Raw genomic sequence first — 288,358 nt, 5'->3', positions numbered from 1 at the left:
CACTGACGATAACCTGTTTAATGTGACCTGTCCAAACTTTAGGATGAACTTTTTCTGACATGTCAAAAAAGAGCCGAGGGGCACCTCAAACCTGCCCCAGCCTGGTCTAGTGCGAGCAGCTCTGACTTTCCATTGAGTATCAAAAGCCGTTGCAGCGTATTTCCATGCAAGGCCAAAATATGAACCCTCACCACTCACCAGTTTACAAACTGTCAAAATAAACACAGAGTTTCATCCAGCTGCACTTTATTTCTTTTGCTCGAGTTACAGGACTGCATTCCCGCTCTCGTGAGGTATTCTCAGGTGCTGGTGTTCAAATCCCAGCTGCGGCTTACATAAGTTGCTCCCGCTGGTTTAGAGAAGCTAAATAAAACCCAGTGCCTCCATCACTACAGGAAACAAGTGTGGTGGCATTCTTGGACAAGACAGCTGAGGACTGGCTGAAAGATAAAAACCAAACACCGGTAATGAATTCAGGGTCTCGTTAAGGGTCTCAAACTCAGTTTGCTGAAGTCTGGGGTCTTATCGCTCTGATTACTCCAAACTTGACTGTGACTGAGAGACGCCTGTAATAACTGCCACATTGTTTGGCTATGCTGACTGAGAGTAATATACAGAGGAAAAGTGGTGAAAAACTGAGGGAAACAAACTCGAGCACAAGCAGATCTGGAGATCTTGTCTGTTGCACAAAGCCGTATTGTAAACTGAGCCAGGAACTGTACTGTACAGCATGAACAGACTGACTGCTGGGTGTTAAAGTATAAAGGTCCTTTTATAGAAAACATGTGATGAATAATAAAGCTTTGATGGCTAAACCGACATGAATTAGGCCTTACTTTCGTAATACACATTCACCGGTCTTTTTGGGAATTGTTGCATGTTATTCCAAAGAAAAAAATTGTTCGTTCATCATAATGAAAATGATTTGCACTTCCTCTGAAACAGCTGCACAGGCTGTTAGATAATGCTATAAGAGATCTTTGCCATCATTCTGGTATGCAACATACACTTTTATTAGGGCTGGGTATAAAATATCGATTTTAATCAAATCTCATTTTTACGGAATGATATCGATTCCTAAATCCCAAGAATTGAGTCTAGCCTGTTTTCAGTTAATGGATGGAACATCCAATATGTAACAAAGTCTCAAATTTCAAATTCTTGTCCATTGTATTGCAGTATTCTAACAATAAATGCCGTTTTGGCGCTGTTTAATATGGAATGGCAGATTGCTGATTTGAAAACATCTGGGGCTGGTGCCAAAACATCAGGGGCTAGTGGTGGTGGATGGGACCTCATATACGTAAGACTTTGTTAGACACAGGTGGGTGAACCTGGATCCTTCTAAGAAGAAAAATTGATGTATTTTAAAGTAAAATTCATTAATCTGGTGCACTTTGAGAGTTCAAAAATAAGAGCTCCAAATTAACCCATGTTCAGTGTGCAAATTGAACAAAGAAAAAAGATTAATGACCTGACTCACCCCTCTTCTGATACTTTGAAAACATCAGATCATGAACTGATCATGTGAGCAAAGATATATTGTGCTTTCAATTTTTGTTCATTTGACAGATACTTTGCCAAAGCAGTGGCACAAAACAATGTTGTTACATTATGAAAAACAGTAAATAGTAATCACTGCAATCATAACACAGTTGTAACTTTACAAAAATACATTACACAAATAAAATAATACGTTTAAAAATGCATTTACCACTGTAACAAATATATATTTGCATGCAAAAATAGGGCCAAATTCCATTTTTTTTTCTGTTGTATTTTTTCTGGATTCCTTTTTAATGGTTAAATTTAATTTTATTAATCAAAAAAGCATGTCTAATCAATTACAACAATGAAACTTACGTAATTTAACATTAATTTATCAAAAGTTAAGTAATGTTTAAGGCCCTATGAAATGTTTTATTTTTTCTCACCTTATGTTTTATTGTTACCAAATTTTAGCATGTCTATTTATTTGAATGCATACAACAATTTTTATTTATTTCTACAACAGCCTTATGAAATTGTGTGTTGTGTATTTAATTTTATTTTATTAATTTAATTTTTCTTTACCAAATAAAGGCATAAAATATTAATTTATGTTTTAATTAATAAAAATTAAATTTTACTTTGTGCAAATAAAGGGGATGTACTACACTGTAAAAAACAATTTGTTGAGTCAACTTAGAATAATTTGTTACCTGGCTGCCTTACAATTTTTGATTCAGTCAACTCAAAAAAAAAGTTCATTCAACTTGAAATGTTAAATTATACTAAGTGACAACTTAGATATTTGAGTTGATTCAACTTAAAATTTTAAGGCAGCTGGGTTACTTACCCATCTGTTAAGTTTAATTAATGAAACAATGAAATGCTCACAAAGTAATCTTAGAGCAGTTCTGGAGCATTTTTTATGGCAGGCGCTGAAATCACCGCAGGCGTCTGACTCGGCTCCTTTCATTCATGAAGAGACGCAGAACATGCCGGATTCATATTTAAATGGTATTTAGCGGCTTAATATTCAAAGATACTAGTCCACATCGCGATTTGATTAAAGTGAACTTTGACAAATTCCGTGAATAGGGCAATACAAAAACATTCGGGGCTAGAGAAAAAGCAGGAGCCCCGAATGATTAGCTCTAGCGACGCCCCTACAGACGCGTCAGCGCGTAGCGCACGTGAACTGATTTTTATCAGCTCGGACCGCAATGCAAACGAACTTGTCCGGGCTCAGAACAACTTTAAGAGACAACATTACTACACAGTGCTGCGAGATCTGGTGAGAAGCGTTTGAATTCACCGCAGAAGGAATAAAAAGGCTGCTGCGAAATCTAGTGTGATGCATTCACATTTAAAATACTTTTCAAAAAAAAGTACAACCTTTTTGTACATATTGTGGGACAATAAAAATTGAGGCTTTTTTCTTAACTGCCTTCATTACTATCTATTTGATCAAGTAGTTTCATAACTGTAAAAAGTAAGTAAAAGGTCATCCACATGTTTGTATATGTTCTTTATCTTATATGGCTCATTCAAACAGTGTTATTACAAATATGTACATATATGTTCACATATATTAACTATCGTTTTATGTTAATATATGGCCATATATGACATTTCTATATAATTTAATGTAACACTGACTGCACTATGGTATTGCGGCAGAATTGTGGGATATATCAAACTGTGTTATATTATTATGTAGACATGTATTAAATCTATTAAAGGAGTAATGGAATATAATTACAGTATTTTGTGATTAATAGCGTTTGTGCATTTATACTAAAACCACTGTTCTTCATACAAATACCTAGAAGCCATGTAATTCATTTATATACCATGGTATTGAGTTTAATAATTAATAATAATTTTTATCATATAAAAATAAGGTTGTTACAATTTTTACAGATGTTACTGTTTTTGATATTGAACATTATCTGAGCTGTAAATCAGGATATCAGTTTAATATATTACTAGACATCTTGCTTATTCCATATTAATTCTATTTCTGCAGGTCTTTAAAAAAGTAACAAAAAGCCTTAAATTTGATTAAAAAAAAACCCTGCATAAAATTCCTTCCTTGATATTTGTATTTTGAAAAGGAGGAAAGACTGCATAGGGCTCAGAGGTTTAAAGGGGCCCAGAAAACTCAGTGGAAGGGTTTAGCATGGGTCAAGGAAGAACACAGTACATCTGACCAGGGGCGGTTCTAGAACCTTTTTTTCAGACTGTCATCAACTTTTTTGTTTGTTCAATTTGCACAATGAACATGGGTTGGATCTCTTACTTTTGAGTTCTTAAAGTACACCAAATTAATGAATTCCACTTTAAAATTTTCTCCTGCATGCCCCCAGACCCCCCCTACAGGGATACACGTCCACCCACAACATGTATATGTGTCAGTATAAAGAATCTGTGAATTTATTAAAAATGTCAACATTGCAGTAAATATTTTGGTGAATCAAAAAATCATGCTTATTAAGATACCAGCACACATGATAATACAGCACAAATTGGTGCATGAGTAGTCACCAAAATGAAGTATGTGAACCTCATAGTTAAATGCAAAATGGGTGGGAACTGAAAAAGGTCCACTTTTTGGACCCCCCTTTCCGCTTGGCCTGTCTACGGGCCTGTTGTAAACAATTCATCACATTTGCTTAAAAAAGCATATGATCATAAACTCGTTAAGTCCGCAAGAAAACTAAATTGTAGAGAGGAGCATTTTGCTAAATATATCCACTATATAACATATTCATTATAATTTTTTGCTGTTCTTTAATGTTTTGTTTGAATAAATCCATCCAAGTTTTTATGATGTTTATATGTAAACATCTGTGTAAATGTTTATATGTAAAAAAAAAAAAAAAAAACTAACTGAAGTAATTGTAACTTTATTATAAAACTTAGATTTAAGCAGTTGTATAGCAAAATCAGTCAATTTTAACCTTCAATATTATAATCTAGTACCAACTGACTCTCTTATATATTTTACAGCATTAGTTAAGAGATTTTTTTTTTCCTTGAGAAAATTTGGCTTCTACTGTACCTGATATATATCCAAAATAATCGATATTGAATCGAATCGAATTGGTAATCGAATCGCAAGCTTGTGAATGAGAATAGAATCGAATTGTAAAATTTGTGTCAAAACCCAGCCCTGCTTTTTATTGTCCAATCAATGGATGAATGTCCTGCCACATTTGTTCTTGTTCAATATTCGGTTTCATTCAGAAATATGTGACGTAAAAGTTACATTGGTTGTACATTGACAATATGTATAAATAATGGTCATATATGAATAGTATAATAAGTATAGAAGGAAACTAAAATATTAAGCATTACAAATCATAATGTCTCATGGAGTTGTAAGAACAGGCTCTCATTATCGACATATTTTCGGTGTTCATTATGACAGCACACCCTGGCAGTTGAACAATATAGCATTGTAGCTCTTATTCACTTCTCCCTGCCCTCAGGACATGGTATTTGAGGTTCACTAACAAGTTTCGTATTTATTTATATCGTCTCTTAATGTGTTTTTGTGTACAGGGTGTTTTTTTTTTGTGGTTGGAACATCTCATTCTGTCCCTGGAAAGCTGTAGCTATTGTGATGCAAATTTTTGCTCTAAACCCTGAGGCTTGTCAAAAAGCCATTGCCATTGTCTCTGCCTGCCTAACTATAAAGAGAGATTATATGAATTATATTAACCTATTATCAAACAAAACATGTTAAAAGTTGGAACGAGAACTCAGAAATACCGGGAATTCATAAATCAAGCAAGTATTGTTGTATGCTTTGAATACGTGGACAGTTAGCCAGTATATTTTGGCTGGCAGGACCAGCAAATGATCCCTTCATGTCTTATCTGTCTCTCTAATAGCTCTTGTTCATTGTAAGGCTGGAAGGATTTGGCACAAGAGACCTTTTCAACACCTTCACACTCTCGGTCGTGTCCCAAATGCACCTCTGGCTTTATGAGATGTTCTGTAGTGCTCATGTGTTCCTTCAAAGGAGGTAAAAAAAAAGTTTTTGATTCTTCTTTATTATCTTGAGCAGGAGCCTTCAACCACTGGGGGTTCCTCAGTTGTGGGAGGTCTGCCATTTATTGTTTGATCCCAAATCTCAAGGTGACCATACTTCCCCTTTTCTTTTTTAATTTCCTAAAATAGACAGATTTTGGCTTTATCTTCCTACTGTCTTTATTCTTCCTGATGGTAACGCCTAAAACGTAGTTTGACCAATAGCATCCTGTCATTGTTTTAAAGGTTACATGAAAATTTGACCTTTTCCATGTGCTATAATAAAGTCCCCAGTGCATCTACCAACCCAGAAAACATGAAAAAGGACAACCCAGTAACGTTGTGGTAAGCGTTTTTCTGCAAGCATGCAAAAAACGAGTGCGTCAGATTTCGCTCCCCATGTGACGTAGTAAGGGGATCTTATCATAGTATTACCCACCCCTTAATCTGCACATTTGCACCCACAGCACTGTCAGAACACTTTTTAGAGTCCCAGCCTCAGAGAAGACAAGAGCTCAGTGGATTTATTGATTTATTTAATGTATATTACGCTGCTGCGACACAGATCTAATACAAACATGGTTTTTCATTCCCAGCTGTTTACCTTCACAGACATAACAGACTGTTTTTGTAATTTATGTGTGTTTTTAATACAAACTTGTGTGTATTTGACAGTTTAAGCGCAATAAGACATTAAAGTCTCATGACAGAACTTGGTTCAGTACTCACATGCCATGTGACAGCCGCTTTCTGTGTGTGCGCTTCGGATGTGTGCGCTCAGAAAACCCTCACAGGTTTAAAGTAATATGCTTTAAAACGCATGATTTAAGCATGAAAGACATGACGATCAAAACCAAACAAATGTTTTTTAGCAGAGGTATTCAAGGTATGAGCAGTAAAGGCACAGTCTTATTCTGAGCAGCAGCTCATTGCATTAAAGGGGTCATCGGATGCCCATTTTCCACAAGTTGATATGATTCTTTAGGGTCTTAATGAAAAGTCTGTAATATACTTTGGTTAAAAATTCTCAATGGTTGTGTAAAACAACACTCTTTTTACCTCGTCAAAATGAGCTCTGCAAAAATCATCCCATTCTGGGTGAGGGTGCTTTAAATGCAAATGAGGTCTGCTTGCCCCGCCCCTCTCTTCTCCCTGTGGATTGACGAGCCTGTTTACTTTAGCTGCATTTAGCTGCTAAACTTGCTAACTACCACATTATTAGGAAAGGCGATTGCAAAGATTCATAAAAAAAAAAACCTTATACTTCTGCTGTAGGTGAAGCTGGATCACGAATGATTTGCGCGAACATAGACGGATATATGTAGATCGGGAGGCGCATTCCCTTCACAAACAAACGTAATCCACTGCATCTTCAGCAGCTCAGATGTCAGGAGTAAATGACGACCACTATGTTCATTATTACATCCAGGAACACAACACCTCAATCACTCAATTTTTGTCTAACATTCCTGCTACGGCACCAAAACACGGTGGTTTGACTGTTACAACTGATCTGAGGTAAAACGCTCATGTCAATCAATTATCGTGGGAGCGGCCTCTGTCGGTGTGACGCAACAATGACAGGCATCTGAGAATGGCTCGATTTGAAAAAGGGGATATTATTTTTACAGATTAATTAAAAAAAAAAACACACTGCATGGATTTTTACCATTACAGGGTAGATTTGTACATACACTGCCAACACACATTAATGTTCAAACAGCATGTAAAAGTGAACTTAGCATCCGATGACCCCTTTAAAGAGACATGCATGAAAACGTGTTTCTGCTTCCATTCAAAATGGGCATTTTTAAAACGATATAATAAATCATCTGTGGGGAATTTTGAGCTGAAACTTCACAGATGCATTCTGGGGACACCTGCGACTTATATTACATATTGTGAAAAGGGACATAATAAGTCACCTTTAATCAACTAGTTGTGGTATGCGAGAAGGTGGGAACATCAGAACAGTCCAAGCAATGCAAACACATATCTAATGTATGAGGACTGTAGAGAGAACTACAGAAATTTTATGCAATTTAGACGTGTCCAGGTCACCATACCAAACTTAAAATTAAAATGCTTAAAACAAAAGACAATATATAATGTGAGTTCAACCAAAGTGAAATTTTAAGAAAATTAAATTGTAATACACAAATTAAATTTAGGACTAAGTATATCAGGGTCAATGTCACTGTAGGGTGCCTTTTGGTGTCCTGTACATAAGTAATTCATTTGCCATGTTAACATAAAAATGAAAGGGTGTGTTATATTATAAGTTTTTATATTTATAACAAAAGCATTACTTGGCTCTTTAGATACATTTTCTAGATTTTTCTAAGTTGTCCATCCTGTCATATTGGGGAATCCGCCCCTTTAAGAAAAAGCCATCCCCTTCAGTGACATCTGGAACAGATTTTTATGTCTCTTCAGTGGCGGGAATTTCAGTGGCTGAGGTGAGTACGTTGGTGACTTTTAAACTGACAAATTTTCTTTGTATGAGTTTGTTTACTTGCTTTTCCTAAGCTTAACGTGTCCACCTTGTTGGCATAAACTATGCTGGAAGTGATTAGAATACAGTATTTTCAAAATATGTAAGTTTAAATATACCAAATTCTCTTTAACAGCCAGACTAACTATTTAGCTAGTCACAGTTTATTGTAAGCTAATATGCTAATTAAAGCTCAAAATGTCCACCCTGTTGGCCACTTATGCTGCGTCCCAATGTGCCTACTTATACTACGCCCTTAAAGTATGTACTCTTTTGGTGAAGAAAAAGTACACATTTTTAAGTGTGTAGTAGAAGAGTAGGCAAGCTTTGGGACATACTATCACATCACACAGCTGCGTATTTAACGGATGCTCTGTTGCTATACGCACCATGTCACTGTAAACTGGTCTGTCAATCATCTTGTCACAGTTAACACCCTCCACATAATTTCATTGAACTTCCTACCATATCAGAGAGAAAAGAGACAGCACATTGATCTGCCCGTCACGGGTCTTTCATGCCGAAAACTCATATTTTTCTGCATAACGATGCACTTAAAAGTTAACGACCAAATGGGTGTTTATAAAAGTTCACATTGCTGTTGAAGATGAAATATAACATTACATAAATATTTTTTACCAGGTTAAATGCTGATTATTAGTAACTCAAGTAACTCAACTTTTTTTTTTTTTTTTTTAAAACATCTCTGCCTAAAAGCTGGTCGCACATATCTGCTATGTTTGTAGTTTTTTAACGCATTCTTGTTTGTAGTTCTGGACCGAATCCTTGCCAAAGCGCAATTAATTGTTGGCAGTATTAACTATTATAGTGTGCACAGATCCACACTTAAAAAATCGACCTGAAATAGTAGACCATCCATGGAATTTTGGCATACACTTTTCAGCATACTATGCTTTGGGACACACTTATTTTAATTTAGGATGGATAGTATGAACATTGGGACACACGGCTTGACTTGATAGGGTGGACATGACAGGGTGGACATAGCATTCACTTGTAGTTAATATTACTGAATCATTGTGGTGGGGGTTCATTGTCATATTTTTTAATGTGTGATTGTCAATGTTTCATTGTCATATTTTGTCATGCTTTGTGTGTTCTGCTTTATGTGTCCACCTCATGTGCTGGTCCTCCCTGTCATCTTGATATTTTTAAAATAATATTTAAATAATAATTCAATCATATCTATATAATCCAGTGTGTTCAGTAGCTAGTTGTGGGGGCAATAACATGCAAACAAAAAACTGCATCCAAATATCACAGTTTTCTCCAAATAAGAAAAAAATACGTGTGCGAGTTCTTTAAAAAAAAACAAAAAACAAAAAAATAAACAGTTTACATAAAATCTTTTGTGTATTTATAATTTGAAAGAAAACAAATAACTCTGTTTAGGAAAGGGACATTATAACTTTCAGAAAATATAATTTGCATCTTAATATTGCAATAAAAACGTATTTAACAGTAATATATACAGTGCTGCCTAAAAATTTGTGAACCCTTTAGAATTTTCTATATTTCTGCATAAATATGACCAAAAAGTTAGTTAGATTTTCACACAAGTCCTGAGAGTTGACAAAGAGAACCCAATCAAACAAATGAGATGAAAATATATAGTTTGTCATTAATTTATTGAGAAAAATGGTCCAGTGTTAAATATTTGTGAGTTGCAAAAGTATGTGAATCTCTAAGATTAGCAGTTAATTTTAAGGTGAAATTAGAGTCCATTTGTTCAGATGTGTTATCAGTCAGTAGGATGACTGTCAGGTCCCAGTGTATGCCCTGTTTTAATTAAAGAACAGGAATTTATCAAAGTCTGATCATGTTTGTGGAAGTGAATCATGGCATGAACAAAGTAGATCTCATTAGAACCTCAGAAAAACAGTTGTTGTTGCGCATCCGGCTAGAAAAGGTTACAAAACCATCTCCAAAGAGTTTGGACTCCACAAATCCACAGTCAGACAGATTGTTTACAAATGGAGGAAATTCAAGAACACTATTACCCTTTCTAGGTGTGGTCGACCAACAAAGATCACTCATTGGTTAATATTAATATTTATGAGTCCATCATCAGGAGAACACAGAACAACCATAGTATGAATGGCAGAGTTGCAAGGAGAAAGCCACCAGCATACCAGCAAAAGAACCTTATTCCATCTGTGAAACATGGTGGTGGTAGTATCATGGTTTGGGCCTGCTTTGCTGCATCTTGACCAGAATTAATAATAGAATTATACCAGCAAATTCTAAAGGAAAATGTCAGAACATCTGTCTGAGAACTGAATCTAAGAAGAAAGTGGGTCATGCAGCAAGACAATGACCACAAGCACACAAGTCATTATACCAAAAATGGTTAAAGAAAAACAAGGTTAATGATTTGGAATACCTGAGTGAAAGTCTGGACCTTAATCCAATTAATATAAGTGTTTCTGTGCTGAAGAATGGGCTAAAATTCCTACAAGCTTTTGTGCAGGACTGATCAGCGGTTACAAAATACGTTACCTGCAATACTTGCTTCAAAAAGGGGTCACACCAGATACTGAAAGCAAATATTTAACATTGGACCATCTTTCTCAGTAAATAAATGACAAAGTATATTTTTTGGTCTCATTTGTTTGATTGGATTCTCTTTGTCAACTTTCAGGACTTGTTTGAAAATCTAATGATGTTTTGTACTATATTTATGCAAAAATGTAGGAAATTCTAAAGGGTTCACAAACTTTCAAGCAGCACTTGTAATGCTTTGAACCAGATAACTCGTTAAGTTAAAGGAATGAAACAGATGGAAGACGAAGAGCTGTGTCCCATACATTTAACGGGTGATACACGGCAACATTGCATGCTGCTCTCATTCCTCTAAAACAGTGGTTTTCAATCCGGTCTTGCGAGTACCCCCACCACTGCACATTTTGTAGGGCTCTCATATCTGACACACCCATTTCAGGTCTTGCTGTCTCTACTTATGAGCTGATGAGTTGAATCAGGTGTGATAGATGACGGAGAAAATCACTGCTCTGAAACATGCAACATATTATTGGCAGCATATTCAGGAAGCGTTCTTCTTTTTCAAAAAGAGTTTTTTAAAGAACATGAAAAAGTTACAAATGTCACGGCAGGTTAGTCAGTCATAAATTCTGAAAACAAAAATAGGTCCCCAGTGAACAAAAAAGCCAAAGGTGGCCAAGAAATGTCATGATCAGTGGTGGGTGGGAACCTCTTGCCGGGTTCATAAGTCATTCTAGATTTGCTTTGCATGGTCATGAGTTGTTCTGCTATAATATGCCACTGGTGTGAATGGACAAGAGTCCAAACATATGGCATGTTTTGGAGTGGAAATGAGTATGTTGCCAGCTGGCTGAATGTACTGGAGGGTGTGGGTGTCTCGGTGTGAATACTGTATGTGCTTGCTATCTGACTACAGAAGCAAAGCTGTCAAAAAATTTGATATGTAATCAAAACTGTAATCATCTTTCCTTGGGGTGAAAAAATTTAGGGCAGGGCTTCATTGTTGAAGTCTTGTTTTTGTTGTTTACAACTAACTGCTGCATTCTCATGTGAGTGACAGGTTGCCCTAAGGGAAAGATGTGGTTGCAGAGGAGAAGGGAAGTTAAAGTGATAGTTCACCTAAAAATGAAAATTCTGTCATGAATTACTCACCCTCATGTCGTTCCAAGCCTTTTAAGACCTTCGTTCATCTTTAGAACATAAATTAAGATATTTTTGATTAAATTTGAGAGCTTTCTGACTCCGCATAGACAGTAATGCAACTAACATGTTCAAGGGCCAAAAAGGTAGTAAGGACATCATTGAAATAGCCCATATGACATCAGTCGTTCAATATTAATTTTATGAACCTACGAGAATATACTTTTTGTGTGCAAAGATCAATCAACAATTCTTCTCTTCTCTGTCAGTCACTTGGATAGATTGTTATCCAGTGCTTTGAAATGAATAAATTTAAAGCATGGATAAAAAGTCCTAGTACTTTTAGTGCGATACTTTGCTGTAATCTTCATGTGTGGTCTGAGTGTGTATAGGTTGTGTGTGTGAGTGTCAGGTTTACTGCTGCTGTTTCCTGCATGGTCAGCAATCCTCATATGAAATGAACACTCAGTGACTAGGTAGGAGGGAATAACCTTAATGCTATTTTTCAGCAACCTAATTATGAGATCATTTACTGTACTTCATGCAGGTGTGTTGATATAAAGCTGAAGAGTGCACTTTTTTGATTGAGTTAATGCTGTTGTCAGGCAGTGTTTTGATAGCACATAACTGTGAGACAGTTTTTTTTGTATTTTCGTGGGGAATCAGCCTCAGCTTATAATTGTATCTGCATAGTAAACTGGTATAGAAGAAAGTATTTTGCCATCCAAAAAGGTCACACTTCATCTTTTAGGTCTGCTCTGATAGCCACAGGTGTAGATTTCACAGCATGTGTGTCACATTTCAATTCATCTGCACTGAAAGAAAACATCTGGTGTAGAAACAATTTTTACTTTAAAATCGATAGTAAATCATGTCTTTCTTTCTTCAGTTGTAGACGTTTCAGCATTTTTCTCCATATAATGGACTGATATGGTGCCCCGATTTTGAGTTTCCGAAATGCAGTTTAAATGCGGCTTCAAACGATCCTGAATGCGGTTGTAAACAATCCCAGCTGAGAAAGAAGGGTCTTATCTAGTGAAACGATCGGTTATTTTAATAAAAATGATACAATTTATATACTTTTTAATGCCAAATGCTCGTCTTGTCTTGCTCTGCCTGGACTGTTTTGTTCTGGTTCATGACAGTTAGGGTATGTCGAAAAACTCCCATCTCATGTTCTCCTTCAACTTCAAAATCGTCTTATATCGCTGTTTTACCTTTTTTGTTAAGGGTGTTTGATCTTCTTTGCATGTTCACTTTGCAAAGACTGCTTCTCCAGCGATGTAGGATAATTTTGAAGTTAAGGGAGAAAATACGATTGGAGTTTTTTGACATACCCTAACTGTCTTGAGTCAGAATACACAGAGTTCAGGGAGAGAAAGGCAAGATGAGTGTTTGAGATTAACAAGTATTTAAATTGTACTTTTTAAATGAAAATAATCGATTGCTTCACTAGATAAGACCCTTCCTTCCTGGGCTGGGATCGTATACAATCACATTTGGGATCATTTGAAGCCGCATTTAAACTGCCTTTTGGAAGTTCAAAATCGGGACACCATATCAGTCCATCATATGGAGAAAAATGCTGAAATGCTTTCCACAAAAAACACAATTCTTTACGATTGAAGAAAAAAGACATGAACACATTGATACAGTATACCTTTTACCTAGATGTTCCATAGTACTCGCTCTGCATGTCCTTGATTTTTACCTCCCTACACAAACTTGTTTGCTTTCTTCTTTTCTTCTTCTTTCACATTTCCTCTTTCTCTTTTTTCCCTTCTGTCTCCACCTCATGGATCTCCGGGAATGGAAACCTCAGAACTGCTGAGTGCTGACAGGAGCAACCAGGTTTGGACTCTGTGTGTGTGTGTGTGTGTGTGTGTGTGTAACAGTAACATGCTAAAGGCACACTTGGAATATGCGGCATAGCAAAGCATGGATCAAACTCCACCAGTGGCCACCCCATACCGCTGGCTTTGACCTGCGGTGGGATTTTGCAGTAGAAGGGGGGTGTATGTAATCAACCTGACATATTCAGCAAGTATGCTTGAAAGCACACACAGAAGTGAAGTCTTGTCAGTGAGGCTTTGACAGAGACTGACAGGACTGTGATTGTGTGTTGTGTTGAATTTCAGCTCATGAGATCCACATGCATGTCCATGTATTTACTGCCAGCTGCCACCATAACACACATTCCAGCTGCCTGTTCTGAAGGCTGAGAAAGACTAGATGTGGACTGATAACCTTTTTAACTTAAAACTGTTTGCTGTTTTAGCAGAATACTTTGTTTTATAGTGTCTTCGTTACATTTTACATGTGCTTACTATAGTAGTAACAATAAATTATGCGTAATTACATGCAGCTAATCCTAAACCAAACCCTACATGAGGTCAAAAGTTTACATACACCTTGTAGAATCTGCAAAATGTTAATTATTTTACCAAAATAAAAGGAATCGTACATAATGCATGTTTTTTTTTTTTTTTAATTTAGAAACCTTTCCAACAATGACTGTATGATTTTGAGATTCATCTTTTCACACTGAGGACAACTGAGGGACTCATATCCAACTGTTACAGAAGGTTCAAACACTCACTGATGCTCCAGAAGGAAACACAATGCATTAAGAGCCAGGAGGTGAAAACATTTTGAATTTGAAGATCAGGGTAAATTTATCTGATTTTGTCTTCTGTAGCTTCTGAAGGGCAGTACTAAATGAAAAAAAAAAGACATTTAGGCAAAATGTACACATCTGTTTAAAAGTTTTAAAGGGGTCATTGGATGCTCATTTTCCACAAGTTGAAATGATTCTTTAGGGTCTTAATGAAAAAAGTCAATAATATACTTTGATTAAAAATTCTGAATGGTACTGTAAAACAATACCCTTTTTACCTTGTCAGAATGAGCTCTGCAAAAATCAACCCATTCTGAGGGATTGTTCCTTTAAATGCAAATGAGCTCTGCTCGCCCCGCCCCTCTCTACTCTCTGTGGAGTGACGAGCTGTGCACTGAGAGATTGTTTACTTTAGACGCATTTAGCCACGTTTAGCCATGAAACTTGCTAACTAGCACGTTATTAGGAAAGGTGATTGCAGAGATTCATAAAAAAAAAAAAACCTTATACTTCTGCTGTAGGTGAAGCTGGATCACGAATGATTTGCGCGAACATAGACGCATTTATGTTGATAAGAAGGCGCATTCCCTTCATTATAGGGTAGATGTACATACACTGCCAACACAACACACATTAATGTTCAAACAATGTGAACAATGTGAACTTTGCATCCGATGACCCCTTTAAGGGACTTGTGAACAACTATCACTAAATAAAAAAAAAAACACAGCTGTGAAACATTCAGGTAACAACACAGTATTAAGAATCAGATGTATATGTAAACTTTTGAACAGGGTAAATTCAACTATTATTTTCTCTTTTGGACTATACGTGAATGTCTTTTATGTAAAATATCTTATTCAGGTCAGTACTAAATATAAAATAACATGCATTTTGTATGATCTTATTTTGTATGGTCATATTTTGGTACAATAATTAACATTTGTAGATACTGCAAACTTTTGACCTCGACTGTATATGCAGTTAATTAATATCATTCAATGTATGATTACACCGTAACAAGGACACTTTAAAATAGTGTGTAACCTTTTTAATGAATGAATAAAAATAATATTTTGTTAATTTTGTTCATATGTTTACATAATCCTTGCAGAATCTGTGAGAAATCATAAATGTATAAAGAGAGAGCACTTCAAAGAATGCATGTCAGTAATCCACAAATCATTACTTTAGAGAGTTGAAAGAATGAAGAATGTCAGTTACTTAAATTTTCCAAATGATACATAGTTCCACAAAATTTTAACAAGTTTTAATTTTGGCCCTTGGTTAACCTCAATCACCCAATCTACCGTTATGAGAAAATAGGAGTACAGCTCTTACACTACATTATTGCAAATTGTTCGTGTGGAATGTGTGACAGAAAATTAGCAGTGTAGTGCTGTTTTATCGCTTTTTCAATATTAAAATACTTTCTTGTGTTCCATCTTAGAAAGCCGAGTGGCAATTCACTGACACTGAAATTACAAACTCATTTTTGCATTGTGAAAAAGAGTGATTTAGACTACAGTATATTTGTGCATTTGGTTTATATATCCTGATGGGGTCTTAAACCTGAATACACACACACTCACGGCGACTCGTTTCACGGTGGGGGCCTAAATTGAGGTCCCCATGGGTAGAAAAGCTTACAAAGCTTGAGAAAGTAAAAATGCAGAAAGATTCCTGTGACAGGTAGGTTTAGGTGTAGGGCGATAGAAAATATGGTTTCTACAGTCTAAAAACAGAAACTACATCTCACCTTAACCTTGAATGTTCATTAGATGGAATACCATACACATAATCTCTAGGAAGAAGAAAAAGGTCCTGCTTTTCTCCGAATTAACTTTTGACTGTTTGGTGTTCTTGCTATTTTAGTGGATGTTTAAAGCATATATACTACAGGTATTAAACTGACCGAAAGTGCAAGGGTGTAGGTTTGATGTCAACATTGGTGGAGACATGACAGCAATAATTACACAATTTTGATTATGTAAACCAACATATTGGTTACATTACATTACAACAGACTTACATTCATAACTGAAAAAAATTAAGGGATTAACATTAATGTGTGTTTCTACAATATATTAATATTAAAAATGAACTGAACCAATGATGATTCTGAAAAAATAAAATAACAACATTAAAGGGATAGTTCACTCAAAAATAAAAATTCTGTCATTAATTACTCATCCTCATGTTGTTCCAGACCTGTAAGGCCTATTTGTTCATCTTAAGAACTCAAATAAAGATATTTTTAATGAAAAACTAGAAGTTTCTGATCCTGCATAAACAGGCAGCAACACAACTGATACATATAAGGCCCAAAAAGGTAGTAAGGACATTGTTAAAATAGTCCATGTGACATCAGTGGTTCAACCGTAATGTTACAAAGCTAAGAGAATACTTTTTGTGCGCAAAGAAGAAAAAAATAAGACTTCATACAACAAGACTTTATACAACGCATGCGTGTGGTGTTGCTATATATAGGAGCCATGATATTAGCATTTTCATAAATCATTGTATTTGTCTGGTGAGGTGAGTTTCATGAGGTGATACTGTCTGCTTTTGCATCTCAGCGGTATTTGCAGTGCGGTCTGTATCTGTGTTGTGTTGTCGGCGGCTGCTGAATGGTGAGACTGGCGCTGTAGAGAGCAGCTGTCCCGTGGAGAGATAGAGCCAGTGTGGACATGTATAGTCTCTGGGTGTGCTTTGTGCTGAGGAAAAAAAACAGACAAAACCTATTCACAGGTCAGCTGGGTCAAGAACATTAGCATGTATACACATGGCTTTGGAAACCTGCCCACATGTGAGAGAAGTTCGTGTGAGGGCAAGAAGGTATGAATGAGCTCTCAAACTGATTTATGCTTTGCATAAATGTCGCTGTTTGAATGCTAATTGAGGTTGAGCGAGGGTCAGTACTTCAGAGAAACACACAGGTGATTAGTTAGAGGGCGAGTTTGCATATGCATGCTTGTTAGCGGGGACGTGGAGTTGAATGAGTGTCAGGTTTGTTTTTATGTTAAGAATTATCTCGTAATGAAGCCAGTGCTTCTCTTTCAGTCAGTCACGGCCAAATGAATATGGGTGTTTCTTCAACTGTGCCCTTGTGAGAAAAAGTGTGCATGATTGTATTGAATGTTGAGTGTTTCTTAACACTCTTAAGTACACTTGTAACTAGTGCAATTTGTAATAATGTCAAATAAAAAAAGTTTTAAAGTACAGTAGATAAATTAATCTTTTGTTGTGCTTAAGCCTGAGCTGTTTCAGCTGAAAGAAACTGGCACTGGCTAATCTTAAAATATATCAATGCCTTTGTTTGGTCTCAAGATGCACACCAGTAATGTTTGTTTTCAAAAGCACATTTATAAAATTATTTAAATATCCTAATTAAACTGTGGCCTAATCCTGGCTTAGTCTAAGCCCTGTCTTTAAATGTTTAATTGAAAATACATTTTAATACACAACATACACAGAAATGATAAAGTATATTTTTGTTTACCATAACTGCTTGTTAATACATTCTGCACTACACTTTAACCCAGTTTCAAAGACAATAGATGTAATTATGAAATTGCATATAAATATGTACTTAAGTCCTACTTAATTGGGCCAAAATAGCACTAATTTCAACTAGTTACATGTATTATAAATTTAAACTAATACATTTTCATTTAATTGTAAATAACAAGCAATTAAGTGTCTGAAAACATCACTTTCGGTTCACACTTAAATACTGTATATTCTTTTAAAAATGTAATTACCATAATAAGTACTCTTTTTGAAATTATGCCAAAGTGTACTTCTTTTTCACAACAGTAGGGCACGTTTGACACTCTTACTAGTTTGTTAAATCTCTAAATAAAAATGCACAACAGTGGACATACTGTGAAATAGTACATGCATCAAAAATCATACAGCGGATATGCAAAATGTGAGAATACCATTTTTGTCATTTTTTCTGAACCATAACTTTTTTTTTTTTTTTGCAACATTTGGTAACGCTTTACAGTAAGGTTTCATTTGACCTACAGCATTTATTAATAATGATAATCTTAGATATAAAAAATGCATCTGTCAGCATTAGTTAATGCACTGTGAACTAACAATAAAAGTAAAAAAAAATGCTTTCAAAATATATAGCTTATTGTTAGTTTGTGTTAGTTAATGCATTAACTAATGTTAATAAATAAGACTTTGGTGTAAAATATTACTTTTATAGGCAGCATTTTATGTATCCTATATATACGTTATTTAATGGTTATTATGTAATAGTTTAATTGCATTTATATATGATGTATAAAAACATTTCAAAAATCATGTTTTTTCATGGTGCATTCCAATTAATATCAAACAAACTGCAGTTGGGTTATTTTGATTAAGTTAAAATAACTAAAAATACAACTACCCAACACAATAAAACAAAAAAAAAGACATGATTTTTGAAAATCTGTTTTTATCTGTTTTTGCAAATAAACTATTTATATGTTTTAGCCTTTTTGCACAAAATCTATGTCAAATATGTAGAAATCATATATGTATAATTATTAAAAGATTATTTACTACACACACACACACATATATATATATATATATATATATATATATATATAAACAATGTAGGAAATAATATTTTATAATGATTGTAATGTTTTTTTTATATTTATTATTTAAATTCTAGGTCTAGGATGAGGGTGAAACAATGAAAACCTTAAAAGACAAACGTAAAATTATCAAAAATTAATAATGAAGACATGATTTAAGGGCTTCCAAGACATGTTTATAATGTCCCTCCTGTAACAAAAAGAAAAAACAATCCAACATGTTAAATAAATATAAATAAATCCTGGAACAAAAAATGTACATGTATTTAACAGAACAGAATACCCATGATGAATGATGATTCAAGTGAAGGAGCAGTCATAAGTCAAACTGGAATATCTATAGACAGACCAGTGGCCTCTGTAACTGCATTGGATTGTACAAAAAACATTAATGTGTTTGTACTTGCCTATTTGGGTGTAAACACTAAAAGGAGTAATTAAAATATAAGTCAGAGGAAAAGACATCATTAAAGAATGGAAAACATTAATTTACTACCGCCTGAACAAGACAGTAGGCAGTGATTGTATGCTGCTTCGAAAGACATTTCTAATGTGTGTGTCTGTTTGGAAATGAACATTCCCTTGTAATCACTTCCACATATGAGAGATTTTTCCTGAGCAGCTCAGTGTGCATTGAAACACCTTTCCCTCTGTACCATGTAAACACAACACTGTTGTAACCAGCCCATATGCTCTTTAACCCAGCAATAAAGGTTCAGTTCTTGACACAAGAGCTCAAACTTTGCTCAAACAACACTAATGTGACAGTTTGTCCATATGGCCTGTGGTGGAGGAGCATTTTGAGTCTCTGTAAGAGACCAGAATCTAGAGACTGAGGTTGCTGTAAATGCTGTTACATTTAAATACTTAACTTTCATTATCTGCTGAATGAAACATCATTCATCGTGACACAAATGTTATATAAATAGACAAGAAGAGTGTTTGAGTCAGGAGCTGTACATTGAGCGCTGTGGCTCTAGACGAAGATGGGATGGAGAGAGCTGGTGGGAGTCTTTCTCTCTAATTAGGCTTGTGTGATAAGAAACAGATGTCTATTAATAAATTGATGGTGTGCTTTGTGTTCCCTCAAATGCCTGTGTTCCAGGAGCAGAGCAAGGACATAAAAGCATTCCTGCCAATTCCTCTGTGGGACGCCGAGCTCATGCAGCACACATATGCATGCACATACTCCACGATCCTGAGGTCAACTAGACCTGCGAACAGCTGTATTTAGCTTACGGTTCTTATGTGTAAACAAGCCCAAACAAAAGGCAGGAATATATTGAATTTCCACACAATCGATATGCTTCTCATATAATGAATAATGGAATACAGTAAAGCTGTATAAATAAAGAAAACTCCTCCTGTGTCAAAAAGCTTAAAGCTTATAAATAATGTATTATCAAGATATTCTTAGTAAGGCTGAAGCTAATTAAAATGCTTTATGCTACTGCTCTGTTGTTTGCTTGAATCTGATTGGCTGACGAACATTCTAAGGTGTGCAATTATTTTCAGGGAAACGCACAGCTAAAGTAGTTCCAGGCAGGTCTTTAATCGATTCATCTGAATGGACGCGCAGTGTACCTGTATTTGACGAACCGTAAACTCTAGTGTGAAGCCGTCGCTTTGTCTCGCAAAGAAAGATTCTTATCCACAAGTTTCTTACGCCCCATGAGGCCTTGTGTCAAAAGTGGGAGCGTCTTCCGGTTCAAAGTAAACAAGCGGGACATGACACTCATTCATTCAACAGTTGACAGGAGTGACGGGCAAATGAATCCTCGTGAAGCACCGAGACTTTCTCTCTGACTGTTTCGGGAAAAGATTCAAAGCTTCGAGAGTGTCAAAAACAGCACGATCTGGTGGTTAGTAAAAAATAAAGCAGCCAAAAGACTAAAACTCCGTTGGAATAAGCATTCGCCACAATTTCCATAGATCGGTCCATGTTATATGCACAAATAAAAGCCTAACCGTGTGTGTGTTTGTTTGCTGCATTTCTGACTCTGATAAATTAATTTACCCATTGAATATAGTGCCATTAAATGTCGGTACGAATATCAATATGATGTAATAGAAGAATAATGTACTAATAATGTATTAATTGCATATATATGGCATATATTTAATTTTCCTGAAATAATTTGTATTATTTATATTACTCGTATGACTGGGTATTTAATAATGTAATTATTAAATAACGATTTAATGATTTAATAATGTAATTATTAAATAGGTCCCAATGAAAATGTACTCGCAAAGTAAGATCTGGGGGTCGAACATTAGGACACGCAAAGTGAATGGCGCACATGACTGGACAGAAACTGAGGCTTTTACGAAAGGGATTTCTACGTTAACAAGCCTCTAATCGAGGCTTCATCTGGCATGCCCTTTGACACAAGCTCTGATGTCTCAGATCAAATGTCATTTCACTAGTTGACAGTCATTGTTGTGCATATAAGAAGGTAATGACATCTCTCATAAAGATGTGCATCTTAGCACACAAATACCACTGGTATACTACGTCCGCCGCCTCACCGGAAGTTGTACCCACGTTATTTTTTACAGTAGCGCCCCCCCGGAAACTTGTGGATATACCATGAAGAATTGACGCGCTACATGTAAACGATGGGAAGAGATGGGAAATAACGAAGTACAAATACTTTGTTACTGTACTTAAGTAGATTTTTCTGGTATCAGTATTTTACTTAACTATTTATTTTTCTGACTACTCCTTACATTTTTACAGAAATACCTGTACTTTCTACTTCTTACATTTTAAAACCAGGCTCGTTACTTAGTTTTAATCAGCATTTGGTGTCACCGTTTAATAACACCAGTGTTGGGAAGGTTACTTTGGAAATGTAATAGGTTACAGATTACAAGTTACTTGATTTAAAATGTAATAAGTAGTGTAACTTTTCAATTACTTTATTAAAGTAATGTAACTTATCACTTTCAATTATTTTTTGATTACTTTTCTAAATTTCTAATATTTTCCACTCTTAATCATTTTGAAACATTTAAACCAGGCAGAGTTAACCTTACAGTAGCACTCAACACTGATTACTGTCAGACTTTCAAAATCCTTTATCACTTGAATTAAGATTATAATAAGTAAGCGATAATATACATCTTTATTTTGCAATAACAACTGGCTGAATGTACATTATCTCACTTATTACACAGCTGCTTGATAGATTATTTAGATGTTTTGTGTCAAAATTGTTAGACACAAAACACTGATCTGAGTTGAAATATTTGAACACAAAGCTTCCATGAAGAAATCAGTTGCTAGCAAATGGCAAGTTCAAACTAGACATTTTAGGCACACAGTGCAGTCATACCAGTTTTCTTACACAACATTTCACCACATAAATAATTAAGTAGTAGTACTAGTTTGTTAATTATTTTATAATCCATTACAGTGTACAAAAAAAAAAAAAAATGGCAGCAGCTGCGTTTGTGTGAAACAATAGAGCAAGTTCACAATACCAGGATGACATAATATTAAATTAAGCTTTAATATTTTATTAGCTAACCAAACGCAAAGCTTCCGCAAAGAAAAATTATGACTTAAATTGCCCCCAATGAGCCTGAGCGTTGTAATAATAATTAAATTTAAAGCACAGCTACCACAAATTCAGACTTTTTTCTTTTTTTTGTTACTTTTTTTTTTTGGCTTTTTGTGCCTTTTATTGTGATAGGACAGTAGAGAGATGACAGGAAAGAGCTGGGAGGAGAGAGGGGAGCGGGATTGGCAAAGGACGTCGAGACGGGAAACAAACTCGGGTCACCGTGAGCGCAGTTGCGCTATATGTCATAACAAGATCATAACATAAATAACATCATAAGAAATAGTTTAATAGCTATGATACTGGGTTTGAAATCAAATGTTTGCATAGCTATGACAGAAAACACTAGCATCTAACAATGCCTTGGAAAAAGTTTATGCATAAACCCAAATAGGAAATAAAACATCAAGCATGTGTCCTATTCTGTGTCCTAAAGCCCTGAACCATTGGTATCTCATTTTAGAGCAGTCAATACAATTTATGAAAGAAGTCAATTAAATTTGTAAGTGGGGGTGGGTGTGTGAAAAAATTCAGGTGTAATTCCCTATTGTAATCACTGGCATTTTTCAAAAGTAACTATAATTTAATTACACATTTTTTTCTCAGTAACTGTAACTAATTACAATTACATTTATTTTGTAATTAAATTATGTAATTCCATTACATGTAACTAGTTACTCCCCAACACTGAATAACACATATCTAATAAATCATTGATCGGTTAGTCTTGATTGGCAACGCGATTCAGCTCGCGCGCGCTCCACGTCTCCGCCAAGTGGTTTCTGTCAGGTTTCTATCATATACATGAATGTGTTTGTATTTAATAATTACACACAGTACACACACATATATTAGGCAAACTCAAACTTTTTTTGTATGCAATTAATCACGATTAATTGTTTGACAGCCCTAATATACACACTTCATTCATTTAATTTAAATTTTAATCATTTAACATATATAACATATTTAATATTGGGGGCATCCTTTCTTTAAACAAAGTAACATAATAGTTACTTTTCCTGGAAATTAGTTACTTTTATAATGATGTAACTCAGTTACTATTTGTGAGAAGTAACTAGGAACTATAACTGATTACTTTTTAAAAGTAAGATGCCCAGCACTGAGTGTACCTAAAGTACACTTGCAATAGTTTTACTTTAGCACAATCAAATATTCTTAAGTGTATCTTTAGTTGGACTTTAGCACCACTTCCGCAAAATTAAAGTGCATTAAGTACAAAATTAGTTGTTCCAATTTAGCAGACTTTAAATATACCAGTTTAGGATACTAAAAGTACAATTGCAGGGTATTTTTATTAAGTACATAATATGTAAATATATTTGTAGTATACTTAGCATGAAATAAATGTATTTAAATACATTTTAGTATATTTATTTTTCACTAGGGCATATCACTTTACTGAATGGTTTCAGTTATTTCAAAGATCCTTACAACCTACAACAACACTGATTAAGCAAATAAATATAGTAAAAAATAGGCTAAAAATTGCATTTAAAAATACAGTATTATTGTGGTTTTAATTATTAATGAGGAAATACACTACTGTTCATTAATCAGTAATGTTTTTTAATCTCTTATGTTCACCAATTATGTTTACAAAAACAGTAATTTTGAAATATTATTACCATTTAAAACAACTGTTTTTGTTTTTGTTTTTTTGTTGTTTTTTTTTTAAATATATTTTAAAATGTAATTTATTCCTGTGATGGCAAGGCTGAATTTTCAGCAGTCTTCAGTGTAACATGGCCTTCATATATATTTCTAAAATGATGATTTGTTGCTCAGGAAAAAATGTGATATGTGGAAAACAGTTATGCTACTATTTAATATTTTTCCGGAAAATACGTTTTTCTTTTCAGGATTCTTTGATAAATAGAAAGCTTTAATGTCACTTTTGATCAGTGTAATGATTAATTTCTGAATAAAAGTATTAATTTCTTTGAAAAAATCTTATGAACACCAATGTTTTGAATAATAGTGTAGACCTAATTATAAGGTGTGTTATAAGGCCTCATGAGTACATAAGAAGTGTTGTGCAATGCGGGCTATACAAAAAAGTGCTGCGAGTTATTTAAGCTACTTTTAAACTTGTTGAATCACTGTGAGTCATAACCATTTGCTTATTGGTAGTTACCATTCTTTCACATTTCCGTCTGCATTTACAAGTTCAAAAGGTAACAGCAACATTTGAAGGTTAAAATATTTAGTGGACCAGTGTGGAATGCATCATTCCAGACCTTGATGCTTCCAGATGTCTTCTGTCTTTTATTTGGCCTTGTTTACATGTCAAAAGTATTTAGTTTCTCTCCAATCACAACTAATTAAATTGCACTTCCTGTTTCTTCGATTTGGTCAGTTGTGTAGAACATAACAGTCTCTGCCTGAGGCGCACTGGCTGCTTATTGTTATGGTGCCTTTTCTTTCTTCCCTTGGAGAAAAAGTTTATTGACTCCTTCAGCCGTTTTTGTGTTTTCCTCCACATGCCTGGAAAAGTTAAATTCATCTTTTATTTGTCTTTCTTTGTTTCTGAATGTCACACACACTTTATATCATCGGGACTCAGTGTGTTTAACTCAAATTTACCTATCTAAACATATATGGAATAGAAAAACAAAGATAAACCAGTATATTCCATCACTCTTTTCTCTAGATTAAAGAGAGAAAGATTAAGCTCCTCAGGCCTTTCTGGGGTTAAAAGGGTATTTGACACCCTGTACACAATAGGAGGAAGTGAAGTTTGTTTTTGCACCTTCCCTCAAGCCAGAATCAAACTACACAAATATACAAGGAACCCAGACCCTCAGAGCTCTCTCTCTCACTTTCTTTCTGTGTGTGTGTGTGCATTAGCGGCCTCCTGGGCCCCTGCGGTTCCCCCCTGATGCCTGCTGGCACATTGACAGAGGTCAGAATAATAAACAGCACGCTGATGGACCTTGACCTGAGAAAGACCACACTTCCCCAGAGAGGGCTGAACCCTGGAAAATGTTTTGTCAGGTAACCTAACATGTGCTTGATGTGGTCATATCTGAATTAACTGATTAAAAGCCAGATGTATTATTTATCTTGACTAAATCAACTTGAGTAAAAATATACTTTTTTCCATTATGATTATTTTATCTTCATTTTGAACCTCTTAAAAACTCTTGAAAGTCTTAAAACTCTCAAGATCAATCTTTTACTATATTACCAACGCAATCTCATGGTAATTTTTATTTACAGTTTTATGCGAAAGTTTTGGAACCCCTTGCAGAATCTGTGAAAATGTGAATCATTATAATAAAATAAGAGAGATCATACAAAATGCATGTTATTTTTTATTTAGTACTGTACCTAATAAGATATTTTACATAAAAAAAAAAAAAAAAAAATGAAAGTATTACAATAACCCCCTGCAAAAGTTTGGAAACCCTTGGTTCTTAATGATCTAAGACTGTTTTTTTGTTTAATGATAGTTGTTCACGAGTCCCTTGTTTGTTCTGAACAGTTAAACTGAGCACTGTTCTTCAGAAAAATCCTCCAGGTCCTGCAGATTCTTCAGTTTTCCAGCATCTTTTGCATATTTGAACCCTTTACAGCAGTGACTGTATGATTTTGAGATCCATTTTTTCACACTGAGGAAAAGCCTCAAACTGAACTATTAAAAAAGGTTCAAACATTCACTGATGCTACAAAAGGAAACACGATGCATTAAGAGCTGGAGGGGTGAAAACTTAATGAATTTGAAGATCAAGGTAAATTGTACTTAATTTGTCTTCCAGAAAACATGCAAGTATCTTCTGTTGCTTCCGAAGAGCAGTGCTAAATGGGAAAAAAAGATACTTCAACAAAATAAAAAAAAATTTGGATATCTTAATCCTGTTCAAAAGTTTTCACCCTCCGGCTCTTAATGCATCGTGTTTCCTTCTGGAGCATCAGTAAATGTTTTGATCTCAAAATCATGGAAAGGTTTCAAATATGCAAAAGAACAGTACTCAGTTTAACAACAAACAAAGGACTTGTTAACAACCATCACAAAACAAAACAAAACAAAAAAAAAAAACTGTTGTAGGTCCTCCAGGTAACTACACTTGTGGACTATATGTAAACATCTTTTATGTAAAATATCCTACTTAGGACAGTACTAAATTAAAAATAACATGCATTTTGTATGATCTCTCTTATTTTATTAAAATTATTAACATTTTCACAGATTGCGCAAGGGGTTCCCAAACTTTCGCATAAAACTGTTTTTTATGTTTTGGGTGAATTGGTTGCAAATTCGTATTAACTTCATATGAAATACGTATGAATCTGTTTATGCCTCAGTGACATTTATGCTTCAGGGCTAACATTCGTGCTTTTATTTTCTAAAACTTTTTTTTTTATAAAATTTGCATTGTACAGATTCATACAAAATCACCATCCTTTGAGATCAGGTTAATATTGCATAATATTGCTGTGTTTTCTGCTCTGTATTTCAACAGGGCTATGCTTAACTAAAGCCCCATGGTAAAAGAAGTCATATATTAACCTAGCTTTTAGTGCAAATTACATGCACTGTGAAATAATAAAGACAGCGATATTTAAACTAAGTGCAAATAGAAATGGATTCTATTTACACTAAGTGAAAATAGCAATATATTCTATTTACACTATGTACAAATAGCAGTATTTTTTTTTGGCAATAATATAGTTAGATGCTATTTATACTACTTAGTGTAAGAGGCTAATCTTTGCACCTCAGGATGAAGGTAAAACAGTATGCAATAATAACATACTGAGTGTAAATGATAATTTCTATTAAAATTATTAAATGGATGCCACCTTATTGGGACAATGAAGTCCTCCCTACACCTACCCCTAACCCATAAACACCTGTGAGTCATTTTATTTTACACTTTTTTTTTTTTATTTCCTTCATTTTATTGAAAATAATCGCCTTTCCGATGTGATATGTGATGTGAAAAGAGAGAATAATGAGTTCGGCAAAAGGCGGATTCTAATCGGGGCAATCACGTCAAAAAAATCACTGTCACATGCTTTACCGCCTCCGTCACTGGAGCTGTTCTTTAGCAAGCGTCTTTTGTAATGTTGACTACGTCAAACACACGTTGATGGGTGGAGTTACGCTCACGATAGACGGAGCAACTTTTTGAGCAATGTTGCCGGGCAGTGTTGCATCAAGGGGCAACCAGGTGAGAGACATGGCCTACGACCAATCTAAAGTATCCAGAAAGAAATTTGTTACCTATTTTCAATGGGAAAGTGCCCAAGCAAGGTTGCTTAAAAAAAGTTGTATAATAAAATAATAAAACATGACACAAACATACAGCGCTGTCAGTCCGATTCATGCGCAATCAAACCTTTAAAATCAGTTCTTTTAGTAAAAATATAGTTCCCATTCCCGACCAAATGAACCATTCCATGTAATTCCATCATTTTTAAATTCATATTTTATAATATACTAAGTTAGGCTCTCTTATACTCTAAAAAATTCTGGGTTATTTTTTTTAACCCAAATGCTGGGTTTAGCCTGCTGGGTCATTTTATTGGGTTATTTGTAATATATATATATATATATATATATTTATTATTATTTTTTTTTACCTTTTTAATTTTTTTTTTTCTGTAACTAAGCTGCTGGGTCAGTTTTAATGGGTTATTAAATAGTGGGTTATTTTCTTCTACCCAACCGCTGGGTTGAGCCTGTCTCTGACGAAACGCTGTCTCTGTTCTCAGCACTGCCAATTTGGTGCTCTTCTTCAGCGAAATAAAGGTTTGTATACATTTTATTTTCATTTATAATAAGTTTTAACTGTGCTGTAAATTCTATTATTTTACATGATGAAACATATAGGGACGAGTTGTCAGTCAGCTAAATGTGTTAGCAGCGGTTACTTCGCATGATGGAAGTTTTGGAGTTAGTCACAGCATCTTTCAGCTACGAGTAAAACGCGAGGCTGCGGTCTAAAGTTCACAGTTACCCCAGCGAACAGCAGCCCATCACCAGCTCAGATTTTGGCGTCACACCGGCACAAGAATTAGTGCTATTTCGGTAAAAAGCCTCTGTAATTCTGTGTGTGATTTTTAATTTCTAGCCCACTTTAAGCCAGCAATATAATATTTTTCAAATGATAGTTGACTTATGAATAGACCAACCAACAAGTTGGGTAAAAACATTTAACCCAGCTATCTCGGTCAAAATAACCCAGCATTTGTTCTGTCCAGTATTTACCCAGCGTTTGGTTGCCAAATAACCCAAGTTGGGTTGATTTTAACCCAGTATTTTTTTAGAGTGTAACTTTGTATTCTACAGCAGCTGAAAGAAAATGAGTATCTTTCATATTTAAGCAAAATGAATGAATGTACTGTATGCCCGAACAATTTAGAATCGAGTCAATTTAGAAACTGAATCACAATTTGGAATCAAACCGAATCAATGCCCATTTCTACTTAGTTCATTAGATTATGCCAGTAAAAGCAATTTGTAAGGGTTAGAAACACCAAACAAAACAGAGAAGAGATGAAAAAGTTAGCCTCATGAGAAAAAGATCAAAGAAAAGGTGAAAAATAGAGATGAAATGCAAGACAGAGGAGGGAAAGTACTGAGGTGGCACAAATCCATCTAGCATCCCACCAGAAAAGCTTGAAAAATGGAGCAAGTGAAAGAAAGAGAATGAAAGGGAGACTCCATTCCAAGCCCACACATAACTAGCCAGCGGAGGGAGCGGTGGAAAGAAAAGAGTGAGTGTGTGAGTGAAGGAGAGAGGCAGGGCATGTCATGCATGAGCTACCTGCCAAGCTTTAAGGGAATGAGCAGTTTAAGTGGCATATGAGTCCAGCCTGACTGACTTATGTATTGTTGTACGCTTTCATTCTCTAGCACTACAAGAAGGATTCAAGACAGTCCTGTCAGCGTTCCACTGTTTTCATTTGCAGTAAGTCTTTTATCCCCATTGTTGTTTCCTGTCGCCTCAGTGTTGTCCTGTCTAATACAGGCAAACCCCCATAAAATAAACAGTCTTTTTGTATGTAGTATTAAAATATGAATAATAATAATAATAATAATAATAACAAATGACACATGCTAATAGCTTCTTAGTTTGTGCTGTCATCATGTCTTGCTGTGCAACATTCAGACTTCTCTATCCTTCTTTGTTCTGCCTCCAAACTCTAATTTTTGGCAAGAGACCCTTGTCCATTTCATCATTGATGACTGTTTTTGGCAAGGGCCTCAGTTAAAGATTTGTGGCATATATTTAGGATGAAAATAGGTTTATAGAGCCATTCAGAAAACTACTGATTAATATGGCTTAAGTGTTATGGTTGACACTTTTGGCTGGAGTGTGTGGCTTTATGGGAGTCCCTATTAACGGCCGGCTCAACACCCTTCAATCATGCTCGGCTAAGACACGGGCCTGAGGAAAACCCTGGAGCCATAGTGAACCGCTGAGAGAGTGCTGATAGCTGAACTGAACAGCGGCTACCAGTCAGTCTAGCAGAGCGAGCGAGAGTTGTGGCTCCAGCTGGTGTGTTTTATCTGAGTAATTAGCTGTAATCAGTCCTCTCGGCTCTCTGGGTGTTCCATTTTCACACACTGACACACACACATACACACATAAGAACTGTAAACAGGCAGCTAGGACTACTGCGACATGCAATAGCTTCACAAACTTTCACAATTTTCTACTTTGCACAAGACTTATTTTCATTAAAAGATATTTCAATGAAATATATGACAAATGGTAACAACACACTTGTTACATTAAACATTTTTGTAATGGCTATCTCTGTGCTCATACAGTACTTGTTAGTACTGTATAAGTACATATCAAAGATAAAATTAAATCTGAAAGTAAAAAAAATATAGTTTTTTTTTTTTAAGTATTGCCTGTTACTTTGTGTATTCTGTCAGAATAAAGCAGAATAAACACAGCAGCAGCACATTAGTGGCGTTTCATTCCTAAATTAATCACTTGACCAAATGATTCCATGCAACACACAGCAGTTTTAGTTTAGTTCCTGAATGAATCAGTATTTCTAAATGAATCACTTGAGTGAACAATTCTGAGAAACACACAGTAGTGGTGTTTCATTCCTGAGTGAACTAGTGTTTCTAAATGAATCAGCTGAACGAATGATTCAAAGCAACACACAGTAGTAGTGTTTCGTACCTGAATTAGTATTTCTAAATGAACTGCTCAATCAAATGATTCTGAACGACTCAGTGTATTGGTGTTTCTTTGATGAATGAATCTCCTTCAGTAGGCTTCACTTTAAACACATCTGATTTTTTTTCCCAACTCTTTACGGTTATTTAAGACTTTTTAATTCACTTCAGACTGTTTAAAAGGTCTTTTTAAAGAACTTTTTTATTGGCATTTTGTCAGGACAGTATAAATTTCACTTCCATCAAACAACAAAATGTCCTTACCATGTCCGACCCCAAGCCTTAACCATCCCTACAAAGGGAGTAAAAAACAAAACAAACAAAAAACAAAACAAAAAGAAAAAGAAAAAGAAAAACAAACAAGAAATAAAAACAAACAACGAAAAAATACACAACGTATGAATGGATCTCTGTTTCTGAACAAACTGGTTGACTGAATAATTTGAAGATTCACTCATAGTCACTTGTTTCATTCCTGAATGAATCAGTGTTTTTGAACTAACTGAATGATTCTGAGCACATAGTAGCAGTGTTTATTCTTGAATGAATCACTATTTCTGAACAAATGGGTTGACTGAATAATTGTAATGATTCACTCATAAAGAGTCACTTGTTTAATTCCTGAATGAATCAGTGTTTTTGAACTACAGCCATTGGTTGACTGAATGATTCTGAGCACACAGTAGTGGTGTTTCGTTTCTGAATGAATCACTATTTCTGAGCAAATCGGTTGACTGAATAATTTGATGATTCACTCATAAAGAGTAAGTTGTTTCATTCCTTAATGAATCAGTGTTTTTGAACTAATTGTTGACCGAATGATTCTGAGCACAAAATAGTGGTATTTCATTTTTGAATCAGTCACTATTTTTGAACAAATTGGTTGACTGAATAATGTAATGATTTCGTTTCTGAATTAATCACTATTTCTGAATAAATGGAATGATTGAATAATTTAAATGAATTACTCCTAGTCACTTGTTTCATTCCTGAATAAATCAGCATTTTTGAACAACAGTAATTGGTTGACAGAATGATTCTGAGCACACAGTAGCGGCATTTCATTCCTAAATGAATCACTATTTCTGAAAAAACTCGGGTCGACTGAATAATTTGATGATTCACTCATAAAGAGTCACTTGTTATTTCCTGAATGAATGAGTGTTTTCGGAGTAATTGGTTGACCGAATGATTCTGAGCACACAGTAGTGGTGTTTCATTCCTGAATGAATCACTATTTCTGAACAAATCAGTTGACTGAATAATTCAATGATTCACTCATAAAGAGTCACTTGTTTCATTCCTGAATGAATCAGTGTTTTTGAACTACAGTAATTGGTTAACCAAATGATTCTGAGCACACAGTAGCAGTGTTTTGTTCTAGAATTAATCATTATTTCTGAACAAATGGGTTGACTGAAGAATTTTAATGATTCACTCATAAAGAGTCACTTGGTTCATTCCTGAATGAATCAGTGCTTTTGAACTAATTGGTTGACCAAATGATTCCGAGCACACAGTAGCAGAGTTTCTTTCTTGACTGAGTCACTATTTCTGAACAAATCAGTTGATTGAATAATTTGATGATTCACTTGTAAAGAGTCACTTGTTTCATTCCCCACTTGATTCATTGCCATCTACTGGTGTAATGATTGCACCTGCAGTCACTAAAATTTTCTTTTAGTTACTGTCAGTTTAAAAAAAAAAAAAAGAACTTTTCTCATTACCCATGTTACAAAAAAATTACAGAAAACTGAATCTGAAGGTAATAAACTATAGTTATTAGCTCATTTAAAGCAATTTTGAAAGTTCCTGAAATGCCTCGATTTAAAGCTGCCCCATTTTGCTTTCATCAGTAACTGATAAATTCCATCCTGCTTGTTTAGAGTCCTTTAAGAAGCTGCTTGTTTGTATGTTCCGGTCTTAATAAAAGTTAGTCCTCTCTCTCATAAAGTAGTTTGAGCGTGTTTGTGTGTGTGTGAATCTTTTCCCTCATATGTCTGGCACATGTTGGCTCAGTGTTCCTTCTGTCTCTCTAATGGCTGGTATCCCTCACAGCAGTTTCTGGGCCTCCCTACCTACACACACACACCTTAAACCTGATTAGAGGGGTTAAACTGCATTAGAGCATAATGAAGCGGTCCAACTACCATATTCTCAAATCTAACAGCTGTAGATGATTCACAGAACCCTGCAGAAACATTTACCCAATTCAACATTAAATTAATGTGGTATTCAAACTATTTCAAGACTTTAGCAACTCCATATTTGATCTAAACAAACACTCGCTATTAAGTATTTCCCAACAACTGACTCCACTTTAAATAAGCCTGTTGTGCTGTTGCTCATTTGAGCGTCTGTCTTCTGTTTCTCAGAAGCTTGGGTGATGTCAGGTAATGTACAGTATGTGTGTGTATGTCCACCAGCTTTAGTCTAGTGCACATGATAAGCTATAAATCTAAACTGACTTTCCAAAGAGAGCTGCATTTTTACCTGCCACATGTTATTGAGATTATATTTAGGTTATATTTCTAAGAATGTTACATAATATTCCCAACATTTCTGCCACTCACTGTACTGTTTCCAGGACAGTTCTGTGGAAACTGAGCAAGGGAACCATTCAGAAAACAAGAATATTTGGAATATCAACAATAACACATTGTCTAATGAGTAAGTGTATAATGCATTGCACAAATGATTTGTTTAGTATCATGCATGTTTATTTCATACAATCATCAGTAATCATCAGTGAGTGACTACTTTTTTTTCTTCTTTCTTTTTATTCAAAAGCAGAATCAAGTAAGTGATACCATTCAAAAGTTTGGGGTCAGTAGGAAAAAAACTGACCCCAAACTTTTGAACAGTAGTGTACATTCAGTGTGAAAAACTTTTGTATTTTGTACAAGGACTATGATATAAATTTGTGAATAAAAGTTTTATTATTTGCTGTGTGCCACTGAACAGGGAGTGTGCCTACTGTCTGTATCTTGTGTTTAATATGAGAATGCATGTGTCCCCTCTCTCCCAAACCTCTGTGTGCGTGCATGTTTGTGAATGGGCCATGACTCACATGTCAGGGGCCCAGTGTCTGTCTGCTGCCAGCTCTGCATATTTTCAGAGTCAAAATGTGAAAATGTCTGAGACTCAGCCCACCCCTGTGCATATATGTGTGTGTGTGAGTGATGGGCCTTGCCCAGTATGGTTTAAATAGACACAGGAGACTAGCCAAAGAAGACAACTGAACAACTGTGAAAAGGCAAGGCCCTGTGGCAAGTGACTGGGAGCAGTTTCAAATGTACATAGGTCATTTAAAAGCATACATTTTGTGTGATTAATCATTTGGTATGATTAATCACAACGGTATGAAAATTTCTTATCACGATAATAGTGACCAAAATTACAGTTATTAGTATTATTATTATTATTGCTGGAAATTATTATTGCTTATTGTGCTGGAAATGTTCAAAAAGTACACATAAATCGTTTCTCCAAGTTTTATATTGAAAATCGGCAATCAACAAATAAAATGACTTTTGTTTGCACGAACACTAAAACAATAACATTACCAATGATGTCTGGATTTTAAATGACAACACGACTGACAACTGTAATAAAGACAACCGTAACTTTATTACGTTTATCTTTATTAGCATGTTCAAAATGTTAAATAAAGCTTTGAGAAGCTTTAATAAAATAGCAAACCTCACATTTCAGCCTTTAAATAAAGAAATGGGTTAGGTCAAATTTACTAAATGATTATATTTTATTTTATCTGCTCAGTAAATAATTTTAGATACCTTAATCAAATTGTTTTTCATCAACCGGTCAAAATTTTCAGCAGGCCATGCAAAATCGGTCCATTTTAGCCAGACAAAAACTGCACTGAGGCTGAATGTAAATGTAAGTATCTGTAAATCCACTCTCTGACACTAGGTGGCGTTTATGGAACAGCAAACTTACAGCTCTTTCCCGTAACCTTCGTGTGCAAAGCAGCACTGCGAGTAAGAACGCTTTATTAGGTATGACATGGAGCAAAGATGAAAACAAAATGGCATCAAATCTTTTCTGAAGACAGTCAGAACCTTCATAGGTACATTCATTTAATTAGTTCATTAATATGTTCATTTGTATATTCCCTCAGCACCCTTTTAAAACCTCCCAGCTTTCCGCCATGCTTTCACACAAAACGAAACTAGTTTGTGTGCTGTGTGCATGTGAGACTGTTTTTTAAACTTTGCTTTATGCTGAACAGTATTTATTTATCGTGAGTTGTTCAAATCGCGGTAATACTAACCGTGAGGAATTTTAGCATGATTTATCGTCAAACCGGTTATCGGTCCATCCCTAGCAGGTACTTGCGGTCCATCAACTGTTAGGTTACCAACATAAATCGTCTTTTGTGTTCAACAATAAACTGACAAACCACATGTTAGCCTAACAGCACATACCGTATTACACCTTACAACATATGCCTTTGTTGTGTGTGAGTGGGACATTTTTTTGTAACAGGGATTTGACTCTTCTTTTTACTGTATATACATTTAGAACATTACCTGTCATGTGGATGAATTTCTAAAGACATCGTTGTCTGAACTACTACAAGTATAAACTATTTGAAAATATTTCTCACTTAGTACCAGTACCAGTGTGTAGTGCCGAGGAATAATTTCCCGCAGGATCTCCAGTTTACAGTGAGGATCCTTCAGTCCAGCACAAAGCAGTTTCACTTCTGTGTCACATAGTTTATTTCCAGACAGATCTAGGTGTCTCAGGTGTGAGGGGTTTGATGTCAGAACTGAAAGCAAAACAGGAAAACCTTCAGCTGTGATGCCACAATCATACAAACTGTAGAGAACAATAACACACTTCACTCTCTCAGTTGAATATATATACAGCTCCGATAAGCAGAGGAAAACTATAATATATCTGAATGATATGAATGCAGTTGTCACATCTTTTCACTATCCAGTCATATTGTAAAAACTGTAAATTACGTGAGGAAAGTTTGGAAAGAATGTAATGAATATTCAAGTAACAATGCACACATTACAGACACAGGCAGATAATTTCCATAATGACCAGTGCGATCTACCAAGAGCAGGGCAAATTACCGCTTTAAGACATGCTTTTTTGAGGTGTTAATGGTGCAAATACCAGTAATTTGACGTGCGCAAACATTAAATAAATCACGTTGTGTGATTCATTTTAATACTCTACTCCCATAAATCTAGCATCTGAAAGGGAAACTCCAACAAATGCATACTCAATAAGATGAGGCACAAAAATAACTGTCAACGCCTTTTCAGTGTTACTTCTTCACTTTGCATATTTAGAAAATCCTGACAGTACTATTTTAACGTCAAAAGATGGTTTGCACTGGTGCAAGCTGCTAGTAAATCTTAATCAGTGGATTATTCTCTTATTGTTCATTAATATCAGTAGGAGGAGAATGGGGATGTTGAGCCTTATATAAATCTTACTCCGATGTTTCCAGTCTACAGTGAGGATCCTTCAGTCCATCAGAGAGCAGAATTATTCCATTATCTCCTTTATTTCCAGACATATTCAGATCTCTCATGTGTGTGGGGTTTGATCTCAGAGCAGATGTCAGAGCGGCACAACCTTCATCTGTGACACCAGAATCACTCAAACTGTAGTGATGAAATAACAAGCATTATGAATTGACAACAGCTGTAAAAAAAAAGAAGAAGAAGAAGAAAATGTGTAAATGTAAATTATCCAGTCCTCAGCTGTTCAAGTATGTCTTACATGGATCTTATAGCCACTGCTAGTTTGTTGCTTTTGTAAAAAGTTAATCTGGATTCTTTACCTATAAGCAACAGCTTCCAAAGAACTTCATTTGGTGTATTTGTGTGCCAATAAACATTTTTAGATCAAAAACATTAATTACATGTTCTGATGTCAGCAACACAAAAACCAGAGCTGATCACTGTGAAGTCATATTGGAGGAGAATTTAGTTTTACTTATTTTTTCCAGATTTTTTTTTCAGACAATTCTGGATCTCTAGCATTAGTGAATCATCACCCAGTTCATTCAGACAGTGGAACATATTGTTCTATCTAAAGAGTGATCCTCCCTGACCTTCTGTCTGATGTACTGAATTGATTTCTTTTTCTTGTCGGCACAACTTCCTATCTGTGTCAGTAGATTCTGTGAGTAGACTTCAGTGAGAGACATAGAAGAAAATGCAGGAAAAGGCTCAGATGTCCGTTTTTACTCTGCGGAGCCTCATTCACAGCTCTCTGATGCAGTTTAGATAATGAAACCTGGTCTCCATGAGTTGGTTTCTTCCTTTTAGCACATTTATGGTGTTTGTGAAGGAGAGGCGCACATATAGAGTTGCAAGATATTCCTGAATGTTCAGATGAACAAAGCAGAACATGATGTAGAGGCTCCTTGATGACTTCAGGTGGGAGATGATCCTGTTGGCCAGACTCTGATCACTGATTTTCTTCCTGAAGTATTCCACCTTCTTGTGGCTCACTGAAGCCTCATACCTCTGTCACTCAATGGACACATTCAGAGGGAATGATATCTCCTGCTGCTGCTCGTGAAGTGATCCAGATGAGAGCAGAAGAAAGAAGATTCCCCTTAATGAGGTTCATCAGCAGCACGTCCACTGAGACTGACTGATTCACATTACACAACCTCACATCACGTTGAAAATCCAGAGATAGACGACACTCGTCCAGACCATCAAAAATGAACAATATTTTATGTTCCTCACGAAAACTGTCCATTTTCTTTATTTTAAGGAAAAAGAGATGAAGAAGATCTGAAGAGTTTTTTGTCCTTCATCAAATTGAGCTTTCTGAAAGGAAGTGGAAATATGAGGTGGACGCCCTGATTAGCTTTCCCTTCAGCCCAGTCCAGGATGAACTTCTGCACAAAGACTGTTTTTCCAATGCCAGCGACTCCCTTTGTCAGCACAGTTATGAGGGGTTTGTCCTGTCCAGGTAAAAGTCTAAAGATGTCATTGCATTTAATCACAGTGTCCTCTGTAGCTGTTCTCCTAGATTGTCTCTCAATCTGTCTCATGTACTTTACTGATCTATCCACTTTCACTCTCTGTGATGCAGAGCTCTGTGTAGATCTCATTCTGCAGTGTTGGGTTTCCCTGCTTTGCTGTTCGCTCACACAGACACTGAAACTTCTTCATCAGATTTGATTTGAAAGTCCTTTGAACCAGTTGAGTCATGACTGAAAGATTCAAATAATAGATTACCTCATCAATTCATAAAATCTTTTACTGAATATTTTACCGATTTGAAGAATCTTCTGTGGAGGTGTTCAATGGTGCATGTAAGCTCTGACTTTTATTTTAATCCTGAATCCAAAATTGTTGTTATTGTCCTGTTTGGTGAGGAATAAACAGTATGTATCATCGAGTTCATGTGACTGGCATGGATTGATTGAGGGCAGAACTTCCATAGAGCTACAGCCTGTCAATTTTCCATCTGTTTCAAGCCAGATGGAAAATTTTAGATCATCTCTCAAAAAGAAAAACAAAGATATGTGAACAAACTGCAAGTTCTAAAACATTTAATGTAGGACACTTTAAGAAGTTAAAATTCAGTATACACCATATGATGATGCATAGACCTACTATATACAGGCAATAACATGTAACCCAGAATATGAACGTAATGTGTGAAATTGCACGTTAACACTTAACATGAACCTTTGCGCGATGTGTTCATATTCTGGGCCAGCCAGCTGCTTGCCTGCACTAGTATGTTTTATTAATAAGGTGTGTACTGAATTTGATTAATGTATTAAGCCAAAAATGTGTTCTTAAGGTTTTCTAGGGCTTAATGTACAATTTAGTGTGTTGCATTCATATTCTTGTACATTCACTACCAAGAAGATGTATGATTGTAGATTTGTTACATTTTTTAGTAGCCTACACTAGTACTTAATACAAAATAACTGGTGAGCAGCAGAGGAAAGCCTTGTTTTGGGCTCCAGGTGGGCTTTCCAGTCAGGATGTGACGCCACTTGAAACTATGAATTTAGCGAAAGATTTGGCAAGCGTTTTTACACACTTGAAGAGAACTTTGGCAAGGGGACGCCATTTGTAGGGATGTTCTAAACGAAAGTGGACAACTGAATCCGGTCCATTTTATCATACATATGGCGTAGATGGTGGGAGATGATAAGAGAGTTAATGTAGAAACACAATAAGTTGTTTGTCTGTGAAATATATCACAAATAAGTTTTGCATTTCGCCCCAATGGAAAACATATGTACATTGCCTGAAACGTTCCCTATCCCCTATATAGAGGAATTCTGTAAACATGTAAGCAATTTCAGCCACAGCTTCAGCAGCTATTTATCATGTAGGAGACGGGATGCTTTAGATTATAGAGATTTGATTGGACAGGAAGTCTGATGAGAAGTGCAGGGTGTGTCATCAAAATCATTGATTCAATATTGGCGGAGATGAGAAACTGTACATTTTTAATTCTTATAGCTTCTAAATGTTTGAAGCACACTAGCTTATAGATAACCTTGAAGAGTTAGTTACTTTACTGTGTTTGTGTAGTCTTGTTTTGTTCCTGAATTAATTAGTGTGTTTTAATAAATGGTTCAGTGACCCACTGATAAATATGGTCACTTGTAGTACGGTCAACTTGCAGAAAGATTCATTGAAAAATCCCCACAGTCTGAATGTTTTCTCAATGTTTTTCACAGTTGAATAACTTGGCATGCATGGTACCTTGATTTGTGTGATTTGTTATAGAGTATTAAAAGTTGCACTGTGGAGCTTTTCGTAATCATCTCTGTTACATTTGTCTAAATGCTGTTGACTGCCAGCACACAAAAACATTTCATAACCAATGTAAATTAAGTGCAGGTGCAGAATTTGCTCCAGAAAATGCTTCCTGTAAAGCAGTGGTTCTGTTTTGACGTTCTGAGGTAAATTTTCATTTCAGCTCACATCTCTGTGTGCATATGTGCCGTCTGTCTGTTTCCATCGGCAAGTACAATTACCGCTCACATTCTGTTTTGATGGAAAACCGGTGTTCTTTCCTTCTCTTTACCATCAGTTACCACTGATTCAACCTCTTCCTTCTCTTCTTGCCCTCTGCCCCTCCTCCCCACTTCCTCTGGTTTGATGTTCGGCGCCCAACATTCCAGCATTCAGACAGGATACCCCACATCCTGAATAAAGAAAGAGTACAGCAACTCAGGATCTGCTTCTAGAATGAGGAAGGTTGTTGGAAAGTTGAAAAAGAACACACAGGTCTGGATTTTTTTTTTTTTTTTTTGGTGCGTTATATAGTGTATTGATCATGTATGCCACTGGTGGAAAAAGATAAATAAATAAATACATAAAACAATAGCAGTTGCAATTAATACATTTTCTGTTAAAGTCAGAACTGTAAGAAATAAAGAGAATTCTGAAATAAAAAAATCACAATTATCATTTTAATTTTTATGCCATTTGGGGTAAACAACAACAACAACAACAAACTGAATTGTGAGAATTCTGATTTAAAAAAAAAAAAAGTTGTGAGATTTAAATTCACTTTTTTTTTTATTCCGCAGCAGAAACAAAAAACAGAATTGTAAGATGTAAAGTTAGAATTCTGAGGGAAAAATGTAAGAATTATGAGATAAAAAGTTGGTATTATATTACTTTTTTTCTGTGACAGAAATGGGCATTCATAATCTTGACCAAAACACAATTACCTACCAGTCAAAAGTTTTTGAACAGTAAGATATTGAATGTTTTTTTTTTTTTTTAAGAATTCTCTTCTGTTCACCAAGCCTGCATTTTTTTTTATTCAAAGTACAGCAAAACAGTGCAATTTTTAAATACTTGCACTATTTCAAAATATCTGTTTTCTATTTAAATATATTTAAAAATGTTATTTATTCCTGTGATTTCAAAGATGAATTTTTAGCTTCATTACTCCAGTCTTTAGTGTTACATGATCTTGACATAGTTTTAGTGTTAAATTATAAAAATCCATCATAAAAATAATATTTATTACATGTTTAAAATGACAATTAAATAAAGAGTGAGATAAACACCCTCTCATTATTTATTGTGTTAACCTTTATGTCAGTTTTACATAATGTCATTGTTTTATTAAACTTTAGAGTTAGTGTACTTGGTTACCAAAAGAAAACATTGTCATGATAAATAATCACTGAATATTTTTTATTTTAGCCTTAGTAAAACAAAGGAATCCGTCTAAATATACTTAAAGGGAAATAAAGCTGATCTTATTGCACGGGTGTGTGTATGTGTTCAAAGATGTGTTTCTTTTGTAAAGTTTGTTGCAGTGAAGTCTTATGTGTGGCGTCCTGTCCAGCTGAATCTAATTCCCTGGTTTCTCTTAAAATGTAGCTGTGCTAAGCCAAGTGTGTGTGAGTGTGTAAGAGAGAGAGAGATTCTGGTCTCAGTCCAGTCTACAGTATCTCCGCACTGATAAACAGATGCACAGCAGGAATTCAGCCCTTCTCTCAATTTGTATGTGTCTGTACACTTCAGGCTTTCTCACTTTACACTTTGATCTGCATTTTCTTGGTGTGATGCATGATGAAAATCTGTCTCGTTCCTTTCATCTTGTGCCTTCATCTTTCAATTCCTTGATCTGAGTCAGAGACAGGTTGGGTGGGGTTTTGTTTTGTGCATTTGGCAGAAGTGGTTGTTGAAGGAGTGGAAGAGGAAGATCCACTTTTCTGCCCTTTTATATTGTCAGAATGAAACAAAATACTTAAAAAAAGGAAAAAAGGTAAATATTTTTTATGGATCCTTTACCATTCAAAAGTTTGGCGTCGATACAGTTTTAAAAAGATATCATTTTATTTGACAAGCATACAAAAAATGATCAAAAGTGACAGTAAAGATATTTATAATGTTTCAAAAGATTTCCATTTCATATGAATGCTTATTTTTAAACTTTCTATTCATCAGAGAATCCTGAAAAACAAAATGTATCATGGTTTTCACAAAAATATTAAGCAGCACTGCTGTTTTCCGTAAGGAATGTTTCTTGAGCACCAAATCAGCAGAATGATATCTGAAGGATCTTGTGACAATAAAGATTGGAGTAGCCTAATAGCTGCTGAAAACTCAGCTGTGCTATCACAGGAATGAATTACAATTTAAAATATATTTAAATAGAAAGATATGTTTAGACAGATACGTGTTGATAAAATGTTGCCAGTATGATTAAGCACATTGTTAACATGTTGTAAACATGTTTTTAGCATTATTAGCAGGTTGTTAGCATGTTGCAAACAAGTTTTAATGTGATTAGCATATTTTTAGTATGATTATCTTGTTAGCATGTTTTAGCATTATTAGCACATGTTTTTCCATGATTAACATGTTTGATAGAATCGTTAGCATGTTGTTATCATATTATTATCGTGTTTTTAACATATTGCTAGCATGGTTCTAACATGTTTAACATGATGCTTCCACGTTTTTAGCATGATTAGCATGATTGTAGAATGATTAATATGTTTTTAGCAAAATTCTAATGTTTACTATTATGTTAATACAGTTAATGTGTCATTAGCGTAATGTTAGCTTGCAATTAGCATGCCCTAGCACTATAGTTTTCTATCCTGTTTTAGCATGCTGTAAGCATGTTTTAGCAGTTAGCCAGGCCATGCTAACATGATATAGGATGTTTAGCATGTTAACATCGTAAGCATGTTTTAATGTGATTAGCAAGTTGTTAGCATGTTGTTAACATTGTAAGCATGTTTTAATGTGATTAGCAAGTTGTTAGCATGCTGTTAACATGTTTTAGCATGATTGGCATGTTATTAGCATGTTGTAAACTGATGTAGCATGATGTAAGCATGTTTTAGCAGTTAGCCAGGCCATGCTAACATGATATAACATGTTTAGGATGTTGTTAACATTGTAAGCATGTTTTAATGTGATTAGCAAGTTGTTAGCATGTTGTTAACATGTTTTAGCATGATTGGCATATTATTAGCATGTTTTTAAACTGATTTAGCATGTTGCTAGCATAAATAAATTAAAAAAAAAAACAGCTTAAAACCAGCTGATTCAGTAAAGAACCAGCTAAAACCCAGTTAACAACAGCTAAAACCAGCTTATCTAGGAAACAAAACAGTTAACAGCCTGCTAAAACCAGCTAAGAACCAGGTAAACCAGCTTAGGCTGGTTGTCTAGTCTTAGGTGGTTTAAGCTTAAAGTAAGCTGGTTTAAACTTGACCAGCTAAAACATGTCCAAAACCACTTTAAAACCAGCCTGGAGGAGAATTTTAAAATGTAAATTTTCTAAAGTTTTAAATTAAATCACATTTTAAAACATTTTAAAATTTAGTCTCAGAAGAAGAAGATTAGATAGTAGATCAGTAATCAGTATCTATTATAGTCAAATAGCGATTTTGGCATTGTTTTAGCACACTCATGTTGAGGTCTGGGTCCATACTGGTATGAAAAACTTTTCTGATCGCATTCATTCAGTAATAGTCTGTGGCGATATTACTGTACTGTGTTTTTAGTATGCTTCAAATGGTAAATATATTCCTGCTAAAACTGTTCCTATCTTAAATTAAACAGTTGCTTTATGTAGTTTAACCCCTATTATGAATGGATGAAAATGCAATTTTGCTGCAGTAGTTCTCTGGGGGTTAATTTTTCTCACTCTCTCTTTCTCTCCGCTCTTTCTGGTCTCCTGACAGTCTCCATCATTCATATGCTCCGCTCAGTAGATTTTACCCTCTGAAAGTAATTCTCAGCTATAAAACTCTCTATGATGTGCTGGACTGAAAGCTGCCTCACTGTACTGCCAACTGTGCCTGAAACCCAGATTAAAATCACTGTTTGACAAATATTTCCATCATAATGTGGCAAAGGAAGCAATAATGTCTTTTCTTTGAAGTCTCGCCATACAAGACTTGGAAAAGGGTTGTTTGGTTGGGTACAGAACTGGCCGAATTCACACATCACTCTCTTAAAGTGCCGAACGCATACTCGCACACAGCGCTAATGCCAGCCGCTGGGTTCATAAATGTCTCTCAGTGCTGTACAAACAGTGAAACAGACAGGCAGGGACTGTAAATTTTCTTGATTTTGTGCTTGAGCCATTCAGACAAAAAGAATCAGCATCGTTTCCTTGTAGTCCAGAGGGTGGGGGGAAAAAGTCATAACTTACTTTCCTTTTCACAAGAACATAATACAGTGAGATTCAAAATTCATTCAATTTGGGATTCACAATCCAGATTAAACCTGAAAAATGAAAAATGTAAAACAAAGAAATCAACATTATAGGTGCCTCTACATTTCTGCAAAATTGAAAAAAACATAGCTATATGTATGAATCACTGCAGTTTACAGTTAAAATGAACACTAGAGGCAGTAAAACTCTAACAACTTTTATTCCTTTTCACACAAAGTAGGATTTACACACAGAGTTATGATTAATAAAGCCTAATTTTATGTATTATAACAAATAAAAAAAAAATAATAATAATCAGGAATTATCTCCATATATTGGACTTCAGTGGTGCCCCCAAGTTTGATCTTTCAAAATGCAGTTTAAATGCAGCTTCAAATGGCTCTAAATAATCCCAGCTGATCTAGCAAAACGAACGGTCAAGATCGGTCATACTGACAATTTATATACTTTTTTTTTACCATTGAAGTCCACTATGGAGAACATTCCTGAAATGTTTTCCTCAAGAAACATAATTCCTTATCGAGTAAAGAAAGAAAAACATGAACATCTTGGATGACAAGGGGGTGAGTAAATTATCTGTAATTTTTTGTTCTGAAAGTGAACTTCTCCTTTAAGTGATGAAGAGCTCTGGTATTAACCCCATGAAGTTTGACAAAAAAGCTCAAATCTGCATAAGGAAGTTAAAATAGCACAGTTGCATCAATAAATGCGTTTTATATCACTTTTGCATTTGTTAACGCTATCAATTAGGTTTAGGGTTGGGTTTGGTGTAGGGGATATTTCCAACATGATAAAACATTATAGTGCTCCTATTATGCCTTTTCAAATATGACCATGCAGTGTGTCATGTAGCTGTATGTGAACATAAACTATCTGCAAAGTTGTGACACTGACAGTGCACGATAAATAAAGTTATTGTCTATCAGAAAAAAGAGTCGGCTCACAATCTCCTGAACGAGTCCTCAGGAATTCGAATCTTATTTTGTTACAGCTTTACGTCATGAAGTAACATATTTGCTTAATGTCCGCCCACGTTCTACGTCACAAACAATTTGTCCACTCACAAACACAGTAAAATGTCCATGTGGTTTATGTCATGTCGAGAAGACGCTGTATCCTACGCTGTGAGAGTAAATTTGTTTTATATTCACTTCCAAAAAATGAATCTACCAAGATTGTATTTTCTAGCGATCGTTCAAAATACACAGTTGTGTATGTTATGTTGTGTAACAACCCTGCACATGTCTTGCTAACCGACAAAATCACACTTCTGTAGTTCTGTTGTTCAGCTGTGGACCCACTGTAGTCTAAAAAGTTGTGATTGATGCAGCTTGACTGTCTGTCTGTCCCATTAGTTGGAGAAATGATAAAGGATGGCGCACAAAGCGGCTTTCACACCGAATGCGGAAGGACGGATTGTTTCTGCGTCAACCAAAGCACACGCGCAGCGGAGCTCACCACTGGCGCGCACGCCATGCTCATAGTTCAAATGAGTTGAACTTTTGCCAGAAATGTATAGGCCTATAGAAGCACATGTTTCCAAGATTCTGCACAATTTCTAGCTGAGTAGTTAAATAAACATAATGGTATAGCAAACAAAAATAATTCCTTTTAAAATGTAAATATATTTTTTTAATAGTTTCGCTCACCAATATTCTCCATACAGTGAACATTTCTTTTCTTTCAAAAGACTTTTGAAAGTCAAGGAGAAGAAGTGTTCAGTTTGTGATGTCTGGCATCCAGCCATGGGCAGTTATGACTAATATAATTGAGTTTGTGTGTGTGTGTGTGTGTGTGTGTGTGTGTTTGTGTGTCTTTTGGTCCAACTGACCTTCTTGCCAGGCTAAAGAAGTGGGTTGGTGTGCATTTATTCTCATGCCTTCAGTCAAATACACACTCACCATGCACTGAGAGACCACATTACTACACCACCTGTACAAACACAGAGGAAAAGCCAAACTGGCATTACCACTGTCAAAGAAAAAGAGAAATACTCAAACACACCAACTTCCATAATTTCAAATTGAAGGAAATGTTTTTTCAGCAACTGACTCGGAGTGTCTGTCATGAATTCAAGATGAAGCAAATGCTAATTAACAAAATTTTATACTGGATTTTGCAACAGGGATAATTTACCCAAAAATTAAAATTCTGTCATTAATTACTCACCGTCAAGACGTTCCAAACTTTTCTTCGTGACACAAAATAAGATATTTTTGATTAAATCTGAGAGCTTTCTGACCCTGCATAGACAGCAACGCAGAAAGGTAATAAGGACCACGTTAAAATAGTTTGAAGATTTGGTTTGAAGAACAGATTTGAAGTACACTACAAGTGCAAAATTACATAGTTAAACACACTTCTTTTTCACAGGGGTATGTATGTTGTCCTCTGTCAGTTTATGTATACAACCTGTGTAAATATATTACCCATCTGCATAAATAACAAAGACCCTGCAGTATGGAAGTAAATGAAGCCCTTATATATGGGTAAAGATTGAGTGTAACTGACTGGTTTGGGGGAGTCTGTGTCATATGTTATGATTCTGAGCATAAACTCATTTAACAAGTTTTTTCATATTGTTTAAACATGTCTGCCTTAATGCTGACATATTACACTGGCTCTTATTTTTCACCCGCGTACCCCTCACAAGGCGTACCCCTCGCTCACAGTGTAAGGCGGCTCGCAGACCATTAGCTTTGAATAACAGCAAACAGTGTGCTTAGATTTGACTCGGTTCCCAAGTTGCAGTAGACTCATAAAGCTCAGCAGCTGTAAATGTACTCATTTGCACTCCTCGTGGCCAGTGTTTACAATGAGGAGCTTTTCTGATAACCTGCCCTTGGATAATTTTACTTGTACCTATTAAACTTTAGGCCATGCTGTCCTTCTCTGTCTAGCTCTGACAGTTTTCCGAAGCTGAGTTCAAGGACTTTTTTTATCGTGGGAAGCTCATAAAACAAACTCCAGTAAAGTTACTGTATTAAAACGTTTACAGCGAGTGTTTTTAATTAAGGGACTTTTATTTCCAAAACAGAGATTATTGTTGTGTATCGGCTGACATAGTATGAAGCCATACTGTTTTTAAATTAACGTAATGTTGCACAGCCCAAAATGTACTTGTAGGCTTCAAAATAATGTCATTTGGGATGCAAAATATGGCATTATATCAATTATTGATATTTAATTGTTCTTGTTCTTGTTTACATATACTCTACCAGTCAAAAGTTTTTGGATAGTAAGATTTAGATAGATTTTTATTTTTTTTTATTTATTTTTTTTTTTTAGTTAGTCTCAATAAGCCTACATTTATTTGATCCAAAGTACGGCTAAAATTTGGTAATAATTTTACTATTTAAAATAACTATTTTCTAATTGAATATATTTTAAAATATAATTTATTCCTGTGAATTCAAAGCTGAATTTTTAGCATCATCACATTAATCATTGTACTATTCTGATTTGCTGCTCAAAAAACATATTATTATTATTACTATTATTTTATTTTTATTTTTTTTGATGAACAGAAAGATCCAAAGATCAGCATTTACCTGAAATAAAAATCTTTTGTAGCATTATAAATGTCTTTGTCATCACTTTTGATCAATTTAAAGCATCCTTGCTAAATAAAAGTATTCATTTATATAATTTCTTTGCAAAAAAAATTATACTGACTCTATATACTATATACTGAATTTAAACTGAGCTCTTCAAAAAGCTTTTGAATGGTATAGTGTATAATGTTACAAAAGCATTTTATCTTTAAGCATTGGATCTTTCAATTCATTAAAGAATCCTGGAAAAAAAAAAAACTGTTTTAAATATTAATTTAAAAAATAATAATGAAAAATGTTTCTTGTCATGTGATACTGAAGACTGGAGTAATGATGCTGAAAATGAATTACATTTTAATATATATTCAAATAGAAAGCAGTTATTTTAAACAGTAAAAATATTTCACAATATTACTGTTTTTGCTGTACTTTGGATCAAATAAATGTAGGCTTAGTAAGCAGAAGAGACATATTTTAAAAAACATTAAAAATCTGTTAGTGTACATATAGATTATTATTCATTTAATAACACTGTTAATTGTAATATTTTGCACATCTCAAAATTTTTCTTACTGTACATTACAATGTTGTGATTCCTAATAAGGTGTCAGAGATTTTTTTTTAAATATTACTATTAATATTAATTTATCTGTAGTGGCCTAAATTGTAATATTGGAGCATTCCTAAATGTCCTTGCATTAAATAACCAAAACACCTGTAAAGCATCACATAACACGTGTATGATAAATAGGAAACGTATCAAATTCACCTGATTTAATGTTCATCTCACTCAGATTTTATATGAATTGTGTCAAAGGCTCATACACTAACACATTCCTCACCTCTACTCTGCTCTGCTTTCATTCGCTCTCTATATCAGATGAAGTCACAGCTATAAACGCCTAACCTGAGGTGATAAAAAAGGTTGTGGTCACGTTAATTTGACCAGAGGTCCTCTGACTCAGCGAAACTAAGGCCAGAAGCAGGTTTCACTCACCTGTCCAAACAGTCCTTCACATACACACATAAAGACTACACAAACAGAGCTGTGCTGGTTAAACTGTGTGCCTGTGCCAAGCTGTAGAAGTGATGTTTAAAAAAAAAAAAAAAAAAGAGTGGACCTCTTGACCTCTGAGCTGCAGTACAATCAGCAGTCTCTTCCCACACAGCTGCTGCTCTCTACCCTCTAAAAGAAGAAAAACACAGCTGAATGAAAGGAGCTGACATGAATTGCAGCTAATTCAGGTGAATTGGGCTGCTTTTGACATTGAGATGACAATCAAAACGTCATTTTACCTGCATTCACCCTATAGTGCACAGAAAGTGTGACATGATGATTATACTGTTGTGAAAAAAGTGCACTTTAGCTTTACCTTTAAAAAGAGTAATTATTATAGAAATAATATATACACTTGAAGGGATAGTTCACCCATACATAAAAAGTAAATAAGAACATCCATACCAATGTTTACATAGGCTAATTATGCATTTTATAACAAGTTGTTTACCACAATCTTCATTCCTTCAATCAGACATTTGTTATATAATAGTAGATCTTTAAATCTTAGGGCTACTATGGTGATTCAGTCAAGAGCAGTGAGTGATTTTCTGTCTTTCTTTTGTTGCTTTATTGCATCAGTGCCACAGACGAAAGCAACTAAATTAGGCTGCTGTGCCTTTAAAAAAGAATGCACAGATGCAATGTACTGATACAAGTCTCCCAAATGTTTACGTTCACATAAGATGTCCCTGGTGAAAAAAACAGCATATGCTGGTAGGTATGTTTTGATGCTGGAATGCTGGTTAGGTAGGTTTTGATGCTGGTTTAAGCTGGTCCTTTGCTGGTTTTTGCTGGTCATGTTGCTGGTCAAGGACCAGCATGAACCAGCAAAGGACCAGCATTTTTATTAGTTGACGAAAATGTCAATAAATATCCGGCATAGTTTTTGTCATTCAAAACGAGTTTTGGTTTCTTTGTCGTTTGGATTTCGTCTGTGAAAAATGTCCTTGATGAAAATTATTCGTCAGCAAAATTAACTGCTGCAAGTACAGTTAAAGCAGTTAAAGCAGCTTGAATGAATTAATACAGTAGCATATTCCTGACTCCACAGTGGGCAGCTGATGCCTGGAATCAAAGCACTCAGGCAGATCAATATTATAAATTTGAAACAAATCTAATAACACACTCAGATCCACACATCCAGAGACAGGCTTTTAAAAAAAAGAAAAGAATGTGAGGGAAATTCCTTCAAATTTTTATTTTTTGAAAAAAATGACCGATCGTTTCACTAGATAAGACCCTTGTTGGAAGTTCAAATTTGGGGGCACAATTGAAGTCCATTATATGAAGAAAATCCTGAAATGTTTTCCTCAAAAACCATAATTTCTTTACGACTGAAGACAGAAAGACATGAACATATTGGATGACAAGGTGGTGAGTAAATTATTTGTAAATTGTTGTTCTGGAAGTGGACTTCTCCTTTAAGGCAAGTCATTTCACTTGGCCATATTTAAAATGCCTCTTGGGCAGGCAAGTGCAGCTCCTATCTATTTGAATGGGGAAACATCAAATTCTCCAAATCTGTTCACCAAGCTTATGATTAAATTTCATATTTGAAATCAAAAACTATATATGGGTATTCTATACTCTTACTTTGATATACATTGAGACTGATCCTGTAGAGAGAGAGAGAGAAAGGTCTGTTTGCTTTGTGGACTCTCACTCAGTTGGGTTTTGAGTATCAGGTGTTGGATCAACAGTAGCAGGCTCACTGCGCACCATCACTGCACTGCCTCGATCACTCTTTACAGCATTCTTCGGTGGCATTAGAAAATATTTAGAGAGTGAGGAGATTTGTGTGCATGCCACAGTGTGAATGAGAGAGAAAATATGCCAGAGCATGCATGGACTCATCATAAAACGCATTCGATTCAACATGTTGACACATTCATAATTTCACAATCCACTTTTGATTTGGCTGTGTGTAACCATTGAAATGTAGTACTATACAGGCAGTAGTCATAGTGTCATAAATCACAGGAACTATTTTTCAGTCTGTCTGTCTATTAATCTGTCTATCATTCCATCCATCTATCCAGGCAGGCAGGGAAGATGTGATTGAATTTGCCTCCTGGCTTCAGGTTTTCTGTCAGGTATTAAGTTTTAGGCCAATTATCCTGTGGCATAAGTCTGCGAAATAGTCACCATCTTGTTCAGCTTTGCTTATTTTATTTTCTCAGATGATTTATGAAAATCATGGATTGGTGTAAAGTTTTTGGATGGTGCAACACACCCTCCAGCAGTCTTTTTTTTTTTTCTCTCACACTGGAAAGCAGGAACAATTTATCCTCTATTTCACATACTGCAAAAAGAAAAAAGTCTTATCACAAAGCTGTGATTGTTCAGTTCGAATGTTCAGCTCAAACAGAAGCGTGCACACACACAAACATGCAGGAAAAATTTACAATGTTTATTTTCTACCGGCTATATCCCGCTCCATGGGTTTTGTCCCAGCTGCTTAGAGCTTGTTCGAGGGAAATCGTTCAGAGAGCTGTGGCAAGAGTTTGATAAATGTGAGACGCTAGAGTTTGTGGCAGGCTGTCAGTCAAAAAGGGAAAGCTAAAACAAGCCTCCTTTTATGAAACCGTTTCCATTTAGACTTGCAGGTTTGCGGCCTCCGTCGAATTAAGAGGAAATGAACCTCACTTCCTGATGAAATTTTAACTCATGTACTTATAAGTGATAATAAACTGTTCATGACGATTAGCAGATCTTATGGTTTAGGTGATGAGTTCTTGACTGCTCTGTCAATGTCTTTAGAGAAGGTAACTCTCCAAGCTATACTGTATATAAAAAGTAGGTTTTGAATAATCATTTTGTCTCATTTTATATTTAATGTCTAGATTAACTTGCTTCAACACACTGGGCAGTACAGACACACTTTATATTAAATATGTTTGGTGTAAAGAGGTTCATAGGGATTTAAAAAAAATTTTTTTGATGAAATTTTGAGCTCAGTGTGAATAGGTTTTTACCAAAACATGTCAACCTCCTAGTCCATTAAAGGAAAAGTCCACTTCCAGAACAACAATTTACAGGTAATGTACTCACCCCCTTGTCATCCAGGATGGTCATGTCTTTCTTTCTTCAGTCGTAAAAAAAATGTGTTTTTTGAGGAAAAGATTTCTGAATTTTTCTCCATATAATGGACTTTTATCTAGGGTCTTATCTAGCGAAGCGATCAGTTATTTTCATTAAAAAAATACAATTTAAATACTTTTAAATCTTAACCGATCATCTTGTCTTGCTCTCCCTGAACTCTGTGTATTCTGGCTCAAGACAGTTAGGGTATGTCAAAAATTTCTGATCATATTTTCTCCCTTAACTTCAAAAATCATTTCAAAATCATCCTACATCGCTGCAGAAGTTCCGACCCAGTCTTTGCAAAGTGAACATGCAAAGAAGATCAAACACCCTTAACAAAAAAGGGACAACAGTGATATAGGGCGATTTTGAAGTTGAGGGAGAACATGAGATGGGAGTTTTTCGACATACCCTAACTGTCATGAACCGGAAAAAACAGAGGTCGGGAAGAGAAAGACAAGACGAGCGTTTGACTTTAAAAAGTATATAAACTGTAATATTTTTTATGAAAATAACAACCGCATTTGGAATCGTTTGAAGCCGCATTTAAACTGCATTTTGGAAGTTCAAACTTGGGGCACCATATCAGTCCATTATATGGAGAAAAATCCTGAAATGTTTTCCTCAAAAAACATAAATTGTTTACGACTGAAGAAAGACATGAACATCTCAGATTACAAGGGGGTGAGTACATTATCTGTAAATTGTTGTTCTGGAAGTGGACTTCTCCTTTAATGTTCACTGCTGCTTCCTGAAGTCAAGTACTATCATCTTTGCCTTGGATATATTTAACTCTACTAAATTTCATGAACCATTTAACCATTTGCATGGTTGTGCTCTGTTAATTAAATGGTAAAATCTCCCATGAGCAGTTGCATCACTCTATGAGAGCGGTTCTGTAGACACTGGAGGCATTAATCCAGAGAGCCTGTGGGATATTTGGTTACTCCTCTGAGGCAGCTGGATCTGGGTGGGGGGCAGCTTGTGGTCTGGTCTGATTCTCTTTGAAAGGGGATAGTGGGTGTTGAACCCTGAGTGGATAAGCCGCGATGTGTGGTAGGCTATGCTACGCTGAACAGACTAGCAGGTCTTAGTATGGCTCAGTCAACATCCATTTAACAGACAGACTATCATCAGGAAGCATAAGAGATGAATATCTGGGGTTAATGGAGTGTCTCAGAGGCTGTGAGGGTTTGAGTGAGTGGCTGCTGAAGGGTTCTAAGCTAGTGGTTAGACTGGTAAAGTGGCAGTCAGATGATTGTTGGTTCAAATCTCAGTCAAGTTTTAACTGGTGCTGTAACTGCTGATGAAGGAGCAGAGTCAACTGTTGTTGATGTCTTTCAACAAATGTGCACTTCACAGAATTAGTTGCAGATGTGAGTACTGTTTTTGTACTGGTTTTGCTTTAGGATCCAGAGTTCAAGTGGCAACCCAACACAATGCCAAATTTTTTTATTGTCTTTGGAAGCCTGTGATTTGTTCTGTATTACAATTACGTTTTACATCTCAAATTTGTGACTTTCACTTTTACTCTTTGTAACTTTTTTTGTAACTGGGTTATATAAACCCAGCTTGTTGAAGTTTATACATGAACCCATGTGCTGGGTTGTTTTTTTGTCATAGTAATGGGTCAGCCAACCCATTGAAGGTTTTTCATTTAAAAAAATAAAAATTCACTCTAAAATCTGTTTTATATATATATAGGACAAGAACAGTTCATATACAATATTTTGTATTCAATGTCAAGTCTTTTATAGTCATAAACTCTTCAAAAAGAGGTTTTAGGACGTAACAGGACCAGCAAGAACAGCCAATGATAATCTGTGGGTTAAAAACTGCTATCAGTAGGCTGTTCCAGTTCATTAAATGACTTATATTCATGACTTATATTCATGTCTGAAAAGTTTTCAAGAGATCAAAAACAGCTTTACCTTGTGCCATCTTGCCTGTCAGACATTTATGTTTCAACCTGTCAAACGCATATTGTAGTCAGTGGAGCGCATGGAAACTTTGTTACATATGTGACCCTGGACCACAAAACCAGTCTTAAGTAACACGGTATATTTATAGCAATAGTCAAAAATACATTTTATGGATCAAAACTATTGATTTTTCTTTTATGCTGAAAATCATTAGGATATTAAGTAAACATCATGTTCCATGAAGATATTTTGTAAATTTCCTACCATAAATATATGAAAACTTAATTTTTGATTAGTAATATGCATTGCTAAGAACTTCATTTGGACAATTTTTAAGGTGATTTTCTTAATATTTCGTTTTTTGCACCCTCAGATTCTAGATTTTCAAATAGTTGTATCTCAGCCAAATATTGTCCTATCCTAACAAACCACACATCAATGGAAAGCTTATTTATTCAGTTATGACTGATTTTGTGGTCTGCAGTCACATATAACAGCAAAGTCGCATCATGTTTCTGCCCTGGTCATGCATTCATTTGGTAGGAGGTGAAACTTCCACTGTGTCACCAACGCATCATTCGCTTTGAGTGTAAGGCCCTGTTTACACTAGTGTGTTTTCATTTTAAACCATAGATATGTATAGGCAGATGTCATATTTTAGATTGCAGACATGTCTACGTGCTTGGAGTGGTCGAATGGGACTGAATATCTACCTATACATATCTGTGTGTACAACAATGTTATTGTTTATGTTATTGTTTATTGATAGATGTGGGCAACCACACCATCGTTTTCAAAAGTCTCAGTTTTGGTCCATTTACACTGAAATGCAACCCTGGAATTTTCAAACTAAAGTGTTACGTTAAACGTAGTGTAAACAACAGGCGTAAGCATAGCAAAAGTTATGCGCTTTAAAACTAAATTACTAATGCTGCGTTTGTAGAAGGCTAGTGTTCCAAGCAGACTTTACCTGAGACATACATTAAATAAAAAAAAGTGAACGTGAGACTACAGATGTTTTCCTATTTATACAGTAATAATTTGATAGGAATACAAAGTAAAATATACCTTAATTTCATTCAGGAAGCTTCAAGTCAAGTTTTCTAAAAGTGGCCACTGACAAATGTATCCAGTTTTAACCGGTTTGGCACAGATTATCCAACATTTGGTTACACTGACCCAGCACTGCGTAGGTATGTGAGGGTGTCTATCATTTGTATTGACAGTAAAAATTGCCCAGCAGCACAGAAAAACCAACCATCACCTGGGTAAAAAATCTTAAAAAATAACCCAATAAAATGACCCAATAAGCTGAACCCAGCTTTGGGGTTAAAAAAATATTACCCAGCAATGTATAGAGTGTATGCAAGTTGTAATTGCAAGTTCATGTCACAATTTGGACTTTGTTTTACATAACTGCAACTTAATTTCTCATAACTGCAACTATACTGTATCTTACAATTGCAAATATATTATTTCTCATAATAATCATAATTGTTACTTTATTTCCTTATTTAATATATTACAATTGTGATTTTTCAATTCTCATAATTTGACCTTATATTGCACAATGTGACTTCATTTGATATTTTTATTTACTTTAAACTGTTTATTATTTATGAATTAATGAAATGGTTATTACTGTATATTTTTATATTGTATATTGTATATATTTGACACGGAAACTGTCTGTCATTAAAATCCCCTAAAAATTAAACAATGAAATGTATTAATACTACCATGAAAAGCATAGGTATAAGATGGTAATTAGGCTTGTGGGTAAGATTTTAATTCGATAGTCCACTTTAGACATTTTACTAACTATAAGCACTGCTGGGAAGGTTACTTTGGAAATGTAATAGTTTACAGATTACAAGTTACTCTATTTAAAACATAATAAGTAGTGTAACTATTTCAATTACTTTAAAAATGTAACTGATTGCATTTGATTACTTTTCAAAATTTCTAATGAATGATTTCAATCATTTTCAAACGTTCAAAGCAGGCAGGATTAACCTTACAGTAGTACTCAAAACTTACACTTAGTAGTACTGTCAGACTTTTTAAAATCGTTCATCACTTGAAATAGCTATGATACTGTTTTTGAAATCAACTCTTTGCATAGCTATGACAGGAAACACTGGCATCTAACAATGCCTTGGAAAAAGAAACATGTAGTTGACATGTTGGTAAGCTACCTATAGTTATTAGAATGTCTGAAGTAGACTATTGTGTAACCAAAGATAACACTATTTACTTTGCTTTACCTTCAATGCATGAATATATTGTTCAATATATTGTTCATGAATTTGCCTGTCCATCCAGTCCTGATGGTTAATGGTAAACGAAGTTGGCTCACTGTCCTCAACGGAGGCTCAAACCCCCCATTGCGGTACTACCTAGAGGGAGAACAAACAGAAATAGAGGAGGAGATGGGGAGGTAGAGGGATGCTGGAAGAATTTACACTGGGATGGTGCAATGAGTGCTGTTTATATAGCTTCATTTATTTGCATTTTGCAATTCGCATTGTTTTGAGTTACAACCCACAAATTGAGAAATACTGCTGAAGTAGATGCTTTCAGGTATTGCACCATACCCAATCACACAAACCCCTTGCTGAGAGAGCAAGCTGATCTAGGAAGAACAATGACAGCATGGTGAATGGTTCTTTTCGCCGGTCTGACTCTAGTCCGCTTTGCCTGGCTTAGTCCACAAATCACTCTTTTGGATGACGGGACTCAATCCCTCTGTACAGTATTTGGTCTGGCCACACAGTGGATGTGGAAAATAGCTCTGCCTGGCTTTGCTTGGCTGCTGTACTCCTGTTTTCCTTGGACACTGGTGTTAAAAGATGAGTAGCCTGAATCGAGGGCAACAGAAGACCCAGAAGCCTGTGAGGATCAGACAAGGCTCTATAGCCCATGTGTGGAACGTATAAACTGCTCCTCCAATGTTTACATATGGCACATGACTTTCCCAGCATGCACCTCTCCCTCCCACAGACGGCTCCGGTCCAGACAGGATGACAAAAAGAAAGGAAAAATAGAGGAGAGAGACAGGACATTCCAGAAGCCTGCAACTGGAGTTCCTGTTAAACAGAAAGCAAGTCAGTTAGTTAGTGGACATAGTTGGCTGCTATATAAGGGCTTTCCCAGATCTTCATGACTGGGAATGGAAAGTATGGAACCAATAATTCTCAAATTCTTCACAAATCAAAAGAAATGAATGGATCTCAAGCTTCTATAAATATACCCTCACTTCCAAATATGGCATGTCTTTCCAACAATGCATGGAATTTTCTAACGATTAATAGGAAAAGTAGAACTAATCAGTGCAGACTTTTTGCTTCAAATTATATTTGGTCATTCTTTATAGACTGATTAGTTTCAGCTGTCGAATTAAATCAGACTGAGATGCATTCAGTCAGAACACTGATACACTGAGGAACAAAACAAATGGCTGTATCAGGGTTGGGGTCAATTCAGGAATGAACTCAACAATTCCAATTCAAAGAAGGAAATGGAATTGGAATTGGAATTCAAAAAAAAATACAGGAAACAGAGTTGGAATTGAATTGGAATTACAGGAAGCGGAATTCAATTCAGGGAAATTCCACTGAATTCCGTTAATTGCTGTTTCTGAGCATTTATTTGTGATTGCATTTAGAGACATAGATTTGAACTTTATTTATGATGCTTTACAAATACCAAGTAATGTATGAAATAGAGTTGATCAAATGCAAGTAAATAAAAATGAGAACTGTACATTATGAATTAATAATTGAATGGCAGTGGTGAATATGTGTCTCAACTCACAAAAAAAAATGAGTCATGTTCATTCATGTATTTCATTCACTTTTTATTGCATCGAATTATCATCATTTCCTGAAATTTGGCATCGCTAAGATTGCATCTCTCAGGCCTAAATATCTCAAGTGGAATTTAGTGGAATTTATTTGATTTCAATTCTGTTTCCTGACATTCCAATTCAATTCCAATTCCATTTCCTGTCAGCTGCATGCAATTCCAATTCCAGTTCCATTCCAGGAAGTGAATTGGAATTTACCATTCATTCTCAATTCAATTCATGAATGGCCCCAACCCTGGGCTGTATTAAAGAGTCATTGAATTATTCACTCAACTTATTTGCTCAAAAACAAAAACAAAACTGCATTTTTTCCCGAGACACAGCAGTTAATTTTGCTTTTACTTTTTGGACTAACAAATTGTCTAAAATAAGTTACTCTTATCTTGTTTTTAAACTGCTGTATGAAAATCAATATGTGGCTCAATGAAACACAGCTGTGAAGTTCAGAACAACAGCACTCTTGCTTAAATATAAACTTGTTTCATGACAAAACAGTATTCTATGCATTTCATCACAGGCCTTAAATGTACAATGTCTTTTGCTGCCAACACACTGAAACGCGCTCACCTAGAGCTGCCAGAGGCTATTTCAAAGCCAAATACACCAACTGACACATGACCTATTATCAGCAATAACACATGAAGTTTTTACCAGTCTCCAAATAAGTTTTGTGTTATTTCAAATGTCTCTCAGTTGGTCTGACTCAATCTAAGTATGTAGTTTTTGTCATGTGTGTTTAATTTCAACAGAGCCAGTGACAGTTGTGACAGCTGTTTAAAGAAATGGCTGTATGGTGAAATTAGTTTCTAAACGGCAATGAGGTGAGTGCTTTTCACTGACAGAACAGAGCGAAATGATGGACCACACAACACTACTTTCACAATGGAATTCAAATGACAGGTTCTAAATGGCACCAGACTTGTTGGTGCTAAACACAGCCATGATATTAAAAGAACAGTCTAAATTAAAACAACATCTACCTAAAGAATAATTTTAGGCTTTTAGAACAGTTTTTTATATACACACACCAGTGAGCTTGCTTGTTAACTTTTAAATAGTTTGGTTGTCTTTTGCTCAAAGCAAGTCTTGCATCAGAAATCCTTTCATTATTCCTTACCATATAACATGTTGCATGGTCCATTTCTAAATGACGCAGCATTATACAAGGTTAAAGTGTCATGCAAGAGAGAGCACATGCGTCACGCATTAAGAAATAAATCTATCATTTATTTCACAAATGGGGCACATAAGCTATGCTTAATGTATCTCTAGCAGATGGTTGCTGGGGTTTTTTTACTATCAGCTTGTAACATTATATTCTGTTTCTTAACTACACACATAGTGTGCATTGCTAACTAGATAAGCTTTTGAGCCATACTGGCTCAGGCACACATAGCTTGTTTAGGTCATTAGCTAAGGGTATGACACTCAGGAACACATTGCTAAGAGACTAATTAAATACAATCTGGGCTTTTCCAAACCAGATACACAAGTCACTGCATGTTACGATATGTTGTCAAACGACCATGTACATATAACACAGTACTCTAGCATTAAAGGATTAGTTCACTCCCAGAATTTCAATTTCCTGATAATTTACTAACCCCAGTGTCATCCAGGATGTCATTCATGTTCATGTCTTTCTTTCTTCAGTCAAAGAAATTGAGGAAAACATGCCAGGTTTTTTCTCCATATAGTGGACTTCAGTGGTGGCCAATGGGTTTAAGGTCCAAATTGCAGTTTTACTGCATCTTCAAAGAGCTCTACTCGATGCCGGTCGAAAATTTACAATTTATATACTTTTTAACCACAAATGCTTGTCTTGCGCTAGCTTGACCTCACGCATTGCATAATCATAATTGCGTAGATGTAGACGGAAGTACCAACTCAGTGTTTACAAAGTGAATGTGCAAAGAAAGTCAAGTGTCATATAAAAGAAAAAAAACAGTAAAACTACAATGTCGGACGATTTTGAAGTTAGAGGAGAAAATAAGATCTACCTACCCTACCTTTTTGAACCGGAGTACACAGACGAGGAACTAAAAACGTGTGACCTTTCCAATGCGATTTTGTAATGCGTGAAGTCATAGATGTGCATCGCAGAACTAGTGCAAAATGAGCATTTGTGGTTAAAAAGTATATAAATGTTTATTTTTTTAGAAAATGACTGATCGTTTTGCTAGATAAGACCCTTATTCTTTGGCTGGGATTATGTAGAGCCCTTTGAAGCTGCATTGAAACTGCAGTTTGGACCTCCAACATATTGGCTCCCACTAAAGTCCACTACAGTATATGGAGAAAAATCCTAGAATGGTTTCCTTCAAAACTTTAATGTCTTTTTGACTGAAGAAAGAAAGACATTTAGATAATGATGACATGAATCCTTTAAGTCATTCAATAAAGAAGTCCCAGCCACACATACTTAGTAAAACATGTGGTTACTATGTCTATATGGTGGTAGATCTGCTTGTTTTGGGTGGCTGTATTGTCCTATCCCGTTTACTGTTATCCCATGCATGGGAATTTATGCATGTCTACTAATGCAGCAGCTTGTTTTCTTACACTCAGCAGCATGCATATATTGTCTTGTACTGACTATTTATTTTTGTAACCTTTTACTTGCCTTCTTTTTGGTTTTTCAAGTTCTATTTGCCTTTTTTTTGTGCCTTGTGTTCACCATCTGCATAGAATTCAAATCTTGAAATCTTCAAATCACAGAGGGAGGAACAGGATCCTTTGACCCTGATTAGCTGTTCAAACTCCTGACCTCCTATCAGTCTGATCTCAGATCAGATATCCAGAGCTCTGAGAGCTGCAAATAAACAGTGGAAGACCGTCGGGCTGCTTCAGTAGGCCCACGAAACAGAGCCCCCGTGAGCCATTTGGCCCTCTCTGTACATTCGCTCCGCTCATTGTGCAGTTTAATGGTGTGTTTTTTTTAACAACCTCCATCTTTCAGAGAAAGTTTGGGGTGAGCGGCTGCAAAACCACGCAGTGGGATCTTGGTCAGATTCCAGGGCTTTCATTTACTATTACCGAAGGTACTGTATGAGAGGGGCTTGTACATACTGTACAAAATGTCTCTGTGAGAGTGCTGATCTGAGATAACTTGTTTCTTAAGTAAGATCATTTTAAATTTAAAAACTGATCCAAAATTTTTGGGAACTTGATTCTGCTTATAAGTGAAAAATAATAAATGTAATTGTGAGGTAAGGTTTAGTATAAGCATTCAAGTAACACGATTTCAAGATTTGAAGTAGCAATTGTGATATATAACAACCAGAATATATTGTGATATATTCTAAGAAACCAGCACTTAGAATTTTTATAATTAATACTTAATCATTTAAAAAATAAAAAATCTATACCCAGAGTTTAGTATAGAATGGACTATAGAATTTGTTAAAAATGTACTCACCCTCAGGCCACCCAAAATATAGATGTGTTTGTTTCTTCATTAGAAGAGATTTGGAGAAGTTTTACATCAGTTGCTCACTAATGGATTCTCTGCAGTGAATGGGTGCCATCAGAATAAAGTTCAAACAGCTGATAAAAACATCACAGTAATCCGCATGACTTCAGTCCATTCCATTAACATCCAATGAACATCTTGTGAAGTGAAAAGCTGTGTTTTTTTAAGAAACAAATCCATCATAAGACGTGTTTAACTTCAAACCATTGCTTCCAGATAAAATACAAATCCTCTGTTCATAATATTGCTTTCTCCCATGAAAAAGTTGTCTTATGTGTGTCAGGAGAATACTGTATGTACAGATCAAATACTATTTACAAGCAAAAACAGTCTAAAACTGTCCTAAACAAATATGTTTGTGGATTTTGATGAAGGACCAGAGAGGATAGACTTTTTCACAGGAGGAAGCGTTATTATAGATTATGAATGCATATTTTGGACATGTTAAACCTTAACCTTAATACCTTAATGATAAATTTGTTTCTTACAAACATTAGGCCTTTCGCTTCACAGGACATTAATTGACTGTCTGGAGTTGTGGATCATTTTGCTGTTTGGACTCTCACTCTGATGGCACCCATTCACTGCAGAGGATCCGTTGGTGACGAAGCGATGTAATGCTAAATTTCTCCAGCTCTGTTCTGATGAACAAACAAACTTGGATGGTCTGAAAATGATGAATACATTTTCAGCAAATGTTCACTTTTGGTTGAACAATTCCTTTAACATCACGCTATGCATGTCAAGCAAGGCCATATTTCAGATGTATTAGAAACTCCCACGCCTGCTCTGACATGAGTTTAACAGAACATGCAGATCAGCAGAAGAATGTCAAGGTTTGCAAAATCCCCTCTGCCATCACTCTAAATCTGACTTATGTCTCTCTCCTCTCTTCTTGCTCTTTTTAAAACAGAAACAGTCAGTGGTCTGTCTGTTTGAGCTAGATGAAAGAAATATATATGTGCTGCAATTGGCTAAAATATACCACCCATGTAAACCTTCCAATAAAAACTTCCAATAAAGTATGTGGGTTTTCATATTTCCCAACAGCAGATTCTTAAAAAGAAAAATCAGCTGGAAAATTTTTCAGAATCCAGATTGTGCTCAGCTATGTAATTTAAGCAAAACTGTATTACCAACTAAGGCAATGTTACAAACTACAGCAAAATGATTGGATATCCAAATTTAAGGAATGCTGGAGTATTACTCTACCTCTTCCTGAAACACGCATAACAGGAAAAGACAACATAGAGTCTTTTGCTAAATCTGTGTATTGGATCAAAACCAAGAACAAGCAGAGAGAAAGCTTTCTAAATTTAAGCCACCATGATGACAGGATAGCTTGAACAGCGGCAGCGTCGATCTGTCTGAGCTTAGGCCAGGATCTCCCACACACATGTGGGCCGCTCATGGGAGTCGACATGCTTTAGTGTCCTGACAGTGCTGTAAGATGTTCTTATCTTTGCCTTTATTTGTGCTGAACGACTCTTTGTGTGTTTTGAATTGTGGGCCACCCTGATGCATTGTAAGAATTCACATACAGTATACACTTTCATTCACCTTTCAAAAAAAGAAGTGCCACAAAAATGGTTGCGGTGTGTGTCCCATTACTCCATAGTGTTTAAAGTGTCAACACCTGAAGCTATGGACCACTTCACCTGCATGGGCTATAAAGTCTCTGACTGAGCCAAAGGAAGCTTACTTTTAACCTGTCAATGCCCACTCATTATATTCAGGAGTGTGTGTTAACGCTCAAATAGGAATCAAAAGGTTTCTCAAGAGTTTTTTGTTAAATGAAAGAATTTGTTAAATACATCCATTACACGCCCTAATCAACTTGATATTCATCATCATCAGCTCAACTGATGTTTTATTCAGTTTATTCAATTGTGCTATTAGATTACTTCTTTTTAACCACAAAGAAGGTATACTCCCTGTTGAAAAATCCAGCATATGGTGGTTAGGTATGTTTTGAAGCATGGCTGCTGGTTTAAGCTGGTCATGTGCTGGTCCTAAGCAACTAGCTCCTGCTCAGGACCAGCTTAGGACCAGCACATACCCAGCTTAAACCAGCTCAAACTAGCAGCCATGCTTCAAAACATACCTAACCAGCATATGCTAGATTTTTCAACAGGGCTATCAGTCTATTTTTTATGTACCTGTCAGAGATCTACTTAACAAATGTTCAAGTATTCAGTAAGTATACTTGGCTAGTACATGGGTGGAAGACACTTGATTTTTTGCAGTGCTATTAAGCCACACAGAAACAGATCAATATTTGGCTGAATTTAATGACAGTTCTTCTGCAGTTTTATTCGAAAGTTTGATGTTAAAAAGATAGCTCACCCAAATAATGTTCACTCTCAGGTTGTTATAAACATGTATGAGTTTCTTTCTTCAGTTTAGCACAAAAGAAGATATTTTGAAGAATGCTGGTAATAAAAGAGTTGAAGATAGCCATTGACTTCCAAAATCTACTATGGAAGTCAATGGCTATTAGTTTGGAACAACCTGAGGTTGAGTAAATTATGAAACAATTTTAATTTTCGGGTAAACTATCCATTTAAGTTTACTTAAGGAAAACATACATATTTAGAATGATTAAACTATTAAACTAGTAGTTTATTGAGACTTGTACTTTAACATGTACAACGTGTATAAACTAAAACGTGAACTAGAAGTATATTGCTATTAAACTATTATTATACAACTAATGTTTTTAAAGAATTCTCTTCTGCTCACCAAGCCTGCGATTATTTGATCCAAAACACAGCAAAAGCAGTAATATTGTGAAATATTTTACTTTTTTTTTTTTTTATATATTTAAAAATTGTAATTTATTCCTGTGATCAAAATTGATGATAAAGACATTTCAAATTAATAAGACGGATCAAATAAATGCAGGCTTGGTGAGCAAAAAAAAAAAAAACATTAAAAATCGTAGTTTTCAAAAACTTCTGACTGACAGTGTATAGGAATGCAACAATACAGTTAGCTCATGGTTCAATGCATACCTCGTTTTTTTGTTTTTTTTCGTTTCAGTTTGCCTCTGGTGGCTTTGCCATTGTTGAGTACTATAAACACGTGTTATGTTTGTTTCGTTCATACTGAAAGCCAGAGCGCGCCCTCACACAGAAACCCCACATATGCATCATGGAAGTAATAGAATTCATTATATTTTCATAATAATTAAGTATATTTACAATCCATTGCTAATTGACATAACCTTTGTTATAGTACAGAATATATTTTCTACATCACTCTGCAGAATCTACATTGTATTACATAATTAAGTTATTTTAAACACTCGACTGATGTTGTGGAGTAAAAACATGTTCTGTTTTGTTGGACAAGAGGGTTAGAAATGCTTTAAATTACAAGTTATTACAAGGGAAGATATTTGGCGTGTTGCTTTTTCAAATGTGCGTTATAAGCGGGGAGGCGTTTGCTCATCTTAGCGCGTAAACTCACTGGCAAACACATACAGAGCCAATTCAGAGAGACATAAAATGCACGGAAATAATTTAAACACAAAACAGAAAACCACAATTCTGAAGCGCATACTGAACCATATTGGATGTTGTACCAAAGCGTTTAATATTATATTGAGAAATGTGGCATCTGTATTAGTATATTGACATTAGTATTTTGCTTCATAAAATACACGGGGAAAATATATCTTAAAGGGTGGCCATCTATACGCTATTTTTCTTAAGTAATATTGTCTCGAATTAAATTTCAAATCAAATTTTTTTGGTTGCATATTTTCTGTCAGCACCCAACTATTCTAGCCAAATAAGGAAAGCTGCAACTGTTGAGTGCATGAAGTATTCAATATTCCACACTACTTACTGTATACCACAAAATGGTGTGGAGCAGAAATATGTAAAACTAGACAGATATTCTAGCACCATTATTCTGTCAATCTTGAGCCAGAAATGTATTATCTGAGACAGACCTTCTGTTTGATTTCGTATGTTTGCCATCCAAGCCCTTATCTAATGGCTTATTACAGCAGTCCACCCCTGCCCATTTTTCACACATCTTTCCTGAGTTCCATCTCTCCAGCGTTTATGTGCTATCTCTCTATCTTTTTTGCTTCCTCCCTGTGTGTTCCAGCTGCACAGCCCTCAGAGGAACCTAGCAAATACTTTCCATACCTCACCACAGCAGAGAGTGAGAGAGAGACTCGTTTTGCTTTAACATCTGGTCTGAACATGATGAGGGGTATTAATGAAATAGACGGATGTCTCTTTGGAGAGCGCTGATGGGGAAAAGGTTTAGCTCAATGGCTGGGATTAACCCCTTGAGTTGAGCTCTGCAATGCACGTTTATTTCCCTGACTTTTTGCCACTGATTGTGTTTTATAGGTAAAACATGTGTACCTATACATTATGAGACAAGAAAAAGAATATATCTGGCACCGGAATGCAATATGTGCATTTTTGTGTAGGCCTAAGTCGCTTTGGTGATACAGTGTCTGCTATAACCATAGGCCTAATGAAGTGATCACAGATGCAGTTATGCAAGTGGATGTCAAGCGCACACTGCATCACATAAAACAGTGATTCCTAAGCAGGAATTATTTTTTAATTTTTCAGATCATCAGTCATCAAAGCTCTGTAAATATTGGTCACAGCCAGGAATATTTGCTTCAAATTTCACCAAGCTGATTACTCACTAAAAACTCCAACAGATCATGTTTTCATGCCATTTTAAGTTCTATTTTGAATAACAAAGTGGTGATGTTTAAGTGTATGAGTGGTTTACTTTTTTAAATTTGTCTTCCCATTAACATCATTATATTGTTTATTCATAAACACGGAGTGGGTATGAACAGGAGAAGAGGCGGAATTTATTGCATGAAGCAATCACAGGCGAACATACACAGTCATGTCCAATCATATTGCAATGCCTCCTCTCACGTGACTTTCCCCCATTCATTCTCAAATATCCCCCAACAAACCCACCGAATGGTTTAGAGGGTCTGTTAAAACTCAATGGGCTCAGGGGAGACACAAGAACTCCCGCTGTAAATTTACTTGGTGGTGTTGCTGTTAGACAGTTTTACTTTAGTAAAGCGAGTGATTTATACACTTTTTAATGTTATATTTTGTAATATTTGCTTTGTTTTAGTTTTGTATTAAAAACGTACTACATTTCTACTATATATATATATATATATATATACACTGCCCTCCAAAAGTTTGGAAACACCCCTGGCAAAGTGTGGTTTTGGACGACATCAGCATAAATCCTTATAATTTTTTGGTGCAAATACATTAAAGTTACTTGACATTATCATTGAAGACCATATAATTTTCATTTTGATTACATAATAACAGCAATATATACATGCCAAAGTCAGACATGCCCCTTTGCCAGCTGTGATGCCTGGTTACTGGTTTAAACTAGGCTCAGGTTTTTAAAAGATTTTTGGGTCAGCACATCTTAATAGCTTCAACAATTGATTGCCAATTAAGTTTAGAATACAATGAATTTAGGCCCAGATTATGCAGAGCTGTAATAGCTGCTATTTTGATTCATCGAAAATTTAAGTTTTTTCTTTGTATAAACTGTTTATGTAATAAAATATGTTTTCAGTGTTTTCATAGTTTGTGTTGTCCCTTATCAGTGCAAAATTATCACAAATTAAAAAGGATTCATGCCAATATTGTCCAAAACCCCACTTTCCTAGGGCTTTTCCAAACTTTTGGAGGACAGTGTATATATATATATATGTACATATATATATATATATATATATATACAGTTGAGTTTAAAACTTTACATACTGTACATCTTACAGAATCTGTTATTTTACCAAAATAAGAGGGATCATACAAAATGCATGTTATTTTTTATTTAGTATTGACCTGAATATGATATTTCACATAAAATATATTTACATATAGTCCACAAGAGAAAATAATAGTTGAATTTATAAAAATTATTCCTTTCAAAAGTTTAAAAACACTTGATTCTTAATACCTGAATGATCCACAGCTGTTTTTATTTTTTTTTTAAGTGATAGTTGTTCATGAGTAACTTGTTTGTCCTGAACAGTTAAATTGCTTGCAAATTCTTTGGTTTTTCAGCATTTTTGTGCATTTTAACCCTTTCCAACAATGACTGTATGATTTTGAGATCCATCTTTTCACATTGACGACAATTACAGAAGGTTCAAATTCTCACTAATGCTTCAGAAGGAAACACGATGCATTAAGAGCATTTTCATTTGAATATAAGGGAACTTTTTGCTCATTTTGTCTTCTGAAAAGCACGTAAGTATCTTCTGTAGCCTCTGAAGAGCAGTACTAAATGAAAAAAAGATATTTATGCAAAATAAGAAAAATGTACATATCTTCATTCTGTTCAAAAGTTTACACCCCTGGTTCTTATTGCATTGTTTTTCTTTCTGAAGCTTCAGTGAGTGTTTTAGCCTTCTGTAACAGTTGCAGAAGGTTTTTGTGAAATATCTTATTCAGGTCAGCACTAAATAAAAAATAACATGCATTTTGTATGATCCATCTTATTTTGGTAAAATAATTGCAGATTCTGCAAGGTGTATGTAAACTTTTGACCTCAACTATATATCTATCTATAGATAGAAAGATACACAGATTTATTGTAAATATATTTTATATAGTGTTTGCCTATTATCATTATTTCCATCATTTCAAAAACAAATGCTCCATTTTGGCTCTGTGAGAGTAATTTCACTCTTGGCAAGCAAACAATATTAGGCAGTCAGTTATTTTATGGTGCATTTGAAAAACCGAGGAGGTCGGTTTCAAACTCTACTTCAGGTTTTGCAGTAATGAGGGCTGAAAAACTGCATTGTGGAGCACGGTTTGCTGAAATCAGTAATTTTATTCAGTGGCTGTGAATACATTGGCAGGCCTGCTCACTTTGAACTAATCAAATAAATGACACTTTCAATTTGATCTCAGAGCGATTATGACTTCCCTTTTTAAATGAAGGGGGAAAAAACTTTTGGAAAATTAAATTAGCTTTACGTTTTTGGGGCAAGATCTGCCTTGCCAACTCCAGTATAATAACTGTAAGACTATTACTACCTGAAAATGGTTGGTTTTGGCAGCATGTCAGAATGAGGGCAATAAAGAGTTGGTTCGTTTGCCATCGTCCCAACTGCGTCTGTGGGATTGAGTTTCTGAGCTTTTTACCAGCACTGAACCCAAGACCTGAACACCATCCAATCCAGATCAGCCAAACGGGACCTGTTCACACATACTCCATTCTGCTGAGTTCAAGCTCATTCCTCTCACTACCTGCTCCTAGTGAATCTAAACCACACCTGACCTCATTACTGGCCTGGCACACACAGTTAAACACTGGTGGGCTTGTAGTTTTTTACAGGTAAGGTGTGCATAGGGGCACTGTTTCACAGAGTGCTGTGTTTCCTCACAGTGACACTCGTAATGTTTGATTTCTCATTTCAGAATGTACCTGTTGAGTGAGCAATAAATCACACTCACACATTTATGACACTTCCTGTCTGTTAAATGAGATGACTGACTTCTGAGCGTGCATGTTTGTTTGAGAATAGACAAAACAAACAACTCAAACCATTCCCAACTGCTCCTAAAATGTTGCTTATTGTTCAGCTTAAGCGGACATTGGATGCAAATTATAAAAAAAATGTGTCATAGCAGTGTGTAGACACAACCACCCTACAAAAATAAAAATCTATTCGCTCTTTATTTTTTAATCCCAAGCCTAAACAGCCTCAATTATTAAGCGTTTTGATTTTCTGAGCAGTATTAACGTCAAATTGCTCAGGCCCCACCCATTACTGTTAATGGGATGTCCCATAATAGCATATTTCCGCCCTCGGCCAGTTGTACACTGAGTGTTTGTGTTTATATATACATAATAATTACACACAGTCCACACACATATATTAGGCAAACACAAACTTTTATTTTGTATGTGATTAATCGTTTGACAGTTTAACTGTTTTCTATTTGAATATATTTTAAAATGTAATTTATTCCTGTGATTAAAGAACAATTTTCAGCATCATTATTCCAGTCTTCAGTGTCACATGATCCTTGAGAAATCATTCTACTATGCTGATTTGCTGTTCAAGAAACATTTATTATTATTATTATCATCAGTATTTAAAACAGTTGAGTGATTTTTTTTTTTTCGATCAGCATTTATATGATTTTATATAATAGAATTTTTAGGAAAGAAATTAATACTTGTATTTAGCAAGGATGCTTTAAATTGATCAAAAGTGATGATTAAGACAATTATAATGTTACAGAAGATTTCTCTTTCAGATAAATGCTTCTGAACTTTCTTGTCATCAAAGATACCTAGAATAAATTATACTCAGGTGTTTTCAACATAGTAATAACAATAAACGTTTTTGAGCAGCAAATCGGATATTAGAAGGATTTCTGAAGGATCACGTGACTGGAGTAATGATGCTGAAAATTCAGCTTTGAAATCACAGGAATAAATTACGTATACATTCAAATAGAAAACAGTTATTTTAAACAGTAAAAATATTTCAAGTTTTTGCTGTACTTTGGATCAAATAAATGCAGGCTTGGTGAGCAAGAGACTTAAAAAAAACATTAAGAATCTTACTGTTCAAAAACTTTTGACTGGTAGTATATGCTTTTGAACAACTTGATCAACTTTTGATTTAATTCAAGAAAATAGCATTGTAGTAATTAAATGTTTGGTTAGTTATGACCAAAGCTCTCTGTTGATCATTAGACTATCAGAAGCCTGCCTGAAATCAATTTTGTGAGGTACTTTTCTGGCTGAGAGGTCATTGTCTGATAAAGCAGTGAAGCAACAAATCAGATGATGCATTTTGATCCATTATGATTTCAGACATACTACTTAATCCTTAATCCACTTTTCTGCAACTATAAAGTAGCATGTGTACTCAGATTCAGAGGATCACTTGTTACCACATACTGGCTTATCTATGCAGTCTGCAGAAAGAGTCAGTGAAAAAATCATAACAACTAATCCACAGTCTGTCTGGAACATGCAAACACAGACAGGAGAGATGAGTCATAACAGTGAAAAGCCTATTTAAAATCGAAGACTGGAACTGCTCGAAGAAGTGTCATAGCCTTTATCTAATATTTTTGTTTTATTTCTGTAGATGATAGTGGTAGGAAGAAAGTTTTCACCAAAGTCTATTTCACTAGATTAGCTGGAGTTGTCTGAATGGTGCATTTTTTGCGTGGTTGGAATAGCTGATTGTACTTGGACTGAGATTTTTTGAGAAAAGCGTGCCAAAAAGTCTGGAAATCGCTTTAGGGAGTTGAGAAGACTAAATGCATTTACAGGCATACATCTCCAGCTAGTGCCATACCGCCTGACAGCAATGTGTGTGTGTGTGTTAAGAGCGTTCTAGTATTTAAACGTGACCCACATCGCACATGGTTTCTCTCATATAATTCAGTGTTTTTTGAAATGCTAGACTGATTTCCTCTGGATGGACATTTACTGTGGTCTTCATGTTTTATTTGGGGAGTGAGTCCTCCTTCCCCTTTCTGGATTTTTATAGCTACCTGTTATGATACATAAATAATTTAAAAGACACAAAGTAAAACAAACCCTGAATAAGGTATGTGTTTCATTGAAGAAGTTTGCCTTCACCACTGGTGGGAAAAAAAATGGTGGTGCCCTCAACCACCCCTTCATCAGTCTCTCTTTCTTTCATTCCTCTCTCCTTTCCAAATTCTAGGCTGTTAGCCAGACACCCTAAAAATAAAGACAAGAGAAGAATTTAATCCAGGTCAAGAGACTGAACGAAAGCTGGGTAAAGATTAAAGTCCATTTCCAAACAATAACATCTCGGGAGTAAGACAACAATTCCATTTATCCCACAGACCTACTGCCTTTTATTTGAGACTGTCCTCAAGTCTTGCTCTCTTCTTCTTGAATGGTTCTGAAAATTGATTTTTTGTTTGCTTCATATCACTTTACACAGTAGCTGGGCCACTGCGGAATTCACTATGCCAAATGTAATTTCAGGAAGAGAGAGGTCTGTTTGTGTGGAGAGAGAAGTACAGAGCGACTTCTGTTCTCGGCCTCGGGCGCTCAGTAAAGGGATTTGAGGGTTTGGGCTCAGGGAATAGCCACTCTTCGTTTTCAAAAGATAAACTGTAAAGTGGAAACTGAACATGGGTGATTTGTTGCTATAAGAGCATTAGCATGGCCACAGCCTGTAGGCACGGACATGACATCTGGTGTAATATGTGAGTGAGTGACACCGTACACGGACTGAAACTTGTCAACTGCTGTCGGTTAAATATTATAAGCGCCCTAAATATAATTTAAAACATATGATACAAAGTCTAAACAGTCCTTCTACCAGTTGGACAGATTGACAACTTTAGACAAGATTGGACGACTTTTTTGTTCCACAAAGTGGTTCAAGTTTTAGATGGGTGGTTGGCATTATGTTTTATTTACTATGTAGCATATGAATCTGTGTTATAAGAAAAAGCTTTTGCAAAAACCACAGCTTCCTCTCCAGTTTTACACGAATAGTTCCTCCCAAAATGCTGAAAATTGACTCACCCTCAGACCATCCATTAAAGGATTAATTCACTTCCAGAACCAAAATTTACAGGTAATGTACTCGCCCCATGTCTTTCTTTCTTGAGGCGTAATGAAATTATGTTTTTTGAGGAAAACATTTCAGGATTTTTCTCCATGTAATGGATTTCTATGGTGCCCTCCAAATTTGAACTTCCAAAATGCAGTTTAAATGCAGCTTGAAAGGGCTCTAAACAATCCCAGCCTAGGATTAAGGGTCTTATCTAGCGAAACGATCAGTTATTTTCTAAAAATTTTACAATTTATATACTTTTTAACCTCAAACGCTCATCTTGTCTAGCTCTGTGTGAACTGTTTTTTTTTCCCGGTCATGACAGTTAGGGTACGTCTAAAAACTCCCGTCTCATTTTCTCCTCCAACTTCAAAATCGTCCTACATCACTGTTTTTACCTTTTTTTGTAAAGGGTGTTTGATCTTCTTTGCATGTTCACTGGGGTTGGTTACTTCTGCAGCGATGTAGGAGATTTTGGAAGTTCAAATTTGGGGACACCACAGAAATCAGTTACATGGAGAGAAATCCTGAAATGTTTTCCTCAAAAAATGAAAGACATGAACATCTTATATCTGTCATTTTTTGTTCTGGAAGTATACTAATCTTTTAATAGATCCTCTGCTGTGAATGGGTGCCGTCTAAGAATAAATAAGAGTTCAAACAGCTGATACAAACATCACAAAGAAAAAAAAATCCACAAGTAATCCATATGATGTGTTTGTAATAAACAAATCCATTATTAAAGCATTTTTAATTTCAAACAATTGCTTTCTCTATCCATAATAGTGAGGAGAGAAATATGCACTGATTGAGCACCATTTACATATTAAAACAAATATGTTGGTGGATTTTGATGTGAGCGGACAACGGGGGATGGACACATTTTTAACATTATGAAGTAATATTTTGGCCAGAAACGACGGTTTAAAGTTAAGATGCCTTAATGATGGACTCTTATTCTCACGGCACCCATTTACTGCAGAGGACCCATTGGTAAACAAGTGGCATAATGCTAAATTCCTCCAAATCTGAACAAACTCATCAACATCTTGGATGGCCTGAAGGTGAGTATATTTTCATTTTGGGGTGAGTTATTCCTTAACTGTCCTTCGGAAAAAAACAGTAGTGTGTATTCTTACTCAGGTCTCACTCAGCATGTGCAATGTTACTGAAATATTAACTTGTCAGTGACATCTAAAAAGGGAGTGTATTCATTAACCTTCACGCAGGTCAAAGTCAAGATGTTTGAGTGAAATGGTAAAACACTGCTCTCTTGTGGACATTCCCTGCTATAGAATGCTGAAAATACTATATTTAGTCATGAAGTGATGCTTGTTTCAAAGGTTAGAACACTAGTGTATTTAATCCTCCAGTGGATTAGCACTGAGCATTGATTTGATGTTGCTGTGAACTCTCAAAATAATTTGTACAACTGCCTCAAATTAGCTGAAATTGTATTTAAAGTGGGCAGCATGAAAAATCCGACTATGAAGGACACGTCTGTTTTGTGTTTTTCCAAAATGCAGAGGCTTCACTCAAACAAATTGGTTTTGTTGTGGAATGTTCCTCTTGGTGGAGTTCCAGTCTGCACTTGAAGGCTGTTATAATTTGACTAATCCAGGAGATTATGTCTTGGCAAACAGATACTCCTCATGTTCTCATGATCAGACACTAACCAAAACAAGATTTGTATTGTGTATAGTGAAAAAATAGCTAACGTTAACTTGGCATATTAAATCGTTTTGAACTGTTATGGTGCCCTTTTAAAGACTATAGTTAGTTTTCGTATGTGAAAGATCATTATATACTAAAGACATATGAAGATTAAAATGAGTTTTGAAGTTTAAGTTCAATGAGTTGTTATTGAATGTTATGGAAACAGGGGAAAAAAGGAAATGTAACACACACTGAATATTACATACACTACCAGTCATAATCTTGAACAGTAAGATTTGTAAGTTTTTTTTTTTTTTTTTTTTATTTTTTTTTTAAAAAGCCTGCATTTATTTGATCCAAAGTACAGCAAAAACAGTAATATTGTGAAATATTTTTACTATTTAAAATAACCGCTTTCTATTTGAATATATTTTAAAATGTAATTTATTCCTGTGATTTCAAAGCTAAATTTTCAACATCATTACCCCAGTCTTTAGTGTCACCAGATCCTTCAGAAATCATTCTAATATGCTATGAAATATGCTTGGGGTATAGAAATTAATACTTTTATTTAGCAATGCTCAATGATCAGAAATGATGATAAAGACATTTAAAATGTAACAAAAGATTTCTATTTCAGATAAATGCTGTTCTTCTGAACTTTCTATTCACCAAATTCTACTCAGCTGTTTTCAACATAATAATAATAAATGTTTTTTGAGCAGCAAATCAGATCTTAAGGATCATGTGACTGGAGTAATGATGCTAAAAATTCAGCTTTGAAAGCACAGAAATAAATTACATTTTAAAATTGAAAGCTTGGTGATATATTTTATATTTTATATTATGTTCAAATCTTTTTAATTATATTATTATAATGATTTATTTATTATTTATATAATTATAATGATAAATTAACTAGTGATATGTTACTAGTGATATAATAAGTAATGTTTTGAATTACTTATGACAGTTATTATAAATTGTTTAATTTGCTGACTTTTTGCATTGTTATGTCTTCTAAAAATGACAAAGTCTAATAGTGGATATTGTGTGTTTTTCCACTCTTTGTCAACTGTGTGAAATATCAAGGACAAGTTTTTGCATATTTTTGTTCACCTCTTAGTGAGAACACTGTAAAGATATCATCATAAATATAATTGCATTTGGTAGATGCTTTTATCCAAAGATTATTCATTTTATCAGTTCAAACAGAAATTAAACAAAATAAAATAAATAAAAATTATTGTTTTAATGACAATAACAAATTATTACCAAGTATAAAAAATGTCCTTGTCATGTTATTAGATTTTTTAACAAAATGAAATTTGTACCGGGGGGCGTTTAGTCCCACAGGTGGGGTAAAATGCCCCTGCGGGTGGGGTAGCAATAAAGCAATTTTTGCTTTATACATTTACAGCAAAGTCAGAGTACAGGCATTTTTACCTTAAAATAAAAAGTATATAATTGATAATTATGAATGACAAAATTATAATAGCCTATTTGAAGAATAGTGTTAGCTGATGCTAACTGGCTAGATAACTAGCTAATAAATAACTATCATAAATAACTGTGATGTCTGCAAAACTGCAAGCTTTAAAACACTTTTTTTTGTTTTGTTTTGTTTTCTGCTGAATCCAGCCTACGCTGGTTGGCTGGTTTTAGCTGGTCATCCAGACAGGTTATAGCTGGTCAGCAGAATGGTTTTCGAGGGGTTTTGGCCACTTCCTCAGCTGGTCAGGCTGGGAGACCAGCTGTAAAAAACAGCTAAAACCAGCTTGACAAACCTAGCTAGACTGGGAGACCAGCTAAAACCAGCTAAGACCAGCCAGCCAGCCAACTTACTGCTGAAAATTAGATCACTTACTGTAAAACCCGTTTTCTCTCGGGTCCATCACCAGTGTAAGCTTCATGGTAAATACTTCTACACATTGTCAACGCAGTCCGTAGCAACAATAAAAATGTAGGCTATCTTCACATTATCTAGCGGCTAATTAGCGAAAAACAGTTGGGGCGTTTCCCCCCACTCCCTCCAACTGATATATTAAGGACTATATTAACTTTAATTTTCATAGTCCTACATAATGACACATGAAGACATCTTGCAGACCTGTAAACCAAGTGCGCACTATAAACGTCATTATGTTTCTATAGTGATGACGCTTTGCGTCAAATAGCCTAGATTTCGGTTGACACAATTAACTCGCCACTGACTTTAATATCACTACATCCATCAGACCTATAACTCGGCGCTAAATATACAGTGACTTGTGTACGTGCGTTTTACCTGCGCCAGAGGCCCTCAGAAGTGCGCGCCCTTGTGTTTTCCTCAATATCCCAGCATGCACCGCTTTATTTAGTGTTGTATCTCCGGGAGATGACAGACACAGCCCTCTCTCTCTCTGCTCTACCGAGGAGACAAAACCTAGCAAATCTCTCCTCAACAGCCCGCAAACAGCAGAACCAACCCGAACTCTACCCATCAGACACATACTAATTTCAGCCCGTCTTTCTGGTAGGTGTCGGCCGCTTCTTTGCGTTTCGCTCCCGGTGTAATATGCGCGGAGGGGCAGGTCGCATCTCAGCTGCACCTGCTCGGGCTCCAGCCGCTGACTGAAACAAACAAGCGATGTTTTCAAAGAAAGCCTACTGCACTGTATTGTTTTGAAAACAGTGCTGCCATGTATATTTCAAGAACGCAATTTAACCATTGTGTTAACGTAGGTTGTTATTGTTTAGTGCTTGTTGCGTATTTTCGGACGGATGAGATCATTAGCCGGTGGCTGATTATTATGACAGTAACTGGAGACGATTGTGAAGATGTGGGTTATGAAGTGTCACATAGATGTCATTAAAAACATTTTTGACATTGACACATTCTGGTTAATTGTTTTGGATGTCAAAAATGAATTTGATATAATTTATGTTTTTTTGACATGCTTATAATATTGAATATTTAGAAAATGAACTGATTTTAAATCATTATCGATTATTTTTGTGATTTTTATTTATTTATGCGTCAACGTTTATTTGCTTCAAATCAGTCATTAAGTTATTTAGATGAAAATATTTCAACAAACAGATGCATATGCATTATTGTTTTGGACATGTGCTGTTGTTTCTGCAATGTTTACAGGTTCTGAGTAAAAACGCAACACATCCTATTGTGTCTCTAACCTGGTAAATGTCTTCTGATGTAATTAAATTAATTTTTACTAAAATGGTGGTTTATCTTGTTGATTGTTGCGCTGTCCGCAATGCAGGTGCCGTTTATGATCCTGTTCATCCCAGCCATTCTCACGTGCATGTGTTGATGTGCACCGTCCAATCAGATGTTGCCATGAAGGTCCCACATTTTATTAATTATGATTTTTGTACTGTTTTCTTTATTTAATAATAAAAAAAGAAAAGCAGTGATGTTTATAATAATATCTGACAAACAGTTGCTAGTAACCTGCTGGTGTTTTTGTGCTGCACGTAATATGTCATCATACTAGCTTACATCATGCAGGAGTATGTAGTGGGTGTGACTACATACTGAGGCACTGGATATTGGATGTTTGTGTGTGCGAAGTGGCTATCGGGACTAGGATATAACAGTGTTTTTAGAGTCTCCTCTAAAGCTGCAGCTCATTGATTATTAATGCAAGAGAAGAGAGAATTTGGAGGGCAAGAAAGAGAGCTGTTAAGGGAGAGAGTGAGAGATAGTACGGGGAAAGAACAACAGAGTTGAGTACTAATGTCAGGGGGATTCTTTTGTCTCATGTGGAGCAGGGTGGGGGAGGCCTCACCCTCTGACTGTAGGGACCAACATCAGTCAGATCAGAGCAAATGTCAGCATCAGCGCTCTAAAATGTCTACCAGCCCATAAATGCTCCTAAAGGAGTGGTGAGAGAGTGAGTCTTCACATATGCTGTGGAATATCACTTCTGAAGGATGGTCAATGCTCCCAGCGCCTGTGATTTAACGGTTAATTTACGGTAAGCAGATGGATGCGGGATACAGATGGTGATGGGGTGCACTCTGTTTCTGATGCTCACTTGATGCTTCGTCAGCTTGGAAATGAATGTGTTATGATTTGGTTATTACTATAGGGGTTATCTTTTGAAATATTGTGTGAATTTATAGACTAGGTAGTCTATAAAAAATGCCAAAAAGGACGCCTGTGTGCTAAGACGCCTCCACAAATGTACTTCAGATTCCAGCTGAAATTAACACCAATGACTGTAGTATTTTTCACACAAAAATGATAGATTAATAAAGGCTTCATGCCGCTCTTTGCACATTAATTTATGACCTCCAAATACTTTTACCATAGTATGTCATTTGTAAATGAACAAGTTGTCATGTTTGCATCACACCAAACCAGTTTCATATGACTTTTCTGACATAGTAAACTTACTCAGTAGCTCACCTGGTGTCTACACTGCACTTGCAGAGTATGATTCATGTTTATTACATATACTTTTGTTTGTTAACACTGATGGTTAAGTTTAGTATACGTAGTACATTATTTTCAAATGCTATGGACCGTTAATTTTTCTATTGAGCCTGAGTTAAACAATAGCCTTTCCACATTGAAACTGGAATTCAAATTCTGATTTAAAGAATACGTTCACTTAAGTTCACATAAAAATTTCCTGATAATTTACTCACCCCCATGTCATACAAGATGGTCGTGTCTTTCTGTCTTCAGTCAAAGAAATAAAATTTCGAGTAAAACATTCCAGAATTTTTTTTGGGATGTCAATGGGAGCCAACAGGTTGAAGGTCCAAATTGCAGTTTCAAAGCAGCTTCAAAGGGCTGTACAGGATCCCAACTGAGGAATAAGGGTCTTTTCTAGCAAAACAATGAGTCGTTTTCTAAAAAAAAATAAAAATGTATACTTTTTAACCACAAATGCTCATCTTGCACTTGCTCTGCGATGCGCTTCTTTGCGTATTATGTAATCACATTGTGCAGTTAATTCTTCGTCTGTGTACTTTAGTTCAAAAAGGTAGGGTAGGGTGAAAAACTCCATCTCATTTTTTCCTTCAACTTGAAAATCATCTGGCATCGTTGTTTTACCTTTTTTGTAAAGGGTGTCTGACTTTTTTGCATGTTTGCTTTGGAAACACTGGGTCGGTACCTCCACCTACATGCATGAGGTTGTGCTGGTGCAAGACGAGCATTTGTGGTTAAAAAGTATATAAATTTGTATTTATTTTTTTTTTTTTAGAAAATAACAGATTGTTTCGGTAGATAAGCCCTTTATTCCTCGACTGGAATCGTGTGGAGAAGCTTAATTTCTTTGTGACTGAAGATAGAAAGGCATGGACCTCTTATATCACATGGGGGTTAGTAAGTTACCAGGAAATTTTTATTTTGGAAGTAAACTAATCCTTTAAAACTGGGAATTAGAAGAATGTGTAAAACAAATAAAATGAAAAGAAATCTTATGTAAAATGAATATTTCATATGTCAAATGGTGCAACTTATTCTAAGAAATAAATTTGTGACTCTTTCATTGAAGCTTAGGATGCTCTTTGAAACATCTCGCATGCTGGAGAACATGATCATCAGGTTTTATACAAACTTGTGGAGTTCATCTTATTATACAGTATGATGTCATTATGATGTCATGATGGTGGCTGCTGGGAAGCTCTCTTGTTTTAGGAAGTGCTCATGTGATAGTACTCTAGATGACATCTTCACTTGCAGTTGTACCTTAATATTGGTATTGCTTGTAGTAGGCATACAAGCTCCTTCATATGCTTCACTTTTCATTGTTCATAAATTATTCATAGTTTTTGCCTGCTCCACGGAGTCTCGTAGTCTCCCTCCTTCTGTCTTTAAGTAATGGAGGTCATCTGTCAGTGTCCTTTGTTATATAACTTAGCTGCCGTCTTGAACATTACTGAACACTTTTTTTAATCGTTTTAAGCACAGCAGGTTTGACCGTGGCAAAGTCATTCTCACTGTGTGCAACGTCTGTGTGCATTGTGCTGGCAAAGAGAGATCAGATATGCTATTAATGACACCCAACTGATGTTGTAAGCGGATTGTGTAGCTGTCCACCTATAGCATGACTGAAAAAAGTGATGTAGGATGTGTGTATATGTAAGCCATATGGAGTTTTACTGTGTTTGTGTCAGGATTGTGCATTATTCAGTATTTAATTTGAATTTGCATTGAGGTAGCAATGGGGAATCATAATTTGCACTTAAAGAGCAGGTCATATGGGTTTTTAAGAAAGATATTTTTTTGCAGTTTGTAACGTAGCTATCCTTCAGTGTAAACAGTCTACAGAGTTGTTAATCACAAAAGTGCATTATACATAAAGATATTGTCTTTCAAAAGAAAGATTTGGCTCAGAATCGCCTTAACGAGTCGTTATATTTTCGAATCTTCTACCTGTTACTATATCACTGGTTAACACATTAGCATAATTATGACCTGCCAGCGTAATACGAACAGTCTGACCTGCCCACAAACGCTTCCAGTAGTTAGCGCGGTTACATCATGTCGAGCAGATGCTATGTTCTGCACTATGAAAATAAGTTTGTTTTGTTATCATTGCTGAAAGAATATGATTTGAAGAATCAGTGGTTAAAATTCATTTTTCCCGCGATACCACAGCAATACAATTCGAACCTGTTGTTGTGCTCGTCATTTTACAGAGGGCTGCTTCTCTAATCTTTGCTTTTATCTTCTTTGACTTCTAAGCTTTAGCTTTAGCTGTGGGCACGATTCACTTGCTGTGTTATTGTTTTATGTAAAGGTGCATGCTCAGGGGTCCCAGGTTTTAACAAAAAAACCTGCCCAATTGCTACTCAAAACTAGCCCAATCACATTTCAAGGGGTCTTCGGAAGCCCGTTTTCCACAAGCTGATATGATTCTTTAGGGTCTTAATGAGAAGCACCCTTTTTACCTTGTCAAAAACAGCCCTGTTCAGAGTGCTGTTTTATATACGGCTAAAAATTTAGCTGCGTTTAGCCATGAAACTTGCTAACTAGCACATTATTAAGAAAGGCGATCTGCAAAGATGCATAAAAACCTTTATACAGCAGAAGCTGCATCACGAATGAATCGCGCGAACATAGAAGCATTTATTTAGATCGCCGGGTGCATTTCCTTCTAAAACAAAAGTAACATTAATCCTCTGCATCTTCAGCGGCTCAGATGTCGGGAGTAAATTATGACTGCTATGATCATTATTACATCCAGCAACAAAACACCTCAATCGCTCAATCTGTGACATGTTGTCTTCCCTTGCACCGGAGTAGACACAATGGCAGTTGGAGTCGGACTGTTACAGGTCAGTCAGGGCGGGTCTTAGGTAAGACAGTCATGTCAATCGTGACAAGAAGCTGAGAAGGGCTTGATTTGAAAAAGGGGAAAACAACCGCAGACTTGGCAACACAATATTGCAACCTCACTGGGCCCTGGGGAGTCAGTGAGGGACCAGAAACGTTGAGGAGAACAAAAAAATTCATATAGGTTTAGAGCAACTTGAGGGAGTACATGATGACAATATTTTTATTTTGGGATAAATTATCCCTTTAAGATCTCATATAGCCTACACATAGACACATGCTTTATCTTTAACTACGTTCATTTTTAAGAAAAATATGACTGTGCTGATACAGGCATTTTGACACGTAACTGTGTATTTGAACGTTTAAAATAACTCAAGTTTAGTCAGGCGCTGTACGAGCAGGTGTGCACTGCAGGCTGAAATTGTTTTAATGTGCGCATTTGCCAAAATTAATTCTGCCTTGCTGCTTATTGTCCTTAAACAGTTACATTTGTTAGCGTTGCTTAAACCACAACGCTTAAAATGCATTTAGATGAAAAGTTTAGCCTACATCATGACGCGCAAAATGATTTACATATTTCTACCAGACTATCTCTCAACCCATAAGCAAATATATGTTGTTCAAACACAAAAAGCAATAGGCTATACATTCAGCAAGTTTATATTCAAACTAACCTAAAATCTGTGGGAACGATGACGCTGTGTTTTTATCTGCTCCATGTTCCCGGTCCACTTGCTATTCCACAACTTTCATGCATCATCAGCTTTAGTAAAATAAAATGGGGATTTGATTAACTCATGTTTTCCCCTCTCCTCATTTTTTTTTAGATAGCCTCCTTTGATTTCAGAACAGATGACTCATTTTTACTTATCGAAGATAAGTTCTTTTGTGTACCATTTCCAGATAATGCCAGAACTAAGTGAAGAGAGGTGAATGCGGGCATAAGGTGCAGCGATCACCTGAGATACGTGCACAGGTCGTTCAAAAGTAAAATGCATTTGATTTGTAAACCAAATTCAAAGCAATGTTTTAATCTCTAATGGTAATGCATAGAATTTACGGAAAAAGTCCTAATAGCGGACGTGGTGGGGCTTTGGCGATCAGCACTATCGATGGCCAGTCAATCTCCACAGCCAGTCATGGGCCCCCTCCTTGCTCGGGCCCCAGGGCTTCAGCCCCACTTAGCTCAATGGTTAATGGCCCTGGCTACGAGAATACTTTTTGTGCACAGAGAAAACAAAAATAACAACTTTATTTAAAGGGGTCATCGGATGCAAAGTTCACTTTTACATGTTGTTTGAACATTATGTGTGTTGGCAGTGTATGTACAAATCTACCCTATAATGATAAAAATCCATGCAGTGGTTTTTAATTAATCTGTAAAAATAATATCCCCTTTTTTAAATCGAGCCATTCTCAGATGCCTGCACACCGACAGAGGCCGCGCCCACGATAGTTGATTGACATGAGCGTCTTACCTCAGACCCGCCTTATATCAGCTGTAACAGTCCAATCTCCATTGTTTTGATGCCGGAGCAGGGATGTAAGTTAGACGTTGTGTTGCTGGATGTAATAATGAATGTAGCGGTTGTCATTTACTCCCGACATTTTTTAATGAATCTTTGTGATCTCCTTTCCTAATAACGTGCTAGTTAGCAAGACATATCACCCTGCAGCCCAAGACTGGTTGCCCACTGAAGCTAAGCAGGGTTGAGCCTGGTCAGTACCTGGATGGGAGACCTCCTGGAAAAACTAGGTTGCTGCTGGAAGAGGTGTTAGTGAGGCCAGCAGGGGGTGCTCACCCTGTGGTCTGTGAGGGCCCTAATGCCCCAGTGTAGTGACGGGGACACTATATTGTCAAAAGAGCACCGTCATTCGGATGAGATGTTAAACCGAGGTCCTGCGTTCTGGCGCAATATGGCTGCCGTCGCATCATCCAAGTGGATGCTGCGCACTGGTGGTGGCTGAGGAGATTCCCCCTTCTATGTAAAGTGCTTTGAGTGTCCAGAAAAGCGCTATATAAATGTAAGGAATTGTTATTATTATTATTATTATTATTATTAAACACGACTAAATGAGGCTAAAGTAAACAGGCTCGTCAATCCACAGAGAGAAGAGAGGGGCGGGGCGAGCAGAGCTCATTAACATTTAAAGCAGCCTCGACCAGAACAGGATGATTTTTGCAGAGCTGATTTTGGCAAGGTAAAAAAAGATGTTATTTACATTACCATTGAGAAATTTTTACCAAAGCATGTTATAGATTTTTCATTAAGACCCTAAAGAATCATATCAACTTGTGGAAAATGGGCATCCGATGACTCCTTTAACAATTTCTTCTCTTCCATGTCAGCCTTCACCTCACGTTCACAAGAGTACCACAGTAATCAGTAAATTCCTTTTCCTGTAATTCTTATTCAGGTTCTTATCATTTGTGGTTCACACAAATGATAATTAAATCCCACTCTTAAAAGCAAGCCTATTTTAAATTCTGAATTTTCCCCAACCCTGTTTGTTGGTAGTATGTGTTTCTATGTTTCTGTACATTTTCACATTTGCATCTTAATGGTGTGAGGAAGACACATGAGGAAGGAAGACAGCAAGTGAATTAATAAAAGAGCTGGGTAGAGTCTGCTGACTGTCTTCTCTGTGCCGCACCCAGCGTGAGCACAGTCTGGCATTACTCTTTCATGCTCATAGGCTTTTCATGAGTTCCACTGACTCGCAGTCTACCTCGAACATCGGCTTACCCTCTCTTTAGCCACATGTTCAAATATACAGTATGTATAAGTGTTTTATTTCAAGAAACCCACAGTGTTTTTGTTTTCCTTTTCAGACTTTAGAGCGTATTCAGCCTGCTGCTTTTTCCTTCCTTTTGTTGTGTCTGTCTTGTGGAGGGCTGTGGTTAGTCTGTCAGAGTGAGAGTGTGTTTAAGGCATCTGCTGCTGTCTTCTGATCAACCACACTACCATTTTTGGCTGCTCCTTTTTCTCATTTTCAACTTGTTCTCATGAGAAACGTGACCATGCATGTTTTTGTAAATCTGAAAGAAGAGTTTCTGTGTAAATCACTGCAGCGTCAAGATGAAATGTCCACCGAGTGGCACTAAAAATGATTGGTTTTCTCCTATAAAGTATAAATAGTGTTTTACTGAGCATAAATGTATAAAGTATAACCTGAGCATAAATGTTGTTATTTAATCTAAAATTTGAACTTTCACAGTTCAAGTTATAATTAATTGATAAAGTTGTAGCATTTCTACATCGCTAGTGCTCATTTCACTTGGAAACTGCAGCAGTTTGCTCCTGCAGTAATGTTTTTCACATTTTGTAGCATCACGTTTTTCCCCATGAGAGCAGGTAGCTCATTTTCGTCATATAGCAGAGTGAATGTGAAGTATGAATAGCAATTCCCTCAACACACCCGTAAGGCATTCTCTTATCTCTTGTGTTTTTCCTTTTTCCTTTGCCTTTCTGAATGGCTGGATTTGTCCGTTTCATTGTGTTGCATTATCATGATCATGATGAGAGAGTCTGCCTTAAAACGAAGGAGGCAGTAAGATCTCTGTTAATTATTTAAACTACACAGGGCTTTATGAAGACCCTTTTGCTAAATCAAAGCCTTTCTTAAGAAGTCATGAGGAGACATTTTCTTTTACCTTCTGGTATAAGCAGAAAAAAATTAATATGGTGTTAGATTAATACATTAGCCAACAAGTGAGTTTATTTGTAGGAAGTAGAATATGGAATATTATATATCAGGCTTTAAAGAGTCATATCATGAGAAATTGAATTTTTCTTGATTTCTGAAATAAGAGACAAGAGTTTAATGTACTTGATCAGCTTTCAGAACTCAAAACTGGAAACTCGAGACTCCCTATCTTAAAATATCCTTTATTTACTCATCAAAATTGCATGACCAGAGGGTTTGCATAAAAGTCTTAAAGTCACAGAAGCGACAAATTATTTAAAATAATCAAGGCATGTTCACTTCAGCAAAGCTAAATGAGCACAAGGAAAATGTACTTTTCCATTAATATGCAGAGATGGCAAAAGTACACACATCTTTTACTCAAGTAGAAGTGCAGATACTCATGTTTAAAAAAAATTCTGGCTACACTTTTTTTAATTAAGTTAAAGTAAAGAAGTATTGGCTCAGACATGTACTTAAGTAAAAAGTACCCATTACTATTACCTGTTTTAGTGTCATGCTGGTAACTGGACCTCACATCATATTGACACATTAATACAAAATAACCCAGCTAATTAATGTATCAGGGCTAAACAACCACCATGTAGAATAGGGCCAGACTGAGACAAAATTTCAGGCTGGGAAATCTCACCTTCATCCAGGCCATCCCATACACCCACAACAAATTCTGAAACCATGGACAACCCTATTTTTTGTATGGCCATCACATTTAAATAAATGTTTAAAAACGTAGGCTGGGGCAGTGCAAAATAAGAAAAAGGCTCTCTCTTGAACTGCACCTTCACTTCCATTTTCCTTGTCAGTGTCTTCATTTTCCGTGATATCTCTCTGCATCTCACTTTGTGTGTTTGCTTTTTTCACTAATTTTCTTGTACCTGTCACTTTTCCCAACAGCCATTTACTGTTATGAGCAAAACTGTCTCCACCTTCTTGCAAAACAACCACCTCATTATATTCTATTTGCAGTAACAATTTTATTTAAGTTCAATTTAAAGTATCACATCATGACCAGGTGGTGTTGTTTTATCTTAAAATGGTTTAAATATAGATTTAAGAAAACTATATTTTCTAAATTGCCTAAATGTCAAAATTATAACAATTACATCATGACAATATCTTTACAGAAAAATAACAAAAATAAGCATGTTATTGCATTATCACGAGTCATATTTTTCTTTTACCAAAATTAACCATGGTTTATTACAGTAAAAGTATAATAACCATGTTTTTTTGTTTTTTTTGGTGGATTGATTACAATCTGTTTTAATCTAACTACAACCAGTTTTACTACACATCTCATGGTTAGACTATGGTTAGTGTAGCAAAACCATGGTTCATCTGTGGTTACCATGGTTTAACTATAGTAACCATGGATTTTGGTTTTAATTTTCGTAAGGGTTGTGTTGTTATCTGCCCTAGCTCCCTCTGAACGTATTACAAAACAATGTTTTAGAACATTTGTTTGCTAAATTACTACTGTAGATGATAATGATGTCCTTTAGCATAGAGTATTTTGAGTGATGATAGTAATTTAGTTTAGTTTTGTTTATAGTACTGCTGTAGTTTTGTCTTTGTTTATTTAGTTAAGCATTAAACTGCTAGTAACTCTTAGCTGTCTGTTTACAGATGAAACTGACCTGCACATTAAGTCTTGAACAGGTCGGTGGTTTTGCCTCTATGATCCACCTGGGCGCTTCCACTCCACTCTTGAGTCACTTGCAATGATTACTCTGATAGAAACCATTTGACGGAGACGCGGAGCCAAATCGCGTTGCCAGTCAAAACTAACCAATCGATGATTTCTTAGAGATTAGTTATCGAATAGTGATCCACCAAATGCTGATTAAAACAAAAGTAATGAGCCTGGTTTAAAAATGTAAGAAGTAGAAAGTACTGATATTTGTTTAAAATGTGAGGAGTAAAAGTAAAAAGTAGTCAGAAAAATAAATAGCAATGTAAAGTACCGATACCAGAAAAATCTGTAACAAAGTATTTGTACTTTGTTACTTCCCATCTCTGTTTATATGTAACATTAAAGTAATAAAAAAAAAATAAAAATTGGAGTAACATACCATCGGATCGGTAAGATTTATATATTGAATAAAGACATTTTTCACATTGCTCACTGAACACTGTATTGCATATTTAGTTTAATTAAAAGGTAACACTTTACAATAAGGTTCCAATTGCTAACTATATTTAATGCATTAACTAACATACGTTAGAGGTATTTTTCATTGTTAGTGTATGTTAACTAATGCTGACAAATAGAACCTTATTTTGAAGTGTTATAATTATCACTAAACTACAATAAAAAATTTAAATTGTGAAATACTATTACAATTTAAAATAGCTGTTTTCTATATTGATATCTAAAAAAAGTAATGATTTATTACTACGATGGCAAAACAGAATTTTTCTCCAGTCCTTGGTGTTGCATGATCCTTCAGAATTGATTTTTAATATGATGATTTGCTGCTTAAAAAACATTTATTATTATATATTTTTTATATATAATAAAGCTCTTTTCAATAAAATCCATGCATTTTAGAATACAGTATAAGAATATTCTTCAGTTTTATGCTAAACAGAAATACAACAAATAGAATTTCAGTTCTCTGTCATATGGACAAAAATAAATGCAAAAAAAAAAGAAAAAACACAAATTTTGACACATGAAAATTGTAACAATGTGTCTTACAAGATAACATGATGTAACTTTGCTCTCATTTCAAATGTGTCCCCACATTAAGTCCTTGAATTTGAGGGTATTGGACATGGAAAGTCCTTGAGAGGTCCTTGAATTTGAAGTTAACCAAGGTGTGGGAACCCTGGTAAACGTTTGTCACTTTTGAATGGTATTAAAGTATTAAAAGTATTCATTTCTTTAAAAATATACTAAAATAAATAAATAAAATCTAACTGACCCCAAGATTTTTGAATAGTAGTGTGCATACGGTGTAATTTTTTTAATGCTTATAATTTTATTTATGTTTTTTCTTAATATAAGAAAAATGCTGTATCAAGATTTCTGTGAACAGGTTAGAGTGGTGACACAAGATTATTGAGGCAGAATCAGAATTAAATTGATTCAGTGAAATTAATTATTTTAACTAATTCATGGAAAGTAATCAAACTTTAAATGATGCTATAAAAACAAATTTCAACACTTCCATACTTGTGAAACAAGAAAGGATCGAAGACTAGAAAGTTAATGGCTAGATAAAAAGCCCACTATATCGTTGATAATTACACCATTGCTTAATTTCATGCACCAGCACGATCATTGCAATATCATGAATATTCAATATATCACCCAGCCGTACTTAAATTTTAAGTGGATCAGAAAACGTCAAGGGAAAAAATAAAATGATGAAATATGTATGACATGACCTCTTTAAGAGCGCTTTGGGATGGGAGATGCTCCCTGAGCAGTGTGGGGTCTGTGAAAACCAGTAGCTCAGCGTTCACCCCCTTAAATCAATACTCCCACATACAGTATCTACATACTCCCCCTCGCTTCTCTGCCTCATCTAAAAGGCATTACGTAATGTCAAACCATTATGCTGTCATTAGATAAATATAGCTCTTTGTCCTCTCAGACAGAGGGACGATGATTCGGGGAAGGGATAGTGATATCCGGAGTAAACAATTTGATTGCTGTGATGTATTTGTGTTTGTGTAAGTATGACAGTCTCCTGACCTTGCTATATGGCTGTGACTCCATTGTAAACATCTCATGAGAGTGTAGTTTCATCCAGGACTTAACATGTTTACACATGATTACACAAACAGTGTAATATATATTTTGCTGCTGAATTGTGACCCCACGTGCGTGTATGAAGAGTGATTTTGGTGTTATGTTGAAGGATTTTGAAGATGTATTATGACTCTGCATGGGACTTGCAGAGTAGCAGATATCATGATGTTGATGTCTCAGTTAGAGGAGGTTTAATTAAAGATGCTGCAAGGGATATTTAATGGAATGACACTCAGTACTTGACAGATCTGAATTAGATGTCCTGAAATATCACACTTGTGTCTGTGGCAGCACTGACTCTGTACACTGCAAAAAATGTGTATGCGGATCACAGTCAAGTTCTTTTTTTAGATAATAAGACATTTAAGGTGCTTTTTGTATCAAACATTTTGTGTGTTTCAGCTCTAAAGGCAGTCGACAGTTGTTAGATTGTCATGCAAGAATAGTATTTTACTTCCGTTGTGGTTGATAATGTTGGAATTTACTGTAGACCATGTTAGTTGGAGGTTATAAATCGTTTTTTTTTTCGTCTTTAGCAGTATTATCCATCACATTTGTATATTTTATTGGCAACCCTTTACAATAAGGTTCATTAGTTAAAGAAGTTCACTTCCAGAACAAAAATTTACAGATAATTTACTTACCTCCTTGTCATCCAAGATGGTCGTGTCTTTCTTTTTTCAGTCGTAAAGAAATTGTTTTTTGAGGAAATCATTTCAGGATTTCTCTCCATGTAGTGGACTTCTATGGTGGCCCTAAGTTTGAATTTCCAAAACGCAGTTTAAATGCAGCTTCAAAAGACTCTAAACAATCCCAGGCGAGGAAGAAGGGTCTTATCTAGTGAAACTACTGATTATTTTCTAAAAAATTACAATTTATATACTTTTTAACCACAAATGCTCGTCTTGTCTAGCTCTGCGATGCAAAAGCATACTGTGCGTAATCCGGGTCAATACAGAAAAACTCCCATCTCATTTTCAAAAGTGAACATGCAAAGAGGATCAAACGCCCTTTACAAAAAAGGGGTAAACAGCAATGTAGGACGATTTTGAAGTTGGAGGAGAAAATGAGATGGGATTTTTAGACATGCCCTAACTGTCATGAAGACGAGCGTTTGAGGTCAAAAAGTATGTAAATTGTACAATAACCGATCGTTTCGCTAGATAAGACCCTTCTTCCTCGGCTGGGATCATTTACAACCGCATTTGGGATCGTTTGAAGCTGCATTTAAAAACATAATTTCTTTATGACTGAAGAAAGAAAGACATGAACATCTTGGATGACAAGGTGGTGAGTAAATTATCTGTAAATTTTTGTTGTGGAACTGAACTACTCCTTTGACATTAGTTAACTACATGAACTAAGAATGAACTATACTTCTAAAGCATTTATTTATCTTAGTTAATGGTAAATCACAATCTGTGTTGGTTAACATTAGTTAAAGGAGAAATCCACTTCCAGAACAACAATTTACAGATAATGTACTCACCCCCTTGTCATCTAGGATGTTCGTGTCTTTCTTTCTTCAGTCATAAAGAAATTATGTTTTTTGAGGAAAACATTTCAGGATTTTTCTCCATATAATGGATTTCTGTGGTGTCCCCGATTTTGAACTTCCAGAATGCAGTTTAAATGCAGCTTCAAACGATCCCAAATGTGGTTGTAAACGATCCCAGCCTAGGAAGAACGGTCTTCATCGAAACGATTGGTTATTTTCATAAAAATAATACAATTTATATACTTTTTAATGCCAAATGCACATCTTGTCTTATTCTGCCTGGACTGTTTTTGTTCCGGTTTGTGACAGTAAGGGTATGTCGAAAAACTCCCATCTCATGTTCTCCCTCAAAATCAAAATCGTCCTATATCGCTGTTTTACCTTTTTTGTAAAGGGTGTTTGATCTTCTTTGCATGTCGACTTTGCAAAGACTGGGTCAGTACTTCTGCAGCAGTGTAGGATGATTTTAAAATGATTTTTGAAGTTGAGGGAGAAAATGTGATACAAAATAACTTGTACAAAATAAAAGTTTTTTGAAATACCCTGTCTTCAGCCAGAATACACAGAGTTGAGGGAGAGCAAGACAAGTTGAGCATTTGAGATTAAAAAGTATTTAAATTGTATTTTTTTAATGAAAATAACCGATCGTTTCACTAGATAGGACCCTTCATTCTCGGCTGGGATCGTTTACAACCGCATCTGGGATCGTTTGAAGCCGCATTTAAACTGCAATTTGGAAGTTTAAACTCGGGGCACCATAGCAGTCCATTATATGGAGAAAAATCCTGAAATGTAATTATTGTTCTGGAAGTGGACTTCTCCTTTAATGCACTGTGAACTAACATGAACAAACAACTGTATTTTTATTAACTAACATTAACAAAGATTAATAAATAGTGTAATAAATGTATTGTTCATTGTTTGTGCGTGTTAGATAATACATTAACTAATATTAACAAATGACACATTATATATATATGGATATACAGAATTTTCAATGATAATCATTAATAATGTAGTAAAACTGATTTAGCAAATCTCATATTTTATCTGTTTTATCTTTATTTATTATTAGTATTTCTCAATCTAAAATATGAATTCTATGATAATTTATTTAAAATTATTAAAATTATTATTTAAATTATTATTTAACAAACATGTAGAAATTTATGATCAGCCAGCTACACTGAAAAAAATATTTAAAGCAGAAATAATTTTAATTTTAAAACTGCTATTAAATTTCACAAATAATTACAAAGAAACAGCAAGTAACACTATTAACCGAGAAATTTTGAAGTAGAAAGACTGAAATAGTATTTTCTTTTAAAACATACTCTAATAACCTTTTATTGAAAAATTATTTTTACAGTGATAAAAAATAAATGACAAAACATGATAAATAATAATAATAATTGATAAATAATACATAATTATCAGCTTACCAGTATTGTTAATTTTAATATCAGTTTCTTTGTAGCATGTCTTTGGAATAAAGGTTCTAGGTGTCTAATTGGCTAATATAACTTTAAGTTATCCATCATATTTTTTCTCATAAGAGCAGGCGCAGCCATTTGTAAATTTTATGGGTCTGGATTCCAGTCTCATCTGGGTCTAGCTATTTTTAGCTGTAAAAAACAGCTAGTTTTGCTGCTTGATATTGCAAATTAGAAGTGTCTTACCATATTATTTTGATGTATTATCTTAATTATGAACATACTGGCTTGTAGTGCAAACAGTTTTATGGTTTACTGCATGTTGTTATTCTTCTCGTTATATCCCTACTATAGCGGTTAATGAACCAAAAGTCTCACCCATAGGCTTACTTCCGTGTTGGATGGTGAGTGATAACTTTCAAAAAAACTGAATATTCTATGTATGTGATCAGTATTTTCTTTTCTTGTGTGTTTACAGATCTCCTGGGCCAGTGTGTGTGCACGTGTGAGTGAGTGAGTTAATTTATACATGTGAGTGTGACCGTTTATCATTAGCAACATGGCCTCGGTGAGTGTGACCTTGGAGAATCAACTGCACAGCGCACAGAAGAACCTGCTGTTTCTGCAACAAGACCATGCCAACACATTGAAAGGCCTTCATGCCGAGATCCGCCGCCTACAACAGCACTGCACAGGTACGCACACAAATACACACACACATGCCAATACACTAAGCATCATGTAGTAACTGCCGCTTACAGCAATACTGCACTAGCATCCATAAACACATACATTATTCATTTGTAAACTGTCTACACTATAATCATTAAAAATGGAGTGTCTCATTTATTTAATGGCTTATTATAATTACTTGCTCATTTAAAATATTTTCGCTGAGCAATGAAGATAAATTATTGCCAGTTTACAGTGAATTCACTATTGTTTTATTAGTTTGTCTAGTATTACATTTTATTTTATTTAACTTTTGGATATTTGCCACCTTTTATTAAGACGAAAATTAGAATGGACAGGGGAGGATGTGAGTCAAGCCGGATTTGAACTCGTCCACACGAGTGCCCTCATTAATGTGCCAAATCCTGTGCGTTACATGACAGGCACCTCTGCTATTAGTTTAATGATTTTGACATCTTGAGGTCACTTGTAGTGGTCTCATTTTAAACATCTAGACCAAAAATTAACACAGATCTCTCTGCCACTGTTTCAAAGACATACAGCTGGTACAGCTTATGCAGTTCTATCACCATGTCACTTTTCCACACTAATAGAATAAAATGGTGCCACAAGGATTATTGTTCAGGATTGTGAGAATATAGTTAATCTCATTCTAGACAGCTCGATCCTCATCTAATACTGCTTCACTATAATCTCCATGGTCATTTTTTTTTTAAGTCCACAAATAGAAAATGGTCGTAGCGCCAAACACTTGTCCAGAAATCCAGTAGACAAAAAACATAAGGTGCGTAGATCCAAAAATACAATAATACAAAGATGAAAGAGATCCACACTCGTCGTAGTTATATATGGGTCATTTTGGATAATTTGCAAATGTATTTGCTGTATGTTGTTATATGTTTGATTTTATATATACATGTATATATATATATATATATATATATATATTTTTTTTTTTTTTTTTTTGCACATATTTTTGTGACCTCTATGCAATCAACGAAATAAGCCTCTTTGGCTGAATCTGGACGAGTACGGATCTCTTTCTTCTTTGCATTTTTTTTTTTAATATCAACATGGAATTAGGGTGCTATGTGTGATTCATTACTGCACAAATCAAAGCAAAAACAAACAAACAAACAAAACAACAAATCTAAACTAAACATCACAGCCAAACAGCAAAGCAAAACATTAAAAAAAAACAGCAAAACAAAACAGCAAAGCAAAGCAAAAAACAAAAAACCTAGGTAAAACAAAACAAATCAAAACAAAATCACCATGAAAGACATTGTTTGCAGTTCTTTAATGCACAAACAAAACAATACAACAACAGAATTTGAAGTTTAATGTTGATTCATGTTGTTTGTTGTTTCCCACTAACTCCCATATGTTCTTTTATCCTTAGTTGACTCTCTCTTGTGTTACTGTTTCTGTTTTTGCTCTCACTCTCTTGATCTCCTCCTGTTTCAGGTGATGTCTTGTGTCATGTGATCTTCAACTGTTGTCATTTAAGGTAGAGTGATGCTCTGTGCTGCCAGCCTAACATTTGATCTCTCTCTCTCTCTCTCTCTCTCTCTCTCACACTCCTCCTTTTGACGTCCTGTCCACTCCCTCTGTCCTCTCTTTTGTTTCACAGACCTGACATATGAGCTGACAATGCGGAGCTCTGATCCAGGCGGTAAGATTTCTCACGCACGCTTCATATGTGGCCACATTCACACTCACATGGGGTCAGAACAAAATGCTTATGTAAGGGGGCTGTGTATGTGTGTGTCAGGTGTTGCTAGGATGCTGTCAAAGCACTCATCAACCACACATTCACCTGTTAAAAGAAATCACTGGCAGCCTGGTAGACGCGCAGACAGATGAACATGCATCCAGCAGGCCTAATGGAAACATGCAGAAATGCTGTTCATATTTATTTTGCCTGGCAGTCTCTTTATTTATCTGCCGCTGTGCTGCTTTCTTTGCAGCAGGTTGTAAATAAGACTTTTTTGTTTCCTGCAAAGAAAGAGAACAGTGTCTCTCTACGCACATATACCACCACAGTCGTGCCTTGTAACCTGGCAACCAGCGACCCACCCAGCAAGCACACACACACACACACACACACATACACATACACACACACAGACCCCCTGCTGCCCACAGGGACTGCCATTTCCCTCTCTCTCCCTTTCTATTTCACTCTGTTTAATATATGTTGGCCTTTTCAGTCTCTGCACAAACACACAATGCACTGATAAAACATTTAGGCATCTGAATGCTCAATGAAGTTCCCACAGACATCTAGTTTCCAGGCTAAACACTAAAGGCTTTGAGACTTCCAAAGTTCTTTACATGATAAAGACCGGCTGATTGTACATTATCTTGTTTATTGCACAACTACAGCAAATACATGAAATATTGATGTGCTATCTCACTTGCTAAGAAAAATAGCAAAAATAGTAAAAAAAAAATGTTAAAGGTATGGTTTACCCCAAAATTAAAATTCTGTCATTCATTACTCACCCTCATGTCGTTCCATACCCGTAAGGAACACAAATTAAGATATTCAAGGCCCAGAAAGGTAGTAAGGACATTGTTAAAATAGTCCATGTGACATCAGTGGTTCAGTCATAATTTTATGAAGCTACGAGGATACTTTTTGTGTGCAAAGAAAGCAAAAGTAACAACTTTATTCAATACTTTATTCATAAAATTACACATGGACACATTTTAACCATGTCCTTACTACCTTTCTGGGCCTTAAATGTGTCGCTGCAACATATTTTATGTAAAATGTGGTTCTACAAAACGTACATTTACTTAGATTTTTCCAGAAACTAAAACTTACAATACTGATGTATTTACAGCATCTAAACATTCAAAGGCTTATGTATTTTCAGCATTTAAACGTACAGTACTGACGTATTGAGGACACCTAAAAATGAATCCTTACAAATTTTAAAATCGTGGCATTAATTTCATTATTATTGTTGTTTTTAGTTGTCATACCATTAACATTATGTTTTAATTGCATTATTACATTTTTTAATCGTTTAATTAATATAAATGATAACATTTCGTTCTGTTGTGTGATTTCTGCTGCCAGCTGTTTTCCAAGAATAGGCCTACATAATGTCAAACAAGACTACACTTTAAACCCTTAAAATAAAATAACATTTCTGCAATCTGTTTAACTATTCATGTAATATTTACTTTGTTTGCCGTGGTGGGACACAAACGGCGTTTTCTCTGACATGCTGTGATTAACAATAGAACCATAAAATACACCGAACACGCAACATAATTACAAAATGAAACAATTTTATATGTGCGCTGTAATCCAAATCTTCAGAATCCATACGATTGTGAGGAGCAGACTCAAAGCCTTTATCCGGCGATCTTCATCTCCATCCCGAGCAGTGAGTCCAGCGACCGTAGCAAACAGCAATAAATCTGAAGTGCATTTTACAAATTCAAATAGTGCCGCATCAAGAAACGACAAGTTTTACAGCAGGGAAATCAAACACTCATTGGCTTTCACCTGCTTTCGTCACAGATTACGACATGCTGTGTTTCTGGTGAGGTGTGTTTAAATGATATGCACGTGCCTTCACGGAGTGGATCGGGAAAATAGTATAATAATATAATAATATTTTCAGCAATTAACAACTTAAATTCTGCTCTGCACCTTATACAAAACTATTGTATTCCACCACAGACGACTGTGGCTGCAACGCATTGTCATTTGGAGTACTTTTGGTACTGCTTTTGACATCTTTGCAATAAATAAATCATTGTGATTGCATTCATCTGTTGTTTTTTTTTTTTTTTTTTTTTTTTTTTCATTACTGTACAGAGAGAGTTATGGTTAGATTTAGATGTAGGAGTGGGATTAGCGACTATAAAAACATGTTTTATGCTATATTGTTACTAAAATGGTAAATTCCCTGCATATTTTGGTCGGTTACGTTTTATATTATTTTATATTCGCTATAAAATGAGTAGGTTAAGGTTTGGGGGTAATTTAAGGGGTCTAAAATTCGAAATTGCTTATTGATAAAATGCTAAAAAGACATTTATACGAATATAAAAGATACTTATTTTTAAAAAGGTAAATATTTTACATTTTTTAGCTAAAAATACGTAACGATTTGTACATTTTAAATGTTAAAATATGTCTAAATTGTACGTTTTAGCATCAATAAAAACTTACAAAAATGTTGTTTTGTGCCTCTGAAAGTTATGTATAAATACCTACGTATAAACAATGAGACCAGGCTGGTCAGCTGCGTTGCTGTCTATGTCCGAAAGTTCTCAGATTTCATCAAAAATAATCTTAATTTGTGCCCTTACGGGTTTGGAACAACATGAGGGTGAGTAATTCACAACAGAATTTTCATTTTAGGGTGAGCTATGCCTTTAAATAAAATAAAATAGACCATTATAAATAAAGCAAGCACCTGCACAAACACTGCAACTATATTACAATTTTTATTTTTATAGCATTATGATGATTAATCTGCAGATTTAATTTTTGCAGTGGACTAATCAGAATCAAGTTTTCCACAGAGCTGTGTAGTATTATGAATGAGTTTCACATTTGTTTAGTGTCTGTATGGTTGGACAGCCCGTTGTTTGTGTTCGCGTATGTGGCTGATGTGAGCCAGATTCGTGTCTAGCACAGGAAATGAGATTATAAATGACTACGCTAATACAGCACTAATGCAAAAGGCTAATGCATCATCTGCAGCCTGCTGACTACATCCCTACACTCATGTTCCTAACAATAGCCATGATTTCAAACCAACACCACTGCCATACATCAAAATGATTGTTTTTATGTAGAATGACTTTGCAAATGAGGAACACATTCCTATATTCAGACATCAAACATCTTAATCCAGCCATCACATAATAATAGAGATTATTTCAGTTTCAATTTATACCCAGCATTTTCTGTCAACTGGAGTAACAGCAGATGGTTCATTCTCATCAAACTACATGTTGGTAACAGATAACTACACCACAGATCGCTTATTAGACCAACATCTGTTGTCTCTCTACCATGACACATGTGATATTAGCATTGTGAAGAATGAAATATACTTATCACAGGTTCACATGTAAGCACTCTCTCATACCGAAGCTGTCGCTTTGACCTCGGATGACTGTGCTGGAGTGTATGTATTATGGCTGTCCAACTGGGTTTGTGTGTGAATTTGATGGTGACCTCATTATCTGGTGTGGCCATTGCTAAGTGGTAATGAAGCGGTCAGGGAAAGTGAGAGAGTGTGAGTCGGTCTCCAAGATCACACAGACCCTCATTAACTCAGATGAAGTGTACCGAATGACTTTAATATGAGAATCTGACGTTAAAAAAACAAAACACGATTTTTCCATGCATTTAATTTAATTTAATTTAATTAAAATTTATTTTATTTTATTTTATTTTATTTGTTAATGCTACTTTTATATGCCATTTTTTTTCTATTTATTAGTTTTACTTTGTTTAGCACTAATTTAAATGTGCAACATTTTGAGAGAGAGCAAGAAAGTAGGTGAGAGAGAGAGAGACAGATCTTCCCTTGCGTGCCATTGTTTAGGCTGTTGCAAAGCTGAAGGTCAATAAAGAGGGGCATTGCTATTCCCCCAACCTTCACATCCATTAGCAGTGTAACGGGAGATAGGATCTCTGGCTCTGTGTGTCTGCCCTTCACTCCCCTTCCCTTGAGCATGTGGAGTCTCTCTCTCTGAGGTGCCCCATCTCAGCCCCACCCTATTTGGCTGCTAAATGCATGTCTTGGGCATTTAGAAGATGAACATAACCCGTGTGAAATTTTTTAAAGGATCCAGTGATTTTCAGAATTATCCATGCAATTACGATGTGTTTATGCAGCTAAATTTATGTAGAAATCAATAATATCTATGCTGAGCTAAGCTAAATGAGCTGTTCCCATAATACAACAAATACTGTTTGTCAAATGCTTAACATCGGATCTTAAGGGAGGAGGAGAGTGTTCCTCTGTAGGAAGAGGGTTTGATGTTTCATAGCCATTAGTTCTGCAGGGGTAATTGGTTTATTGATATATGATTCATAGTTCACTGCTGCCCTCTATAGGCTAATGTTTCAGTTAGTTTACAGAATGTCTTTGTGTAAACATTATTTAAGACTTTATTCCAAAACCTAGTGAATCTCTATTCTTCCTACATAAGCAGCTGCCTTGTGCCTTCTAAGGAAGTATAATGATCATCACAGAATCATCACTCACAAGTGATCAATTTAAAAACACTTTGCATAGGTATTAACTCATGCCCCGCACAAATAGCACTGGAGACCAGAGACTCAGCAATTGATTTGAAAGCAGGTTTCACATTATCGTGTTACTAAGCAAACAAGGCTATACTCTAATAAGCATAACAATACACATTAAATAGTCTTTTTTGAAATGAGACTAAAGTAATTCTTGCCAATATCATTTAATATTAAATAAAAAATGTGATCCTGGACCAGTCACAAGGGTCAGGTTTTTGAAATTGAGATGTATGCATCATATGACAGCTTTCCATTTATGTATGGTTTGTTAGGACAGGACAGTATTTGTTCGAGATACAACTGTTTGAAAATCTGAAATCTAAGGGTGCAAAAAAATCTAAATGTTGAGAAAATTGCCTTAACCTAAAGTTGTCCAAATGATGTTCTTAGCAATGCATATTACTAATCAAAAAATTAGGTTTTGATATATTTAAAGTAGGAAATTTACAAAATATCTTCATGGAACATGATCTTTACCTAATATCCTAATGATTTTTGGCATAAATAAAAGATCGATAATTTTGACCCATGCAATGCATTTTTGACAGTTGCTGCAAATATACCCATGCTGCTTAAGACAAGATTTTGTGGTCCAGGTTCGTGTATATATTTATTTTTAATCTTTCAACCATTTTGGATTTTCTTTTTCTTTTCACTGAGTTCATCGCATAGCATTCTCAGATTGCCTTTAGTGAAGGCCTTAGGAGGCTCCGTAATTAAGTTAAGTTAGTTCACCCCAAAATGAAAATTCTGTAATTGATTACTCACCCTCATGTCATTCCAATCATCTTCAGAACACAAACTTCATATTTTCGATGATAACCGCAAGCTTTCTGACCCTGCATAGACAGCAACACAACTGACATGTTCAAGACCCAGAAAGGTAGTAAGAACATCGTTAAAGTAGTCCATGGGCCTTATTTTACCAATCTAAGTGCATGGTCTGAAGCGCATGCCACAGGTGCACATGGGTGTGTCCGAATCCACTTTTGCTAGTTTAACAATGGGAAAAAAAAAACGATCTGCGTGGTCGTTCTATTAATGAGTCATGGGTATATTTTGGGAGTAACATGCAATAAACCAATCAGAGTCTCATCTCCCATTCCATTTAGAGGGGTCATCAGATGCAAAACTCACTTTTACATGTTTGAACATAAATGTGTGTTGGCAGTGTGTGTACACAACCACCCTATAATTATAAAAATCCACCCAGTGGTATTTTTTTAATCTTTATAAGTAATATCCCCTTTTTCAAATCAGGCCATTCTCAGTGGTGTGATGTGAGGCCACTCCCACAATAGTTGATTGACATAGCCATCTTACCTTAGACCCGCCCTGATGAGTTTAAACAGTCCGACCGCAATTGTGTAGACTCCGGTGCAGGGGAAGACAACAGTGTCTCCGTTTGAGCAATTGAGGTGTTCTGTTGTTGGATGTAATAATGATATAGCAGAAGTAAATATAAGGGTTTTTTATGCATCTTTGCAAATCGCCTTTCTTAATAATTTGCTAGTTTGCAAGTTTTGTGGCTAAACACAGCTAAATGCAGCTAAAGTGAACAGAACTGCTATTCTGCTAAAAGAGAGTGGCAGGGTGAGCAGATCTCATTAGCATTTAAAGGCAAATGCAACAGAACGACTCGCTCTAAAAAGGGCTGATTTTGATGACGTAAAAGGGCTGTTTTTTACACTACCACTGAGAAATTTTAACCAAAGTATGTTACAGACTTCTCATTAAGACCCTAAAGAATCATATCAACTTGTAGAAAATGGGCATCCGATGACCCCTTTAATAGCCAGTTGCGCTTGCACCATGGCGGATTCGCTATTATCGAGGCTTTCAGAGCCTTTGCACTGAACGCTTCCCCACCGAGGAAACGGATCTGCTTGTGCGTGATGTTAAAGCATACACAATAATAATCTTTTAAAATTTTAGTCCTTTTGTTTTTAATATTTGGCATGTTTGTGTGTTGCTGCATGGCAAACAGATGGGCACAAGTGCATTTGCTATTTATACAACGTGGCACTTGAGGTGAAAATGATACCTGCGTCAGGCTGAAACTAGCAAAATGTTTCAGCCTGGCGTTGCGCCTGCCATCACATTGCGCCGGGTGTATGTTAGGGCCCCATGTGACACCAGTGGTCCAACCTTAACAACACTTCACCACACTCAACGCACATTGAAGACTGACAAGGAAGAGAAGAAATTGTTGAATGAAGTCGTTATTTTTGTTTTCTTTGCGCACAAAAAGTATTCTCATAGCTTCATAACATTACAGTTGAACCACAGATGTCACATGGACTACTTATCGATGTCCTTACTACTATTCTGGGCCTTGAACACGATAGTCGCATTGCTGTCTATGCAGGGTCAGAAAGCTCTTAGATTTTATCAAAAATATCTTAATTTGTGTTCCGAAGATAAACAGAGGTCTTACGGGTTTGGAACAACTTGATGGTGAGCAATTAATGACAGAAGTGTCATTTTTAGGTGAACTAACTCGCCTAACTCGAACAAACAAGGCGCGCCATGATCTTGAAATGCTGACGACATTCAACTCTTCAGTTTTAATCCTGGAGGGCCAATGTCCTGCAGACGTTAGTACAAGTAATTCTAAACACCTATATTGGCTTATTTTGGCTTTACTGGCCCTCCAGGACTGAAGTTGAATAACCCTGGAATGTGGAGGTGTATATTTATGCGCAGCATCCATTTGTTTGTACCTAACGTCTTGTATTCTTTTAGATGATGGTGAGGCTCGCTGCAGAGAGCTGCATCAGCGCTGTGAGGAACTGGAGGCTCAGCTGAAGGCTAAAGAGCAGGAGAACACCGAGCTTCTTCGGGATTTGGAACAGAAGAATGCCATGATCTCCGTGTTGGAGAACACCATCCGTGAGCGAGAGAAGAAGTACCTGGATGAGCTGAAGTTGAAGAGCCATAAGTTGGCTGTGCTGTCTGGAGAGCTGGAGCAGAGAGCCAGCACCATTGCCTACCTCACCTCCCAGCTCCACGCGACTAAAAAACGCCTTCTCGCCGGGGGCACGGCAGGGATAAGCCCCTCCGTCAGCCCTGTCAGCTCTTTCAAACCCACCCCTCCTCCCGCTCCTACTGCGTCGGGAAACGACAAAGACGTCCGGCAACCCGAAACCCCTCGCAGGCGCATGCGCAAAAGTCTTTCACAGCCGCTGCACTCGGAATACACAGAGCTGTACCGGTTGGGCGCCACAGATGGCCGTAGGGTGGTACTGAGGGATTCGGTAGATGCCATGCCAGATCCCACACCATTCCTGCAAGCCAGAGAGCCAGCGGCTCCTGTAGAGTCTCAGCCGGTGCTTCGGGAACGCCCGTCTGTAATCCCACCCATCGCTTCTTCAGCCACACCCCCTGCACCATCAAGCCCCGCCCACATCCCAGTGCCCCCGAGTCCCAGGAATAGTCCAGCGCGGGAGAGACCTCATCCCCGTGCTAACGCCCATATAGGAGTGGCGCATCGGATTCACCGCTCGCCCTCAGCAGGCGGAGGTGCGGCCAGACAGCAAGCAGAAGTGGAGACCCTCGCCGTGGACCAGGTCAATGGGGAGCAGGTGGTTCGCAAACGCTCAGGTGCAGACAGAACTGTTTAAGACTGACAAATGCGCACATTTACACATCCTAAAACAGATAGTATATAAACATAGACGTATTAAGACCAATGCAGTATATGCGGAACTGTTTATGACTGTGAAAACACACGCAAACATGGAAACAGATGCTCAAATCATCAACATATCACCTAGTCAATAAACGTATAAAACACAAACGCTACAGATAGATTAAACAACTAACAAACACAACTGCACAGCACAACCCTGGGAAATGCTGAACAAAACTCACTGGCGAGTGAATATGATTTAGGCAAAGACTGTTTTTGCGAGTGTGAGAGAATATGAATGTGTTTTAAACGGAAAGATGGAGAGACTATGAATGGCAGCAAGAGCTTCTGTATGTCCTGCTGCTTTTTATGCAACACTGTATAAGATGTAAAAGACTTTTGTTCACGGTCATTTGAATAACTTCTTTGTCTCACGTCAGTTGAGAAGAAGAACTGTGAGCATGCCAAATGTTTGTTTTTCTTTCCCATTTGACTTTCAGCATCTTCTTCGCACTTTCTGTTCTTCTCGTCGTTGATGTCCCGCTCCGTTTACTCAAGGTGCAAACACACACTCATATATTGCCAAATCTGGTCATTGCCTGCTGATTTAATGTTCTGATGCATATTCATATCTACTCATATTTATTCATAAGCACTGCAGTAGTACTGGAATCTCCACTCTCTTTCAACTCTCCTTCCCCTTTCATTCACATATCTACAGGCTAATGTGAACAACCCTGCTGCTCCTTATTAAACACCTACAGAAATGAAAAGTCTCAAAGATTTCATGTCAGTTTTGCTTGTTTTTGTCATGGTACTGTCCTGAACGACCCCCATGTCATCCAAGATATTCATGTCTTTCTTCAGTCAAAAAGAAATTAAGGCTTTTGGGGAAAACAATCCAGGATTTTTCTCTGTATAGTGAACTTCAATGGGGATCAACGGGTTGAAGGTCCAAATTGTAGTTTCAGTGCAGCTTCAAAGGGCTCTACACGATCCCAGTCAATGAGTAAGTGTCCTATCTACCGAAACAATCTGTCATTGTCTAAAACAAAATACAAATATATATACTTTTTAACCACAAATGCTCACCTTGCACTTAGCTTTGTGAGGGGCGTCCACGACTTTACACATTGCATAAAAAAAGAAAGTCAAACGCCCTTTACAAAAAAAAGGTAAAAACGATGTCGGGCGATTTTGAAGTTGGGGGAACAAATATATATACTTTTTAACCACAAATGCTCACCTTGCACTTAGCTTTGTGAGGGGCGTCCACGACTTTACAAAAAAAAGAAAGTCAAACGCCCTTTACAAAAAAAAGGTAAAAACGATGTCGGGCGATTTTGAAGTTGGGGGAGAAAATGAGATGGAGTTTTCACCCTACCTTACGTTTTTCAACTGGAGGGAGATGAGAGGGTCTGTATTATTTACTATTGGAGAAAGCCTAACGGCTAACTTGGTTCACGTGTCCCTTAGTCACATTACAGCCTGGACGTCACTGAATTTCAGTCAGAGGTGTGCAACACTCAGTCATCCTTTACGGATACCATAGGAATGAATGATAAGTGTCGTAAGCTGACTCCCACCTGTCACAAAAAGTCAGTGACTTCTATTATAAAACAGCACTTTTTTTTTTCATGGTAAACTCTGGCTTTCCGTCTAATGGTTGCAGGCTTGCCTTCTAGTGGCTTTGCGCCAAGTGCGCAGTCTGTGTAGGGCAACAACTTCCCAGGTGCTTAAAAAATAAATTAATTAAAATCTCCTCACGTAATGTTTGCGGTTATCTGCAAATGATTGTAATAAGCAGTCCGGCACCGAGAAAAGAAAAAGGAAAAAGCCCAAGATGAAGCCCATCTATATCTTTCAGGTACGTTCATAATCCTGTTAAACTTTTTTGGCTGTTGACGTTAATAACGTGTTTTAATGTCATTAAACGCATCTACCTTACTATTCTAGTTTTCAGTGCTTAGGCTACATAAAAGCAGTGAGGCAATAATGATTGGTTAATTAATAATAATAATAATATGGTTTCATTAAATAACACTGTTAAAATACATAATGTGGGCTAATACGAAATAAACAATTTATGTACATTACATATTATTACAAATGCCTGCAAAGGGCATCTAAGGCCAATAATTGTTGTTACACTTACAGGACGATCAAATCCTTGTTTAATACTAAACATTTAATTTAAATATCCACTTAATCTTGCGATAGAAATACTACAGCCTCTATAATTTCTTTAACAAAAACATTGTGGGCATGGGCATCACAACCCTTGCCAAAATTAACCATGGTTTTATCGTAGTGAAACTGCTTAATTTTCTGGTGTGTGATCTCTTGAAACAAAAAAGAAAAAAAAAAAAACACAACTGTATTAATTAAATCATAGCCATAGGTAACTCTCTAGAGCTTAAACTGTAATTAGTAAATACTACAGTTTAATTACAAATTATTTATTTACTTTTATATTTTATTAAAGTTCTATTTTGACCCTATATAGTAGGTGTTTTTATTATTATTTTTTTACTTCCATAATATTTGAGGGAGGGGGCACAACCATAAAGTTCTGCATAGGGCACCCATTTGGCCAGCAGCAGCTGCACATCGCAGAGCTAGTGCAAGTCTTTTTTTTTATTATTATTTATTTATGTATTTTAGAAAATGGCAGATGGTTTCACTAAATAATACCCTTATTCCTTGGCTGGGATTGCGTAGAGCCCTTTGAAGCTGCTTTGAAACTGCAAATTTGACCTTCAACCCGTTGGCTCCCCGTGAAGTCCACTATATGGAGAAAAATCCTGGGATGTTTTCCTCAAAACCCTTTTCTTTTTCTTTTCCAACTGAAGAAAGAAAGGCATGAACATCTTGGATGACATGGGGGAGTAAATTATTAGAAATTTTTTTGTTCTGGTGAACTAATGCCTTAAGTGCTATTTATTAAGGATATTTTGCATGTGAACATCATGTCCACATATGAAAGGGCAGTCTATTTTTAGGACCAAAGTAATAGTCCACCCAATACTCCAGCAGGCGCACAACATCATAAGATGTTGATATTTGGTTTAAATTTCGGTTGTGACATTGGGTGACCAAAATTCAATATAATCTAAATATCAACGTTAAATTGTTGTCCAAAACCGACGTTGATATTTTGTTGTTTTTAGGTCGTGTAACCAAAATCCAATCTTGAGTCAACATCAAATACTGACGTCAACTCGATTTTCATTCTTAACCAAAATGCAACGTCAAACTGACTATAAACTGACGTCCGGTGCTTGCTGGAACTGTCAACACAATTTCTCCCAGTTCTCTATGATTCCAAATCTGGGATTTCTGACTAAATCAAACCACATTTCTTCATATTATCACTCACACAGAATCAAAAATGACAAAATGTCAAGTATTTTATATTTAAGTGTATTTATTTTATATTAGCAGTACAAAAATATACATACATACTGATAAACAAATCTAAGAATGTGTACAAGCAAAAGCAATGGAATCTTATTGGTTTAAGACAATCAGCCGCTTGTTAAAGGGCTCGGGGAAGTGAGGTAGAGAGCGCCCGAGCCCTTTAACAAGATTTGCTCTCGACTCGACACACTTCGTCAAGCTTATTATGTTTTAATGTGATTTTCCCATAAGCCTTGTTTTATTTTGAATGCTCGCTGACGTAAATGGCAGGAACAAACAGATTAAATCATTGAGAAGGTTGAAACGGCTCAGAAGACAACAATCAATAAACGTGTGTGTAAATATAAAGGAAAAATATATATACATGATGCTTTGCGATTCTGTTTAGATAATAATCTACATGCTTCCCATACAAAATGCCATTATTCACATAAACTAAATCTTAAAAAAACTACAATTATTCATTTATAAAAATCTGAAAAAAAAAGTACATGCTTCTGACTCATAACTCGCATTTCAGAGGCAAAAAAACAAAAAACAGAGGGAACATTGGAAGCAGTCTGTTTGTTCAAAATGCCAATCAAGCAAATGTAACCTTGTTCTGTCATTTTAACACAAAACTTGGGCAGAGATCATGCACCGAGTGTAATGAAATCCATGGTAGTGCTGTTTAATTGCATTTAGTCCATGTTTTAATACTGCATGTCACACATTTTTGTAGACTATTTTTGTAGTGACAGATGCGCAAGAATCACCCATGACAAGTGCCAAAGTGGCCCTTATGACAGAAAGTACCCAAGCAAGAATGATATCACGAGTCCAAAAACTGTCACACAATTATAAATGGGTCCAGAACTGGCAGCATCTGTGTAATAATCCACATCTGTCTCGTTGTGAACATGACCAACATGTCCTTCGTGTCCATGTCCATGCCCTTGCCCGTGTCCGTGCCCATGTCCGTGGCCGTACTCGTGGCCGTGGCCATGCCCGTGCCCATACCCTGCACCGTAGCCTCCGTATCCTCCATACCCGTGCCCGTACCCATATCCAGGTCGGGCCAAGGAGCTCAACCCGTGTCCAACCAGCATTCCCCCTAGAGCTCCAGCGGCGGCCGCCCCTGCTACCTTCCCAGCGCTGTGTCCCGAGGAGCCTCCAGTATGGGTGGGTGGGGCACGGTAATGTCCAGCGCCGCCGCCGGCGCCGCCTCCCCAGCCCGCGCGGCCAGAGCTGGTGCCGCCCCATCCTCCACCTCTACCTCCACCACGGCCGAAGCCCCCGCCCCGACGCGATTGGACCACAGGAAGCATCACAGTTAGTAGTAACAGGCAGTTCATCAACGAGAAGATTTTGTATTGGGAGAACATGCCGGAAGGTGCTGTGAAAACACAAGGTCAGAGGTCAACTGAAACCACGTGTACTGCGTCGTCTAGTAACAAAGGCTGTGCATGCAAACTCTGTGAAAGCAAAGAGCTAAACATAGGCCAAAAAACCAATCAGTCTTTGACTCATCGGTCCCAATGAGATCTGTCTGATTAGTGGACGCAGAGGACACAGTGTCAGCAGGAAGGATAGAGAGAAAGCCAATAATGTCAAAAAGGAGAAATTAGAGGCGTCTGGTTTTCTAAAATGTCTATAGGCTCTTATATACAAAAACAAAAACAAAAAAAGAAACCTGAGGATAAAAAGGTAGCCTGTTTTATGTTTTCCTGTTAAAAAATAAACTAATTTAAAAAAACAAACAAACAAAACAAAAAAAAAAAAAACAGGACAAAAGTACTTGAGAGGCCATATTTATTTTATTTTAATAAAATATTTTTTTTTTTATTTATTTATTAATACATTCGAGAAATTAAAACGAACAAACAAAAAAGAATAATTCAAGGTATATTCTTTAAAAACAAATCTTTTAAGAGTCTTTTCTCTTTTTAAGGATGTTTATATGACATGTCCTTGAGGAAAAAATTAATTCTTTAGAAGCCATAAAAATATGCCCAGCGACTAATGTTTTTAAATAAAATTAATAAAATAAATTAATTATGAATGAAAAAATTAATGCATTAACTAAATGATCTAACAATGAGGAATAAAATGTTACCGTTTTATTTAACTTTGTTAATGTTACTTAACTGTTCATTATTAGTCCATTTTAGCTTAGTCCCTTTAAACAACATCAGCAGATACAACTTTAGATTTTAATAATGAATTTAGTAAATGCCAGAATCAGCATTAATTAAAATAAATAAATGCTTATTTTTTAATTGTTTCAGTAGTTTTTTAACTAATGTAGTGAACTACTGTTAACAAGTGAAACATTATTTTCAAGTGTTACCTTCCGATTTATTTATTAAAATATTTCAAATTTATTTATTTAATGTTGTTTATTGCTGTGAAATGTTTCTTGAGCACCAAATCATATCATATGATTTCTGAAGGATCATGACTGGAGTAATAATTCTGGAAATTCAGCTTTGCCATCACAAAAAATGAATAAATTTCAAAAACTGTAAAAAAATACAAAACTGTCTAAAATGATAAAACTTTTCATTTATTTGTTTTTGATATATTTAAATACAAAAAATATTATATATATAAAATTAATTAACAAAACTTTCTTTTATAAAGTTTGATACAATTTTATAGTTTTGTAATTTTTACAGTTTTAAAACAACAATATTAAGGTATTTTTAATTACTGTATTTTTTAATCAAATAAATGCAGCCTTGGTGGGCAAAAGAGTCTTTTGAGAGAAAATCTTGTTCCAAAAATTTTAGTTATTCTATATATATATGAAGACTTCAGATGCAAAATTCTCTAAGTGGCATCTGAAATTTTCATCCAAAATGAGGGGTTTTATCTGGCTCCTATGTGTAGGTTCAGTAATTTTATAGGTAATGCTAATGGCAATGTATAGGTCCTGTTCTATGCAATTAAAGTGAATTAACTAAACATAAATATAGGAGCCTGATAAAAATGCTCATTTTAGAAGAAAATTTCAGATGGCACTTAGAGGCTTTTGCATCTAAACTCTTCATATATAATAAAAAAATGATTTATGTATTTATTCATGTACTAATTAAGGACATAGTTTTTTTATTGTAAATGATAGTAAATGAAGTTCTGTACTGACTCATTTGCTGCTTGATGAGAGCATAACATGCATAGATCTCTATGTATATTGTGATCTAGAGTCAGACAATGACATGAGCAGTACATGATCTGTTCAGAAACTAGGCCGCCAGTCTGGCAGCTTTAGATAGGTAATCTGGTGTAGTTCAGTGTCTGGTTGTCTCTTAAGAATATCCTCACCCCTGTACCGTTCCCTCAAACGCAACACAAAGACAATGCTCATTCTTAAAATCGTTCAATTATGAGGTAAGCTTTACCACAAGGTCACTATCAGTCTAAGATAACCTTAGAATAACATAAACTGTACTGGAATTTGAGTAAAAAGCAGATGTTTTTATACTATTATCTTCATATTACATCTAAAACTGTTAGTTCTGTATCAGCAGCTCTAGAAAGTAAACAGTAATAACCAGAATATCACACATTGGTGTGTTATTTTGTCAGTATGAAGATGTACTTCTCCTAAAAGATATTTATGAAATAATAATGAAAACGAATAATAGTATTAAATATTCTTATAAAACATGGTTAAAATAAAGACTTACGTTGAATTTGTATCTGAATGAAATGTGTTTTGGAAGGTTCAGGATGACTGTCCAGGTGTTGTCCTCCTCGCTCTGCTGTGCTTGAATGGATGAGAGTATGAGACAGAACTCACACAAGTACACGTACACAGTGGCATTAACCGACTGCTGCTCATTCTCTGATTGGTTGAGTGAATGGACTACGTCGGTCCGTCTCACCGGCATAGGATCAGAACACCGCTCTAATCCATCAACAGGATTAAGACGGTCCATGGATTTGACAAACGTCTTTAGGCCCACGGGTCATACTGTGGGGTCGGTCATGTGGCGATTGTCTCTCTCCATGAGCTCAGAGATGGTGGTTAGGTAACCCACGAGACGACCTGCAGTCAAATCATGTGGAAGACTGACAGCTCTGACATTCACACGCACAGATTTTGTTTGCAGGTAGGTTGTTGTGCGTGCTGAAAAAAATCTCGGGCGGTAAAAGAAAAACAATGGACCCTTTTCACATTTCTGGGGTTATCAGAAGCATAAGTCGTTATATAGTTGGGTAAACTTCTATAGTGGTGAATGGAAATGACAAAAATAATAGCATTTCTAAAAAGACTTTTGAAAATAGAAAATTATAGATTATACAAGAACTCAAATTTGTTGTCACTCCCTTAGCTGTTGTTATAAAAACACCCACACAGCAGTGTAAATTAGTTGGAAATTTAATGCAAAAGTAATAAAACATGGAATGGAAGCCAATTTCCGACACCAAATAAACATTAAAAAAGGTAACTGCAATTGTGAGATTTTATTTGCAATTCTGACTTTTTTGTCTTTTTTACATTTTGGAATTTTGACTTTTCTCCTCAGAATTGCGTGATACAAATTATGAAATGACTTTTTTTTAATGCTAACGCGAGTTTGCATCTGGCAATTCTGACTTTTTTTCCTCGCCATTGCAAGTTCACATTCCGGAATTTAACTTTTTTTTTCCTCGGAATTGCGTGATAGAAATATGCAATTCTGACTTTTTTATTCCCAATTGTAAGTTTACATTTTGGAATTTTGCTTTTTTCCTCAAAATTGCGTGGTACAAATATGCAATTACTTTTTTAAAATCATAAATGGGAGTTTGTATCTCGCGATTCTGATTTTATTTCTCAAATTGTAAGTTTCAAATTTTACATTTTGGAATTTTGCTTTTTTCCTTCAAAATTGCATGATACAAAAATGCAATTCTGATTTTTTTTTTTTTTATCGCAAATGCAAGTTTGTATCCCCCAATCTTACTTTTTTCTCGCAATTTTGAGTTTGTAATCCCGCAATTCTGACTTTTTTTCTCGCAATTGCGTGGTACAAGTATGCAATTCTGACTTTTTTTTTTATCACAAATGCAATTCTTGCAATATGAATTTTGACTTTTTTCCTCAAAATTACATTATACGAATATGCAATTCGGACTTCTTCGCAAATGTGAGTTTGTGTCTTGCAATTCTGACTTTTTTTGTTGCAATTGCGAGTTTACATTTTGGAATTTTGACTTTTTTCCTCTGTATTGCATATATGCAATTCTGACTTTTTTAATCTCAAATGCGAGTTTGTATCTCGCAACGATTCTGACTTTTTTTCTCGCAGCTGTGTTTGTATCCGCCAATTCTGACTTTTTCTTACAAATGCAAGTTTATATCTTGCAATTCAGACTTTTTTCTTAGAATTGTGAGATATAAACTCACAATTGCAAGTCATAAAATCCAGTTCTGAGGGGGGAAGACTGATATGTTCTCAGAATTGCCGGTTTATGTCTCACAATTCTGACTTTCTCAGAAATGCAACTTTATTACTCGCTTTATTACCGTTATCTTATACCTCACAATTCTGAGAAAAAAAGTCAATATTGAGTTTGTATCACACAATTCCGAGAAAAGGTCAGAATTGCAAGTAAAAAAAGTTAGAATTGCAATATAGTGTTAAAATGTATACAGTGTTAAAAAGGTTCATAAAAAACTTTGCTAGATTTACGACATTAATAACTGTGAAAAGGCTCCGTGGAGTCCAAATGCAAAACATAACATTTTAATTAGCGATCTTGAACTTTTAGAGTCCTCTGCATAAACTGCATCCTTATTGTGCATAACCATAACCAAGATAATGTTACAAAAATAGTGTCATAATAGATATATATTTTGATTTAATGTAAAGCTAAGTTTTTTATTATTATTTAATTTAATTTTTGTAGCACATATTATGTGTGGTGGATATTATCACATATATTATAACATATTTCCTTTAATAAATGGACAATTAAAATGATTTTTAAAAAAAAATAGAAATCATTTTTTAAATGTCTTTACTGTCACTTTTGATCAGTTTAATGCATCCTTGCTGAATAAAAGTAATAATTTATTTTTTAAAAATCTGATGAATTCCAAATGGTAGGGTATTATAGTCAAAAAAAAAAAACTCTTTTTGTGTGACTTTATAGAACATTACATATATGCACATTGCAAATTAAGATAAAATATCCTCATTCTTCATGCTCAAATTCATACCAATAACTATAATGCAATAATGCATTTGGTGAAAAGTGAAAACAAACTTTTTTTTTTTACATTTTCTGATGATAACATTTTATTTAAATATAATTATCACCATATTCTCAGTTTTACAATCAGTATATAAACATGCCAAATAAAATGTCAGAAGTAAGACAACACAGAGGCCAGTCATAGGTGTGAATGAGAGTCGAAATGTTAAAAGAAAAAAAATATGAAGCTCGTTCTTAACTACAGCAATGCTGTCCATTTTCTTCAGTTGCGTACTAACTCACCCACTCAAACATCCCAAACAACATTCAGATATTCAGACGCTACAATCCCTTGTGCTGCTTCACTCCATTTTCAATCATTCTTTAAATTCACAGTCTTTACTTCGCTTCTTACCATTCTGGTACAAAAAGATTTTTAATGACTGTCTATAGAGACGTTGGTCAAATGGAGATGTAATCAGACTGTAATGGTATAACAGGTTGGCTCAGACCGCATATACTCGCAATACATCCAACATGTAAAGTGATCAGTCAGTCATCACTCTTTCAAATGGGTTAAACCAAACAAATAATACTAAAGTTGTAAGCATTTATCTTTGTTACTTTGTGCTTGTCATTATAATTGCTCGCTCCAGTAATCACTGGATGATGAAATTCCCTGGTTTAGTTTAGTATGTGCTTTTATGTTATTGTACCTGCATTGATTCCCTACAGCACCATAAAATATACAAAGAATTTTTATATAACAAGATGTACCATCCATCTTCACTGGTCAGCAAATATCAATGCATATTAAGGGTTAACAATCATTTAGGACAGAAAGGGGCTGATAAAATTCTGTCTGGAAGTCTACTGATCGACATGAAGAGGGGGGGGGTGTGCTTGTCACATACAGGTGGAGCCTTCCGGTAAACACTGGAGCTGCTTCTCAATGATACACCGCAAATACTTGTATCTGTTGAGTAAGAGATGCATCAATAATTAAATTACAGAAATGAATTTTAAATGATTTTGATTGTACTTTTAATGCATTATTGCTTTGGAGGTCTCTTAAAGATGAGACCGATATTTTTCCCTGCCTGCTGCCTTTGACGTCGTAGCTTAGGATAGATAGTCTCTAGTGAAGGGCTTGTGACTGTGCATCTTCTTGTGGTCTCTTCAGCCAATTAGCATTAGCATGACATCATTTTGTGTGGCTCTAGAGTCAGCAGTCACATGGCATTTAGACTCAAAAGACCTCAACACTCGTGAGTCACAAATCAGCAACAACAACACATTTCTCATCAAAGATTTCCTGTGTTAGTTGAGCAGTTGCCATTGAGATCGAATCTATCTATCTATCTATCTATATACATATATATAGATAGATAGATGGATATATATGTGAATAACACATTTTTTTCTTAATACTTTCATTTTTAAATTAAATATTTTTATTTTTAGCTAGTTTTATGTTGTTTTTCTACTTTTTCAGATATTGTCTATATATTCTGTAAAGTTTCTATTCATTTTTATTTCAGTTTTACTTTTTGTTATTTTAGTACATCAAGTTAAGATAAATATTTTTTGCCTTTGCCATTAGCTAAAATAAAATAAGTTAACTCTACTCTGAAGTTTAATTAAGTCATTCATTATTTAATTAATCTAGAATATTATATAATATTTTTTGAAATTTCCTAAATAACAAAAAATAAATTGTTGGTAAATACATTTATCATTTAAATTAATATCATTTAAAAAATATTAATTTAGCTTCTATTAATTTTTATTTCAGTTTTACATTTAGTTATTTTAGTACATTAAGTTAAGCTAAATGAAAATGATTTTTGCCTTGGCCATTAGCTAAAATTAAATAAGTCAACTCTACCTAAAGTTTAATAAATAAATAAATAAATAAATAAATAAATAAATTAATTAATTAATTAAGATGTAAACTGAAATGTATTTCATCTAGAATATTATATAATATTTCTTGAAATTTCTTAAATAACAAAAAAAAAAAAAGAATTGTTGGTAAATTAATTTATAATTTAAATTAATATAATTGAAAAAATATCATTTAAAACAAGCATGTGTGTGTGTGTGTGTGTGTGTGTGTGTAGATAGATAGATAGAGTTACAATTTTAAGTAAATGTTTTTATTTTTATTAAGTTTTGTGTTGTTTTTGTACTTTTTTTCAGAAATACTGTATGTCTACATAGTTTCTATGAATTTTTATTTTATTTTTTTACTTTTAGTTATTTTGGTACATTAAGTTAAGCTAAATGAAAATGATTTTTGCCTTGGCCATTAGCTAAAAGAAATTAAGTTAACTGTACCCTAAAGTTTAATTTAATTTAATTTAATTAAGTAAACTGCAATACTGCATTGTTTTTCCATCTAGAATAATATATAATATTTCTTGAAATGTGCTAAACAAAAATTCATTTATAATTTAAATTAATACACTTTTATATATATGTGTGTGTATATATATATATATATATATATTATTACTTTTTTTTTTTTTTAAACAAGCATGTGTGTGTGTGTGTAGTCAGACAGATTATTTGGTATTAGTTATGTATTATTTGTTATATTAATATTAATATCTATTAATAAATATTTATTAATATTTATTGAGTAATTATTAAAGTTTTACTCTTGGTTATTTCACTTCATTTGGTTAAGCTAAATGAAAATTATTTTCCCTTGGCTATTAGCTAAAATAAAATTAACTCTAGTTAACTCTATCCAAAATGAACATAAAATATATGTATATATAAAAAATAAAATAAAATCAAGATGTAAACTGAAATGTATTTCATCTAGAATATTATATAATAGCTACATTTCCTAAATCACAAAAATGAATTGTTGGTAAAATTCATTTAATATGTAAAATGAGCAGCCTTGTCATAATTACAGCAGAAAAAAATGGAAATAGCCTATCGAAGAGCCTTTGAACAGAATCTCTGATATAGAGACACAAATATTTTATTAGTATGACACTTTATGTGAAAACAAAATTAATTTAAAAAATCAGATCTGGACATTAGGATATTGTAACTGTAACTAAATTAAAATACGCCTTAAATTTCCAAAGTGTCATACTGACTTTTTTTTTTGGTCTTTCCGCTGCATTTACACGTTTGACCAGCAGATGTCAGCAGATGTTGAAACAGTAAATCATTAACCAAAGCAATCAGTTCCACTGATTCAAAGCTTCAAAAGCCATCATACATCATTTCTCCTGTGTTATAGGCAAACCATACCTGCTTCTCAGCTTCTGCACTTCCCTGTCCTCCTCTTCCTTCAGTTTAGTAATAAAACTCTGCAGGACAGGCATCTCAAATTTGATGTACTGTGCCACCTAGAGCAGCGGAGAGTACATGCAGTCAATAATGTAAATTTCCTTAGATGTTTCAGCATTACCGACCTTATAATGTTGAATTTCTAAGCTGATCAACCCACACACTCACTTCATAGGGAATCTCCTCTCCCAGATCCTGCTCCATGAGAAAGATCTTGCAGACGTGCTCACATGGTCCCTGAAGTATTCTCACTACTAACGGGTAGTCTCTACGCTTCAGCTGAACACGCTCTGAAATATATAACACATTTTGTACATAAACAACTTGATTTGTACATTTTCTGTTGATTTGTAAATATTACTGGGGTTATTTGTAATGAAAAATATAAGCCTTATGACTGTTTGTGCAAAACTGGTCACCATGATACTAAGTTGCCCACATCAGTCAGGTAAATTTTAATATTTGACATAGAATTTAAGGTATCATTCATAGCTGTAGCACAAATATCAAGTTTAATACTAAAACTAAGTATCAGCAATTACACCGTTTAATATTTGCTCACCAAAGTAGATTTATTTGATCAAAAATACAGCAAAACAGCATTATAAAATATTAAAACAATTTAAAACAACTGTTTTCTGTTTTTTAACGCAATTTATTCATGTGTTGAAAGCTGATTATTTATTTATTTCAGGATTCTTTGATGAATAAAAAGTTCAAAATAACCAGATATTTTTGAAATGGAAATGTTTTCTTATATTATAACTGCATCTTTGCTGATTAAACATATTAATTTCTTTTTTTCTTTCTTTCTTCTAGATGTTTGAATTGCAATGTATCACGGCTTTCACAAAAAGATAAAACATTGATTATAATAAGACATTTAGAGATACTAGTTACTTGGAGTAATGCCTACTGAAAATTCAGATTCCCATCACATAAATAAATTACATTTTCAAATATATTCAAATAGAAAATAGTTATTTTAAATTTTTAATTATTTTATTTAGCAATATTACTGTTTTTTTTTTAAACCTAATCAAAAAATGCACTCTTGGTGGGCATAACACACTTATTTCAAAACCATTCAAATTTAGTGTATAACAAACTTCTGGTAGCAGTATAAAAGTCATTATTAGTAGGTAATATTTAATCCTTCAACATAGTATAATTGTCATGCTCTTCTCTGTCCACTAGATGGCGATGTTGCACACAAGTCAAATATTTAGTGGAACATAATAGCAGACAGCAGCTGACCTCCGCTGGCATGAACGAGGTAGAGGGCGAACTCATCCGGGCTGTTCTCGATCTTAAATTTATTCAGTAAGACCCGCAGCACCTGTGGTGTGGTCATGCAGCTGTTGATCCGTACGTTAGTTACTGAGCCATATGCAGGAGTGAACACAGCCGTCTGAATAAAAGAGAAAGAGGAATGAGAGATTGCATGACTGAGATGACTGAACATACGCTCAAGCAGTCACACACACACAAATGTTTCTTCTCAAGTTACCTTGTGGTTATAGAAGTGACCGTTGATGGAAAATCTGTGCCTTCTGATTCGCCGCTGGTCGCTAGGAGACCGTCTCCTGCCCCGTCTCAATACGCCAGCATCACTTTTGGTTCTAAGAAGCTGAGCGGAGACGTCACACGCCTCTGCCAGGAGAAAACACAGGATGAGGATGGAAAAAAAAAAGTCAGAGTTTCACATGTGTCTTCTTGAAAACAAGATGTACCTTCTTCTTCTTCATGGTCATGTGTTGTGCCGTTGCTCGATTGGTCCTCTGGGGGCGTTACTTCCATCTGAGGTGGGGTTTGAGGAGTCTGTTTCTGACCCTCCTGACTGAAAAACAAGTAAAGAGGAACATAATTATTTCACAACATAAAATTTAAGCATCTGGAGTCATGCTTTTTTTTGTGCACATTTTCCTGAACTGATTTTGTGCTCAAGAAACATTTTTTTTTTATTAAAAATAATGAAAAAGGTGCTTCCTAATATTTTTGTGGAAACCATGACATTTTTTTCAGGAGTCTTTGATTAAGAGAAAGTTAAACAAAGACCAAACCATAAGTCAGAGATTTCCATCTTGGAGGGGTCGGCCTGACGATGGTGCAACAGCGATCAAAAGTACGAAATCCCTCATAACTCCTTAACTGTTATTCACAGGCTCAAGTGTCTTGTATTATTGAAATCCTTGGCTCACAATGGTCAAAAAAAAATGCCTCAGATTCGTTTGTCAAATTTTCTGGTATTTTGGATTATTTGAAAAGCATACTTTTGTGAACTAGTCCTAGGTTTTTCACCCAATGAGATCCAAACCAGTGCAGAAAGATTCTCTGGAAAGTGAAAATCAAATAATTATCAAGAAAAGTGTCATTTTCGACTCAGTTGCGACGCCAAAGCGTTTGAGCGGCTTTTATGAAAATGCCTATAATTCTTGAATGTAAAGATTTTTTTTTTTGCCAAACTCAGAACAAGTATGTAAGAGCTCAATCTAAGGTCTCAGTAAAAAAAAAAATATATATATATAAAAAAAAGCATTTGGTCACTTGGTGGCCAAATGCTATAATAATATAGCATAATAGGAAAAAAATATAAATAGGAAATAGGAAAATATAATATTTTCCTTATAATAGGAAAAAAATTTAAAAATGGCTGTAACAATGCAGTCCCTGATCTGACTGACCTGACAATTGGTATGCTGTGTCTTTGTCCAAAGTGCCACAAGTGTATATGAGTATATTTGCATATCTCATTGGCCAATGAATTTTAAGCGCGTATAGACCAATTCGTTGTTTGCAAACAGTGATGATGTTTTTTATGGGCGGAACTTAACTGGTAGAAGAAAATTACAGTTTCCAAGTAGAAGTCTGTGGAAGCCATGGAATAAAAGAATTTTTAAAAAAATTAAATTTGAGTTTATATTTCAGATCTCTGACTTTATTCTTGCAATTCTGATAAGAAAAATCAACTCGTCATTCTGTCTTTTTCCCTAATCTCAGAATCATGTATTTATAGCCCTTACTTCTAGTTTTTTTCCACAAACCTGCTATTGTTGAATTAAATCAAATTATAAAGTGCACACTAGGAGGTACAAATTTGTGGAGCAACAAACATCAGAACTGTGAGATAAAACAGATAAAGTTTATGTAGAATGTTATAGGTTTAAAGGGGAAGTGCCTTGTCATCCAAGATGTTCATGTCATTCTTTCTTCAGTCGTAAAGAAATTATGTTTTTTGAGGGAGGTTTAAATGTGGCTTCAAACGATCCCAAATGCGGTTGTAAATGATCCCAGCTGAGGAAGAAGGGTCTTATCTAGCAAAACGATCGGTTATTTTCATAAAAATAAAACTTTTTAATGTCAAATGCTCATCTTGTCTTACTCTCCCTGAACTGTTTTTTTTCCGTTTCATGACAGTCAGGGTATGTCGAAAAACTCCCATCTCATGTTCTCCCTCAACTTCAGTTGAAGTTTACAACCACATTTGGGATCGTTTGAAGCTGCATTTAAACTGCATTTTGGAAGTTTAAAATCAGGGCACCGTACCAGTCCATTATATGGATAAAAATCCTGAAATTTTTCTCTCAAAAAACAATTTCTTTACGACTGAAGAAAAAAAGACATCTTGACAAAATCTTGGATGACACGGGGGTGAGTACATTATTTGTAAATTTTTGTTTTGGGAGTGGACTTCACCTTTAAACAGTATTTAATGCTGTAACTGTAATGCAATATGTCCCTGCATAAACATGAATATATATGAATATTATGTAGAGTAGACAAATTGTTTAAATCAAATTTATGCTTTAAAAGTAGAGTAATCATAGCAGGTTTCATTTATAGTCTATCCGTTTAAACGTCTGCAAAATGGCATCTTTGATGACAGTATTTTCTAAAAATGATTTGCATTCCAATTCTGACATCCGAAAGGCACAACAGTACATTTTAGACAAGGTTAATGGAAGCTGTTCGCAACAAAACTCAATAGGCTCATGTTTGAATCATGTTGAATCATGATTCTTACAGAGGTCTGTAAGAATTTTAAAAGAAATCGGCCACTAGGTGGTGCCTCTGTAATTACAAGGCGTTTCACACATCCACAACAAATTTCATTTCACATATTAAATCTCCTCATTCTGAACAAGTTTGCCTCAAGAACCACTGCTGTCAATCAAATCGTTCATAAAATATTATTGATTACATAAAAAACCTACATTTGTGAACTAGTAACATCAATATAAGCACTCCAGCACAATTCTCTGGACTCTCTAAATCAATAAGTGACCCTTCATAAACAGCTTGACTGACAGGTGATCTGACCAATCATAACGCCAAATCTGTCATTCTGTCCGACAAATAAATCAGACAGAAGAGTAGATTAACTTCGGTGGACTTAAACTTGAAAAATTGTGTGTATTGACATCTTTCCATGGTTTTGATGTTCATTCAAGTTTTTTTGTGTGCTTTAAGTAAAGACGATGATCAGCTCATGGCAATTGATCTAATAAGGCAATACAGTGATCTGTCACAACACATTAGAGCCACAAAAAGGTATTTATTGTTTGAATTTCTTAAAAAAATAACATTTTAAAGCTGAGAGCTTGTTTTATACCAGAAGTAACCTGCTCTGTCTTGTCTGTTGGCGTTTTGTCAGTTTCCTCTTTGTTCCGCAATGTATTTTTCACAGCATGAAAACATGATGTGTAGTGTGAGAGCGGTATTGTTTGTCAGACACAGCAACAGTAACAAAGGAGGTCGGGTTTTTGCGAAGGGTCAATTATCAAAAAAATGTTGAACTTCACCATTTGGAATAAGCTTATAATGGTTGTTTAGAAAAGGGGAATGTCTAAATATGACCAAAAGCCTATAAATCCTACACGAAAACTCAAAACTTCACAAAACTAGGTGAGCACATGCATGATTCTAAAAAGAACGATAACTGCACTATAACTGTTTTAAAAAAAACATGTATTTTCTTAGTAAATTGCCTGTTGGCTGTAAATGGTTTTGCCCATCTACGATGAAGTGGTTACATGCTTGCTAAATAAAACAACTCCTTTTTACGCATTTGTGTTTAATGGCCTTAAAGCGCTTGAACCCTACTAACTGCTGCTTGCAGCTATATTTTTAATTGGTGTAATAAAAAAGGTCAGTCGAGCAACATTTGATCTTGTGACTTTTAATGCTATAAGCTAGAAATATTCCTTTAAGCAACATCAGTCCATAATCAAAACTGAAATCCTAGAATCGCCCTAATGAATCTTATGATTTGTCCAAATGATGCCAAAACAATCGAGCACATGTACATACTGGATGAAAAATCGAATGATTCTGGGAACCGCTTGTTAAGCTAATATAATCAATAATATTCTGGCCTGCAAGTGCTCGGTTTTTCAGCTCTGTCATTCCGTTTACAGACCCCCAGTAGGTGCCGAAAACAATATTAGCATTGGAGAGCTCAGATATAAATAGTTCTTTTGAACTCCCCATTTAGAACCATGAGGCAAAAACAGACAAGAAGAGATCAAAACCATAAAACACTAGAAATGGGTGAATTATTTATATCACACACGTCCAAAACATTTCAGATGATGGAATGCCAAAAGCATGGTCATCGCAAGGATAGAGTTGCTATGGCAACAAAATCAGGAAACAAAGCAGGCTCTCAGCTGCTGTGGTGTCAAGGTTACTTGAGTTTACAGAACTGTGCTCATGAAAGAAATCTTGGTTTCTGTGATTGCAATGTTTAAATGCTACGGTTGATAAGCTATAAAGCAAGTACTGATTAAAAGCCATTTTGTTTTATAAAGTGATGTTTATTGGTTGAAAATTCTCTACTGCTAAATAATTCTTAATCAGTATTTATCAGTCTTACTACCTTTCAAAAGTTTGTGGTCAGTAATTTTATTGATCAAAAGTGTCAGTAAAGACATTTCTGCTCCAAAAGATTTCTACTTTTTCTGAAATTTCTGAAAACTAACTGCATCAAAGCTTCCACAAAACTATTAAGCAGCACAACTGTTTTTAACATTGATAATAATAATAATAATAAATGCTTTTTGAACAGTAAATCAGCATATTAGATTATTTCTGAAGGAACATGTGACACTGAAGACTGGAGTAACTATGCTGAAAATTTTGCTTTGCATCACAGGAATAAATTATATTTTAAAATACATTCAAACAGAAAACAGTTGTTTCAAATTGCAATATTATTTCAATATTAATAGTACTGTTTTTTATTAATAATAAATGCAGTGTTGATACGCTTAAGAGATCTTAACAAATCTTACCTACTTCGAATTTTTGAATGATATATTTACATAAAAAACATACTAAAATCAACGTATATTTACTTGAGAAACAAGATGAACTTCATTCAGTTTTGTTAGATTTATGCTTAGAGCAGTTCCTCAATACTGCATGTATAGGAAGTTAGTGAGCTCATTAAAATATATTGGTGTGTTTGCTTCATTGTCTAACCTCTGGTTGTCAAGGTTACACCCCGAGTGCCAGGAGGTAGAGGAGGGAGGAGGTTTGATTCGCTCGTGGTCATCCTGCATCTGAAGCCTGATTGGTCGACGCAAACCCCATGAGATATTTAGAAGTCCTTCTATGATGAGCTCCTCCTCTTCCTGCAGGCACAATACACACAACATACATATATATACACTCATACCTGAGTTTGTTATCTGACAAAAACAAGTGGTGATACTTAATGCAGCTCAGTATTAGATTTAAATGACTTTTACTTTTAGAATAAATGAGGCTGATAAATGATATATAGCACATGTAAATCTGTCTGTAATTTGGCACAGCCAGAGCACCTGAGCAAGCAGCATTTACAGACACAAAAGGAGCCCCGCATGAACACCCCCACATGCACAACCCCTCCAGTCACAGACAGTTATTGCTCCCCAGACAATAGTGAATAATTGAGAAGCACAGAAGGGGTCAAATGCTTCCCCACCTGCCACACAATGAGTGTAAAACTCTTTCTTACCAATCTGTGGCGTAGCTGCAGGTTCTTTCCTTCATAGTAGAGATTGTAGGTCTTTAAATGAGAGAGAATGCTGCTCCTGAAAAACAACAAAAGTCTTGTTCAATAATTCATTTAATCTTAAAAAGAAAGGAGAAAGTATATTTTTAAAACTGCATTTTAAAAGCTGTCATTTACAGTTATAGTCAAAAGTTTACATACACCTTGGAGAATCTGCAAAATGTTAATTATTTTACTAGAATAAGAGGGATCATGCAAGTTGTGTTTTATTTAGTACTAACCTGAATAAGATACTTCACATAAAAAAATATACATTTACATATATGTCCTGAACAGTTAAACTGCCCGCTTATCTTCAGAAAAATCCTTCAGGTCCCACAAATTCTTTGTTTTTCAGCATTTTTGTGTATTTGAACCCCTTCCAACAATGACTGTATGATTTTGAGATCCATCTTTTTTACACTGAGGACAACTGAGGGAAACACGATGCAAGAGTTGGGGGGTGTAAACTTTTTGAATTTGAAGATCAGGGTAAAATTAACTGATTTTGTCCTCTGTGGAACATGTAAGAATCTTCTGTAGCTTCTGAAGAGCAGTGCTAAATAAAAAAAAAATGTTAAATTTAGGCAAAATAAGAAAAATGTACATATCTTTATTCTGTTCAAAAGTTTACACCCCCGGGTCTCAATGCATTGTTTATCTTTCTGAAGCATCAGTGAGCGTTTGAACCTTCTTGTAACAGTTGCATATGAGTCACTCAGTTGTCCTCAGTGTGAAAAGATGGATCTCAAAATCAGACAGTCATTGCTGGAAAGGGTTCAAATACACAAAAATGCTGAAAAACCAAAGAATCTCTGGGACCTGAGGGATTTTTCTGAAGAACAGCAGGCAGTTTAACTGTTCAAAAAAAAAAAAAAACACACACACACAGCTGTGGATCATTCAGGTAACAACAGTATTAAAATCAAGTGTATGTAAATTTTTGAACAGGGTCATTTTTATAAATGTAACAATTATTTTCTCTTGTGGACTATATGTAAACATTTTATGTGAAATATCTTATTTAAATCAGTACTAAATAAAAAATAACAAGCATTTTGTATGATCCCTCTTATTTTGGTAAAATAACATTTAACAGATTCTGCAAGATGTATGTAAACTTTTGACTTCAACTGTATTTGAACTTCAGTTGATTTCAACCTTACTTACTACTGTTTAAAAGATTTTTTTTTAATGTTTTAGACAGATGTTCACCAAGGCTGCATTTATTTAATCAAAAAATACAGTAAAAATGTAATATTGTGGAATATTATTACAATTTAAAACAACTGTGTTCTGTTTGAATATATTTTAAAATCTAATTTATTCCTGTGATGGCAAAGCTGAATTTTCATATGCCATTACTCAGGAATGACAATAAATAGCAAGCATTTCTGTTGTTCAGATGTTTTAACACCGCAATATGGCGTTATTTTAATGACAAATGTCGAGAGTGCATTATCATAGCGCGAAAGTAGATTAATACAATGCGCCAATCTCTCCGCTCGCACACGGATTTCCTTTGCTCTCACACAAAAACGGACGCGCGCTCTCAGATTCACGCTGCTCTCGCCCAGAGAGATTGCACGCACTTAAAACGTGTCTCTCCTCTCTCTCAAAGTGTGCGTGTGCACTCAAACTGTGTCCTATGTACTCGCAAATCTCTCTGTGCTTATTCGCTAGAAAATTATTCTTTTCGCAGCTGGATTAAACGTTTTTCAATAGTTATTAAAATGTACTTAAAAAAAAAAACATCTCAAAACATATTTAAGATCCTTTCCTTTATTTTTTTATTGTTGTATTTTTGTTTTACACTACTTACTGTACTTCGTTTTACAACTTTATCTGTTTTATGTATGTACAATCAAAGATGGATCTTTAATCATATCTAGTTTAATAATATTTAGCAATGTTAATCGAATGACCATTAGAAGTTGATTGCTTTGATGATGTTTACATATAAATAACCTCTGTCCAACATATGTCATATGTCAGATTTATGAAAATAATTGCAGTAAATTCTCAGTTGCTATGCTGGCAATAATAAGTAACAATTCCTATCAAATCAACATCAAACGCAAACATAGATGTAAATGATGAAAGATATAATCATAACACAATAAATAGAAGCACTCTTTGGACATTTATTGGGATTTTTTTTTAACCCAGTGTTTGTTTTCAATTCTGATTTTAGCTTTTTTTCATGAAAACCCACTAAACTCTTCTCTAAAACAGTGAATACTACAGTTATATGACAGTTAAAGGTAATCACATTTTCTGCAAATGTATTAAACCTAATAAAAATAGATAAAAAAAAAACAAAAAAAACAAATAGGGCACCTGACCCCGATCTAAAAAGTTCTGACTTAAATATATATATATATACAGTAGTCAACATTTGAAGTGGATCAAAAAAAAGTTCATCAAAGTTGTCCCAAGACAAGAACGGGTATTGTTTTAGTTTTAGGACAACTTTGATGAAAGGTTTTGACCCACTTCAAATGTTGACTACTGTGTATATATATATATATATATATATTAACCCAAGTACATTTGACTGCAAGCACGATATTAATCAAATATATATATATATATTTGACTAAGTGACTGCATATTAATAAATTGTAAAGAAATTACAGATCCATCTTTGATTGTGGAAAGAATTCCAGGTTCATTTCCCTATAGCCAGTAAGATCTCATATAGAGTTTTTATCTCTCAGTTGTAGAAAAATCTGATTGGTTGATAACTTTTGAGACGTTTAAAAAATTTATTTTCTTGCGCATAAAAGAAATTTGCGAGTGCACAGGACACAGTTTGAGCGCGCACACACACTTTGAGAGAGAGGAGAGACACGTTTTAAGTGCGCGAAATCCCTCTGGGCAAGAGCAGCATGAATCTACAATAATGCGCTCTCGACATTTGTCATTAAAATAACGCCATACCCCAATCATAGAGTGATTTTAACACTCAAGTGTTTGGTGTAAGATTTATACTCACTTGCTGATGAATTTGTTCTCTCCAACCCGCACACCGTCAATCCTGTCATCCATTTTATCCCAGCCACGACTGCATGGAAGGACTCTAGAGAGACAGAGACAGAGGAACAGGGAGGAGAACAGAGAAAGCGAGAGAGAATGTTTCTGCTTCTTGTTTTAACATCAAAGAATTAACTCTTCGGTATCTAGGTCAGAGCATGAGGAATGTAAGAGAACGACAAACCCTTAAAACAAACCAAATAAAGTATGCATATCTCACACCAACTAGCTCATGTATTTCTGATATCTCTTGACAAGACACTGATGCTCTGTTCTATATCACACAAACCCATGTGATGTCGACATCTGCAAGTCACAGCTGAAAGTAAACTATTCATGAGGATGTGACCAGAATAGGCATGCAGCATATGCAAGAATGAATGAGGGGATTGAAACAGACAAAAACAGTTCATCAACACATTTAAATACCCCATGAAATCATAAGTTTTGTCTGTGTTTTAGCTTTGAGTTTATCTACAGTACACATTACCATTTAAAAAAAACAAAAGTTCAAAAGGTTGGGATAAGTAAGATTTTTCTTTTATTCAGCAGTGATACATTAAATTGATCAAAAGTCACAGCAAATAAATAAATAAATAACATTTTACAAAAGATTTCTATTTCAAATGAATGCTACTCTTTTAACGTTCCAAAAATATTAATAAGCACAACTGTTTTCAACACTGACAAAGAGCAATTCAGCATATTAGAATGATTTCTGAAGGATCATGTGACACTGAAGACTGCAGTAATGATGCTGAAAACTCATTTTTTTAATCACAGGAATAAAGGTTGACCAATATGTGTTTTTTTATTTCAGAGCCGAAACCAATTATTACAGGTAGGCCAATAACCGATATTTTGAATCGATATATGTGTCTAGTGTAAAAATGAAAATTATTGTCAAAATTAAGAATAACAAAGGCTCTGACAAAAACTTTCTTTAAATGCTTTAAATTATTTTATCTGCAAATTGTTTTTGAAAATGACTGATACCGTTAACCATAAAAATGCTTAATATGGGCACCGATAATTGTTAACCCCCACAAAAGGAATAAATTAGATCCTAAAAATTTTTTAAAATACAAAACAATTATTTTGAACTGGAATTATATTTCATGATATTACTGTTTTTACTGTATTTTTGATTAAACACACTACACTGTAAAAAAAAAAAAATGTTGAGTCAACTTAAAATAATTTGTAACCTGGCTGCCCTAAAAATTTTAAGTTCAGTCAAAAAAAGTTTATTCAACTTGAAATGTTAAATTATACTAAGTGACAACTTAGATATTTGAGTTGAATCAACTTAACATTTTAAGGCAGTTGGGTTACTTACCCATCTGTTAAGTTTAGCAAACACAAATATCTAAGTTGTTACTTAGTACAACTTAACATTTCAAGTTGACTAAACTTATTTTAGTTGACTGAACTTAAAATGCTACGAATTTTAAATTATTTTAAGCTGACTCAATTTAAGCTGACTGTTTTTTATTTTTTACAGTGTACTGGTAAAACGTTTCTGAACAGTAGGATTTTTAATGTTTTTTTAAAGAATTATTTTCTGCTCACCAAGCCTGCATTTATTTGATCCGAAGTACAGCAAAAACAGTAAAATTGTGAAATATTTTACTATTTAAAATAACTGTTTTCTATTGGAATATATATTTAAAAATATAATTTATTCCTGTGATCAAATTTAAAATTTCAGCATTATTACTCCAGTCTTCAGTGTCAAATGATCCTTCAGAAATCATTCTAATATGCTGATTTGTAGTTCAAGAAACATTTATTATTATTATTATTATCAATATTTACAACAATTTAGTACATTTTTGGAGTCTGTATAATGTTGTTTTTTTGGGGGGAAAGAAATGATAGAAAATAATACTCTTATTTAGCAAGGATGATTTATATTAATCAAAAGTGATGATAAAGACATTTATAATGTTACAAAAGATTTCTGTTTCAGATAAATGCGTTCTATTCATCAAAGAAACCTAAAGACAATTCTACTCAGCTGTTTTAAACAGAATTATTTTTTTGAGCAGCAAATCAGAATATTAGAATGATTTCTGAAGCATCATGTGACTGGAGTAATGATGCTAAAAATTCACCTTTGAAATCACAGGAATAAAGTATATTTTACAAAATATTTAAATAGAAAACAGTTATTTTCAATAGTAAAAACATTTCAGAATTGTACTGTTTTTTGCTGTACTTTGGATCAAATAAATGCAGGCTTGGTGAGCAGAAGAGACTTCTTTAAAAAAAAAAACATTAAAAATGCTACTGTTCAAAAATTTTGACTGGTTGTGTACATGCAGCCTTGGTGGGCAAAAGGGACTTTCCCTCCCCCAAAAATGTTACAAAATCTTACCAAACCTATACCGTTTTTTGTCCAATCAAATGATCTCGATAGAGAATGTCCCGGCCCCGACAGATACTGTAAATTTGATCCGACTTGATGCTCAGTCATAATGATCAATATATTTATGTTTTTAGGAATGCCATTGATTAAAATATAATCATTGCTGTAGGATAATACAGTACCGCTCCTTGTGATGAAACCAGAGACGGAAAAACTTTTTAATATGTAATTCATTCAAAATCAGTAGTTCTCCAACAGCCAACAGAAATGCTCACACAGAGAATTAAAAAAACATGAGTCGTATTCAGTCTAAATCCTTCACCATTGTGTGAATTACTCAATGCAAAATACATAACAAGATGAAAGAGTACAGTTAACAATATGACCGGCTCTAAAGCTCAATGGCTGACACATATACTCATGTTTGGAGGTTCCCCTGGCACAACACAAACTGCTCTGCTTAAGACTTCCTTCCTCACCAGCTGGAAAGGCTTTACAGAAGCTTCCGCAGACAGGGACAGGTGCAGGACAACAGGGGTACTGTTACCCCACTGTTACAACTACTCAACATCTCGGACTCTAGCTGTTGCTCTTTTATTGTGTCTAATTCAAAACACTCAGTATAAAACAGTCATGCCAACAAAACTGAAATAAATAGGTGCCAAACCACATCTAACTTTAATAAAGCTTTTTTAAAGACGCATTTGCACGATCAACCTAATGTTAAAGGAACTGAAAGTGAGGAAACAGCAGCGTCTATCTGCCTAGTATGTGGTTTCACAACTTTGTCAAACAGTGTTAAAGGGATATTCATCCAAAATGAAAATTCTGTCATCATTTGCACAGCCTCATATTGTTTCAAACATGTATGATGTTCTATGTTTAGTAAAAAGAATAAAAAACATTTTTAAGATTGTTGACAATCAAACCATTTCGTTTCTAACTGTTTCACTATATGAACAAAAATACAATGGAAGTCAATGGGATCCGAAACGTGCTCATTAGTAGATCAAATATCTCTTTAAACACCCAGAAAACAATTATTTGTCCTCTTTATTATGATAAACTGACATACAAGTTACTTAAAAGGACAATATTCCCACATTCCTCTTCGTGTGAAATACTACACATTTTAAATGTCACAAGACATTGATTTAAATCCGAAGTACTTCCCATTTACTGTATCATATCTCATAGGATTCCCTGAAGATTTAACTGAACGCACATTACCTTCTTTCTGTTGTAAACGGCTCTTTTGCAGCTGACCGTCTGGTGGTCTTTAAATGCTAAACCAGTGCTGAACACATGTGACACGCAGCCTCGCTCTCCTAAACTCTTCCTCTCTGCACAGCGGAAACTGACATGAGGCGTTCAGACTTCCCCAATGGTGGTTTCACTGCCCTCCTCCTCCTCCTCCTCCCTTTATCTCCCTGTGCCTGTCTCTATCAAGTTGACCAATGTTTTTATGCACAGTGCCATTAATCTTACACCAACAAAAAATATATAGGAACTTTATGAGCACTTAGAATCACTTTAGGAGAACCGCTTAGTGGATGCTTGTAACTCAAGAGTCTAGCACACACACTAATACACACAAACAGAGCACAGGTGTCCTACTGAGACCCCAAATGGAACCGGTAATGGCCTCATTCAGTACCTAACAAAACTCCTACACGATTATCCTTTTACAAGATCATTATCCCACAAGCAAACAATATGGTCTCTTTCTTGTATGGGCATGTTTTCTTATCAACACCACCATCTCCTTACCCAGAGCGTATACAGTTAAGTATGTGTAGCTGTTAGAGCCTGTGTTGTATGTGTGTGTGTGGCCCCTCCCACATCTTTCATACACACCACTTGCTGCGCGCAATCAGGAGATGATGAAATATTCAATACCAATCGACCCAGACCAGCTTATTCTGACATTAATATTTCATATCCCAAATATAGTCCTGCCAGAACTACAGAAGAGCTATTAGTCTCTGATACGCATCCAAAAGTCATTGCCAGCAGATAATAGGCATCAGATGACAGGTGTTGATTAGATTATGGATGCATAATGTATCGGTGCTAAATCTGAATGTGAATATCAATTTTTCATACTTTATAACGTTGTGATACCTATACTTAGAATTTAAAAGTATTTATTTTGGTTTTTAAGCATTGTATATCAGTATCAGAATATATAGGTAGTTATATGTAGGGCTGGGTAAAAACATTGATTTCTCAATTTTAATCCATTCTCATTTTTACAAAATGATATCTATTGTTAAATTGATTAGTGTAGCCTGCTTTCAGTTAATGAACAGAAAATTAAAGTGCACCTCCCATTTAATAAATCATAATAAGCTTTGTGCTTTGTTACTTTTGATATGAAACAAAGTCTTAGTTTTCTATGGAATCCCATTTCCGCCATTTAAAGGATTTAAAGAAAAGGTAATTGTGACTTTTTATTTCACAATTGCAAATGTACATCTTACAATTCTCTCAGAATTGTGAGATATAAACTCGAACTTGTGAGTTATTCTGAGAAATAAAGTCACAATTCTAAGAAATAAAGTCTGAATCGTGAGATATAAACTCGCAATTCTGAGAACATTTTTTTCTCCCTTAAAATTGGACTGAAATTGGACTCACAACTGCGTGTTTATATCTAACAATTCTGAGGAAAAAAGTCTGAATTGCGAGATACGAACTCGCATTTGTGAGAACTGCAAGCTTTTATCTTGGAATTCTGACTTTATTTCTTGCCATTGTGAGTTTATATCACACAACTCTGAGAAAAAGCCAGAATTGCGAGTTTATATCATGCAATTCTGAGAAAAAAGGTCAGAATTTTGACTATATCTTGCAATTCTGACTTTACAACTTGCAATTACAAGTTTATATCGTACAATTCAGAGAAAAGTCAGAATTGTGAGTTTATATCATGCAATTCTGACTTTATAACTCACAATTACAAGTTTGTCACACAATTCTGAGAAAAAAAATTCAGAATTTTGACTTTATATCTCGCAATTCTGACTTTACAACTTGCAATTCTGAGTTTATATCACATAATTCTGAGAAAATTTCAGAATTGCAAGTTTATATCATGCAACTCTGACTTTACAACTTGCAGTTGCAAGCTTATATCATATAATTCTGAGAAAAAGTCAGAAATGCGAGTTTATATCATGCAATTCTGACCTTATAACTCACAACTGCGAGTTTGTCATGCAATTCTGAGAAAAAAAATCTGAATTGTGAGATAAAAAGTAGTAGCGCCTCAGTACAAGAGAAGCGGCAACACGAAGCGCTCGTTAACTGATCGTTTCAGCATGAAATAAACATGAATAAATATCCATATGTTTGTTAAACGAAAGAGTACAACTTTTTTAAGAGTACAACAAACTGAAATCTGTATCTTTTCTCATGTAAGATTACGCTCAATCAGTGTTTCAACCGTGTAAAGACGTAAATATAAAAGCTTATGACAAATATTATTACAAAACCTTAAATGAGTGTAATTTAAATGTTTGTATACAAATCAGTTTATTTTAACCTTCAATATTATCATAATGTAACTCTCATGTATATTTACAGCATTAGTTGGGAGATTTTTTCTTTGAGAAAATATGGCATGTACTGTACCTAATAAATATTCAAAAGTAATCAATATAGAATCAGAAATCAATATTGAATTGCTAGTTTGTGAATCAGGATCGAATCAAACTGTGAAATTTGTATCAAAACCCAGCTCTAGTGTACAGTACTAAACATACAGGCCAAGAAGTCAACCCAAGACATGCTGAACAAAGAAAAGGGGAAGTCAAGAGAAAAAAAAAATTCAAAATCTTATCTGAGCCTTTTCTTCTACTTTTAATCTCTTCTTTAGTCAAACTCTTCAGTTAAACGTCAGTTAGGAAAATATAGATAAAGAAAAAGCCCCCAGTGTCCCACGCAACATGACCCTGCATCAGTCTCTGCAATGCAAAAGCCACTTTTTTCATGCTTTTCATTGGAACAGCCATCAAACTGCTTGAGCACCACGTTTCAAGAGCCATGTACTTTTCCATTCTTATGCAACTGTGCACTCTAGCATAAAATGTGTCAGGGGAGTCTATGAAAAATGAATGAAAAAGAGCATGAGAACTATTTTTACACAGGCTTTTTGGACTATCCAATCTGCCAGTTCTCCAAAAGATCAACTCTGTATCTATAAAAGTGCGTAATTAAGAATAATTACATGTTTTTCAAACGCAGACGGTCTGGTGGCTTGGCACTCGAGTTGTACATGTGTTTCGGTGCTGGGAAGACCATGGAAGTGGGACAGACAGGATGGAAGCTGTGGTTTATTTGGCTTCAGCATAAAAAAAATCCAACATCTAATTTTTGCATGTTTGCATTTTACTATTTAAGTAATGAATTCTATTTGGATAATTTCTTGTTTGTTTATGCTATTGTTTGCATTTAAACCGACCAACAATAGGAAGGAAGAAAATGGACAGAATGGTGGCCGCAGAGTTCAGTCCATTTTTTTTTCATTCCCACGGCTTGGAAGTTCGCCCTTCTTGTGCAATTCCAAAGCAACCGCTCACTAACCTCGGTCTTTAAGATCCAGGCCAAGATCTCCGCTTGATGTTTCCTGGCCTACATCCATTCCCTCACCTCCCCCAACCAGCATCTCCTCACAAACACTATAGCTGGCTATTGTTAAAATTGCCACGGCAACCTGGAAAACACTTGCGAACCAACAACAACAATGCTGAAAGTCACACGTTTGCTCCCTCTTCCTTTTCTTCTTCCTTCCCTTCGTGCATGTGTTTAACAGCTTGCACTGCCGCAGTTGTCGGAGTGTTTACCGATGGCTGCTGCTGCTGCTGTTTCTGAAACCCTCATGAGTTATGAAGTATGACAAAGAAGACAAAACATAGCTACCTCACATCTGCTGCATGGAAAATGTGACGCCTACATCTGACCGGGAACTTGCAGCTCAGGCACTAAGGCTAGTCTGGTAATGAGTAACTTATCTAGAACACCAAAAGAATCCACATTTATCAAAACAGACTGCTTCAGGATGAAGATTTTCTTCATGCTTGAACTCTCTCTAAGTTTCCCTGATGTGCTCACACTCAAATGTGTCACTGTCATCGCCTGAAGGTGTGAGGATCACTGTTAAAGAGATGAAATTAAAAATCTGTTACGTTTTGTCAACATTTTGGTCTGTTTCTGACATACAGTTTCCATATGGCTCAAGATTTGCAAGAACTGCATGATTTGTAGGGACTTAAAAGTACTCTTGTGGTTTCATACAACAATTAGTTCCGGACTCCTGGTCCTCAAATCTAACCGGTCCAGAAGTGCTGATAATTGGACATTTCAGTATTTGTATCATTCTGCTTGTCTGTGTCCTTGGTGACTCACAAAGGTTGGCGCTTTAGCCTCTCTTAAAACTATTTTCACTGGCGACAAAGAAATATACGAAATAACTACCAATTTTAGTCTGAATCACAAGTTATCACACTCACAATGGAGCTGTTGGTCTAAACACCAGCTGTTATTACCTGAGACCATATCATGGCATTTTTAGCCCTTATACTGGAAAGTTGAGGTCCATATACAGAATTGTCCGTTATAAGACAACGCTTCCACGCCAAACACAGAATTTTCTGTTATTTGAGACAACACTTTGCCAACAAACACAGAATTTTCCATTATTCATGAGACAATGCTTTGCCACCAAATACTAGGGCTGTAACGATAATCGCACGATGTCGTGAGGCATGTTTAAGGCGGGCATCCACGGTGCGATTTTTGAGGTCGTACGAGCTCACATGCGATTTTTTTTGGTTATCGGAGGAAATCGTCTCTTCTCGTATGGTCGGGGCTCGTATGGTGTGTGAGAAATTACGAGACGAGCAGAGTGCCTTACGAGCACTTCCCGACCTTACGATCATTTTTAAACATGTCAAAAAACTTCGGGAGCTGTCGGATTGAAAGCGTGACGTGTGTGCTGTTGAACGAGCCGATTTGTTGAGCAAACTGGAAATGACCAATCAGAAAACCATATAGCAAAAGTCCTGAAGGCAGTTTTATGTAAAGCACTGACAAGCTACGCCAAAATCGCGTGCAAAATCGAATCGCGATTTTGGCGTAGCTTGTCAGTGCTTTACGGCTCTGTGTATTACTTGCCGCTCCAGCTGAACGCACGCAGAAATTTCTGTTATTTATGAGACAACGCTATCTCACCAAACACATTATTTTTGTTATTTATGAGACAACGGTTCTCCGCCAAACATGGAAATTTCCATTATTTATGAGACAACGCTTCCTCGTCAAACACATAATTTTCTGTTGTTTATGAGACAACTCTTCCCTGTCAAACACGGAAATTTCCGTTATTTATGAGACAATGCTTTCCCGCCAAACACAGAATTTTCCGTAATTTATAAGACAACGCCTCCCCACCAAACACAAAATTTTTTTATTTATGAGACGACGCTTTCTTGCCAAACGCATCATTTTTTGTTATTTATGAGGCAATGCTTCCCTGCCAAACACTGAATTTTCTGTTATTTATGAGACAACACTTCCTTGCCAAACACATTATTTTTATTTATGAGACAACACTTCCTCGCCAAACACACAATTTTTTGTTATTTATGAGACAACACTTCATCGCCAAACACATTATTTTTGCTGTTTATGAGACAACGCTTCCCTGCCAAACACTGAATTTTCTGTTATGAGGCAACGCTTCTCCGCCAAACACAGAATTTTCTGTTATTTATCAGACAACACTATCTCGCCAAACACATAATTTTTTGTTATTTATGAGACAACACTTCATCGCCAAACACATTATTTTTGTTATTTACAAGACAATGCTTCCTCGTCAAACATAATTTTCTGTTGTTTATGAGGCAATGCTTCCCCCAAACACAAAATTTTCAGTTCTTTCAATATGTTTTTAAAAGATTCATTTTATACTAATCAATTAAACATACTTAAAAACAACAAAAGCATGAAATAACACAACTTAAAATCACTGTTTTCCATTTAATATATTTAAAACAAGTTTATTCTTGTGATGGCAAAGCTGAATTTTCAGCAGCCATTACTCTTTAGTGTCACATGATCCCTCAGAAATCATTCTAATATGCTGATTTGCTGCTCAGTTAATGGTGAAAATAGCTGTACTGCTATTTGTGTGGACACTGAAAGTTTTTGATGAACATTCTTCTATGAAACTTTTGTCAAATCTGTGCTTTCACATAAAAAAGAAGCACGTACTTCTCCTTTTGTGTTCCACACAAGAAAGAAGGTAATACGAGATTGGAACAATATGTGCATAAACAGGAACAAAATTCACATTTTTGGGTGAACTATTCTGGATAAACCAGACTGGTTATGTAATCTGGCCAAATATAATGCTTGGCAAGTCATTTGAGCCCGTAGCTACTTTCCCATTGCTAACATCGATATCTCACAGGGGACATAAACAACTCTAAAACACTGTGGCATATTATTCTCTTGACATGAGTCTACAGATGCTATTGTAATCTGAAGCGTGAATATTATATTACATTTCCAGTAAGACATTCTCAACGAATTTCTGCTCATATTACACGTTATGATACAAAGTTGCAAAACACATGCCGCGGGCACATCAGCATCCAAGTCTGAACAAGTCGTGAGTAACAAACAACATGTATGAAAACATGCACACAAACACCCACCCCTCTCTCGTGGATCTCTGCTCTCCAGATGCCCGATGTCACGATGCCCGTCGCTCGTCGCTCAGATTCAGATTCTGGAGCGTTTCGAATCTTATCTCTGCTCTTACGTCTCCAGACGACACTAAACTGGACAAATCTACCATCCGCGATGCTATGAACGGATCCGCTGCTTTACTCACTCGGACCGAGCTGGTGTGCTCGCATCGGGAACAATCGCAGTTTGAGGGGGGCGTTTGAGGAGGAGGAATACCCCATCTGCTGTTACAGACCTCAGATAACGTAGCAGCCAATCCGCGCGCCCGCGGACGCCCCTTTGTTCGCGCTGCTCCTTTCGCGCTGGACAGCATATGCGTTCAGCGGGGAATCCCCAAAACAATAGCCCGCTGAAGTATAGGGGCAATAGAGGAAAAGAAGGATCTGATAGTAAATTAAAGCATAGTTTCTCCCTTTTTATCCCCATCAGTAACATTTCTGACTAAGCAAAAAGGTACAAACAACTCTAAAAAGAGTTATTTTACACAGTTGTCAACTATAAATAAAAGTACAGACTAGATTGCATGTGGCTGCTGTAAAAAGTTACATGACCAGAGCTGTTTCAATTCAAGGTGTTTCTTTGAAAGATGACAACGTGCTAAAAGCCCTTATATATATTACATAATATTGTCATAATATTATTATATGGTTAAGGCTTCCTAAACTATTAAAATGTTATAAACGTCTCATAAAATGACGTTTAAACAGCAATGCTTGATAATGTCTCTTTTGGTAATATTAATACATTTATTAACCTCAAATGTTAATTACTAAAAATGATCACGATTATGTTGATCGTAACAGAACTCTTGATCTTAAAACACATTAGTAAAAGTTAAAATTAATATTAATAGATGCTGTAAAATGTGTTAATTGTTAGTTTTTGTAACTAATGTAGTTAACTATGTTAACAAATGAAACCTTATTCTAAAGTGTTACCGTTTAACATATCCGGTGGACAAGGGGGAAATCACATTATGAATAAAACTGATTCTTGTTATAAAATGGTACACTCCGTGACACTCGCTGTGAGAAATACTGCAAGCAGAGTGATAGATGGTGAAATGGTTGGAGTGCTGTTATCACTAGAATATCGCACTCCTCAACCAATCAGATTCAAGGACCAGAAAGAACTGTTGTATGCATGTGTATATATAGTTTTAATTATTAAGTAGCACAGGTATATTTGTAGCAATAGCCAAAAATACATTGTATGGATCAAAATTATCGATTTTTTTAAGGCAAAAACCATTAGGATATTAAGTGAAGATCATGTTCCATTAAGATGTTTTGTAAATTTCGTAGCGTAAATACATCGAAACTTAATTTTTGATTAGTAATATGCATTGCTAGGACCTATATTTGGCCAACTTTAAGGGCGATTTTCTCAACATTTGGATTTTATGCACAAATCCTGATGTTCAAATTTGTTAGTTGTATCTTGGCCAAATATCTTCCTATTCCCATAAATCATACATCAACTGAAATCTTATTTATTTAGCTTTCAGATGATGTATAAATCTCAATTTAAAAAAAAAAATTGACCCAATATGATTGGTTTTGTGGTCTAGGGTCACACACACACATATATATATGGCTGTTCAATCAGCAAAACACATTTGCTCACTCTGTGGAAGATTTGGCATCAAATGGGTAAGTGACACTGAGGGTGAGGATTAGATCATCATGGGTCGTCACGGGTCAACAAATGAGCACATCTGAGCTGGGAAAGGCTGATATCATTTTAATCTCTTGTAATCTGCTACCAGCTATGATCTACCCATCTGTCGAGAGCACAGTTAAAGGGTTCATACAGCAAAAGCAGCAAAAGGGGTCAGGGAGCTCAGGATTAAGAACTAAAACTACTAGCACAAAATAAAAAGTACAATATATTTTGTTCATTTTTACAGTTTTTTAAACATTTTTTTAGTTAGAGATTTGTCCTGTAGACATCTTCACCATGAGACACTTCTAGGTCTTGTAGGTCTGTCATATATCATATCATTTGATATATAAACAGTGCTTCCTCTATTAATAATAATGTAGGACCCACAATTTAAAATGTGGGACCACAAAGAAAGGGCCTGGTGTTGTTGACGGCATCTCTCCACTTTGTTCTCTCTGCGTCCCCTATGACCGTATCTATTAATTGAGTCTGGTTGAGTTGTGTGTGCCTAATCATGTTAACTCAGACGGTTACGGTCAACACACACACACACACAGGGTTGGGGGAAATCAGAGGTGAAGAACTGGCATGTGTAACCTGATATACTTAATGAGTTTACCAGATCAGACAAGAATAGAGGCCACAATTTTATTGTCACCTTAGTAACTAGACCATAATTCTGAAAAAAGTCTTTTCATGCCTACGATTCACTTGAAATTTGAACGTTTTATTTTTGTTCCCCCTTAGACAATTAACTGTATTGTAGAGTCAAGAACGCAGAAATCAAATGTAACTTGATTTGTTTGAATAATAACTAAAAAATATTCATAAAATATTCTAAAGAAGTTATTTATAATTTGTATTAAATATTATTATTATTATTAAATATATTTCCTTTTTAATTACCTGATATATACTGATGCACACTCAAACACACACATACAAAAAGACAAAAGACATGATTTGCTCAGAAACATCTTATTAAATATCTTTAGGAACATGGAACAAAACAATTTCTGCTGTTTCTACTAACAGGAGCTGCAATGGCTGGTCCAAGAATATAGCACATTCTGCACTCAATATATATATTCATATATTTAGAATAGTCTCAATGCATTGCACCTCTTTCTAAATTTTTACTACTTTTAACATGAACAGGAAGTAATGTTAGAAAAATAAAATACGAAAACAGCCTAGTTAACAAAAATATTCCATCAAACTACAAAAAAAAAAAAAAAAAAAAAAAAAAAAAAAAAAGACAACAAAGGAGATCATTTATTTTACTCTTAAATGAAAATGTAACAAATTGGTGCACTTTGCAGCATGATGATTTAAGATAAGTTTTTTTCCCCCAACATCTCTTTGCCTGTAAAAACACAAGATGATGTATAAAAAAAAAAAACAATAAAACATTAAAAACATATTACAATTCAGAGAAACTAAGTATATTCTTCAGACATACCCCCTTCAAAATAACTGAAGGATTGTTTTTCTTTGAATCACATGCCAACATGTTATTAAGACCCAACCTTTACATCTCAGCAGATACTGAGATTTAGCACAACAGCTTGTTTCCAAACTGTTCACATATTAAAAACCATATTTAACATGAATAAATTATGGTATTATGAATATTATGGAAGCCCGTTTCTGCCACAGATTAAAAAAAAATAAATAAACAAAAAAATAACAATAAAATAAAAATCAATTCTGACTTTTCTCTTAGTCGTGATATAAACTTGCAATTCTGCCTTTTACTCTCAGAATGGCATGATATAAACATACAGTTGTGAGAAATAGTCAGAATTGTGAGATATAAACTACATAGACCTCTTTCTCAAAGTTGTGATAAAAACTCGCAATTCTGACTTTATTTCTCGCAACTGCAAATTTATATCGCAATTTGACTTTTTCTTGCAATTCTGACTTTTTTCCTCAGAATTCTGGTAAAAACTTACAATTCTGACTTTATTTTTTGCAATTCTGACTTTTTTCCCCCTCACAATTCTGACTTAGTCAGAATTAGATAAAAACTCAAAATTCTGACTTTATTTCTCACAATTGCGAGTTCAAATCTTATAATTCTGACTACTTCTTGCAATTGCGAGTTTATATTTCTTAATTCTGACTCTTTTTTTTTCTTGCAATTCTGACTTTTCTCAGAATTCTGATTAAAACATAATTGACTAAAACAAAACTCTGACTTTACTTCTCACAATCGCGAGTTTATATCTTGTAATTCTGCCTTTTTCCCCCCTCACAATTCTGACTTTTTCCTCCTTCACAATTCTGACTTTTTCTGATAATTCTGATAAAAACTCCCAATTGTGAATTTATTTCTTACAATTGTGAGTTTATGTCTTGTAATTCTGCCCTTTTTCTCACAATTCTGACTTTTTCTCAGAATTCTGATCAAAACATAATTCTGACTTTCTCGCAATCGTGAGTTTATATCTTGTAATTCTGACTTCTTTCCCCCTCACAATTCTGAATTTTTTTTTAGAATTCTGATAAAAACTTACAATTCTGACTTTATTTCTCACAATTGTGAGTTTGTCTTGTAATTCTGCCATTTTTCCTGCAATTCTGACTTTTTCTCAGTTTATATCTCGCAATTCTGACTTTTTTCTTGCAATTCTAACATTTCTCAGAATCGTAAGATATAAACTTGCAACTGCGAGTTACAAAATCCAATTTTGAGGGGAAAAAAAGACCGATATGTTCTCAGAATTGCAAATTAATAACACATAATTGCGTGTTATAAAGTCAGAAATGCCAGTTTATATTTGCAAGTTTATATCATGCAATTCTGACGTTATTTCTCAAAAAAGTTGCCAGAAAAAAAAGTCAGAATTTTGAGATAAAACTTGTAATTACCTTTTTTATTTTTTTATTCAGTGGCGGCAACGGGCTTCCATAGAATAGGGCCAAAGACAAATGTTAGAAATTCTTTTGAAATGACATTTTTCTCAAGTACTTGACAAATATTTATGCATGTCACATAGAAACCTTTATGAATGACAGACAAATAAACATCACAGGATGTGAAAGATCTTCATATTCTGTTTCAAATGACATTTCAATAAAATATTTAAGGATAAAAATCTTCGGAGATGAGGACTGACACCACTGCAAGCACTATCGGTGTGAATGGGAGGAGATTTAGAGGCAAACCGCACACTTTCTCAGTTGCACTTGCTTTGGATTCATAGACAATCATTACACTACACTTCAGAGCACTGAATGTATTATAATAAGATTATTTTAAGAACAAAAAGTGCTAATGGATTCTTTACAACGCAAGTTGTGTTTTGACAGTGTGATTTGAACTGTCGATACTCAGTTAACCGCAGCACTCTGTTCCAAGTGTTCACTAAACAGTACAGTAAATTAGTATTGCCTTGTATACAGCACTGTTATCTGTATACAAGTATATGATCTGGCTGTTAGGTCCCAAATACTGTCACTTTAACATTCTCAAACACACTCAGCAAAGTGTTCCTTCCTGCTATAATGCACAAAACCTTTTGGAAAAAATGTGTAAATAAGGCTGAAAACAAAGCAATAGTTGTAAAATTATGTTACCAAGTGAAATGATCCTTGCATAATGAGGGTTTTCTGTTAAAAACTAATACAAAACAAATGAAAGAAACCATCAGGCTGTATTACAGGTCAGGTAGAAAGAGAAAAAAACATCTCAAACGTTAGTTGGAATGACTCACCGAGGAAGCACCAGTTATGTTGTAAATATCAAGACTGTGGTAATAAAAAAAAAAATGCAATTTCTCTTTGCACCATGCTGACAAGCTGCAACACACACCTATAACAAATCAAACCTTAGAGTGGAGAACTGCATCTCCCCTTTCCTGCTTACAGGCAAAAAGGATCTGCACAAAGACTAGACGTAATACATTTAAATAAATAAATTACAAGTCAACTCTGAATCTGAAGTGGATACAGTATGAGCCTCAAATAGAGATCAACCATCAGAGTTCAAAGCACAACTGCACACTATTAAATCAAGAAGGCTGCTGAAGTCACCACTCCATGACAGTGTCTCCAATGGTCAAAAATCAGTTTAAATGCTATAAAAGTCATAGTGTACATTTAAAAATGCTTTGTGTTGTACATAGTTACTGTAAAGATTATAAAATGTCTGTAAACCAAAAATGAGAATGAACTTATAGTTACAACTAAATACTAGTGATTAGTAATCGATTGTGATAATGCAATATAGTAGGATTTGTACAGTTGAAGAGCCTGTCAATAAATGCCCGCTAAATGCTGCGCATCCTCTCTGCGTCCAAAAACAAAGCACACCTGCAGTGCTTGTGGGAATCTACATTATGAACCACATTCACTTGAACAGCAGTTAGAAAGTGCCACCAATATTAAACAAAAAACAGGCCAAAAATGTGGCGCCCAAAAGAGGCTCAACAGATTTTAACCAAAAAAAAAAAACAAACAAACAACAACATTTCCCCACATCTTTCAATGGGACTGCCTGAGTGCGACCGTTCTCAAGTTTTTCCCTTCCAGTCTTCCTTCTTTTGAAAACCATGCACTGCAAGTACATTCGTTTCTCATATCAATTTTATCTACTGCATAGCCATCCGCCTCCAAAACGCGCAATCGTTACAATTTCAAGGTGGCAAAATACAGTATGTAATAAGAAATGCTTTCAATATGAGCTATTAATTTAAAATAGCATAACGAGATGACTGAAACATAAATTTGTATGACTGAATCAGTTTCCTTACATTTAAGGCATTCGAAGGATTCGGAAGCAAGACTCGGACACTGGAAGTTAAATTAGGAACAAGCAAACTACATTTTGTGCGTTAATTCAAGCAGTGCAATTCGAACATAAAGCACAATAACCTTGCACCACTAAGTAAACCTTAATCCTCTCGCTTTTTAACGGGATCCGCGCCATGCATAAAGCAAGTTTGGGCTTGTTTGTGTTTGGTGCGAATGTGATAGTGGCCACCGAGGGCACTCATTAATGCGTTGGTTAAATTCGAACACTTCCAATTATCTGACACGGATGCTTTGTGCAGATGGAGCAGTGCAGGCCAAAAAAAAAGGAACACTGATATTGGAAATTCGGTAGATTTTTTATAAAGTGATTTTTCCATCTATCAGTCCATTTTCGTGTTCTCCGAGAGAGAGATGAACGAGTACAACCTGCGTTGCATCCACTCGCTGTTGTCATGGAGACACCTTCAGATCAGCTCCAAAGCTGCTGCGCTGTCGAAGTGTTTAGAAGGTGTGTTAACCAACTTTAGTGTTGATGACAAACTTGATCAAAAAGGAAAGAGTTTTTAAAGGATTGTGGGATGAAGAGAGTCTACAGCTGGCTTTTTATTAAAGGAACGGACTGAGGATTTCACTGACTGGGTGGAATGGCGCGTTGCGACTACCATCTGAAAACCTACCCGTGCTAAACACTATACCCCGCTTTCTCCTAGTTCTGGCTTTGTTGGCATGTCGTCCTCTCTCCTGTTATGGCAGCTGTGGGTGAGAACGCTCCACTGGTAGCCAGCGAAAGTGGGGCTGATTGGGAGGTATTGGAAAATGCGATGGCGCCGCAGGAAGTCCATTCCAAACGGAAGGTCGTAAGACTCCATTCTATCCCGTTTAGATACGCTGTTCCCACGATTCATCTTACGGATACCCCTTTCCTCCGGGGTGCCTGGAATGGAATAGAAAGAGCTAATGAGAGGGAGAAAGGGAATGCACCGAAAATTAAAAGGTTTCACATATAATGTATTCAATCCCTTGTCATCCAAGATATTTATGTCTTTCTTTTTTCAGTCGTAAAGAAATTATGTTTTTTGAGAAAAACATTTCTGCATTTTTCTCCATATAATGGACTGATATGGTGCCCCATTTTTTGAACTTCCAAAATGCAGTTTAAATGCAGCTTCAAACGATCCCAAATGCGGTTGTAAACGATCCCAGACAAGGAAGAAGGGTCTTATGTAGCGAAAAAAAATACAATTTAAATACTTTTTAATCTCAAACGCTCATCTTGCCTTTCTTTTGCTGAGCTCTGTGTATTCTGGTTCAAGACAGTTAGGGTATGTCGAAAAACTCCAATCGTATTTTCTCCCTTACCAACCCCGTCTTTGCAAAGTGAACATGCGACATAGGACAATTTGAAGTTGAGGGAGAACATGAGACATACCCTAACTGTCATGAACCAGAAAAAAAACAGTTCAGGCAGAGTACGACAACACGAGCGTTTGACATGAAAAAGTATATAAATTGTATCATTTTTAGGAAAATTACAGATCATTATGCTAGATAAGACCCTTCTTTCTTGACTGGGATTGTTTACAACCGCATTTGGGATTGTTTGAAGCCACATTTAAACTGCATTTTGGAAGTTCAAAAATGGGGCACCATGGACTTCTCCTTTAAAAATTGGACTTCTCCTTTAAAAATGAACTTTGCCTTTAAAAGGAAGTGGACTTCTCCTTTAAAAATTGCATATGAAAGCAATGTGAAGTCAACCGCTTGAATTTGTCAAGCTCATAATCATTATTTTTTTATCATGCCGTGCTCTCCATCGGTGTAATTCATAAATGTGCATTTATTATGTACAGTACTATCACATGATTGATTATGAAACTGATTCCGGTTAGAATATACATTGCTGAACACGGCTACTGAAAGTTTCTAAAAATTTCAGTGTGTGAGATTTTCCTGTTTTGTTTTTGCCAGTTCTTGAAGCTCCGCCCTCTTCTGAAAAGGGGCCATGAGCACCAGCTCATTTGCATTTAAAGGGACAGTCACCGGTACAGTACGTTTTGGCTCACACTCTAGAAAGCTGCGATTTTAACAAGCTATAAGAAAAAATTATCTTTTGAGTATTTTAAGCTAAAACTATACACACTGTGGACAGAGATTTATTTTACATCTTGTAAAAAGTGGCACAACAGGTCACCTTTAATTCAGTTGTGTGCAGTGTAGGGCAGCACTGTTTTTGTTTACACATGAGCAGCTTATGATCTTGCGTTTTCAGTTTCTTGGAGAGGCTTGTTTCATGATAAATGTGATCTCTGTATCTTAGGTTGATTATAACATGCATCTGAAAATCCAACACATGCCACTGATCTTCCTAAACTTGTAATAAGCACAAATAAACCAGCTGTAGTCATCAGAAGGTACGTTTTAAAGGGATAGTTTATCCAAAAATGAAATTCTGTTATTAATTACTCACCCTTATATTGACCTTCATTCATCTTCAGAACACAAATTAAGATATTTTTAATGAAATCCGAGAGCTTTCTGACCCTGCATAGACAGCAACGCAATTGACACGTTCAAGGCCCAAAAAGGTATACGACACAGAAAAGATGATATTGTTGAATAAAGTATTTTTTTCACTTTGTGCACAAAAAGTATTCTTGTACGTCATAACATTATGGTTGAACTACTGATGTCACATGGACTATTTTAACCATGTCCTTACTACCTTTATCTGCTTTGAACGTGTCAGTTGCGTTGCTGTCTATGCAAGCTCTCAGATTTCATGAAAAATATCTTCATTTGTTTTCTGAAGACGAACGATGATTGTATGGGTTTGGAACGACATGAGGGTGAATAATTAATGACAGAATTTTCATTTTTGGGTGAACTATCCCTTTTAGGGTTTACTGTGGTTTTCTGACAACACAAAAGATTTATTTAAGTAGTAGCAGTGGAAGAATAGTTATATTGATATATAATCGGACAATGTAGGCTTTTTGGCCTAACTGTGCAGCCACAATTTATATAGTTCTATGAATTCCTAATGTTATAATTTTAAAATTAAATGGTGATTGAACACAGCACCACAACACTATCATACACAGGTGCCAAAAAAAAACAAAAACAAAAAAAAAAAATCCTGTGTGATTCCTATTTTATTACTACATTAACCACCATTTTTAACTACAAAATGAGAAATTCTTTCAAATTTTATATTATACATTAACTAGTTTGTTTATTTTTAAGGATGAGAGCAACAAAGTGACATTTTCACCAAATGTTTGATTGGATTGAAAAGAAACAGGTTCTCCATCTTCTGATCGTTCAGACAAAGTGTTTTATGAGCATATTATGAAATATGGACTTACCAGGAATAGTATTATCCAGCACAAACGCCACTGAACCTCCTACAAACATGGCAGTCGTAAGCAGAACGTTCAGCACCTGATCTATCTGCACTATACCTACAAAAAAAGAAAAGAATATGGTTCCTCACTGGTTCCTAGAGAAGCAATCATCATTGTGGTGAGTATACAGAATATACACGGATTTGTGTATCTACCAGTGACTAGAGGGTTTCCTTTGAGGTAGCTGGGCAGGACCAGGCCAAAGAAGATGGAAAAACCAAGGACAAACAGATTGCGGGATGAATTGAGATCCACAAACTGCAGGTTGGAAAGACCAACGGCGGTGATCATGCCGAAGAGAGTGCAAAACAGTGCTCCCAGAACTGGATCCGGCAATGATGCAAAGAGAGCGCTGAATTTACCGACCATTCCTAGTAGTAGCATCAGTGCCGCACCATACTGAATTACCCGCCTGCTGCCCACCTACACAATCAAACACACAGACAGAAGAAAACAACCAATCAGAAAAAACTACTGCATTAGTCCTATTTATTAAAAGTAAATGCTGTTCTTTTGATGTTTCTAACATAAATGTCTTTATTGACACTTTTGATCAAATTAATGCATCCCTGCAGAAAAAAATATTAACGTTAAACTATTACTAATTCCAAACTTTTGAAGTGTTTAACCATGAATAAGCTGATATCTAGTTCCTGCAGTAAATGTGTCACGACAACTTGTAACTATGAAGCTATAACACTTAAAAGTATTAAAATCAAAGTAGTAGCCTCATGAGTAGCAGTTGCATATGTAATAAATAAATAGCTCCTGTGGGAATGGCTATGTGGGAGTACATAGCCAGCCAGAGCTTATGTTAATGATGCTTTGGAAACTCAAATGCCTCTCTGCTCAGTATTGAAGGCCTTTGGGGTGCTAATGATCCACTGCAGTCACTGAGGGCCAGACTAACACATGCTGCTATGTGCCATATGGACTGCTCTCTGAATGTGCTTTTAACACCCAGCTCCTTAAAGCCTAGCACTGTTCTCTGTAAAACCAAGCTAATTTTTGGTTCCTTCATTGTAAGCGACTGCACAAAAGAAAAATCAGACAGGCCCAATAGGAAAAGATCCTACTTTTGTGATTCCCAGCACTCCAATATTTGGGCTAGAAGATGTGGAGCCATTTCCTGTCCCAAAGACGCCATCGAGAACACAGGAAAGACCTTCCATAAATATCCCTCTGAGAAAAAGAGATTCAAATTTGTGCATTAGGATACCAAACATGCTATATGTCTTGTCAGTTTTTATATTGTGTCATTGTATTGTACCTGTTAATGGCATGTATTGGCGGAGGTGGGGCACAGGAGAGACGGGCACAGGCGTAATAGTCTCCAATGGACTCTATGATACTGGCAACCACTGCACTCAGCATCCCAATCACCCCTGCTGCTGTCACTGTGGGCAACCCCCATTGGACTAGAACACAGAACCATTCACACAAAGTATAATGAGTAATCTTATCAGGCTTAGCATACAGAAATTCATACCACATGAAAGGTTATTGGATATACAGTTGAGGTCAAAAGTTTACATACACCTTGAAGAACCTGCAAAATATTAATTATTTTACCAAAATAAGAGGGATCATACAAAATGCATGTAATTTTTTTTATTTAGTACTGACCTGAATAATATATTTCATATAAAAGATGTTTACGTATAGTTTACAAGAGTAAATAATAGCTGAATTTATAAAAAGGACCCTGTTCGAAAGTTTATATACCCTTGATTTTTAATACTGTGTTGTCACCTGAATGATCCACAGCTGTGTCTGTTTTGTTTAGTGATAGTTGTTCATGAGTCTCTTATTTGTCCTGAACAGTTAAACTGCCTGCTGTTCTTTAGAAAAAAATCCTTCAGGTCCCACAAATTATTTGGTTTTTTAGCATTTTTGTGCATTTGAACCCTTCACAACAGTGACTGTATGATTCTGAGATCCATCTTTTCACACTGAGGACAACTGAGTGACTCAAATGCAACTATTATAGAAGGTTCAAATGCTCACTGATGCTTCAGAAGGAAAAACGATGAATTAAGAGCCGGGGGTGAAAACTTTTGAGCAGAATGAAGATGTGTCCATTTTTCTTATTTGCCAAAACATCATATTTTTTCATTTAGTGCTGCCCTTCAGAAGCTACAGAAGATACTTTAATTTTTTATCAGAAGACAAGAGTTAAATTTATCCTAATCTTCAAATTCAAAAAGCTTTTCCTTCTGGAGCATCAGTGAGTGTTTGAACCTTCTGTAATAGTTGCATATGAGTCCTTCAGTTGTCCTCAGTGTGAAAAGATGGATCTCAAAATCATACAGTCATTGCTGGAAAGGGTACAAATACACAAAAATGCTGAAAAACCAAAGAATTTGTGGGACCTGAAGGATTTTTCTAAAGAACAGCAGGCAGTTTAACTGTTCAGGACAAACAAGGGACTCATGAACAACTATCACTAAACAAAAAAAACACAGCGGTGGATCATTTATGTAACAACACAGTACTAAGAATCAAGAGTATGTAAACTTTTGAATGGGGTAATTTTTGTAAATTTAACTTTCTCTTGTGGGCTATATGTAAATGTCTTTTATGTGAAATATCTTATTCAGGTCAGTACTAAAAAAAAAAAAAAAAAAAAAAAAAAAAACAAAAATAATATATATATATATATATATATATATATATATATATATATATATATATATATATATAGATATAGATATAGATATATATATATATATATATATATATATATATAGAGAGATATAGATATAGATATATATAGATATAATTTTGTAAGATCCCTCTTATTTTGGTAAAATAATGAACATTTTGCAGCTTCTGCAAGGTGTGTGTAAACTTTTGACCTCAACTGTATTCTGTTGTAATTGCACATTGTACAGTCAGTGTAATGTGCAGTTACAACACACACAGACGTAATACTCAAAACCAGCACTCACAGGGGTAGGGTATCTTAAACCAGGGAGCGACTGCCAGAATGCCCTGTCTGGCGTCCGTTCGGGCGTAAAACCCGTATTTGTCCTTCTCAGGAGGAAACACGTCAGTCACCGTGAAGATGAAACACAGAAACCATGACACAAGGATCGCCATGATGATCTACAAAGAGACAGAAAGAGAGTTAAATCCAGCTCCTTGAAAAAAACAAAAAAACAAAACAAAACAAAAAAAAAACAGAAATTGATGAGTAACCCAGACTGCTGAACACAAAGCCAGACATGTCATCCAACCTCCTTCACTAGCCTTCAAACAAGCAGACGACACTGCATGCTGTAACTCCCTCACGATTCATCATCATGGATCAATCTGTGTATTTTGGCTTGCCTCTATCTGCCTCCTACACCCGCTTTCATTGCCATGTCATTGTCTGCTGTGCTTCCATTTAAAAACGCAGGCCAAAAACACCTCATTTATGAAACAGCATGGTAATTGCGGCTGTCATCAGAGCTAACGGCAGATTACGAGCTGTGCCAAGACTCTGAAAATGCCAGCTCACGTTCCCGGGAGCTGGAGACAACAGACTGCTAATGATCACGATAATTCCTTTATGAGAAAGTGGATCATTTAGGAAATGAAAAACGTAATACACTGATTATTGAGATATGAAGCAACACATGTCCAACAACTTTACCTGCTAACAGATTTATAAAGCAACATTTGCAATTAATCAAAAATTAAAATTAACCAGAGATGATCACTTAAATGTTAACAACAGAATACAAAAAAAAGAAAGAAAAATTATTATATTTAGATTCTAGGTTGTGGCGTTTTACTGTTTTTACAATTGTTCTCATATCTTCTATCACAACTTTGGCCAAAAAAAAAAGTATGCAAGAAAGTAAGTAAATAAGTAAATATATATATTCTTATTTCAGCTGCTATCAAACTACTGTGTTTCATTATTTTAAAGTTATTATAAAGTTTGACAAAATGTTTAAACAAAATGCCCCTGAGAAAAACAAAAATAAGAAATAGTTAAGTATAGAAATAAACAAGAACAATTATAGTATATTAAGTATAGTAAAGATAGTATATTAAGCATAGTGTATACAATATAATATAATATAATGAAAGCAAGTAAATAAGCAAATGTATGCAGTATTTTAATGGAATGGCACTGAATAAAACAAAAATAATAAAATAATTAGTAAATATTCTTATTTCAGCTGCTAAGAAACTAGTGTTTTGTATTACTTTTTTATAAAGTTTGATAAATGTTTGAATGGAATGGCACTGAGAAAAACAAAAATACAGAAAAATGATGTATATTCACACACTACCAGTCAAAAGTTTTTTTTTTATTAAAAATATTATTATTATTTTTTTAAAGAATTCTCTTCTGCTCACCAAACCTGCATGTATTTGATCCAAAATACAATATTGAGTAATATTGTGAAATATTTTGACTATTTCAAATAACTGCTTTCTATGTGAATATAATTTAAAATGTAATTTATTCCTGTGATTTCAAACCTACATTTTAGCATCATTACTCCAGTCTTCAGTTTCACATGATCATTCTAATATGCTGATTTGCTGTTCAAGAAACATTTATTATTATTATTATTATTACTATTATTATTATTATTATTATATTTAAAATAGCTGAGTATAATAATATATATATGTAGCTGGGGGGAGGGGGGCATTTATAATGTTACAAAAGATTTGTATTTCAGATAAATGCTGTTCTTCTGAACTTTCTATTCAAAGAAATCCGAAAAATAAAAAAAAATACTGTTTCCAACATAATAATAATACTCAAATGTTTTTTGAGTATCAAATAAAAAATGTTAGAATGATTTCTGATGGATCATGTGACTCGAACAATGATGCATAAAAATTCATTTCAAAATCACAGGAATAAATTACATTTTAAAATACATTCAAATAGAAAACTGTTACTTTAAATAGTAAAACATTTCAAAATTTCTGCTGTTTCTGCTTTGGATCAAATAAATGAAGGCTTGGTGAGCAGAAGAAACTTCTTTTTTAAAAAAAAACTAAAAATTTTTAGTTTAAAAACTTTTGACTGGTAGTGTATATAATTCCCTCCATCACTGGATGCACATGAATTAAATAAACAGACATGTTTGTCTTGGATTAATGTGGAGAAACTCACTGGGAACATCTTGAACAGCTGCAGGCGGTAAGACGTACAGCCTTTTTTTGATCTGTAGATGGGGAGCGGCAACTGGATGTTACGTGCGTACTGAGAGAACAGCAGCACCAGGAATATGGTCCTGTTTCAAAGAGGGGAGAGAATTTACACTCTGCATCCACTGAGCTACAAATCGATTACACTGACAGCCAAATCATGTGTGTGTGTGTGTGAACTGTACTCACAGCATGGCAATGCCCCAGTGCTTGCCTGCCCTCTCTCCAGCTGCCTGGAAGCCCGAGAGCCCAATGAGAGTAACAGTAGGGGTGATGGTAAGCGGGCCAATGTACTTCAACAGGACACCTGGCAAACCCAAGGCCCCTATGACCACCTCTATTAGAGACGAGACTATTATAGCACCCTGGATCTACAGAGACAAAGAGAGAGGGAGAGAAAAAATGTGCTTAAATCTGATCAAAGAAATAAAGTAGTGAAGGTTAAAAAGTGTCATTGACAAAGGCCTTCAGACAGCATAATGCTCCTTTTAATCTAATTCAGCTCAAGTTGCTTTGTCTTCGTCTGCCACACCAAAATCAATATCAAATCCGTTTAAGCAAAAGTCTCTTAAAAGACAAATAAAAGGATAGTTCACCCAATAATGAAAACTCTGTCATTAATTACTCAGCCTCATGTTGTTCCAAACCCGTAAGACATTCAAGGCCCAGAAAGAAAGCAAGGACATCATTAAAACAGTCCATGTGGCCTTTAACGTGTCAGTTGCGTTGCCGTCTATGCAGGGTCAGAAAGCTCTCGGAGTTCGTCAAAAACATCTTAATTTGTGTTTTGAAAATAAATTAAGGTCTTAGAGGTTTGGACCAACATGAGAGTGAGTAATTAATGACAGAATTTTCATTTTTGGGTGAACTATACCATTAACATTTACAGTGATAATGGACTTATTGGTTTTTTTTATGACAATTTTCATAATCTCATTTATGGTGTTACAATTCCATGGGCCGATCCTGTTATAACCACTTTGTCACCTCATTTTATTTCATCAGTTTCACACCATCAGTTCCTTTATCAATTTTACATTAATGTTCCTCATTAAATGTGTCTGATCTCATTTCTTTCATCTTCATCTCTTTGTTTTAACACACCTCTCGTATCCTGGGGTACCAGATGTCTTCTGTGTGTGGCAGCTCTGTGGCATTTAATAGAGGAACACCTGCAGAGAAACAGGACAATCAGATTAGCGGTTTTAAGTGAGAGGATACACGAGTGTGTGTGTGTGCGCCATGTACCTGTTGCGTTACATTTCCACTTATCCAGTGAAAGGATGGCTCTTGCAGGGGCGAGAAAAGCAAAAGCACTAGCTTGGAACAATGGAAGCCTGGAGGCAAAACACACACAAAAACACAATCATACACAAGAACAGCTTGTACTGACACAAACACACTCAAACATCCACAACACTCTCGCCCCTTGAAAACATCTATGTGTGGCTGAGGAGCAAAGACAGGTAATGGTCACCAAGAGGAGATCTTAAAGGGACAGTTCACCTAAAAATGAAAATTACCTCACGATTTATTCACCCTCAAGCCATCCTAGGTGTATATAACTTTCCTCTTTCGGATGAATGCAATTGGGGTTATATTAAAAAAAAAATGTCCTAGATCTTCCAAGCTTTATAATGCCAGTGAATGGCTGTTGAGATTTTGAAGTCCTATAAAGTGCACCCATCCATCATAAAAAGTACTCCACATGGCTCCAGAGGGGTAAATAAAGGCCTTCTGAAGTAAATAGATGCATTTGTGTAAGAAAAATATCCATATTTAAAACTTTATAAAGTGTAGCATAAGCTCCGGTGGAATATACTAGTCGTGTGAGAACCAAGATTTGTTTACAGCAAAGGAAAACCAGTCTCCTCTTACAATTTTTTTTGTTTTGTTTTTTTTCAAATCCTCAATTTGTACTTCTAATCCGCTTCCACGTTCACTGCTTCTCATAGGAGCTTATGCTACGCCTCTGTCCAACGCCATCTGCTGGAATGCCTAAGGTGAACATGCGTACAACAGTTAGTGGAAGCTATAGTGAAGCATGTTCATTTCTAATATTCGTTTGAACATTTTTTAGTTTTATTTGCCTTAAAATATTAAAAAAAAGCAATAAAATAAGTGAATTTAATTTAATTTAATTTAATTTAAGTTACTAATTGAATTTATTATTATTACTACAAATAAACAAATAAATATAAAAATAAACATGAAGAGTTCATTTGCAAAAATAATAATAATAATAATAAATAATAATAATAATAATAATAATAATTATTATTATTATTATTATTATTATTATTATAACTCAAAAATACAGCTAACACAATAAAAACACAACACAATAAACGATTTATGAAAAGAAAAAAACAGTTAAAAAATAATATAATATAATATAATATAATATATTATATATGTAACATTTTAAACATTTGATTGACTTCTATATATATAATTTTTTACACACACATTATACACATTATCTCTCTCTCTCTCTCTATATAGACAACAACAACAACTCAAAAATACAGCTAACACAATAAACGATTTATGAAAATTAAAAAAAATAAAAATAAATTATATTATTTATTTATATATATATATATATATATATATATATATATATATATATATATATATATATATACACATACACACACACACACACACACACACAACCGTTCAAAAGTTTGGGGTCAGTAAGACTTGTAATAGTCTTTAAAGAAGTCTCTTATGCTCATCAAGGCTGCATTTATTTGATTAAAAGTATAGAAAAAAAAAAAAAAAACAGTAATATTGCAAAATGTTTTTACAATATAACAATGTTTTTTATTTTAACATACTTTAAAATAGAATTTATTCCTGTGATGAAAAGCTGAATTTTTATCAGCTGTTACTCCAGTCTTAAGTGTCACATGATCCTTCAGAAATCATTCTAATATGCAGATTTATTATTAGAATGATCAATGTTGGATATATATATATATATACACACACACATTCCAAGTAATATCAAATTAACTGCAGTTGGATTGTTTTGATTAAATAATAATAATTAATAAAAATAATAATAATAATAACAATAATAACAACAACTCAAAAATACAGCTAACAATAAAAACACAACACAATAAACGATTTATGAAAAGAAAAAAAAAAAAAAAAAAAAAATAATATAATATAATATAATATAATATAATATAATATAATATAATATAATATAATATAATATAATATAAACAACATTTGAAACATTTGATTTTTGGCCCTTTTTCTAAAATTCTAAAAATTTGGGAAGCTCTGCTCTAACCACTAGATGTCTCCACACACACACTGCTCATATACGGGCTCTCAATCACTGATGTGGGCTCTGAAGTCTGTTGATAAAGACTGCTGCTACATTTAATAAAATGAAAGGGGAAAAAAATCATTGATTTTTAAACTTTCTCTCATTCTCTGTTCCCTTATCACTTCATGCTAATTTGTTGCAGAGCAACAAAGGGGGATGAGGGTCATCATGACCCAGCAATGACAATGAACACAGCCAACATCAAACAATCCACGTTTTGCAAAAAGACAAAAGAAGAGCACAGAATATATTTAAAAGGTCTGCGTTATGTGTGTTCAGATAAAGAGAATGTTTAAGGTCAAAACACCAGTTCATTATCTTACAGCTCAGTGATGATCAGTCAGACGCAACACGTATGATTTGTTCTCAATTAGTGCAGTTTAGTATCACTGATATAGTATTACAGTTTTCAGTGATCATTAAATACGCACACAGCACACAAACGTGCTATATGGAAACATACTAGTTCTTCTGCACGTGTAGGCAGCGCATTAAGAAAGTGACTCAGCACAAAAGTGACTCTACCGGCAACACCTGCCCGGTTCTTTCCACTCTTATCTTCCTCTCACTTCCTTTTTTTCGGTCACTCACTCAGGTTGCCCTGGAGACAGCATGTGCCACGAGCCAGTGACGTCAGAATAGAGGGATCACAAGAGGCAAAGTGGCCTCAAAAGAACACTGAGTGCCAGACACAGAACAGGCAAAGGCTAAATGTCTTTATGACATGAACTGCCTAAAGGATCAGACCTCCACAGATACTCAGCCTCCTCCTCCTGCAATCTACGCCACAGACCCTACTAGAAATTGACGTCACATAAAACTATGTTACAACATTAATTTCATTAAAGCTCAATTTGGCAGCAAAACATTAACAGTGGAATCTTACACAGGAAATATCAGTTTCCTAAGTTGCTGTGATTGATGTTTCATATGTTTGTATGGGCATAAACAGACCCAAGGACTGTAGATAAGACACTGACGCGCAAGTTGTTTTATAAGGGACCAGCATGTACTCATTTGTTTTATCAAATGCATTTGATCCTTATTCAAAGCAGACGGTCATGGAGGCACTGCACGGTGGCCAGACTGGTGACTGCTCCAACCCGAGTCTAATGGTTTGCAAATTATATGAAAAATGCAAAATAAGAACAATTGTAATATACTTTAGAATGTGATATCAAAGCTGAATTTTCAGCATTATTACTCTTCAGTGTCACATGATCCTTCAGAAATCATTCTAATATGCGGATTTGGTGCTCAAGAAACATTTCTTTATTGATGTTGGTAACAGTTGTGCTGCTTAGTATTTTCGTGGAAACCATGACACATTATTTTAGAAATCTTTAAAAACTAGGAAGTTACGGTTTTGTAACAGAGGAGTTTGCCGTCACTTTTGATCAATTTAATACATCATCTTTGCTGAATAAAATAATTAATTTATTAAAAAAAAATCATATATAATAAAATATATATATATATATATATATATATATAAAAAACACTTTTTTGACTGTTTTAAAGCTTAAAAACACCATAATATGTTTGCATATATTTAGTTAACATGCTAAGTTCACCCACTTGTTTCTCAGAAAAACAATGATACAGCCAGTTCCTCTACTTTAAAAATATGCATTCCATATTGGTATGTCTGATTTTGTTTTGGTCTGTGTGATTCCGCCCACTTACAGGCCACATACACACTGCAGGTTTCAGGAGTGACAGCCCCATTTAAATGCGGGAGTGAGTCCCTTAAATTATCGTTACATGTGTGTACAGAACAGCAGTCACTCCTGAATTTGTAATCATAGCAACATGAGACCCTTGCGTTCTACGCTGAGCTTTTTTAAAAACCATTCCTGAGCGCTCTGTCTCACGTTTTCAGATGCAAAGACGCGTTCTGTGTGAATGGCCCCTAAGGTCGTCGCCTTCCATTGTCAGTCGAGCTTGTTCGTGTTGCGTGTTCTCAATCTGGCAACCAGCGTGAGCGTCAAGTCTGAGGAGGAGGGTCTGGGAGGAACAATATTTTGATCTTAAACTGCAGTACCCATTTCAACCACTCGCTGTCACCTTTAAAACTACAATGACTGATTTGTAGTTTGTTTGAGTTTTTCAAATAGTATAGAATTTTAATATAACGACAAAAAAATTTATTTAAAAACAAATTTACCAGCAAACCATCGATTAATAGCCTTAGCCATACATTCACAACTTTAATAATATGATGTGATTTCATGTTTTTCTTTGTCTTTGGAGTGTTACAAGCTGTTCGTACATATATAAGATCTGTAAAGTTGCAAAGATTGAAGTCTCAAACCCAAAGAAATATTCTTTATAAAAGTTAAGACTTCCTAAAATGGCTCATTCAAACATGCCTCCACATGTGCTTGTTCGCTGTTCTTATGATCACAAATGCAGACATGGTGTTGTTTATGCAGCGTGACGAAACGCAACACGTAAAAATACAGTACGAGTCATTACAATCAGTAATTACGTCCTCACTGGATATAAGAAATGCCTCATTTATAATGGGTTTTATTGTTTTTGTCTCGTCGCGCCGGGACACGGCATCACAACACGGTAAGGGGCGTAACATATCCATCACACGGTTGAGGTATTCGGCCAATCACATCTCTCACAGAGTGTCCCGTGCACAGTAGCACTATAAAGAGCTGAAGGCCTTCATTACTGAGTGATTAAAGAACCTGAATCACAAACCCAAAAATCCACAAATGACCACAGCTAAAACTGAACTGACCCATTTTCTCCAGACCTCCTGTTACACAAACAACTGATAGTTGGATTTTGTTCCAACAAAAGCAGCTCTTACACCACAAGGCAACTGTTATGTTCTCTTCCAATTTCCAGTTCTTATTTTCCCTTTCATAATAAAATGCGGTTAGACTTGTGCGCATCAGAGGGTTAACTGTCTTTAAAATGGAGAAATATTTTCAAACAAATCTCAAGGCTAATGGACCATATCGAGAAGGTGGCCTTCAAAAAATGTAACTGGAAGACAATGTGGCTAAAATGCCCTTGTTTTGTAGCCAGTGGGGGAAAAAAACTTGGGAATGCCTTTCCTCTGCACAGAATTGAGATAAATATTTTATTCGACACCAAATCTAGGTTACTAGGTTTCTTTCGCTTTCAGAAAGAGGAAGGAGAGTGACAGGAAAAAGGAAAAAAATAATAATGAAGAAAGCAAAATTACAGAATGTACTGTAAGGTGGAGGAACAACAGGAAAGGACAAAAAAAAAAAAAAAAAAAAAAAACCACATGATTTAAAAAAAAAAAAAAAAAAAAAAAAAAAAAAAAAAAAAAGGAGCCATTTCTGTGTTAAAACATATGTTGTGGAAACATTTTGAACATCATCAAGAAGGGTGAAAAATATCTAGATTTACAATCTCCCAGTGTTATACATAATATATAGTCACACCCTCAAATACATGCCCCAGACATGACAACAAAGCCTGCCAATGTCTGTCTCCACTAAAAACCGTTACCTTTTGCTTTAATCACAACTTTCCAATAACTGCAAACTTTAAATTCACCTCTGTGAGGTCATGACGTGCATACCCTTGTTCTGACTTGCTTACCCAACCCATGAACATGTATACCATGACGTGCTAAGATTGTTCTCACGCTGTGAACTGACAGTTTAACTGAAAATATCCCACAATCACTACTATTCATTTATGTATAATTTCATAATTTACACTGGCAATTACAAAGACAAGCCAGTGAGAAAGCTGAGATTCTCCACTGCTGTCTTTACTGTGGCCAGAATGATCAAGATATTATAATACTACTGTTTTCTGGGAGTGAACACAAAGAAAGTAGAAGCAATATATGATGACCTGAAATGCAGTTGTAAACTAAGTCTACATCTAGCATCCTGAAAGTAATCAATAAAACCACCCACGCACAACACAACTGTGTGCACAATAAAAGCAAACACAACAGAAGTAATGGGAAAATAAGAGGGATCATACAAAATGCATGTTATTGTTTATTTAGTACTGATCTGAATAAAATATTTCACATAAAAGACATTTCCATATAGTCCACAAGAGAAAATAATAGTTGATTTTATAAAAATGACCCTGTTCAAAAGTTTACATACTTTTGATTCTTAATGCCGTGTTATTGCCTAAATGATCTACAGCTGTTCATGAGTCCCTTGTTTGTCCTGAACAGTTTTTTTGTGTATTTGAACCCTTTCCAACAATGACTGTCTGATTTTGAGATCCATCTTTTCACACTGAGGGCAATTAAGAGACTCATATGCAACTATTACAGAAGGTTCAAACGCTCACAGATGCTCCAGAAGGAAAAACAATGAATTAAGAGCAGGGGAATAAGACTTTTGAACAGAATGACGATGTGTACATTTTTCTTATTTTGCCTAAATATCATATATTTTTTTTAAATTCAGTACTGTACCGCAGAAGACAAAATAAGTTCAATTTAACTTAAAATGGAACTCAAAATCGTACAGTCACTGTTGGTAAGGGTTCAGATATGCCAAAAGTCTGAAAAACCATCAGCGTTGATAGCAATAGGATTTTTCTGAAGAACAGCGTGCATTTTAACTGTTCAGGTCAAACATGAGACTCGTAAACAACTATTACTAAACAAAAAAAATTAAATAATAATAATAATAATAATAATAATAATAATAAAAAAATAATTAAAAAACATGAACAGGGTCATTTTTATAAATTCAGCTATAATTTTCTGTGGACTATATGTGAACATCTTTTGTTTGAAATATCTTATTCAGGTCAGTACTAAATAAAAAAAAAATAACTTGCATTTTGTATAACCCCTCTTATTTTGATAAAATCATTTACATTTTGCAGATTCTGCAAGTTGTATGTTGACTTTTGACCTCAACTGTAAGGTGCATGTAAACTGTTGAGCTTACTTGTAGTAAGTAAACAATGAAGCACTACATGCTATTTACAACACAGGCCAGATTTGAACCTTACATTGTCACCGTAGCTCAATGTTTCTGGACCACATTCTAATTGCTAAATCTTTCTTTAACACACACTTACCGGCATCCAAGGGTGGTCTGCAGCAGGGTGGTGATGCCCACGCAAAAGAAAATGGTGCCAATCAGCTGACTGGTTGCCCATTGGTCAAATCCCACACACATGGCTTCAGCCAGCAGGAAGGGCACAGCGATAGTTCCACTGAAGCAGGTAAGATAGTGCTGAGGAAGAATGGTGTGGAAAGAAAAAAAAACGTCTGTATTTTCTTCTGTTATCTCTGTGGAGAACATCAAATCAAGTCTAAGGTAAAGTGGGGTCAGTGCTGTAAATCACAGAGTCACTGCTTCAAAGTCAGTGGGTCTCTGCTACAAAGTCCAGGGTTACTGCTTCAAAGCAGAGTACCACTGATTCATTGCTTTAAAGAGGTCATGAACTGAGAAATCAAAATCTTTTATTAAAATCTGAGAAATCAAGATCTTTTAACATTGTACTACAAAACATCCTATAAGTTTCAAAACTCAAAACTGTCAGTCTAAAAACAGCTTATATTGAAGCCAATCTGCCATAAAGACAGATTGTGGAATGTGGCACTTTATGATGTAACAGTGTGGTTTAACCCCACCTCAGCAAAAGATGATCAACGCCTGCTTCTACATCACTGCCTGTTTAGCCCCGCCCACTGATTTATGCATGTAGTGCATTGGATCCGACAGTAATTTGTGTGTTTATTATGTGGTACAGATCGTTTTTAACCTATATCACAGCAGTGTCCATCTATGAAGGATGTAGGCTGTCAAACATACACAACTGTTAGCCAATCACAGCAGTGGGCATTTACTTCTGAGTCTACAATCCGCCACACCTATTCAAACAGAGCGTTCTCATGAGGCGGGCCAAAACAGCACAGAAAATTACTTCTAAATTATGTTTTTTGATGCAAAAATCTTGATAACATTATAAGTGGCCCTCAGAAAACAGTACAAAAAATAAATAAATAAACAAAAAAGCAGTTCATGACCCCTTTAATGTCACAGCTGTAAAGGGCAACTACTTCAAACCGAACGCTCACTGCTGTAAATTTGGGTGTCCTGCTTTTAAGTCAAGGTTTCATTGCTGTAACGTTAAGAGCCACTGCTTTAAACTCAGTAGTTTATACTGTAAGTGTCACTGCTGTAAAGTTGTAAAGGTCAGTGTTGCTGCCTCGAAGTCAAAGTTTACAGCAGTGAAAGTTGAGCGCCACTGTTTCAAAGGCCATTTTACACCTGGTATTAAAATGTGTTTGGTTGATCGGATCTACTGTAAAGTCTAGTTTTCACTACTGAAAGCTGAAATCAGTGGTTCGAAGTCTAAAGCCCGGAATACACTACATGATTTTTACCTTGATTTTCTGCCAATTTACAGTCTGGAGAAGTTAACGCTTGTTGCTGAAAGTCACAGCAAGTATGCAGATTTGAGTTGACAGATTTAATAGAAAATCGCGTAGTGTATGATGGACACAGACTCAGATTATTTTAGCTTCAGCCGAAGGATATCAAACATGTTTTTACATGTATAACACCATTTACAAAGTTGGTAAGTGTATGATGCCTTGTGTTTTAAAAACCTGTTTCACACTGCTTCAAAGTCAGAGGTTAATAGTTCAAACTCAGGGGTCACTGCTTCAAACTCAAGGGTCACTGCTGTAAATTCTAGTTCTACAGTCACTGCTATAAACCCTTAGGTTAATTTTTAGTTGTTATATGAATGTCTTAAATGACTGCAGCTCATGACTCCACGCCCGAATGTGCAAATAAACATGTCAAACGTGTGGCTGTGTATGTGTTTGTACCTGTAAACCTAGGAACAAGCACAGGTACCAAGGTGGTGTGTCCTCTATGGTGTATATCATGTCCATTCTCCTGGCGTCTATGCTGTCTGTACTGTCCACAGTCTCTGATATGGAGCACTGAAGGAGTGAGGAAACACAAAACACATGGGATTCAGGGTCTGGGCTGTTCCTATGGTAACCAATCTCTATTACAGAGAAGTTGAGTGAGAGCTGTACACTATAAACAGCATCAGCACGCACACACACACACACACACACACACACACACACACACAGAGGAAAACTGCTGGCAATTCAAATGGCATTAGCAGGAAATCAGTCCCTCTGTATACAGTTATCCTGAAATGAACTCAAACTGATAATGAACTCAGTTCTACTCTTTCAAAATGACATAAGATAGTCATTCTGTTACTTGTTAAATATGCTGTAATGGAAAATATGTATTTGTTTGAACAATATGACTAAATAAAACAATGCAAGGACACAGTATAGCCATAAATGTCTTGTCTAGATCTTTCAAAATTTGTGACCTAGGACCACAAAACCAGTCTTAAGTGTCAATTTTTCAAAATTGAGTTTGATACATCATCTGAAAGTTGAATAAATAAGCTTCCCATTATTGTATGGTTTGTTAGGACAGTCCAGTATTTGGCAGAGATACAACTATTTGAAAATCTGGAATCTGAGGGTGCAAAGAAATCAAAATACTGAGAAAATTGCCTTTAAAGTTGTCCAGATGAAGTTCTTAGCAATGCATATTACTAATCAAAAATTAAGTTTTGATATATTAATGGTAGGAAAGTTACAAAATATCTTCATGGAACATGATCTTTACCTAATATCCTAATGATTTTTGGCAGAAAAGAAAAATTGATCATTTTGACCCATACAATGTATTTTTGCCTACCGCTACAAATACACCCGTGCTACTTAAGACTGGTTTTGCGGTCCAGGGTCACATTTGATCTTTGTCATGACAATTCAAATTTGGATTACTAGTCAAATAATTCTAATTTCTGACAAATATTAGTGGAAACACAACGAAAGAGAGAGAGAGAGAGAGAGAGAGAGGGAACCCAATGTGTTGCATCAGCATTGCTATACTGGAGGCAAACACTAAGGAAATTCTATTGGTGGTTGTGACCTCCAAAATCCCCATTACCTTTGTGGTGGAAAAGTGCTGAGTCATAATGACTGAGTTATTACAAAAACAGGGCTTAATATGCAGTGTTTAAGCATGACTGGTATGAGCAGCCCTTTTATTTAAAGGTTAAGTGTGAAATTTATAACAGTACCAAAAGCATAAAAAAAATAAACAAACAAAAAGACTCACTTTGTCCTCAGTCTGGCTGTCTTTTGCGTAAATGGCCATAAGTTGCGTGTCCTCTGCATCTTGATCTCCAGGGGTCTGTACGACACCATTAACCACCTGTCAAATACAGAGAAATCACATATTTTACCAAGTAACAAAAAGAAAAGGTGACACATGACAAAGGTTGAAAATCAAACATTATGACTTAAACATTAAGGGTTAAGCATCCAGAAGCTTTACTTTGGTTCTCTTTGCCTAATTCAAATGGCAGGGTTTCGGTGGCAATTGCATAGTTTTACATTCCCACACGGGCAAAACATATCAGTTTACTAAAGTTCACCAGGGAAATTGTTCAAATTTTAGAGACAGGGTTATGCAGATACAGAAAATGACACACTCATATAGGGAAGCTCTAAAGCAGTGGAGTTTTTGGTGGTTCCTAATGACATCATACTAGACAGAAGATTTATATGGCTGCACAATGGCCTTTCAAACAACCTCAAACAAAAATTATATACAGAAACGACTCCGCAAGAGTCATAGAAAAGAACACCCATCGCTAATAATTCATCACCAATTTAAAAGAATGATCTAATACACGTAGATGTTACAATACGGTTTGTTACGTAATTGCATTTAAGGGAGTGTTAGGCATGACTAAGGGAAACTTGAGTCTTAATGCTTCTTTATAAATAAGCAAACGGATAAAGTTACAAGAGCAGACCATTGTGGAGCAACTGAAAATGGGATACTTGTGTGAAAAAAAAAAAAAAAAAAAAAAAACTTTAAAAAGGTAATTTCCTATAGCATGTCTCTAATCTCTTGACATGCTTATTAAATTATAAATATGCATGTTTAGCAACAAAAATGCTATCAAAAAGCAGCGGTTACTTATTTTAAGTTGCTTGTTTGTTTTACTTTTAGAAAAACCTTTCCTGCGGTGATGGGATAACAAAAACATTTGACGCAAAACCAGTCATAAGTCAAATTAGTAGAGTCAAATTAAATAAGTCAATTAATTATTTATTCAGCTGAATAAATAAGCTTTCCATTGATTTTTTGGTTTGTTAGGATAGGACAATATTTGGCCCAATATACAACTAGTTAAGAAATTAATTGAGAAACTAATTAAGAAAATCACCTTTAAAGTCCAAATTTGCCAAATTCTTAGCAATGCATATTACTAATCAAAAATTAATTTTTTATATACTTATGGTAGGAAATTTACAAAATATCTTCATGGAACATGATATTTACTTAATATCCTAATGATTTTTGGCATAAAAGAAAGAATTAATCATTTTAATTTGTGCAGCTCAATATTTTTGTGGAAACTAAGAATTACTTTAAAATTCTTTGATCAAAAGAGCAGCATTTACTTGAAAAATAAATCTTTTGTAACATTATAAATGTCCTTCCTGTCACTTCTGATCAATTTACTGCATCTTTGCTGAATAAACCCTAAACATTTGAGCATTAGTTTTCGAACTAATGGTAGTGTCACCTTGTGTGCATCTTCAAAAAAATAAAAAATAAAAAAAACTTATGTCATGATTATATGTTTTTCATCATTCCTGCTAGCTTATTGATACTTGAAATAGAAAATCCTGAAAAGCCAGCTTTTAAATATCACTTATTTAAAGTAGCAATTTGCACACCACGCCGTCCTGCTTAAAGTACACGTGACCACAGTGTCCTGTAGAGTCAGGCAATAATGACAGGCTAGAAGGCATTGTTTCTAGCCCTATGATTAGCCTCAATCCACACCGACAAACACATACTCACTGAGATGGGATAGAAGTGTGCACTGTGTTTGTTCTCTTCTTCATATTTGCCAGGCTCTGCGGTGGAGTCCATGGATGTGGAGGTGGTGTTTTTACCAACACCCATTCCTTCCCTTCGCTCCTCTGCCTCCTCTTCCTCCTCCTCCTCTCCCTCTGTTTCGGTTCCTCTCCTCCACTCCCTCTCACGCTCTGGTAGAAACACTGCTGCTCTGGCTGTCAGCACACTCTCATGCTCCACTGATTGGCCAGCCAGGTCATCTAGGGTCGAACAACAGAGCAATGTTATTCATCAATAAATAATCAATTAAAGTGCTCATCTAATGACTTCCCGTAAGGCCAATTCACGCTGCACAGACAAACGGCAACAAACACCAATGAACGAATCGGCAGTTGGATTTAGAAATATAACTGTCATAATCACACCACCCCAAAAGACACCAACAAATGTTGACTGAACATGTTCGGTCAGGTGGCAACAAACTCCAACCAAACAGGGGTAACACACTGATCCAACAAAACCCAACAAACGTGTTTGCTGCCGTTTGTGCGGTGCGAATTGGCCTTAATTCAACAAAACAAAACAAAACAAAAAAAACACAATTTATTTGAAAAAAAAAAAAAAAAAATACTTCACGCTTAGGGGTGGGCAATATACCAGTAGATGTGATTAACCAGTAGAAAATTGTCAATTGGTAGAGATTTTGGACTATCATCTTTATCCCAATTACACATGACGTTGCTGAAAACTTATTGTTTGGATGCATTTAAGCATTGCAGTTTAATTTTGCAGCATTGCAGTGATTTTAAGCCATTAAAGCGCAACCAGCAGTAAAAGAGACCAGACACCGTCGGTATTTGTCCCGCCCATCCTCTATTTACATTACTGCTGGGTAAATAGTGACAGTGATGAGCACTGTGCTTTACATCAACACAGCTACAAAAAAATAAATAAATAAAAATGAAAATAAAATCCAAAAGAGGGCAAGGGCAAATGAACTTGCAATTATTATGGCAGTGCATCAAAATTCTGTGTCATCAGTTTGCCAAAAAGAACACAGAATGTTTTATGCACCATTTACACGTGGTAGGGAGCAGGTGTACATTTCGTTCATACCAACTAACATTTTAAAAAAAAAAAAAGAATGGCTTTACGAACGATTTCCTCAAAAAAATCGTTCTGCTCTTGTTTCATGAATGAGGCCCAATGTGTGTAGCATTTCTTATTTATTTGTTCTAGTGTAGTTTTTGTTCTATTGCTTGTAATTAGTTTATTATTCATTATATTTAAAATAGCTGACCGTTTACTTTTCTTCAGTGGGCTTGAGTTTTCTTTTGTTATTTTTTAAATTTAGGCTAGTTTTAGTTTTTTGTAACACTGACACTGGTGACAATTATGAAATTTCAATGGTATTAAATTTTTATATCATATAGACCTTATTATATTATAACTATAGACCAATTTAGGTGTTTTCAAACAGCGATGACGTTTTTGTGGGCAGAGCCTATCTGGTGGCAGAAAATAACAGTTAAGTCAAGTAATATATGGAAGTCATGGACGAAAAGAATACAAAAGGTACATTTGAGTTTGAATTTCAAATTTTGGCTTTATTCTCACAATTCTGAGATTATATCTCACAGTTCTGATCAGACAAATCAACTCATCATTTTCTGCAGAAATCACGAGTTTATATCCCACACTTCTGGCTTTTTTACAAACTCGCTATTGTTGAGTTAAATTGAGATATAAAGTCAGAACTAGGAGATATAAACTTGCATTTGCAAGAATTGTGAAATAAAATAAGTAGACGTTATGTAAAATGTTATAGTTTTAAATAAGACTTATACATAATACAATATGAACTGCATATGTGAATATTACGTAGACTTATTATTTAAATCAAATTTATGCTTGAAAAGTAGAGTAATCATAGCAGGATTCATCCATAATATGTACGTTTAAATGTCCACGTTTAATTTCAAATAGCGTCTTTGATGAGAATATTCCTATAAAAATTCTGATTCTGACATCCAAAGGCACAATACATTTTTTCTCTTATTCCATGGATTTTACCCATTTCCCTCCACTTGTTATCAGTGTTTTTCTGCCACCCTAATGCGCGTGCAGACATTGCTCTATATCGTGATATATATTGTTAGCGTGAAATAAAATGACTCATATCATGATAAGATTTTGGTCATATCACCCACCACTATTCACACTCATTTTAATGGAGACAAAGGCAAGTTAAGCAGTGAAATGGAATCTTAAAATGAGATCTGAGAGCATTCTCAGTTTATAATAACAGTTTATAAACTCACATCCCACACTTTATTTATATAACAACCATTTATATAACAATGATGCATGATCAAACATCTACAATTACGGTCACAAGCAACATAGCAAGTGAAAAAATTGCGATGATGTAAAAAATAAAGTTTAGGGAGATGAAAAAAAAAAAAAAAAAAAAAGAAATTGGAGGACAGAGAAAGGAGGAGAAAGTAGGCTGATGAAGGATGGGTGAGGTTGAAAACAGAAGCGAAAGAAAGACAGCGAGTGACTGATGAAGGTCAGTTAGCTTTATCAGCGGATGTTGTTGATTTTGGTAACAGTCAAGTCCTGTTTACTTTTCTTGTGGCCTTGGGCCAGCACCCTTCCTTATTAATGACAGTGATTAGACATGTCAGCGCACCACCACCGGCTGCATCCCTCCCCCTATACCGCCCATGATCCCTCAGCAGCCTTGAACTCCGAGACAATCACATCTGCTTGGTATCTAGAAGCCATCTGGGTCCAAAAAAATCCCCCTCAGCGCTACACATGCCGTGCCACACTCAACCACATGGCCAAATAAGCCACAGTCATGACAAACATCAAGATATTTCACTGTCTGCTTGTTTCTTCTTCTTGCTGCATAGGCATGTCTATTGTAAAATCTTATCGCTCCAAAATCCAGCTTTAATAACTGTATATTAAACATGAAATAAAATTCAATTATTTACACAATATATTTATTAAATTATATATGTTATGTGCTTAATATATTATTATTATTATTATTATTAGACAGATTAGATCGATCTATCTATCTGTCTATCTATCTATGTGTGTGTTTGTGTGTGTCTATCTATCTATCTATCTATCTATATATCTCTATCTATCTATCTATCTATCTATCTATCTATCTATCTATCTATATATATATATATATATATATATATATATATATATATATATATATATATATATATATATATATCTATATATATATATATATATATATATATATCTATCTATATCTATATCTATATCTATCTATCTATCTATCTATATATATATATATATATATAGATATATATATAAATAAATTTCACATTTACAATCATTATAGATATTGCATTAAAGTGTTGCTGCCATCTTAAATCAAAGACTTATTTATATTTTACTTAGCAAATAGTTGATACTAGATATCTGCGACACTATATTGACTTATTTGGAAAGCAGGTGTTTGAGGGTAGCTGGGGACAGTAAAGAAATAAGTACCTAGTTCACACATCACTCCCACCAATCAGGTCAGCCGAAAGCATCTGTGTGGGAGGGGTTAAACTGGGAGAAGAAAGGGATAGAGAGAGGATGGAAAAGAGAAAGATAGAAGAACAGAGGTAGGGATATGGTAAAGGAACAAGGGTTGATAAAAAGAAAGATAAAGGAGACAGGTATTAATAAGCAGCCAAAATACAAGTCAAAAGCCATTTCATTTCCATTTGAACATTCAAAGTATGTTGTTTAAATTAACATGTTGGTATTTTGAATGTGCTAGCCAAAAGCAAATCCATGCCTAATATTTCACAAAGCTTAAACAAATGTTGTAGGTTTAAAACAAGTTAAAGGGATAGTTCAGTCAAAAATGAAAACTCTGCCATTAATTACTTGCCCTCATTTCATTCCAAACCCGTAAGACCTTTGTTTATCTTTGCAACACAAATTAAGATATTTTTAATGTAATCTGAGAGCTTTCTGACCCTGCACAGACAGCAACGCAACTACCATGTTCAAAGTCCAGAAAGGTAGTAAGGATATTGTTAAAACAGTCTACCTGACATCAGTGGTTCAACAGTAATATTATGAAGCGGCAAGAATTTTTCGTGTGTGCAAAGAAAACAAAAATAACAACTTTATTCAATTTCTACTCTTCGATGTTCTTACTAGCTTTCTGGGCCTTGAATGTAGTAGCTGCATTGCTGTCTATGCAGGGTCAGAAAGCTCTCAGATTTCATCAAAAATATCTTAATTTGTGTTGTGAAGATGAACAAAGGACTTATGGGTTTGGAATGACATGAGGGTGAGTAATTAATGACAGACTTCTCAATTTTGGGTAAACTATCTTTTTAAGCTCTACCAACAATATATTTGGCATGCAGTTGTTTGCCACAGACAATTATTTGTAGTTCGTACCTCAGTTTGTACAAGCAGGACTGTGCATAATTGTGCATAATTTTACTAATTCCCACAAATTCCCATCAGCTCAAATCGGCATTCAGAAAATTTTCACAGATTAAATCAGTGATTCAGTACCACCTATTGCCTCTTGCCTTTTCAAAAGAGCTCAATTCAGTATTGCACACAATTTTCTGTGTCTTTGCACCCAAAGCAATCAACTTGAATCGGTTGCAAAATCTGCATGGGAATTTTTGGACTGACTGGATTTTGTATGTAAAATTTGCTGAACAACAGTAAATGTTACTGCACATGAAGACACCATTTCAAATGGCACCTTCCATTCTCATGGACCACTTCATGTGAATCTACTCTTTGTCGCATGGAGTTATGGGTAAAATGTGCCCTTTGCAAAACAGTGCGCAGTTGTTGTGAAGTGAAAGCTTGGGCACCCTTCTGAAACTGAAAGTGACTAAATAAATGACTAAAACTAAATGGGATTTTGTCTGAATGCTGGTAACACCAAATGATTTGGCAGATAATTGCTGAGACATTCATTTAAACAACCTCTGAAAAAATTAATAATTGATCTAAGGCTGCAACGATTCCTCGATTCTATTCGAGGATTCGATTTTAAAAACTCCTCGATTGCATTTTGCCCGTGTCGAGTAATTGGCAAAATACTGGAAGTGGCGCATTCCACATATTAAACCCATTTAAAAATCATAGAGCATAATACTATTGTGAATTCACAAATGCTATGATTCAATTAATACATGCGATTAGGTTATGTACGTGGCTCTCAGAGCGACTCATTTGACTTGTTCACAGTAAATACTGCTAGCTAAGTTACTCAAATTGTTGTCATTTACATGCGTTTCAAACTGACTCTCTGCATGTTGTTGTGAGTTTGGGTGTATTATAACATTCGTCTGGGAACGCAACGTGCACCATTTCATCAGATTTGTGAAGTAAATCATTTATAAACTTAAACACATGAGAACACATCAATATCTTTCTTAAAGATGCTCATGCTAACTGTTCATAGTGATTTCAAAATAAAAGTTTAAACCCTCACTCTGAGTTTACACGTTTTGATGTCCACATATTGAAGAAATTACAGTGGCTATTCTATCATAAGGAAATGGCCAAATATTGAAGACTAAGTGGACATTATAATAAAATGCTGTTTAGTCAATATTAAACTAGGATTAGATCATGCAGTCAAGTGTTAGTTGGCTCCCTCTGCAGTCATATGTTGTAATGCGTAATGTACATTAGTTCTGTTGTTTAGAATAAAATATAGAATAAAATACAAATATGTATTTGAACAGATTTGTTTTGTTCAAAACAACAACAACAACAACCATTACTTGCTTTTGACACTTTATCTGAACTAATTGCCTCATTGCTAATATATATGTATTTTAAGTTATTTTAAAGGCTATTGTTCATTTAGGTCTATTTTTATTACTACAAAAAATATAATTATCCGATTACTCGATTAATCATCAGAATAATCGACAGATTACTAAAACACCAAAATCATCGTTAGTGGCAGCCCTGGATCTGATTATGAACTTGAGCACATTTTCTTCAAATAATTCTACTGATCAGAGATATCAGCCTGTATGTTGTCTACGTATGTATGAGTGTGTATGTTTGTGTGTGTGTGCCTGTGGGCACGTAGACAAACAAAGTGAGCTGTTGGTTTATATCAACATTCTGCTTTACTGCTGTTAGTCATGACCCATCAGGTATAATATGTGTCCTCGTAATGCGATCATCAGCAGACAGTCCAAAACACAGCAGGACAGATCCATCCACAGATACCTTGGTTTGTCTGAGCAGATTTAGTCCTTATTTCAAGCAGAAACAGATCCATTTGATTACGTGACAGGCAGCTAAACAACAAATCCCACAACTCAAACTTGTCAGACAGCTTACAAAGAACAAGATTTCTAAACAGGTCTGGCAAAATCCTGAGGTGGAAAAATTCAGAGCCACAAAATATTTGGCTAACTGAGGCGAGGTGTGTATATAACATCAATGCTGGATTTCAAAATAGAAACCTTAAACCTGGAGATCCACCATCTCCTTGGGAAACAAAAATTACTGGAGCAAGACTAATTCAACAAATTCAAAACAGCTGTAAAGAGATTTAAAGAAGAAAAAAAACTTAAAACTTTCCTGATCATTTACTCACCCCCATGCCAACCCAGATTTTGATGTCTTTATCTTCAGTCACAAAGAAATTAAGGTTTTTGAGGAAAACATTCCAGGATTTTCTCCATATGGTAGATTTCAATGGGAGCCAACAGGTTGAAGGTCCAAATTGCAGTTTCAATGCAGCTTCAAAGGACTACATGATCCCATCTGAGGAACAAAGGTCTTATCTAGTGAAACGATTGGCCATTTTCTAAAAGGAAAAGAAAAATGTACATACTTTTAACCACAAATGCTCATCTTTGCAATGTGCGTCTACGACTTCACAAATTATGCAGTTGAGCATTTGTGACCAATTGTTTCGCTAGATAAGACCCTTATTTCTCAGACCTTTAACCCACTGATCCCCACTGAAGTCCACTACATGGACAGAAGACTATAGACAGAAAGACATGAACATTTTGGATCACAATGATGAGGAAATTTTTACTCAGGAAGTGAAGTTATCCTTTACGTAAGAACTTAAGGTGCTTTGAAGATCGTGAAGAGGCGACAGACTTTTATTGCGCAAGGAAAATACTAAAGTCGAGACTGAATGTTGTGTAATATTCCCACAACGTCTGTTACCGTATTGTGACTAGCGTGTGAAACACATAACCTTAATGATCCCATTATCTCATAATTATAACCTACTGATATTTAAACGGTTAAACCTAGACATCCAACCTCTTCAAAAGCACATTTATAGACAAAACAAGTTGAGCTCATTTCTGCCGCAGCATTAATGATGAAACATCTGCTAGTCAGACGTTCGGTTGTGAAGGACATTGAGAGAGACTGTCCAAGTACGACAGTTGAACGTTAAAAGTTTCACTTGTCCCATATGGGAATTCTGATGTGTCAAAGCCAGTCGCAAAGAGAATTTATAAATATTACGTGCGACTTAAGCATCCAAATACTTTTTTTCTTTTTTTTTTTTTTTTTGAGAAGCCAACAGTATGTGCTTGGGGTCAGAGGGATCTATTTTTTAAATATTTACCAAGGCAGCATTTACTTTTCTGAAATAAAAAGAAATGAATTTTTATTTTACTGTGATGTCATTTATTCCTGTGATGGCAAAGCTGAATTTTCAACAGCCATTATACCAGTCTTCTGCAGCTAAGGATTCTTTGAGGAACAGAAAGTTAAAAACAAACAAACAAAAACATCTTATTGACACCAAACTTTTGAATGGTAGTTACGTGTGATTTTTTTCCATGATCAAATGATCAAGAGTCAACCATCCAATACTCATGGAACTGAAACCAGGGCTAGTCTGACAACCAATCCAGAGTCCTTAAACTCACTGTAGTTCCCTGTCATTTCAGCTTTTGAGGAACTTGTCACTCGTGACATATAAAATTAATCAGATTTTACACACATTCCCAAAATCAGCATTTATACATTTATAAACTTCCTCTTAAGATTTGCTAAGATCACACTGAAAAATGTGACTTACACTTCCCTGAGACAAGGGTTTTAAAATTGGGGATCAAGAAGCCCCCAAGTGTCCACAAGAGGATGCTAAGTGGTTCACTGAAAATTTTATAGAAAAACTTTTAAAATGCGTTTTAACAGTAAGAAATATGATGTGAAAGATATGTATAAATATTTAGCATCTTTCAAGGGAGTCATCATTGCTACTGTTGCCCTCAACTGGCTCACTGGTTGTCTGGCACTATTGTCTACTTCTATATTAAACTGTGAATTTATTTTTGATATTAGTTTCGTTTTTTTATATATTTATTGTGAAAAGTGCTCCAGAAATAAGTATGATTTTAACTGAAAACTGTTTCTGTAATATTAGAATATTAAGAATTTCATTTGGACAGTTGTAAAGGCAGTTTTCTCAATATTTTGATATTTCGCACCTTCAGATTCCAGATTTTCAAATAGTTGTATGTCGACCAAATATTGTCCTATCCTAACAGACCACATCAATGGAAAGCCTATTTATCAAGCTTTTAGATGATGTATAAATTTCAATTTAAAAAAAAATGACTGGTTTTGTGGTCCAGGGTCACAAATAGTTATCAGTAAATAAATAAATAAAAAAAAAAAAAAAAAAAAAAAAAAAGATTAAATAGAATATAATATAAATATTAGATGAAAACTTAAAAACCTACACAATTTATTTTTATTTTATTTATTTATTTATTTATTTTTTCACACTTTATTTTAAGGTCCAATTCTCGCTATTAACAAACCATTAACTACGACCTTTGTCTCAATAAACTGCCAATTTGCTGCTTGTTAATAGTAAGGTAGTTGTTAAGTTTAGTTATTGGTTAGGATTAGGGATGTAGAATATGGTCATACAGAATATGTGAAATATACATTTCACCGTCTAAAGATATATTCGAGTTTCGAAGTGGACCGAAGACAGCAGAAATTTGAATTATTTTACAAAAGCACAATGTTTCATTGTTATTGTGAGTGCACACAAGTAAATGCAGAGTCTTTACAGACTCGAAAGAGGTATTACTTTTATCTGCATGACCAAAAATGACAATGATGAGTAAGAGACCGCTACGGCGCCTCCATCTGTCATGCAGTAAGTGCGCTACTATTCACTCTGTAGTTAACACTAGATTGATGCAAAGTTGCTACTACATACATCATTAAGATGAAAAGCCATATTTAAAGTTGATGAATGATAGGTGAGTGTTTGGATGTCATGCCTGATGTACTATGTTATCACACCGATAAGCGATTCACGATCTGTGTGTCACGGATTGTTTGACTTCACCACTTCCTGTGGAATTGTTTTTCTGCCACTAAGCGACTAACACAATTTTGGTCAACTAAGCCTCTTCTCGCTGACTAATGGTTAGTTAACTTTTAGGAAGCAGCCCTAAACAGAACATAAAGCTAATTCAAAGTCATTTCTGATGAACACTGAAATTTTCAAACAGTATAAATGAATCTGTATAAATTAATATAGATCTGACTTCATGTTTGTTGGCCTTTGCCAATAAAAAGTTTAAAAACCCCTGCCCTGAGTCATCATTCCTGATTTTCACTTCAACAACATGCTTGGTTTCCCCCTAAGAAAGAGTCGACCTTTCTACACCCATGACAACACATTCCTCTTTACCAGCTAATTCACTCAAATATGCCGTTTAATTAGGCCTCTCAGTGGTGAAGTGAGATTAGTGACAATAGCGCAGCACCGTAGGAGCCTGACACCACAGGACCGCTGCCCCGGGCACTGCGAGAGGAGATTTATACATCACAGCGCACCTCCACAGGGAACTGCAGGGCAAACTATTATACAGTGAATATCAAAGAATGACAGATTCCTTTAGAAATGAATATATCCACTGGGTCTCTTGGATGCACATCAATTAAACACAAAAGGATCCCACGGGAAGGAAGGGGGCATTTGACTCAACGGGGGGATCTGAAGAGCTTCTGTCAGCAGAAGAGTGAGGGCTTGAATGTAGTCTGCCCCAGATTTACTGCAGCACAGCAAGGGAACTTTATAGAGGTATGCATCAAATAAAAGATCTCAAGAGATGTGGCACAATTAAATGGTGTTCAGTAAGAACAGGCTGATTAAAGCCAGAATAACAGTGTTTTAGGTCTGAACTTTACTAAATAAGTCTAAATTACAAAAGCCACTATCTGCTAATTTTACAGCAAATAAAAAAGCACCGTCAAGGAGATCATCAGTGAAACTGAAAAAGCACGCGGTCAAGTTCATGTGACCCGGATTGTCTGCTTTCCACGTCATGCAAGGTTAACCACACATAAAAATTCAAAGGAAGTCGCTACAAAGGGTGCATTGGAGAGAAATAGTGTAAAAATTTAATTCGAAATATGCAGTTAGATCAGTTCAAATACAGTTAAAAATGAAAAAAGATCACCCTCTGCTTAACTGCTGTTGTTTTAACATTACGGTAGGCCAACGTGAGAAAAAAAAAAAAAGAAAAAAAAAAAAGTTTGTCACAAAATGCAGAAGTTACGAATGCAGTGCAGTTTTCTGCCAAGCTGATTTGTGAAGATTCTTGTCAAGATTCACACCCTGAACGGATTCCCATACAAACTTATTTTAAAGGAGAAGTCCACACCCAGAACAAAGATTTACAGATAATGTACTCACCCCCTAGTCATCCAAGATGTTCATATCTTTCTTAGGAAAACATTTCAGCATTCTTCTCCATATAATGGACTGCTATGGTGCCCCGAGTTTGAACTTTCAAAATGCAGTTTAAATGAGGCTTCAAACGATCCCAGCTGAGGAAGAATGGTCTTATCTAGTGAAACAATCGATTATTTTCATAAAAATAATACAATTTATATACTTTTTAATGTCAAACATTTGTCTGTCTTACTCTGCCTGTTTTTTCTGGTTCATGACAGTTAGGGTATGTCGAAAAATTCCCATCTCATGTTCTCCCTCAGCTTCAAAATTGTCCTATATCACCGTTTTACATTTTTTTTTCAAGGGTGTTTGATGATCTTTGCATGTTCACTTTGCAAAGACTGGGTTGGTACTTCTGCAGTGATGTAGGATGATTTTGAAATGATTTTTGAAGTTGAGGGAGTAAATACGACTGGAGTTTTTCAACACACCCTAACTGTCTTGAGCCAGAATACTAAGAGTTCAGGCGGAGCAAGACAAGATGAGCGTTAAAAGTATTGTAACTGTATTTTTTTTAATAAAAACAAGACCCTTCTTATTTGGCTGGGATCGTTTTTAACTGCACTGGGATCGTTTGAAGCCACATTTAAACTGCATCTTGGAAGTTCAAACTTGGGGCACCATATCAGTCCATTATATGGAGAAAAATGCAAAAATGGTTAAAAAAAACAATTTCTTTACGACTAAAGAAAGAAAGACATGAACATCTTGGATGACAAGGGGGTGAGTACATTTTCTGTAAATTTTTGTTCTGGAAGTTAACTTTAAAATACTTAATAGTTAATCCTTTAAAGTACTTAATAGTTTACTTTTAAGGAGCGTCACAAATTATGTGTGTTCCTTGCGTGTTTGTGAGACGCTGTATGCACATAAAATATAAAGTCCCTTTTTCTTTTGACATAAGTGAATCAAATTAAAGAGATCCAAAGAGTTTACCAAAGAAAAGCAACAGCAGTTTACTGGATGCAACCACGCCACAACAGCTAAAGGCTGTCTACACTAGACGCAACACAGTGACCGTTGCATATTCACTTGCCCCTCCTGTCAGAAGTATAGCGTGAACACTTATGTATGTCAGAAATTAAACAAGGCATCAGTTTACTGTCTGGGATTTGCCTTGTGGCATCCAGTGTAGACAGAATTACTGATTATAATGGATGGTATTATCTTTTGTTGCATCACATCAAGCCATTCGCATCTAGTGTCAACACAGTATTAGCTGAAAGCTCAAAAATGGTTTTTCAGTAAATGCCACACATTTCCGCCCTTTGCTAAAGAAGATATTGTTTTAAGCAACCTTTGTCTTATGAACCCTGACTCAACTAATTATGCAAACTTAAAAGAAAAAGAAAATTACACAAAATCCCCTATTGAATGATGGAGTTAAATCAGGAATATTGCATTCTGGGACATGAAAAACTGAAAGGGTGAGGCAAATGGATGAAATAGGTAAATCACTGGGAAACCAGTGACATAAGGGAAAGGTTTCATCAAGGTGTAGCAGTATATTTATTTACTTTTATTGCCATTTTTATTGGCGAAAACTGAGATTGAATAATACAAGAGTTACATAAACGCAAAATAAAAAACAAACACTTTTTAAATATGAAACCTTTCTGGTAAAATCTTACCTAAATAAGTCTTTATCAAGATGTGATGTCCTCACAATCTGCATTACAGCAAACCAACAAGATGCAAGTAATATAGAAATGATTTTTTATAAGGACCAACCTCAATCAGAGGCCAATAGATGCAATTCATAAGTTGCTATTTATTAAAACTAGAAAATCTTAAAAGGAATAGCTAACAAATCATTTAACCATCTTTACAACGTTCCAAACCAGGAACTGTTTTTTTGGTTCTGTGGAACATAAAAGAAAATATTCTGAGAAATGTCTCAGTGTTTAAACATACAAGTTACCAAAACTAATATACACTACCAGTCAAAAGTTTTTGAACAGTAAGATTTTTAATGTTTTTTTTAAACAAGTCTCTTCTGCTCACCAAGCCTGCATTTATTTGATCCAAAGTACAGCAAAAACAGTACAATTCTGAAACAGTTTTACTATTTAAAATAACTGTTTTCTATTTGAACATATTTTAAAATGTAATTTATTTCTGTGATTTCAAAGCTGAATTTTTATCATTGTTATTCCAGTCACATGATCCTTCAAAAACATTTATTATTATTATTATTATTATTATTTGTTGAATTTTTTCAGGTTTCTTTGATGAATAGAAAGTTCAGAAGAGAATTCTTTAAAACAAACAAACAAACAAACAAACAACACATTAAAAACCTTCCTGTTCAAAAACATTTGACTGGTAGTGTGGTAGTGTTTAGTTTTTTTTTTTTCAATTATTCCACAGAAGAAAATACACCATAGAGGTATAGAACAACATGAGGGTAAACACTATGATAGCAGAATCTTGTAAATTAGCTGCAACACAGATGTGAATTAGCTTGTGAATTAGCTACAACACAGATGACGAAAAAAAAAAATCCAACTACAAAAAGTGTTATTTAAAACAACAGCCTGTACCCACTCATTCTGTAAATGATAAGAAAAGACTTACAATGCAAATATTTCCTCACGAAAAACGGAAAGAGACAGAAAAAGAGAACAGAGAATCAGAATTGGTTTGAACAAGATCAAAATAGCATGAGTGAGAGTGATGACATTTTTTTTTTTCTCTCTCGCTTCAAGGGACTAAATCCCATTTTGTGAGTGATCAGATGACTGAGAAAAAAAAGACTCAAAAAGAGGAAGGAGGACCTTAAATACCCCCTTGTTTTTCCAGTGGTGTTAGATAATATTTTGTGCTGTCAGCTTAGCATGCTCTCTCAGCTTTGCCCTTTAATTACACAGTTCTCACTTTACTTAGTTAAGCTCTGAGAAATCAATACAGTTAATTGGCAATTTCTTAAACAATCCACTTCTGGGCATGTTTGGATTGACAAGTGAATAGCAACTTGCTGACAAATGCTGATTCAAATGTAAAAAGCAATTGGAAAACAAACAAACAAAAAAAAACTTTAACTTAACCATCTACGTACACATTTATTAATATTTCACGAATGAGAAAATATACGTCTATAACTATAAGGATCCACTGCCTTTAACTTCTCTGTACAATATTGACGCAAGTCCAAACCAAACACAACAGATTTGTTTAAGCAAAGCATTCCACTCAAAAGAGTCTTCTGCTGCTTGACAGCCTGTGTTATAAAATACAGCTGCCACAATCCAGTCTGAGTTCCTCAGAGCTACATCTGTTTATCTAAACTGTTTATGCAATCCTTGATGTCTTTCAGTTCATATTAAACAATTGGCTCAAATAGAGTAGAATCAATTAATGCTTTATCTTTACCAAATGGGATCAAACTGAGCCCTTATCTACACTGGTGAAATACTATCATACAGTGTTAATATTTCATACTAGATCATACGAATGGATATTTCTGGCATCATTTACACAAACCCTCAAAGCAGCACTTACGCTGTGAATGACTCACAAGTAAACAGGAGAGGATGGGTTGAGGGCATGTTTTGCCATTCATACTTCAGAATCTTCAGTGTTTGATCAAATGATTTCCATGACACTTCCAATCATTAATAATTGCTTGGTTAATAATTCTATTAACTATTGAACAATTCCGCATATAAACAAACACATTTTTCCATTAATGTACAAATTTTTCCACTGAGATGTTCAACAGACAGAACCATGTTGTCAAGATGGCTTGCAGTCAGTTTTGCTCTACAAGGGTCAACATCTTGCTGATTACATTTTTCAAAGATGAGCAAAATTATAAACAAAGGCTTAAAAGTTTGTGATCAGTACACTGTAAAAAAAACAATTTGTTGAGTCAACTTAAAATAATTTGTAACCTGGCTGCCTTAAAATTTTAAGTCAACTCAAAGAAAGTTTATTCAGCTTGAAATGTTAAATTATACTAAGTGACAACTTAGATATTTGAGTTGAATCAACTTAAAATTTTAAGGCAGCTGAGTCACTTACCCATCTGTTAAGTTTAGCAAACACAAGTTGTTAGTACAACTTAGTACAACTTAACATTTCAAGTTGACTAAACTTATTTTAGTTGACCGAACTTAAAATTTTAAGACAGCGGGGTAACAAATTATTTTAAGCTGACACAACAAATTGTGTTTTTTATTTTTTACAGTGTATGCTGATCAAAAGTGACATTTATAATGTTACAAAAGCTTTAGATTTTAAATAAATGCTTTTCTTTTAAACTTCGTTTTTCTATTCATTCTACAAAAATATTAACCAGCACAGTGTTTTCAACATTGATAATAATAGGAAATGTTTCATGAGCACCACAAAACCAGTCATAAGTAGCACAGGTATATTTGTAGCAATAGCCAAAAACACACTGTATTGGTCAGACCTATCAATTTTTCTTTTATGCCAACAATACATTAGGATATTAGGTAAAGATCATGTTTCGTGAAGATATTTTGTAAATTTCCTACCATAAATATATCAAAACTTAATTTTTGATTAGCAATATGCATTGCAAAGAGCTACATTTGGACAACTTTAAAGGTGTTTTTCTCACTATTTTGATTTTCTTGCACCATCAGATTCAAGATTTTCCAAATAGCTGTATCTTGGCCTAATATTGTCCTGTCCCAACAAACCATACATCAAAGGAAAGCTTTCAGTTTTCAGATAATGTATACATCTCAGACCCTTACTGACCCCCCCGGCTGGTTTTGTGGTCCAGGGTCACATATTAGAAAGATTTCTGAAGGATCATGCGACAATGAAGACTGGAATAATGATGCTAAAAATCAGCTTTGCCATCACAGCAATAAATTACTTTTTAAACTGTGATAGTATTCGTGAGCACATAAAAACAGTTTTGGTGAGCATGAAAAAAAAAAAAAAAATTTATATATATATATATATATATACACACACACATCTTACCGACATCTAAAGCTTTGAATGGCAGTATAGTTTCCAGTATTTTCCATGTCGGTGAAAATCTGACTGTTTATAAATTACTAACTGGCTATTCAGATGACACTTTCATCCAAAGCACTTTACAGTGCACCCATGTTATAACAGGAACTATAACCCAGTGTCTAGCTCGAGGACACAACTGTATAGTTTAAAGTTAACATAGTCACTTTTACTAGCCCACTCATTTTCTTAGACACCATTTCCAGTTGTGAAATCCCTAACGGAACCATGCAACAATTACCAAAACCTTTCATGATATTTAATGAGGCACAAACAATAAAGGTCCAGGTTGCATCACATGAGTCACAGATGATGACGTCAGGCATGAACCGGCTCACATCTTCCTCACATGCTTCACCCTTTGTCACATCAATCACACCAACTTTGACATACCTGTCAAAGATAATCAAAACAAGTTTCCCTTTATTTAATCAACTGAGATAAGAGTGTTTAATATTTAAACTCTCTAACCTTCATATCAGATACATACAAGAAAAATAATTGTTTCACTCCTTTCGAAACCATATACTGGTTCTTGTGTTGGGTTTAGGTTAATTAAACGTGACATTTTAATGTATTCTTGTATTATTACACCTTAACTAAGTAATCAAAGCGTCAAGCATGTGCGCAGCCAGTACAAAAAGAGCTTAACTCGAGGTCACTAGTTATTATAAGATGAGAAAATACATCTCCAACCAGACAGAATAAAAGCACGTGGTATTTAAAAAAAAAAAAAAAATCTAAATGGCCCAACAGACAGATCAATAGTGGTGAACGCCATCCATATTTCAAAATAATGTCTTATATACACACACACACATAATCCAAATAGGAAATGTCTACGTTATTATATAACAGCTTCGTCTTTATTTTAGATACAAGCAACCCAGTGATAAAGGAGATTTCAACATCCTGAGGTGTTGATATGATGCAACAAGGACATTTGTATCATTATTATTATATCAAATATATAAGGAAATGTATATCTACAATTACTTGTTTCATAAAACACACTGAATCGATCTTCCTCACCTTTCCAGGAAGAAAAAATCGTTGTCCTCTTCTGTAATTTCCCCTTGTGCTCTGTCGTGGTACCTGGTAGCAGCACTGAGCGTCCTACTTCAACACTACTGAGGGTAAATACAAAAACAGCGACTTTCTTTGACCAAACACCTTCAGCAAGACAGGGAATTCTTGCTGGGCTGGCTTATATGATGAGCAGGAGACGAGTGGAACGATTTTTTCCGTTATATAGCAACACACGGACATACACACAGCACACGGGGCACATTTCAACGCATGCTCAAAACAAACACTGACGTCGTAACGCTTGTAAGACCCACCTTCGGACGACTCTCGGCCAATAGAATTGCTGAAATGCGATGACGCAATATCACAGTCATCACTTTCGCCGGTGTCTGTGATTCCATAAGCCCGCTCAATGCTGCCTCCTTCACACGCCCCCTAGCTGCCTCACAGGACTCCCATTTCCTCCTATGTGCTGCCGCTTTGACAGCAAAAAATGGCGCCGCCAGTCTTTTTTAATCTTTTTTGAAGAGACGTTTTTACAACAAAGACTATATATACAATAATAACCAAAAAAGGTAGAGGTTAAAACAAATAAACGGCAAACACGTGTACATATCTTTAAATTAAATAAACGCAACTCTAGAATGATTTAAAAACAAATAATAATATTTTAAATAAAAAGCCTTTTAGCAGACCCAAATGCCATTCGTGGCGTTTCTCATCGCCCCCTTTCGGTTTTCAAACTGAACTGCGCCATTACTTAATTGACATATATTCTGTAACCGCGAGGATACATAACAGCATGACACTAGTGATATAAACTGCACTTTCTAAATCACAAAACAGTGAGAACTATAAACTAGGAAAAGCATGTTTTAATTTAAGCTTGTCTATTTTAGTGAGCAACGCAATACCGAATCAAAGGAATGCAAGTAAATTTTTTATAACAGGATGGAATAAAAATAACAACCTTTAACTACAGCCTTGTTTTTTTTTAACATCATCATTACAAAAGCAAATTATATAATTACAACCATCTGGGGAATAAACCACTAGAACATGTAATGCAGACACACAGGGAGGTCACTATTTTCCCTAAACAGAGGGCCATTGAAGACAGAAGAACAGTTTGTTGTGTACTTAATTATATGTTACATTTAGGGTTTTGCTAAGCTTAAAGTGAAGGGTTTAAGGGAGAGGAGAATACCAGTCACTGGACAGCTCACTGAACAAACTTGATAAATACACAAACTTATGGGTGATTTTATTATATTGGTTCATTTTATGTTTGGTAGTAACACTAGACACATTTAAGAAGACAAATAATTGTTTACATGCAATTTCTACTACTTAGAAATTACTTATATTTCTTAAAAAAGGGAAATTTTCGAAACATGCACACAAAAGTGATAATGTGTTTTTAGTAAATGTTACACAGTACTGTCAATATGACTCTGTACTCCCCCTGGTGGTGTAAATAGGTTATAAAATGTGTAAAATCACTTGTCAACGAGTCACAGAGTCAATTGTTATTTTCCAAGTACATAAAAAATATGTATATACAATACAATTAATAATAAAAAAATCCCACAGACAAAAATGGTTTTATTATTTATTTTAGGAGATGTGTATGAAGCATGGTCACTTTACTCACTTGCACAATCTTTTCTGAATTTTAGTGACTGGAGAACATAATTGGAGTGGGATTTAACAATAATGGCTAAAAATAAGCGCTTTGTGGAAGAAAGAGTGGGTTTCAATATGCCTACAGCGTTTATAATGCAAGAGTGATCATTGCTTGTGTGTTTGACAGTTTTTAAACCTCCTGGGCCTGTACATGGTATTGTCAATAAGTTAGTTAAACATTTTTCATTTAATTTAGTTATTTGTGACCATGGACCACAAAACCAGTCATAAGGGTCAGTTTTTCCATATTGAGATTTATACATGAGCTGAAAGCTGAATAAATAAGCTTTCCTTTGATATATAGTTTGTTAGAAGAATAGAACAATATTTGGCCGTGATACAACTATTTGAAAATCTGGAATCTGAGGGTGCAAAAAAATTTAAATATTGAGAAAATCATCTTTGAAGTTGTCCAAATAAGTTCTTAACATTGCATATTACTAATCAAAAAATAAGTTTTGATATGTTTACAGTATGAATTTTACAAAATACCTTCATGGAACATGATCTTTACTTAATATCCTAACGATTTTTGACATAAAATAAAAATCAATAGTTTTGACGTATACAATGTATTTTTGGCTATTGCTACAAATATACCCCAGCGACTTAAGACTGGTTTTGTGGTCCAGGGTCACATTTCAGTTTAAACAGTTGTTTTCTATTTACAAATGATTTTCTTTTTCTGTCTTTTTTTAACGAATCACTCCCTGTTTATAATCATACATTCGTATGATGACACAAGACAACACAACATACAAGACGTTGCGTCTTCCGTAATTTAATATCTGCACTTAAGCTATAAACAGCATGAATCAATAAATGTATTTCTGGTCAGAAACACACACACAGGAAGTGATGGCACTCCTGGAAATAGCAGCAGGTGAGAGGCAGACCTGAGCAGATGGGGGAAATAATCCCAGTTTGCTAGCTGCAGTGCTTTCATAACACATGAACAAGAATTAGACAGTGTTAACTTCTCTTCTTCCTGCTTATTTAAGAGCTCATGGCCTGAATCAGTAGCTAATCTACGGTGCTAATTGATGGATGTAGGTTAGTGGGTCTATGGGCTTCACTCACATTTTACATGGTTAGTACTTTGTTCTTTTAACGGACATTTCAAAGAATTACATAGAAGCTGTGATAAGATAGAAATCAGATATAAAGATATTATGGGAAATGTGAAGATGAGCAACACATGTGAGTGCGAAGATTAGAAAAGATTATATTCCCTAGTCAGTTACCCAAAGCAAACAAAATGGAGATGTGTCTTCAGCATGAACCGGATCACACGCAGACTTTTATAAACACAGCAAATGGGGTCAAGCAGTTCTGTAAGGACATGATATTCTATGTAAACACATTAAGAGTCATACCCACAGATATTTAGTTTCACATCACTGTGTTTCTCCCGTTTCCTGCTTGGGTTCAGTTTGTATTTTTGTCATACATGGGAGTCTTATAATAATTGGGACCTTTCTCACACCCTAACCCTACTCGTCACAGAAAACTTTCTGAAGTCTGAATAATAATAAAAAAAAAAAACTTTATTTTATTATTTATTATATTTTGAATTTTTAAAAAATTAAAAATTTTTAAAATTAAATTTAATGTTTACATTTTAATTTAAAATTAATAGTGGGCCCCGCCCCCCCGAGTAAGAGCCACTCCTTTAAAGTAACTCACTGTGATTGCTAGTTTACACACGTCAAGTCAAGTCACCTTTATATAGCGCTTTATACAGTACAGATTGTGTCAAAGCTTTACAGTGTCAAACAGGAAAATAGTTTGTCATTAAAGCTGCAGGCAGCGTTGAAAGGACCCTTGAATCTGGGCTCACAGCCACCCAGTGGTTTTAGGAAAACAGGAAACGGTGAGCAATATGCTTTTAAAGTGGTAAATATAGGAGGAATGTAGCAAACTATAACTGAATATTGGCATGTAGATATCTTTAAGCTTGGACTTTGATCAAACATATAAAGTTGGGTGCAGATTGAACACGGTATGTTTGAGTTAGTATGAGGCATGGCATATCCTGCCACCAACAGGTGGTGCTATGATTATAACTGAATATTGGCCTTAAGATGTCTTCAGGCCAGGACTCTTACTCTCAGGACAGGAAACTGTTGCCAGCAGGTGGTGTAAATAGGTTATAAAATGTGTGAAATTTCTGTTGCAAAGAGTCAATGAGTCAACTTCTTGTTGTGTATATGGTATTTTCTAAATAAATAAAAAATATATATTCAATACAGTTAATAAAAAATTAATTCCCACAGACAACAAAGTTTCATTTGCCCAGATAGCACACGTACATCTGCAAGATGTCTGTTAAAGATCACTTGATCTGGAAAGCATCTGCTGTGTACAAACATTTGACAGACGTCTCTAAGATGTCACTTTTACATACATCTAATAGACGTCTATTTGACATCTGATAGAAAACGTCCTATAGACGTATTGCAGATGAGCAAACACTCCCCAGTTATGTTCTCCGGTCACTAAACTTCAAACCCGTCTGAAGTTTGGTGCAGATCAGATAAGTCATGTTTAAGTTTAAGTGTAAAACAAGTCATTTCCTGTTGCCAGCAAGTGACGCTATGATTGTAATGGAATATTGGTGTTTAAATGTGTTCAGGCCAGAACTCTTGTCAAACATGTGAAGTTTGAAGATCTTCACAAATTAACATCGCTAAGGTCTTTAGATTAGACTGACCAAATATGATGTTGTTGTCATTAAATCTCTATGAGGAGTTCATTACAGCATAAAACATGTCACTTCCTGCTGCCAGCAGGTAGGGTTAGGACTATAACTGAATATGGGCATGTGTTTAGGACTGGAATCTTATCAAACATGTGAATTTTGGTGCAGATCGTACATTGTATGCCTGAATTATAACAACTTTCAGTTTCATGGCAAAACATTGAATTTTGTCAGGGGGCCACAGACACACCCTTCAATGAAAACTCAAGATTTTTGCAATTTAATGTCACAAAGGGCTTTAGATTAGACTGACCAAATTTGGTGTTGATCTGTTTAAATCTCTAGGAGGAATTCATTTAAACACAACGCCTGAAAATGGCAAAAACAGCACAAAACTTGCAGAGAAAATTCTAACACACTTCCTCATGGGTTTCCTGAAGGACATGTAGGTATTGGTTTGCTACACGTGTCTACCGAATTTCGTAAATGTATGTGAGACATAGCTTGAGGGGCACTTCATTGAATTTTTATAGGTGGTGCTATCGAGCCATTTTGACACACACACTTCTGAAACCCATACCAGATGTAAATTTTCACCACTTTTGGCGTGTGTGCAAAGTTTCATGAGTTTTCGAGCATGTTTAGGGAAGAAGAGGAAGAAGAAATTGAGCAATTCCAATAGGGTCCTCGCACCACCGGTACTTGGGCAATAACAAACAGTACATTTTTCAGTTAAAGTCAGGTCATCATTGATTCCGTGATGTCATCGTCCCGCTCAGTTCAATTTAAATACTATTTGTGCCATCATGCTGACAGCATTGCTAGAATTTAAGCGTCCCCAACTATACAAGCCAAAGGCAACAGCCGCAAGAAACGGCCTTTAGATTTTTCCGTTACTGATAAAAGAATTCCGTCAATGACGGACAATTTTCGGTTAACGTGACCTCTGGTTCCAGGCTGCAACACAAGTCAGATTGTACAGTGAACTTGTGTGGTTGTCTGGATACGGTGACCATCTGGTCTGGAAACGGACTGGATCCGGGTGGCTATATGGTGACCTCGGAATCAGAATGAAACACACTAATATTAGACCAGATGGCATTCTTCTGACAATGTAACAAGTACATCAGGTGTTATGGGAAGTGTTCCCGGTTCCGGTTGACTTATTTAGTGCAGCCTAACAATCCTTTAACGGATTTGAATTATAGAAATGTGATAGTGTGCTATTTGTATTCAGAGTTAAAGAGATGTGTCTTTAATCTAAATTTAAACTGACAGAGCGTCTGCCTCCTCAACAATGCTAGGTAGATTGTTCCAGAGTTTAGGCACCAAATAAAAAAAGGATCTGCCAAACACAGTTGATTTTAATATTCTAAGTACTATCAAATGGCCGGAGTTTTGAGAACGCAGCAGACGTAAAGGACTATTATATGATATGAGCTCACTCAAATGCGGAGGTGCTAAACCAATTGGTTGCAAAGTAATTAGCAAGATTTTAAAATGTATATGATGTTTAATAGGGAGCCAGTGCAGTGTTGACAGAACCAGGCTAATATGGTCATACTTGCTGGTTCTGCTCAAAACTCCAGCTGCTGCATTTTAGAAACAAACTCAGCTGGAGTTTGTTTATCAAGCGCGCAGAGCAACAACCCAATAAAGCATTACAATAATCTAACCTTGAGGTCATGAATACATGAATTAACATTTCTGCATTTGACAAAGAGCATACCTTTCAAAATCAGAAACATGGCTATCAAAAGAAAGATTGCTATCAAATAGCACACCTAGGTTGACGAAGAAGAGCAGAGCAGCCATCAAGTGTGAGACAGTGTTCTAGGTCATTACATGCAAAAGCTTTTGGTCTGATAATTAACACCTCTGTTTTTTCAGTAGGTAGTAGAAATTTACTAGTTATCCAGTTTTTTATATCAACTATGCATTTCATTTGATTTGCGAATTAGTATCTTTTGTCGGGCTGCAAAGAAATATAGAGCTGAGTATCATCAGCATAACAGTAAAAGCTAAAACAATGTTTCCTTATGAAATCTCCCAAGAGTAACACGTAAACGGTGAAAAGCAGCGGTCCTAGTACTGAGCCTTGTGGTACTCCATACTGCTACGAACTAATGACGATTAGATAAGTAAGATTTGAACCATGCCAATGGAATTCCAGTAATGACATCATTTAGTAGTCTGTACAAAAGAATGTCGTAATCGATAGTGTCGAACGTAGCGCTACGATCCAGTAGCGCTGATAGTGATACTGTCAATAAAAGCATCAGTAACATTAACAGAAACACACTGCTTTTGCTCAAGATTAGTGCATCTTTTATTAATTGGATCTACATTAAACTCTATCTGCTCCAACCAAACAAAGAATAAATAAATGAGAGCTTTTAGGGTAATTTAGGTGTTGCTACTGAAAATGAACTGAAAACACTTTTAATTAACTTTGAATCTTTAACGTCACCTTCATCATAGTATTTGTTGCTTTATAGGTGAGCAATAGTCTCCCACCATCCCCAAATAAAAGGGGACTGTTAGGTAGGAGTAAAAGCTATCCATATTCCTGATAATACAACTGTCAAAAATGAGATTCCCAAGGTTTCCCATTGCGTCTTGTACTTGATAAAATAATATGTAACTTTTACAAACCAACATGTGGGCAAAAGCAAAAAAAATAAAGATAAACAAGCTTCTAGTACAGTATATATATATATATATATCTCAGTCTTTTTCAAATATATATATAGTAAAATCTAAATAATTTTTTTTTTTCAAATGAGCTTAATAAAACTTGTAAACCACATGTTTAATAACCAGGACATGTCCGTTCATGCCCAAACCCTGCATTCCATTAGACGCCGCCTGACAAATAAATACATTCCTGAAAATAAAACACATACTTCTATACTTCTAAAATGCCTACACTGTAAATATAACTTTTAATATACCTCATTGCTGTGCAAGAATCAAATGTGACCAAACAAATCATCCTGGCCCCACTGATATGTGCAATACAGGTTTGAGCAGAACTTATGAACATCGGTACACTATGTAACTTCACGCATACAGTTGCTTAAGTTTGCTTACAGTCTTCTGTGGGACCTACTGGCTTACAAGGAAGAAAATGTACAACTTTTGTCAGTCTCCATGCAAGAAAATAACAAATATCTCACATATTTGGACAGGCATGCTTCAGGTCGGTTTTCATCACATTTATTTTGTTCTTTTGGTGAGTATTACGTATAGTCTCTGGTGTGCTTCAAATCATCATTGGTGCTAGACGCTCCTTTGGGTCCCTTGAAATCCATAGTCACTGTCCTCTCCTTCAAACTATGGTGCTGGAAGGTTGAAATTGAGTCTTGTAATGTCCCTCATTCATAAGGCAGAAGATAGCAGTCCAGAGCGGTGATGGTTTTTACACGGACGTCAGAGAGCCCATTGGAATCCATCAACCAGTGATACAAAACGTGGCTTTGCTACTTCATTTGTTCACTCTGATCCGAAAGTTCCACCACATGGTTGCCGGTATTTAGCAACTAGAAGGATCCCAGCCGTCCAGGCTTTTCTTTTTAAAAGTAGTCCTGCTGTGAAGTACAAACTGTGATGCCTTATTGTAGGCTATGTGTTGGTCTATACGATTCTACGGAGTGCAGCAGGCATGGGAGTAGTGCTACAGGACAAGACAGAGAGTGGCTGCTGTGCTAGTTTGGTATATAGACATGTGGAGAGAACTGGATTGGGACACTGAGGGCTGTTTTAGCTTTAGATCGCTCCCCTTCCATCCTATATCACATTTTCAAAGAGCTGCATGGAGTTCATGATGTTTTCGTCCTGAAAAGCAGAAGAAGAATCAATTATGACCGTTTGAAATGGTCACCATCAACCTTAAAGAGACAGTTGGTTTCTAGTTTTCAAATCTCATTCGCAGCTATCAAATCTTAAAGAACTCTGTTCAAAATTAGAGAACACATACAGATACCTCCAAGTTATTGGCGTTAATCTGGTACCTGGTGCTAATTTCCTTAATTATATGACAAACTCTATTTAATTGGCAGCATTTCTCCAATTTTCACTGAGATTGCAAGATGGCGGGTCGCTGTAAGGTGACTGAAACCCTGTGACAGGAGGTTGACATGTGGGTTGACACTATATCAGCTAGTGCAAGAGAAGTTGGTCATTCCAAATCTGTGATTTCTTGAATATTGCAGCTTTACAATGACACTAACTCATTCAAGTCACCCAAAATAGCTGGTCGACCAAGTAAAACAAATGTACGAAAAGACAGGATAATGCAGAGGCTCTCAATTGGGAATGGGTTCAGCACTGCAGCTGGAATTGCTTGCAAGTTCAGTACTGAACAGCGTAAGGATCTGTCTTGGCATGTTTAAGAGAAGTGAGACTTCTCCAAAATTTTAGTTGTTATCTTCTATCTTGTAACAGTGGTTACTGTTCTTCAGTTTTGATGACTGTTTTCCACAAAATAAAGGTTTTTGTTGAAATGCCTTGGTTATTTTGTCAAACAGCAGTATACCTATAGCTAATATTCCTTCAATTTTGAGTGATGACGTCTAACAATATTCCAGAAAATCGGTCACTTGCTCTTAAAATACTCTGTCATTTCTGGTCATAAAGATAAGAGTAATACATGTTTCGAATCTGTAAAGACTCGTAAAGATGTTTATTTGTGTGCACTCACAATAACAACGAAACATTGCGCTTTTGTAAAATAATTAAAGCAAACAGGATACACTTTCTGCCGTCTCAGTCTCTGTGAACTTGAGTGCGGAACTTCGAAACTTTGTGTATACTTGGCTTACAGACATAAAAATATATCTATAGAGAGTGAAATGTCTACTTTCAAATGAACTAATTTAAATAGAAAACAAATATTCTCAAGTTATGTAATCCATATTAAACATGCATACAGGTGCATCGCTACTACAGAGATGATGAGTCAGTGTTGCCAACTTCATTTTTTTTTTTTTTCTTAAATAGAAAGGTGGAAATTTGACAGGAAGTGAGTGGGAGACAGACGGGGGGTGGGGTCGGGAAAGGTCCACAAGGCAGGATTTCATCTCGGGACACCCAAGGTGCAATTGCACCATATGAACGCAGACTTCATCTTTTAAAGGGGTCATCGGATGCCCATTTTCCACAAGTTGATATGATTCTTTAGGGTCTTAATGAAAAGTCTATAATATACTTTGGTTAAAAATTCACAGTGGTTGTGTAAAAACAACACACTTTTACCTTCTCAAAATGAGTTCTGCGAAAATCATCCCATTCTGGGGTAAGACGCTCATGTCAATCAACTATCATGGGAGCGGCCTCTGTGGGTGTGACACAACACTGACAGGCATCTGAGAATGGCTCGATTTGAAAAAGGGGATATTATTTTTACAGATTATTTAAAAACCACCGCATGGATTTTGATCATTATAGGGTAGATTTGTACATACACTGGCAACACACATTAATGTTCAAACAACATGTGAAAGTGAAGTTTGCATCCGATGACCCCTTTAAGCCTAAAAACAAAGAAGGCAATAGTTTATCAATAAATTACTGAAACGTTAATGTAGTGTCAAGCTGTGGCAAGCTTTTTTTGTGCGCTTGAGCACTTATTAGGCTATGTAGGCAATTAAAGGCTGATTATTATTATTTATATGGTTTATTAATAAACATCCTTAAAATAAACGACTACTAGTCCACCAGTAAAACCATTAGTCGAAAGCAGCCCTACAATTTATGTAAATTTTTTCATTAAATAATGCAAAAATATACATAAGAAGAGATTTACAATAATTTACATACATTTTTCACATTGGACTGAATGTGATCATTTGCATAAAAATTGTTTTTACAAGTATTTATGTAATTGTAGAAGAATTGTAATATATGTAATGATTTACACAAGACAGATTTTAAGAGCAATTCATGTAATGTAAATTTTACCATCGTAAATAAAATGTATGTAACCATGGTTATATAAACTATTAACATCTTTTTTATTGAATTAAATGCAAAATTTACTTAATAAAGTTATACAATGTATGTAAAAATTTGCATTAAACTGAATGTGATCATTTACATATGTGTTTTACAACACATTAACATAACATTGATTTTATTAACTATGTTCACATTCAATCAAATATGGTAATTTAAGAATGTTTTTAGAAATAACACTTTTACATTTTATTGAACGCAGTATTTTTTTTAACCATTTACACCAAAAATTGTAAGTAAATACTAATTTCAACTTACTTTCTGACAGGTTTCAATAAACTCCTCAATAGTGACCACACCATCTCGATTTCTGTCCATTTTCTATAAGAAAATGTAGTAAGCGTAGCAGATATTAATGCTGTGGTAAGACTGTGTACATTGATTTTCTGTGTCTTCATATACATGTTCTTGTTACTGGTACCTGGAAGAATTTTTCCACATGTTCAGACGGAGCTTCATCTCGCACACTGGGGTAGGTGTACCTGCCCATCATGTCGTAGATTGACTTCATAATTAACAGCATCTCCTACACACATAAACACACACACGTCATTTACTACAAATCTACTTGACAAAAACATCAGTGATGGAAGCTCTACACTGTAAAAAATAAAAAACACAATTTGTTGAGTCAGCTTAAAATAATTTGTTACCCTGCTGCCTTAAAATTTTAAGTTCAGTCAACTAAAATAAGTTTAGTCAACTTGAAATGTTAAGTTGTACTAAGTGACAATTTAGATATTTGTGTTTGCTAAACTTAACAGATGGGTAAGTAACCCAGCTGCCTTAAAATTTTAAGTTGATTCAACTCAAATATCTAAGTTGTCACTTAGTATAATTTCAACTGAGTTAACTGCACTTAAAATGTTAACAAATAATACAAATAATTTTAAGTTGACTCAATAAATTGTTTTTTACAGTGTACAGCATTAGAGCATAAACATTTAGCAAGCACCTCTTTAGTGATGTATCCATCCTTGTTAATGTCGTACAGGTTGAAAGCCCAGTTGAGCTTTTCAGTGACAGATCCTCTCAGCAACACGGACAGACCAATCACAAAGTCCTGCCATAGACAGCAAGGAGTAAACAATGACGAAATAACAAAAGATGAAACAAAAGGGATTTTGAAAATTCTCACCTCAAAACGAATTGAGCCATTTCTGTCGAGATCAAATGCATTAAACAGGAAGTGGGCGTATGTGGTGGCATCTGAAGGAATAATAACAAATAGATCAGTACAATAAACAGATTAAACTTTCAATTAGTCCCAAATCAGAAATTATACAAAACCAATAAAACAATGTATTTACCCCCTTGGGGAAAGAACTGAGAGTAGATGGTCTTGAAAGTTTCCTCATCAACCAAACCACTTGGGCACTCCTTAAATGGAAAGAGAGGCACATCTAATTAAACATTTAATTAAACAGATAATGGACTAATTCTCGCTGTGCCACATCGGCAGCTCGTGAAGGCTTTAAATAAGTGCATTGTGCTCATTTTCTGTCCTATATAGTACACATCTGCTGAAACACACAGAATGAACAACATTTTCAACCCCAAAGCTCGTCCTTAAAGATGAACAGTGTCATTTTTTTAATGAACAATTAAAATACTACTACTTTACTGTTTAATTTGTCTCATCTCTTCAATAGATACTCACATTTTTAAAGCCCCTATAAAGGGACTGCAGCTCCTTCTTGGTGAATTTGGTCTGAGCCTGCAGCTGCTCCAGACCCTCGGGCTGATGTCGCACCGTGGACAGCTCTAGGTCACTGTCACTGCTGTCTATGGGAGAGAAAGAGCAAAAAAAGAGAGAGGAAGAGGGGGAAAGCAGAGAGAACGAGGGGGAAGGGGTCGGGAAGGGGGTGAGTTTATGGGATGCAGGACGGGATGGGGTGAGAGAGCATTTCAAAGAGGGAGACAGTGGATGCGAGGAGAGAAAGAGGAAGAAGAAGGGGAGTAAAAGCAAAAGAGTTAGCATAAAAGTCAAAGGTGTGTAGGAAGAGGAAAGAGAACGAAATGGAGGTTTGGTAGACGGGGTCACACTTTCTCTTCAATGCGACTGACTGTTGATCTCAGTCTGAAGAAATCATTTTAGGGTTCCCTTACTTCCCTTATAATTGGTGAATTGAAGCATTTCTTCTCAGTTTTGGTAGGTTTTGGATATGATAGCACAGTCAGACGCATAATGAAGAAAGCACCCCGCGAAAAGAAAAGGAGATAGACCGAATAACAAAGAAAAGACACTAAACTAGACAGGTGCTTACACTCACCGTCTTTACAAAAACAGATAAAAAAGTGAGATAGGGAGGCACGAGAAGGACAGAAAGGGTCAGAGAGAGTGAGAAGAGAAAAAAGAGAGAAACGGTCAAGTCAAAAAAAAAACACAAAAAATAGAGCAATCACCTAAAAAAAACGTCGGCAAAACGATGTAGGAAGAGAAACTACACTACCAGTCAAAAGTTTTTGAACACTAAGATTTTTAATGTTTTTTTACAGAAGTCTCTTCTGCTCACCAAGCCTGCATTTATTTAATGCAAAATACGACAGAAACAGTAATATTGTGAAGTATTTTTACTATTTAAAATAACTGTTTTCTATTTGAATATATTTTAAAATGTAATTTATTCCTGCGATTTTAAAGCTGAATTTTTAGCATCATTACTCCAGTCACATGATCCTTCAGAAATCATTATAATACTCAGATTTTCTCAAAAACATATTATTATTACATTGAAAACAGCTGAGTAGAATTTTATCAGGTTTCTTTGATGAATAGAAAATTCAGAAGAACAGCATTTATCTGAAATAGAAATCTTTTGTAACATTATAAATGTCTTTATCATCACTTCTGATCAATTTAAAGCATCCTTGCTAAATAAAAGTATTAATTTCTAAAATATCTGTCCCGTAAATAAATAAACAAATAAATAAATAAATAAATAATTACACTGACTCCAAGTTTTTGAATGGTATATTGTATAATGTTACAAAAGCTTTTAAAATTCTGATCTTTGGATCTATAAATATATATAATAATAGGACATAATATGAGTAAAATATAAATTAAATTTAAAATGGAAAATGTAAAAATAATTTAAAACATTAATAAATAATAAAATAATATATAAATTATATTCAAATACCAGAGCAAATAATCCTGTGAAGCTTTAGGGTACAAAAGTTTCCAAACAGACATTTCTTGAAAACGCAAGGAACTGGAAAACTGAATTAAACTGAAATAAAGCTGAAATAAAATACAATAAAATATAAATAACTAAAATAAACTAAAATAAAAATAAAGTATATATGTGTATATTATATATATGTATATAGCAGAGCAAATAATCCTGTGAAGCTTTAGGGAATAAACGTTTTTAAACAGACATTTCTTGAAAATGAAAGGAACTGGAAAATCCATCAAAAATTGGGAGAAAAAAAATTATTTTCCATTATAAAAACAATCCATCTGGCATGCTGTCGATTACCACACATAGAAAAATAACAAACAACTAAACAAAATATACAATTTTTTCTTAATCAGTATTTATGATTTCTAGTAATGACAAAAATATCTAAACACCCTTAATACAATATAAATGTATTTAAGAAGCAAAAACTGTATATGACAATAAGACAATATATGTGTAGTACTGATAATAATTTAAAACTATTATTAGCGTTATTGTTTTAAGATTTAAAAAGAGTTTTAAGAGTTTTATGCGTATAATAAAAAAGGTATTCAGGTAAAATAGCAACTCTGAATATTATAACCAACTTTGCCTCTCAAACAAATGTATTTTGTTTCAAGGAAGATTAGATATTTTGACTGAAATGCCGCAAATGCTTTCAGCAGAGCAAAACATCTATAAACAACATGTCCATTTTCCGATGCCTGGAATGACATTTGCTAGTTTCTCTCTATTTCTCTCACCTGTCTCAGTTATGTCTATGAGTCCAAGCAGATGCATAAGTTTGAGGAACATGATGACCAGGCAGACGATGCCCACGGTCTGTAAGCCCTCTGTCTCCCATCTCACACTCATCCTGACACTCTGTCCCTCAACACTCTTTCACAGCACGTCTTGTTCTTCCAGCTCAGTCCTGTTTTAGACTGTTAATTCCACAAGCTTCATAAATAAAACATAAGTATCCTGAAAAGCCGATAACGTAATTGAGGTAAAAAGACGGGCAGATGTCCAGTTTGACAAACATCTGTTAAACTTTTCGGAAAAGTCAATAAAACCTAGAAAATGGTACCATCTTGTCTTATGTCCAAAATGACTCTGGAGTCCAGATATACGCTGGTGACTCTCCTCTCTCATTATTTCTTTGCCTCTATTCTTCTCACATCTATTTAAAAGTTCACTCTGACACAATTTTCAAAGGGAATTGAGAAAACTCCCACTCAGGAGACAAGGTTGTCCCAATTAGATTTAGACGCAACCCCAACCTGAATCTTGAACTTTGACACGATGGTGAAAATCAGACACCTTATTTCTGCTAGAAATGAAACAACACTGTAAATCATCACGTTTGTGCTACATAAATGTCTGTCCTCAGGACTGCAGTTCAAATGAAAGTTGAACAGAAGTAAAAAGACTTCATGTCTCTGATTGGTCTGGAATGGACATCTAATATTTGAAGTTGTTGGAACGGATGCACACTCACAAGGTGCCCTAAATCCTGCTTCCCCTCTCGTGAACCAGTTTCCCACGACTAATTGTTCTCTCTGTATTTCAGCCTTTGTGATTTGACAGTGATCTACAGAGACTGTTCTTCATTTATCCTCCTACTGGCAGCGTTGTTATTCAGTGCTCTCTTGCCAGGCGTGATCTGTTAGATTTTGTCACGCACAACAGATTTATGACAGCTAAAACCATTAGCACTGAAGAAGAAAATGTCAGCTTTCAAAGGGGATTGATACTAATGATGCACAAATGTACAGCTTCTGATGTTTACAGTTTTGTCATTTTGTGAACAGTACAAATGTATTTTAGGGGTCAAAGGTCAATGATTCTTCACTGTTACAGTGCAAATATGGGGGGAAAGGATCTTGAACTTGGCCGTTCAATGTCATCAAATGTGTTATAGTGGTCTTTCTAAACAGAAGAGCTTAAAACCAGTACATCTGTTGAGAGCATGAAAATTAAAATAAAATCTAATCGACTAATTAAAATGAATCCAACATCACCACTTATTTATGTATTTATAATACTATATTATACTATACTATATAACAATTTATTATTATTACAATTATAAAATATAGTATATATAAAACCTCTTTTGTTAACAAGGGCTGCATTTATTTGATCAAATTTATCAAAATCAAAAGTCAATTTAATTTAATTTAATTTAATTTAATTTAATTTTTCTAAAAGCTTCTTTTGTTCAACAAGGTTGCCTTTATTTGATACAAAATACAGTAAAAAACAAAATATTACCAAATACTAATGCAATTTAAAATTACTGTTTTCTGTTTTAATATTTTTAAAAACAATTAATTATTAATAATAATGAACTGTTATTCACTAACACTAAACAGTTTGGAGACAGAAATATGAAATGAAATGAAATGAAATTTTTAAATTAAAAAAGGCTGCATTTATTTGATAAAAAATACAGTAAAAAACAACATATTGTTAAGTTTCATTACAATTTAAAATGACTGTTTTCTGTTTCAACATCTTTAAAAACAATTAATTATTAATAATTTATTTATTTATTTATTCATTCATTCATTTTAAAAGCCTCTTTTGTTAATAAAGGCTGCATTTATTTGATAAAAATACAGTAAAAACCAAAATAATTCAGTTTCATTAGAATTATTTTTTAAAAAAACAACTAATTATTAATAATAATTCATTGTCATACACAAACACTAAAAGGTTTGGGGTCATTAATATTTATTCATTCATTCATTCATTCATTCATTCATTCTATATTTCAAAAGCCTCTTTTGTTCACCAAGGCTGCATTTATTTGATACATAATACAGTATAAACTAAAATGTAGCAAAATATTATTACCATTTTAAATGAACTGTTTTCCATTTTAATATTTTATATATATATATATATATATATATTAATAACTAATTGTTATACACTAACACTAAAAAGTTTGGGATCAGTAATATTTCTTTTTTTTTTTTTTCTTGCTTAATATTTTTTTGGAAGCAGTGATTTGATCTTTTTATGATTTTTAATTCTTTAATGAATAGAAAGTTCAAAAGAACAGCATTTCTTTGAAATATAAATCATTTATAACATTATAAATTTCTTCACTGCCATTTTTGAACAATCTATTGCACCTTTGCTTTATAAAAGTATTCATTTCCTTAAAATAACTTTTGAATGTCAGGATATATTATCCATATATTCTTTTTATGCTGAAGTGAGACACAGTGCTGCAGTTTATGATCCATAAATCCCTAAATCCCATTGGATGCCAACAGAAAAATGCTTTTCAGAACCAGACTGCCTAATCATGCTAACCAGCCAAAACTTGACCCCTTGGTTCCTTGCCTGAGCTCATCACCCGAGTTTAAAATCGTAAAGACACATCCCCCTCTAGTGGCCGAAGCTTTACGTCTGCGGTGCACCACAGTAGACAATTTGCATTATGCTATGAGCAGAGACATGCGAGTTGAACAAAACAAGAGTTGACAGATCAAATTTGTCTCATGCAACAGAGCCGGCACATATTGATCATTACGCACGCTTTCCTTCAAAAGTAATACTTCAGCATCTCTGATTACATATTAGGTTTACACAAGCAGAAGCCCAAAATAAACTTCACCCTCCCGAAACAGGACTCTCAGGAATAGACAGAGCTGTAGTAAGTGATGCCACCCAGCTAAAAATATTCCCCTGCTGATCCATTGGGTGGTCCGGCTCATGGGCCAATAATGGAAGAAGATTTATGGAGAGATTACATGCGGCACTCAGGCCCTTCTACATTAATTGTTTATTTGCATAACTGTCTGTTACAAAAGGTGATGTGTTGTACCCATACTGTTAGCACCTATACTGTATATCATTGCTGAAAAAACTGTATAAACTAACCTAAAACTGCTGGTCTTAGGTGGTTTTATCTGGTCTACCCTGATTTTCCAACCTGACCAAACCAGTTAAGGAAAAATAGACAAGTGTACAAACAGATTAAGCTAAAATATGAATTATTCAATATGACATAGGGCTGTCACGATTCATCGATTCAATTTAAGTGCTCGATTTAAGCAGTAAATCGCTGAGTAACTGGACGAGGATCCAAGAAACGCACTATTAGACCATTTTCCAAGGCTGCATGGTATATTAAACCTATTTACAAATATAATAAAGCAAAATACTATTGTGAATTCACAAACGCTAAGATTCAGTTAGATAAATATATGCGATGCAGGTTTAATACGACTCCGTTTATAGTAAATGTTGCTAATAACAAATATTTTATTTGAACTAATTATTATTGCCTAATTGCTATTATATACGTATTGTATATGTATTTAAAGGCTATTTTTAACTTTTTTTCTCCAAAAAAAAAAAAAAAATCATTATCCGATTACTCGATTAATCGACAGATTAATCAACAGCTTGGATGCTAAACATTTTGCAGAGTAGCAGGTCAGTCTTCACATTGCTTTTAATGTCTCGATAGTAAGTAATTCGAGACAACAAAGATGCAACACAATTATAATTATCCGGTTACTCAATTAATCGTCAGAATAATTGTCAGATTACTCGATTACCAAAATAATTATTACGGAAAGCACGGATGCTAAATATTTGCATAGCAGCAAGCCAATCTTCACATTCCTTTTTATGTCTTGATAGTAATTTAAGACAAAGATGTGACATGATTATAATTATCCGATTACTCAATTATAATTAGAATAATCAACAGATTACTCGATTATCAAAATATAAAAAAGTGACAGCCCTAATATGACACACAAATGCTAAATATTTGCTGAGTAGAAGGCCAATCTTCAGATTGCTTTTTATGTCTTGATAGTAAATAATTCAAAACAACAAAGATGCGACACGATTATAATTACTCGATTAATGGTCAGAATAATCGACAGATTACTCAATTGCGAAAATAATCATTAGTGACAGCCCTAATATAACACACAAATGCTAAATATTTTGCATAGTAGCAGGTCAATCTTCACATTGCTTTTTATGTCTTGATAGTAAGTAATTCAAAACAACAAAGATGCGACACCATTACAATTATCCGATTACTTGATTAATAATCAGTATAATCAACAGATTACTCGATTACTAAAATAATCATAAGTGAGAGCCCTAATATGACACACGAATGCTAAATATTTAACATAGTAGCAGGCAAATCTTCATGTTGCTTTTAATGTCTTGATAGTAAGTAATTCAAGACAACAAAGATGCGGCATGATTATAATTATCTGCTTACTCGATTAATCATCAGAATAATCGACAGATTACTCAATTTCTGAAATATTCATTAGTGACAGCCCTAATATAACACACATGTGCTAAATATTTTGCATAGTAGCAGGTCAATCTTCACATTGTTTTTTATGTCTTGATAGTAGGTAATTCAAGATGCGACACGATTATAATCATCTGCTTACTCAATTAATCGTCAGAATAATCGACAGAATAATCAACAGGTTATCCAATTAACAAAATAATTATTAGTGACAGCCCTAATATGACATTGCTTTTAATGTCTTGATAGTAAGTAATTCAAGACAACAAAGATGCAACATGATTATAATTATCTGCTTACTCGATTAATCATCAGAATAATCGACAGATTACTTAATTTCTGAAATAATTATTAGTGACAACCCTAATATGACACACGGTTGCTAAATATTTTGTATAGCAGTAGGTCAATCTTCACATTGCTGTTTTATGTCTTGATATAAAGTAATTCAAGATGATAAAGATGCAATACGATTATAATTATCCGATTACTTGATTAATCGTCAGCATAATCAACAAATTACTTGATTACCAAAACAATCATAAGTGACAGCCCAAATACGACACACAGATGCTAAATATTTAGGATAGTAGCAGGGAAATCTTCATGTTGCTTTTTATGTCTTGATAGTAATTAATTCAAGATGACAGAGATGCGACACGATAATAATTATCTGATTAGTCAAAATATCATCGGAATAATTAAAAGATTACGCGATTACCAAAACAATCTGAAGTGACAGCCCTAATATGACACACAGATGATAAATATTTTGTATAGCAGCAGGTCAATCTTCACATTGCTTTTTATGTCTTGATAGTAATTAATTTAAGATGACAAAGATGCAACATGATTATAATTATCCGATTACTCGATTTATCGTTAGAATAATCAACAGATTACTCGATTACCAAAATAATTGTTAGTGGCAGCCCTAATATGACACACAAATGCTAAATATTTTGCATAGTAGCAGGTCAATCTTCACATTGCTTTTTATGTCTTGATAGTAAGTAATTCAAAACAACAAAGATGCGACACCATTACAATTATCCGATTACTTGATTAATCATCAGTATAATCAACAGATTACTCGATTACTAAAATAATCATAAGTGAGAGCCCTAATATGACACACGAATGCTAAATACTTAGCATAGAGCAGGCAAATCTTCATGTTGCTTTTAATGTCTTGATAGTAATTCAAGACAACAAAGATGCGACATGATTATAATTATCTGCTTACTCGATTAATCATCAGAATAATCGACAGATTACTCAATTTCTGAAATATTCATTAGTGACAACCCTAATATAACATACATGTGCTAAATATTTTGCATAGTAGCAGGTCAATCTTCACATTGTTTTTTATGTCTTGATAGTAGGTAATTCAAGATGCGACATGATTATAATCATCTGCTTACTCGATTAATCGTCAGAATAATCAACAGAATAATCAACAGGTTATCCGATTAACAAAATAATTATTAGTGACAGCCCTAATATGACATTGCTTTTAATCTCTTGATAGTAAGCAATTCAAGACAACAAAGATGCAACATGATTATAATTATCTGCTTACTCGATTAATCATAAGAATAATCGACAGATTACTTAATTTCTGAAATAATTATTAGTGACAACCCTAATATGACACGCGGTTGCTAAATATTTTGTATAGCAGTAGGTCAATCTTCACATTGTTTTTTATGTCTTGATATAAGGTAATTCAAGATGATAAAGATATACGATTATAATTATCCGATTACTTGATTGTCAGAATAATTATCAGATTACTCGATTACCAAAATAACCATTAGTGACTGCCCTAATATGACACAAGGATGTTAAATATGTTGCATAGTAGAAGGCCAATCTTCACATTGCTTGTTATGTATTGATAGTAATTAATTCAAGGCAACAAAGATGCGACACAACGCAGGGCACGTCCACCAGCCGACAGATGAAATGTGGAATGGAGAACATAAAGATATCTCAAGTTTTGTGACTCCAGAGGAAGTGCATCTATATGAAGGTGCTGACTCTGATCTGTACTTTCTGAAATGACTGGCGGATATGATCTTGTGATGAAGCGAGGGGTGAGAGGGAAATGGACAGTGCCCTTCAGGACCCAGTACAGAGACCAGCGGACCCATTTTTAGGTAGCCGTAAAGAAAGCCTGTTCAATACAGCATACATAATGAATGAAGGGTAATGTTAGACTGGGTTTTGATTCAAAGAGAGAAAGTGTGTGTGTGTGTGAGTGAGAGAGAGAGAGAGAAAGAGAGAGAGAGAATGCAGTATTTCTTACACCAATATAACATTCTCAATAAGTTACTTATCTTTGAGTATGTTGCAGGCCTAAATAAGAAAAAAGTTTCAACAACAATAAACAATTTATCATTAATATCAGACACACCCACACAGATATAAGCTATTTTGGGTAGTTCTATATTAACTCCATGATAACACTTTACAGTAAGATGTCATTTGTTAACATTAGTTTTAACTAACATGAACGAACAATTTATTAACCTTTGTTAATGTTAATTAATAAAAATACAGTTGTTTACTGTTTGTTCATGTTCACAAGTTCACAGTCCATTAACTAATGTTAACAAACACAACTTGTGATTTAAATAATGCCTTAGTAAATGCTGAAATTAACATCACCTAAGATTAATAAATGCAGTAGAAGTATTGTTAATTTTTAGTTCATGCTAACTAATGCAGTAACTAATGTTAACTTATGAACCTTACTGTAAAGTGTTACCAACTTCATGAACATTTTTTAAAAATCAATTTCAAGATGGTGGGTCCAAATGCTGATTACAGAGTTTTTACTTCATTTTAATCACCATTTTTCAGTGTAACAATTAGTACAGATTTCCCATTTAGTCTGCTAAATTATTAAGGTCATAAAAGCAGCATGCATAATAATTATGATGAAGTGCTTTAGCTAATACTTTTAGATGGAGAATAGCATGATAACTTAATTTCATATCAGATGAAATATAGAATGCATTTTTTTTCACTTCTGTGTCATGTAAAAGGCTCATTTAAATTAGGACATACAATAGAATTCAATAGTTATTATAAAAACAATAAGCTAATTATTATTTAAAAATGGCAAATAATATATAAACAAATTATGATTACTCCTCCTCCTAAAATAAACATTTAGAATTAAAAACAATATTATTTACTCTATTTACGATTTATTTTTTACCTTTAAGACAATCCCGAAGGGGACGTTTTGTCAGATTTTAAATTTCTAAGGACAATTTTGTCCCCACACTATCCTGGCGCTGCAGTCCGACTGTATCTGTTGCAGTTATGTCAGCATACAGTACAGAAAACGTTGTGATAAAATGCTTCATACTTTCTCCCACCAGCCACATATGACCTTCAGAACTCACAAGCATGTAAAACTCAACAGGAACAATCTACAGCATTCAGAAGTAATGTAAAAGCACATTAATTTTCCTTCACTTTAAAACAAACATCACAACATTACTTGAGTAGAATCATCAGATCTGTTATCTCTATCTTCGGGCTGCACCTGACGCAGCCCCGGCCCCACGGGCCCCATTGGTCAAGCACTTCACCATGACAACAAAGGGGAGGACCTCATTTCTAGAATGCTCCTTACCTTCCAGCGACATGGGCTCCAGAATGCCGAACTGTTTAAGAACGGCCACGAACAGAATGATGACCACTCCGATGGCAAACAGCTCCATTCCCTGAATACCCATGACTGCGGTGATTCACGACTCCTGGCACCAGAACTTGTAGAACTACTGGAAGTATTAATCTGCTAGTGTGTGTACTAACACGGGACGAAGCCAACTGGCCGATATAGCATGGCGCCAGACGCAGGGTGTCTCAGAAAGAAAGATTCATTTCATTAGCTCCTTTAGAAGAATATTTAAAAGGAAAATCAGGGGATATTTTTGGCAGAACGTCAAGCTAGCAGTGTGCATGGGAAAAAGAGTCCGGTCTAGTTACACTTATTCTGGAGATGAGAAGAGAAGTCAGCGTTTCCATGTTAGGTCATTCTTCTTGAAAGCCCCAGCGCATAAATAAAGAGCTGGATTGCAGTTCTTGTACACAGTCCAGATGTGTAAAAGCCATCCTGGGCCGCAAATGTTATTTGCAAGTGTCAACAACAGACAAGAGCATTTCAAACTCCGCCGTGCTGCGGCGACGCTGCGATATTCAGGATCGCATTCAAGATTTCATCGTGATACAGGAGCTGCCGAAAAATGGAAATTCATTCTATAGATCCAGATGAGTACGATGTGGAATTGCGACTTTGAAGCAACAGACACCCTTTCGCTGTTAAAACGATCATATTTCAAGTCCTAAGTGGCTTTTAAATCCGTGCTTTGTTGATGTTAACACCGAAATTTGAGACTAATGGGCGCCCTAGTGCCTCAAACTGGAATCATTTGTCCATCTAGAAGTCACTGAGGTAATACACAGTTTAGTTATACGCAGGATCAACATCTGGCACTGTCTCGGTCACTGCGACAGCCACTGAGGTGGCATCTCGAATCCGGATTCAAAGCGTTCGGCGGCCTCCTACTTCCTGTGGCAGTCCTGTGCAAAAATACGTCAGTCCTTCGCAGATCTGTCTTTAAGTTGGTGCAGATCCCTTGAAGTTCTCAACCTTACAAACAGCTCATTAAGTTCGGTCATACGTCTTGGGAGTGGTCCCGAGGAATGCGGTTTCTCTCGTCTCCTCCTTCTCGGGGGTTCTGCCGTCAGTCAAGCGCCCTCATCTTCTCCCTCGTCTGTTTCCTCAGAGTCAGCATCAAGTGCTTTTGTCTCTTCTTTCAAGTTGTACTGTACAGTTCACTCTCTTCCTCCCTCCCTCCCTCGCTTCCCTTGCCCTCTCTTGTCCCGTAATAATCTGCAGTGGGCAGTTTATCTTCACCTCTCTGTCCATCCCACCCCTCCTTCCGTGTCTCTTCCTCTCTGCTCATCTATGACCACTCCATCTCTTCTTTTATCCATCGCTCGCTTTCCAAGCCTCACAACCCCTGACTGCAAAGTCACAAGACCCTTGTGAGAACTGGTCCTTTTCCCCTGACCACAATCCCTTTCTCCTTTTCTCTCTCTCTCTTTTCCTTCCCTCCTTTCTGCCTGGGGACTTGGGGAAAAGTCACATTTCCAAACAGGGCAGAAAGCAGGAGAGAGGGAGCGATACTAGGGGGATCAGATTCCAGGGACGCCCTCCCCTACCGATTTCCCAGCCTCCATCCACCCACATATCTGTTCCATCCGAAGCACTTTCTTTCTCTTCTTTCTCGCGAACGAAGCGAGGTAAGGCCTTCGCTTGGAATGGGACAACCTGAGGAGATAACATTAGCTTACGGCTTTTCCTGTTTATAGTTTAGCGAGAGAGGAAAGGAGAGAGCTATAATAGCTCAGTTAGATAAAGGAATCAATAAAGTCTTAATGGTAGCTTCAAGTCAACCAAACACAAGGTGAGATCAAACGCTGTTGCTACTGCCAGCATCCGCTCATCTGCTCTCTCACCACCCCTCCTCCTCCTTCTTTCTGTCAAATAGCTGCTTTTCTAGTTAAAAGAGCCATAAAAAGATGATAAATATCAGACAGGAACAAAGTGCTACACCGTAGGCATTTCAAATGTGATGGTAATCTGTGGGGAAAATCTACATTTTTGAAAAGTTATCCTCAAATTATAAAGAATAATAAACCTCAAGATAAAACACACACTCTAGTAGATCATTAAAATGGAATTTCAGTGATATGCTAATGCTATTTTTATCATAATTTGGACTAATGAAATCAATAAATAATGACACTTGTAGTAAAATAGGAAATTTACTACACTCTTAAAAATAAAGGTGCTTTAAAAGGTTCTTCACAGCGATGCCATAGAAGAACCATTTTTGGTTCCGCAAAGAACCATTCAGTCAAAGGTTCTTTAAAGAACCATCTTTTTCTTATTTTTTTAGAATCTGAAGAACCTTCTTTCACCACAAAGAACCTTTTGTGAAACAGAAAGATTCTTCAGATGTTAAAGTTTCTTTATGGAACCATTTAGACAAAAAAAGTTCTTCTATGGCATCGTGAAGCACCTTTATTTTTAAGAGTTTATAAGTAGAATCCTGGTAGATATTTATTTGATTTATTTTGTATTTTTATTTGTACCTTTATGAAGGTTTGTATATATACATGGTTATTTAAATGTTATTTTAAATATTGGTAATAATATTTCACAATATTTTGTTTTTATTGTATTTTTGATCAAATATTTGCATCCTTGGTGAACAAAAGTGGCTTTAAAAAATAAATAAATGAATTAATAAAAATATTACTGACTCCAAACTTTTTAGCGGTAGTGTATAACAATTTATTATTAATAATAATTAATTGTTTTCAAAAATATTAAAACAGAAAACAGTTAAATTGTAATAATATTTCACAATATTTTGGTTTTTACTGTATTTTTGATTAAATAATGCAGACTTGGTGAACAAAAGGCTTTAAAAATAAAATAAAAAATGTAAATGAATGAATGAATGAATGAATGAATACTGACCTCAAACTTTTTAGAGGTAGTGTATAACAGTTAATTATTATAATTGTTTTTAAGAATATTAAAACAGTTATTTTAAATTGTAATAATATTTCACAATATTTTGGTTTTTACTCTATTTTTGATCAAATAAATGCATCCTTGGTGAACAAAAGAGGCTTTAAAACATAAATACAAAATATTACTGAGCCCAAACTTTTTAGTGGTAGTGTATAACAATTAATTATTATTAATAATTAATTGTTATTAATAATATTAAAACAGAAAATAGTTATTTTAAATTGTAATAATATTTTGCAGTATTTTTTTTTTTTTTTTTTTTATTTTTACTGTTTTTTACTGTATTTTTGATCAAATAAATGCAGCCTTGGTAAACACAAAAATTTGTGGTAGACTTTTTAGTGGTAGTGTATAATTATTATTGTTTTTAAAAATAAAACAGAAAACAGTTACTTTAAATTTTAATACTATTTCACAATATTTTGGTTTTTATTGTTTTTTTGATCAAATAAATGTAACCTTGGTGAAGAATATCTATATATATATATACACACACACACACACACACACACACACTTATAGCTTGTAAAAAAATAGCCTGAATTAATTAATTAGTTAATTAATAAATACATGCATGCATAACTTTAGTAACGGAAACTTGACTTTATTCAGAAGAATTCTAGTGTATTCTTATTCTATCCATTTTAGAACTGATAAAAAAAAGTAAAGTTTTTCAGTTTGTCCAGTGCAACCACACTTCTAGAATATCATAAGTTGTAAACAATCATCTAAAGAAAACAAAAAGGCAAGCAGCAAAATGGTCCAGTAGAAACCTATTGAATTATTATAATATTTAGTATTATTTGACCCACTTTGATCTTTGTATTGGTTGCAAATAGATGGAAATTGCCTTAGGATTTTCTAACAAGAGGTTAAGCACATACAAATCATCCAGTATAAAACTCTTATCGAAACCAGAAATATATACACTTTTCCCTCCCTAATATGATGGCTGCAATGCCTCAATTTCACCATTATAATGCGTTCTCTGACTAGGCTGCTGTATTTATGGCTGGCGTCAGTGCTTGTTGTGTATAGGAATTAATGTCAAGCTTTTAGGAGGACGGGGCAGGTTCCAGTAATGCCATTAGAAGATGAACACTTCTTAATAGAAGCTCAAGCATGAAGGTTTTGCTGACAAGACACTATGTCCTAACATAACTCACTAAACCCTGAACAAAGGGCATTAGAAAAACAATGGTACAGTATGAAAGCTTGGCATAGATGCTGGGAAAACAGCATGGATTTTCTTTTCAAATGTAATTTGAACAAATCCATGCCTCTCTTTTCATTTCATTCGTGTGTTAAAACCAAGTGTTCTTCCGAATATTGATCCGATGCACTTCAACGGCAAAATCTGGATTTGTCCATCAGTGAAACAGTATTCATTCACAGCAAACAAAACATAAACACAAGGGCCATTACTATAGAGGAATAGTCTGGCAAAACGATCCCTCAATGTATACAAACACAGCACTTCCCCTCTACATGTTCAGAAAATCTGCACGAACAGAAATGAAACCTGATATAAGGCAGCCGGTCCTCTATCTAATACACAAGCACTCTTGAGGCCAAACACGGCCCTGCTCTTTGAGTCCTCAGACTCGAAAGAAGTGCTCTCTCCATCTCTCCCTCACTTTTAATGAGGTGTGATGGATCGACTTTTTAATGATAAAAACACCCTGGAATGGACTGACAACACAACTTTTACAACAACAACAAACAAAGTTCAGCGATCCATGATGGGCTTCCATTGATCGGAGGAAATGACTAATTACTTCTGTTCTGATTATCCAAGGATTTATCAATTTTCCAGTGCGGTTTAGAAGTAAGTGAGAGTTAGCTTACACATTATGTAGACTATTTGCTCTGTACATTTTCTGTGCTGATTTATGGGGAATATTTGTATAAACATTAAACGGATTTATTAATCTTCGGAACACACTCTCATTAGTAGCAGACAGCAACATCAAAGAAAGCTACTATTAAGTTAGACCATTACCTACTATTAGTTACAATTCATTCTTATTTAACACTTTATTTTCCTGATTTCCTGTCCACAAAAGCTAACTGTAGTTCAGATGACTGTAAATGTCCTACAGGGCCCTCTGTTGGACAGTACACATTACTGCACAAAACTTATGGGAAGGATGTTTGTGCAATACTAATGCACTACTAGTATTGGTGTTGTAAGTACACTTTTATATTGGCTGCCATTTAGAAGTAGCTTTGACAATAGTCTTCAGACAAAACTATTTTTGTATCTATCTCCGTATATATGATTCTTGTGTGAATTCAGTGAGAAGGAGTGCTCTGTATGTTTGGGGTGGAGTTGCTTTCTGCCCAAAGGTAAAAAGACATTCTAAAGCTCTTACAGTAGTAAGGAGCCTTGTCAGCGTTTCTCAGATCTCCTACTGCAAGTGAGTAGCCATTATTCCAGTTCAATAATTGCTTGATTGATTTTTTCTTTTAATTATATCTGCCAATGAAGCTGTAGTCATAAAGTATGAAATGCTGCATGTACGCGTATCTTTTTCGTTGGTTTGAATATGGCGATAGACGGAGCTGGGTAGTAACTGATTATTTGCAATCTGGATTACATGATTACATAATATTCTCACAATAGCAATCAATTATTCAGACTTTATTGAATCTCCCTGATTCTTCTTCATCCTTTTCATTTTCCTTTTTAAAATAGCCTACCTCTTATATACAGTTGAGGTCAAAAGTTTACATTCACCTTGCAGAATCTGCAAAATGTTACTTATTTTACCAAAATAACATGGATTATACAAAATTCATATTATTTTTTATTTAGTACTGACCTGAATAAGATATTTCACATTTACATATAGCTTAAAAGAGTTTATAAAAATGACCCCGTTCAAAAGTTTACATACGTTTGATTCTTAATGCCGTGTTTTTTTGTTTAGTAATAGTTGTTCATGAGTCCCTTGTTTGCCCTGAACATCAGGTCCCGTGAATTCTTTTGGTTTTTCAGCATTATTGTGTTTTTGAACCCTTTCCAACAATGACTGTATGATTCTTTTCACACTGAGGACAACTGAGGGACTCGTATGCAACTATTACAAAAGGTTCAAACGCTAAGTGATGCTCCAGAAAGAAAACCCGATGCATTAAGAGCCAGCGGGTGAAAACTTTTTTGATTTTGAAGATCAGGGTAAATTTAATTAATTTTGTCTTCTGGAAAACATGTAAACATCTTCTGTCGCTTTTGAAAGGCAGCACTAAATGAAGAATAAAAAAAAAAGATGTTTAAACAAAATAAGAAGAATGTGCACATCTGTATTTTCAAAAGTTTACACCCCTGGCACAAGGGGTTAAATAACACAAAAATCCCTTATGTATTTAATCTCATTTTATTAACCAAGGCCTTTGCTTTCTTTTCCTTCAGCCTGAGGCTTATTCATTTCACTTTTTGCTAAAAATGAATTTTTTATAATAAAAACAAACAACCAAGCCCTGCCCAGATTTAAAAAGTAACGTGAAAGTAGCACGAAAGTAATGTAACATGCTATTTTCCATAATTAATTACTTTTGATGGAGTAATGCAAAATTGTAATGCATTACCTTTAAAAGTAACTTTCCCCAACACTGGCAGTTAGTATCACATTTGCACGTTCATGGTTCTCTGATGTTGGTTAATGGTCACATGACATGCAGGTAAACAAATAAAATTGACAAAAAAATGAATAGTGTTTTATTTTGATTGATGTAATTTTAAAATCATTGTAAACATTTTAATTGGACAATTTAATTCTTTTTTTGCTTTTCATTAAATTCACGAACCCGCTGTACTTCCTTTATGAACCCCAGTTTTGGAAACCTTGGTGTAATGTAATGTTTAATGCAGTTCATGGTGTTAATTGTAATGACTGCGGCATGAGCATTCGGATCCATGTGCAAAGAACTTTATTTCAGTGGTCAACAGGCAGAGTCGAAATCACAGGCAGACAGGTACAATGGAGGCAAGGCAGAATCGTGGTCGAGATACAAGAGCAATTGGTCAAGGCAGGCAGAAAACAATCACAGAGTCGAGGAACAAAGAAATGCTTGGTAGATTGCCGGTGCAAGTCAATACTTCACGTCTGAACAGATGAAAATGAACCAGTTAAATAGTATGTGAGAGAGGGTGTGGTGATGGGCAGCAGCTGAAGGTGATAATTACAGAATGAGAACAGGTGTGGGTGTGCAGTGTATGATGGGAAATGAAGTCCATGATGAAATGAGTCCCAGGGAAGGTGAAGTGAAGCGAGTACACTCTAGAGGCGCTAGAGGGCACTCATGACATAGCCCCCCCTCTAGGCAGTGGCTTCCAGACGCTCAAACACTAGAAAGTCTAGGAGGGTGGTGGATCAGGGGCGGAACAATAACTAGAGCAGGGGACGGGATGGGGGGTAGAGTTCTTGACAATGTCACCTTCCAGATGGATCGAATGACTGAAACGCCCCCAAAGCGCAACGGGAGACAAAAAAAAAAAAAAAACGCCTTCCAAGGCGGCTTAGGCGATGGAGTCGCCCTCCAGGGTGGCTTAGGCGACGGAGACGCCCTCCAGGGCGGAACAGGTGATCGAGACGCCCTCCAAGGCGGTTTTAGGCGACGAGGACGCCCTCCAGGGCGGCCTAGGTGATGGAAACGCCCTCCAGGGCAGGACAGGAAACAGAGTCACCCTCCAAGGTGGTTTAGGTGACAGGAACGCCCTCCAGAGTGGAACAGGTGGCAGAGACACCCTCCAGGGTGGCTTGGGTGATAGGGACACCCTCCAGGGTGGAGCAGACACTAGAGACGCCCTCCAAGGCGAAGCAGGCGACAGGATCGCCCTCCAGTGCGGCTTGGGTGACAGGGAAGTCAACCAGTGCGGAGCAGGACGGACTGAAACAAAGAGCTTAGAGAGGTTAGTTTTGGCCTCTATGGCCCAGACAGTACCTGCTCGAGGTTCCTTGATGGAACGGGGTGGAACAGGCGGGTTAGGAACTCCACGGGGAGAGGCCGGCTGTGGGTCAGCCGGTAGGGATTCCCTCCAGGGTAAGACTGGAGACGATGACACTCCCCAGGACGGAGCAAGTGGCAGCGGCCACCCCGGAGATGGTTCAGGTGAGGTAGGACGCTCTTGTCCCGAGGGCTCTGGTCGTGGCTTCGACACATAATTCTGGGGCGGCACTCCTGGCCATAACTCGGGAACAGGACTGGACCACGGCACTCCTGGCCGCAACTCGGGATCGGGACTGGACAACGGCTCTCCTGGCCGTGACTCGAAAACTGGACCGGACAACGGCTCTCCTAGCCATGATTCGGAGCTTGGACCGGACAACAGTTCTCCTGACCGAGATTCGGGGCTTTGACCCGACAATGGCTCTCCTGGCCGTAACTCGAAAACCTTTGTGTCTGGAACCAGGCAAGGTAAGGGTTCAATGACTTGAACTAACGGACCTAGAGGTCGTGCAGCCACCAGTGGAACCTCCAGAGAGTCTACGACCCAATTCGACATCTCTTGAGGTGGTGCAGCCACTGGCGGAACCTCCATGGTCAGGGTTGAAAGGACCGAGGGTATTCGTGCCTGATCGAGAGGTTGTGCAGCCACCAGCGGAACCTCTGGAGAATCTGCGGCCCTAACCCACATCTCCGGAGGTTGTGCAGCCACTGGTGGCACCACCAGAGAGACTTCAGCTTTAGCCGTTACCCCTGGTGGTTGTGTAACCACCAGCGGGACCTCCTGAGGTTCAACGGCCTTCTGGTGCACTGGTTCAGGGATGACAGACATCTTGAGTGCTGACTTTGACTGAGGTATGGTGGCCATCTTGTGAGCTGACTCGGGCTGAGATATGGCGACCATCCTGTGAGCTGACTCGGGCTGAGGTATGGCGACCATCTTGTGAGCTGACTCGGGCTGACATATGGCGACCATCCTGTGAGCTGACTCGAGCTGAGGGAAGGCGGCCATCTGGTGAGCTAACGTGGGCTGAGGTATGGCGGCCATCTTGTCTGCCGACTCTAGTTGAAGTCTGACGACCATCTCGTGCAACTGCTCAAGTGTGGCAGCCATCTTGTGCAGTGGCTCAGGTGTGGCAGCCATCTTGTGCAGTGGTTCAGGTGTGGCAGCCATCTTATGCAGTGGCTCAAGTGTGGCAGCCATATTATGCAGTGGTGGTGGTTGTAGTTCTGGTTGAGGTTCTGGGGTAATAATCTTTGGGTGGTGGTCTCTCTGCCCATCGTTCCCATAGGGGATCTCCTCCTCCACTTCTCCTACAGTGAATGTGGATCCACAGTGCAAGAGAACAAAGTCAATCAATTCGGCCAGAGACCACTCTGGATCGTCCCAGGGCAGGTTGAGACTGATCTCAGAATCTAAACCACTCAGAAAACAATCCTTGAGTAGATCATTATCCCCTAGAACCATATGGCTGTAGCCCAGAAACTCCTCCACGTAGCTGTCGATGTCTCTTCCTCGTTGGAAGATGGCACAGAGTCTAGACAATGGATCCTGGTAGTCACCATGCCGTGGAAACTTGAATAGTTCTGCTGGATCCTGGGTGGTGAAGTATTCTGTAATGACTGCGGCATGAGCATTCGGATCCATGTGCAAAGAACTTTATTTCAGTGGTCAACAGGCAGAGTCGAAATCACAGGCAGACAGGTACAATGGAGGCAAGGCAGAATCGTGGTCGAGATACAAGAGCAATTGGTCAAGGCAGGCAGAAAACAATCACAGAGTCGAGGAACAAAGAAATGCTTGGTAGATTGCCGGTGCAAGTCAATACTTCACGTCTGAACAGATGAAAATGAACCAGTTAAATAGTGTGTGAGAGAGGGTGTGGTGATGGGCAGCAGCTGAAGGTGATAATTACAGAATGAGAACAGGTGTGGGTGTGCAGTGTATGATGGGAAATGAAGTCCATGATGAAATGAGTCCCAGGGAAGGTGAAGTGAAGCGAGTACACTCTAGAGGCGCTAGAGGGCACTCATGACATTAATAACAACGAATGGAACGCATTTTCCTTTTCTTTGCATTTTTTTGTATCAATATGGTACAAGATTATCCTATTTAAATCATTGTGATAAAGAATTAAGTCAAAAGTAATCTAAAAGTAGTCTGATTATTTTACCTACAATGTGTAATATAATGGATTATGTATGTTACTAACTACAATTTTTATCATGTAATATGAAATCAGTAACAGCTTACAATTTGTAAGTAATCTACCCAGCTCTGCCGACAGACTTCCATATAATTGCATATTGCAAATTGCAAAATATCTAGAGCTTTGAACCCAAAGCACTTCTCTTCAATGGATACCTCAAAATGCAAATTGTGTGATTTACTGTATAAATTCAATTTTCTGTAATTTGTTCATTTTGTTCGGGAATTATATTTTTTATTGTGCAAGATTTTTTAAGATAAGAAAAAGTGTGCTCAAGAGAAGAAAGACATAAAAGTTTAAAACAACATGAAGATTAAAAAATGATGACAGAATTAGCATTTTTGGGTGATTTATTCCTTTTAAACTGTTAACAATCAATTTGTTGTTCTCAAAAAAAAAAAAAAAAAAAAAATCTCTGCATTTAATTTTTGTTTATTTATTTATTTTTTTGCATATCTGCTGCCTTTCCACAAGTGGTTTGGACCACAGAAGCTCCAGCACTTTACCTCTCATTGAACCAGACCTCATCTCCACCCATTTTATTTGCAACACGTATGTTCATGCTTGCACATTCTCAGCTCAAAATACCTGATAGACATACTGCAGTATTTTCAGAGCTGCAGTCTTTAAAAATAACACTTGCGTAGAGTGAAAATATTAATGCACTGTGAGAAATCATACAGTGGGGTACAAAAGTCTGAGACTTCTATTTTGCATTTTTGGTAATTTAATACTCTTTTTCATTACAAATTACTTTTAAATTAAATTAAATGATCTTTTATCAGCAAAAGTCAGTGCTGAGGTGAACTGAGAACTGTACATGAATTTCAGAATGTCTCAAACTTATTTGAGACGTTATTTGAATATTGACAAATAAGAGCTGTATGAACTTCATAAATTTTAGTAAAATCTGATGATCATGTTCTCCAGCATTATTTCAGATGATCCACGGAGCATTTTGAGCTTCAGAGTCACATGATCAGTGTCACAAATCTACTTAACTAACGGCCTACAAGTAGTGCAGAGTTTGCATTTATAAAAATCCCAAAAATCTTTGTTTAGAGGTGTACATAGTTTTTAGGACCTCGCTTAAAATCATGAGGTTAAAATCATGCGTTGCTATGCTAATCAGTTTTATAATTTATTTTCAGAATGCATCAGTTATACGCTATATTGCATCTGTGCTATTACTGTGATGGTGTTTTTGTTTCATTGCTTTCATGGAATCTCCAAAAGATGCAGGAAAAAGAGTAAAACAGGTAAAATATTATTATACTTATTACAGTGATTAACTTCCTTTTTTAATATAGAAAATACTAACTCCTCTTTTGAACAGGTGAAATCACTTTGGAGGTGGGTGACACTTCTAATCCAGACAGCGGACCAAAAAACATAAAGGCAAGTACAGTGGAGTAACAGCAAAAAAGAGAGCTTTAACCTTAAAGTAGTGCTACCCAACGATTAATCGCAATTAATCGCACCCAAAAGGACACACACATGCATGTATATATTTAAGAAAAATGTTGTTTATGTAATAAATCTATTTATATGTATAATATATATAATATAAATATTTACATGTAAATATTTTCAAAATATATACTGTATGTGTGTGTATTTATATATACATAATAAATACACACAGTACACACATATATTATGTACACAAAAACTTTTATTTTGGATGCGATTAATTGCGATTAATCGTTCGGACAGCACTACTTTAAAGATACTCATATGAGCAAGATTTTGTAGAATTGATCAGCTCTCTTGTGTTTAGGATAAGTGGCACTCATCGTCAGCAGTTCAAGAAAACACCAGTTTTAGGATGAGCTCTGTCTACCAAAGCCTGATCCCCTCCGCTACTGAGAGGCAGTCAGTCTATGAGAGTCTTGATCAAGGGGAGAATCAATTTACAGACATTTATGAGAGTTGTGAGTGATGGTATAATCACCGCAATACACAGACCGGCAAACTTAAATGATTAGATCACTTCCACATTAAAAATTTGCTGATAATTTACTCACCCCCATGTCATCCAAGATGTCCATGCCTTTATATCTTAAGATTTTTGACGAAAACATTCAAGGATTTCTCCATGTAGTGGACTTCATTGGGGATTAATGGGTTGAAGGTCCAAACTGCAGTTTCAATGCAGCTTCAAAGGGCTCTACACAATCCCAGCTGAGGAATAAGGGTCTTATCTAATGAAACAATCAGTCATTTTCTAAAATAAATACAAAATGATATACTTTTTAACCACAAACGCTCTTCTTGCAATAGCTACGATGCGCCTAAGTACACAGATAAGGAACTAACCACACGTGGCCTTTTCAACGTGATTATGAAATGTGCAAAGACGCGCATCGCAGAGCTAGTGCAAGACAAGCATTTGTGGTTAATAGGTATATTTCTATTTAAAGAATAATGACAGATTGTTTTGCGTGTAGAGCTCTTTGAAGCTGCATTGAAACTGCAATTTAGACCTTAAACCCATTGATCGCTACTGAAGTCCACTATGAAGAAGAATTGTAAAATGTTTTCCTCAAAGACCTTAGTTTCTTTTTGACTGAAGACAGAAAGACGAACGTCTTAAATGACACAGGGTTGAGTAAATTATCAGGATTTTTTTTATTCTGAAAGTGAACTAGTTCTAGTTCTAGTCTTTACCTACTATGTACAATTTAAATTGACTATATACTATGTACATTTAATCATTTAATACAATGCACTTGTTGTGTGCATACATGTTTTACATTGTACTTATATTTAAAATACAACTTAACCCACTTTTAAAATTAACCAAACCACCAAACCTGTCCCTAACCTTAATCGTATCCCACCTCGATAGCAGCAAAAGTGATTTGCAATACAACATGAATACAATAAGTACATTGTACCAAATAATCTATTATTTCTGACATAGTAGTACTTTAAGACAGCTAATATTAAGTGGGACCTACAGATTCATATGGTTAATTGCTTTTATAAAATGCAGTAACAGCACTTTGACAAAAGATATCAATGTTCAACAAATAGCCAAATGTATCATTAATAAATAACAAAATAAACTTCCATATAAGAACCAATATATAATGTAACTTCCCAGGTGTGTACTTCTAGATATTTTACAATTCACTGCTAGAAATTCACTTGAATTCATCAAAATTTAGAGTCAGAACAACCAGTTTAAACATGCAAAAACATGCAGACAGACTTGACTACTGACCTTTTTAATGCATTATATATTATCTAACTAATTGTACTTAAAGTGACAGCCTTTTAAATTTAAAATTATTTTATTTTATTTAAAAAAAAAAAAAAATAACTCAGAAAGTAACTAAGAAATTACTATTAATTTTACAATAACAAAGAATAAGTAGTACATTGAATTTTTTTTTTAAGTGGAATTGTATTTTCTTGTAAAACAAGATATGAAGAGTTCAGATGCAAAACCAGCTAAAAGCCATCTCGGTCAAAAATGAGATAACGATACTGAGTGAATGCTCTCGACCAGTGGCGGTTCTACACGGAGGCCTAGGGAGGCCCGTGCCTCTGTAGACATGTCCCTGGCCACCCCTGTGGCCCCCCCGTGCTGACCAAATAAAACAATTATGAATTTATTAAGATTTTACACACGAGCGCCAAAAACGGAACTAATGCGACGCATCGTTCTACACGGGTAAATTAGAGCGGCGCACCGAAACACTGTGGCGCTGCTCGGTGAATGAGAGCGCAGCAACAACTAACTACTCTTGGATAGAGGAGCTACGATTCAGTTGAAATACACAAGTGTGGACTTAACTGTCCACAGTAGTGGGGCTTCCATAAATAGGAAATGGCACATTGTTGTACCCTTTGTTGTACGCTGGAGTTTTGTTCACGCTGGAGTTTTTGTTCAATTGAACTGACACACTGTATTTGTACACTGTACTGTATTTATCATTTTTTTATTGGCCTCTTTTGCACCTGCACTCACTCTTGTACATAATAAATGTTTGTATGATTTTAAAGTAAAATAAAGTTTATAAATCTTTAAATATCATTTGTTGTCATTTTTTAATGTGCCTCTCTGGTTAAACACTGGCCCCTTCTTGGCCCCCCTAGTAAAATTTGTCTAGAACTGCCACTGCTCTCGACACATATTATACGTCCATCAAATACTTTTACTTCAAACTCGCTAAAATACCAGCCTCAGCCCAATCAGAAGTACCAGCATTTACATAGAAACCTATACATCTGAGCCTGATAAAAATGCATTTTTTAAAGAAAAACGTCAGATGGATTTGGCTGGTTTTGCATCTGAACTCTTCATACTTTCTTCTGTTTACTACTTTGAAAAGAGCTTTTTTTTTTTTAACCCATAAATGAATTTTCCAAACAGTTGGGAAAACTATGCTTCTTCTTTTTGGGTAGTTAACAAATAATATGCACAGGATTTTTTTTTCCTTAAAGTGTACAAGTGCTATATGTTACTATTTTGTTTTTAAACATTTTAAATCACCATTTTTGATCTTAAATAACCAAATTATTAATTAAAAATTCATTAATAAATCTAACTTCTCTCAATTAATAATTCTCACATTTAAGTTTAAATAACAATATGCTAAACAACTGTAAAAAAAAAAAAAAAAAAAAAGATATTAATAATAAAAACTTCAACTTGACTTCATCTCAGCTACATTCTGCTTTTCAACCATATTTGTTCTATGTAATATAATAAAAAAAAAATCTTGTAATGTTTTCTAATCATTTTACTGCAAAAGTAACGCTGTAATGTTCAACTTATACCAAACATGTAGGTTTGGGTTTTAAACAATTAAAGTGACAAAACACAGACAGCTCAAACACAGCGTTCAGATGAACGTTACCTGAGCGGTGATAGCGAGCCGTACTGTGACGACAGTCAGCCAGGAAGCTGGGTCGCGAGAAACGCCGACGCGCTTCTAAAGAGAGCGTAGCCATCACGCTCCCCATTATAGACTGCTACAGAAACCACACCAGATTCGTTACAAATGTGAACCACAATAAGCATAAACCAGCTTTTCCCCAAGAAAGCAGATTACAACCTCTGTGTGTGTGTGTGTGTATGAGTGTGTGTCAAAAAGCACATTGAGTAGTCTGTTTGGTGACGATGGGTCAGACATTCAGATACAGACACATGTGAGGGAGAAAAACACTTCAAAGATCCAGCGCTATGATGACCTTTCACTTAAAACACAACACATACTCTCTCTCCTGCGGCCTATGTTTGAAAGTTTTTTTTCCTCTCACACCGAGACCACCTCACAGAGGTAGAAATATTAATATGAGTACATGAATAAAAGAGGTGTGTTTCAAGACCCATGCGATGAGCACAGACCAAAGCATCTTTAAAAAAGTGCATAGGCTGTTATTTAGAGCCAGTTACATAAGCATGTACAATTTAAGGCGGGGCTCTTTAACAGTGATAACTGGTCTGCCAGTTATTGTTTGAATTATTTTATCAATCCATGAATTCAAGTTATATGTACACTACCAGTCAAACGTTTGAAAACAGTGAGATTTTCAATGTTTTTTACAGAAGTCTCTTCTGCTCACCAAGGCTGCATTTATTTAATCCAAAATACAGCAACAGCAGTAATATTGTGACATATTTTTACTATTTAAAATAACTGCTTTCTATTTGAATATATTTTAAAATGTATTTTATTCCTGTGATTAAAACTACATTTTCAGCATCATTACACCATATCTTCAGTGTCACATGATCTTTCAGAAATCATTGTAATATGCAGATTCGCTGTTCAAGAGTTTTTTTATTATTATCAATATTTAAAACAGCTTTTTTTTAAGATTCTTCGATGAATAGAAAAATCCAAAGATCAGCATTTATCTAAAAGAAAAAGCTTTTGTAACATTATACACTATACCATTCAAAAGCTTGGAGTCAGTATAATTTTTTTGAAAAGAAATTATAGAAATTAATACTTGTATTTAGCAAAGATGATTTAAATTAATCAAAAGTGATGAAGAAAATTAGAATGTTATAAAATATTTCTATTTCAGATAAATGCTGTTCTTCTTAAATTTCTATTCATCAAAGAAAAAGAAACCTGAAAAAAAAAATTACTGTTTTCAACATAATAATAATAATGATAATTACATGGTTTTTGAGCAGAAATCAGAATATTACAATGATTTCTGAAGGATCATGTGATTGGAGTAATGATGCTAAAAATTCAGCATTGAAAATGCAGGAATAAATTACATTTTATAATATATTTAAACAGAAAACTGTTATTTTAAATAGTAAAAATATTTAAAAATTGTACAGTTTTTGTTGTACTTTGGATCAAATAAATGCAGGCTTGGTGAGCAGAAGAGACTTTTTTAAAAAAAAAATTAAAAATCTTACTGTTCAAAAACTTTTGACTGGTAGTCTATTTATTACAAATTACAAATTTTGCATATTTGAAATATTATTAATAAATTATATAAAATTCTATAGTATCAATGTTTTTTCAAAAGAAGTCTCTTATGTTCACCAAGGCTGCCTTTATTTAAAAATACAGCAAAATCACTAATACTGTGAAATATTATTCTAATTCAAAATTATTTTTTTCTATTTAAATATTTTTAAAATACAGTATAATTGATTGCTGTGATGGTAAAGCTGAATTTTTATCAGCAATTCCTCTAATTCAGTGTCAATTTAGTATTATTTATGTACCATTATAGCTTTTATTAATATTTTGAATATTTGAATATTATATTTTCAGTTTCATTTTTAATTTTAGGTTCATTTTAATTGTGATTTTGTCATTTTTAGTAGTTTTTAAAATAATATTAGTATATATTTGGTTTATTATTTATACTATTGTTGAGGTTTCTTATTTTTTTATTTCAGTTTTAGTTTTTTTCCCCCAGGTTTTATTTATTTCCATTTAATAGGTTTAGTGCATCAACTTAAACTTATTTCACTTCAAGGCAGCATTTTTAATTTTTTGTTACAAAATTTTCATCTAATATTTCTATTTTATTTAATATATTTTAAACAAAAATGAAATTCAAAGTTTTAATACTTTAAACCTAGTTAATAATAACCCTACGCCAGTCTTCAGTGTCACATGATTCTTCAGAAAATTTGCTGCTCAAAAACATTATTATTATCTTATTATCTTATTATTATCAGTGTTAAAAAACTGTTGTCCCGGAATTCTTTTTTCAGGATTGTTGATGAAGAGAAAGTTAAAAAAAAAACAGTGTGAAACAGAAATATTTGCAACATTCTAAATAAAAAGTCTTTACTGTCACTTCTGATCAATTCAGTTCTTAAAGACAGTAACACTTTACTTAAAGCCTTTATGTATAATGTATTATAAAGGGTTATTAAAAGTCATAATGTGTATAATTATTGGACTGCTCTGTCCACTGTATATCTTGTGCATCAATAACCCTAACCAAATTTAAAATGCATAGTCAACAATGAATTGATGTCCTGGTTGGTATTCCTGGCTGAAGGCCATTATAAGATGAGACAACAGATTGAGTCGATCTGAACTATTTAATAATGCATATAAATGAAGCCTTAGCAAGACTTATGTTCATATTCTGTTGCTTAACCTGAACTGGCCAGTAGTGTGTACGTAATGGATTTCTTTTCCTGTCAGGCACTAGTGCAAAATAACCCTATTGACCTGCAAGCAGTCAAGAGACTATATGGTTTTGACCTGGATAAGGCCAACAGAAACCTGAGACAACAGATTGAGTCGATCTGACTATTTAAGGGACATATAAATGCTTAATTAGCAAGACTTATGTTCATATTCTGTTGCTTAACCTGAACTGGCCCTGACGCCGCAATTTCTTTTCCTGTCACACGGAAAAAAAAACAAGTCTATTGACCTGCAAGCAGTCAAGAGACTATATCTTTTGTAGATAAGTTTAACAGATTCCTTCTGAGATTGTCTAAGGCTTTATCACCTTTCCATTTTGGAGGTTTATACTGTTAATCATTTAAACCAGACCCTTTTTATGTCAAATGTTTTTGTGTATTCAGTTTCCATTTAAATAAGCCCTAGATTTTGATGCTCATGGTCCAGACCTATGCAGAGCTCAACGAGTTGTAAAATGTGGCTAATGGGGTTTTTCTGCTATTTTATGAAGGTTAAGGTTTAAAATAATTAGGCCTAATAATAGCATTCAGTTCCATTTTCACACATTGTACCTTGTCTGAACCATTTCACAGAGTTCTGCAGATTTTTGCCTGAAAATCAAAGCATAAATGGCTCGATTCTGGCCTGGAAATGATTCATTCCCTCCTGACCCCCGGAGTTCACATCTCTATATGAATGTGCAAATGGAATTGAAATAGACTCTGTCTCTCTGTCTCTGTGGTGTAATTCAGCACATACACACACTCAAGAACATTTTAGGACAATCATGTTTAGCTAATAGACCACAAGGTGCATGGAGATTTGAGTTAATTGGCTGCTACTGGGAGTTTGGAAAGCTGAGGGCAGATCTCACAGGACAGACACAACAGAGAAAATGTGAGTTTGGTGGAGAATTAATAAGAGAGACAAAGAAATTAGCAGAAAGCAAAAAATGGCAAAGCTGAGAGGGCTTTTTTAACATTTAAAGAAGTCCACTTTCAGAATAATGTTTTACAAATGATGTACTCACCCCCTTGTCATCCACGATGTTCATGTCTTTCTTTCTTCAGTCGTAAAGAAATTATGTTTTTTGAGGAAAACATTTCAGCATTTTCCCCATATAATGGACTGATATGGTGCCTCGATTTTGAACTTTCAAAACGCAGTTTAAATGCGGCTTCTATTCCAAGTATGTCGATATGATTAGGGTTTGTCGAAAAACTCTCTCGAAAACTGTATTTTCTCCCTCAAATTCAAAAATCATTTCAAAATCACCCTGCATCGCTGCAGAAGTACCGACCCAGTCTTTGCAAAGTGAACATGCAAAGAAGATCAAACACCCTTAACAAAAAAGGTAAAACAGCGATATAGGGCGGTTTTGAAGTTGAGGGAGAACATGAGATGGGAGTTTTTCGACACATCCTAACTGTCATGAACCGGAACAAAAACAGTCCAGGCAGAGTAAGACAAGACGAGCGTTTGGCATTAAAAAGTATATAAATTGTATTATTTTTATTACAAACAACTGATCGTTACGCTATAAGACCCTTCAATTCTGAACTTGTTTTTTTCCCGCATGTTTATTGCACAGAATTTGCTCTGAGAAGTGGCTTTTCACACCGAACGCGGAAAGCCCTTCAGAACGCAGCAGCAAAGGTTCAACTATTTTGAAGCGCGGCGTGCGCGCCAGTGGTGCGCTCTGGTCGACGCAGACACAAGTAGTCCTCGCGCAGCGCAAGCAATTGAAATGAATGGGTTTCATAACGCAGCTACTTCAGATATGCTTTTTCATTAATGTCGTTTGGAATGCGGTACTATTAGATGCACCAACTCGCGCACTGATGGACTTTCATCAGTAATAATCAAATGGCAATAATGCTGAGGAAAAAAGAAAAACCCATAACTATTGTCTGAAAACTTTTAGATACTTAAAGAACACTTATTTTAAATAAGTGATTGTTTTAAAAAGTAGCCTGTTTATATAATAAAAAAATAAAGTTTGCACAAAATAAATCTGATATAAAATTTATATGAAAATGTAGCCATGTGCAGTGATACTGAAAACTAAGAATGTGATGAATAGTGATATTGAGTTGATAATGAAAAATTGTATTTGAATTGAATCATGAAACCAGTGAAGATTCGCACTCCTACTGTTACGATGGCAGTACATACAGAGATTCCAACTATAAACAAAAAGCAAAGAAACTGCAATTTTGGTTAAAATATAAGGTGGTAAAGATGTATTTGCAGAGCAGAAGAATTAACTGGGGAAAAAATGTAGATCAAGAATTGTTTTGGAATTGGATTGTGACTCCCAGAATCAGAATCGGATCGGATCGTGAAGTGCCTGAAGATTCCCACCCCTATTTGCAACCACATTTGGGATCGTTTGAACCCGCATTTAAACTGCATTTTGCTAGTTCAAAATCAGGGCACCATATCAGTCCATTATATTGGGAAAAATGCTGAAAAGCTTTCCTCAAAAAACAACGTCTTTACGACTGAACAAAGAAAGACATGAACATCGTGGATGACAAGGGGGTGAGGACGTTATTTGTGAATTGTTGCTCTGGAAGTGGACTTCTCCTTTAACTATTAGTATCTGGGCTAATATAGATTTTTGGAGTTTGACGGTTGTGGTTGCCATCCTTTTCTAATTGGAAAGGAGCAGTGAGAACATTCTGCCAAATATACTGTTTCATGTTCTAAGACGAAACAAAGGAATCGGTTTGTAACTTGAGGGTCAGTAAGTCTCAGTGGTGCCAAAGGAAAAGACAGAACAAACTGAACATCTGTCCTTTGACCAGCAGTGACACAGAACAACGTCTTGGTACTTGGTGAAAGTTAAAGAGCTCCTGTTACACATACAAACATAGTCACAGCGACAGCGTAACACTGCAACATCACAGCATAACTGTCAGAGACTGTTTTATTCACTTCCTGTAGAATAACGGATCTGCACAGTTGCACCATCAGCAGATAAAAACATCACAGAGGGCAATTATTGACTTGCCTGTCCATACATAATGTGTTCATTCAAACGCACACACACACACACACACACACACACACACACAAAACCCTAATCAGTATTTAATCCATAAATAGCCTAAACTACTTTTTGATTAGTAATATTTTTCATGTTAAAGAAGTCTCTTCTGCTCACCAAACCTGCATTTATTTGATCCAAAGTACAGCAAAAACAGTTAAATTTTAAAATATTTTTTACTATTTAAAATAACTGTTTTCTATTTGAATATATTTTAAAATGTAATTTATTTCTGTGATCAAGCTACATTTTCAGCAGCATTACTCCAGTCTTTAGTGTCACATGATCCTTCAGAAATCATTCTAATATGCAGATTTTCTGTTCAAGAAACGTTTATTATTATTAATAATAATAATAATAATAATAGTACCAATACTTAATTTTTTAATTGCAATTAATATTTGTTTTAAATGTTAAATCATTTTTTTTCAGGATTCTTTGATGAATAGAAAGATCTAAAGATGAAAATGAAGAGCTTTTGTAACATACACTACACCATTCAAAAGCTTGGAGTCAGTATAAAGTATTTATTTATTTATTTTTGAGAATGAAATTATAGAAATTAATTCTTTTATTTAAGGATGTTTTAAATTTGTCAAAAGTGATGATAAAGACATTTATAATGTTGCAAAAGATTTCATATAAATGCTGTTCTTCTGAAGTTTCTATTCATCAAAGAAACCTGAAAAAAAACCTATTCAGTTGTTTTCAACATAATAAGAATAATAATAATAATAATAATAATAATAATAATAATAAATGTTTTTTTTTTTTTAAGCAGCAAATCAGAATATTAGAATGATTTCTAAAGGATCATGTGACTGGAGTAATGGTGCTAAAAATTCAGCTTTAAAATCACAGGAATAAAATATAAAATATAAAATAAAAAATAAAAAATAAAAAAAATATTTTAAATAGTACAAATATTTACAAATTTTACTCTTTTTGCTGTACTTTGGATCAAATAAATGCAGGCTTAGTGAACAGAAGAGCCTTCTTTACAAAACATTAAAAATCTTACTGTTCAAAAACTTTTTTTTTTTTTTTACTACTATTTAATTTTGTTTAACTGTAAAAAAAAAATCACTGTTGTTTTCAGAAAATATATTTAAATATTTGTAAGTTTTTAAGCAAATTTCATGTAAAACTATGCAAATGCATTTATAATTTATTCATAAACCATAAACCAATTATAAAACGACTTCAAAACTATATCCCAAGAAGGTACCAAAGTAATTGTACTTCAAGTAAATGTCTCTTTTTTTAAGGATGCTTAGATATTTTTAACTAAGAAAAAAGACAGAAATACACATTTAACATTGTCTCAGTTCTGTTATGGAGAACTATTTGATATTGCTTGCTTTATCTCCCAAACAACAAACAACTTCCCCTGTGTAGAAACTTCATAAAGTTCAGCATAAGAGAATGAGGAGTTTTTAAAGAATCATTTTAAAAGAATGGACAGAGACAGAGCAAAAGAAGTACCTTGGGCAAAAGAGCCGGTGACCAAGCCGAAAAAGCAGCTCAGCATACTGGCCAACTCCTTCTGACACTCATTCTTACAGTCCTTCACAGCATCCATGTCTTCAGTAATGTCTCTCGAATGTCTCAACTGCTGACCGAACAGTCAATATTAAACTACTGTGACTCACACACACTTACATGAAAAGCAGACTCTAAAATCTAAAAACTTCACTTCAAAAACACTCTGACACTTACTTTGTCCTCAAACTTCCTCCTCAGTTAGAAAAGGCTTTCCAGATCACAAGTTTGAGTCATATATTCATGAATATTCAGATGAGGAGTTTTCTTTAGGCTGCTGTGATTGTCAAATTAGACTTTATCCGTTTCTTTCTCAAAGAACCGACAAAACCATACAGACTTCCTCAGATCCAGAGCTGGAGGGTTTTGCTGCTCAGTGCAGAAAAGTCTCAATGTGACCCGATGTAGAACACACTGCTGATTTGCTATCTGGATAACATTACACCTCCCAATCCAGACGTGGACAGTAATCCAAACCAAACAGCTAGTGAGGTCCTCAGAGTCCTGACAGAGCTCTGCCGTATATATCCGAACATATCCTGACTGCCTGGGAATTAAAGCTATGAACAGGAAGTGGCACTGATCTAAGAGAGAGAGAGACGGGGGTAGAGGAAAAGAGAATGACATGTAGAATGCTCAGATTTCACAGGATGCACTACAGTATGCTGCACAGTTACAAGACATTAAATAATCTCCTAATTAAAGAAATAGTTCATCCAAAAATGTACATTTCCTGAAATGGGTGCCGTCAGAATGCAACTCCAAACAGCTGATAAAAGCATCACAATCAACCGCAAGTAACTTCAGTCCATCTTGTGAAGTAAAAAGTTGTTTGTAAAGCACAAATCCATCAATAAACCATTTTAATTTTAAATAGTGCTGTCAAACTTAGCGCCTTAAAAATATTCAACGCAGTTAATGCAGGGACGGAGATAGTGTCGGCCACCCCACTTACAACTGCTGCTTCCGTTTCTTTTTTTCTTAACAAGAAGTGCGTTTATTTAGTCTCAGAACATCTTAACGGCCACATCAAACGTGAGACTTTACAGACACGCACTCCAAATTCACTTCAGCGCCAGGCGCTAGTCAAACAAGCATGGGAAACGTACAGTTGACGATGAGCTTCAGTAGAAAAACAATGAACTGGCTTCAGATGAGATGTTTTCAGGCTGTATGTCGAATTTACCTGTCCTGTCAGCCATTATACTGTGCTTGTAGCACGTGTGCGTCAACTGCATGCACAAATGTGGCAACGCACGCTGTAGCCTGTATCATTTCATATTAAAGCACAAGTAAAACTAGGAGCATGCATGCCAGATCCGCGTCACATTTAGCAGCGGTAGCTCTTAAAGTAATAGCAGCCAAATAAGCTAATAACCCAGCTGCTGTGATGTCTATTAATCAAAGAACAAAAGAAAAGAGAGGAAATCAGTAAGTTTTGTTGCTTAGGGATTCATCTATATTTAATTTAGTATTTAGTGTTTGATAACTTTATTTCTGTATATTTCCATCTTGCTGAAGAGCACAAGTAAATAATGGGTTTAATTGTTTTAAGTTCACTTAAGTTAGTTATTTTTTGAAGTGTAATAAATGTTCAAATTAATAGCTCTCAATTAAACCATAATGTTGAATGGCTATAGTCAGTGGTTAAATATTAGGAAAAAAAAAACAATTTCCTAGAGACATCAGTAATATTGGTATCAGTTATACTCACCTTTAGTCATAAAAAACATTTAATAGATATTAAAAATGTACTGTCTTTATGTTGTTTCTACATTAATTTGAAGATTGAATGTGAAATTATTGCAATTTAAAAGTATAATTAAAAACTTTAATGTTAGGTGGGATTACTCACGATTAATTGTGATTAATTTCAGGAATGTGCAATTAATTTGTTCTTTCTTTTTTTTTTTAATCAATTGACACCACTAATTTGAAACTGTTGCTTCTGGCCAAAACACATCCATCCCCTGTTTTCCTGTCAAATCAGAAACCACCAACATATTTGTTCAGAACTGTTTTGGATTGTTTTTGCTTGTAAATGGTGCTTGAACTGTGCATATTTCTTGCCTGATTCAGATTTATGGATAGAGTCCATTAACGTCTAAATTATTTGTTTCTTACAAACATGCAACTTTTCACTTCACAAGACATTAATTAATGGACTAGAGTCATGTGGATCACTTGTGAAATAATGTGTTTTTATCAGCTGTTTGGACTCTCACTGTGACGGCACCCATTTCTGCAGAGGTTCCTTTGGTGAGCAAGTGATGTAATGCTAAATTTCTCCAAATCTGTTCTGATGAAGAAACAAACTCTACCCAGATGGCCTCCAGTTGAGTACATTTTCAGCTAATTTTAGATTTCAATAGTAATTTACTATTCCTTTAATAAGAGCGACACACAAAGAACCGTCCTCATCCCAACCCTCTATATATGTCCACATTGGCCACACTGAATGCTTAAAATTGTATAAATGCTAATTCTTTACATAATATAGACAATTTAAAGATTTAAAATAAATTTAAAGCCAATTTCAACAAACTTGAATCTTGCTTTAAAGGAGAAGTTCACTTCCACAACTAAGATTTACAAATAATTTACTCACTGCCTTGTCATCCAAGATGTTCATGTCTTTCTATCTTTACCTGTAAAGTTACAGGATTTCTCTCCATATAGTGGACTTCTATGGTGTGTCCAAAATGCAGTTTAAATGCAGCTTCAAAGGGCTCTAAACGATCGCAGCCGAGGAAGAAAGGTCTTATCTAGTGAAACGATTGGTTATTTACAAAAAAATTGACAATTTCTATGCTCTGCGTGCACTCTGTGTATTCCAGTTCTAGACAGTTAGGGTACGTTGAAAAACTTGACTTCAAAATCATCCTACATCACTGCAGAAGTACTGACACAGTCTTTACTGGTGAACGTGCAAAGACTATCAAATGTTCTTTACAATAAAAGTTAAAACTTGCCCTAACTGTCTTGAACTGGAATACACAAGAGTACACACAGACCTAGACAAGATGAGCATTTGAGGTTAAAAAGTATATAAATTCTCTCTCTTTTTTTTTTTTTAGGAAATAACATTGTTTGACTAGATAAGACCCTTCTTCCTAGGCTGGGATCATTTAGAGCCCTTTGAAGCTGCGCTGAAACTGCATTTTGGAAGTTTAAACTCAGGGGCACCATAAGTCCACTATATGGAGAGAAATCCTGAAATATTTTCCTCAAAAAACATAATTGTTTGGATGACAAGTGGGTGAGTAAATTATCTGTAAATTTTTGTTCTGGAAGTGAACTTCTCCTTTAATACTTTCACTTTATTCTTTCATCACTTTCACTTGCTTTGATATTTTGTTAGATTTCAACATTCATACATTTTTAAGTCGTTGTTTAAGCATCAAAATTGGTTTTAGGGTCACTGTAAATATATAGGGCCACTAGCCTGATTCTAAGACACTTCTTATCCTTCGTCTCTTCTTTCACTCTTCCTATAGCCCTCTCTGATTTCCCCATTTGCAAACCAATCTCTGATTTCCTGATCTTGCCTAGAGTGCCACTTTCTTTTAATGATGCCACAAACGTTTCAGTGTCTCTTTCAATGCTCTTACAAGTAATTCTCTGAGCTCTTTCAGCAATCTCGAGAGTGACAATTAGATCAATATAGCGTAATGACAGATGCTTATGTACACATCACAGCTATTTGGTTGAAAAACAATTCATTAAAAATTTATAAACACTCATAAAAGCATTGTGTCTTCTAATATTGTGCATACAGCATGACTAAAGGGATTTGTTTCATAAGAGCTAATGCATTAGATCAATTTGTTTCCCCATATCACCACTAGACGGCACCAGCTGAGCGTTCTGAAGATCATAGTAGTATGCAACATTTCTAATCAGGCACTCCTTTAATGTGGAAAAATAAAAGACACTACTGCATTGATATAATTTAAAGGAAAGTTTTATATTTGATATAGACGATGAAATGAATAACATATTTTTAAATCTTTTTTCTTATTTCTTCTTTATGATATCAGGACATTTTTTCACTTTATGAAAAAAAATACATTTTAATACAGAAATTAAAAACACACCCAACATAAAAGATGTGCGTTAATGTCATTATATGTAAGACATTATATGTTTACATTAAAAACACTGACGAACAGAATTAAAACCCCTTAAAGATATAAAAATGCAATACACATATACATACACACCCTACTGTCACTCATAAAAATCAGCTCTAGATTATTGTAGCTGTCATGAAATGTAGCACCTCCTAACCTGAACTAGCAATATTACTGCAGAAGCTAGACAGCTGTTCTGCATTCAAAGCTGACAGTGCTAATAAAAGCAAACAAAGTTTGGACAAGCAGTACTTTCAAGAAGGTTGACTTGCACCTCTATTTTGATACAATCTCATTAATGACCCACAGAGGGCTAGCTTACGTGAAGAGAGTGGCAACACAGATCGATCAAAACCGAATTAACCTGAATCCATTCCCTGTGCCATGATCAACAGAAACTTCTGCTGAGGCCTATTCGATCAATGTCACCTCTCGAGGTCAAGACCCAACATCTGTGGTTACAAGCTGTTCGGGGACACATTTACTGACGGATATGCTGTGATTTGGCAGGTAGAGGATGTCATGTACTGATTTCAAGTATCTGCATGTACTCTCTGCTTGGAACAATAAAAAAAAAAGTGAGAGTGTCATTAAAGTGGTTCATATGACTTATATTCCAAGTCATTTCCAAATTGAGAAAAGTACTGTTTGTGATTCATGAACAAATCTTTCTTTTGAGCCAGATCATTTGGTGCGGTTAAAGGATTAGTTCACTTCCAGAATAAAAATGTCTTTCTTTCTTCAGGTGAAAAGAAATTGAAGTTTTTTAAGGAAAACATTTCAGGATTTTTCTCCATATAGTGGACTTCAATGGGGATCAGCGAAGGTTCAGATTACAGAAGGTTCAAACGTTCACTGATGCTTCAGAAGGAAAACAATGCATTAAAGAAGTCCACTTCCAGAACAAAATTTACTTATAATGTACTGTACTCACCCCCTTGTCATCCAAGAAGTTCATGTCTTTCTTTCTTCAGTTGTAAAGAAATGATGTTTTTTGAGGAAAACATTTCAAGATTTTTATCGATATGGTGGACTTCTATGGTGCCCCGAGTTTGAACTTCCAAAATATAGTATACACAGACTTCAGGCAGAGACAAGACGAGCGTTTGAGATTAAAAAGTTATTTATATTTAAAGGGGTCATCGGATGCAAAGTTCACTTTTACATGTTGTTTGAACATTAATGTGTTTTGGCAGTGTATGTACAAATCTACCCTATAATGATAAAAATCCATGCAGTGGTTTTTAATTAATCTGTAAAAATAATATCCCCTTTTTCAAATCGAGCCATTCTCAGAGGCCGCTCCCGCGATAGTTGATTGACATGAGCGTCTTACCTCAGATCAGCTGTAAAAGTCCAACCTCCATTGTTTCGATGCCAAGGATGTAAGTTAGACAAGAATATCTCAGATTGAGCGATTGAGCGATTTTGTGAATGGAATGTGCTTCCCGAGCTATATATATATATATATATATATATGTTTGCGCGAATCATTCGTGATCCAGCTTCACTTACAGCAGAAGTGAGTATATGGGTTTTTTAATGAATTTTTGTGATCGCCTTTCCTAGCATTGTGCTAGTTAGCAAGTTTAGCGGCTAAACGCGGCTAAACGCGGCTAAACGCGGCTAAAGTAAATAGGCTCATCACTCCACAGAGAGAAGAGAGGGGCGGGGCAAGCAGAGCTCATTAACATTTAAAGCAACCTCGACCAGAACAGGATGATTTTTGCAGAGCTGATTTTGGCAAGGTAAAAAAGGTGTTATTTACACTACCATTGAGAAATTTTAACCAAAGTATATTATAGACTTTTCATTAAGACCCTAAAAAATCATATCAACAACACCCTTTTTGCTCTGCAAAAATCATCCTAATATGATTTAAAATCATCCTAAAAAATCATCCTAATATGATTTAATATGTTAAATATCTTATTCAAGTCAGTACTAAATAAAAAGTAACATGAATTTTGTATGTTCCCTCTTATTTTGGTAAACTAATTAACATTTTGCTGATTCTACCAGGTGTATGTAAACTTTTGACCTCAAGTGTAAATTTTTATTTATTTTTTTAAAAATGACAGATTATTTCGCTAGATAAGATCCTTATTCCTTAGCTGGGATCGTGTAGAGCCCTTTGAAGCTGCACTGAAACTGCAGTTTGGACCTTCATTCTGTTGGGACCCATTGAAGTCCACCATATGGAGAAAAATCCTAAAATGTTTTCCTTAAAAAAAACATAATTTCTTTTCAGCTGAAGAAAGAAAGAGATGAACATCTTGGATGACATGGAGAAATTTTTATTCTGGAAGTGAACTAATCCTGTAACAAAACCAGTCTGGGCTGCATTTCCCAAAAGCATTGTACGCCTCAACAGACCTCAGAGACCACTGGTGCCATTGGTTTCTATGATATTTTTAGGCTGGCAAAGCTTTTGGGAAACACAGCCCTGAATTATTTGTTCACAAATCAGATTGATATGGTTCTTCAGTTCACAGTTGCAGCAGTCCTCGAGTTATTAGCTCACTGGAGGGAATGAATTCAAGTGAATAATAGAGAAATCTTGGTTTGTTCATCACAGAAAAACACATTTCTCAACCAATGGTCTTGTATTTTAGCGTGTACATTTCTCTGTTTTTTTGGATCTAAATGAATGACATCTCTGGTTCTTTGCTGATGAAGCAATGCTTTCAGATGCTTCATCCTGCCATTTACCAACAGGCCGGTCAGGATTTTAAACATGAGTTGTTTGCATAAATGTGACCCTTGACCACAAAACCAGTCATAAGTGTCAATTTTTTAAAATTGATATTTATACATCATTTTTTAAAAAATTGGTAATTTTGACCCATACAATGTATTTTTGGCTATTGCTACAAATATACCTGTGCTATTTAAGACTGGTTTCGTGGTCAAGGGTCACAAATGTTGTTGCGCTCTTGCATTTGGACACTGAGATTTTTTTAACAGTCAAACACCAGTATATCCAAATGCTCTTGAAAACTGAAATCTTCGGTTGTCATTCATTGTACCTGAATAAAAAAAGAGCTGTTAGTACAAAAGTTCAAAATTGTGTACAATGCTTCATGTCATCTAGTAAATAAAAGGATGTGTATTGTGCAAATGTTTTTGTTTCTCTTTAATGCCACTTTAAAAGCCAGCATTTCACTTGCATTTCCTCTAATAAACATCTGACTGCAATTTAATTTATGTTCCCTTTTTGGACAGCATGTGTCCAGTGTGTCATATTTCTCCATTAAACACAACTCAAGCCAAGACTCATTTCAAACAGCTCAGCAGGTGATAAAAGCCACTTTCAAGCCATTTCTGCATCAGCCTGAATATAAACCAAACATAAACTAATCATGAGTTAAACAGCAATCGCATAAAAATGACACCATAAACACAATTCCAGCTGCTAAGCGCCCAGATGAGCTGCAGAGTCCATTACAGACAATCTTACTTATGAGTAAGACATACTGTCCCGGGCTGCTCTGTGAGAACTGAACCGTCAAATATGCAGGCACACCTCGTCAGCAGGTCTTCTTAAAACCTCATTTCCTCCTGTGCCCTTTCCACCACTCCTCTGACTCACCTTGCTCTTTGGGTCCGGTGCTGGCGATGATCCATTTGACCAGGCAGCATCTCATGAGGGCTTTCCGAGTGAATCGAGGCCTCTGCCATTTGCCGCTCTCCTTCTGTCGGCCTGTGCCAGGCTCCACCCCATTGGCATCACCCAGCAGACTGCCATCCACCACCTTGCCATCCTCCTGGGAGAGAGAAACAGACAATGACAAAGAGCTTCTTTCTTCTCAGTTCTCACTAATGCAATCTTGCTAGATGTGTGCTTGCGTTAAATCAAATTCACCTCAACATGAATGGCAAGTGGAGAATGTGTCTTCTAATATTACAACGTGATCTTTGAGTGTTGGGAGTGTACTTCAGAGAAGACACATGTTGTCCTCAGGGGTGTGAATATTACATATGTAAACAGATGGTATTGCTGCGTTTAGAGGACAGATTCTGTACATGACATCACTCAGACGTAAACTGACTTTGGGGTTACCGCTTTTTTCTGGACAACATAACTAGATTGTCATTTCCTAAAGAAAATGCTAGTGCTTGCAAGGCAACCAAAGAACAGCATTAAAGGGATAGGTAGTGAAAATTACCACATGATTTACTCACCCTCAAGTCATCCTAGGTGTATATCTTTCTTCTTTCAGATGAATACAGTTATATTAAAAAATGTCCTGGCTTTTCCAAGCTTTATAATGGCAGTGAGTGCTTCCATCAATCATAAAAAGTGCTCCAACAGCTCCGGGAGGTTAATAAAGGCCTTCTGAAGTGAACTGATGGGTTTGTGTAAGAAAACTACCTATATTTAAAACTTTATAAACCATAATCTCTGTTTCCGAGATTAGTTTCTGCTAACTGTTGTACCAGCGTTTATGAGATAGTGGCGTTCCAGCGGATGACGTAGGCGTTTTGTTTACAACAAAGGAAAACCAGTCTCCTCTTGGCTTATATCGAAATTCTCCAACATTTTTCTTCACAAATCCTTACTTTGCTTTGGTAATGAACAAGGCAGTGATATGTTGGGTGAGTGCGCGAGGCGCCAGCACGATCACTTGAATTTCTTTCCTCAGCAGCAGAAACAACTTAATGCTCTGTCACTTACAGTCATAGAGATAAGAACAGGACATCATTTAGAATGGAAGAAAACGTATTTTTATTATGAATTCACAGTGTTGGGAAGGTTACTTTGGAAATGTAATAGGTTACAGATTACAAGTTACTTGATTTAAAATGTAATAAGTAGTGTATCTTTTCAATTACTTTATTAAAGTAATGTAACTTATTACTTTTAATTACTTTTTGATTACTTTTCTAAATTCATAATATTTTCAGCTGTTAATCATATTGAAACATTTAAACCAGGCAGAGTTAACCTTACAGTAGCACTCAACACTGATTACTGTCAGACTTTCAAAATCCTTCATCACTTGAATTAAGATTATAATAAGTAAGGGATAATATACATCTTTATTTTGCGATAACAACTAGCTGCTAATAGATTATTTAGATGTTCGTGTCAGAATTATTAGACACGAAACACTGATCTGGGTCTAAATATTTGAACGCAAAGCTTCCATCAAGAAATCAGTTGCTAGTAAACGGCAAGTTCAAACTAGACATTTTAGGGACACAGTGCAGTCATACCAGTTTTCTTACACAACATTTCACCATATAAATAATTAAGTAGTAATACTAGTTTGTTAGTTATCTTATAATCCATTACAGTGTACAAAAAAAAAAAAAAAATGGCAGCAGCTGCATTTGTATGAAACAATAGAGCAAGTACACGATACCAGGATGACAGAATTAAGAAATTGTACACATAATATTGAATCAAGCTTCAATATTTTATTAGCTAACCAAACGCAAAGCTTCCGGCAAAAAATTATTAAGCATATAGCACTGACTTAAGTTGCCCTGAAATAGTCTGAGCTGTGTAATAATTTAATTTAAAGCACACCGCAAATTCAGATTTTTTTTTTTACTTATATTTTTGGGCCTTTTATGCCTTTTATTGTGATAGGACAGTAGAGAGATGACAGGAAAGAACTTGGAGGAGAGAGGGGAGCGGAATCAGCAAAGGACCTCGAGACGGGAATCGAACTCGGGTCACCGTGAGCGCAGTTGCGCTATATGTCATAACAAGATCATAACATAAATAACACCATAACAAGAAATAGTTTAATAGCAATGATACTGGGTTTGAAATTAAATGTTTGCATAGTTATGACAGAAAACACTAGCATCTAACAATAATGCCTGGGAAAAACAATCTTAAAAAATAAAGTTTATGCATAAACCCAAATATGAAATAAAACAGTTATCGAGTAAGCATGTGTCCGATTCTGTGTCCTAAACTTCTGAAACATTGGTGTCTCATTTTAGAGCAGTCAATGCAGTTTCTGAAAGAAGTCAATTGAATCTGTAAGTGGGGGTGGGTGTGTGAAAAAATTCAGATGTAATCCCCTTTGTAATCACTGGCATTTTTCAAAAGTAACTGTAATTTAATTACATATTTTTTCTCAGTAACTGTAACTAATTACAATTACATTTATTTTGTAATTAAATTACGTAATTCCGTTACATGTAACTAGTTACTCCCCAACACTGTGAATTCAAAATGACAGCAAAAGTCATCCCTTTGAAAAATATAGAAAACAACAGAATGCTCTGCTTTCGTCCCCTTGAACATCTTTCTGTGTTTACAAACATAACACAGTTGACGCGTCTACAGTACTTTTAACAGTCTACATTAAGATTATCTGACGTTGACATTATTATAGCCTGTACATTACTCCAGAAAATACAGTACGCTATAGCAAATTATTTTGCGGACCCCCTGGCACTTTGAGAACAGCATACAGAGGAAAGCCCTGCTCTAGGCTCTCCCCCGTTATGGGCTGTGTCGAGCTATTCGTTAGTCTGGTTGTTTGATGAAAAAAAAGATTAAATGTAGATGCAGTAGTCGGCGCCAATGTTAATGTGCCACCATACAGCACAACAGTGCTCATGGTGACCCAAGTTCGAATCCCAGCTCGTAGTCCTTTGCCGATCCCACTCCCCTCTCTCTTCACCCAATGCTTTCCTGTCTGCTCTACACTGTCCTCTCCAAATAAAGGCATAAAAGCCCATAAATAAATCTTTAAAAAAAAATGTAGATGCAATAAACGCGTTAATTATCTGTTCAACTGCTGTTGCGGAGGACTATTCTGCGCAAAACTGCGGAAGAACTGACGGTTTGAACTTCGGCTGACCAATCAGCAGAAAGGGGTGTTTCGTTCCCGTCCACATGTAGAAATCAAATATTCAAGCTGTTTATTCATTTTTCCACCCCTGAACGAAAAACTAAGAATCAGGCTGAATTCTTGTTTTTCATTTTTCTGGAAAAAATAATGAAAAAACGAAAAAGGAGCAGTTTTGTTATGTTTCTTCTTTTAATATTCAATCAAAAAACGAATGGATGAATGATACATGGATTTTTATAGTTTGTTTATGGGTATTTTACAGTTTAAGGTTATTTTTCTTACACAAAAACATTGATTTACTTCAGAAGGCCTTTATTAACCCCCCGGTGCCGCGTGGAAAACTTTTTATGATAGATGGATGCACTGCATTGGACTTCAAAATATAAACATCCATTCACTGCCCTTATATATTGCTTTAAATAAGACGCATTTGGCATCAATATGCTGATGCGAAAGGCACTGGGAACTTTATCGTCATCGGTAATAATATTGCATATATGTTGGGCTGTGATTTTTCAATGTAAACAGTCACAACAGTTTTATTTACATTACACTATTTACACATTATGTAATGTTATAACAGCAGCTAGATACAACTACAGTGAAAATATTTTTTTAAGTAGTATTAAAGTTCCAAGTCATCCGACGCAAACTGGTTGATTTCTGAGAGGAATAATCACGATCGCCGTCTCTATCCGCCATAAAGCTTATCCTGCAGTCTATGAGCAAATGTAAATATTGCCGGTAGAAGAAGTGTTACGTCAGATTTGATTGTGAAATGCCATTGGCTCTTGTGTGTCTCGTGACTGACTGCATCATGCTAAACAAGTCCGGGAGTATCTGTTTTAATGTGATATGTGCGGAAGCGAGATCATTTTCAACGATTAAAACCTTATGATTTACTCTGTTCTTCGCATAAAGATATCGGAGGACCTGACTTGTTTGTAATACATTCATACTGCTTTTTATGGTCAGCTTTTGCAATAAACACTTGTCACTGTACTTTTTTTTGCCTGTTGTGTGTTTTATATTGTTCAGAAGTGGGTAGGTTTAGGGAAAGGGGTGGGTTAGGTGCTCCAAAATTATTTTTATTTTTTCAAATGCATGCAAACCAATAAATGCAACGCAGGGCCCTGCACGTCCTACCCTAAATGTAAAAAAGTGACACCATGGGGTCCTGATGAAGCATCAATATGTGATGAGTTGGTAGTAAAAATGGGTTGCATATACACCTAGGATGGCTTAAGAGTGGTCATGGGTTCATTTTCATTTTTGGGTGAACTATCCTTTTAAAGTATACACAAGATTTGAAACCACTTTGTGCGGGATAAATGAATAAACATGCAAAAAGATGTAAAAAAGGTCACCAATCTGTATTCAGAATGTAAATATTATAATGACACCACCAACTAGAATGTTTAAAGGTATAGTTCGCCTCAAAATGATAATTCTGTCATTGTTTCATCATCCTTGCGTAATTGAAATACTGTTCCAATATAAAAGAAAACAGTTTTGTTTACCACTGACTTCTATTGCATGGACAAAAAACACTAAGACATTTATTAAAATATCTTCCATTATTTTTCCACAAAAGAAAAAGGTCATATACTTTTGAACATGTTTGTGAGTAAATGACAAAATTGTCATTTTTGGATGATATATCCATTTATTAAATATCAAGATACTGCAGTGTTGAAGTAACAATGATACAAAAAACAACATACATTTATCTTCAGGAGGCTGTCATGTTGTTGCAAAGTAAATATGAATATATGATGTTTACGTCAGTCTATGAATCTAAAATTAGCTTTTATAGTCCTCGGGTTGTGTATTTCGGGGAAAAAAGCACCATAAGTCAGACAAAAATGATAAATTATCACGAGGCACATATGGAAAACATAGAAAGGTTTCATATCAGCCTCTGAATCTAAACTAAGCCTACTGGAGAAATTCCATAACCGTATAAAAAATATCACACAAAGTTCTGTTCTCAGCCACACTGACATCATAACAGCCCACTGGCAGATTATGAGATGATCAGAAATTATGTCACAAGATGATCTGTCATTAAAGTTATATCACTCGTTCTTGGAATCCTGTCATTGTCACATCATAAGAACTAGAAGGTCTTATTATAAATTCAAAATGAGACATAGAGGCAAATTTTCAACATCTGTTTAAAACTGGAATAAAATATAACATGATGCTTGGAGCTACGTTTCCTCTAACAATGACAAAACTGTATCATAGCAACCATAATTTCTGCCCAAAATGCTTAATTTATTATTATTAGGCTATTACAATAAACTTGGTATTAGCCAAAATCTTTATAAAGTTGGATGGTTGATTTATATAGTAGGCATAGTAACAATAAATGCAGTAACTATGCTATTTTGCCAGAAACTTTGGTTACACTACAATTTGATTTATGATTCCTTCTTGCATAGCCTTTCTCCAATGCTCTGTTATTACCAACTCAAGCCAAGACTCCTTTCAGCATCTCAACAAGTAATGAAAACCGGTCATTTCTGAAGCCATATCAGTATTGCTTTGAACAGCAATTTCATAAAGCACATTACTGGTTCACATGGCTGTTGTGGACACCGTGATTACATTTCCCACTGACAGAATAAATATCTTGTGACAGTCTCAATACATACTTGCATGCAAAACAGTTTCTACAGAACGATAAGGTTAACAAATGCACCTGTCAAGCTGACTGTTATCTGCACATTGTTGCTGCCTGTTTATCTAGGATTGGACAATCAAAAATTAATCACACACAGCAATACAAAGAAAATGTTACATCACTGTTGCAACAGATCTTAACTATTAATCACGTATTCTCAACACTTGCTGACTGTGGAAGAACTGCTTTACGTCTTATTTGGAAATAACCAGCGTTGTTTTCACTCTGCGGGTGCTGTGTGTGTGTGAAGATGTCTTATTTTGTTATTAAGAGCGACTCATTGCTTTGATCTTGCACATATAATGCACTGTGGGCGCTGTTCACTATTATTTATGGTTTGTGCAAAGCTGAGAGGAACAAATGCATCACAGAATTTTTTGTCATGTTTGGCTACTCAGTGCTGAACATACAGTATTGGTTTTACAGCACTGTTTCGGAAGAATGGAGGATCATTTTAGAGAAAGAATCTTCATGATTGGAAAAAACTTAATGCATCATTAATGAGCAACATAAAACTGAATGCAAAAAAAACAAGAAATTGCACTGAATTAAATCACATTAGTTGTGACTCAGCATCTGTAGTGTGATCTCAGGTCATGTTACAATACTGTAAATGTGATTAGGCAGCGGGGAAGTAGCCCCTGTGGGACGTCCCCTTACCAGTCAAGACTCAAAGGTCATGTTCTCTCAAGCCACCATGGTAGAAAAGATTGCGACAGCACTGGCTCTGAACCAGTTTATGCACATTATCACATTACCATTATCACACTTTGATGCAGCAGTAAGCTATTTTCTGTGAATGTGCCAGATATCTGAATCATTAGCCGCTACAGGCAAATAACTAGAAGCTGCAGTATAGGGTATAACCTTTTTGTGCTAAGCCAATGAGTATATGATTGAATGAAAACACATTAAAATAATAAAATAATAAAATAATATCAGTCTTCAATATCAAGCATAAAAAGCTATTTTGTAAAGCATATTTTTGTGGAAGCAAATGACACTGGAAATCTGGCAAAAAATTGCTCCACATGCTGTTAGGGGTGGCCAAAATTTGTAGCAATAGGCAACAATACATTGTATGGGACAAAATGACTGATTTTTCTTTAATGCCAAAAATCATTAGGATATTAAGTAAAGATCATGTTCCATGTACCATAAATATATCAAAACTTAGTTTTTGATTAGTAATATGCATTGCTAAGAACTTTATTTGGACAACTTTAAAGGCGATTTTCTCAATATTTATTATTAATTTTTTTTGCACCCTCAGATTCCAGATATTCAAATACTTGTATCTCGGCCAAATATTGTCCTATCCTAACAAACCATACATTAATGGAAATTTTATTTATTCAGCTTTCAGTAAAAAATTGATTCTTATGACTTGTTTTGTGGTCCAGGGTCACATATCACGATATAAGTAATGTTATTTCATGGTAACAATATATATCACATATAGATATTTTTGCTTTGAATAAGGTCTTTATGATATCAAAAACTACCTTAGAAATTTCATAATTCTTGTCACCAGTGTCAATATCACAAAAAAACTTATACTAGCCCCAAAAACACTTCACTGAAGACAAGTAAACAGTCCTACTTGATCTCATGATGAAAATGTACCTGTGAGAACTTTTCTGCAAGATACGAAATACCTACCAATAAATACATATCACTGCAGTTTGCAGAAATTAACAGAAATGAACACTAGAGGCGGTAAAACAGCAAGCACAATTGTTTTCATACACGGTTATGATTATAGCTCCATACTGTATGTTTTGCTTTTCGAATGCAACAAGTTTGCACGTTAGCTCAGCTGGCACAGAACTGGACTTAGGATGCGGGGAGTGAGATGTTAGCTCTAGAATAAATATAAACATGCATTAATTCATCTCACTCACAAAAAACAGATTCAGTATTCCTCAAAATGAATAAAAACAGTAAAATTCAACTCAGAATATGATGCAAACCTGCAATAATTAAATATGTTAAATAATACAAATATGTGTGTCTTTGCTGCAGACCTTTGATGATCCAATTCAACCATACTAATAAGCAAAAACTACTCAAGATAATCTAACATTTGTTTTCCTTTTTTTATTGCTGAAGAGTTTATATTTTTTCTTCTGTGGTCTACTGTACAGACGTGAATTTACTTTTCTCAAAGCCTGAGGCTTTTGGTGTGAAAAGGCTTTTACATTTGCCAAAAATAGAACTTTTTATATTGAAAACAAACAAGCAAGCCCTGCCCAGATTGAAAAAGTAATGCAAAAGTAAAGTAACGCATTACTTTCCATAAAAAGTAACTAAGTTTTTTAGGGAGTAACTCAATATTGTAATGCATTACTTTTAAAAGTAACTTTACCCAACACTGCTCATCATACCTTCTCGCTCGTTGAGTGCTTGTCCATGTGAGTGTCTATTGTTGTAGCAGTCTCCGCTATTTTGTTGTTGTTGTTCCATCTCTTAAGTTTTGTTTTCTACTGTGAAACAACGGCCTGGGACAGTGTTGCTACCCTGTGGAATAACTGATTACTGCAAAATAACTTCACTTCCTTGTGTGATCTGATGTGGCTTCTTATCACAGACAATAGCAGACAGTAAATTCTATACTTATATTCTATGTATGTCGATTAGCAATGGCTTATGAAAATATCCGAGATGGCTTGAAGAACACAGATAAACCATATATTATTGCAGACGAGTGTTTATTGTCCTTACATTTCGTCATTCAAAATGTTTAATGTTATATCTTGTTTTTAATAAGTTACAGCAATAGCGATGCCTTTATCTATATTAGAGAAGCTGGAACGGAACGTCATCAGCGCTACTTCTTTGACGCATATGTGTTTTTTTTTGCACGAGGGCGCCCTCTGGCATCCAGTATGAATGAAACCTATTCTATTTTGCATAAAAATCTAAAAAAATAATACCTCTCTCAAAAGAAAAAATAAGCAGACATATACTAAACCACGCTTTTTCTAGTGTACAGAGGTTTACGGGAGTATTTTGTTAATTTGTTCCAAAAAAACCTCACACCGAAGTGGCAAGATATCAGAACCAAACCGAACCGAAAACCGTGGTTAAAAACTGAGGTACCTATTGAACCGTGCACTAACTGTATTGTTGCATCCCTAATGCGTACTATTCTGATGACGAAATTCATGTCATGCACACTGTACGCTGTCCCTCGCACATATGTACAAAGTGAAGTATACTTTGGGCTTAATAAAATTTAGTACAAGCAATAGGACAAAAACTACAGTAGAACAAATGAAAATGCTATCAAAATGTCTAAAAACACTGCATATTATTTACTGTGTAAATAAAATATATATTTCTTATTAAAGTTACAAAAGTGATTTAGTTAAGATCAGTGAGAGATTTTCTCTTTCTGTTGTTTGATTAACATGAATGACAGACAGCAGGAATCTTAGACTGCTGTCACTTTAAGAGCTGCCCAGATCTCATACACTGTTACACATGTTTTTTTTCTCAGCTGTTTGCTTTCACTTAAGACCTTAATTACTGTGTTTACAAGGATACTTGCAAAGATGGGCATTTTGACACAAACAAGTGTGTGTATTTAACTATTCAAGGCCTATTAAGCGCCTAAAATATCAGAGTGCACATATAGCGAAATGAGTTCTCTTTCGCTGCTAATTGCATTTCAACAGCTTGAAATCACTTGTTTTTAAGCCGCAATGCTTAAAACGTGCACAAAACTATTCGTTTTCATTATCCACAAAGCAGAGCAAAGTCACATGAGCGTGTAACCGTAATAGAGACAATAGTCCAAAATCTCTACTGGTCAAAAAATTTCTACTGGTTCATCGTGTCTACTGGTATATCGCCCACCCCTACTCTTATATTAAAAATAAAGTGGTCATTGGAACTGCAAAACCCTGTACACCATCAGCCTACATACTAACTAAAGTAACAGTCAGAGGAAGTGTTGTAGAATATATTTAATTAAAAGTTATACTTTTTATAATTGGTTACATGTATTTTTTAATACCTAGTAGGACAACATGCATTCACTATGCTTTTCTTACTTAAACAAATCAGCATATTGGAATGATTTCTGAAGGATGACACTGAAGACTGGAGAAATGATGCTAAAAAATTCAGTTTTGTCATTGCATGAATAAATGCATATATACATGTAAAATGTATATATAAATGTGCAAAATATATTCAAATAGAAAACAGTTATTGCAAAGGTATTTCACAATATTATTATTTTTTTAATCAAATAAATGCAGCCTTTGGGAAAATATAAGAAACTTTCAAAATCATAAAAAATCTTTGAGTATATTCACTACATGGCAGAGCAAACTGAATTAAACAGCAATGTGCACCACTGACACAGTCACCACTAAAGAATATTTCTTATGGCAGAATAGTGACTGGAAGAGCCTGTAATTGGACCATATAATACTGAACACACTGTTTTATCCCAGGATGACCTTTGTTAGGTGAAGAAGAGAGCAAGTGAGGAGAAATATGAACATTTAAGTAACTGAATGGGAAAATGTGGCATTTCAAAGCTCCAGTGAGTTATTTCACCTGTAGTCGTACCAACAAAACCTGAACTAGAGCAAAGACATACTGTATGGCATGGATAAACGAAATGCCAATAATTATAATTTGGTGGGGATAGTGGTTCCGGATTATTCCAGCTCAATTTAACCCCTGCCTCTGGTGACTACCTCACATTGAAACGGCTGTCACCATCACGTTTTAATCCAGGACGGGTCTTGTTTACTAAAGGAATCCCCCGACACGTACTGTACTTCACCTCGTTCTTGCACAGCAGAGCGCCGCTCATTCGTCTTACGGCACTCAATTATTCAGACTCTTACTCTATAAAAACCCCATCAATAAAAGATCGGCAGAGAGCGCGAGAGCAGGAAACGGTAGGACAAAAGCCTCTTTTACATGCACATACAAAAGCATGGCAGGTAGAGGTTGGAGAGCCGCCTCGCTCTTCATAAACTCACAAAGAAGCCCGTCATCATCCTGAGAGGGCTTTTATAGAGATAAACACAGACATTGATTTGGCTCTCAGGAAGAGGTTGGTTTAGGCCACGCTGTAAATGCTGAGCAGCATGAGCCGGGTCGAAACACAATCGCTAGAAGCGGAGCTAAATACCAGGTGAGAGAGGGACTGTCAAAGAAAATGACACATCAGTCAGCCGCTGCGGTGAGAAGCTAGAAAAGGGGGGCCGTTCAATCCTGACAGTGAGCGTAATCGGCTAAATTAAAAATGGAAGAGCCGCTGCTCTCGCCACATAAAGTCTAAGAAGACTGAATTAAAAGTGTCGCCCGGATAAATGACTGGGTTTCTGATAAAGCCGGCAAATTAGGTATTAGAATGACTTTGAATTAGAATAAAGAGACACATTTGCATCATATTTGTTCTGCTAAATTAACGCATAATACGATTCAGACCTTTCCCATCTGGTGAGAAGGCCAATCTAACAGACAGCATGCAAACGTGTCAACTTTCTTAAATATCTTTTTGTCATTTATTCGCATTTTTGTGCTATAGCTGGTTGATACAACTATAACACCTCTATATCAATATTTTCAATTTTTGAACATCGTGTACATTCAAAAGTTTGGGGTCATATAAGGCTGCATTTATTTGATCAAAACAGTAATATTGGAGGTTAATATTACAATTTAAATATTATATTATACAATCGAGGTCAAAAGGTCAAATAAGAGGGATCATATTTGAACCCTTTCCAACAATGACTGTATGATTTTGAGGTTTCCATCTTTTCACACTGGGGACAACTGAGGGACTCCTATACAACTATTACAGAAGGTTCAAACACTCTCTGATGCTCCAGAAGGAAAAATTATGCATTAAGAGCCAGGGGTTGAAAACTTTTGAACAGAATGTAGATGTGTACATTTTTCTTATTTTGCCTAAATATCATATTTTTTTTCAATTAGCACTGCCCTTCAGAAGATACTGCATTTCCCAGAGGACAAAATAAGTTAAATTTACCCTGATCTTTTACACCCTCCCAGCTCTTAATGCATTGTGTTTCCTTTTAAAGCATCAGTGAGCGTTTGAACCTTCTGTAGATGTTCCATATGAGTCCTTCAGTTGTCCTTAGTGTGAAAAGATGGATCTCAAAATCATACAGTCATTGTTGGAAAGGGTTCAAATAAACAAAAATGCTGAAACACCAAAAAATCTGTGGGACTGGAACCTGAAGGATTTTATTAAAGAACAGCAATTATTTAGAGTTTAACCATTTAGGACAAACAAGGGACTCATGAACAACTATCACAAAAAAAACAAAAAAAAAAAAAACAGCTGTGGATCATTCAGGTAACAACACATTATTAAGAATCATTAAACTTTTGAATGGGGTCATTTCTATATATTCAGCTATTATTTTCTCTTGTGGACTATATGTAAACGTCTTTTATGTGAATTATCTTATTCAGGTCAGTACTAAATAAAAAATAACATGCATTTTGTATGATCTGTCTTTGGTAAAATAATTAACATTTTGCAAATTCTGAAAGGTGTATGTAAACTTTTGAGTGGTTCTGAGTCAGCTGTATATCTCGCAATTCTGAGTTATAAAGTCAGAATTCCTTGCAAATAAACTCACAATTCTGACTTTTTTCTTGCAATTGCGAGTTTATATCTTGCAATTTAGAATTTTTTTTTCGAGCTTTTTCTCAGAATTGTGTGATATAAACTCGCAACTGCGACTTATGAAGTCAGAATTGCAAGATATAAGTTGCAATTGCTTTTTTTCCCTCAGAAAAAAAAGTTTCCCTGAGAAAAAAGTTTGAATTGCTAGAAAAAAAGTCAGAATTGCGAGTTTATTGCAAGTTTTTTCTGACTTTATAACTCACAATTGTAAATTTATACCACGCAATTCTAAGAAAAAAAGTCAGATTTGTGAGTTTGTATCACACGATTCTGAGAAAAAAACTTACAATTGCAAGAAAAAATTCAAAATTGTGAGATAAAAAGTCGTAATACCAGAAACTGTCTTTTTTCTTTTTCTTTTTTTTTCAAATATCCACGATTGTGTCTAGGAATCAAACCTGTAAAAATGGTATTTTTTTAGTTTCTGACTTTGACAGATTATTTTCATCATTTTATTTTAAATTCACTAATATAATAATAAATAAACAACATTTATAAAAACAATATTTATATTTACTAAAACATTTTAATGAATGAAAATATGCCACTTGGAGACTTCCATGAACAAGTGATGATGCAAATGAGTCAAAGCTTTGAACCAGACTGATTCATGGAAATAAACTTATCTTAATGCTCTTATAATGTAGGATCAAACAAGTCTGATGACAGTCTTTGGGAAACCTAATAATCAAAATAGTGTGCATTAAAATCACTGTGAATGTATTTGGGAATATTCAAAATGCTGTCTGGTCAGTGCCTAGTAATGTTTATTATTATGCTTTGGCAACATTTTGCAACTACACAGTCATGCCAATAAAGTTCATTTGAATTTGACAGGAGATAAATTGTCAAGAGAAGCGAACGCATGAAAGATGTGTGGGCCATTCAGAGCTTTCAGTAGCTCCATTCGCTCAGTTCATTTTCCCCCAAACCATCCCATGATGCCTCAGTCGTGGGATAATCGTAATACTACTTGCCAATGATAATCTCTCTCGATCCCTCTAATTGACCCAATGCTGTCTGACTGGCTCTTCATCTCCCCACGCACACGCACACACAATTCAGTTCACACACAGAGTCACGCTGTCAAGCACAGGCATGCATATGGGTACATGTTTGCACACAAATACATGCAAGCTTTACTTCCACACCAATTATTGAGCTAAAAGCATTTGAGGGCGCTGTCGACCACCAGAAATGGACAAAATGCAGAATACACCCCTGTGCAAATGAGGTGATGAGATGAAAGAAGCAGGAGAGGAAGATTCACGTTTGTTTTTCATAAGGGACAGGAACGAAGGATGAGAAATACAGAGAAAGGAGGGAGGCAAATAGAGTAGTGTAAACGTTCTGACCAAACACTCCCACCATGCTGAGATATAAATAGAAAAGAAGAGATAGAGTGAGAGTGAGAGAAAGAGAGAGAGAGAGAGAGAGAGAGAGAGAGAGAGAGAGAGAGAGCTTAAGCAGCATAACAGATATAGAGTAAAATAAGGGGAAAAAATCCACCACTGGATTTTGTTCTTAGATACACTGACGCCAATTAGCATAATGAGCCCAGAAATACAATAAAAAGAAAGGGAAGACAGAGCAGAGGAGTGAAGAAAACAGATGAGGGGGGAAATGACGGCGAGAATGGAGGGTTATTGGAAGATATAGAGATGATATGAAACCATTTTAGAAGGGGGGGAAATTTGCATAGCTATTTCTGTGCATTTCATCGGGGAGGGAGAGAAAGAAAGAGACACTGAAAGAGAGAGAGAGAGCAGGGGAGAGGAATGAGAAAGAAAGAGCAACAGTGAGCAAAAAAGACTCAATGACACAGGTGGAGGAAGAAAATAAACTCACAAATTCATTAAAAAGCTAATTTAAGGCAGACTAAAGTAAACAGAAAGCCAATGTGTGAAGCTTACAATGTGCTTTAGTCCTCTCCTGTGCCTTTATTTGAGAATATTCACCTTGTTTTTGAGATCAGTTTAGCAGCCATTTCATGTTTTTTTTTATTTGTTCATTCTTACTTCTTATGTGACAAAAATGGAGAACCAAGTGAGAAAAAAAAAAAAAACTCATGAAGGGAGGCGACCACAGAACACAACCTCATAGTACATTTATAGAAAGATTGATATAAAGGAGCATAAGCACCATAAGCATTTTTTCTACAAATAACAATGAAGTACATTCTTAAAAATAAAGATTCTTTATTGGCATCTATGGTTCAATAAAGAACCTTTAAAGGTTCATGAAACCCCAGACTACATTTTCTGAGATTTAAGTAAAGGTGTTTGTGTTGCACATCATATATGACAATGTTAGCATCCATTAATTTTAATTGTTGTAGAAAACAAGTTAATTTTGAGCTTTTTTTGCTCTATTTTCATCTTTCGGGTTTAAAATCTACATTGTGCTGACGTCACAGTTTGTGACGTGGCAATGGACTATAGTACATCGATGACACGTCGGTGTCTCATAATTATTCATGAGGCTGTGCGTTCTTATCCTATGAGAAGACGCTTTGTCTAACTATTCACGACAGCACGTGTTGATTTGCTATGACAGACGCTTCAGACTGTGAGATTGCGTACAATAACTAAGAGAAACGTTAATGGATCGAAGGAGACTGTTTGTTTTTGTTTGCTTTGTAAGTAGAGTTCGGCACAAATGCGATTCATTCATAAGGTTAGTGTAATAGCGATTTTTACAACTCCTTAACGCAACCTATCAAAAGGATTATAAATGCTGCAAAATAAGCCTTAAAAATTAATAGAGGTGCAACAGCACGTTCAAATATTTTTGATGCAGAGTGCAAATGCCTGTGCATTTATTTGTTTTGTTAACTCAATGGGAGCGAAATGAAACTGTCTGAACCCGAAGTTGACTCTCTCCCCTCTTCCCCCTCCGCTCCGCAGCGCACCATGCCCACTTTTGCAGCATTTTTCAAAACTATGGTGAGAACTAACCAGTGCTGAAAAGATATAGCTGTGCGATATGGCTGTATAACGGCACGACTGTGATTCAGCTGTAGGTAATCACGGCGTGCCCATATACAGCCATATCACACAATTATGTGTGATATTGTGTTATTCAACAGTTTGACGCCACAAGTGTGTAAATACATAAGAAACAACAATGGAGTTTCTTTAAAATCTCTCTTTTGTGCAGAACTACTTTCTTCCACCACATACTCAGATCTCAGTTTGACAGTTTAACAGCTGAGCCCAAGCCTCTGTGTCAAGGTCATTTTAGAACGAGTAACAAAGGACTGTTAAGTTGCTTCATCGAAAAGCTTATTGCATTAGTGTATTAAAAGCTCACTGTATTATGTAGAGTATTATGAGAGAGATGGTCTAAGCGAGTGTGATTACCTTTATCTGGTGTCATATTTACAATAAAACATTAGTTTGAATGTCCGCTAAGGAAAGCGATATATTTGTTGTGCTATCCTTTCATCTATTAAGGGTGATTTTCAATGACAGCCTGCTCAGTACATTTGTTGGCTGTGACTTACAAAATGCTGTTGAAAGTAAAAATAGCTTCCTTGTTTACAACCCTGTTTCAGTCTCTTTCCATATGAAAGTCTTTACTGCTGACTGAAAACTGTCTCTTCTAACAGTCACCATCTCATGGTGGAATAATGTAACTAAAATCACCATCACAAACACACACCGTTCCCTCAATACTACAAAAATATTATTAAATACTACTATTATTTACATAAAATATTATTTATTGAATAATAATATTTAATAAACAACAGCAACAGCCATCATAAAAGTTTCTAGTTAATTCAGTCAAAAGTACTAAGGCAGCACTCTGATATACAGCATTAAAGTTAACTTGATGAGATTTTGCCCTTAGCCAAAACTATTTGCTCTGGAACAAATAATAGATTAATGAGACCAAAGACTGCCTGTTAGATTTGTCCAAAATCAATTATATCTTACGCCGGTTTCACACTGCACGCGTAAGCAGGACGTAAGCAGCGCGTATTTTTTTTTCGGCGCCCATGTTAACGAATGAGAGCATTCACACCGCCCGCAGTGGCGGCACGGCAGCGTGTAGCAGGAGCAGAGCAGAAGCGTCAGTGCAGCGATCGTTTCGGCCCCGAGTCTATTTTTGCTGCGCCGCTTACGCTCGCTTTCAGTGGTAATGTATTGATTATGGCCAAAATACACAGGAAAAAGTAGCAGTTTTACCCCAAAAAGTATATTGATGATATCTACCGTGTTGTAAACACAGTATTTTGTAATTAACAAGATAAAAAATATTTTTTTTTCCCGAATTTTCCAAAACAAGTTTAATTAATTTATACTGTTTTTTTTTTACGTTACTGATTAATTGTAATTATTATATTAGTCTATATAAATAGCCTATATTTATTATTACAACTACATGTTCCCATAAGAACAGGTGTCATGCTGATATCATGATGACACTTGTAAACAAACGCACGTGTCACAGGCGGGTTTTCAGAGTGCAACTGCCAAGAAGACCATCATGGACCACACTCGTCTCATCGTAGAAGTTGAGAAACATACAGTCATTTATGATCCTCAACATTTGCTGTATAAAGACTTGCAGGCGAAGGAAAAAGCATGGGAGGCATTGCAGTATCTCTTGGTGTAGATGGTAAGTAATTTTCAGTTCGGTTCAGGTGCGCGCTGCAAACGCTGCCGGTGTGAAAGAAAAATGGCTGCGTGCTGCTTCTGCTCTGCTTACGTCCTGCTTACGCGTGCAGTGTGAAACCGGCGTTATGTTTAACCACTATAAAAACATCAGAGTCAGTGGCAAATTCCAGAAGATCTGGGCGAGGTAAGGCTGCTCTCGGCGGGTTCATGAGCCCTGAAAGGCCGCTGACGCCCTGGAGCTCACATCACCGAAAAACATTGAAGCAAATTTTCCAATAGACGTTATCTTTATTAACAAAACGCAAATTGGAAGTCTAAGCAAGAACATTTTCTCCTAAAAAAACTCTTCAAACTACATTCCGTGATACAAAAACAGTATTTGTAGATTTTGGTGTCTGCCATGACACTCGCTGTGAGAAGTACCGCAAGTGGAGTAATACAAACGGTGAAACGGTTGGAGTTCTGTTATCACTAGAATATTGCACTCCTCTCAGCCAATCAGATTTGAGGACCAGAAAGACCTGCTGTATAATCAAAAATATTCTTTAGATTATAAAACATTCTTTACACTAAGAAAAAAAAAGATTCTTTGGGAAACCTAGTTCAGCTGGTTCATGATCAACATAATCTGTTCTTGAACAAGATGTCAAGATGTCAAATCGTTCAGTTATAGTGACATATTTTTTTTGCATTTTTGATGGCATATTTGTTCAGTGCTTTTTCACTCAAATGTTATTTGCTCTCACTACAATGAACTAAAAACATGAGTCAGTACAGAGTCAGTGCATGTGCATAAAAACAAAACATTCCCTTAAAAGATTCATTCAAGAGCTCTGATTTGTTCATAAACAAAGCAACACTAATAGCACTGTGCTGGGAACCACCCACAACATCCTACCATCATAGCTGCAAGTTGCACACCTCATCTCACCCCTCTCTCTTTTTCTGAAAACATAAAAATGTATTCATCCTTTATACTTTTACTCATCAACTACAGATATTCCAGTCACTCCTTCATTTCATATACTTACAGATACACAAAGCATGTCCTTGTTTAGCATTTAATGCCAGAGAAGCAGACAGAGGCAGGATTGTATAATTAAAGCCTGAGGGAGACTCTTTTATTCAGAGGAAAGGGAAGATCCCTGTGTTAGATCAGGTACACAGTCACCATTTAAAAACATGAACTGAACAACCTCAGTTCTCTCACAATCCCACACACAAACACACAAGCACATTTATAAACAGTGTTACCGTAGCTCAAACAGTGAAGCATAGCTATAGCAACACCAAGGTCAAGGGTTTGATTCAAAGGGAATACCTCAGGTAAAATGTAAATGTAGAAAACAATATCTACCACAAACATAGAAACGTCGGTATGTTATGTTTAGAATAGGATACTGAATACCGTGCAGCATATACAGTACAGCCTAGTATTTTTTAAAAATAGAATGTGAATGCATTACGAATGCATTATGCATGGTTGATAATTCTGATTCAAATGGAAGGTGAAGTCAAGCGCATGACATTGTCAAATACCGTTGTTTACTTCATATTTTTGCTAATGTATAAGCTCTTTAGGGTATTGTAAGCAAACAAAACATTAGCATACTGTGCACACTGCAAAAATAATAAAAGCAGTACAGTATGCTATTCTGAACAAAACACAAGACAGTGCTCTTTAACCTCTTGTTATAACCTGTGTTTAGTATTGATCACATATAGATTAAATGCTGGGTAAATCTGCATAATTAATGAGAGTGGAGCCACACGTGTGCTCGGAAGGAGGACCCACTGGAAGACCGTGTGCTCCATTAAAACACCATCAAACATGCATAACGCTCTCTGCCCATGAGTCTGCTTACATGAGCAAAACGACAGCTAAGTCAAACAGCATGTGAGAGTTTTCCTTTTCCTTTCTTTGATGATATAATCAATTATAACATCTTTATAATCAGTATTTTTTAGTCCAACATTGCTGTATAGAAGTAAGTTCTTCAAAGAGAAATTGAGTTATAAGCATAATGTATCTAAACATTTCCAGATGGATGTACAGTGAGTCTTTGAGTTTTTTTGAGTTTTATTTATTTTTTACCACATTTAATATCCAATTTCCTAGTGGAAAAACTACATTACCCATAATTCTAAAAAGATCTCCAACAATCAGACAAGTTACTGTTACCATAGAAATGCCCACCCACTATCATGAAGCACTGAGAGACCATGTACACACTGCAGCTAAATTTGGTTGTCATTTGACCTTTCAGTGCTTAATTTTGTTCTGTACACACACAGTTCAGTCATTTCCAGGAGTGACAACCGCATTCTAGACAAATTAACTTAGGAAGTAAAAACTGCATTTACAAAATTCTATGCAGTGTGTGCAGAATAGAACTCAACAACTAATTGTTTATGACATCTTTATGTTAAAGATGTGTTTTTCTTCTGTATGCACGGTGCAAGAAAATCAAAGGGAAAGAGGTATCAGCCTTGGCTTCTTCATGTTGCCAGATCTTACTAGAAAAAACTGCACAAGAACAAGTCCACTTCCAAAACAAAGATTCACATATAATGTACTCACCCCCTCGTCATCCAAGATGTTCATGTCTTTCTTTCTTCAGTCGTAAAGAAATTATGTGTTTTGAGGAAAACATTTCAGCATTTTTCTCCATATAATGGACTGGTATGGTGCCCCGATTTTGAACTTCCAAAGTGCAGTTCAAATGCGGCTTCAAATGATCCCAAATGTGGTTGTATATGATCCAAACCGAGGAAGAAGGGTCTTATCTAGCGAAATGATCGGTTATTTTAATAAAAATAATATAATTTATATACTTTTTAATGCCAAACACATGTCTTGTCTTACTCTTCCTGGACTGTTTTTATCTGGTTCATGACAGTTAGGGTATGTTGAAAATCTCCCATCTCATGTTCTCCTTCAACTTCGAAATCGTCCTATTTCGCTGTTTTACATTTTTTGTTAAGGGTGTTTGATCTTCTTTGCATGTTCACTTTGCAAAGACCGGGTCAGTATTTCTGCAGCAATGTAGGATGATTTTGAAATGACAGAGTTCAGGGAGAGAAAGGCAAGACAAGTGTTTGAGATTGAAAAGTAATTAAATTGTATTTTTTTAATGAAAATAACCAATCGTTTCGCTAGATAAGACCCTTCTTCCTCAGCTGGGATAGTTTACAACTGCATTTGGGATCGTTTGAAGCCGCATTTAAACTGCCCTTTGGAAGTTCAAAATCGGGGCACCATACCAATCCATTATATGGAGAAAAATGCTGAATGCTGAATGAAGAAAGAAAGAAAGACATGAACATTTGGATGACAAGGGGGTGAGTACATTGTATGTGAATCTTTGTTTTGGAAATGGTTAAAACGAGCACTCTGTCGCTTACTTTTAACACAATTAAAAAAAATTAACATGGCTTTCATTTTAGACATAATATTGCTTGTTACCTTTAAATCAGAAATAGTTCAGGACTTTCACAGCACATATCCAATCAGTCAGCATTTTTAAATGAATCACTTGAGTGAATGATTAATTTTTTCTCATAAAAAAAATTTCTGAATGATTCAGTGTTTTTGAACAAATCGCTTAAATGAATTATTTAAAGGTGCAATAGTGGATCTTGGAAAATGTTAACTTTAGCCTGATAGCACTGAAAGCGAACGTCCCACCCTCATGGCAAATCGCCGTCCAAAGCCACGCCTCCCTAATTCATGAACCCACACATACTAGACGACCAGAGACAGCATTACTTGTGTGAATGATTCAATGACTCAATCATAAAACATCTGTTTATTCATAACCAAAATAAATCCAAGCGCTTTATATTCGAAATATGTGATTGATTCATGTTTGTGCATGTTCTGCATTTGCGAATCAGTCTGAATGAACAGTTTAATGGCTTTAATGGGAAGACTAATAAAAAAGGAAGTAAACGACACTTATATCACCACTTCATATGGCCTGATAACATGATCATGTCTTGTTTAAATGCGGCCTTCTTTTGACTGGACTGCTGTATTTTAGGAGGCTATGTCATGTGCAAGACACTGCAAAATGTGCGCTTAATGGTCAAAACACATCTAGCCTATGTTCACACTGGGACAAAAATGGAAAAGAGAACAGGCCATTACACTACCTATACTATATTAAACAGTACACGTTGATGGCTAGATGAATAAGTGGGTGGTCACTGTTGGCCTTCAGATGACATTACTGTAAGATGTAACATCAAATGCAATCATGCATGGCGAACTTGATGCTTGAGCATGTGGAAGTAAAGGTCATGATAATCTGGTCTCCTTAACCATGTCCTTGAGAGGAAATGCCAGTCCTAATATAAGCATGTGACAGTTTGTTTGTTTTTGTAATGCAAAAACTAAAGATGGACAGAGGAGGACAAAGAACCGTGGAGTGGGGGGGATGATAAAGAGATAGCTCTACCCTGCCAGGCTTTACCAGTCAGTGTGCTGTATCTCATAAGATGAGGTCGGCTTTTATGTTCCGCCTTAACGCACCACAGTCCCTTTGACTCAAGACAAGCCCAAAGGCTTCGGTCTTCAAAGAGCTGTTATGACTTCCACCTTAAACACTGAGAGAGAGTGAGGGAGAGAGAAAGTGAGGAAGGGATGTTGTTAGATGAATCAATTATTCAGTACAAGTCAAGGGCTCTGTGATATACAGTAAGTGCTTCTTCAGATCAAGCATGATATATTCACCACCCTCCACATAAACGTGCAGGCAACTAAACAACAACAATTACTCAAAATGTTATATAAGAGCTTGCTTACCATTTTTAAGGATATAAGTGATCGAATGATAAAATTACATACAGACCAGTTTGTTATTAATCAATTATCCTTTTAGTGCTTAATCTTGTTTTGTGCACACACAGTTCAGTAATTTACACGTAGTGAAAACCGCATTCACAAAATTCTATGCAGTGTGGATTCACACCAAACAACTAGTTGTTTATGGTGTCTTTTTATGTGTATCAGAGATGTGTCTTTCTTTTGTATGTGCGGTACAAGAAAATCATAGGGAAAGAGGAATGAGCCTTAACTTATTCATGTTGCCAGATCTTGCTAGAAAAAACAATGCTCAAGAACAAAACCCATAATATACCAAAATAAATCTGACCCGCACCTGCTGCATATTAACTTTATAAAATAGATAATTTTATGAGCCAAGCCCTAACAACAAGCCCAAAAATGCTTATAATACGTAGACATGGCAACAAAAAAGCACTAGGTATCTTACTTTAACACGTTAAAAAACAAGAAGTTAATATGGCTTACATTTTAGACATAATATTGCTTGTTACCTTTACTTCAAAATCAAAAATAGTTCAGAACTTTCACAGCACATATCCAATCAATCAGTATATTGATCTAAATGATTCTAAGTTTTAGAATGAATCACTTGAGTGAATGATTCAATTACTCTTTCATAAAACACTTGTTTCATTTCTGAATGAGTTAGCGTTTTTGAACAAATCACTTCAGTGAATGATTCAGTGACCCACTCATAAAACATCTGTTTCATTCCTAAATAATAAAGTGGTTTTGAATAAATATTGTGAATAAATCAATTTACTGACTCACTCATTAAATCACATTGCCACCTATTGGCGTAACAATGTAACTTGCAGAAAGATTCACTAAGAAATCTCCACTACTACAAAACTTGTTTCATTTGTGAATGATTTAGCGTTTTTGAACAAATCACTTGAGTGAATAATTCAATGACTCACTCATAAAACACTTGTTACATTCCTGAATGATTCAGCGGTTTTGAACAAATCTCTTGAATGAATCACTTCACTGTCTCACTCATTAGGATTGTCACATGTTGCCATCTATTGGTGTAACAATGTAACTTGCAGAAAAATTCACTAAAAAAACCTCCACTACTACAAACACTTGTTTCATTGCTGAATGATTCAGTGTTTCTGAACAAATCACTTGAGTAAATGATTTAATGACTCACTCATAAACATTTGTTTCATTCCTGAATGATTTAGTGTTTGTGAATGAATATCTTGAATGAATTACTTTACTGATTCACTCATTAAGACTGTCACATGTTGCCATCTACTGGTGTAACAATGTAACTTGCAGAAAGATACACAAAAAAAAACACTACTACAAACACTTGTTTGATTTCTGAATGAGTTAGCGTTTTTGAACAAATCACTTGAGTGAATGATTCAATGACCCACTCATAAAACATCTGTTTCATTCCTGAATCATTCAGTGGTTGTGAATAAATATTGTGAATGAATCAATTTACTGACTCACTCATTAAGTTACATTTTGCCACCTATTGGCGTAACAATGTAACTTGCAGAAAGATTCACTAAGAAATCTCCACTACAAAACTTGTTTAATTTCTGAATGATTCAGTGTTTTTGAGCAAATCACTTGAGTGAATAATTCAATGACTCACTCATAAAACACTTGTTACGTTCCTGAATGATTTAGCATTTTTGAATGAATCTCTTGAATGAATCACTTTACTGATTCACTTATTAAGACTGTCACATGTTGCCACCTATTGGCGTAACAATGTAACTTGCAGAAAGATTCACTAAGAAATCTCGACTACTACAAAACTTGCTTAATTTCTGAATGATTCAGTGTTTTTGAACAAATCTCTTGAATGAATCACTTTACTGATTCACTTATTAAGACTGTCACATGTTGCCACCTATAACAATGTTACTCGCAGAAAGATTCACAAAAAAATCATTACTACAAACACTTGTTTCATTTCTGAATGATTCAGCGTTTTTGAACAAATCACTTGAGTGAATAATTCAATGACTCACTCATAAAACATTTGTTTCTGAATCATTCAGTGATTTTGAATGAATATCTTGAATGAATCAATTTACTAACTCACTCATTAAGTCACATGCTGCCATCTATTGGTGTAACAATGTAACTTGCAGAAAGTTTTCACAAAAAAATCTCCACTACTACAAAAAGTAAAAGTCTCAATGCTGTTGGACTAAATAATAGCATTACTGAAGAGAATTTAAATATTATTGAATCCCAAAAATTATGTATTTGAAGTACAAATTATTTATATTGAATCCATGAATCTATTTGTAGCCCTAGATACATTTCTTCAGCTTCTCAAGGTTGTTTATTGGTTGTCTAAAATATTAATTCCCAGACATTGAGGATTGGTATTAATTCAACATGAGTTGGCATGAGCATCAGCCAAGTTTTTCCCCAAATTAGCTACAAACTGGCCTGCCTGATAAATCAGTCCATCACCATTCGCTCTGACTGGCATCCTGACTTGTTGCAGCTTTCAATGATGGGCCCTTAAGCTCCAGAATGAGTCCCAGAGACATGCAGGAGTTTATTTTTAGCTGCGACCACCCTATGCACATTCTCCCCTGAGACAGAGACAGACGAAAGAAAGATCCCGCAATCAGCTCACACACCTGCTGCTCCTCGATGCCTGCCGTCAGTTTCTGTACTGTAAATGATACACTACGCTCATCTTCAAACTCACACTCGCAAAATACAGCTGAGAGCAACACATAATCTCTCCATCTTCTGCGATCTATTTCCCTTTCCTTTATTCCTCCTGATACCTGCTCCAACTCCATCTGCCTTTCCCGCTCAATATCTTTTGCTGTCAATCTCTCCCTTCCCATACTCGCTTCCTGTCCTCCCACGCCTGATGTCAGATACCATATCTCTCCATCTTCCCGTCCTCGCTCCTCTCCACTAGCTTCTCTATTGCTTTTCCTAAAAACAGCCTCTTGTCTCCTTTTCTGTACATCATTTCCCCGGTTCCTCTATCTGACTGGTTCTCTCTGTACCCGGGATCTGTTACCACATGAGAGCGACACAGTGTTTCTCTAAATATCAAAAGCAGAATGTGAGTGTTGCCTTGTTACATCCCGTCTCTTATATAATCCCTCTGATCTACCAAAAGCACGCTGCTCCATCAATCATCCCGGCTCAGGACCGCCCAACCTCTATAACTAGATAAAGAAAATCTCCTTTCAGAGATTAAAAACGAAATAGCAAAATCTTCAAGAGAAAAGCACTTATAGGTAGAATGAGTTTCCCAGAATTCCCAGAAACAATAATGACTGCATTTTGGATTCCAAATGGCTTTATCAACCTGTGAAATCCCCTTACGAAACATTCGCTCTACTATAGCGCAAGCCTATTTCACTCTGTCTCCATCCTTTAGGATTAGACGAAATTAATCGACACCGAAAGCCTCTAAATCCTGATGGTGGACGTGGAATCTCAGAAGACCTGATCCTAACTGATCGCTGATTGATTGGATTGTGAGATGTCTGGCATTGTTTTGTCGGCCTAAATGAGAGGCTGATTGAAAAGTTGGCCGGAAAACAGAGAAAACAGACTCTGCTGTTCCCAAGGTGAAGCTTTAGAGACACACAGATGGGGACGAAGGGACAAGAAAAGGGATTGATTTCAAAGCCTCCTCTCCTCTTTCATGAAATTCAAACATTCGGATGCCTCGCCGTGCCCCTGCCTCCGGCGAAACGCCTCGTCCGTGATTCCACACAAAGGGAGTAATGACCTTTTCAGAGCGGATCCGTCTTGACGTTCCTCCGCTCTTGTAATAGTGGACTAGCGTGTCTACAGTAACCCTTGATAGTCAGCAGGAGGGGTGACGCGTAGCCTCAGTGCGTTAAGGTGCCGTGATGCTATTTGTGGCTGCGTGTCTCTGTGAGGAAAAGGAGAGAGCGCATGCTTCTCTGCTTTATGGAGCTGGTGCATCTGTGAGTGGGTGGACGGCAGCTCCATATGCATGTCTGGGTAGGGTGGCAGGTCTGCTAGGGGAGCACATCTATTTATTACAGTGTGTGTGTGAGTGTGTGAATGAGTGTGTGTCGCTGCAGGGAACAGTGGGGGGCAGTGAAAGCAATTGTTCTGGCCAGTGTACCTTGTTTGTATGCACAAATAGCTCCAAGCGAATTCATCTATTTGTGCATGCATATAGTCCTCCAGCATTTTCCATTCAATGTCTTTAGAGAGCCACAATACATCAGTACTAAATGGATTTAAGGCCTGGTATTAGATTTTAATTATTATTTATTATATTGGCCATTATTGGATATTTAAATATGTATATATTTTTTGTAGTTTTACAGTACATGTAGGCTAGATAACATTTGCCATCATAACACTCAAAGTAAAGGGAGACCAAGAGTGATATGAGGGATATCGGGAGCTTTCCGACCCTGCATAGACAGAATCGCAACATGTTCAAGGTAGTAAGGACATCATTAATATAGTCCATGTGACATCAATGGTTCAACTGTAATGTTATGGAGCTATGAGAATACTTTTTGCACAAAGAAAATTTAAATAACGACTTGCGCCTTGTTTACAAGCAGAGGAAGACGCACACTGTACACAGTAAACGTGCCCGAGGTTTTTGCCCAAACGTACTTATTTGAACCAGAATATACAGACAGTGAACTAAGAGAGATGGACATTCTACTTCAGAACCCCGGCTCCTGCATCGCTAGCACCACATGCATACTCTCATCGTGAAAGTCTGACACAGAAGAAAAGAAATTGTAGAATAAAGTTGATATTTTTGTTTGCTTTGCACATGAAAAGTATACTTGTAGTTTCATAAAATTACGGTTGAACTACTGATGTCGCATAGACTATTTTGACGCTGTCCTTGCTAGGGGGTTGAATGATTTCAGATTTTTCAAAGTCGCCATTTATGGGATGAAAGTCAACTGGTTGCTGATGATGTCATTAATGAACAAATAAGCCTGAACACCTTGTGCAATGCTATGGCATATGACACAGCACTCCCCACATGGCTATTGCTGCTGTAACATCTCATTTTTATCAGTTCTTTTGTCTTTGGGTTGTTATATTTGTTATATTTCTCAAAGATTGCTTGTTCTAAATCAGATACAGATAAAGTAGCACAGTAAAGATTACATTTATAGGAATTAGTGAGAGAGCGACTGTCAGACCCCTTGGACTGTTTGTGTTGGTTTTGCCCTTTGTTCACACCCCCGTTGGACTGTTTTGTTGGTTTCTCCCTCGTGTCCATATATGGTCTTTCCTGTTCCGTTCCTTGTTAAGTCATTATTGGTTAATCACCCACACCTGTCTTTGTATCATTAGCAGTCCTTTATAAGTTGGATTCTGTTCATTGTTTGTCGTTGGACCTTAATGTTATGTTGGTGTGTGTTCCCCTGCCTTACCTGTCTGGATGTACCCTTTGTGGGGTTATTAAAAACTTTTTGTCATATTACGCCTTAGTTCGTTTCGTTCCCACACAACTGTGACAGCGACTACATATGTGACTTAATAATTAATTAATTTATTATTATATATAATTAATGCTAATAATATTGAAATATAGAGTTACTAGTGTGTTATTTTATAGCTAAGTTGGCCAAAAAAGCCCTACAAATAAGCAGCAAACCTGAATTTTAAAATCTCTTTTTAAATCACAACTGTTATTAAAAAAAAAAAATTCAATTACATTTCTCCATAAATTGTGTAGTACTATTTTTATATTTAATAATAATAATAATAATAATAAGTACTATTTTTATATTTAATAATAATAATAATAATATTAATAATATTAATAACATTATTATTAAATAATAAAAAAAGAATTATCATTGTAATATTTCACTGTACAATAAAAAAAAGAATGTTAATGTCAGTAAAATTGGTCAAAATAATGTATATTATAAAAAAATTATTTTTACATTACAATTAGGGATGCACAATATTATATTTTTGCCCATATCCGATCTGCCTATATTTTTCATCTCATTTTGGCCGATAGCCAATGTTGATACCAGTATACTTCCTTATATACTCATGTGTGGAAATTATAAGCAAATTATTTTTAATTTTGGTTATTTTTATACAAGAACTTATTTGTTAGAATTAAAGAAACAATAATGAAGTTCCTTTATAATGACAGTACATTGAAGCTTTGAAACTATATAGAACTATAAATAGACGATATATACAGTAGTCAACATTTGAAGTGGATCAAAACCTTTCATCAAAGTTGTCCTAAAACTAAAACAATGCACATTCTTGTCTTGGGACGACTTTGATTAACTTTTTTTTGATCCACTTCAAAAGTTGACTACTGTATATCAATCAAAATGCAGTGGTAACCTTAACATTTTATTGTAAGATTTAACATTTGTAGATGATCTAAAGCAAAAGAGTTGTACAAAATCTTTTAGAGCTCATTGTTTGTTTAAAAAATGTAACATATTACACATAATTAATAAATGAGTATATATAAAATTATTTAATTTACAAGTGTGTTTGTGAGTTTTTTTATTCATGTAAACTATAGCTTCTGACCTTTAAATCAAAACATGCTCATGATTTTATCAACATCAGTTGCTGCTTTATTTAATCAGAAATTAGTCTAAATGTTTTTTTTTTTTTTTTTTTTTTTTGTATTTTACTTTTATTTTATTAGAAGTAGGGCAACAGCGCCCCCCCTACGGAATTAAAACTCCTTACCAAACACGCATTAGGACCGCTGCTGCCACGGGACGTGCTATTACTGTACCAAGTGCAGCGACACAAAACAGTGAAACTAATCAGCATTCAGGCAAAACTTTGCTTCAAGAATGAGCCACACTACTGACATGATCTAATTGCTAGCACACGCTGAGCACATGTGAGTTATTCTTGTACTGGAAAGACATATCGACATAATTTTGCATATCGGACCGATGGCGATATTTTAAAGCCACTATCGGACGATTCCAATATCGGTCTGATAATACTGTGCATCCCAAATTACAGTTCTAATATTTATCGCAGTCTTAACTGCTTCATTTTCAGATGTTCAAACTTTTATTTTGATAGAAAACCGCAGGAAGCTTTTCGCCTTTTTCACTGATTTAGCTTTTGTTTTTAGTGTTTTAATGTAATGTTAATGTTGTTATTTAGACCAAATATTAGTGTATATCATATATGGTTTATATAAGATGGATGGATTAATGGACAGATGGATAGACAGATAATTATCGGCTTTAGTTATTAATATCACACAGAATTTTAATATCAGTGCACCCCTAATGCCATTCATATTTGATCACAAATATATCAGAGCATGCATATTTACATGCATGCAGAATATCTACATATACATGCCTGACATAAAATGTGTACATCGCTTTGAACTCCATACATGTTTGATGCAAGGCAAACGGTGTCTCTCTGAGGGACGGTGTTTATTGAATGGCGCTCTAAAAAACCTGTTTCAATAATGCTTTTGGCTTGCTGTCTCTGCCCAGCTGTACGCTCAGGTCTGTTGATAATGGGTCTACAGGGACAGGTTAGAGTCAATGGAGAACACGCACCATTTCTCATCTACTGCTAACAGCCGGCAGCTCGGTCCTACTACTTTAAAACACTACAGACGACGGAGATTTTGCTTTAACTTGATAAAATATGAGACATTCGCTTGTTTGATCCAACTACAGTAGCATATTTATCATAATTAGAGACACATGGCTGATAAAGCTTCAGTCATACATCCCCAGGCCTTGTGCCATGTTTATGCCACCATCTGGGCTAGGAAAGAAGCATTTTATAATGTAGTTGTATTAATTTGGTCAATTATTAAGCATCTACTGTATTTATTTGCCATATGCATGTTCTGGGTGTGAAATAAGCATATTATATCATCATTAATATCAATTAATGGTGTGTTGCATCTTCACTATGAGATACTGTATCTCACTTTCTCATTCACCAAACACATCAGCTTTAATTCATGAGGCCCTCCGGCCTATACTGCTCTCGCTGATACAACGTTTAGTATTCCGTCTACATTCTTCCAATTTATGTTTCTTGTTTAATTCAGGGTGGCGTGTATCACTGTTCCAGGTTCTAGGCTTACGCCGACTTAAAATTCAGAACCACAGACTGATTAAAACTCAGAGAAGCGAGGCCAAACAGCGCACTGCAGCCAGCCAATTCAGTTACGGGTGAAGTGGGCCAAAAGAAAGTTCCCTTGCAGTTTAATCAAAGGACTACAACGTGGCTCTACCGATTCATGATTCTCAAACAGCACCGAAACAATCTTTCTCGCTGTTTCTACCTCGTGACCACATGTGCTTGCTTGTAAACAGAGGGAAAAGTACTGAACTCACACCGAACACTTTCAATCATGCTCATCAGAGGATAAATGAGCCCTGTCGGTGCCGGCAGCGCCAGCTCCGGTTCACAGCGCCGCTGTGTTATTCTGTTCCCCCTGTCCGGGCATTTCCTTCCCCTTTCACTTAGGCAGTAGTTTGGATTACACACCACCCCAAATTATTTATTATTCAGCTTCTCACTCACCTGGACCCTATTGAGACCAGGCTACTGTGCGCTTGTGTTTGTGAGGGGACATTGAATTACCCTTAATGAAAGAACCTAATCTATACCAATTGATTTGGTGTGAATGGCTGAAGAATGGTGTTTGGTTTCCATATGCCAGTGACTGAGGTCAGCATGGCCCTAACATCCATGAAATCTATGGATGTACAGTAAATGAAAGAGAGTTTGATTATTAATACTGATATGAAAACATAGCCATGATAGAGAAAAGACAAAAACAATCTCAAGAATCCTTCCCTCACAAAAGCCTAAAGGAACCGTTCGCATAAAAATTAAAATATTCATAACTGGTGTCACAATGGTTGTTGTCATTATGTCAAATTGCTGTCAAACCAGCAGGTCTGAACATATGCAACCGCAAATTAGATTAGAGAGCTACGCTGTCAAGGCAAAAAGAGTTATGACCAAAATTATGTCTCTCAGACCAAAGATTTTCAATCATTTAGATGACACTGAAACCTAAATGTGATCATCCTGGTGTAAGGGACGCTCATCCTAAAGTTTAAAATGTAGCTACTGCGTATATTTTCATGTATATAGAGTCAATTTATACAGTGAAAAATTTTATTATATATGTGTAATTATACGTTTCAAATATTTAGTTTATATTACATTACATTATTATGTTTTTGCCTCCCACTCACAGTAGTAGTAGTAGTTTTTTTTTTTTTTTTTTTTTATTTACTGTGAATCTATTTATTATGTATGTATGTATGTATGTATATATTTATTTATTTATTTTATTTATAATTATTAAATTTTTACATTTACACTTATTTATACATTTTTAAACTCAGGGAGTAAAAAATGTAAAAAAAGAAAAAAAAAAAAAGGATTTACGGAAAAAGATATTATTTTTTTCCCATAAATGCCTTAGCAATCCTTTGTGGCTTGTTTCCCTGTTTTAGACTATGATTGGTGCTGTGTTAGATGGGTTTTGACAACTGTTCAGATTCAGAGAAAACAACCTGTTTATATCAAATCAATCAAAATTTAATAAAACAAAGCCATTTTTCAGAGTTGGTTGCTGCATTTGGCCTTTGACCTTTTTTTTTTTTTTTTTTTTGTGCATTATATGATTATGTTGTATGTAAAACAGCAGCATGACCATTCGTTAAACCATCTTTTTTTTTTCCCCTCTAAAGAAGCAGGGTTGTTTCTAGGCAGGCGGTCACCTGAGTGTGCACCAGTGAGGGGAAATGTCAGACAACTTCGGACCGCAAATTCTACCACCACCTAGGGTTCCTGATAGCACACGTACATCATGGAGACGTCTGTTTGACATCTGCGTTTACATCTGCAAGACGTATTTTTAGACTGTTTGTGCATCTGCAATATGTCTATAGGACGTTTCCTATTAGATGCCAAATAGATATTCATTAGATGTCTTTAAGATGTTTATGTTTTAGAATGTATGTAAAACTAACATCTCACAGACGAATGTCTGATGTTTGTACACAGTAAATGCTTTCCAGAGCAAGCAATCTTTAACAGACATCTTACAGAAGTACATGTGCTATCTGGGTAAAAGCACACATACGTCACAGAGACATCTTTGACATCTGCATTTACATCTGCAAAACGTATTTTTTAGACTGTTTGTGCACTGTATGTAAAACTAACATCTTAAAGATGTCTGTCGGACGTTTGAATACAGCAGATGCTTTCCAGGTCAAGCCACCTTTAACAGACATATTGCAGACGTACGTGTGCTATCTGGGCAGTTGTTATATATACAGATAGCACACGTACATCTGCAAGATTTAAGTTAAAGATCGCTTTATCTGGAAAGCACCTGCTGTGTACAAACTTCTGATAGACGTCTTTAAGATGTAAGTTTTGCATACATTCTAATTCATAAACATTTTAAAGATATTTTCTAAATATCTTTTTGACATCTGATAGGAACCGTCCAAGAGACGTATTGCAGATGATCAAACACTCTAAAAAATACAACTTGGAGATGTAAATGCAGACATCATATAGATGTCTCTGCGATGTACGTGTGCTAAAACGTTTACACTGATAGCACATGCACATCACGGAGACATCTGCATTTACATCTACAAGACGTACTTTTTAGAGTGTTTAGTAATCGGCAATACATCTATTGGACGTTTTCTATCAGATGTCAAATAGACGTTCATTAGATGACTTTAAGATGTTTATGATTTAGAATGTATGTAAAACTGACATCTTTCAGATGTTTGTACACAGCAGATACACACATCTTGCAGACTTACGTGTGCTATCTGGGTAGAAATGGCACTGCAAAGAAGAAATAAAGTCATACAGTTTTGGAACGACATGAATACTTACATAAATTTCATTTTTGTCTAAACACTGATAGCACACATACATCACAGAGACGTCTATTTGACATCTGCAAGACGTATTTTTAGAGTGTTTGCTCATCTGCAATACGTCTATAGGACGTTTCCTATCAGATGTCAAATACACATCTATTAGATGTCTTTAAGATGTTTATGATTTAGAATTAATGTAAAACTGACATCTTACAAACATCTGTCAGATGTTTGACTGGGTTGACACAGCAGATGCTATCCAGATCAAGTGATCTTTAACCAACATCTTGTAAACGTATGTGTGCTGGGAACTCTCAAGTCAGTGAAGAATTAAAGAAATCTGACATGACAAAAAAAAAAAAATAAAGGAGTAATGCCATTATTTAGAAAATGATTAAAAACTACCTGATGACTCACAATTAATGCATTAATGTTTTGCCATTTCTGTGCTGTTCAGAAATAAATCAGTTGTTTAAAAACATCAGGAAAGCAAACACTCATTATCATCAGAAAACAGTGACAAATCTAGTTTTTACATGTTCCATCAAAGCTCTCGGGAAGCGCACCGGACTGCTCCCCAGAGTATAACAGGATTTAATCCACACAATTATTTCAAAGCTGACATAAACAAATGATTGAACCGTTTAAATGTCAAACCTTTCATGCGGCGAGTGAGAAGGATTCTCTCAGCCAGAAGCCATCATACACCACAAGGTTCAAAACTCATCAGCTTGAAACCCTCTGACTCACAAACATGAGTCAACAGCATGAAGCCACCCGTTCATCATATTAGATAATCCTTGAGGTCCAAAGCAAAATCTGCAGATCACCTCAATCATGAAAAGATAAACAAACTAGATTTCAGTGTCCTAGAATGCTCAAAACATTAGTTGTGCTTAGATTCCCCAAACCAAGAGGACAGGAAATCAAGAAAAAAGGGGGAAACAAATAAAATCTGGGAATAAGCCTCTTATCTACAGAGGCTCCCGCGCAATGCTCTCTAATTTAACGAGACCTCACTCGACCTAGTCGTATGTTTCTGCAACTTTTTATTCCTCTAACTCCCTGTGTTTTTTCTACTTCACTAAAAGAACACGTCTTTCCATTTGAAGAGATTTTTCACCCGTGAGAATTAGACTAAATTGCAGGGGCACTCAGCGGCTTTAAAGCGTGACTCTATTCGCGTCTCCATTCTGTAGAGGTCTACGAGTGCGGTGGAGAGTCAGTCATCATCATTGCCCGAACAGTAATGATATATTATACATAATAATACACATTATACGATACAACTTACACGAACGCGATGACTGACACCGCGACCTCAGGCGCTCTGAGGACAAGCGATCTACAGTTCGAGTGAATTACATAACTATCAACTCAGTCTCCTATACAGCAAATGATTGTGTCAGAAACCATAATGACTATAAATGCAACAAATTTAGAATATCATTTTTCTAATTTATTAGTAATAACTAATTCCATCGCATGTGATTCTTACTTGCCGCTTGATGCCACATCGTGTTTTTCTATTTTAAAAAAAGACAGCCGTTAGGTATAAAGGTGATATGATCGATTCCTCACCTGCATTGTGTTCTCGAGATGAATCCTCCTCAAGCGCTGAGGAGAAATGTCTTTCTTCCACTCTCTACAGGAGCAGCAGCTTCACCGCGCAGATCTGTCAAGTGGAATGTGAGGGAATGCCCAAACCTCTCTCTCTCTCTCTCTCTCTCTCTCTCTCTCTCTCTCTCTCTCTCTCTTCTCTCTCTCCTGTGAGTGTTCGCGCGCGCGTGTGTCAAAGAGTGTGAGCGCCCAGACAGATTGGATGAAATGTGTCTGTGGCTTTTTCCATTTGAAGTCATTTATTATCTTGGCAGATTAAGAAAGAAGCACATAAACCTCCGCTGGCAGATTAGGATGCAAATAGAGTAGCTTCAGACCGTAAAGTGACAATAAAACGACCTTTTTAAAGTTAAAAGAGATGGTTCTCACCTTCTGCATTATGGTAAAAACTTCGTTAGTGTTGCAAACAGCAGCGCATGGTCGCAACGCTAAGGTCATGGGTTCGATTTCCACGGAATGCTAACTGAAAAGTTGTCTATCTTCACGGTATTCGCTTGCGTCGGCTGGGTGCTGTGTTTTGTTCTGTTTTTGAATTTAATATTTTGGAACACTGCACTGTAGTGTGCACTATAGGGTAACATTAGCCCCTTTCACACATGCAGTCTTGTTTATTACTCTAGATCATGTGTAAACAGGACCTTTTCAAAAATACGGTGAATTTGTTCCAGCAGTTTACTGGTATGAGAAGTTGTACACTGTAGAAAATATTCTGTAAAATTTACGGTAAAAAAAACTGCAGCTGTGGTTGCCGGAATTTTACCATAAAAAATACGGTAGCAACATTTTATGTTTTTCACTTAAATTTACAGGTATATACCGTAATTTCATGAACTGATAGAATGTTTACGTACCAACCTATTGAAGTACTGAAATCTGTTTTGTACCTTTGTAATACACTGATAACTACCAAAAGCAGGTGGTCATGAGAAAGTCAAATGATGAACCAAAGCTCATCACAAACAGCTTTTAAATATTATCATATAGAAGGTGCACAGTGTCATTCACACAAACACTAAACACCATCATGGTAACACACATGAATCTGAAATAATGCATAATAATTAATTTAACAACATTACATGTAACATAAAACCCTAATGTACAAAACAGCCAAGAAAAAACAGAAGAAAGGATTATTTCAACAAAAAAACATCAAATTAAAAAAAAAATGTAACACAGGGAATTCTGTGAATGTCAGTTTATGGTTATTCACTGTAAATTTTACGGCCTTTTACCGTTAACCATTTAACAGATTTTTACTGTTGCATTTTTACAGTATTTTTACCGTTAAATTCACTGTAATTTTTTACAGTGTAACATTATCAGTAAATTACCGGCAATGTGCTCTGTCACCACTGTTTGTGTGAATGCAGAATGAAGATTACCGTATTGAGCATCTACGAAGAGGGTCTACAGTAATGGTGAGTGCAAGTCATGTCGGATAGATCGTATTTACGAGTTGAACGCACATGAACGCCACCACAAAATCGTTATTACGGGTGGGAAACTCGAAATTTTCTTTAAGCACCGAATTTCCGAGTTGGGGGCGTGTCAGTGTAAAACCAGCATAAACCAGCAAAGGACCAGCATAAACCAGCTAAAACCAGCATCCCAGCATCAAAAGCTATACCTAACCAGCATATGCTGTTTTTTTCAACAGGGAACGCATTGATGCACATTCTTTATTTGTCATTTTGTAGATGCAGTTTAAAAAATCATTTCATTTTATGTAGAAAAGGTAAATCACCATCTTGCTCCAACCAAAGTGACTTGAAGGCACCTGACGTTGTAAGTATGAACATCCCAGGAGGACTTGAACGCAGTATTACATCATGGTTACCCTGATGTGTGGCCATTATGGAGGTACTCGGATGTAAACAACTGGTAAATCATATAGAGAAGGACTTAGTCGGAAAAAAGGTGCGATATTTTGACAAAGTAAAATTAATAGGTGGTATAGATATTTACGAGCAGTATTAATTAAGATATTAACCTAATATTTCACCTACCTGACCGGAAATGATAAGAACAAACAGGAATGTTGTCAAGATTCTTGCCCAGGAAATCCTGGTTCAGTTTGGCAAGCCACAAGCCGCCGTGTGTCCCTCAGTTTTTTTTGCAGTCTTCTCCTTGATGGCAGTCTTTTGGCAGTCTGTAGTACTCCAAATGTTTTTCCTGGTCCAACCGATTAGTACAGCCCAAAACGTGACAATAATTGACTATTTTCAGAAGCAAAATTTGCAAGTTCCTTTCGTTTCAGTGGCATTGTTTACATTCTGCACCGCCAATATGGCCAATTGATGACATGTCGTGAAAACACTTTATTCAGAACGCGTGGATATAAGACGTCTACTCTGGGCAATTCGTAACATTCGGACACAGGCGACACATTTACTCTGCGCTCTTTACGGAAGTCAAAGAAATGACTAAAGTCGTCTAATGTGATGTCTCCAAGCCAAAGGCAGCTGCATGAATGTGAAGGTTTGACACAAAAATGAAAACATCAAGAAAAACACTGACCACATGTACCCTCCATTTTTACAAACATCAGGAGGCACGGCCATTTAAAGGTAATTTCCCATTAATTACGTTACAGAATTTTGAAACAGATGTGTGAATGGTGCTTTTCTGGAAAAAAGATGGATGGTCATTGTCTGTGTTAACAGCGCATTTTTTAATTTACTGCTAAAGCCGCAGTTCTTTATGCCAATTTATGGCTATTATGACATAGTCCACAAAAAGAAACACACATTTCAAACAGCAGTAGTGTTGTCACTTATCTTTGTCACATGACTTTGTTGCATGTTTAATTCAGCAAGCGGCTTCCAGGATGAAATAGTTCACCCAAATGAAAATTTGCTGAAACTTTACTCACCCTCAGGCCATCCAAGATGTAGATGAGTTTGTTTGTTCATTGAACAAAACTGGAGAAATTTAGCATTACATCACTTGCTCACCAATGGATCCACTGCAGTGAATGGGTGCCGTCAGAATGAGTGTAACACACATGCTAAATCCATGATTAAGGTATTTAACTTAAAACCATCGCTTCTAGCCAAAATATGAGTCGATAATAACACCTCTAGTAAAGTCTATCCCTTGTTGTCCTCTCATATCAAAATCCACTGATATATTTGTTTAGAACTGTTGTGACTGTTTTCTCTTGTAAACAGTGTTTGATCTGTGCATATCTCTCCCCTGATTCAGACAAGATGACTTTAAGAAGTGATGATTTAAAGACAAATTATGTCAACCCATAAATAATGAGTAACCCTGTCTGGGTTACTCATTATTTATGGGTTGACATAATTTGTGGACTCTTATTCTGACAGCACCTATTCACTGCAGAGGATCCATTGGTGAGCAAGTGATATAATGCTAAACTTCTCCTTAAAAAAAGCATATTGCACAAAATATACATACTGTATCTTGACAGTACTACTACAATCAATAAGGTGCAGTTGCAAACACAGCCTATAACAGTCAACACGGTTCCTTTGTTAGATGCTATATTGGCCAAAGAGTAAAAAGACCAGAGGCATTTCTCAAACCATAATTAAAAGTCTTCTGGAGACTCCTCTGTGCAGTAATGAGTCAGTGAATCAATTTGCACTGCTTCCACTAATAGCATGTCTGGAAGCTTAGATAGACATGGCTGTGGCTGAGGATCTGCAGTCAGCCTCATGTGCGCTCCATGATGTTACATGCACTCTCTGTCCTCTGGGACATCACATGCACTGTCATCCCCCCCACGTGATGTCACTTGCACTCTCTGCCAGTAACCAGAAGAACATTGCAGTCAGTTCTTGTTTGCAGGTGGAACAGCAGTCTCAGTGGGTTAGACGCTAAGACACGCTATCTATCTTGCATGATGACACTGCTCAGAGTGACACAAGACATAGCGTTAAGCAAGAAACAGCCAAAATAGCTAAAACAGAGCCATCTTTTTTGTGAAAACACTTTGCTTTTCTCTCCTTTAGCCTTAACTCTATAGCAAAAATGAATGAAAACAGCACCTGCAGGAGAATTCTATATAGTATACTACATGGAATTATTTTATATATTATATAGAAATTGTTGAATAAAATTGCACACAAAAAGTATTCTATTGGCTTAATAACATTAAGGTCAAACCATGTCACATGGACTGTTTTAACAATGTCCTTACTACCTTTCTGGGCCTTGAACGTGATAGTTGCGTTGCTGTCTATGCAGAATCAAAAAGCTCTCAGATATCATGAAAAATATCTTAATTTTTGTTCTGAAGATGAATGACAGTCTTATGGGTTGGGAATGACATGAGGATAATTAATGACAGAATTTTTATTTTTGGGTGAACTAACCCTTTAATGTCAGCACAAAAACTGTGCAACAGGAGCTTCATGGCCAACTGTTAAGCTTTTTTTTTTAAGTTACATATTTGGGTATTTATGTGCCTTTAATGGACAGGACAGTAGAGAGATGACAGGAAAGTACTGGGCAGAGAGTGGGGAACGGGATCAGCAAAGGACCTCGAGACGGGATTCGAACTCAGGTCGCCACGAGCCCAGCTGTGCTTTATGTCGGTAACCACAAGGCTATTGGCGCCAACGAAGATTTATTTTTGGTGCTTTTATGCCTTTTATTTCAGATAGGACAGTGTAGATTTGACAGAAAGCAAAGTGGGAGAGAGAGAGAGAAGGGGGTGGGGTCAGGAAAGGTCCACGAGCCAGGATTTGAACTCGGGTCGCCCGCAGTGCAATGGCGCTATATGTCAACACGCTAACCATGAGGCTATTGGCACCGACGGCCAACTGTTTGATGGAAGACGAATAATGGAACTGTTTTTCAGGGCTTGGGTAAGGCCCCTTACTTTCAACGAAGGGAAATCTTTTTAAGGCATTTAAGATAATGCTATGCTGTGCTTCCAACTTTGTTAGAACAGTTTGGCAAAGGCCCTTTTCCATTCCAGTATGACTGTGCTCCAGTGCACAAAGCAAGGTTCATAAAGACATGGTTGGATGAATATGGTGTGCAAGAACTTGACCGGCCAGCACAGAGCCCTGACCTCAATCCCATCGAACATGTTTAAGATGAACTGGAATGGAGATTGCGAGCCAGGCCTTCTCATCAAACGTCAGATCCTGACCTCAACAAATGCTCTACTGAATAGCAAAAGTTCCCACAGAAATGCTCCAAAATATTGTGGGAAGAGTGGAAGCTGTTGTAGCTGCAAAAGGGGGACCAACTCCATATTAATGTCTATGTATTTAGAAAGCATTGTCATTAAAGTCCCTGTTGGTGTCCGGTGTCCCAATATTTCTGTCTATAGTGTGTATGTCTAAATAAATTTCCATTGTTCTATGTATACACGTATCTGTATATTCAAATATATTACATGTAATGTAATATATTTTCAGTTTGAAAATACACATTTCCTTCTATTTAGCTTATGTTTGAAATAAATCTGGTTAGATAAAAATGCTTTTTTTCTGTCAAATATCAGTTATTCATCCAATCAGCAGCAGCATATTTTCAGCAGTGTTTTAAGCTGAAATGCATGACTAATGCAAAAATGTCACAACCCGGTAATCTCTGTCATAGTCTAACACGCCAGTGTCATATTCAGATGTTGCATAAGACGGGAGCTATATAACACCTTCAGCATTTTATAAGTCTAGGACACCCAGAAACATCTTTAAAGACTTCTAAAACCAGAACATTGTAATTACAATTTGGCAAATTGCAACAGAGACTGTGGGGCTTCTACACCAATTAATCACACTCTCTCTCTCTCTAGGTCTCGATTACACACAAATAAACACACATCGAAATAAACAGACAAATACGGCAAATTAAAATGTGAGTGTAAGGAAGCAGGAGTAGCAGTTCAGGTGTTAGTAGACTATATAGCAAAGAATTTGGCCTGTCAATGAAACTGTTGCTGAACATAATTGGGAGTTACACAAGGCACTTAGCTCCTGGGAGCCTTTTCCTGCAGACTATGCACTTCAGGGTAAAAAACAATATTAAAATGTGCAAATTTCAAGGAGGTACGTACATAATGCCCTAAAGGGTGCACCCATTTTTTATTAAACATGCATTTTGGCACTAAAGTGACAGATTTATATGCAAATGAAATGTTACTGTTGAGCTTGATATGTCATTATCGCCTGAAGTTGAGTTAATCACTGTAAACCCTGTGTGTTATGCACTGGTTATATTTATTATAGTGTATACTATGCGTTTTCAAAATATGATGTATAAGTAGAGAATCTGGTCGAAGCTGATCAATCCTGGCAATTTTTTTTCCTTTAAATACCAAAAAAAAAAAAAAAAAAAAAAAAAGGAAAACTGTCCTGTTCTATAAGTTCAGTACTGTAAGTCAAATTGATTCTAAGGTCATTTGATCTGTTGAAAATTTATAACGGACATCCCAGAAGTCCCAGATTTGTGTTTATTGCTTATTGACTGAATCAATAATAGTTTTTCAGTACCTGTCGAAGAGGAGGTATTGTCTTTGGGGAAGGCTCTTCCAATTACTAAAGTGGTAATTTTGAATAACATAATATCAGTTTGACAAAAATATTTATTTTGGCAGTAATTTTGGCAATGAGTTTACACACAGAATGAGATACAAAAGCTCAGATCAGTGAGGCCGACAGTCAGTTAGTTCCAAAAAGGAAACAGACAACCTGAAAGAAAAAGAAAGCAAAATGATACAAAGATTGAATCCATTTGGATACATTTGGTAATGTTCATAACCTAAAAATACATTTTAAGAAATTTTGGCAACACCTAAGTATATAAACAATTTCTCATTATTAAGTAGTTGCTTTTTAGCATGTATATTACTAGCATATTGGCATATTAGCATATTAGTACTTATGAAGCACATATTCTATATGACCATATTCTACTTCCTTAGTCAATACCTAAACTTAACAACTTTTAATAAGGCAAAAGTCATAGTTTTTGCATATTTGCAACACATTCTACCTTAAAACTGAACTCTAAACAATATATATATATATTGTTTTACCCAAATGCTGGGTCCAGTTGGTTGAGTCATTTTATTGGGATATTTTAAATATTTTTTATTCAAGTGCTGGGTAGTTTTTCTGTTACTCAGCTGCTTTTATTCAATGTCAATATGATGAAGTCCCTCACATACCTACCAGGTCAGTGTCACCCATTGTTGGGTAGTCTGTGCCAAACCGGTTAAAACTGCAAACATTTGTCAGCAGTCATTTTTGTGTTCTATCCTGAGAGAAAACATGACTGATGGAAACTTCTTGAATGAAATTAGATATGTATTACAATTGTATTCCTATCAAATTATCACAGTATAAAGAGTAAAACGTATGTAGTCTCACATTGTCCCTCTTATTTACTTATTTATTTATTTATTTAAGTTAGTTAGCTAGTTTAAATGTACGACCACTAACGTCTGTTTGGAATGCTAACCTTCTACACCGCAGCTTTCACCGGATCTACACTCAAAGCGAATTACGCGCCGGCGCCAACAAGGAAGTTTCACCTCCCGCCAAACGAATGCGCAACCAGAAATGGTTGTTTTTAGAAATGGGTATTTTTTAGAGTGTACCACCCATATACTGGCGCTATATAGTGTTTTCAGTAAGTCCTTCTGGTTTAAAAAATGGTTGATAAAATAATATTTTTGTGACATTGTAGTTTCCATTAACATATAAATGACATTTTCCTTAAGGCTGGCTTTTACTTCTATACCTTATATTCAACTTGGTACTGTTTATAGGGTAAAAGAAAACCATAAAGCCTTTGCTTATAAAGCAGACAGAGCGTAAATGAGATTACAGCTACATATTGTGGTTTTGGTGAGTCTAGATGGATTGTGGTGTTAAAGATAAAGGAAATTGCAGTGGCAGCAGAGGTGTTGGTAACCTAATGAGAATTCAAGCGATAAAATTCATGCAGAATGTCAGAAACTGCTGACCCGTGAACCCAAGAGAGCCCCTATCACCATTGTGATCTTGAGCGAGCCAATTAACCTCAGGTTAAAGGAAGACTATTCTTGCCACACTACAATAAGTTGCTTTTGATAAAATGCCTGTTGAGTAAAAACAGAGCCGTGGCCTGTCAGAGACATGGCCTCCGACATACTGTGCAGTACAATGAACAACTGAGTCTTGACTTGAAATCTTTTCTTGAATGCGTTCACTTCTTTCCATGTCCTGTCTTTATTTGATTGTCCTATCCACCAATGGCAAAAATTCCAAAATTCCAAAATTCGCATTGGATTAGTGGTCAGATATTATATCAGCTTGACAAACTTTGTTAGAAACTTTTGAGCTACATCCACCAAACTCAGCACAGAGCTTCGGTCCATTCTCACTCAGGTTGCTTGATCTTTTCTAGCAGATCAGACTTACAGTTTTCCCATAGTGGATGATCAAACACCCTATAGACTTCTACTGATGATTTCTGACTGGAATTCCTCAAGCTCCATCCATCTGCCTTATCCAGCTCTCAATGTTTTATTGATCTTAAAGTATTCAAAGTAAAAATCCTATACCTTCAAGGCTTTAAAAACTGTTTAAACTTTTCAGAATTTTGTCAGCCAACATCAAAGTTTATCTTGGTGATCTGTTCTTTTCTAAGTTATAATTTTTAGTATGTAACCGATTAGACGGACATATTTGTTTTTTACAATTTATCATTATTCAGTTAACGCACTTTGACAAAGACCGTAGCAGGGAATCTCAGATTCTGTAAAAATATAATTTTTCTACCATACTCTCAATTAAGAATGTAACATCACTTGGTTTGATAAAATACAAATCTCTAACATGGTGGAAAAACAGTGTAATATTTATTTATTTATTTGGAATATCAGAGAATCTTGTTCACCTAAAATCAGAATAAAACTGTTCAGCCAATCCAGAATCACTCTTGTACCATAAATGCAACATCTCACTGACAGGCAATGATCCATTTAGCCAAGAGGCACGGTACGGTGTTAACAGAGTGCTAGTCTGTACAGCTGTGTCTGTCCTACACCATGCTGTCTCACTGCCCTTTACGCTGTGTTTAATGAGTCCGCTGGACAGACTGAATGAGCATTAGTTTTCTCCATGGCTCTTCTCTCTCACTCATGCTCTCTTTCTACTGTCTGAATGAACATTGCCAATTAAACTTTTTCTCTGGGCAGCCTCACCTCAGGGGCTGTGAGCACAATTCTCATGGTGATCCTCATGGTAACAAGTTAAAATCATAATTTCTAAAAATATCCTGTTGTAACTGTGATTATATTGCTAATCTTGTGGATGGTTCCATCTAAAAAACTGGATTCAAAGGGACCCCAGGTGAAAAAAAGTGCATTTCAGTACACTTCTGTAATTTAGTGCTTTAGGTTGCTATTTTCACACTAAATGTATTTAGATATCACTTGTACAGTAGTTCACTTGAACCCATCTTTCATCACACTTTTGAATATAGGCCTACTCATCATACATAGAAAATAGACTTATGAATTATTTAAAATATAAGAGTAATATATAATAAATATATACAAAATGTATTTATAATGTATTCCCCACATATTTTTACACATTAAATAATTCATTTTAAATGTATTGTAACTATGCTAATATTCCCTTTATATGATATACTTAACTATTTGTTAATGATGTCTTTAAATATTGCAATCAAGCACACTATTATTAAAAATATAGCACTTTATCTACTTCATGCTAAAAGTAGGCCTATACTTGCTGTTAGATTGTGAATTTAGGGTTTGACTTGTAATTAATACATTTCTAATGCATTTTTCATGAAAATCCATTCAAATAAAACTTAGTGATAGTATATATATACAATTTTATATAAGCGTTCATAGCACACTTTTAAGCTACCTGATCTCATGATGAACTTTTTCGCAAGATGCAAAATACTTTCCATTAAGTAGATATCACCACAGTTTCCAGCAGAAATGAACACTAGAGGTGGTAAAACAGTGAGCACTTGTAGTCGTTTTTGTACACAGTTATGATTCATATGTTTTGCTTTCTGGACACAACAAGCTTGGTAGCTCAGTTGGTACGGAATTGAACTTAGGATGCAGAATCCTTGGGTAGGAATCCAATGAAAAACACGACTCAGAAAGAAAGAGCTGAAAGATGATATATCAAAAAACAAGCTAAAATGGCATGCTTATGATTGCCATCAAATGGCACACTAAACCCTGACGGGCTTCCTCTCAGTCTGCACTTTCGTGATGTAATACCGCTTTGACTATCGACAAGGGGGCATAGCGGTCACAAAGGGGGCGGTCACGAGCAACCTGTTGAACGTTAAAATAACGAATGGGATACCCTAAGGTCTTGTGGCCATTGTCCGCAAGTCTGCAAGCCCGCAAGACCGTAAGTGCACATCGTGTGTTCAGTTTGGGGAGGGCTGTGGGTCATCCCACGAAATCAGTGCCTTTTCCACTTGGAAAAATTGAAAAATAAAATAAGTTTAATCCAAATGTTTTTAAATATCCATGAAATGAAGACACCTTAAAATGACAAGAAACTGTATTGTGCCATCTCAGGCTATGTAATTTATTATTTTATGACAATTTTTCTACCTCATGTTTTGTCAACATTGTTAGTGTTACTATATGCTATAGTTTAATTAGAACTCATATGCCACTGAATGATATAGGCATTAGCTCAATAATATACTAAGGGTGACCTTTAAAATGTTTGAATTTTACACAGACAATCTTTTAAAACAGGGTCAAACCTAATCAATGTTATCCCTGTTTCCCACATGTCAAAACCTGTTATTTTAAAAGTAATATGTTGACAGTAATACAAATTTGCTAATTGCTAGCTAATAGTCATGTTCACAAAAGTTCACAAGTATTGTACACTTTGAAAGGATTTTACTTGTAGATATTGATTAAATTAAATGTAAGCAATACTTTAAATACTCTAAATACAGCAATACTTACATTTTAAAAATGGTAACATTTTTAACATTAATATGACATTGCATAAGCCCCCCCTCAGTCAAGCCTCATAAATCATAAAAAATAGAACATTACACAGGAGTGTGAGAGACATGTTTGTGTTTTAAGTGTTGGGATTCTGTTTGAGAGATGATGTAGCCTCCTAGAAGTGATGTCACTTGAATCTACATTATTTTACAAGGGTTTTTTTGATAAGGGTAACAGGGCTGACATGAAATCAGGGGACACCAATAAACTCATTTATATTTTATAGAAAAAATGCATACTTATGACAAAAACATTGCTTAACAATAAGACTATATTTAGAACAATATGCAAATATGGTTTTTATACCATTTTGCTTTCATTTTGAAAATTAAAAGTCCTGTTGAAAAAGAAAAATCATAGTGAGTGAGACAGGCCAAAAACCTTACCCATACCAGCATAAATGCTATTTAAATTATTTTAAATAATGTTTATTTTGACCTTTTTTTAATGTAATATTGATGAAAGCAGACATAGTATTGTTGTTTTTAAATTGCAGATTTATTTGTTATTATATTAAATCTATGTTTGTTTATTTCTTAGGGATGCAAAAGGCACTGATTATGTGGAATGACCCAATATATATATATATATATATATATATATATATATATATATATATATATATATATATATATATATGAAAGCCTATTAAGATTGAAGTAATTTTTAAAGCACTCATATTTTTGCAGTAGTATACTTTATTTCAATGCACTACAAGTCAATATAAGCATTAGTGGTATTTATTATATTTTGTCAAGTGCAGTACTAGTACTACTGAAGTAAAAATATATTTTAAATTAGTGCTTAATTAGTGTATAACTTTTGCAAATTTAGCAGAATGTAAAAAGAATACACAGAATACTGTAGAATACATTTTTGAATAACACAAATATATTTGCTTCTATTTAAGTATTTAAGTATTCAAGTATACTTTATTTCTACCTGGGAGAGTTCACACAAAATTGAAAATTCTGTCATTTAATAACATTTATTATAGTATTTTTATCACTGCAAAAAATTGTTTTTCTTAGATTTTTTGTCTTGTTTCCAGCAAAAATATCTAAAAAATCAAAAAGGATTTTCTAAACGAGTAAAAAATATTGTCTTGTTTTCAGAAAAAAACAAATCAAAATTAAGTTTTTACAAATGGTAAGTAAAATAATCTTGTTTTCTGTTTGAAATAAGATTATTTTGCTTACCTCACTGGCAGATTATTTAACATGTTCTAAGCAAAAACTCACTTAATTTTGATTTTATTTTGACAATAATTCTTACTTAGACAATCCTTCTTGATTTAATATTTTTTAAATATTTTGCCTGGAAACAAGACAAAAATCTAAACCCAGAAACACAAAACCAAAATTTATGTGAATATCCTGACCATATAAGACGAAAATACACCTAAAATGTGGACCATAAAGTAACTTTGTTTCATTTTCTTTGAAAGAATTACTGTATACTATTTCAAAACTCCAATAAAAAGTCCAGCAAATGTATTAAAAAAGTGGTCCATATTAAAACGTATTTTTTAAAAATGGGCTCGATATGCACTACCATTAAAAATGTAGGGCTTGGTAAGATTTCTTTGTTTTTTCAGTTGTTTTTGAAAGACGTCTTTTATGCTCACAAAGACTGCATTTGCAATTTAAAATAGCTTTAAAAGTGCTTTGTATTTTAAATGTAAATTATTTCTGTGATGGCAAAGCTGAATGTTGAGCATCATTAGCCCAGTGTCACATGATACTTCAGAAATCATTATAATATGCTGTTTTGCTGCTTAAGAAACATTTTTCAGTATTATCAACTTTAAAAAACAGTTACAGTTTTCAGGACTTTTTGTTGAATAAAACAGCACAGGATTTATTAGAAATAGAAATCTTTCATAACATTATATAAATGTCTTATCAGTTAAACTGATCTTGTTTTAAGAAGTGCAGTTCGATCATTATAAATACTCTGTCAACTGACAATGCTCTGACAATTCATTATAAATTTGTTCTCTTCATTTGCTACAGTAGTTGCTTTCCATTAATCAATAGCAGAGGCAGGCTTTATTAATAAGGAGACCGCGTCTACATTTTTGTGTCTGATGCCTCTCTCTCTTTCTCATTATCATAGGAGCTTTAGTATGCCCATGTCCAGATGGGGACAGTAATCATGCTGGTGAAAGATCCCATTGCTCATCCAGCTTGTGTTACAGTAAGTGTTGAGATCATTACGTCCATGAGTATTCAGTACAACATTGTGTTGTCAAGGAAAATTAAATGACCGATTAGAAGAACAGCTCTCTTGTTGCTTTATACTGTAAATCCAATGATGTTTGTCATTATTATGATGAAGTAATGTAATCCAGTCAAACTACCAATATATACAATCCAATGACGCACAGGTGCCGCAATGATGTAATTTGTTTTTAAGGGAGAGCGGTGGGTCTAATTTTAGATGCATTTAAAAATAGCTGACTTTTCACTACCACGATTTGCATTTCTCACACTTGATGGCTGATTTGCTTTCTCTCCGCAGATAATCCAAAGATTACTTTAGCAGTTTGGAAGCCAACACTGCAAACCACTGCAAACTTTTTACTTCACGACACAGCCAAAAGGTTTAAGGGTTGATTAAGCATTTAGAGCTAAACTATGTCTATAATAATGGAGAAAAAGAGAGGCAAAGTGAAACAAGATGAGGAGGAGAGGGCTGATTTTGTTGTCTTGGAGACTGTTGCTAAGTAGCAATATCAGGGAAGCATAGTAACAGAGCTAAAGGGAGACACTTTTTGAGATTGTGACTTAAAAAATGGGCAATAATAGATTAGACACATAGGGATGGTAACAGCGGTTGCACACTTTTGAAAAATGTGTAGCTTGCGAAGTGCACTCATGAGGGTTGGAGTTAAGTCTAGACTTGAATGACCAGAATTATTTTTAGCCCACCTCAAGCAGTGAGAGACCCCTGGAGAATGGGAGCATTCAGAGATTTAATTATGGCAGAGGAGGAAGTGTGTGTGTGTGAGAGATAGAGAGAAAATGTGAGCACGACTGATTTAATCAACAATACATACAATTAGCTCAGAGGACATTTAAAACTGTGAATTAATTTGAAATCAGAGAAGCTACATTTGCTTTATTTGATCCAGTGGTGGATTAGATCACTTGGAATGTGTAATAGAATACGTAATGATGTGTATTCAGCTGTGACCATCATCCCACTTCCACCCAGGAACATCCAGTCATTTATGGCACACCTGAGGATGTATTTTTAATAAAAACAGACATTGATGATTCAGACATATAGTGTATATGAACTGATATGCTAATTACAAACTGCCATTTCTAATAAATGTACAACCACACACAAAAAAATTTGGTTCTTCAGCGGTTCTTTGACACCTCAACCACCTCAAAGAACCGCTGAGCTTAACAGGTTCTTTATACAGTAGCGATGCTATATAGAACCTCAACCACCCCAGAGAACCACTAAAGAACCGCTGAAAAACCTTCTACCCCTTTTCCACCAAGGCAGTTCGAGCTCAGAGCTAGAGCCTAGATTTAAATCTGTTCTTTTGTCTTTCGGTCTGACTGGACCGGGCGGCATGTGGCGATACCACGAGAGGAATTTAAAAGCTTAAAGAATCGTCTGCTCTCCAATCACTTTTGCGGTGCTTTGGCACCGGTACCATATAAAGAGCCTGTTAAAGTCTGAATGGTTCTCCAACGGTTCTTTGTGGTGGTTGAGATGCTATATAGCACTGCTACTGTATAAAGAGCCTGTTTAAGGTCTGAATGGCTCTTCAGTGGTTCTTTGGGGTGGTTGAGGTACTACCAAGCACCACTACCATATAAAGAGCCTGTTAAGCTCAGTATGGTTCTTCAGCAGTTCTTTGGGGGTGTTTGAGGTGCTATATAGCATTGCGACATATAAAGAGCCTGTTAAGGTCTGAATGGTTCTTCAGCGGTTCTTTGGGGGTGTTTGAGGTGCTATAAAGTACCGCTACTGTATAAGGAACCTGTAAGGTGTGTATGGTTCTTTAGCGGTTCTTTGGGGTGGCTGAGGTGCTGTATAGCACCGCTACCGTATAAAGAGCCTGTTAAGGTCTGAATGGCTCTTCAGTGGTTCTTTGGGGTGGTTGAGGTACTATCAAGCACCACTACCATATAAAGAGCCTGTTAAGCTCAGTATGGTTCTTCAGCGGTTCTTTGGGGGTGTTTGAGATGCTATAAAGTACCGCTACTGTATAAGGAACCTGTAAGGTGTGTATGGTTCTTTAGCGGTTCTTTGGGGTGGCTGAGGTGCTGTATAGCACCGCTACCGTATAAAGAGCCTGTTAAGGTCTGAATGGCTCTTCAGTGGTTCTTTGGGGTGGTTGAGGTACTATCAAGCACCACTACCATATAAAGAGCCTGTTAAGCTCAGTATGGTTCTTCAGCGGTTCTTTGGGGGTGTTTGAGATGCTATAAAGCCCTGCTACTGTATAAGGAACCTGTAAGGTGTGTATGGTTCTTTAGCGGTTCTTTGGGGTGGTTGAGGTGCTATATAGCACCGCTACCGTATAAAGAGCCTGTTAAGGTCTGAATGGTTCTTCAGTGTTTTTTTGGGGTGGTTGAGGTACTATCAAGCACCACTACCATATGAAGAGCCTGTTAAGCTCAGTATGGTTCTTCAGCGGTTCTTTGAGGTGGTTGAGGTGCTGTATAGCAGTGGTTCTCAGTTCCAGTTCTGGGGACCTCCTTCTCTGCACATTTTGCATGTCTCACTTTATTAACACACCTAATTGAGATTATTAGCTTGTTGGTTCAGTTCATGGATCTCTCTCCTTACAAGTGAATGAACTTAATCAGGTATGTTAAATAAGGGAGACATGCAAAATGTGCAGAGTAGGGGTACACTATCGTATAAGCTCCCTATGATTCCTTAGTGGTTCTTTGGAGTGGTTAAGTAAGGGATAATGTACATCCAGCCGGTTGCTCCGCTTCGCGGAGTAAATAATTGAACATAAAACATTGATCGGAGTTGAATTATTTGAACGTAAAGCTTCTGTGAAGAAAGCTGTTACTAGGAAGTGCCAAGTTTAAACTAGACGGACGTTTAAGGGAGACGGTGCAGTCATACCACATTTCACCACATAAATAATTATGGCGCAAAAAAGTTGTTAGACAACAAATGATTCAAAATCTTATGTTTGTTAGTTATCTTATAATCCATTACTGTGTACAAAATGTTGCAAAATGACAGCAGCTGCATTTGTATGAAACAAGAGAGCGAGTCTGCGATACCACAATGACACAATTAATTAAATAATTGTACTCATAATATTGAATAGAGTTTTAATATTGTATTAGCCAACCAAACGCAAAGCTTCCATGAAGAAAAAAATGTTCCCAGCGAGCAAACAGCGCCGACGGCAGGCAGTTTCCTGGATGAGCCTGTGTTATTAGCCTTTACCGGTTATTATCTGGGAATATGGAGCCTTGGATTGTGGTGACTGACCAATCAGAGTCGAGTATTCCACAGAGCTGTGTAATAAGGTGCTATATAGCACCACTGCCGTTCAAAGAATCTTCAAAGGTTGTCTAACTCTCTCTTAAAGAATGTCCATTATAAGGTGAGATGGGTAAGATGCCCTACTTTTAAATTGTAAAATACACTCACCGGCCACTACACATGTCTACAACCAGGTTGGACCTCCTTTTGTCTTCAGAACTGCCTTAATTCTTTGTGGCATAGATTCAAGAAACAAGGTACTGGAAACATTGCTCAGAGATTTTGGTCCATATTGATATGATAGCATCATGCTTGGTGCATATTTGTCAGCTGAACATCCATGATGCAAATCTCCCATTCAACCACATACCGAAGATGCTCTGTTGGATTGAGACTGGTGACTGTGGATGCCATTTGAGTATAGTGAATCTAGTATGGAAGGGATGGAAGTAGCCATCACAAGATGGATACACTATGGTCGTAAAAGGATGGACATAATCAGCAACAATACTCAGGTGGTGTTTAAATGATGCTCAACTGGTACTAAGGGGCTCAAAGTGTGGCAAGAAATGATCCTCCACACCATTACAGCACCATCACCACCAGAACCGTTGATACAAGACAGGATATATTCATGCTTTCATGCTAAATTCTGACTTTACAGTTTGCAGCAGAAATCAAGATTCAACAGACCAGGCAAACATTTTCTAGTCCTTTACTGTGCAATTTTAGAGAATCTATGTGAACTGTTTCTTGTTCTTAGCTGAGTGGCACCCCGTGATCTTCTGCTACTGTAACGCCTGCTTCAAGGTTCAATGTGTTGGGCATTCAGAGATGCTCTTTTAGTAACTTGTATGTGAGTTACTATTGCCTTTCTGTCAGATCTAACCAGTCTGGCCATTCTCCTCTAACCTCTAGCATCAGCAAGGCATTTTCACCCACAGAACTGCCGCTTACGGGATATTTTATATTTTTCGGACTGTTTTTTATAAACCCAAAAAATGATTGTGCATGAAAATCCCTGTAGATCATCAGTTTCTGAAACAGTCAGACCAGCTTGTCTGGCACCAACAACCATGCCACCTTCAGAGTCACTTAAAACACCTTTCTTTCTCATTCTGATGCTTGGCTTGAACTTCAGCAGATTGTCTCGACCATGCCTACATGCCTAAACACCTATAAGATGTCTAAAACTAATGGTAATAGTAACAACATGCCATTTGAAGTCTTTTGTGCATCTTACCCAAAAGGACTAATTTTATCTTTTCACTTAACAACTCCACAAACATTATAAGCATTCATCTGTCCACAAAATTTTGATAATCAGCATAATACAATATTACACTGCATGTTTTCCAGAGACACAAAATTAGCCCTTCAGCTGACTAAAATATTTTCAGATGAAATTACGAGATTTTGTGCCATCTGTATTCAAAAGAATAAACATTTAATTTTATCCTGACTTACCTATATAGAAATAAAACAAACAATACTTACAGTATGTCTTTTTTTTATTGCTATATATAGAATTCAGTGTATTATAATACTGTATTTTGTATGGGCCAACATAGTAAAAGAGCTCCCCCTGCTGGTTACAGGACTCTCAGTCAGGATTTTGCTATGCTGCTGTTACACTTTCAGAAACTTTGTACTACAATATTACTGTAGTAACAATAACATTTATTTTGGAAGAAATATATATATATATTTTTCAGTTTAAATGCATTTTATTGTATTGCATTGGCCTAATTTGACATTAAAGTTATCATCATTATCATTATGTTTAGCATTGTTTTTAAAACTGGTCAGTTATATTTTTACAAGAGCACTACCACGGGTGTCCAGCAATCATATACAGAGACTCTCATCAATAAAGTAAATGAATTTACTTTAATACGTAATTTTAATGCCCACATTTTTGTACATGTTTGAAATGTACCTAACTGGCAATTGAGCTTAATGCTTCCAGCTCATATTTTAATGTGCAGCTTTAGTACATACTTGTTCATAATTGGCAATGTGCATTTTATATGCATGTTTAGATGAACGTACAGCTTGGGGACAGGACACTATGTGAATATTTTTTTTTAACGCAAATCTGCATAATATTGCAGTGTATAGCCTACTGGTTGCACAAAGCACATTACCAATATAATCCGACGGCGACCATTTTTTCTCCTCTTTCCAGTCAGTGTCTCCATTCAGGTATGGAGCCTATCTTTTACATTGTTGTTGAAAGAGGGCCTTCTCTCTCTGTGCAAGGTCAGGTTTAAGCCCCCGCATATACGGCAGCCACCATGCGCATACAGTATGTCCACATGGTTTTGGGAGTCCTGCCAACGTAGGGGGTTTCCTACTTAGAATCAGGGTTACAGCATTTACTTGCAATTTGGCCTCTGTCGCATCTATAAGCGTCTTGTACTCAGCATCTTGTACTTTTACAATAGGTTACAGGTTTACAGATGTATTTTTGGCTATTGGTACAAATATACCCCAGCGACTTAAGACTGGTTTTGTGGTCCAGGGTCACATACACATCTTTATTTTGCGATAACAACTGGCTGAATGTACATTATCTCACTTATTACACAGCTGCTTGATAGATTATTTAGATTTTTCGTGTCAGAATAATTGGACACGAAACACTGATCTGAGTTGAAATATTTGAACGCAAACCTTCCATGAAGAAATCAGTTGCTAGCAAACGGCAAGTTCAGACTAGACATTTTAGAGATACAGTGCAGTCATACCACTTTTCTTACACAACATTTCACCACATAAATAATTAAGTAGTAGTACTAGTTTGTTAGTTATCTTATCTATAATCCATTACAGTGTACAAAAAAAAAAAAAAAAAAAAAAAAAAATGGCAGCAGCTGCGTTTGTATGAAACAATAGAATAAGTCCACGATACCAGGATGACAGAATTAAGAAATTGTCCACATAATATTGAATTAAGCTTTAATATTTTATTAGCTAACCAAATGCAAAGCTTCCACCAAGAAAAATTATCAAGCATATCGCACTGACTTAAGCTGTCCCGAAAGAGTCTGAGCTGTGTAATAATTTAATTTAAAGCACAGCCACCACAGATTCAGACTTTTTATTTTTTTTACTTATATTTTTGGGCTTTTTATGCCTTTTATTGTGATAGGACAGTAGAGAGATGACAGGAAAGAGCTGGGAGGAGAGAGGGGAGCGGGATCAGCAAAGGACCTCGAGACGGGAATTGAACTCGGGTCACCGTGAGCGCAGTTGCGCTATATGTCATAACAAGATCATAACATAAATAACATCATAACAAGAAATAGTTTAATAGCTATGATACTGGGTTTGAAATCAAATGTTATGACAGAAACCACTAGCATCTAACAGTGCCTTGGAAAAAACAATCTTAAAAAATAAAGTTTATGCATAAACCCAAATAGGAAATAAAAGAGTTATCGAATAAGCATGTGTCCTATTCTGTGTCCTAAACTCCTGAAACATTGGTGTCTCATTTTAGAGCAGTCAGTGCAATTTAAAAGAAGTCAGTTAAATCTGTAAGTGGGGGTGGGTGTGTGAAAAAATTCAGATGTAATCCCCTTTGTAATCACTGGCATTTTTCAAAAGTAACTGTAATTTAATTACATATTTTTTCTCAGTAACTGTAACTAATTACAATTACATTTATTTTGTAATTAAATTACGTAATTCCGTTACATGTAACTAGTTACTCCCCAACACTGGTCATGGTTTACCTGAACAACTCTCTGTTCTGTTGTCTGGAGTCCATGGTTGTTGGAATGAACTCACGAAAAGTGACAAACATGGCGTCACGCTTCATTCTGGTTGATTAACATTCTAATTAGTGTTGCTGTGGAAGTTTTAATGTGTCAAAAACCTTTTTTTTTTTTTTTTTTTTTTTTTTTTTTTTTTAAACAATCTACAGTCAGTAACGTAGTTTACACTTGTATACTTAAGTTTCTAAAGAAAAGTGAGTGAGAATCTGCCACAGGTAATTTCCCAACATAAGTGAAAACTATTATTTGGAGTAAATTTTCTTTCAGAATCATCTATTGGGACTGAAACCAACATGCATACTGTTTGTTTAAGCTTATGAGAGTCAATAAATGTGTGAAGCCAGAGATTCTGTTAATAAAAGGAGCAGTTCACTCCAAAATGAACATCTAATGGAAGACATTAGAAACAGCAGACAAGCTGTTTCCACAAAAAAACAATTAAAGAAGCATGCTGAAGCTCTTCCTCTTTTGACTTTCATTCAAACAGAACAGCTTGGAGTAAAAAAAATACTATTTCATTCTTTCTACTTCAAATTTTTAAGTTTATTGCATTAACTTACTTTCTATTTCTTTGTCATTATTTGTAAAATTTACTAGCAAATTCTGCATGAAGAGTGTTTCAAAGTAAATCTTGCACCAAATTTTCATCATTTTTAGAAAAGCTGAAAAGTAAATGGTCTGTGTCTTTTCTTGAAGCATATCCTGTGGTGACTTTATTGTTAGAAGTTTTATTGTTTTTCTTAGATTTTTGTCCCTGCTGTCAGTATGGATATGAAAAAAACAGCACCTTACAAGAATATTCACTTCTAAAGTCTATTTACAGATGTACAGTAGATTTAATTCTGTAAACACGTTATAGATGTGCTGTAAATGCACTGTAGACCCATTAAAATAGATGTTTCAATTATGATTTGAAGTGAAACAGCCCCCTCTGCTGGCTACTGTAAATACTTATTCCACAACAAAAATGACTAAATGAACTTTAGCTTCTCCAACTCAATGATTTTGAAAACGCATCCATGAAATGTAAACTACAATCTGGTATGATTTACTGTGACATCAGTCTCCTCACGTAACCCTTATTTTCCACGATACGTAATTTGATTTTAATAATATAAATGGCAGTAATATTGAGATGGTCTTTAAAAAACTTCTTAATATTTTACATATGAAAATTTTTTTTTTGTATTTGTTGAGCAAAGTAATACAATTTCTTCACATTATTATTTTAGAGAGTAGAGAGGTACTTTTATACCGATCAACTTGACTACATTAGCTTGCACCAACAAAA

General features: G+C 35.5%; 5 protein-coding genes and 2 long non-coding RNA genes across 17 annotated transcripts; 2 read left to right on the top strand and 5 right to left on the bottom strand.

Annotated features, from left to right (window-relative positions):
• Window positions 1-55,957: 55,957 nt before the first annotated feature.
• LOC127170344 (uncharacterized) lies at window positions 55,958-75,439 on the bottom strand. The gene is made up of 3 exons (XR_007828343.1): window positions 75,362-75,439; window positions 70,419-70,565; window positions 55,958-56,555 (listed from the first exon to the last, which is right to left on the bottom strand). It is a non-coding gene; the product is annotated as an uncharacterized LOC127170344 (long non-coding RNA).
• On the top strand, window positions 75,430-101,495 carry ccdc92 (coiled-coil domain containing 92). Of its 2 annotated transcripts, none has more exons than XM_051118222.1 (4): window positions 75,430-75,589; window positions 91,252-91,468; window positions 93,100-93,141; window positions 100,510-101,495. In XM_051118222.1, the coding sequence occupies exons 2-4, from the start codon at window positions 91,333-91,335 to the stop codon at window positions 101,385-101,387; spliced, it is 1,056 nt and encodes a 351-aa protein (XP_050974179.1). In that variant the 5' UTR covers window positions 75,430-75,589; window positions 91,252-91,332; the 3' UTR covers window positions 101,388-101,495. The 2 variants fall into 2 exon arrangements, with proteins under 2 accessions (XP_050974179.1, XP_050974180.1); XM_051118223.1 differs by lacking the exon at window positions 75,430-75,589 and adding an exon at window positions 76,610-77,054.
• A 3,331-nt stretch (window positions 101,496-104,826) lies between these two features.
• On the bottom strand, window positions 104,827-109,616 carry prnpa (prion protein a). Its single transcript, XM_051117686.1, has 2 exons — window positions 108,487-109,616; window positions 104,827-106,190 (listed from the first exon to the last, which is right to left on the bottom strand). The coding sequence occupies exon 2, from the start codon at window positions 106,177-106,179 to the stop codon at window positions 105,595-105,597; it is 585 nt and encodes a 194-aa protein (XP_050973643.1). The 5' UTR covers window positions 106,180-106,190; window positions 108,487-109,616; the 3' UTR covers window positions 104,827-105,594.
• Window positions 109,617-111,348: 1,732 nt separating this feature from the next.
• Window positions 111,349-134,745, bottom strand: rassf2a (Ras association domain family member 2a). 2 transcript variants are annotated; one of them, XM_051117678.1, is made up of 10 exons: window positions 134,469-134,745; window positions 124,336-124,419; window positions 121,302-121,377; window positions 120,782-120,933; window positions 116,032-116,138; window positions 115,809-115,951; window positions 115,556-115,709; window positions 114,467-114,588; window positions 114,260-114,357; window positions 111,349-111,959 (listed from the first exon to the last, which is right to left on the bottom strand). In XM_051117678.1, exons 2-10 carry the CDS (start codon window positions 124,386-124,388, stop codon window positions 111,890-111,892), a joined length of 975 nt encoding a protein of 324 aa, XP_050973635.1. In that variant the 5' UTR covers window positions 124,389-124,419; window positions 134,469-134,745; the 3' UTR covers window positions 111,349-111,889. The 2 variants fall into 2 exon arrangements, with proteins under 2 accessions (XP_050973635.1, XP_050973634.1); XM_051117677.1 differs by lacking the exon at window positions 134,469-134,745 and adding an exon at window positions 127,975-128,124.
• A 2,381-nt stretch (window positions 134,746-137,126) lies between these two features.
• slc23a2 (solute carrier family 23 member 2) lies at window positions 137,127-179,848 on the bottom strand. 4 transcript variants are annotated; one of them, XM_051116865.1, is made up of 17 exons: window positions 179,587-179,848; window positions 176,134-178,947; window positions 166,311-166,373; window positions 162,768-163,024; window positions 161,004-161,099; window positions 159,671-159,787; window positions 157,906-158,063; window positions 150,747-150,835; window positions 150,603-150,670; window positions 149,688-149,869; window positions 149,464-149,584; window positions 147,284-147,440; window positions 145,603-145,750; window positions 145,409-145,514; window positions 144,488-144,755; window positions 144,294-144,389; window positions 137,127-141,862 (listed from the first exon to the last, which is right to left on the bottom strand). In XM_051116865.1, exons 3-17 carry the CDS (start codon window positions 166,321-166,323, stop codon window positions 141,618-141,620), a joined length of 2,121 nt encoding a protein of 706 aa, XP_050972822.1. In that variant the 5' UTR covers window positions 166,324-166,373; window positions 176,134-178,947; window positions 179,587-179,848; the 3' UTR covers window positions 137,127-141,617. The 4 variants fall into 4 exon arrangements, with proteins under 4 accessions (XP_050972822.1, XP_050972823.1, XP_050972824.1 ...); XM_051116866.1 differs by lacking the exon at window positions 176,134-178,947; XM_051116867.1 differs by lacking the exons at window positions 166,311-166,373; window positions 176,134-178,947.
• A 6,437-nt stretch (window positions 179,849-186,285) lies between these two features.
• kcnip3a (Kv channel interacting protein 3a, calsenilin) lies at window positions 186,286-266,884 on the bottom strand. 5 transcript variants are annotated; one of them, XM_051117535.1, is made up of 9 exons: window positions 266,764-266,884; window positions 232,217-232,391; window positions 191,646-191,770; window positions 191,296-191,365; window positions 191,124-191,194; window positions 190,941-191,048; window positions 190,407-190,511; window positions 190,244-190,306; window positions 186,286-187,807 (listed from the first exon to the last, which is right to left on the bottom strand). In XM_051117535.1, the coding sequence occupies exons 1-9, from the start codon at window positions 266,767-266,769 to the stop codon at window positions 187,760-187,762; spliced, it is 771 nt and encodes a 256-aa protein (XP_050973492.1). In that variant the 5' UTR covers window positions 266,770-266,884; the 3' UTR covers window positions 186,286-187,759. The 5 variants fall into 5 exon arrangements, with proteins under 5 accessions (XP_050973492.1, XP_050973497.1, XP_050973495.1 ...); XM_051117540.1 differs by lacking the exons at window positions 232,217-232,391; window positions 266,764-266,884 and adding an exon at window positions 224,435-224,575; XM_051117538.1 differs by lacking the exons at window positions 232,217-232,391; window positions 266,764-266,884 and adding an exon at window positions 217,132-217,264.
• Window positions 212,735-213,684, top strand: LOC127169874 (uncharacterized). 2 transcript variants are annotated; one of them, XR_007828287.1, is made up of 3 exons: window positions 212,735-212,812; window positions 213,497-213,519; window positions 213,597-213,684. It is a non-coding gene; the product is annotated as an uncharacterized LOC127169874 (long non-coding RNA). The 2 variants fall into 2 exon arrangements; XR_007828286.1 differs by having other exon boundaries at window positions 213,412-213,519.
• Window positions 266,885-288,358: the final 21,474 nt, after the last annotated feature.

Source organism: Labeo rohita, chromosome 8, assembly GCF_022985175.1.
Source record: "Labeo rohita strain BAU-BD-2019 chromosome 8, IGBB_LRoh.1.0, whole genome shotgun sequence".
Taxonomy (NCBI): Eukaryota; Metazoa; Chordata; class Actinopteri; order Cypriniformes; family Cyprinidae; genus Labeo; species Labeo rohita.
This window is presented reverse-complemented; position numbering and strand designations above follow the sequence as displayed.

Coding starts and splice junctions, on each gene's coding strand:
- ccdc92 (XM_051118222.1), top strand. CDS start 91,333: ATGGCCTCGGTGAGTGTGACCTTGGAGAATCAACTGCACAGCGCACAG. Junction 91,469..93,099: donor CCTACAACAGCACTGCACAG/GTACGCACACAA, acceptor TTTGTTTCACAG/ACCTGACATATGAGCTGACA. Junction 93,142..100,509: donor GCGGAGCTCTGATCCAGGCG/GTAAGATTTCTC, acceptor GTATTCTTTTAG/ATGATGGTGAGGCTCGCTGC.
- prnpa (XM_051117686.1), bottom strand. CDS start 106,179: ATGTTCTCCCAATACAAAATCTTCTCGTTGATGAACTGCCTGTTACTA.
- rassf2a (XM_051117678.1), bottom strand. CDS start 124,388: ATGGATGACAGGATTGACGGTGTGCGGGTTGGAGAGAACAAATTCATC. Junction 114,589..115,555: donor CCTCGTTCATGCCAGCGGAG/GTCAGCTGCTGT, acceptor TATATATTTCAG/AGCGTGTTCAGCTGAAGCGT. Junction 114,358..114,466: donor GAGAGGAGATTCCCTATGAA/GTGAGTGTGTGG, acceptor CCGCTGCTCTAG/GTGGCACAGTACATCAAATT.
- slc23a2 (XM_051116865.1), bottom strand. Junction 161,100..162,767: donor CACACTTCTATCCCATCTCA/GTGAGTATGTGT, acceptor TGTATTTGACAG/GTGGTTAATGGTGTCGTACA. Junction 145,515..145,602: donor CCAATACATGCCATTAACAG/GTACAATACAAT, acceptor TCTTTTTCTCAG/AGGGATATTTATGGAAGGTC.
- kcnip3a (XM_051117535.1), bottom strand. Junction 191,366..191,645: donor TTTATAGGGGCTTTAAAAAT/GTGAGTATCTAT, acceptor TTTCCATTTAAG/GAGTGCCCAAGTGGTTTGGT. Junction 191,195..191,295: donor TCAGTTCTTTCCCCAAGGGG/GTAAATACATTG, acceptor TTATTCCTTCAG/ATGCCACCACATACGCCCAC.